This window comes from Bufo bufo, chromosome 1 (assembly GCF_905171765.1).
Source record: "Bufo bufo chromosome 1, aBufBuf1.1, whole genome shotgun sequence".
NCBI classification, from domain to species: domain Eukaryota; kingdom Metazoa; phylum Chordata; class Amphibia; order Anura; family Bufonidae; genus Bufo; species Bufo bufo.
Window position 1 is genome coordinate 345,150,315 of NC_053389.1, and position 273,487 is coordinate 345,423,801.

Consider the following 273,487-nt stretch of genomic DNA (forward strand, 5'->3'; position numbering starts at 1 on the left):
AACAAAATCACACAAAAATAAAAAAATGGAAATCAATTTTTCAACCCATGGAGGTCTGGATTTGGAGTCACACTCAAAATTAAAGTGGAAAAACACACTACAGGCTGATCCAACTTTGATGTAATGTCCTTAAAACAAGTCAAAATGAGGCTCAGTAGTGTGTGTGTGGCCTCCACGTGCCTGTATGACCTCCCTACAACGCCTGTGCATGTTCCTGATGAGGTGGCGGACGGTCTCCTGAGGGATCTCCTCCCAGACCTGGACTAAAGCATCTGCCAACTCCTGGACAGTCTGTGGTGCAACGTAACGTTGGTGGATAGAGCGAGACATGATGTCCCAGATGTGCTCAATTGGATTCAGGTCTGGGGAACGGGCGGGCCAGTCCATAGCATCAATGCCTTTGTCTTGCAGGAACTGCTGACACACTCCAGCCACATGAGGTCTAGCATTGTCTTGCATTAGGAGGAACCCAGGGCCAACCGCACCAGCATATGGTCTCACAAGGGGTCTGAGGATCTCATCTCGGTACCTAATGGCAGTCAGGCTACCTCTGGCGAGCACATGGAGGACTGTGTGGCCCTCCAAAGAAATGCCACCCCACACCATTACTGACCCAATGCCAAACCGGTCATGCTGGAGGATGTTGCAGGCAGCAGAACGTTCTCCACGGCGTCTCCAGACTCTGTCACGTCTGTCACATGTGCTCAGTGTGAACCTGCTTTCATCTGTGAAGAGCACAGGGCGCCAGTGGCGAATTTGCCAATCTTGGTGTTCTCTGGCAAATGCCAAACGTCCTGCACGGTGTTGGGCTGTAAGCACAACCCCCACTTGTGGACGTCGGGCCCTCATATCACGCTCATGGAGCCTGTTTCTGACCGTTTGAGCAGACACATGCACATTTGTGGCCTGCTGGAGGTCATTTTGCAGGGCTCTGGCAGTGCTCCTCCTGTTCCTCCTTGCACAAAGGCGGAGGTAGCGGTCCTGCTGCTGGGTTGTTGCCCTCCTACGGCCTCCTCCACGTCTCCTGATGTACTGGCCTGTCTCCTGGTAGCGCCTCGATGCTCTGGACACTACGCTGACAGACACAGCAAACCTTCTTGCCACAGCTCGCATTGATGTGCCATCCTGGATAAGCTGCACTACCTGAGCCACTTGTGTGGGTTGTAGATTTCGTCTCATGCTACCACTAGAGTGAAAGCACCGCCAGCATTCAAAAGTGACCAAAACATCAGTCAGGAAGCATAGGAACTGAGAAGTGGTCTGTGGTCACCACCTGCAGAACCACTCCTTTATTGGGGGTGTCTTGCTAATTGCCTATAATTTCCACCTGTTGTCTATCCTATTTGCACAACAGCATGTGAAATTGATTGTCACTCAGTGTTGCTTCCTAAGTGGACCGTTTGATTTCACAGAAGTGTGATTGACTTGGAGTTACATTGTGTTGTTTAAGTGTTCCCTTTATTTTTTTGAGCAGTGTAGTTATTACTTTACATTCCCGATATGTCTACTTAATGTTTGGATAATTTTGGGATTGATATTTTATTTTTTGGGGATGTTACAAGGCTTAGAAGTTTAGAAGCAAATCTTGAAATTTTTCAGAAATATTTAAAAACCAGTTCAGGACTGAAGTCACTTTGTGAGGCTTACATAATAGAAACCACCTAAAAATGACCGCATTCTAGAAACTACACCCCTCAAGGTATTCAAAACTGATTTTACAAACTTTGTTAACCCTTTAGGTATTCCACAAGAATTAATAGAAAATAGAGATACAATTTAAAAATTTCACTTTTTTGGCAGATTTTCCATTTTTATAGTTACAAAGCAAGGGTAAACAGCCAAACAGCCAGTTACAAAGCAAGGGTTAACAGCCAAACAAAACTCAATATTTATGGCCCTGATTCCATAGTTTACAGAAACACCCCATATGTGGTCGTAAACTGCTGTACGGGCACACGGCAGGGCGCAGAAGGAAAGGAATGCCATACGGTTTTTGAAGGCAGATTTTGCTGGACTGTTTTTTTGACACCATGTCCCATTTAAAGCCCCCCTGATGCACCCCTAGAGTAGAAACTCCAAAAAAGTGAACCCATTTTAGAAACTACAGGATAGGGTGGCAGTTTTGTTGGTACTAGTTTAGGGTACATATGATTTTTGGTTGCTCTATATTACACTTTTTGTGAGGCAAGGTAACAAGAAATAGCTGTTTTGGCACCGTTTTTTTATTTTTATTTACAACATTCATCTGACAGGTTAGATCATGTGGTACATATTTTTATAGACCAGGTTGTCACGGACGCGGCGATACCTAATATGTATATATATTTTTTATGTACTTAAGTTTTACACAATAAAAGCTTTTTTAAAACCAAAAAATGATGTTTTAGTGTCTTCATATTCTGAGCCATAGTTTTTTTTTTTTTTGGGCGATTGTCTTAGGTAGGGGCTCATTTTTTGCGGGATGAGGTGATGGTTAGATTAGTACTATTTTGGTGGGCATACACCTTTTTTTTTTTATGTAAGGTGACAAAAAAATGGTTTATTTAGCACAGTTTTTATTTTTTACGGTGTTCATCTGAGGGATTAGGTCATGTGCAATGTTTATAGAGCCGGTCAATACGGACACGGCGATACCTAATATGTCAACTTTTGTTTTTTCCCTATTTTTATTAACTTTATTTGGGGGAAATTACGTTTTTTTTTTTTGTTATTTTTTACTTGAAACAATACTTCTATATTGGAATGCATTGGCTGTATGAGTAATACAGTGTGTATTACTCATACAGCTTTCGGCCTGTGAGATCCAGGGGGCTGGATGATCTCACAGGCTCATCACCGGAAGGCAGCGCTGATGCCTAAGGAAGGCATCGCGCTGCCTTCCATGCCATCGGGTCCCCCTTACAGCCGCACGGGGACCCGATGGCACCTCCCACCGCCGGTGATCGGAACTACACAGGACGTACAGGTACGCCCTGTGTCCTAAAGTACCAGGACATCAGGGCGTACCTGTAAGCCCTATGTCACTAAGAGGTTAATATCCATAATATAATAGAGAGGATGTGATTGTATATTCCAAAGAAAGGGAATTCATACAGATATGTCTTCAAAAAGCGTCTCTATTATATTGTAGCATTTTTACTTAATTACTTATCCAAATGTTCTACTGTAGCAATTTTACTAAATCACTTGTTCAAATGTTCTCGATGAAACTCTATTGTATTATAACAATTGTTTATAGGGGTTATTCCTAATGCCCTATTCTTTTGTATATGTTTTACTCACTGTTGTGAGATCTACATCCATCTGTGGCGTCCCGTGTGGTGATTAAGCTGGTAAGCTTACCTCCATTGATGTGGTGTAGAAGTATGAGAAGAAAGGTTATCAATTTCTTACATAGATTAGTTGCAGGGAATATTCAGCATCTCATATATCCCAATCTGTTGTGAAGTAATATGCCTCACTGGTGGTATACGGCAGCTCCGATATCTCAGCTGGCTGGGCTGTGGATTGCAGAGTATAGTCTGCGTACGCTCGGTGTCCCACGTGTCCAGGATCTTTCAGACACTTGTGGTGAGGATCAGCTGGCTGTCAGCTCCTTCAAGATCCAGTTTGTATCGTCCGAGCTTGTATACCTTTATCTTCATGTTTTTCAGTGAAGCGCTTCACTAGTTTTTCAATATAGGGTTAAGTACCATATCAATGGATATTACCCATGATGATCACGGCTTCTATGTCGGATTTGCAAGTGTATAAAGCACGCCAGACGCTTTTCGGAGTATCTCCTTCATCAGTGGCTACACTTGCTATGAAAAGACGGTAGCAGATTTTATACCAATGCATCGCAAGATAGACAGAAATGTTGGGCCGGATTTTGGAGTGTAAGAATCACAAAACACGGTCTATTGCGGTTCCCATGCGGTTTTCATGCGTTTTCTCAGGTACTCATGCGTTTTTTTTGCTATTCAGTATATTTACCAGCTGTAATATACTTCCAATAACTTATTTTAAGCCACACATGTTGCTTTGCTGTTATAGATGACTTTCAACAACAAATATTGTTTTGCCTAAAATAAATAAAACGTCTATACAGATATAAAATATCTAAAGTCCCGGAATCAATTAATATCTTGTTTTTAGTAAAATAAAATATTGCATTTTCACATCCTTGTAAGTAGATTTATGCTTACTATCAAACCGAAGTGTACTCAAATGCAGCTTATTCTAAAAATATGACATACATGTAATAGAAGTATATAGGATGGGGGCCCTGGACCAAGGGGGGGGGGGGGGGGGGGGGTCGCAGTGCTGATAAACAGCCAGACTGCGATCCCTCGTCGGCAGGGGGCACCCACCCTTTCAAAGAAAACCAAAGATTTCTTATTCAGCATTCAGACCTTCTGGTAAGAGACTGCCAAAGTCAAAAAATCAGTCTGGATTCCGCTCTTGACATTCTTGTGATACGGTCACCCCTCCTCCAGTGACGTTCTACTTGTTCTAGTGCAGCAAAGGCAAGGCCCTTTGGATCTTGATTATGAACTACTTGAAAATGTTTGGACAGGGAATGCTTCTCATATGCATTCTTAATGTTTTTTATATGTTCTGCTACTCTGCCCTTAAGGGGTCTTTTTGTCCTGCCAATGTATTGTTTGGAACATGGGCACTGGATGATATATATCACCATTGGAGGAATTACACGTTAGAAAGTCCTTTATTTCAAAAGAGAAGGAATTCTGTGTCAAGCTAATTCTGGTTGTCTTTTTAGGAAATTATGTATTTCTACAATTTATACAGCTTTCATATCTGTGGAAGCCACTCATTTTAACCACTTGTGTATGGATCGATTATTCTTTTTGGGGTGTCTGATAGAAGGAGCTATTTTTAAACCCAGATTTGGGGCATTTGTGTATACTATCTGTGGCAGAACAGGTACTAAAGGTTCTATTAATTTATCTTTTTGAATGTAATGCCAATGCTTTTTTATAATCCTTTCAATGGTCTTGAATTGAGCATTATAGGGCAAAATTATGCGAAAAGTTTCTTCTTCTTGTTTCTTCTCAGCTCTATCTGGGTTTGTTACAAAGAAAGCTTTTCTGTCCATTTCTCTAACTTTTTGTAATGCATTGTCTATCAATTTTTCTGGATAATTTTTGATTTGAAATTGTTTGGATAGCTTCCTCTTCAAATTTCTCTTTATTGGTACAGTTCCTTTTAATTCGGCGGAACTGTCCAAGAGGAATGTTGAGCAGAATAACACTGTTCCTTGCAACAGATTTCTGATACGTATTGCATATGTATTGATCCTCATTAGTGGTGATTTGTAAATCTAAAAATTCTGTATGTTTGTTGTTGATATTAGATGAGAAGAAAAGGTTATATTGGGTATTTATCTCATCCAGAAAGGTTTATAATTTTGATTCCCCATTTTGCCAAATAAAGATAATATTGTCTATGTACCTGTTCCAGAGCACCTGATCCGTCCCCAGTCTGGGCGTGATGTAATTGCAATTGCGTACAAGAATAGGCAGTTCTATGGGGGGTGCCGGCCGGGTGTATTGCAGATCCGCAATACACTACGGACGTGTGAATGGACTCTAAAGATGTTGACATCAGGTTTCTAATCTTGTGTTAGATATCTGAGGCGTAAAACAAATTTTATTCCCCCGCAGGTCATATGCAAATAAAGTTCTTGAAGTCAAGGGGGCAATGGCTTTCACGCTTGAATTCAAGCTCACCGTGCCCCCTTCCCATTTGATTGATGGCCTTTTCGATTCTTTCAGGTGTGATTCCATCCTGACATTTCGCACACACGCTATATGATCTCGTTTCTGGCGCCTGCGTATTGATATCATCTGTAGTGTACTTGGCTTCAGCGAGTCAATGCGCAGGAGCAGGCTCACATGGCCAAGTGCTTCAGAGAACATTACCCTGTATCAGCGGCAGTTACATGATCACGGTTACATGCCTGTGCATTGACTCGCTATAGCCAAGTACACAACAGTGCAGATAAAGTGCAGGCGTGAAATCTAAGGATGGTATCGTGCCTTAAAGAATCCAAAAGGCCATCAATCAAATGCCTTAATTTCAAGAACTTCATTTACATATGACCGGGGGGGGGGGGGGGGGGGGGGGGGTAGTTGTTTTACAGTGCTCATGCACCTTAGACATCTTATACAAGAACATCATTAGAAACCTGATCTCAACAGCTTTAAAAGGGTTCTCCGGGCTTTTAATATTGATGACCTATTCTTGACCTGTATGAGGAAACGGCGTGCGCAGTGAGCTGTCTCCAGTCTCTCTGCTTGCTGCTGCTATGTCTATGGCACCTTTTCACCACCAGAGTTTTTTTTCGTTTTTGCGTTTTCATTTTTCTTCCCTATCTGGCTTGATCCATAACTTTTTTAATATTTCCATTCACATAGCTGTATGAGGGCTTATTTTTTGCGGGACAAGTTGCACTTTTTAATGCCACCATTAATTATGGCATAAAATGTAGTAGGAAGCGGTAAAGAAATTCCAAATGGAGTGGAATGGGAAAAATAGCGCAATTCCTGCACCGTTTTATGGGTTTTCTTCCCACGGCATTTCGTTTGCGTCAAAACTGACTCATGCCCTTTATTTTCTGGGTCGGTGCAATTACAACGATACCCCATATGTATAGATTTTTTATGTCTAAATAGTGTAAAAATAAATAAAAATACTTTGATAATTATTATTTTTTTTTTCATCACCATATTCTGACCCCCATAACTTTTAATACTTATGTCTACTGAGCAGTTTAGGGGTTAATTTTTTGCGAGACAATCCATAGTTTTTATTGATACCATTTTGGAGTGTGCGTAACTTTTTGATCACATTTTATTACATTTTTTCAGTTAAGAGAAGCAATGAAAAAATTGCAAATTGGCCCTTTTGACATATTTTTTCGATTATGCCATATTAGAATTTTTTTTTAAATATTTTAATAGTATGGGCGCTTTTGGTCGCAGTGATGCCCATGATGTTTATATTTATTCTTTAATTATACGGAAAGGGTGGTGATTTAAACTTGTATATATTTTGAAGCTCATAAATGAGCCTATAAATGTTTTTTCAATTTTTCATTTTGTACTATTAGAGATTTTTTTTAATGGGTTTTGGATTGAAAATTGCTCATTTCTTATCCCGGCCTTGCAGCATGAACACTATCAGCCTAGTCAGCGAGGCTCATAGTGTTCAGTGCAACTACCAATACCTCCATTAGCCGCAGAGGGTGTAGGTAGCAAGTCCGGAAGCACGAGCTTCTGGGTTTTTGTGCATTTAGATGCCGTGATCTCACTTGATCACGCCATCTAAAGCCTTTAATTACTGCGATCGGCATTATTGCCGGTCACAGTAATTAGCCGCAGGTCTCTGCTGTTTAAAAACAGCAGAGACATGACGGCCATGACACCCGCTGCATGTTCACACATCGCTCCAGCACTGTACATGTAGCGAAAGAGTTAAAATATACAAAATATACATGCCCGTGATAAGAACACAGTCCTACCACTTTACAAATCGATAGTCAGACCACACATGGAGTACTGTGTACAGTTCTGGGTTCCTGTGAACAAGGCAGATGGGACATCCTCTGCGTCTGGAGGAAAGAAGGTTTGTACACAAACATAGAAAAGGATTATTTACGGTAAGAGCAGTGAGACTATGGAACTCTCTGCCTGAGGAGGTGGTGATGGTGAGTACAATAAAGGAATTCAAGAGGGGTCTGGATGTATTTCTGGAGTGTAATAATATTACAGGCTATAGCTACTAGAGAGGGGTCGTTAATCCAGGGAGTTATTCCGATTGCCTGATTAGAGTCGGGAAGGAATTTTTTATTCCCCTAAAGTGGGGAAAATTGGCTTCTACCTCACAGGTTTTTTTTGCCTTCCTCTGGATCAACTTGCAGGATAACAGGCCGAACTGGATGGACAAATGTCTTTTTTCGGCCTTATGTACTATGTTACTATGTAAAACAAGAAACGCTATAGAATTGTGGTATCGCTGTAATCATACTGACCCAGAGAATGAAGATAACATGTCAGTTTTACTGCATAGGTAACATTGTAAAAACAAAACCCACTAAACTGGAAATTCCCCCCCCCCCCCCCCACACCAATTACACCCCTTTTCGATTATTTTTTTTAAGCTTCCAGCTGCATCGTATGCAATATCAAATGGTCCCACTAGCCTTCATTTGACTATATGAATGGAAAAATTAAAAAGTTATGGCTCTGGGAAGGCAGGAAGTAAAAATCGGAAAAAAAAACAACTGAAAATTGCCATGTCAGGAAGGGGTAAAGCTCATTCGGCATGACTGCATTCGAAATAGAAAACACGATGTCCCTTTACTTCAGGGGAACAATGTTTCAGCCTTAGTCTAACGGCTCATGCACATGACCGTATGCCCTCCGAGACATACGGTCCGTGAGAGAGCCATATGTCCTGGAGCGGCATACATCGTGCGCACAGGAGCGCACAGCATCATAGGTTACTATGATGCGGTGTGCATCGAGCCGCCCGGGGGACTATTGTCCCGCACTCATATGATATTATAGCCCGATGCGCACAGCATCATAGTATCCTATGATGCTGTGCGCATGATGCATGCCGCTCACGGACCGTATGTCTCTGAGGGCAAACGGTCGTGTGCATAAGCCCTAAGATGTTAGAGATCTATTACAAGTGTGGACTCTTTAGTAGTGTTGGGCAAGCATGCTCGGCCGAACGCTTTTTTTTACTCGAGTCTCCTACGCTGCCAATAAACGTGCGCGGGGGTACTGGCACTCACTGTAATGCCGTAGCCATGTTGGCTACTGGCATTACAGTGATTGGCTGGCCGGAACGCGTCATCGGGTACTATATAGCACCCAATGACACGTGATTCGGCTCAATCTTAGTCAGGGAGAACTGCAGCAGAAGAGACAGATAGTGTAGGGACAGGAATTGGTTTGTTAGGCAGGTTTTACTGGTGAAAGGTGTTAGAGACCCAAAAGTCCTTTTAAGGACTATTGTTTTATCTGGCTGCCATATATACAGTGGGGGAAATAATTATTTGACCCCTCACTGATTTTGTAAGTTTGTCCAATGACAAAGAAATGAAAAGTCTCAGAACAGTATCATTTCAATGGTAGGTTTATTGTAACAGTGGCAGATAGCACATCAAAAGGAAAATCGAAAAAATAACTTTAAATAAAAGATAGCAACTGATTTGCATTTCATTGAGTGAAATAAGTATTTGAACCCTCTAACAAAAAAAGACTTAATTCTTGGTGGAAAAACCCTTGTTTGCAAGCACAGAGGTCAAACGTTTCTTGTAATTGATGACCAAGTTTGCGCACATTTTAGGAGGAATGTTGGTCCACTCCTCTTTGCAGATCATCTCTAAATCCCTAAGGTTTCGAGGCTGTCTCTGTGCAACTCTGAGCTTGAGCTCCCTCCATAGGTTTTCGATTGGATTAAGGTCCGGAGACTGACTAGGCCACTCCATGACCTTAATGTGCTTCTTCTTGAGCCACTCCTTTGTTGCCTTTGCTGTATGTTTTGGGTCATTGTCGTGCTGGAACACCCATCCACGACCCATTTTCAGTTTCCTGGCAGAGGGAAGGAGGTTGTCGCTCAGGATTTCACGATACATGGCTCCGTCCATTTTCCCGTTTATGCGAATAAGTTGTCCTGTGCCCTTAGCAGAAAAACACCCCCAAAGCAAAATGTTTCCACCCCCATGCTTGACGGTGGGGACGGTGTTTTGGGGGTCATAGGCAGCATTTTTCTTCCTCCAAACACAGCGAGTTGAGTTAATGCCAAAGAGCTCTATTTTGGTCTCATCAGACCACAGCACCTTCTCCCAGTCACTCTCTGAATCATTCAGGTGTTCATTGGCAAACTTCAGACGGGCCTGCACATGTGCCTTCCTGAGCAGGGGGACCTTGCGAGCCCTGCAGGATTTTAATCCATTGCGGTGTAATGTGTTTCCAATGGTTTTCTTGGTGACTGTGGTCCCTGCTAATTTGAGGTCATTAACTAACTCCTCCCGTGTAGTTCTAGGATGCTTTTTCACCTTTCTCAGAACCATTGACACCCCACGAGGTGAGATCTTGCGTGGAGCCCCAGAGCGAGGTCGATTGATGGTCATTTTGTGCTCCTTCCATTTTCGAACAATCGCACCAACAGTTGTCACCTTCTCTCCCAGCTTCTTGCTAATGGTTTTGTAGCCCATTCCAGCCTTGTGCAGGTCTACAATTTTGTCTCTGACATCCTTGGACAGCTCTTTGGTCTTTCCCATGTTGGAGAGTTTGGAGTCTGCTTGATTGATTGATTCTGTGGACAGGTGTCTTTTATACAGGTGACTAGTTAAGACAGGTGTCCTTAATGAGGGTGACTAATTGAGTAGAAGTGTCTAACCACTCTGTGGGAGCCAGAACTCTTAATGGTTGGTAGGGGTTCAAATACTTATTTCACTCAATGAAATGCAAATCAGTTGCTATCTTTTATTTAAAGTTATTTTTTCGATTTTCCTTTTGATGTGCTATCTGCCACTGTTACAATAAACCTACCATTGAAATGATACTGTTCTGAGACTTTTCATTTCTTTGTCATTGGACAAACTTACAAAATCAGTGAGGGGTCAAATAATTATTTCCCCCACTGTATATTATTAGTTCAACCTGCGCTAAATTGTGTGCAATTGTTTGGCCGCTGCTGACAGTGACACAACCTCTGCTACATTTGTTGTGTTACATTTGCACTGTGAAATTCAATGCAATTGTTTGGCCGCTGGTGACAGCGACATTACCTGGGCTACATCTCCTGTATAACGTTGGCACATCCTAAATATCAGTGACATTCACTCTAATTTATTTGCACTTACACTTACATAACCTGCGCTACTGTATGTTTGACATACTTGCAAGCATATATGCCATTTAATATGCTGAAGGCGAGCAGTAAGGGACGGGGAAGTGGCCGTGCTGCTGATGGTGCACGCAGAGGCCGTGGCCCTGTGCACGAGGAAACTGCCTGCTGCCAGAGCACAAGAAACACACTCATCCACGATACCTAGCTTCATGTCCCAGTTTGCAGGGCGGTGCAGGACACCACTCTCGACGTCACACCAGTGCGACCAGGTGGTGAGTTGGATTGCAGCAGATAATGCTTCCAGTCGGTTAAGCACCACCCTGTCTTCCACAAAGTCCAGTCTCAGTAGCCAAGAGTCTAGTCAACAGAATCCTCACCCTAATCCTCCTTCCTCCTACCATGGAGAGTCTTGGCAAACAAGTGATCCCACACCCGGATATTCTGAGGAGCTCTTTTCATCGCCATTCCTTGATTTGGCCCTCTCGCCAACCACGCTTGAAGAGGGACATGAGGAGATCTTGTGCACTGATTCCCAAACTCTTGAGCATCCAGTCAGAAAAAGATGACAGTGGGGAACGGCAATTAGTGTTTCACAAGGTGGATGATGATGATGAGACACAGTTTCCAATAAGTCAACCGCAATTAGTGTCTCAAGAGGTTCATGATGAGGATGATACACAGTTGTCAATAAGTGAGGTCCTTGTTAGGTCAACAAGTCAGGAGGATGACCAAAGTGAGGAAGTGGAAGAGGAGGTGGTGGACAATTAAATCACTGACCCAACCTGGGAAGGTGGCAAGCCGAGCGAGGGCAGCAGTACAGAAGGGGATTGATCCGCAGCACCGCAACAGGCTGGAAGAGGCAGTGGGGTGGCAAAAGGGAGAAGGCGGGCCTCGCCAAACAGGCCCGCAACTGTTTACGGAGCACCCCTATCAGACAATCTCCCTTGCCAAGGGGTACGTGTTCCTCAGTCTAGCGCTTTTTTAAGGAAAGTGCGGACGATAAAAGAATTGTCGTTTGCAACCTGTGCTGTACCAAAGTGAGCAGGGGCGTGAACACTAGCAACTTCACCACCAACAGCATGATCCGTCACATGGCATCAAAGCACCCTAATAGGTGGGCCGAACGCCTTGGTCCACAATCAATGTCTGTGGGTCACATTACTGCCTCCTCTTCCCCTGTGTTACGTGCTTGCCAATCCCCTGTTCAAGACACAGACCCGGATGCCTCCCGCCCTGCACCTGGACCTTTGCAAGCACCATCATCTGTCACATCTACTTCCGTGTCCCAGTGCAGCGTACAGATGTCCATACCCCAGGCCTTAGAACAAAAGCACAAAAACCCAGCCACCCACCCACAGGCCATAGCACTAAATGTGCACCTTTCCAAATTGCTGGCCCTGGAAATGTTGCCATTTAGACTTGTGGACACTGAGGCTTTCCGCAGCCTGATGGCGGTGGCCGTCCCTCGTTACTCAGTCCCCAGCCGCCACTATTTTTCCCGGTGTGCCGTCCCCGCCTTACACCAGCATGTGTCCCACGTGCTCTGACCAACGCAGTTATTGGGAAGGTCCACTTAACGACTGATGCACGGAAAAAGTGCTTGTGGCCAGGGACGCTACATTTCCCTGACAGCATACTGGGTGACCGTTGTGGAGGATGGGAGCGAGACGTACCATGGGATGGCACAAGCGCTACCGACGCTAAGGATTGCGGGCCCTACTTCCATCAGGATATCCGCCACCACCTACATTAGTGGCTGCAACCCCCCTTCTCCTCCTCCTCCACTTCCACCTCTGAATTGTCATCTTACAGCACCAGTCAGCCATCAGTCAGTAGCTGGAAGCAGTGTAGCACTGCAGTGGGGAAGCGGCAACAGGCCGTGCTGAAACTTATCTGCTTAGGTGACAAACAACACACCGCCGCAGAGCTGTGGCAGGGTATAAGGGACCACTGGCGGATCCAGGAGGGGGGCAAGGGGGCAATCCCCCCCCCCCCCGAGCTGGCAACGCAGCCCTGGTGAAAAGTGGGGGGCGGCGGTGGCAGATGAGCGTTTCCATAAGCACTCATCTCCATAGTCATTTCTATCGCCGTCCTCAGGACAGCGATACAGATGGCTGTGCTGCGGCAGGGCAGGGGAGGGAGAGCCGTGACCCTTCCCTGTTCCTCTGATAGGCTGAGGCGAAGCGATGACGTCATCGCACCACCTGAGTTGTACAGCGTGGAACACAGGTCGGAAGAGGCCTGCATTGCATCGCTGACATGGAGGTATAATGTTTTTTTTTTTTTTTTATATGTACAATACTTTTACTGGCACATGATTGGGGGCGCTCTTGTTACTGGCACATGATGGGGGGGGCTCTTGTTACTGGCACATGATGATGGGGTGCTCTTATTACTGGCACATGATGGGGGATGCTCTTGTTACTGGCACATGATTGGGGGGCATCCATGGGGACACTTATTACTGGCACATTATTGGGTGGCACTATGGGTGCACTTCTTACTGGCACATTATTGGTTTGTACTATAGGGGCATCTACTGAGGCCACAAAGAAGGGGTATTTTATATGGGAAGCTCTGTACAGTAGGATTTTATACTGGGACACATTATGGTGAAGTGGGGAGAGGAGTACTATGGGGTCTACAGGGGCACTAAGACGGGTATTTTATACTTGCAAATTATGGGGGACACTATGGGGGCACTATGGGGACATTAGCTCAACTGGGGGCATTACAAGGAAAATTATTATAAGGAGAATTATTTCTACTGGGTGGGGGGTATTATGGTGGGCTTTATTACTCCCCCATGGTATGAGCCCCCTAGTAGCAACACCAGCCTCTCCCCGCTCTCCTATCCCTCTGCCCCTTCTCCAAATCCTTATTATGAAATCTTTATCATTAGGATAAAACACATCAGCTCCACTGAGCCCCCCAGCCAAAGTGTTGAAGTGGTGTCTGAGATCCCCAAGGGCCAAGCCAAGTAATTGTAAGTTTTCATGTGAAATATGTTTGTTATACACATACAGCATACACTGTGCCACACAATATACAGTATACCTCTACACGGTGTAGTCTGTTCTATAAGCACCATTGTTTTGTGGCGGCCGACAGAAAATAATCTGGAAGTGCCCCTCCCGAGACCAGGCTCTATATCTGCCACTGTAAGGGACCAGACTGAGCTGTGGCTCTCGCCACTCAACCTACAACCAGGCATGGTTGTGTCTGATAATGGCCGTAACTTGGTGGCGGCTTTGGAGCTCGGCAAGCTCACACACATACCATGCCTAGCCCACGTGTTACACTTAGTGGTTCAGCGGTTTCTCAAAACCTACCCCAATTTGCCTGAGCTACTGGTGAAGGTTTGCCGCGTGTGTGCCCATTTCCGAAAGTCACCTACAGCTGCCGCCGATCTGGCAACGCTGCAGCAGCGCTTGCAATTGCCAGCTCACTGACTGTTGTGCGACGTGAGCACTCGCTGGAACTCCACATTCCACATGTTGGCCAGGCTTTGTGAGCAGCAGAGGGCAGTAGTGGAATACCAGCTGCAACATGGTCGTCGCCTTTCCAGTCAGCTTCCACTCTTCACAAGTGACGAGTGGGCATGGATGTCTGACCTCTGTGAGGTTTTACGCAACTTTGAGGAATCAACACAGATGGTGAGCGGCAATGCTGCTATTATCAGCGTAACCATCCCACTTCTGTGTCTACTGAAATGCTTGTTGCTCACAATGAAGGCGGACGCTTTGCATGTGAAAGAGGTGGAAGTGGGGGAAGACAGTACACAGGGCGATAGCCAGACCACCCTCCGTTCGTCTTCTCAGCGCGAATTGGATGATGATGATGAGCAGGAGATGGTTGCCTCCGCTACAGAGGGTAGTACCCATAGCAGATTTATTCCATCTGTTCAGCATGGATGGGCCAAAGAGGAGGAAGATGATGAGGAGATTGGGAGTCATCCTCCTGATATGGATATCCTACAGATATTGAGGACAGCGAAGTCTTGTCTGGTGGGACTCTGGCACACATGGCTGACTTTATGTTATGCTGCCTTTCCCGTGACCCTCGCATTATACGCATTTTGGCCAACACCGATTACTGGTTGTTCACCCTTTTCGACCCCCGCTACAAAGAGAACTTCTCATCTCTCATTCCTGGGGTGGAGAGCACTAGCAAAATGGTGCAATACCAGAAGGTCCTTGTGGAAAAATTGCTCCAAAAATTTCCAGCTGACAACGCTGGTGGCAGAGTACGAGGGGAACACACAGCAGTTCCAACAGAGGCAAGGCAACACTGTCCAAGGCCTGGGACAGTTTCATGACACACCGCCAGCACCCTCACCCTGATGCGCGGCCTTGTGTCACAAGGAGAGAAAAGTTTTGGAAGATGGTGAAGGAGTACGTAACAGACCGTGTCAGCGTCCTCAAGGATCCCTCCGTGCCTTACAACTATTGGGTGACACGAACTGGCGCTCTACGCCTTGGAGGTGCTGGTCTGCCCTGCCGCCAGAGTTTTGTCAGAGTGGGTATTTAGTGCTGCAGGGGGTGGGGGAAGGATAATATCTGATAAGCGCATCCGACTGTCAACTGAAAATGCTTAAAGGTTGACTCTTATAAAAATAAACAAGGCATGGATTGCCCCTGACTTCTCTACTCCACCAGAGGGAAGAGGCTGAACATAAAGGCACTTTAAATGTGGCTTTTATGGTGTATTGAATACACTGTATTCCCATGCACTCCTTCCACCCAAAAAAGGTTATATGGTTCAATCTTCCTTTTCTAGTCCTCCTCCTCCATCATATCAACATGCTTATTAGGCTGCCCTTGCTCCTAATGTTTTTGAGGGTCAGCTCGGCAGCAGACCCTGACCCCTATTGTTTTAGAGGGTCACCAGCAGGCCCTCACCCATAATGTTTTAGCTGGTCAGCTCAGCAGCAGACCCTCACCCCTAATTTTTTAGATGGTCACATCAGCAACAGGCCCTCGCCCCCAATGATTTAGATTAGTGGTCCCCAACCTTTTTTGTGCCAGGGACCGGTTGCACACAAAACAATTTCCTCGCGGACCGCCGAGGGTGGGGGTGTCATGCAAAAAACTGTAATTAATAAACCCGTATAGGCCCCCACTCAGTGACTATGAATGATGTCTCGTCTGACTGGAGTTGTTCTCTTTCCTTTTTTTAACAACTTCTTTCTGTATAACTGAACAAACAAAACACAGATATTTAGTATTATTACCTCCTTTTATGGCCCTACTTAGTAATGATCCCCATGTAGGTTCAAGTAGTTATAATGCCTCGCCAGTATTGCCTCTTTACATATAGTGCCCCCCAGTAGTTCCTCTTTACAGATAGTGCCCCTTATATATATATTAGGGGTGCACCGAAATGAAAATTCTGGTCCGAAACCGAAAATTCAGGATGCCCTTGACCGAAAACCGAAACTGCCTTTTTGCCCAAATACTTTTAAAATACTTTTTTTTTAATGATTTTATTAATAATTCTTTTTCATGAATGAAATTCATCTGTGGGTGGCGCTGTTATGGAGAGGGGGATCTGTGGGTGGCGCTGTTATGGAGAGGGGGATCTGTGGGTGGCGCTGTTATGGAGAGGGGGATCTGTGGGTGGCGCTGTTATGGAGAGGGGGATCTGTGGGTGGCGCTGTTATGGAGAGGGGGATCTGTGGGTGGCGCTGTTATGGAGAGGGGGATCTGTGGGTGGCGCTGTTATGGAGAGGGGGATCTGTGGGTGGCGCTGTTATGGAGAGGGGGATCTGTGGGTGGTGCTGTTATGGAGAGGGGGATCTGTGGGTGGCGCTGTTATGGAGAGGGGGATCTGTGGGTGGCGCTGTTATGGAGAGGGGGATCTGTGCACTGTTATGGAAAGGGGATATGTGCACTGTTATGGGCATAACAGTGCACAGATCCCTTTCCCCATAACAGTGCACAGATCCCTTTCCCCATAACAGTGCACAGATCCCCCCTCCCCATAGCAGTGCCATAGACCGATCCCCCTACCCATAACAGCCCCGGCCCTGCTGCTCACAGCATCACTCCCTGCATCTTTATTTTACCTTACAATCGTGACGCTCCAGTAACAACTCTGCAGGCAGAGCGGAGGGCGGCGTAACGTCACTTACTCACGTGACGCACCTGCTCCGCCCACTTTATGAATGAAGGAGGCGGAGCAGGCGCGTCACGTGAGTAAGTGACGTTACGCCGGCCTCCGCTCTGCCTGCAGAGTTGTTAGTTACTGGAGCGTCACGATTGTAAGGTAAAATAAAGATGCAGTGACAAAGTAAACCGCCCGCCCGCAGATGGTGGGTGACAAATCCCACACCCAATATTTTCGGCCGATATGTAACAATATCGGCCGAAGTGGATTAGGTGCATTTTCGGCCGATATTTTCGGCTGCCGGAATTTCGGTGCACCCCTAATATATATATATATATATATATATATATATATATATATACACATACACACACACACAGTATAGTGCCTCCTCCTTGGTGCCCCAGTAGTGTTCACAAAGGAAAAAAAAATAAAAAGAGCAAAATACTCATGTCCATCCAGCTCCCTGCGTTACAGTACAGGCGGTACTCCTGTACCAGGTCTCTGGCGGTGTGATGATGTTGTCACGACGTCTCTGAACAAGCACAGCAGATCGCAATGATGTCAATATTGCGACCATCTTGCACCTTAGCACTGCCTCATAGGCATCAGGCCTTGCAGCCTTCAGTCTATGAGGCTAAACAACGGGGCACGGGAGCCAACAGTTCCTGTCCCCGTCATTTAAAGAGGACCTTTCATGGGTCCAAACATAATAAACTAAGTAGCAGAACATGTAGGGGTTAATGCGGGGATGTCCCTGCACTTACTATTATTTCTGTCTGGCGCTCCGTTTGCCCGCTGTGGCCCTGGTTACATTCTCCCGCGCTGTATGCTAAGTAATAACATCGGAACACCAGGGAGGAGACATCAGCTTTTCTCCCTCAGCGTTCCATCTCCTTGGCTGTAGCGCTGTCCAATCGCAGCACACAGCGTCACAGACAGGGAGAAGGTGAGTTTTTTTTCTCTCCCTGGCTGTGACTGGACAGCGCTACAGCCTAGGAGAATGAACTCCCAGGGAAGAAGCTGATTACTTAGCATACAGCGTGGGAGAATGTAACGGGGGCCACAGCGCAAGGGAGTGGCTCCCAGAAATAATAGTAAGTGCAGGGACATCCCTCATTAACCCTTACATGTTCTGCTACTTAGTTTATTATGTTTGGACCCATGAAAGGTCCTCTTTAACACCAGTGAACCAGTAACAAGTGATCCACGGCCCGGTGGTTGGAGATCGCTTTTTTTAGATGGTCAGCTCAGCAGCAGACCCTCACCCCTAATGTTTTAGAAGGTCAGATCAGCAGCAGACTCTCACCCCTAATGTTTTAGATGGTCAGCTCAGCAGCAGACCCTCACCCCTACTTTTTTAGATGGTTCGCTCAGTAGCAGACCCTCCCCCCTAATGTTTTAGATGGTCAGCTTAGCAGCAGACCCTCACCCCTAATGTTTTAGAAGGTCAATTCAGCAGCAGACCCTCACCCCTAATGTTTTAGATGGTCAGATCAGCAGCAGACCCTCACCCCTAATGTTTTAGAAGGTCGGATCAGCAGCAGGCCCTCGCCCCTAAAGTTTTACAGGGTTACCAGCAGGCCCTTGCTCCTAATGTTTTTGAGGGTCACCAGCAGGCCATCCATCATAAATTTTCAAGGGTGTGTATGATGCCCTCCTTTATGTGTAATAAAGGGTGTATTGGAGTGCTGGTTCCTCATCATTTTTGGCAGGCCTTTCGCTTAGTGCATAAGCTTTATGAGTGTAGAAGTCCCACTACCTGAACAATTGTACCACAATGTGAATGAGGCTCTCCATTATGTGATATACAGGTTGTATCAAAGTGCCTCTTCCTTGTAATTTTTGGCAGCACTTGCACTTTATATACAAGTAAATATACAGAAAAAAATGTTTCCTAACAATTTTTCCTCTAAAATCGATTTTATCTTCGGTTTGGTGCATATTATTGTCAGTCTGTAAAAGTGGCGTACTACTCGGACAACATCGTTCCCAGCAGCAACCTGGGAGTCCAAGATGTATCCAGACGTCCTCCCCATGCTGTTCCCGAACCATTTCAGTGGTGTTTCCATCAATTTCTGACCTTTTCCTATTAACCAGACACCCTCCCCTCTTCAGTTCAGGGGGTGTCTGGTTTAATGCTGGGCTTCTCCCATTGACTTCCATTGTGCTTGGGTGCTCTGCTGAGCACCCGAGCACTTTGGTGCTCGATCAACACTACTCTTTAGGCTATGTTCACAGTAACATCATGAAACCTGGCAGTCTGTTCTGGCAGAGGAACAGCATGCCGGAGTTCACCATATCCGGATAATGCCGTGAGCTAATGGACCCCAACTGACTACAATAGGATGATATAGGAATCTGGACGCTTTCAGACAGACAAATACTGCCACATGCAGCGATTTTTGTCTGGCCAGTAGCCAGTATTTATACCGGAAAAGGCTGCCAGTTTTCTTAACGCTAATGTGAACCTAGCGTAATCCTTGTTATGTTATTAGAAAGCATTGCACAGAAATATTCAGATTTTAAAACAGTATAGTGAAACAGAAAGAGCATTATTAAATGATTAAAGTTAAATAAAGTAATTTCTCATCAGTTATGCTTTTTTTTTTTTTATCTTTACAGTATTTATCACACATTCTTTTCCTGTATATGTTTATCATGTCTTTTGTTAAATGTACAGGCAGGAAGCAATATTTCTACCATGAGTACAACATTGTAGATTGTGAAATGATGGAACCTTGGACAGAATAAAGAGAAAACTGATCCCACAGAGGAAATAAGAAGAACCGCAAACATTGGTCACTAATCAAATGTATATTTTTCTTACTTTGTGGTATCAAATAATAATTTGTAGCAAACATCAGCTGGATAATTTGATAAAAGTGAAATACTGTAAAAACAAGGCACATATTTTTTTATATATCTGTTATGGAGATTCCAAAAGACAGTCACAAAAATAGTACAGATCTTCTATTTTAGTAGAGATTGCCACAAAATATGTGGCACTTTGCTGTGATACAATTGATGGATGTATAATTTGTTAGACTTGTATCTTAATGATTAGTTTTGTGAATATGATAACAAAATGATTATACATACATAACAGGCAAAATAATTTTACATAAAAAAGTTAGTAAGACGCTGCAGTGACACTTTAACGAATGAGGCCTCAAGAGCAATTCGAGGAACATCTCTGGAGCAGTAGGTTGTGGCATGTGTCACATACACGTACAGGCTTGGGGTATGATGGCAAAGAAAGTTCATTACTTGAGCACGTGTTGCAAAAGATATCTCCACAGTTTCGACAATGATGCTAAAAAGAAAATGTCAAGAAAAAAACGATTCAATAAGACACCAGTAACTTTGATCTCCTCATGGACAAAGATATCAATGATTCATAACTAATCAGCAATTAGAAAAATCCTGTAAATGATTACTAATCCCATAATTAAGTAGTTTTAGTTAGTTAGAATTTTCTGTTCCTATTATAAAACATGCAAACATGTTGTTATCTATAGAACCCCTCTAACCCCTCAAAGAAGCTGTTCTTTTGGGCCTTACAGAAAAATTACCATAAAAATATGTATTCTGTGGCCCGTTGGAAAGGTGTATGATTTACATTGTTGAAGTTAAAGGGGTTGTCTCACTTTAGTAAGTGGCAGAAAAAGTTAATACAAGCCACTTACTAATGTATTGTTATTATCCATATTGCTTCCGTTACTGTCTGGATTCATTTTTTGCATCACATTATACACTGCTCGTTTCCATGGTTACAGACCACCCTGCAATCCATCAGTGGTGGTCATGCTTGCACATTATAGGAAAAAGCACTAGCCTATGTGCGCTCCCATGGTCCCGGCCACCAGAGAAGCTGACGCTTTTTCCTATAATGTGCAAGCACGACCACCACTGATGGATTGCAAGGTGGTCTGTAACCATGGAAACGAGCCGTGTGTAATGTGATAGAAAAATGAATCCAGCCAGCAAAAGAGGCAATATGGATAATAACAATACATTAGTAAGTGGCTTGTATTAACTTCATCTACATGATAAATACAACTTACTGAAGTGAGACAAACCCTTTAAGGTAATCTTACCGGTGACTGTAGATGTAAATTATCCACTTCCTTATGGTTCTCAGTTGTGTCATGTGACCAACACTCTGGCTCTCCAACTGACACAGCATACTAGGGGAGATTTATCATAACTGGTGTAAAGGAAAACTGGCTTAGTTATCGATAGCAACCAATCAGATTTCACCTTAAATTTTCCAGAACTCCTTTGGAAAATGATAGCTAGAATCTAATTGGTTGCTATGGGCAACTAAGTCCGTTTATCTGTACACCACTTTTGATAAATCTCCCTCACAGTGTATTAAGTGTCGACAGGAAGTAAGTTTCTTTATTCATTCTTATGTGACTGACATTGAGGCTCCTATAGGAATAAATAAAGAAACATACTTCCTGTACACACATAAGACACTAAGGGACATTTATCAAGACTGGAATTCCCATACATCAGTACTGATCCTTGTAGGTTGGAGTGAGATGTGCCCAATTTAATCAACTAACTGTTTTGCCTGAGTCCAGCTCCGGCAGCGGGAAAAGTACTTAACTGTTCTCCAGCTCGGGCAGAAAGTGGAGGGGAGGGCTGCTTTAGATTCTTCTATCTACCTGAATGGTAGAAGCTAGAAACATGCAACTGGTCTTGTTTGAAAGCTGGCAGCTAAGGTCCAAGCAACAGAGAAGATATTACTGTTAGAAATCGAGTCGGGAGTAGTTGCAGGTAAAACCTGCTTTTACTTTCACTTTCAGCTGCATTCTCAGCATTCCAAATTCTAACAGTGATATCTTCCCTTGTACTAAACATAAAGCCCCCCCCGTCCCCCCCACACTCCCCACACTGACAGGCTGCAGGAGGAGAGAAAAATAGTAAAAATATATAGCAATGTGATATTAGCATCACTGTTAGTGACCCAGATAATAACATTATATTATTTTTAACACAAAGTGAACGCCGTAAAAAAATTCAACAAAATAATGTAAAAATTGCAGTTTTTTTTAAATCTTTCCCCCTAAAAAAGAAATAAAATAAGTTATTTAATACACTATATATACCCCAAAATGGTTCATAAAAACCTAAACTAATCCTGCAAATAAAAAAAACATTTCGAAGAAATTTTTTTTAAAGTTATGAATGCTAGAACACAAAGGGGGGAAATATTATTGGTCCTTAAAGGGGTTATTAAATCATCCGTGCACGGGGAGAAGCAGCAGCAGTGGTACAGAGTCCAGAAGCGGCGCAGGGACCCAGATAAGTATAGTCAGCATAGGGGGCCCGGCATATAGGGGGACATTTTATAGGATTGCATAACTGCTTTAGGGCTAAAATGAATGATGTCACTAAGGGCTCAAAAATGAAATAGTGTCCACTGAGTTGTACGCCAACAAGATTTACTGCAGACACACAAAAAAAAAGTGACATTTTTGGGAGGGTTTTCCCAGTTTTAACGTGACTGTTAAGAGGCAGATGCCTCTTAATAAATTAGTTGCATCTCTGGCAGTCTGTGTAAATTCAAGTCTACACGGACTCCAGATTTTCATGTAAGTTATAGTAAATCCAGCAGCAGAGTGAAGCCCCAACCCTTTTCCCTAAAATTCGCAAATATGACGTGCACCATAATTTGCGACTTTTTAATCCATTATTGTGGCGTAAAGACATTAAGAATGCAAAGTCAAGGATGCAATTGAGGTCTTAAAGAGGACCCATCACCATATAATGCAATGCAATCTGACAACACCATGTTGTAGAGCAGGAGAAGCTGGGCAGATGGATATACAGTTTTGTGGGAAAAGATTCAGTAAAACCTGTAATTTATAAATTTATATCTCTGCTTTTTCTACCTTCTGTGAGCAGCATTGGTACAAGAGGGAGCAGTTATCATTGATTGATAGCATTGTATATATAGGTGTATATAAGTGGAAAAAGGCAAATGTATAAATTACAGGTTTTACTGAATCTTTTCTCACAAAAATATATCAATCTGCTCAGCTCTTCCTACTCTATAACATAGTGCTTTCAGATTGCATTGCATTTTTTGGCGACAGGTTCTCTTTAACAAGCTATTCTATAGTCAATATTCGACTATTAAATAGGCCTTGAGACATGACTTGGATATTAAATAAGCCAGCACCTCATCTGCAGACAGCTGTTTCCCTGTGATTGCCCCTCATCAGTGCAAAACAGATCGTGCTGGCTTAACTGGGTGAGAGGTCTAAGTACCCCCCAAATCCTGACTTAGGCCACTTGCACACGTCCATATGCCCTCAGACATACGGTCTATGAGCGGGCCATATGTCCCGGAGCGGCATTGATCGTGTGCATGGGAGCGCACAGTATCATAGATTACAATGATGCTGTGCACGTGGGGCCGCCCGCAGGACTATTGTCCCGCACTCATATGATCTCATATGATCTATGATGCTGTGCGCTCCTGTGCACACTATCAATGCCGCTCCGTGACATATGGCCCGCTCACGGAACGTATGTCTCGGAGGGCATACGGTCGTGTGCAAGAGGCCTTAGGCCTCTCATCCAGTTAGGCCAGTACTCTCTGCTCTGCACTGATGAGGGGCAATCACCCCAAAACAGCTGTCTGCAGATGAGGTGCTGGCTTATTTAATATATCGAGTCATGCCTCAAGGCCTATTTAAAGGGTCGAGCATTGACTTATAGGATTGTTAAGAGCTCATTTACATCCCTTTCTTCCCAGAATTCCAGAGGAGCATGTATGGCCTATACATTAACCACCTCCGGACCGCCTAACGCAGGATCGCGTTCCGGAGGTGGCAGCGCTGCGCACAGTCACGCATATACGCGTCATCTCGCGATGGCCGAGATTTCCTGTGAACGCGCGCACACAGGCGCGCGCTCACAGGAACGGAAGGTAAGAGAGTTGATCTCCAGCCTGCCAGCGGCGATCGTTCGCTGGCAGCCTGGAGATGTGTTTTTTTTAACCCCTAACAGGTATATTAGACGCTGTTTTGATAACAGCGTCTAATATACCTGCTACCTGGTCCTCTGGTGGTCCCCTTTGTTTGGATCGACCACCAGAGGACACAGGCAGCTCTGTAAAGTAGCACCAAGCACCACTACACTACACTACACCCCCCCCCCCCCTCACTTATTAACCCCTTATTAGCCCCTGATCACCCCATATAGACTCCCTGATCACCCCCCTGTCATTGATTACCCCCCTGTAAAGCTCCATTCAGACGTCCGCATGATTTTTACGGATCCACTGATAGATGGATCGGATCCGCAAAACGCATCCGGACGTCTGAATGAAGCCTTACAGGGGCGTGATCAATGACTGTGGTGATCACCCCATATAGACTCCCTGATCACCCCCCTGTCATTGATTACCCCCTTGTAAAGCTCCATTCAGATGTCCGCATGATTTTTACGGATGCACTGATAGATGGATCGGATCCGCAAAACGCATCCGGACGTCTGAATGAAGCCTTACAGGGGCGTGATCAATGACTGTGGTGATCACCCCATATAGACTCCCTGATCACCCCCCTGTCATTGATTACCCCCCTGTCATTGATCACCCCCCTGTCATTGATCACCCCTCTGTAAGGCTCCATTCAGACATTTTTTTGGCCCAAGTTAGCGGAATTTTTTTCTTTTTTTCTTACAAAGTCTCATATTCCACTAACTTGTGTCAAAAAATAAAATCTCACATGAACTCACCATACCCCTCACGGAAACCAAATGCGTAAAATTTTTTAGACATTTATATTCCAGACTTCTTCTCACGCTTTAGGGCCCCTAGAATGCCAGGGCAGTATAAATACCCCACATGTGACCCCATTTCGGAAAGAAGACACCCCCAGGTATTCCGTGAGGGGCATATTGAGTCCATGAAAGATTGAAATTTTTGTCCCAAGTTAGCGGAACGGGAGACTTTGTGAGAAAAAAATTAAAAATATCAATTTCCGCTAACTTGTGCCAAAAAAAAAAAATTTCTATGAACTCGCCATGCCCCTCATTGAATACCTTGGGGTGTCTTCTTTCCAAAATGGGGTCACATGTGGGGTATTTATACTGCCCTGGCATTCTAGGGGCCCCAAAGCGTGAGAAGAAGTCTGGTATCCAAATGTCTAAAAATGCCCTCCTAAAAGGAATTTGGGCCCCTTTGCGCATCTAGGCTGCAAAAAAGTGTCACACATCTGGTATCGCCGTACTCAGGAGAAGGTGGGGAATGTGTTTTGGGGTGTCATTTTGCATATACCCATGCTGGGTGAGAGAAATATCTTGGTCAAATGCCAACTTTGTATAAAAAAATGGGAAAAGTTGTCTTTTGCCAAGATATTTCTCTCACCCAGCAAGGGTATATGTAAAATGACACCCCAAAACACATTCCCCAACTTTTCCTGAATACGGCGATACCAGATGTGTGACACTTTTTTGCAGCCTAGGTGGGCAAAGGGGCCCACATTCCAAAGAGCACCTTTAGGATTTCACAGGTCATTTACCTACTTACCACACATTAGGGCCCCTGGAAAATGCCAGGGCAGTATAACTACCCCACAAGTGACCCCATTTTGGAAAGAAGACACCCCAAGGTATTCCGTGAGGGGCATGGCGAGTTCCTAGAATTTTTTATTTTTTGTCACAAGTTAGTGGAAAATGCTGATTTTTTTTTTTTTTTTTTCATACAAAGTCTCATATTCCACTAACTTGTGACAAAAAATAAAAACTTCCATGAACTCACTATGCCCATCAGCGAATACCTTGGGGTCTCTTCTTTCCAAAATGGGGTCACTTGTGGGGTAGTTATACTGCCCTGGCATTCTAGGGGCCCAAATGTGTGGTAAGGAGTTTGAAATCAAATTCTGTAAAAAATGACCTGTGAAATCCGAAAGGTGCTCTTTGGAATATGGGCCCCTTTGCCCACCTAGGCTGCAAAAAAGTGTCACACATCTGGTATCTCCGTACTCAGGAGAAGGTGGGGAATGTGTTTTGGGGTGTCATTTTACATATACCCATGCTGGGTGAGAGAAATATCTTGGCAAAAGACAACTTTTCCCATTTTTTTATACAAAGTTGGCATTTGACCAAGATATTTATCTCACCCAGCATGGGTATATGTAAAATGACACCCCAAAACACATTCCCCACCTTCTCCTGAGTACGGAGATACCAGATGTGTGACACTTTTTTGCAGCCTAGGTGGGCAAAGGGGCCCATATTCCAAAGAGCACCTTTCGGATTTCACAGGTCATTTTTTACAGAATTTGATTTCAAACTCCTTACCACACATTTGGGCCCCTAGAATGCCAGGGCAGTATAACTACCCCACAAGTGACCCCATTTTGGAAAGAAGAGACCCCAAGGTATTCGCTGATGGACATAGTGAGTTCATGGAAGTTTTTATTTTTTGTCACAAGTTAGTGGAATATGAGACTTTGTATGAAAAAAAAAAAAAATAAATAAATCATAATTTTCCACTAACTTGTGACAAAAAATAAAAAATTCTAGGAACTTGCCATGCCCCTCACGGAATACCTTGGGGTGTCTTCTTTCCAAAATGGGGTCACTTGTGGGGTAGTTATACTGCCCTGGCATTCTAGGGGCCCAAATGTGTGGTAAGGAGTTTGAAATCAAATTCAGTAAAAAATGACCTGTGAAATCCGAAAGGTGCTCTTTGGAATATGGGCCCCTTTGCCCACCTAGGCTGCAGAAAAGTGTCACACATCTGGTATTGCCGTACTCAGGAGAAGGTGGGGAATGTGTTTTGGGGTGTCATTTTACATATACCCATGCTGGGTGAGAGAAATATCTTGGCAAAAGACAACCTTTCCCATTTTTTTATACAAAGTTGGCATTTGACCAAGATATTTATCTCACCCAGCATGGGTATATGTAAAAAGACACCCCAAAACACATTCCCCACCTTCTCCTGAGTACGGAGATACCAGATGTGTGACACTTTTTTGCAGCCTAGGTGGGCAAAGGGGCCCATATTCCAAAGAGCACCTTTCGGATTTCACAGGTCATTTTTTACAGAATTTGATTTCAAACTCCTTACCACACATTTGGGCCCCTAAAATGCCAGGGCAGTATAACTACCCCACAAGTGACCCCATTTTGGAAAGAAGAGACCCCAAGGTATTTCGTGATGGGCATAGTGAGTTCATAGAAGTTTTTATTTTTTGTCACAAGTTAGTGGAATATGAGACTTTGTAAGAAAAAAAAAAAAAAAAAAAATCATCATTTTCCGCTAACTTGTGACAAAAAATAAAAAGTTCTATGAACTCACTATGCCCATCAGCGAATACCTTAGGGTGTGTACTTTCCGAAATGGGGTCATTTGTGGGGTGTTTGTACTGTCTGGGCATTGTAGAACCTCAGGAAACATGACAGGTGCTCAGAAAGTCAGAGCTGCTTCAAAAAGCGGAAATTCACATTTTTGTACCATAGTTTGTAAACGCTATAACTTTTACCCAAACCATTTTTTTTTTACCCAAACATTTTTTTTTATCAAAGACATGTAGAACTATAAATTTAGAGCAAAATTTCTATATGGATGTCGTTTTTTTTGCAAAATTTTACAACTGAAAGTGAAAAATGTCATTTTTTTGCAAAAAAATCGTTAAATTTCGATTAATAACAAAAAAAGTAAAAATGTCAGCAGCAATGAAATACCACCAAATGAAAGCTCTATTAGTGAGAAGAAAAGGAGGTAAAATTCATTTGGGTGGTAAGTTGCATGACCGAGCAATAAACGGTGAAAGTAGTGTAGGTCAGAAGTGTAAAAAGTGGCCTGGTCTTTCAGGGTGTTTAAGCACTGGGGGCTGAGGTGGTTACAGTAGGTGAACCCGATTTTGTGTCAATCTCGCTCTCTTTCTCGGCGAGATTGAGCACCTACGAGCCCCATCGCGGGAGCCAGCGCCGAGCTGGCTTGCCGCGATGGAGACAGAGCCGTCATAGAAGCGACGGGAGATCCGACTTGGATTCCCGCCAATTCTACACGTGTGCGGCGTTTGTTATGAATTCTGAGGGGGAAGTCCCCGCCGGATTTTAAATAAAAATCCGGCATGGGTCCCCCCCTCAGGAGCATACCGGGCCCTTAGGTCTGTTATGGGTTGTAAGGAGAGCCCCACCTACGCCGAAAAAAACGGCGTAGGGGGTCCCCCTACAATCCATACCAGACCCGTATCCAAAGCACGCTACCCGGCCAGCCAGGAAGGGAGTGGGGACGAGCGAGCGCCCCCCCCCCCTCCTGAGCCGTACCAGGCTGCATGCCCTCAACATGTGGGGGTTGGGTGCTCTGGGGCAGGGGGCGCACTGCGGCCCCCCCACCTCAGAGCACCCTGTCCCCATGTTGATGAGGACAGGGCCCCTTCCCGACAACCCTGGCCGTTGGTTGTCGGGGTATGCGGGCGGGAGGCTTATCGGAATCTGGGAGCCCCCTTTAATAAGGGGGCCCCCAGATACCGGCCCCCCACCCTAAGTGAATGAGTATGGGGTACATCGTACCCCTACCCATTCACCTGCAAGAAAAGTGGTAAAAACACAAATAAACCACACAGTGTATTAAAATATTTTATTTTTCTGCTCCGGAGGCCGCCCCCTGTCTTCTTTATTAGCTCTTTTACCAGGGGGGTCTTCTCAACTCTCCGGGGTTCTCCTTCCGGGGTTCTCCTTCTGTCTTCGCCGCTCTCCGTTGTTGACTCGGCGCACCCCGGTTCTTCGTCTCGCGAGATCTCGGATTTTAAATAAAAATTTAGCGAGACGAAGAACCGGGGTTCTCCTTCTGTCTTCGCCGCTCTCCGTTGTTGACTCGGCGCACCCCGGTTCTTCGTCTCGCTAAATTTTTATTTAAAATCCGAGATCTCGCGAGACGAAGAACCGGGGTGCGCCGAGTCAACAACGGAGAGCGGCGAAGACAGAAGGAGAACCCCGGAGAGTTGAGAAGACCCCCCGGATAGCGGAGAAGACCCGTCGGGATAGCGGAAGAAGAAGAGCCCCCCCTGGTAAAAGAGCTAATAAAGAAGACAGGGGGCGGCCTCCGGAGCAGAAAAATAAAATATTTTAATACACTGTGTGGTTTATTTGTGTTTTTACCACTTTTCTTGCAGGTGAATGGGTAGGGGTACGATGTACCCCATACTCATTCACTTAGGGTGGGGGGCCGGTATCTGGGGGCCCCCTTATTAAAGGGGGCTCCCAGATTCCGATAAGCCTCCCGCCCGCATACCCCGACAACCAACGGCCAGGGTTGTCGGGAAGGGGCCCTGTCCTCATCAACATGGGGACAGGGTGCTCTGAGGTGGGGGGCCGCAGTGCGCCCCCTGCCCCAGAGCACCCAACCCCCCCATGTTGAGGGCATGCAGCCTGGTACGGCTCAGGAGGGGGGGGGGGCGCTCGCTCGTCCCCACTCCCTTCCTGGCTGGCCGGGTAGCGTGCTTTGGATACGGGTCTGGTATGGATTGTAGGGGGACCCCCTACGCCGTTTTTTTCGGCGTAGGGGGGGCTCTCCTTACAACCCATAACAGACCTAAGGGCCCGGTATGCTCCTGAGGTGGGGACCCATGCCGGATTTTTATTTAAAATCCGGCGGGGACTTCCCCCTCAGGATTCATAACAAACGCCGCACACGTGTAGAATTGGCGGGAATCCAAGTCGGATCTCCCGTCGCTTCTATGACGCGCTTGCTGGGATGTGCTGTCCGTATTCCAGTGAGTGCGAGATCTCGGCACCATGTCGCCGAGTATCAGCGCGACGCTGTCGTGCTAAAAGCACAATATCACAAACACCTACTGTAAGTCTCCTCATGCTGACTAAGGCGCTCTCTTCCCAAGGAGAGATAGTACCCCCCAAGTTGCAGAGTCAGTCACGTGACACAGTTGATGACCAGAACGGAGTGGATAATTCACAATCACAGCCACTGGTAAGAATACCTTCACCACAGCAATATTCATCATGTGCCTTTCTAGTGGGCGTGCTTCATTAACACCTTATTGAATAGCCTTTTTTGGGCCTTAGCCACCAAGGAATTTTTTTTTTTTCATTTTTTTTTTACCATCACTAACTTTTTTTCTGTTGATGTAGACGTTTGAGGGATTGTTTTTTGCAGGACAAGTTGTAGTTTTACTATTTTGGGATACACACAAATTACTGATTAATGTTTATTAACTTTTTTTTTGGGGGGGGGAGAGAGATGGGCAAAAACAGGAATACTGCCACTGAGTTTTTCCATTATAAATTCTGTGGCGTTCATTTTTTTGTGGTATCAGCTGTATTTTTTTTTATTACACTATTGTGTGGTTCACTTAACATATTTTAACTTTAGCTAACACTTCCAGGGAAGAAAGAAAAAAAGTACGGATTTTTAATGGCCGTTTTGCACCAGATTTTTATGGCCGTTAAAAATGGTTTATTTATTTTTTAGCATCCTAATCCCTGCAGTACCCTAAGTCCTAAGTACACTACACACTGACCCCCCTGTAATGCTCCCAGGGTCTAAAAATGCCCCTATAGTAGTCCCAGTATATATAAGGTCCCCCACACTGCCACCCTGTATGTAAAATCCCCCAATAGTGCCCCTTGTACATAAAAACCCTCCAATAGTGCCCCCTGTATATAAAATGACCCCCAATAGTGCTCTCCCAGTATAAAATACCCCCTAAGAGGGCCTACTTATGTATGAAATCCCTCCTAAGCACTGACCACTGTATATAAAATGCCCCCAATAGTGTCCCCAGTATAAGTTAGTCACTAATTTTTCTGGGTGCAATAAAAAAAAAGTACTCTGTCCTGTCAGTGCAGAGCAAGTGTCAATGCGTCAATGCGTTCAAGTGGATATGGTAAAGTCGTTTGTTTTTTTTTAACCCCTGAAAGGCATTTTAAGGGTTGTTAGACGGGTGTACTCCTCTACATGGTCATTAAAAAAGACCCCATTGATTTCAATAGGGGCTGTCTGACCGTGAAACTGGCCAAAAAAAGGACATTCCAATTTTTGGATGGCTGGTATTCACTGGCCTTTAAAAAAAAACAGCCATGTGATTAGCCCCATAGACTGCAATGGTTCTGAAAACAACCGTCTGACGTATTTCACTGCCATCTAAATGTAGCCTAAGAAGGTTGGCCCATCTAACAGATTGGTGGCATAGCAATACCAATGTCTAGAACGGGGCCGCCAAAGCGAAGTAGAGTGCACCACGCATGCGCTGCATGCTATCGATTCACTTCAATGGGCGTTCCGAAAAGACTCGAGTGAGTGAGCTCGGATATTTTCAGAACTCCCACAGAAGTGAGTGGAGAGCGTGCCATGCAAGCACAGCCATCTCATCATTCACCTCTAAGGGAGTTGCAGAAATAACCAAACTGGTTCTCGGCTATTTTCGGCACTCCCCTAAGTGAATGTAGGGTGGCCACACTTGGGGGACCCTGTTCTCAAGTGCAGATCCTAGAAGTGGGACCCGCATCTATCTAACATTGGTGGCATATCCTAGCGATATGCCACCAATGTGTAAGATGGGCCAACCCCTTTGAGAGCTTCCATCACAGATTCAGAAAGACACCACAGCAGAACCCAAACAAACCACAATATATGTTAATGGAGTCTGTTGGGCACTACCACTGTCCGTCATGAGATCGATCTGCCATGGTTTCTCTTTATAATGACAACCACATCACAGAAGGTTTATTACATAGGCAGATTATCGATAACAGACATTCCTGATAATTGGCCGATGTAAAACTGAGCAAAGCACTTGTTTCTCAGGTGATCTATCATTTATATGACACATAAAATAATCAGATGTCAGCAGTTCACTGGCGTGTGTACACAGGATTCTGCTGCCGACAAACAATATAACTGTATGGGGACTTAAAATAACTGTATGGATAACATAATAAGGAAAATATTTAGAATTAAATTAACAGTCAAAATCTGTGCAGTATACTATTTACAAATTATTTAAAAATTACCTTTCGCCTTGAAATAGAGAATTCTTTGTTACATTGTTTGCAGCCTGTTGCTTCATCATCCTTTAGCCATGCATGACCCTTTAAATAACAAAATGAAATTTAAGATTTATGAACACTTGTACTATTGGTCTCTGTCCTCTGATCTGAGTCCCCACAATGGTTAAAGGGGTTATCCTGGATATAGGGGGAGCCAGGGTTGGGCATCAGGTAAGAAATATTTCCTTTACAGGTCTGGCCAAGAGGGGGCGTTTGCCCCCATTGTTGCACAATCCCTTCAAACTTTTATCTCTTAAAGGGTTTCTGTCACCAGAAATACCTAAATTAAACTGGCTGACATTAGCAATGTGCTAATGTCAGCTGAACCTAACTAGAGTTGTTGCGATACCAAAATTTTGATTCGGTTTCAATACCATAAAAAAGTATTGCGATACTCGATACCATTCGATACCACGCGAAAAAAAGAAAACAAAAAAGCCACGTGCATTCCGCATTTAAAAAAAATGGTGAATCGCGCAGATTTTTTAAATATTTTAATAGTTTGGACTTTTCGGACGTGGCGATGTTTATTTATTTATTGTTTATATATTTTATATGTAAAATTGGGAAAGGAGGCAGTGCTCCAGAATAAAAAAATACCTAGTAGCCATTGGCTCCTGAACTGAAAAATTTAGGAGCCAAATTTAATTTTTAGTCGCCAAATCGAAACCGAATCAAAATTTTGGTATCGTGACAACACTACGCCAATCAGATCGGCATAGGATTGTTTCGATACCAAAATTTTGATTCGCCTTCGTCACCATAAAAAAGTATTGCGAAACACCAAAAAAAGCCGTGTGCATTTCACATTTTATGAAACGTTTGGCTCCTATCCTATTTTTTGGGGTTACAAGGTTACTAAAAAATGGCAAATCGCATAGTTTTTATTTATTTATTTCTGTTACGGCGCTCACCGCATAGGAGATATTTTTTAATAATTTAATAGTTTGGACTTTTCGGACACAGTGCTATGTAATATGTTTATTTATTTATTGTTTATATATTTTATATTTGAAATTGGGAAAGGGGGATTTAAACTTAATATTTTAGGGTACTTTCACACTAGCGTTTCTCTTTTCCGGCATAGAGTTCCGTCACAGGGGCTCTATACCGGAAAAGAACTGATCAGGCATATCCCCATGCATTCTGAATGGAGAGCATTCCGTTCAGGATGCATCAGGATGTCTTCAGTTCAGTCATTTTGACTGATCAGGCAAAAGATAAAACCGCAGCATACTACGGTTTTATCTCCGGTGAAAAAAACGGAAGACTTGCGAGAATGCCGGCATTTTTCCCCATAGGAATGTATTTGTGTCGGATCCGGCATTCAAAATACCGTAATGCCGGATCCGTCTGTCCGCATGACAAGCGGAGAGACAGATCCGTTCTTGCAATGCATTTGTGAGATGGATCCGCATCTGGATGCGTCTCAAAAATGCTTTTAGTCACATCCAGATCGGCGGATCGGGCAGGCAGTTCCAATGATGGAACTGCTTGTGGATCACACTGCTGCAAGTGTGAAAGTAGCCTTAGGCCTCTTTCAGACGGGCGTTACGTTTTGGCTCCGGATGCGTCCCGGGTCCATTGCGGCAAACCCGCGTGGGTAGGTACGCAATTGCAGTCAGTTTTGACTGCGATTGCGTTCCGTTGTTCAGTTTTTATTGCGCGGGTGCAATGTGTTTTGCACACGCGTGATAAAAAACTGACTGTGGTACCCAGACCCAAACTTTTTCACTGAAGTTCAGGTTTGGGTTCAAGGTTGTGTAGATGTAATTATTTTCCCTTATAACATGTTTATAAGGGAAAATAATAGCATTCTTAAAACAGAATGCATAGTACAATAGGGCTGGAGGGGTGAAAAAAAATTATAAAAAAAAATAAATTTAACTCCCCTTAATCCACATGTTCGCGCAGCCCGGCTTCTCTTCTGTCTTCATCTGTGAGGAAAAGGACCTGTGGTGACGTCACTGCGCTCATCACATGGTCCGTCACATGATTCATCACCATGGTAATGGACCATGTGATGAGCTCAGTGACATCACCACAGGTCCTTTGACAGGTCCTGAAGAAAGAACAGGAGACCGGCAGCTACACGATCAATTGGTGAGTTAATTATATATTTTTTAATCCTCATTGGCACTGCACCACCAATGTTTATTATACTGGGGTGTTGGGGGGGGCGCGCACTGCGCCACCAATGAAGATAACTGACCTGTTAATACAAATACAGGAGGCGGGTGCCGGAATCAAATAGCCGACACCCGACCTCTATGACAGGGAGCTGCAATCCGCTGCAGTTAACCCCTCAGGTGCCGCACCTGAGGGGTTAACTGCCGCTGACCACCTTATATGGGATCGGCACCTGCCTCCTTTATTAAAAGTTAAAGACCACCTTATATGGGCTCGGACTTTGTTAAGCAGCAGGCTACACAGAGCGGCACCCAAAGATGTCCCAGCACTTACTATTATTCCTGGGCGCTGCTCCGTTCGCCCGCTGTGCGCCATTACTGTCTCCTGCTCCATATGCTAATTACTATTGGAGCAATGGGGAGGAGACATCAGCCTCTCTAGTAGGCGTTCCTTCTCCCTGGCTGTAGCGCTGTCCAATCGCAGGGCAGGGAGAAGGAACGCCCACTAGAGAAGCTGCTGTCTCCTCCCCATTGCTTCGATAGTAACTAGCATATGGAGCAGGACTGCAGGAGACTGTAATGGCGCACAGCGGGCGAACGGACCGGCGCCTAGGAATAATAGTAAGTGCTGGGACATCCCTGGGCGCCGCTCTGTGTAGCCTAATACTTAACTAAGTCTGGACCCATGAAAAGTCCTATCATTGGTAGCGCAGTGCGCCCGCCCCTCCTCCGCCCCTCTCTCCGTTCATTGGTGGCAGCGGCAGCAGCAGCACAGGGGGGAGGGAGGACTGCTTCCTTCTCTCCTGTGCTGCTGAGGGAACATGAGCGCGCTGAGAGCAGAGCGCTCATGTTCAGAGATACTAGACTGCGCAGAAGCGCAGGCCAGTATCGAAAAAATGGAAATCCCGGTATCGTATCGATACCGGGACAAAAGTATCGATTGGGTATCGAAATTTCGATACCCGCAACAACCCTAAACCTAACTAGCCTATTCCTAGTTTTATCCATGCCCCCGTTCCTCCATAAATGTAACTTTTATAATATGCAAATTAGCCTCTAGGAGCAGGGGGGCGTTGCTCCTGCTCCTAGAGGCTCAGTTCTCCCACCTCTGTCACCTCCCTCGAAGTCTTGATTGACAGGGCCAGGCAGCGTTCGCATCCTCCTGCTGGCCCTGAGTGCATGGTAAATCTCACGTCTGCGCAGTGCAGTATTCAGCGCAGGCGCAGTAAGGAAGTCGGCAGCCAGTGAGTGTCCTTCCTTCACTATGCCTGCGCTGAACACTAAACGGCACGGCGCAAGATTTACCATCTACTCAGGGCCGGCAGGAAGATGCGAACGCTGCCTGGCCCTGTCAATCAAGACTTCGAGGGAGGTGACAGAGGTGGGAGAATGGAGCCTCTAGGAGCAGGAGCAATGCCCCCCCCTCCTCATAGAAGCTAATTTGCATATTATAAAAGTTACATTTATGGAGTAACGGAGGCATGGATAAAACTAGGAATAGGCTAGTTAGGTTCAGCTGACATCAGCACATTGCTAATGTCAGCCAGTTTAACTTAGTAATTTCTGGTGGCAGAAACCCTTTAATACTAAAGGGGTGCATTGTAAGGGTATTTCAAGTACTGATTGGTTCTGTCCACTTTAATTTTGTATCTTTTATATTACCTTTTATATTGCGTATAATAAAGTTTTCGTTGTAAGGTAGTGGGTTAGAGATAGTTAGTATCCATCCCTCATTGTGCTGATAAGACCACATTTCTGAGTGGGGCTGATAGGAAAAATTGTGGTCTGCACTGACAATTAGGGGGGACTGCACTTGGAACTTCATCCTAGGAATGATGTAAGTATTGATTTGCCTTATCTCTTGTACCTGGGGTGTTGGTCATGTGCTATAATATGGTAGACAGCCATATGTTAGAGCATAGCCATATTGCATATTTAGGCTAGGGATGTTTATTTACTTTTTATTATTTTGCATTTGTATGTGATTTATCTGTGTTATCGTACATTTAATCACACTTAGTTAATATATTTATTCCCTAGTCTGCATAAGCTTATTCATTATCAAATCTTTTGAATTCACATTACAACTAGAAATTTGATATAGCCTGTATTCAGGAAACCCATATAACAGGTGCATCTCAACAAATTAGAATATATTTGAAAAATAATTTATTTCAGTCATTCAATTCAAAAAGTGAAACCCGTATCTCATATCTTAAAAGAGCATCAGGCAGGAGCATGGAGTGGACGCCAAAAACAGGATATTGGATGGCATGATGAGTGGCACGTCGTCCATGCCCGCAGGGGACAGCAGGAGGGCTGCAGATATGAACCACAGACCTAACAACAGACCATTATCGTCTGAAATGGAGTCAGCAGTGTTTAATGTTTTTGTCCGAAAGATCATTCTTGATCAAAAGATCTTTTCTTGGAAAGAATGTTCCCAGAAAGGTATTTCATCCATCGTCCAGTTTCATTGAACATGTATGGCCAGTTTGAATGTGTATGGTCATGTCTGCAAAATGAACGTTCACCTGATGTTTGTTCAACTGCTGTTCAGCCACCAACTAACTTCTAATATGTTTGGCCACCTTAAGACTGTCAAAGTTTAAAGCTACTAAAAATAATTTCAAAAACAAAAAAAGATTTTAGATTTTTTTTATATTGGAACAAAGTACAGAAGGTTGTGTGTATACCATCATGAAAATTGTTACTGGGAGCAAATTTTGCTAACTTTATGTAAAATCAGGTGGCTAGAAACACACTGTACTAAAGAGTAGCACTTCAACGAACTAAGACTAATACACATGACAATTTATTTTGCAATTTCATGACGTTCTTGTCATGATTATCAGAACAATACCAAGTTTTTCCATGATTACAAAAAACTAAGCTGTGTAAAAAAAACTCATGTAAATATACATTATACAAATGTGCAGGGCATTAAAATGGAACAAGAGCAATAAACACTTATTTACCATTAAAGTGTACCACAGATTACAAACAAATTTACATAAATCAATTGCACAAGCAAAGACTTGTAATACATCTTATTGCAGAAAAGTGTCCTTTTTTCCACTTATAAGGCCTATTTCTTCCTCACGCCTATCCAATCCCCCCACTTTCTAAATTGCTTGCTTGTACTATGGAGTTATGCAAAGTTGTTTATAATCAGAGGTACTCTTTATGCTTGTTCCGAATAAATCCCAGCTGTTCCTTTAAAGCGAGATCCTCAGTCTGTGGGAGAATTCAAAAACCAAAATAGAAAAGCGAGTTTTCCTTAATTAACACAAAGATTGAAAGAAGTGGGCAATAAAAAAATGATTAGACTATGAAAAAAAGGACTTTCAGGCACAATTAAACATGGGACTGCTCTTTAAAAATCAGAACTATTTGGCAGCTACAATACATGTGACTAAATAACGTGCTGAACTGCATGAGGGCTGCTGATAAATATAGGAACTACTGATTTATCTGCGAAAATGCACGCCCACAGCATATTTTTTTTAACTACTTCAGTACCGGAGTCTTTATCAACCCCTTCACTACTAAGTCTATTTTGCCCAAATGTCTTTATTTTTAGGTCGCCACAGTTAGAGAGCTATTTTTTTTTAATCTTTCTCTTTATGTAGCCATATAAGGGCTTGTTCTTTGCAGGATGAAGTGCATTCTTCTGTGGTACCAATTCGGGGTACATTATTTATATACATATATATACAAAATATGAGTACTTTATTTAATGTTTTACTACTTTTGCACAATAGCACATTTAAAGTGGAAAAAGTTCTTATGTAACCTCATTTAATTAAAACTATTTTGGGGTAAATATAAATAACTTACAGGGCCAAGATGAAGTCTAGGCAGGGATAAGCAACCACCTAGGACAACAAGTCACAGCAAGATGGAGGGGGCACAATTTAAATGGAGAAAATATGCCATGTGGTGCTACAATGTCAACTTTCACTTACAAGGCTCCCCTCCCTGTGGTCTGTATGGCACCGCAATCCCAGCCTCAGCAATGCTTATGGCAGATTTATTTGCTACCGCTGAGCCATTGTCCCAATCTCAGTAATGGCAATTAAATCTGCCAGTACACCTGGGGTTGAGACCATGGCGCCAGGTAGAAGAATCTATTTAGCAGTGTAAGGGAATGCCCCTTTATCTCATAAGACTGATAGAAGCACTCACTGGTTGTTTCACTAACCATTAAGCTTCTCCATCAGGATAATCAGGAAAGAGCTCATTGGTTAGTGTGCAGCCTAATGCGCCCCTAAACAGATGCCTGCACCTGGCCTCACTGCCCCTCCTGCTCCACACATGCCCCATGTTCCTCACTGTCCCTCCTGCTCCACACATGCCCCATGTTCCTCACTGTCCCTCCTGCTCCACACATGCCCCATGTTCCTCACTGTCCCTCCTGCTCCACACATGCCCCATGTTCATCACTGTCCCTCCTGCTCCACACATGCCCCATGTTCCTCACTGTCCCTCCTGCTCCACACATGCCCCATGTTCCTCACTGTCCCTCCTGCTCCACACATGCCCCATGTTCCTCACTGTCCCTCCTGCTCCACATATGCCCCATGTTCCTCACTGTCCCTCCTGCTCCACACATGCCCCATGTTCCTCACTGTCCCTCCTGCTCCACACATGCCCCAAGTGCCTCAATGTCCCTCCTGCTCCACACATGCCCCATGTTCCTCACTGTTCCTTCTCTCCTATTCCTCATTCTCCTCTCTCCCGCCCCAAATGCCTTACTGCTGGCCTTCACAGCAGGAGATTTAGGCCCCTTTCACACGAGCGAGTATTCCGCGCGGATGCGATGCGGGAGGTGAACGCATTGCACCCGCACTGAATACCGACCCATTCATTTCTATGGGGCTGTTCACATGAGCGGTGATTTTCACGCAGCATGCTCCTCTTTGTGCGTTTTTCACGTAACGCAGGCCCCATAGAAATGAATGGGGTTGCGTGAAAATCGCAAGCGTCCACAAGCAAGTGCGGATGCGGTGCGATTTTCACGCACGGTTGCTAGGAGACGATCGGGATGGAGACCCGATCATTATTATTTTCCCTTATAACATGGTTATAAGGGAAAATAATAGCATTCTGAATACAGAATGCATAGTAAAACATCGCTGGAGGGGTTAAAAAAATAATAATAATAATTTAACTCACCTTAGTCCACTTGATAGTGCAGCCGGCATCTCCTTCTGTATTTTTTCTTTAGGACCTGGGTAAAGGACCTTTGATGACGTCACTCCGGTCATCACATGATCTTTTACCATGGTGATGGATCATGTGATGACCGGAATGACGTCACCAAAGGTCCTGTTGCTGCACAGAGATCAGATGAAGCCAGAAGGAGATGCCGGGTACGCGATCAAGTGGACTAAGGTGAGTTAAATATTATTATTTTTTTAACCCCTCCAGCGCTGTTTTACTATGCATTCTGTATTCAGAATGCTATTATTTTCCCTTATAACCATGGTTTAAGGGAAAATAATACAATCTACAGAACACCGATCCCAAGCCCGAACTTCTGTGAAGAAGTTCGGGTTTGGGTACCAAAACACGCGTGATTTTTTTCACGCGAGTGCAAAACGCATTACAATGTTTTGCACTCGTGCGGAAAAATCGCGGGTGTTCCTGTAACGCACCCGCACATTTTCCCGCAACGCCCGTGTGAAAGAGGCCTTACTGTCCGTTTTCCTTCTCTGTCCCAAGTTCCTCACTGTATCAACCCCAACCCCCCCCCCCCCCATTCCTGCTCCAGGTACCTTACAGTCCTTGCTATCAATGACACATTAATATACACTAACAGATATCAGACATGTGGGTAAGGGGTGCTGGTATATGTTCCTGGTCTTGTATTGCTCTGAGTGCCATTGTGTGTGTGTATGTAAAAGCATATCTTTGTGTGCATGGTTGTAACTCAAAGTGTGCATGTGTGTAAAATTGTATTTAGATGTTTTTTGATGGATCCTTGTTTTTTTTGTTTTTCACAATGGTAGAGAATACATTTTTTATCTTACAAATGCCAATGTTGAATTGGTGCTGTTGCCATATTAAAGGGGTTGTTTCATCAAGACAACTTATCTCCTATCCCAGAATAGGGAATAAGTGTATGACCACTGGGGCCCTGCTGATGATGGGAATGAGCTGCATGGGACTACTGGGCTATCTCCAGCAGCTTAGAGCTGAATGGAGTGGCAGCATGCATGCGCAACCGCTGCTTCATTTAAATGGGACTCATACCATCAGGATGCTATCATATCAATCTGATACCCATCTTCATACTTTGGTCCCCTGATGAAACATATGCATCGATACTCGTCAGGACTCTTCTCACAAATGACATTAAAGGGTTTAGCTGCAGGGGTATCTGCAGGGACAGATATAGGGGCAGATATATTTCATGATCCCAACTTCAAGGTGGTTTCATATATATTGTCCAAACCCTGTACAACTGAACCGTGAGTAAAACTGATCACCTCACTTATTTGGCAAATGCCTGTATGTTATTATATATGCCACTGTGCTGAATAATGTCACCAAGTGTTATGGCTACTGGATAGACATCTGATTTATTTCATGTGTGGGTTTGATCTATCAATTTCTATCTTTAATGTATATGGGGTTGTTTCTTTTTTTGTTCGTTATTGGTTTGTTTATTGATACAATTTTATGCTACAGGCTTATTAAAAGTAAAATTTTAGAGGTATTTTTAGACATTGATAGTTTCATTTAAACAGGGGAGCAGGGCCATAATCAACTGGGGCCCAGTGTTTGGACCCCCACCAATCAGACACTTATCACCTATCCCATGGATAGCAGATAAGTTGCCTTAAAGGGCATCTGTCAGCAGATTTGGAGCTATGAAACTGGCTGACCTGTTACATATGCGCTTGACAGCTGAAGGCATCGGTGTTGGTCCCATGTTCCTATGTGCCCGCATTGCTGAGAAAAATGATGTTTAAATATATGCAAATGAGCCTCTAGGAGCAACAGGCAGTGCCATTACTCCCAGAGGCTCTGCTCTCTCTGCAACTGCTGCTCCCTCTCCACTTTGATTGACAGGGCCAGGCATAATGACGCTTTCACTGCCTGGCCTGGTGATAGATTTGCTAAAATTGTTGATTTTATTCCCCATTATATTTATTTTTTGGGAAGATTAAATGTGTTGGCCATTAATTATAAGAGTTGTCATTTGACTTGAGCAATTACTATACCTTAAGAGCTTTGTTGACTTCTTTGATATCTTCCATTTTTAACTTTGATCTAGAACATAAAGATAAAAATAAAAAATCACACACAATAATTACATTTACTTGCCTAGATAAGTAAATGGTTAAAATCACTAAGAAAATGCTCTGCTTTTTAAATAATTTGTTACAATATCAATAGCAAGGCAGCAACACTGAAGGCAAAATAATGTATTTTTCAACGGTAAAGGATACACCTGGCTATAGGATGTAACCAGGGTAAGACACCAGGAAATAGGGGAATTTTTTTTTTGCCTAAAACTTGCCTAGTGGTCTAAGAAAATAAAGGAGTTAAAGGGATTGCCCTGCTATATATATATATTGATGATCTTTTATCAAGACAGATCATCAATATCTGATCTGTGGGGTCCAATACCCGGCAACCCAGCCGATCAGCTTTTTGAAGAAGAGTCGGCGCTCCATGCGAGTGCTAGCTCTTCTTCATTACACTGGACAATGTCTCAGAAGTGCAGTGTAATGACTTGCATGAGCGAGTAATTGTAATTATACTAGGCCGCCTCTCCAAAGGAGACGATACATAGTGTAATGACCAGGAAGCGGGGCAGTGTCGCCTCCTCTTCAAACAGCTGACCAGATATTGATGACCTATCCTGACCTATCTGAGTTGTAGTTTCAGAACAGCTGGAGTGCTGGAGGTTGCTGATTCCTGGTCTAGGGCAATGCCTCATTTCTTGGTTTTCCCTTGTCCTTCCTAACAGGAAGAAGCCGACCCACAGAAGTGAATGGGGCGGCATAGTTGTAATTACACCTGCTCACCGCTGCAGTTGTGACCGCGAGCAGGTAAAGAGCTCATCAGTGTGGGTGCTGACTGTGGGACCCTTGCCGATCTGATATTGATGACCTACTGTATCCGGAGTATAGGTCGTCAATATGAAAAATGGACAACCTCTTTAATACAAGGTACTTAATAATGTATTGTGATTGTCAATATTGCCTCCTTTGCTGGCTTCATTCATTTTTACATCGCTTTATACACTGCTCATATCCAGGGGTTCCGACCACCCTACAGTCCAGCAGTGGTAGCCATGCTTGCACACCAAAATGCTTCTTCCCACAGTCTTAACCACCAGAGAGTCTGGTGCTTTTTCCAAAAACATACAAGCATGGTCACTGCTGCTGGATTGCAAGGTGGGCATAACGCCTGGATATGAGCAGTGTATAATGTGATGGAAAAGTGAATCAAGCCAGTAAAGGAGGCAATATGGACAATACATTAGTAAGTGCCTTGTATTAACTTTCTCTACATGATAAAGTGACAACCCTTTTATAGAGACTACAGCTCTCACACAAGTGTTGCGGCCTCTTCATTCAGCGGGGAGTCAGACCCTGGGGATATGTGATCAATATACTGACACTGCAGGAACATTTTAGCAAGATTTATTCCTATATATGAGGCAATTGGTAATTTTCCCAACTCCAATTATAGAATTTTTTTTCTAATCTTCCTTTTGCACCAAATCAACATATTTTGATTAATGACAAAATGAGCAACATGAAGAAATACAGTTTATAAAGTTTGTTTGTTATAGTACCCACTCACTTTACACACTCTCTAACTCTAGATATGGTATGTCAAGCCTGGAAAAGTGGCACAGATAAGCAACTTTTGGGATCGATGGTGACACGGGGGTAAAGATTGATTAATCAAACCGCAACAGAATTCTAGTTCAATTTATGCCAAAAAACTGGAATACATGCTATGGACCACATTAAGGATGCGTTCACGTGACCGTGTGTATTTTAAAGTGCTGCAAAATGCAGATCCGCAAAATATACGAATGACATCCGTGTGTCGTCCATCCGTTTTTCTTGCGGACCCATTGTAACAATGCATATTCTTGCCTGCAAAACAGACAAGAATAGGAAATAGTTCAATGTTTTTGGCAGGGCTGCGGAATGGACATACAGATGCGGACAGCAAATTGTGCTGTCGCATTTTTTTCAGTCCCGTTGAAATGAATGGGTCCTCATCCAATCCGCAAAAAATGTGGATTGGATGTGGACCAAAAATACGGTCGTGTTAATGTGGCCTTCACAAGCTGTTTAAATCATCACATTGGGCCTCAAATGCGCATGATGCTTTTTTATTCCAGAGCCCTGTTCTATGTCCAGGCAAGTCAAAATCGGCAAAATCTGCACTCCAAAAGCCAAATGGCTCTCCTTCCCTTCTGAACCCTGCTGTGTGACAGCAGTTTACAACCACATATGGGGTATAGCTGCATTCAGGAGAAAATGTGTAACAAACTGTGGGGTGTCTTTTCTTCTATTACCCCTTGTGACAATGAAACTTACTGAGATAAAGCATTTCTCATTTGCATCCCTTTCCTCCCAGAATTCCAGAGGAGCATGTATGGCCTATAAGTCTCCTCACACTGATTAAGGTGCTCTCTCCCTAAGGGAAAATAGTACCCCTCTAACCCTGACAGGCCTCTCACCCAGTCAAGCCATTACTCTCTGTTCTGCACTGATGAGGGGCAATCACCCCGAAACAGCTGTCTGCAGATGAGGTGCTGGCTTATTTAATATCCAAGTCATGTCTTAAGGCTTCGTTAAAGAGCTGAACATTGATTTATAGGATAGCTGCCTTATATCTGGAGCTCATTTGCATCCCTTTCCTCCCTTTTATTCAAAGAAATGAAGACCGTAGTGGCAAGTTATTGGCTCTAAAAGCAGTTTCAAATTGACTTTTAGGGCCCATTAGGGTATTAGAGCCTGGGCCCATTAGAGGATCCTCTTGTACTCTGGTGGGCTAGTGTGACACTGCCCCTAGATAAATTCATTGATGGGTCCTTTTGAGGCCTCTGCAAATCTTAACATGGTACCTTAACCTGTTCGCAATTTCGCGAGGTCGCATGTTCAATGGGCGCTATAGCCACCCGGTTTCTGCTGTTTCAAACCTGCTGCACGTGTATGCAATCAGTCATAAGGCTGATCACATACATTTCACCCTTCAGATGCCATGGTCAAATGTGACCCTGGCATCTGAACAGGCCAGAAGAAGGAGCCGCGTTGTCCAATTCCCGTAACATCATTCCCTGGCTGTATTATTAGCGTGAAGCCTCAAGCGGGTTTCGGCAGCCATTAGTTAAATATATCAATACAGGCCACTAGGTGGCAGCATTGCCATTGTTCAATGATAGCTATATAGCCATCACAGAACACAATGGCCAATCTTTAAAAAAAAAAAAAAAGTGTAAAAAAGTTTTTAAAAATATATAAAAAAATATATATAAAAGTTCAAATTCTTGACCAATAAAATTTCCCTTACCTTGCCCCAGGTCACTATCTCCACTATTGTTCCCCTCCTATAATGTAATTCCCATGTTTAGGCATGCTCAACCTGTGGCCCCCTCCAGCTGTTGTAAAACTACAACTCCCACCATACCCTTCTGTAGGCTGATAGCTACAAAAAAAAACGTGATGTTGGCTTCAGGATTTCCGGATCAGTCTCTTACCAAAAAAGCAGGAAAGACGCATCCGGAAAGAAAAAATTATGCGATTTTCCGGATCCGGCGTGTAATTCCGGCAAATGGAGTACACGACGGATCCGGACAACGCAAGTGTGAAAGAGCCCTTAGTAGCTCTTCTCTGAACTCTCTCCAAAGTATCAATATCCTTCTGGAGATATGGTCTCCAGAACTGAGCACAATACTCCAAATGAGGTCTCACTAGTGCTCTGTAGAGCGGCATGAGCACCTCCCTCTTTCTACTAGTAATGCCTCTCCCTATACACCCAAGCATTCTGCTAGCATTTCCTGCTGCTCTATTACATTGTCTGCCTACCTTCAAGTCTTCTGAAATTATGACCCCTAAATCCCTTTCCTCAGATACTGAGGTTAGGACTGTATCACTGATTTTATATTCTGCTCTTGGGTTTTTACGCCCCAGGTGCATTATCTTGTACTTACAACATTAAATTTTAGTTGCCAGATTTTTGACCATTCCTCTAGTTTTCCTAAATCCTTTTCCATTTGGTGTATCCCTCCAGGAACATCAACCCTGTTACAAATCTTTGTGTCATCAGCAAAAAGACACACATTACCATCGAGGCCTTCTGCAATTTCGCTGATAAAGATATTAAACAATATGGGTCCTAGAACAGATCCCTGAGGTACCCCACTGGTAACAAGACCATGGACTGAATATACTCCATTGACTACAACCCTCTGTTGTCTGTCCCTCACCCACTGCCTAATCCATTCAACAATATGGGAGTCCAAGCACAAAGACTGTAATTTATTGATAAGCCTTCTATGTGGGACAGTATCAAAAGCCTTACTAAAGTCTAGATATGCGATGTCTACTGCACCTCCGCCATCTATTATTTTAGTCACCCAATCAAAAAAATCTATAAGATTAGTGTGACATGATCTCCCTGAAGTAAACGCATGCTGTTTTTCATCTTTTAATCCATGGGATTTTAGATGTTCCACAATCCTCTCCTTAAGCTTGGTTTCCATTAATTTCCCCACTATTGATGTCAGGCTTACTGGCCTATAGTTGCCCGATTCCTCCCTACTACTTTTCTTGTGAATGGGCACAACATTTGCTAATTTACAATCTTTTGGGACGACTCCTGTTACCAGTGATTGGTTAAATAAATCTGTTAATGGTTTTGCTAGTTCACCGCTAAGCTCTTTTAATAGCTTTGGGTGTATCTCATCAGGCCCCTGTGACTTATTTGTATTCATTTTAGACAGCTGACTTAAAACCTCTTCCTCTGTAAAGACACATGCATCAAAAGATTCATTAGTTTTCCTTCCTAACTGAGGTCCTTTTTCTTTGTAAAAACTGAACAGAAGTATTCATTGAGGCAGTCAGCTAGTTCTTTATCTTCTTCCATATACGGTACCTTCCTTCTTTTGTTTTTAATTTGGTAATTCCTTGTTTTAGTTTCCTTTTTTCATTTATGTATCTGAAGAATGTCTTATCGCCTTTTTTCACTGACTGAGCTCATTTCTCTTCTGCCTGTGCTTTAGAAGCTCTTATAATTTGCTTGGCTTCGCTCTGCCTAATCTTATAAATTTGCCTGTCATCCTCGTTTTTTTTTTTTTTTTATAATTACTAAATGCTATCTTTTAGTTTTTAATGATTTTGGTCACTTCTGCTGAGTACCACAGTGGTCTCTTCCTTTTTTCGCTTTTACTGACAAGCTTAATGCAATTATCTGTTGCATCAATAGTGTCACTTTTAAGTAGTCCCATTTCTCCTGGACTCCATTGAAACTGTTCCAATCTGATAGGGATTCGTATACCTCTAATCCAATTTTAGAAAAGACAGTTTTTCTAAAATCAAAAACTTTTGTTTTTGTGTGGTGTTACTCAGTCACTGTAATTATAGTAAACCACACTGACTGGTGATCACTAGATCCCAAGCTTTCCCCTACAGTAATATCAGATACCAAATTCCCATTTGTGAATACTAAATCTAAAATGGCCTCCGTCCGGGTTGGCTCCTCCACTACTTGCTATAGAGATAATCCCAGTAGGGAATTTAGAATATCTGTACTCCTGGCAGAACTGGCTATTTTGGTTTTCCAGTTTACATCAGGAAGATTAAAGTCTCCCATAATGATAACTTCCCCTTTCAATGTCATTTTAGCTATTTCCTCAACTAGTAGATCATCTAATTCTTTGACTTGGCTAGGTGGCTTATATATCACACCTACACAAGTTACCTTATGATTATCAAGCTGCAACGTAACCCAAACTTACTCTAAATTGGTCTCGCTAACTTGTATTAAATTAGATTTTATGCTATCTTTCACATACAGGGCCACCCCTCCCCCTTTCTTTCCTTCTCTGTCTTTCCTATATAAAGAGAACCCTGGTATTGTTATATCCCAGCAATTACTCCCATTGAACCATGCCTCAGTAACAGCCACTAAATCTATATTCTCAGATGCCATTATAGACTCAAGTTCATTGATCTTTTTCCCTAAACTGCGAGCATTTGTAGACAAGAGCTTGTCATTTCTTAACCTATGTGCTACTGGCATCTTCTGGCATTGTTCCTGGGGGCAGTCGGACTGCTGGATTATCACTCTTTTGCCCCCCTTTCTTAGTTTAAATGCTCCTTAGCAAATACTTTGAACTGTTCACTGAAGACATTCGTTCCCTTGAGAGAAAGATGCAAACCATCTTTCTTGTACAGTTCTTTTACATTCCAACGAGAGCCAACATGAGACACAAAGCCAAACCCTTGGTTCAGACACCATTCACCAAGCCATACATTGAATTCCTTAATGCACATCTTCCTGTTATGCTGAAGGTTATGCACAGGCAAAACTGCAGAGAATGAAACAGTCGATGCAACCTCCCGTATATCATTACCAAGTGTGTGAAAAGCTTCCTTCACCTTTGAAACCTCATTGCAAGCCAGATAGTTTGTCCCAAGATGGACAATAACATCCACCTCCCTTTCCTGCTTTGCTTGCCTAACAATATTAAGGATGCGTCGTCTGTCCCTGCTAGCGGTAGCACCAGGGAGACATCTGTATATAACAATATAGATAACAATTCTAGACCACCTGAGTCATACAGAAAATTGAGGTAAGTGATCAATTTAAAACTTAACTTTTAATAATTTAATCATAGAAAATTGGCCCCAAGATAAATAGATAACAACATAGAAGATACAAAAAAAAGAAGCAATGCGGAAGGTCACCCCACAAATAGTTGTGGAACTCAGTGACCAGAACACACTTAGATAACAAGAGGTGCTCGGCGGCACCAAAAAAGTAACCAGGTGGTCCTACCGCTCTGATGAGGTGCTCCTTGGTACAACGAATGCCTCACCGGTGTTGGATGATACACGTACACCGTTGCTGGAGGCAGTTGTCAAACACAGAGTTAGGAATGCTAGGCTAACTGGCCCTAGTGATGCCCTAGGGACCTACACTGGCCTAAGTGACCTGATCACGGATCCCTGTGACCGGGCACAGTCAGGAACCTAACCCTGGAATTAGTGCGCCCTATAAAGCCCTCTACTGCCTAGTCCAGGGATGCACAACCTGCGGCCCGGGGGCCACATGCGGCCCTTGATACCATTCTGTGCAGCCCCCAACCATCTAGTAACAAACATGTATGTCTATGTCTTGTGGCTGCTCACATGTATTTTTCATGCTTACTCCCATTAGATGGGAGTCCTGGAAGTGTAACTACACATTAATGGCATATACTGTACGTTCGATATGTCATAAATACAGCATTTCAGTTTTATTTTACCCCTTTAAATTTTATTTTCGGCCCTTGACGTTGGTTCAGTCTAACAATGTGGCCCCCACCCAGAACACGTTGTGCACCCCTGGCCTAGTCCCTACACGCATGTTTCGCTATAAAGATGAGTGTAAAGCTCATCAGGGGAAACAAGGGAGCTTGGGCTATTAAACTGAGCCGGGTACACTGGCAAAGGTATCAGCCGTGTCCCCTAAACAGAAACAAAGTATGTCCACGATCCTGATGTAGATTCAAGTGGACAGACTAGCAGTAGAAAAGGAAGATGACCCCTGATGCTGGACCCCTCTCCTACTACCAAGGTGTTGGCGCAAGTACTGATGTAGCCTAAGGTAGCGCTGAGAACCGCCACCTTTTGAAAAGCCAGCCTCAGAATGAGGCTTGGCTAAGACACTCCTACTTCACCTGGGCGGAGGCTTGTGAGTATGATGACATCACTGCGTCCAATCTAGTCTATTCACGTCAGAGGACGCGACAGTTGCCAGGCAATCGGGGCGCTACCCCTGGGTCCTGTCAGGAAGCGCAGCTACTGATGTGCAGTTGCGCTTTGTAAGATAAAAGGCATTAGCGGCATGAAAGATAATCAAAGTAAAATGAATATGCTAGCCATACAAAGACATCTGCCCGAGGGGAGAGGGATGAAAAGATGGAACATAACAAATGATAGCCGATTCCAAACCTGGACAAATGGAGGGGAAAAGGGGGAAAGAGGGAAAAAAAAACAAAAAACAAAGAACTAGTATAATTGGATATAAATGTTAATAAGATGATGATGATACAGATAGACAAGCAAACAAAAATATAAAGTATGCACATGAATATGGGCAACCTAGATGAAGCAGCTGAAGTTAAGCTGCTCATTCAGGCCCGTGGGTGAGACCGTAAGCAATGTTTAGATCCAGCGGGATTCTCGTTGGAGTAGAGTACGGTCCCAATCCCCACCGCAAATTGGGCGCCCAACCTTTTCTATTCCCATGGCCCTTAGGCATCTGGGGTTTCCCTGATGACAATCGTGGACATGCCTGGACACAACTGTGTCCCTTCTGTTGGCGATGTTGCCCAGGTGTTTACCCAGTGGCCTGCACATTTCGCGTCTGGTCTTGCCCAAATACTCCATATTGCAGTCACAGGTAATTTTGTAGATTACACCCTGCGTTTTACAATTAATGAAGTCCCTAATAGGGAATGCTCTTTTCAGGTTGGAACTATAAAAGGTTTTGCCTGTTTGGACAATACAGCAAGCTACGCAACCACTACACCTAAAACAGCCTGTAGGCCTGCGATCAAGCCAAGTGCCCTGTCGGGGAGCAGGTGAAAAGTGGCTGTGTACGAGAAGGTCCTTAAGATTGCTGCCTCTTCTGAAGGTTATCTGGGGATAATCATGTATTATATCCCTGATATCCGGATCCATTAGTAGAATAGGCCAATGTTTCTAAAGGATCCCTCGCGTGCGGTCAGCACAACCATCAAAAGTGGTTAACAGCCGGGTCTTTTGGTCATCAATTGTTTTCGCTTTGGGTACCAAAAGATCTGAGCGAGCCGTATCGGCCGCTCTATGATAGGCTTGCTTAAGTATATTGTCTGGGTACCCCCTGTTATGAAACCTTGCTCTGAGATCATTCGCCTTTTTCTTGAACTCTGGTCCCTCGGAGCAGTTGCGCCTAAGGCGCAGTTATTGACCGCATGGAATACCCCTTTTAAGTGGGGTAGGGTGACTGCTGCTCCAATGTAGGACCGAGTTGGTTGTAGTAGGCTTTCTAAAGATGGTAGTTGACAATTCGTCAGTACCCTTTCTGGAAATAGAGATGTCAAGGAAGGAGAGACTGTTTGGATCGGACTCATGTGTAAATCTCAATCCTATATTGTTGCTGTTTAACTTATCCACAAAGCCTGATAAAGATGGTTTGGAGTCGTTCCAAATGACAAAAATGTTGTCGATATAACGGGCCCACAAGGCTATAGGCCCGGTACTCTACGCCAGCGGTCCCCAACCGCCGGGCCGCGGCCCAGGACCGGGCCGTGGAGGATTGTTAGCCGGGCCGCGGCGATCAGGGCAGTCTTTAACTCTGTACTAATGAAGCGCTTCCATTATGGAAGCGCTTCATTAGTACAGAAGGACCAGGGAGCGGTGAAGGATCTGTACTCACCGCTTCCTGGTCCACGGCTCGGCTATCGGCTGTGCAGGGCTGCGCACAGCGTGAGGTCTCTCTGTGACCTCACGCTGTGCGCCGCTATACACAGCCAGAGCCGACAGCAGAATGAAGAGGATCGCGATGGTGACCAGGAGCAGGAGAGGTAAGTGGTTTTTTATTTTATTTTTTATTTGCACTGGGGGCTGATGGCTGACCTGGGGGACATGAGGGGCTAATGGGGCTGACATGAGGGGCTAATGGGGCTGACATGAGGGGCTAATATGAGGGGCTAATGGGGCTGACATGAGGGGCTAATGGGGCTGACATGAGGGGCTAATATGAGGGGCTAATGGGGCTGACATGAGGGGCTAATGGGGCTTACATGGGGCTGACATGAGGGGCTAATGGGGCTGACATGAGGTACATGGGGCTGACATGAGGGGCTAATATGAGGGGCTAATGGGGCTGACATGAGGGGCTAATGGGGCTGACATGAGGGGCTAATGGGGCTGACATGAGGGACATGGGGCTGACATGAGGGACATGGGGCTGACATGAGGGGCTAATGGGGCTGACCTGGGGGACATGGGGCTGACATTAGGGGCTAATGGGGCTGACATGAGGGACATGGGGCTGACATGAGGGACATGGGGCTGACATGAGGGGCTAATGGGGCTGACATGAGGGACATGGGGCTGACATGAGGGGCTAATGGGGGCTTATGGCTGACATGAGGGGCTAATGGGGGGCTTATGGCTGACATGAGGGGCTAATGAGGGGCTTATGGCTGACATGAGGGACTAATGGGGGGCTTATGGCTGACATGAGGGGCTAATGGGGGGCTTATGGCTGACATGAGGGGCTAATGGGGGGCTTATGGCTGACATGAGGGGCTAATGGGAGGCTTATGGCTGACATGAGGGGCTAATGGGGGGCTTATGGCTGACATGAGGGGCTAATGGGGGGCTTATGGCTGACATGAGGGGCTAATGGGGGGCTTATGGCTGACATTGGGGGGGTTTATGGCTGACATTGGGGGGGTTTATGGCTGACATTGGGGGGGGGGGGTTTATGGCTGACATTGGGGGCTGATAGATGGCTAAGGGTTTGGGGGTTGATCTGAGCCATTGGGGGTCTGATCTGAGGTCTGATTAACATTGGGGGTCTGATTGCTGGTCTGACCTCAGGTGTAATGGAAAATATTTTTTTCTTATTGTTCTCCTCTAAAACTAGGTGCATCTTATAGGGCGAAAAATACGGTACAGTGCAGCAGAGACCAGTGCAGCAGAGACCAGTGCAGCAGAGACCATAGTCAGTTTATATAGTCATTATATAGTGTTATATATTTGGCGCATGGCAAATGTGGTGCCAATATTCAAAAAGGGTCCAAAAACAGAGCCTGGAAACTATAGGCCGGTAAGTTTAACATCTGTTGTGGGTAAACTGTTTGAAGGTTTTCTGAGAGATGCTATGTTAGAGCATCTTATGGGAAATAAGCAAATAACGCCATATCAGCATGGCTTCGTGAGGGATCGGTCATGTCAAACTAATTTAATCAGTTTCTATGAGGAGGTAAGTACTAGACTTGACAGCGGCGAATCAATGGATGTCGTGTATCTGGACTTCTCCAAAGCATTTGACACTGTACCTCATAAAAGGTTAGTATATAAAATGAGAATGCTCGGACTCGGAGAAAACGTCTGTAAGTGGGTAAGTAACTGGCTCAATGATAGAAAACAGAGGGTGGTTATTAACGGTACATACTCAGATTGGGTCACTGTCACTAGTGGAGTACCTCAGGGGTCAGTATTGGGCCCTATTCTCTTCAATATATTTATTAATGATCTTGTAGAAGGCTTGCATAGTAAAATATCAATTTTCGCAGATGACACTAAACTGTGTAAAGTAATTAACACTGAAGAGGACAGTATACTACTACAGAGGGATCTGGATAGATTGGAGGCTTGGGCAGATAAGTGGCAGATGAGGTTTAACACTGAGAAATGTAAAGTTATGCACATGGGAAGGAATAATGCAAGTCACCCGTACATACTAAATGGTAAAACACTGGGTAACACTGACATGGAAAAGGATCTAGGAATTTTAATAAACAGCAAACTAAGCTGCAAAAAACAGTGTCAGGCAGCGGCTGCCAAGGCCAATAAGATAATGGGTTGCATCAAAAGGGGCATAGATGCCCGTGATGAGAACATATTCCTACTACTTTACAAATCACTGGTCAGACCACACATGGAGTACTGTGTACAGTTCTGGGCTCCGGTAAACAAGGCAGACATAGCAGAGCTGGAGAGGGTCCAGAGGAGGGCAACTAAAGTAATAACTGGAATGGGGCAACTACAGTACCCTGAAAGATTATCAAAATTAGGGTTATTCACGTTAGAAAAAAGACGACTGAGGGGAGATCTAATTACTATGTATAAATATATCAGGGGGCAGTACAGAGATCTATCCCATCATCTATTTATCCCCAGGACTGTGACTGTGACGAGGGGACATCCTCTGCGTTTGGAGGAAAGAAGGTTTGTACACAAACATAGAAAAGGGTTCTTTACGGTAAGAGCAGTGAGACTATGGAACTCTCTGCCTGAGGAGGTGGTGATGGTGAGTACAATAAAGGAATTCAAGAGGGGCCTGGATGTATTTCTGGAGTGTAATAATATTACAGGCTATAGCTACTAGAGAGGGGTCGTTGATCCAGGGAGTTATTCTGATTGCCTGATTGGAGTCGGGAAGGAATTTTTTATTGCCCTAAAGTGAGGAAAATTGGCTTCTACCTCACAGGGTTTTTTTGCCTTCCTCTGGATCAACTTGTAGGATGACAGGCCGAACTGGATGGACAAATGTCTTTTTTCGGCCTTATGTACTATGTTACTATGTTACTATGTAATATGCACCTTGTGTTTTGTTATGCGTGTGAACCAGTCAGCCCCGCCCACCCCCTAAGCCCCGCCCCAGAACCCCCACCCCCTTCCCGCCCCACCCGGTCCCTGGGAAAATTGTCTTGCATGCAACCAGTCCTTGGTGCAAAAAAGGTTGGGGACCACTGCTCTACGCCATCTCATCAGAGAAGACACTGGTTGCTTCCCACCAGCCCAGGAGCAAATTAGCCTAGGCCGGTGCACAAGAACAGCCCATCGCCGTGCCCCTGAGCTGGTGGTAAAGCTTTGTACCAAAAAGAAAAAAGTTATGCGTGAGCAGATACTCAAGATGTCTCAACACAAAATCGTTATGCTGAGAGTATTGACAGCCCCTCATACTAAGGAAATGGCCCACTGCTTTAAGTCCAGCTGCATGAGGAATAGACAAATATAAAGCCTCAACGTCGATGCTTCCTAAGATGGCCTGAGTCTCGATAGTGACACCATCTAGTCTCTTAAGCAGGTCCATAGTGTCCCTGACATCATAGTCCGATCCAAACAGTTCTCCTTCCTTGACATCTCTATTTCCAGAAAGTGTACTGACGAATTGTCAACTACCATCTTTAGGAAGCCTACTTCAACCAACTCGGTCCTACATTGGAGCAGCAGTCACCCTACCCCACATAAGAGGGGTATTCCATGCGGTCAATACCTGCGCCTTAGGCGCAACTGCTCCAAAGGGACCAGAGTTCAAGAAAAAGGCGAATGATAGCAGGGCAAGGTTTCATAACAGGGGGTACCCAGACAATATACTTAAGCAAGCCTATCATAGGGCGGCCGATACGGGTCGCTCAGATCTTTTGGTACCCAAAGCGAAAACAATTGATGACCAAAAGATCCGGCTGTTAGCCACTTTTGATGGTTGTGCTGACCGCACGCGAGGGATCCTCAAGAAACATTGGCCTATTCTACTGATGGATCCGGATATCAGGGATATAATACATGATTATCCCCAGATAACCTTCAGAAGAGGCAGCAATCTTAAGGACCTCCTCGTACACAGCCACTTTTCACGTGCTCCCCGACAGGGCACTTGGCTTGATCGCAGGCCTACAGGCTGTTTTAGGTGTAGTGGTTGCGTAGCTTGCAGTATTGTCCAAACAGGCAAAATCTTTTATAGTTCCAACCTGAAAAGAACATTCCCTATTAGGGACTTCATTAATTGTAAAACGCAGGGTGTAATCTACAAAATTACCTGTGACTGCAATATGGAGTATGTGGGCAAGACCAGACGCGAAATGCGCAGGCGACTGGGTGAACACCTGGGCGACATCGCCAACAGAAGGGACACAGTTGTGTCCAGGCATGTCCACGATTGTCATCAGGGAAACCCCAGATGCCTAGAGGCCATAGGAATAGAAAAGGTTGGGCGCCCAATTCGCGGTGGGGATTGGGACCGTACTCTACTCCAGCGAGAATCCCGCTGGATCTACACATTGCGTACGGTCTCACCCACAGGCCTGAATGAGCAGCTTGTCCAGGTTTGGAATCAGGTATCATTTGTTATGTTCCATCTTTCCATCCCTCTCCCCTCGGGCAGGTGTCTTTGTATGGCCAGCATATTCATTTTACTTTGATTATCTTTCATGCCGCTAATGCCTTTTATCTTACAAAGCGCAACTGCACATCAGTAGCTGCGCTTCCTGACAGGACCCAGGGGTAGCGTCCCGATTGCCTGGCAACTGTCGCGTCATCTCGCGTGAATAGACGAGATTGGACGCAGTGATGTCATCATACTCACGAACGTCCGCCCAGCGACCTCCCCTTCTCGCAATGCGATATACTTCCCCGCGCATGCGCGGACGTGACCCGCACTATCAGGTGAAGTAGGAGTGTCTTAGCCAAGCCTCATTCTGAGGCTGGCTTTTCAAAAAGGTGGCGGTTCTCAGAGCTACCTTAGGCTACATCAGTCCATGCGCCAGCACCTTGGTAGTAGGAGAGGGGTCCAACATCAGGGGTCATCTTCCTTTTCTACTGCTGGTCTGTCCACTTGAATCTACATCAGGATCGTGGACATACTTTGTTTCTGTTTAGGGGACACGGCTGATACCTTTCCCAGTGTACCCGGCAGTTTAATAGCCCAAGCTCCCTTGTTTCCCCTGATGAGCTTTACACTCATCTTTATAGCGAAACATGCGTGTAGGGACTAGGCAGTAGAGGGCTTTATAGGGCGCACTAATTCCAGGGTTAGGTTCTTGACTGTGCCCGGTCACGGGGATCCGTGATCAGGTCACTTAGGCCAGTGTAGGTCCCTAGGGCATCACTAGGGCCAGTTAGCCTAGCATTCCTAACTCTGTGTTTGACAACTGCCTCCAGCAATGGTGTACGTGTATCATCCAACACCGATGAGGCATTCGTTGTACCAAGGAGCACCTGGTTCCTTTTTTTGTGCCGCCGAGCACCTCTTGTTATCCAAGTGTGTTCTGGTCACTGAGTGGCACAACTATTTGTGGGGTGACCTTCCACATTGCTTCTTTTTTTTTGTATCTTCTATGTTGTTATCTATTTATCTTGGGGCCAATTTTCTATGATTAGATTATTAAAAGTTAAGTTTTAAATTGATCACTTACCTCAATTTCCACCAGGGAGACATCTCACAAAACCATTTTCCTCAAACTTCACACCTCCTATGATAGAATTGCCCACCAACAACTGCTTACTATCAGTCCTCACCTTATCCTTTTTGTCTTTGGCTGCAGTCCTGCTTACTGGAGCGGACATTCCCTGGGTTGGCAAAGGAAGTGTCTTTCAATGGGGTGGAATTGTGAAAAAACACAATTCCACCACAGTTTTATGGGTTTTGTTTTTGTGGACTTCCCTAAGCGGTAAAACTAAACTGTTACCTTAATTCTCTGGGACAGTACAATTACAATAATACCACATTTAGATACTTTTTCTTGTGTTTCAATACTGAAAATGAAATCAAAATAATGGTGAATTGGCCATTTAGATTATTTTTTTCAGTTCACCATATCCATTACTGAATAGCAAATTTAGTATATGCCAAAGCACTGCTGCCACCTGTAGGCGTGCATTGAAATACCAGTAATAGGCCTTGAAGCCTTGTTAAAGCTTAGGCCTATTACCAGCAAGGAACGGCTTCTCGAATCTCAACAAGTAGAAGGTGTTCTGGCCCAGAGTGTGTATTGCTAATAGTCTTTGCACTCTCAAATGCTGTGGTCACATTTGATTACAGTATCTGAGATGTTAAATGCCAATTAACACAGCTTCTTGAATGGGTCATTTATTGGTCTTTTCTATTAGTCAACCCAGAACTGAATTGGTATTTAAAAAGATCGATTTTAGGAATTTTCTTGTAATTTTGAAAAATTTCTTCTAAATTTATAAACCTTCTAAAATGCTAAAAAATAAAGGGGGTCATTTACAAACAGATATACGACTCTTTTTGGCGTATCTGTCACAGGTTGCGGCGCAAAGGTTTTTTTCGCCACAATCTAAAACTTTTTCCCCTTTTCCGACGCTCACGCTAGGTCTAAAAAAGGGGGCGGATAAAAGGGCAGGCCTCATTTATCATTTTCTACGCCTGTTTTAGGCGCATAAAATGGTCTAAATCTTCACCAGCAAGAGACCTGGCATAGTGTAAAGTCAGCCTAAGTTATGTAGAGGCCAGCGCTTCTACATAACTTAGGTGGATGAACCGCCAGCGCAGGATGGAGCGTCTAAATCGCCGATCTTCATAAATGTCCCCCCAAATGTTTAAAAATGATGGGAACAGAAAGTAGACATATATTAAATGTTTATGATTAATATTTGTGTGGTACTTTTATAAATAAATGTAAAAAAGTACAATGTGTCATGAAAAAGTGTGTCTCAAAATCACCTGGATAGGTAAATGCATACACAAAGTTATTACCACATAAAGTGACAAGTTAGATTTGGAAAATGAGGAATGTGAAAAGTGTGTCCAGAAGGGGTTAAACTCTTTAGCTGATCTTTTGACTGACAATAATGTAAACATATGAGTCTTTAGTAAAGAACAATAGTGGAGGGGGTTAGCATCCAGCCCTTTCCTGTTGTGCATGTAATCACCCGGTTTCCAGTCCCAGAAATCCAGACAAAGAGAAATAGATCACAGTATCAGAGATGAAAAATTCCATTAGCTGTTTATTTAAACAGGTGCATCCACAAGCACAGCAATGTTTCATTGGGAAAGGTGGTGTTTCCTGCCGCACTGGTAATCTGCTTTTAATGCACCTATTTAAAAAAACAGCCAATATAATTTTTGAAAATACTCCAATCTGATACGGATGACCTATAATGAGATGATGCATCAATATCCAAGTTCTGGAAAATCTTTTATGGTTTTAACCTTTGCCTGGCTCCTGCTGTGTGTCACTATCTGATCTTGAAATTTGTGTTGTTATTGTTCCTGCATTGTTCTTTAGATTCTTTGGCCGGTACCCATTTTATTCCTGAGCTCTGATCCTTGGTTCCTTACTATACTCTCATCCTCTGGTCTGTTGCATCCTGTACATGGGTACTATTAACTAATGAGTGGGGCCTGTATGAATTTGGGAACTGTAAAGAATTGTAGGCTGAGGCTCTGTATTAATTCTAGGGTCTGTATTAAAGGGGTTATCTCACTTCAGCAAATGGCATTTGTCATGTAGAGAAAGTTAATACAAGGCACTTACTAATGTATTGTGATTGTCCATATTGCCTCCTTTACTGGTTTGATGCATTCTCCATCACATTATACACTACTCATATCCATGGCTTACAGTCACCCTGCAATCCAGTAGTAGTGGCCGTGCTTGCATACTATAGGAGAAGGCGGCGGCCTATGTGCATCCCCGCGCTTTCTTCTATTGTGTGCAAGCACAGTCACCTCTAATGGACTGCAGGGTGACTGTAAGCCATGGATATGAGTAGTGTATAATATGATGAAAAAATGAATCACGCCAGGAAAGGAGGCAATATGGATAATCACAATACATGAGTAAGTGCCTTGTATTAAATTTGTCTAAATGATAAATACCATTAATTAAATTGAGACAACCCACTTAAGAAAGAGTTCTCCAGCCATGTGAAATTTATTTTTGAAAATGGATTATAATTCCACAAAAAAACAGGGATACCTTTCTTATCCCACTGTTCTCGCCACTAGGGGGGCTATAGGAATCATTCATAGGCGTGGCTGGCTGAGGTGAAGCGTAGGGGCCATGAAAGGGACACTCGTGCATTATATTGTATTTGAAATTCAAGCAGAATGTCAACTGGAATTATTTTCTTATGTGCAGCCAATATACCCGGCTGAGTTTGAGAACCCTGCTGTAAAATAAATAAAACTTACTGGCTTAGATGAAAACCCATTTCTTGCAGGGCCTGCTCTTGTTCTACACACAGCTTCTGCAATTGTGTTTTCTCTAGAAGCAACTTGTCAAAGTCCTGTCACAGGGAGAGTAATGACAAAGGGTTAATATAGAAATTAACCATTACAAAATAAGTTAGGGACTAAAAGAAGCCGAGGGGTAGATGGCTTTTAGCTGTTCCTGTTAGAGCAGACATGGCTTATCAATGCCCTACATATTGTAAATAGGCATTAATCTGCAGGTTAAATATCTGGTAAGCAGCAACGTTGCCTGGTGTTAACAGCTCATCAACCTGGGTTTCAGAAGATGGAGAGACTGCTCGGCCAATTACTGCCTGTGGATCACCTCTAAAGGGCCAGTCATTGGCTGACTGGGGCCTGTCTTGGAATTTCCAGCAAATGGCGCCAAAAAAGGAAGTAGAGAGCAGTGGGCACCTGAGCAGTGCTGCAAAGGCAGTCGTTGGGGATCATGGAGGTGAGTATTGCTGCTTTTTCATCTTTAAAGAGGACCTTTCACCACTCCTGACATGCCTCTTTTAACAGCTACATACATTCCCCATGCAATACCAATTCTGGAGCCTCTATTCTTATGGCTCTATGATGTTCCATTCCTTTATTATTTCTACTAGAAGTTATGAATGAATTGCCAGCAGTCTGTAGTAAGGCTAGGGCTACACGGCGACACTGATCGCGCGACATCTGTCACGGCCAGAATCGCTGAGTAGCGGTAATCCCATAGAAATGATTGGACAACCGCAGCAGTAGCAAGAAATCCAGCCGTGTTGGGATCACCGCTGCTCAGTGATCCTGGCTGCGACAGGTGTTGCCATGTAGCCCTTGTGTCCCTGCACAGTCTGACAATGTCAGCACTGATTGGATAGAGTGAGTCTGCAGGTATACACCCCTCTGTACCCTTACTGCAGACTGCTAGCAATTCATTCAAAACTTAAGGAATGGCACAACATAGAGCCATAAGAATAGAGGCTCCAGAATTGTTATTACATGGGGAATGCATGAAGCTATTAAAATAGGAATGTCAGGAGTGGTGACAGGTCCTCTTTAACATTGTCTGAAATTTTTTAAATGTCTCCTAGGAAAACCTGTTTAACGTCTTCAAATCACACTCGCCTTCGTCACTGGTGCCTGTATGATAGAATTTAGACACTTTACCTTTTTTAGTTCTGAATATTTCATGAGGTCATTTTGTAAGGATTTATTCATCTCCTTTTCTTTAAAAAGCTCTTCTTGAATAGTCCTCTGTTGTTCTCTCTCAGATTGTAGACTGTGCTCTAAATGGGAGCTATGTTGGAAATATAAATATATACTGAATTATTAACATATATGGTGATACATTTAGTCTAAACCTGCTTTTTGAATATACTCACAGTAACAGGAAGGATAAATACATTGGGACTGATTTACTATTTGAAAATGGGGCAGTTTATGCAAAAAAAACTTAAATGAACAAAACATTCTTTGCGCCTCTAAACTTATTTCTGCTTTACTGGCCTAGGGTCGAGGCTCATGCCTCTTCATAAATTAGATGCATCCTCCAGCAGTCCATGGACCTGACTGAAACCTACATCAGCTCCAAAGCTGGCATAGATTTCCATAATCATTTACGCCAGTTTCTGCCATAAATGATAAATGTGTTGGGGCCTACCCTCACCACGTACCGTTTGAGAAACCAGGTTTTGCGATCTTTTTAACCCCTTAACGACCAAAGACGAGAATGCTCGTCCTTAATCGCCGGCACTTGGCGCTCGAGGACGAGCGTTTTCGTCCTGCAGTCGTTCCTTCCCCCGCGTGTGGTCCCCCCGATCAGCAGCAGAGATCCGGCGGTTACTAACAGCCGGATCCCTGCTGCATCCACCAGCATCGGCGATAACACCGATGCCATGGATTAACCCCTCATATGCCGCGGTCAGAGCTGACCGCGGCATATGGGAGGTTTGCGCTCCCTCACCTCATGCATCGGGTCCCCGCACTGCTGTGGCGGGGACTCGATGGTTGCCATGGCAGCCTCAAGCCATTCCAAGGCTTGGGGCCTGTCATGTACGGAAGCCTAAGATGCCCAGCCCCCAGGCTGGGTCTCCTAGGCAACTGTTAGCGTCTTACAGTGTAAGACACTAACAGTTCAATACAGCACAATACAGATGTGGGACAAAAAATAAAGTGAAAAAAAAAAGTTAATAAAATTAAAGTTTTACAAAAAAAATTACAAGTTTCAAGTAAAAAAAATGCGTCCTTTTACAAAAATAAAGTAAAAAAATTGTAAAAAAAAAAATAGGGAAAAGACATATAGACATATTAGGTATCGTCGCGTCCGTATCGACCAGCTCTATAAACATATCACATGACCTAACCCCTCAGATGAACACCGTAAAAAAATAAATAAAAAAAATCTGTGCTAAATAAACAATTTTTTTGCCACCTTACATCACAAAAAGTACAACAGCAAGCAATCAAAAAGGCGTACGCCCACCAAAATAGTACCAATCTAACAGTCACCTCATCCTGCTAAAAATGAGCCCCTACCTGAGACAATCGCCCAAAAGATTAAAAAAACTATGGCTCAGAATATGGAGACACTAAAAGATCATTTTTTTTGTTTTAAAAAAGCTGTTAATGTTTAAAACTTACATAACTAAAAATAAAGTATACATATTAGGTATCGCCGTGTCCGTATCGACCGGCTCTATAAAAATATCACATGACCTAACCCCTCAGATGAACACCATAAAAAATAAAAACTGTGCTAAATAAACAGTGCATCACAAAAAGTGCAATAGCAAGCGTTCAAAAAGTCATATGCACCCCAATCAAACAGTCATCTTATCCCACAAAAAATGAGACCCTACCTAAGATAATCGCCCAAAAACTGAAAAAACTATGGCTCTCAGACTATGGAGATACTAAAACATGATTTTTTTTGTTTCAAAAATGAAATCATTGTGTAAAACTTACATAAATAAAAAAAATTGTATATATATTAGGTATCGCCGCGTCCGTGACAACCTGCTCTATAAAAATACCACATGATCTAACCTGTCAGATGAATGTTGTAAATAACCAAAAAAAAACAACGGTGCCAAAAAAGCTATTTCTTGTTACCTTGCCTCACAAAAAGTGTAATATAGAGCAACCAAAAATCATATGTACCCTAAACTAGTACCAACAAAACTTCTACCCTATAACGTAGTTTCTGAAATGGGGTCACTTTTTTGGAGTTTCTACTCTAGGGGTGCATCAGGGGGGCTTCAAATGAGACATAGTGTCCAAAAAAAAAAAAGAGTCTAGCAAAATCTGCCTTCCAAAAACCGTATGGCATTCCTTTCCTTCTGCGCCCTGCCGTGTGCCCGTATAGCAGTTTACGACCACATATGGGGTGTTTCTGTAAACTACAGAATCAGGGCCATAAATAATGAGTTTTGTTTGGCTGTTAACCCTTGCTTTGTAACTGGAAAAAAAATATTAAAATGGAAAATCTGCCAAAAAGTGAACTTTTTAAATTGTATCTCTATTTTCCATGAATTCTTGTGGAACACCTAAAGGGTTAACAACGTTTGTAAAATCAGTTTTGAATACCTTGAGGGGTGTAGTTTCTAGAATGGGGTCATTTTTGGGTGGTTTCTATCATGTAAGCTTCACAAAGTGACTTCAGACCTGAACTGGTCCTTAAAAAGTTGGTTTTTGAAAATTTCTGAGAAATTTCAAGATTTACTTCTAAACTTCTAAGCCTTGTAACGTCCCCCAAAAATAAAATGTCATTCCCAAAATGATCCTAACATGAAGAAGACATATGGGAAATGTAAAGTAATAACTATTTTTATAGGTATTAATATGTATTATAGAAGTAGAGAAATTGAAACTTGGAAATTTGAAAATTTTTCCAAATTTTGGGCAAATTTGGTATTTTTTTATAAATAAAAAATAATTTTTTTGACTCCATTTTACAAGTGTCATAAAGTACAATATGTGACGAAAAAAACTATCTCAGAATGGCCTGGATAAGTCAAAGCGTTTTAAAGTTATCACCACATAAAGTGACACTGGTCAGATTTGCCAAAAATTGCCGGGTCCTGAAGGTGAAAATGAGCCCGGTCCTTAAGGGGTTAAATCTAAAACTATGGTGTAGAAGGATGATACATTTCCCCCATAGTTTTACCTCTATACAAATCACTAGGCAGATCACTCATGAAATACTGTGTACAATTTGGGTAAATAGCTATACACAGCTAAACTACGGCTAGTGGAGGGGATAGTGACCAAGGTAATTAAGGGAACAGATGGTTTGCAGTACCAAGGCAGGATATCCCATGTTAAGGTTATTCAGTTTGGAAAAAAGTACAATGTACAACTAGATGAATGGACAGTACAGAGATCTTTCTAATGATCTTTTTTATACCAAGGGGAGTTGTAGTTTTGCAACAGCTGGAGGGCCGCAGGTTGAGCATACCTGTACTAGAGTATACAACAAATGCACTGACATGTAAAAACGTCACACATAATTATAATTATCACAAAAGTCTAAATCTTATCAGAATGCAAATGTGCATCTCTAAGAGTATATATATGTATACAGGGAATATCTATTGATATACTAAAGATATCGCAATGTCTCCATAAATACGCGAAGAGCAGATCAATGCCCTGAGGGTGGAACCGTAAGTGAAGACACATACGTGTATAACAACCGGTCACTCTAATAGTCGCGTCCACTGTAAGTGAACACACAGATGACAGAGAACGATCTTCCTGTAACATATATCGGATAACCCAATATAACAGCAATAACATCTATCACTTATGTAAAGAAATAAATACTATAGATATCACAAGTAACCAGGTCATATAAAAATACATGCTAAGAGATGTAGTTTGTAAACCTTCAGTTTTTTTATCATGCGCCTGAAAAACACATCAAAACGCACTGCACCCATGTCGAAAAAATGGAACAACTGAACGCAAATCGCAGACAAAACTGACTGAACTTGCTTGCAAAATTGTGCGATTTTCCCTGAACGCACCCTGAACGCATCCGGACCTAATCTGTCACGCTTGTGTGAAAGGGGCCTTCGAGCAGTGTGATTATAGAATTCTCAGCCATAGGTGAAGTTTTGATATATTGAACTATTACAAGTAGTAGTCTTTTGGGGGATGGGAACACAGCTGTGTTTCTGAGCGCAACGCCATACTGTGCTGGATTACGGCTACTGCATTTATTACTGCTTCTACCTTTCCTGGGCTGGGCTCTCTTGGGGGACATATGTGTAAAAAATTAAGTAAAAAATAATAAAAAAACGCCCACATCAACTGAAAGTCGCCATTATCACCTCTTGGGGGACATGTAATGTATTCAAAATAAATGTAAAAAAAACCCAAAAAAACTAAAATAAAGATGCCTAAAGCAGCCCAAACACTCAACTTTATCGCCTCTTTAGGGATGTATTATGTGCCAAAAATAAAATGTGAAAAATATAATAAAATACAAATAAAATTTAAAAAAATGCCCACGCTCATATTATTTGTCAAAAATAAATGAAAAAAATAAGTAAAAAAATATAATAAACTAAAAGATAAAAATACCCAAGCCAACCATAACCGTTACCAGAAAAGAGTTATAATTTGACTTGTAGTCCTACACATACAACATGCTGCAGAGTCTCCTAGCAGGCAGACATGTCACTCAGGGCAGCTCTTGTATTCACTCCCTTAGCAGTGTCATTATACAGCTTGGACTTGTAGTCCTACACATACAACATGCTGCAGAGTCTCCCAGCAGGCAGACATGTCACTCAGGGCAGTACTTGTATTCACTCCCTTAGCAGTGTCATTATACAGCTGGGACTTGTAGTCCTACACATACAACATGCTGCTGATTCTCCCAGCAGGCAGACATGTCACTCAGGGCAGTACTTGTATTCACTCCCTTAGCAGTGTCATTATACAGCTGGGACTTGTAGTCCTACACATACAACATGCTGATTCTCCCAGCAGGCAGACATGTCACTCAGGGCAGATCTTGTATCCACTCCCTTAGCAGTGTCATTATACAGCTGGGACTTGTAGTCCTACACATACAACAAGCTGCAGAGTCTCCCAGCAGGCAGACATGTCACTCAGGGCAGCACTTGTATTCACTCCCTTATAGCAGTGTCATTATACAGCTGGGACTTGTAGTCCTACACATACAACATGCTGCAGAGTCTCCCAGCAGGCAGACATGTCACTCAGGGCAGCTCTTGTATTCACTCCTTTAGCAGTGTCATTATACAGCTGGGACTTGTAGTCCTACACATACAACATGCTGCAGAGTCTCCCAGCAGGCAGACATGTCACTCAGGGCAGATCTTGTAGCCACTCCCTTAGCATTGTCATTATACAGCTGGGACTTGTAGTCCTACACATACAACAAGCTGCAGAGTCTCCCAGCAGGCAGACATGTCACTCAGGGCAGCTCTTGTATTCACTCCTTTAGCAGTGTCATTATACAGCTGGGACTTGTAGTCCTACACATAGAACATGCTGCTGATTCTCCCAGCAGGCAGACATGTCACTCAGGGCAGTACTTGTATTCACTCCCTTAGCAGTGTCATTATACAGCTTGGACTTGTAGTCCTACACATACAACATGCTGATTCTCCCAGCAGGCAGACATGTCACTCAGGGCAGCTCTTGTATTCACTCCCTTAGCAGTGTCATTATACAGCTGGGACTTGTAGTCCTACACATACAACATGCTGCAGAGTCTCCTAGCAGGCAGACATGTCACTCAGGGCAGCTCTTGTATTCACTCCCTTAGCAGTGTCATTATACAGCTGGGACTTGTAGTTCTACACATACAACAAGCTGCAGAGTCTCCCAGCAGGCAGACATGTCACTCAGGGCAGCACTTGTATTCACTCCCTTAGCAGTGTCATTATACAGCTGGGACTTGTAGTCCTACACATACAACATGCTGCAGAGTCTCCAAGCAGGCAGACATGTCACTCAGGGCAGCTCTTGTATTCACTCCCTTAGCAGTGTCATTATACAGCTGGGACTTGTAGTCCTACACATACAACATGCTGCAGAGTCTCCCAGCAGGCAGACATGTCACACAGGGCAGCTCTTGTATTCACTCCCTTAGCAGTGTTATTATACAGCTGGGACTTGTAGTCCTACACATACAACATGCTGCAGAGTCTCCCAGCAGGCAGACATGTCACTCAGGGCAGCACTTGTATCCACTCCCTTAGCAGTGTTATTATACAGCTGGGACTTGTAGTCCTACACATACAACATGCTGCAGAGTCTCCCAGCAGGCAGACATGTCACTCAGGGCAGCACTTGTATCCACTCCCTTAGCAGTGTCATTATACAGCTGGGACTTGTAGTCCTACACATACAACATGCTGCAGAGTCTCCCAGCAGGCAGACATGTCACTCAGGGCAGCACTTGTATTCACTCCCTTAGCAGTGTCATTATACAGCTGGGACTTGTAGTCCTACACATACAACATGCTGATTCTCCCAGCAGGCAGACATGTCACTCAGGGCAGCTCTTCTATTCACTCCCTTAGCAGAGCAGGGGGAGGGGCAGAGATGGTTTTTATTGCATGTAAACAAAAGGCCAGAAAAGAACCAGGGAAATGAGGAAATATATATATATTATTTTTGCATAAAACTTGCTTAGCTTAGTTATATATTGCTGCCCATCAGATTTTCAGTGCTATATATATTTTTTTCATAACTCTGACAACCCCTTTAACTCTGCATTTCTTTTATTTATGTATGCCCCCCTGTTTTCGTGTCATTTAAACTTTTATTATATGCAAATGAGCCTCTAGGAGCAGAGGCTCAGTTCGCCCACCTCATTTCCACGCACTTCTGTCTTGATTGACAGGGCCAGGCCAACGTTGGCCCCGTCTGCCGTGTAAATCTTGCGCCTGCGCTGTCCCATTCAGTATTCGGCGCAGGCGCAGTGATGTGAGTACCTTCATTATTACAGTGTTCATTTTAGGATATGGTCAGATATCATAGTCAAGTATCAGAATAATGTCAGTGTGATACCTGACCCTGATGTTTGACTCGGACATCTGAGTTTGACTTACACTCTTCATAGGTCAAGGTCAAAGTCAGAATGAGTTATAGATATATTGTGTATTTGTATGCTAAATCACACAACTAAAGTCTATAGCTGAGCTTCCAGCTCTGTCTCTGAAATGCTTTAAAGGGATTCTGTCACCAGGTTTCACCCCTGTCAGCTAAACATATGCTGATGTTCAGGGCCTCATCACGATTCCTAATGTGGGCTTATAAATGTGATCTGTAGCCTTATTTTGCTAAAAAACTGCTTTTACTAACCTGTCACTCAAACAAATAAGGTGCCCAAGGGGATGTCAAGGAATGCAAGATGCCCGCCGCACCCACCGCCTTTCGTGCCCAGCGCCGCCTTTCCAGACTTCTGCACCGCCTCCTAATCCCTGTGCCGCCTCTCGCTCTCCCTCCATCCCCCCTCCTCCTGCTGTAAGATCTCGTGCGTGCGCACAGGGCTCTGCCTGATGCACCCGTGAGGACTTCTCGATTTGGCTTCTTAAAGCGAAGTGCGCATGCGCCGACACTTCGCTCAACCCAGGTTATAAGGGGGACGCTCGCTCGGCGCTCCTTCCTCAATGCGCCTGCGCCGGGTGTAGATGTGACGTCATCGGCGCAGGCGCATTGAGGATGGAGCGGCCGAGCGAGCGTCCGCCTCTCAGTGCGCCTGCGCCGACTGAAGACAGGTACGGCGCAGGCGCCAGATTTTGAATGCAAACAGGGCCAGCAGAGAAAGATCCCGTCCGCTGGCCCTGTCAATCAACATGCGGAGGGGGCGTCTTTAGGATAGGAGGATGCGGCTGCTACCAGCAAGTAGCCGCCCTACTTGCTGGTAGCAAGGTAATTTGCATATTTTAAAAGTACGTTTTTAACAATCTGCTGAACCAAAATGATTAATTACAGTATGTATGCATAAATGGCAGTATAGGGATTATAAGTAACAAAAAAATAAAAATAAATGATTAGTGGGGTGACAGAAGCCCTTTAATAAAATATTTTCGAAGACATTAATGAGGTTTTGAACCCAGGGATACTGCATATAAGGCAACCATCTTATCACTAAGGCTACTTTCACACTCGCGTTTGGTGCGGATCCGTCATGGATCTGCACAGACGGATCCGTTCAGATAATACAAACGTCTGCATCTGTTCAGAATGGATCCGTTTGTATTATCTTTAATATAGCCAAGAAGGATCCGTCTTGAACACCATTCAAACTCAATTGAGGACGGATTTGTTTTCTATTGTGCCAGATTGTGTCATAGAAAACGGATCCGTCCCTATTGACTTACATTGTGTGTCAGAACGGATCCGTTTGGCTCAGTTTCGCCAGACGGACACCAAAACGCTGCAGGCAGTGTTTTGGTGTCCGTCTCCAAAGCAGAATGGAGAATGAACGGAGGCAAACTGATGCATTCTGATCGGATCCTTTTCCATTTAGATTGCATTGGGGCCGAACTGATCCGCTTTGGACCGCTTGTGAGAGCCCTGAACGGATCTCATAAACGGAAAGCCAAAACGCCAGTGTGAAAGTAGCCTAAGCTATAGGCTTGCCTTATATTAGCTTGAGATTCTCCTTATCTATGTGATTCAGCATATCAAAAGTACAATGAATTAAAAAATCATTGTGACGCTGACTAGTCAGGAAAGTCAGATATCAGGGTCACACATCACTTGAATTTGTCTCTTATCTAATGTTTAAAATATCAACTTGCCATTTTAAGGTTTCTATTGGGTCTTGAACCCAAAAACTCCAGAATACAAACCAGCAACCTAACCACTGAGCTATGCACTCATATAATACTGTAATATGTGAGCTTAAAGCATTTCAGAGACAGAGCTGGAAGCTCAGCTATAGACTTTAGTTGTGTGATTTAGCATACAAATACACAATATATCTATAACTCATTCTGACTTTGACCCTGACATATGAAGAGTGTAAGTCAAATATGAAAGTCAGGTGTCAGAGTCAGGTATCACCCTGACAAGTTGGTGTGTGTAATTTCTCTTTAAAGATTAGCTGAAACTTAAATTGTGTATTTGTTAGCAATACACTACCGTGTAGGGGCACAATGTGGGCTCAACTGCTGTGTGGGGAGCTCAAATGAGGCTTAACTACTGTGTGGGGGCACAATGTGGGCTCAACTGCTGTGTGGGGAGCTCAAATGAGGCTTAACTACTGTGTGGGGGCGCAATGTGGGCTCAACTGCTGTGTGGGGAGCTCAAATGAGGCTTAACTACTGTGTGGGGGCACAATGTGGGCTCAACTGCTGTGTGGGGAGCTCAAATGAGGCTTAACTACTGTGTGAGGGCACAATGTGGGCTCAACTGCTGTGTGGGGAGTTCAAATGAGGCTTAACTACTGTGTGGGGGCACAATGTGGGCTCAACTGCTGTGTGGGGAGCTCAAATGAGGCTTAACTACTGTGTGGGGGCACAATGTGGGCTCAACTGCTGTGTGAGGAGCTCAAATGAGGCTTAACTACTGTGTGGGGGCACAATGTGGGCTCAACTGCTGAGTGGGGAGCTCAAATGAGGCTTAACTACTGTGTGGGGGCACAATGTGGGCTCAACTGCTGTGTGGGGAGCTCAAATGAGGCTTAACTACTGTGTGGGGGCGCAATGTAGGCTCAACTGCTGAGTGGGGAGCTCAAATGAGGCTTAACTACTGTGTGGGGGCACAATGTGGGCTCAACTGCTGTGTGGGGAGCTCAAATGAGGCTTAACTACTGTGTGGGGGCACAATGTGGGCTCAACTGCTGAGTGGGGAGCTCAAATGAGGCTTAACTACTGTGTGAGGGCACAATGTGGGCTCAACTGCTGAGTGGGGAGCTCAAATGAGGCTTAACTACTGTGTGGGGGCACAATGTGGGCTCAACTGCTGTGTGGGGAGCTCAAATGAGGCTTAACTACTGTGTGGGGGCACAATGTGGGCTCAACTGCTGTGTGGCGAGCTCAAATGAGGCTTAACTACTGTGTGGGGGCACAATGTGGGCTCAACTGCTGTGTGGGGAGCTCAAATGAGGCTTAACTACTGTGTGGGGGCACAATGTGGGCTCAACTGCTGAGTGGGGAGCTCAAATGAGGCTTAACTACTGTGTGGGGGCACAATGTGGGCTCAACTGCTGAGTGGGGAGCTCAAATGAGGCTTAACTACTGTGTGAGGGCACAATGTGGGCTCAACTGCTGAGTGGGGAGCTCAAATGAGGCTTAACTACTGTGTGGGGGCACAATGTGGGCTCAACTGCTGAGTGGGGAGCTCAAATGAGGCTTAACTACTGTGTGGGGGCGCAATGTGGGCTCAACTGCTGAGTGGGGAGCTCAAATGAGGCTTAACTACTGTGTGGGGGCACAATGTGGGCTCAACTGCTGAGTGGGGAGCTCAAATGAGGCTTAACTACTGTGTGAGGGCACAATGTGGGCTCAACTGCTGAGTGGGGAGCTCAAATGAGGCTTAACTACTGTGTGGGGGCACAATGTGGGCTCAACTGCTGAGTGGGGAGCTCAAATGAGGCTTAACTACTGTGTGGGGGCACAAAGAAGTTGAGATGCATGTGTAATTAGGGGTGTGCTGCCAATAATCAACAGAACTGAATGAGAGAGGAATGACTGTGGTAGCAATTATTCCTTCCCTATTCACTTTGCATAATTTAATTGACCGACGCAAGCAAGCGCTGATCAACATTTTTTGAGGCACCTTTAAATAGAACAATGTGACAATGTGGACTTCAGACCAAAAAAGGCTGTTTTATAGCCTTTCCTTGACCCCAGAGGAATGATTGCTAACTGTTCTTTAACATTAAGTCCATCCATATTAGAATTCCTTGTTTGTTTTAGGCTACTTTCACCCTGGCGTTTTGGCTTTCCGTTTATGAGATCCGTTCAGGGCTCTCACAAGCGGTCCAAAACGGATCAGTTCAGCCCCAATGCATTCTGAATGGAAAAGGATCCGCTCAGATTGCATCAGTTTGCCTCCGATCAGTCTCCATTCCGCTTTGGAGGCGGACAGCATTTTGGTGTCCGTCTGACAAAACTGAGCCAAACGGATCCGTCCTGACACACAATGTAAGTCAATGGGGATGGATCCGTTTTCTCTGACACAATAGAAAACGGATCCGTCCTCCATTGACTTTCAATGGTGTTCATGACGGATTAGTCTTGGCTATGTTACAGATAATACAAACTGATCCGTTCTGAACGGATGCAGACGTTTGTATTATCTGAACGGATCCGCACCAAACGTGAGTGTGAAAGTAGCCTTATTAGAGATTTTCTACTTGCTTTCTCTAATGAGCCTTTTAGCAAAAAAATTTTTTACCGTTGTGAATCCAGCTTTTGAAGCTGCTGTTTCAAGTTCTCCGTTTTGAATTCCAAGTTCGTCTTCATTTTAATACAATTTTCTTCAGATATTTGCTTAGATTTTTCTAAATCCTGTAGTCTGGAAAAAAAAAAAAAAAAAAAAGTGAGAAGTCCTTTCTTGCATAAGAGAAACTTAAAGGGGTTGTCCCATGCCAGCTTTTCATTGACAAGAAACAACCAAGCACCCGACGCTCCACTATTCCTGGAACTCAGGAATTAGAGGAACAGCATAGCACTTGCTGGGATGGGACAACTCCTTCTAAGTGAATTTATCATGAAGAAATGAAATGCCTTGTAGGGCTAGCTTAGCTGAATGCCATGATACCTTTGACCAGGCATTTCGTTGCTTCAGTCTGAAGAGAAAGTACATCCATATTCAAATGAGCAGTAAAGTGCACCGAAGAACGGCCAAAGCTACACTGTTCCTCCTGCTTCCACTGCCAGACACTCCCTATCCTTCTTAAGACCAGGTGAGGAGACTATGTAGGAACCAAGCCCTGTCACTCCGGGAGGGTGAGGGGCCGGCAGAGAAAGTCAAGGAAACAAGGGTGTATATAGTGGCTTGGCCCAGCCCTCAGTGCAGCTTAGGCTACTTTCACCCTGGCGTTTTGGCTTTCCGTTTATGAGATCCATTCAGGGCTCTCACAAGTGGTCCAAAACGGATCCGTTTTGCCCTAATGCATTCTGAATGGAAAAGGATCCGCTCAGATTGCATCAGTTTGCCTCAGTTTGCCTCCGTTCGGTCTCCATTCCGCTTTGGAGACAGAAACTGGTTTCCGTCTGACAAAACAGACAAACTGATCCGTTCTGACACACAATGTAAGTCAGTAGGGATGGATCCATTTTCTATGACACAATCTGGCACAATAGAAAACTGATCCGTCCTCCATTGACTTAAAATGGTGTTCAAGACGGATCCGTCTTGGCTATGTTACAGATAATACAAACAGATCCGTTCTGAAAGGATGCAGACGGTTATATTATCTGAACGGATCCGTCTGTGCAGATCCATGACGGATCCGCACCAAACGCGAGTGTGAAAGTAGCCTTAACTGCTCAGTTAAAAAGTATTGGTAACTAGAATAAGCAGCGGATTGAAAAGTGAAAGGTGATATTATATTAAGGCATTGTACCTCATTTATCAGTTAGTTTCCTAAAGACTGATTCCCTTTAACCTCCCTGGCGGTCTAATTCCTGTAGTATTTTCGTACCCGAAGCGGTACATTCATCCAGAGCTGCGGACGGAAGTTCGCGCTGTGCTCCGGAAATGCTCATGCGGACATCACACTGTGTGCTGTCCGCATCCATTCCTGCCCCGTTCTAATTAACCCATGGTAATCCCAAGTGTGGTTTGGGGTTACCGCTTCTTGCAGTGTAAGTTAACCCCGAGCCAGTGTTGGGATTACCGCTAGGGAGTTCTATATTGTGAAATTGCTGGCAGCTAGATAGTGAATGGAAAGTGCATGTTTATGTGGGTATGAATCTATGTTCGTGCAACTCCCGCCGATCCTATTCATCAGTATGAAATTCCTGGATAAACCCTTTAAGTGTTGGGATCTTTGAAAGTGGCTCAAAGAGGTCCTGGAATCAACCCCAAAAGTTAACCCCTTAGTGGCCAGCCTGTTTTTCGCCTTACTGAACAAGCGTTTTTCTTCCTTTTTTCATCGTCGCGTTCCGTCTGTATAGCTGTATGAGGGCTTGTTTTTTGCAGGAAAAGTTGTACTTTTTAATGGTGCCATTTTGTGGTACACATAACTTTCTGATTAACTTTTATTAACTCTTTATGGGAGGGAGATGGGAAAAACAGCAATTATGCTACTGCGTTTTTACGTTCTAAATTTTACGGGGTTTTCGGTATAAATAACATAATATCTTTATTCTCTGGGTCAGTACGATTACAGTGATACCAAATACATATAGATTTTATTACGTTTTACTACTTTTTTGCAATAAAACACCTTTTTCTAAACGGAAAAAAATGTTTTTGCATTGCCACTTCCCAAGACCCAGAACTTTTTTCTTTTTCTTTCTATGGAGTTGTGTGAGGGCTTGATTTTTGCGAGACGACTTGTAATTTTCATTGGAATCATTTTGGAGTAAATTATGCTTTTTGATTGCTTGATTGCAATTCTGTCTTTTAAAAAAAAATTATGGCGTTCACCGTAGGTTATAATTTATGGGATATATATGTAGTTTGGGGCGTTATGGACGTGGCAATACCAAACATATGGGGGATATTTTATTTTAAAAGTTTTTTTTTAATGGAATTTTTTTTATTTAATAAATGCAAGCGGCCCCCAGAGCCAAGGTTTGCGGCCCCCATCCTGCTGGACAGAAACACAGCTGATCGTGCGATCAGCTGCGTTTCTTCCTGGAGTGCCACACAGGGAACGATGACAGCTCCTGCCCCTGTACTGTAGCAGGAGTCTGGAGCAGGACGGGTCCCTAGCTATTGGCGAGTATGGGGGAGCCGAGGAAAAGGGAGGCGCAGTTTATTAGCACATCTGCGTTCTTCTCAAGGAACGCTCTGCAGCAGTGGCGGACTTCTCCCCGCTCCACCATTCAGCCTGTAGACATGGATCGCGCTGCTGGACTGTGTGGGCGGAGCCTGCAGCCTGGGAATCTGCAGAAGCTCCGCCTACACAGTGTTGCAGAGCTTCAGGAACGGGAAAAGGTGAATAGGTACTGTGTTTTTTTGTTTGTTTTTTAACAGAGAGGGCACAATAGGCATTTCTACTCTGAAGGGGGCACAATGGGAATTTCTACTCTGGAGGGGGCACAATGGGCATTTCTACTCTGGAGGAGGCACAATGGGCATTTCTACTCTGGAGGGGGCACAATGGGCATATCTACTCTGGAGGGGGCACAATGGGCATTTCTACTCTGGAGGGGGCACAATGGGCATTTCTACTCTGGAGGGGGCACAATGGGCATATCTACTCTGGAGGGGGCACAATGGGCATTTCTACTCTGGAGGGGGCACAATGGGCATTTCTACTCTGGAGGGGGCACAATGGGCATTTCTACTCTGGAGGGGGCACAATGGGCATTTCTACTCTGGAGGGGGCACAATGGGCATTTCTACTCTGGAGGGGGCACAATGGGCATTTCTACTCTGGAGGGGGCACAATGGGCATTTCTACTCTGGAGGGGGCACAATGGGCATTTCTACTCTGGAGGGGGCACAATGGGCATTTCTACTCTGGAGGGGGCACAATGGGCATTTCTACTCTGGAGGGGGCACAATGGGCATTTCTACTCTGGAGGGGGACAATGGGCATTTCTACTCTGAAGGGGGCACAATGGGCATTTCTACTCTGGAGGGGGCACAATGGGCATTTCTTCGCTGGAGGGGGCACAATGGGCATTTCTTCGCTGGAGGGGGCACAATGGGCACTGCTAATGTGAAGGGGGCACAATGGGCATTTCTACTATGGAGGGGGCACAATGGGCATTTCTACTCTAGAGGGGGCACAATGGGCATTGCTAATGTGAAGGGGACACAATGAGCATTGCTAATTTAAAGGAGGCACAATGGGCATTTCTATTATGGAGGGGACACAGAGGGCATTGCTAATGTGAAGCGGACACAATGAGAATTGCTAATGTGAAGGGGGCACAAAGGGCATTGCTAATGTGAAGGGGACACAATGGGTATTTCTACTATGGAGGGGGCACAGTGCACACAGGGCATTACTACTATGAAGGGGGCACAATGGGCATTACTACTATTATGGGGGCACAATTGGGATTTATACTATGGAGGGGACACAGAGGGCATTATTACTGTGAAGGGGGCACAATGGGCATTATTACAGTGAAGGGCGCACAATGGGCATTATTACTATTAAGGGGGCACAATGGGTATTATTACTATTAAAGTGGCACAATGGGCATTATTACTGTGAAAGGGGACAATGGGCATTACTACTATTAAGGGGCATTATTACTGTGAGGGAGGCAGAATGGGGATTATTACTGTGAGGGGGCCACAAAGAGGGCATTACAACTGTGAAGGGGCACAGATAGGGCATTACGACTGTGAAAGGGGCACAAAGAGGGCATAACTACTATGAAGGGGGCACAATGAAGGGATAAGTACTTTAAGGGGGCATAATGTGGGCATAACTACTGTTAGGGGGCACATATCTGTACAAAACTACTGTGAAGGTTGTACAATGAGGGCAATACTGTGAGGGGGTACGATTTTTTTAAAGTATTGGGGGGGTGCCAGAGAAAGGACCCGCCCCGGGTGCCAAACAACCTAGGCACACCACTGCCGCTGATCAGCTAATAAACAAGCGATCACTCGTTTGTCGGCTGATTTGCATGTTTTAACATGATGAAAGATTACACAGGATGTGCTGACAAGAATTGTAATCAGTGTGCTGCCAATAATCAACAGAACTGAATGAGCGAGCAGTGACTGTGGTAGCGATCATTCCTCCCCATTCACTTTGCATCAGCCTGTGTAATAGGCTGATGCAAACAAGTGCTGATTAACTTTTTTTGCGGGTCCTTGAAATAGACAATGTGACAATGCGGCTCCGAGACCAAAAAAGGTTGTGCACCCTTGCTATAGGGCATTGCATATTAATGGCCATGCTATTCTGACATTGACCAAATTAGACCCCTGCCAGCCTTCACACACATCGCCTTCCCCCCGCGATTGCATTTGCGAGGTGCCCTCTGTCATCGCTTTACATACGGCAGGTGCCATTGCCCGCAGCATGTAAAGTGCTAAACAGCCCGAAGCGGCACTCCTGCCGGCCGCGGCTTTCATGTGAGAGCCGGGCCCGCGCTCCCCGGGGAACCCGTGCAGCGCTTAGACTGAGGCCCCTTAGTGACCGCCGTAAAAACACGTATCGGTGGTCACTAAAGGGTTAAGAACTGTGCCACAATCATTTATTGTGGATGATTGGGGGAAAACTGGTTCTTCAATAAAGACTTGTTATATGTTGAACTGCACCAGCTGACTCATTCCCTGCCTACTGTTTCTTGCCTAACATCAAGTGCACCCCATCTTCCAACAGACAGGAGAACCCTACCATGGTGAGACCTGGGAAATAGGTGTGCCTTCTCTTTACTAAGCACAACCCAACGGAGTGCTGGAGCAGGACAGCCCCCACTGAACACCATCTTACACACACTATTGCCACTCAACACACGTGTACATTCAATGTTGCGTGTTTTAAAATCCGCAGGAACACCAACGCTAGCATGCAAGCGTTAGGAATTATTATTTAAATCGCCCTATGTGAACTGTAAGGCCACGAGCGTGTGCGGATTAGGTCCGGATGTGTTGCGAATGCGTTCAGTGAAAAATGCGCGATTTCGCAAAGTCATTCAGTTTTGTCTGTGATCGCGTTCATTTATTCAGTTTTTATCACGTGGGTTTTTTCACACAGCCCCATTCACTTCTATGGGGCCAGTGTTGCATGAAAATTGCAGAATATAGAACATGCTGCGATTTTCACGCAACGCACAAGTGATGCGTGAAAACCAACGCACATGTACACAGCCCCATTAAAATAAATGGGTCCGGATTCCGTGCGGGCGCAATGCGTTTGCATCACACATTGCACCCGCACGGAATACTCGCTTGTGTGAAAGGGGCCTAATTATAATTGACTAATACATTTCTGAATGGTATAATATGCAAGCTGAACCACCTGCAGTTCATCCGAAAATGAGTTAGGGTACTTTCACACTTGCGGCAGAGGATTCCGGCAGACAGTTCAGTCGCCGGAACTGCCTGCCGGATCCGGCAATCCGGACGCAAACGGATGGCATTTGTCAGACGGATCTCCGGTGTTATCCGGAAAAATGGATCCGGTATTTTTTTTTTTGCATTTTCAAAAGGCATGCGCAGAACGGAAAACCGGATCCATTTTGCCGAAACACTTAATGCCGGCACTAATACATTTCAATGGAAATTAATGTCGGATCAGGCATTCCGGCAAGTGTTCAGGATTTTTGGCCGGAGATAAAACTGCAGAATGCTGCGGTATTTTCTCCGTCCAAAAAACATAAGAGGGACTGAACTGATGCATCCTGATGTATACTGAAGGAATGCTCTCTATTCAGAATGCATTAGGATAAAACTGATCAGTTTTTTCCGGTATTGAGCTCCTGTGACGGAACTCAACACCGGAAAAGAAAAACTCTAGTGTGAAAGTACCCTAACAGTGCCATAGGCTCTGATTCTGATGAACTGCTGGGGGTCCAGGTGTTGCATTTATAATACGGGTGCAAAAAAAAAAAAAGGTATTTCATGTAAAAAGCAGTTGAATACTTGAAAAAAAAATAAAAACACTAATAACTACAGTACTTGAAAACAATTATTTATAGAGCCAGAGTGAGTGAAAATGTTTTTTCTGACTGACGAAAAACATTTCCATCTGTCAGAAATATGGTATATTCGATTACTCTGTAGTGATCATCATTATTGCTATTACTGCAAGTTTAACGGGTATTGCTAGAGAAGCAGTCTGCATTGGGTATGTACAGGACAGGGATAGTGTAAAATGTAAATTTTATTTAGATTTGTGTGTTTGGTGCAACTTAAGGCTACTTTCACACTTGCGTTCAGAGCGGATCCGTCTGGTGTCTGCACAGACGGATCCGCTCCTATAATGCAAACGTTGGGATCCGTTCAGAACGGATCCGTCTGCATTATAGTTCAGAAAAAATTCTAAGTGTGAAAGTTGCACCATATTGTGTCAACTTCAAACGGATCCGTCCCCATTGACTTACATTGTACGTCTGGACGGATTCGTTTGGCTCCGCACGGCCAGGTGGACACCCGAACGCTGCAAGCTGCATTCGGATGTCCGCCTGCTGAGCGGAACGGAGGCCAAGCGGAGCCATGCTGATGCATTCTGAGCGGATCCGCATCCACTCAGAATGCATTGGGGCTGTACGGATCCGTTCAGGGCCGCTTGTGAGAGCCTTTAAACGGAGCTCACAAGCGGAACCCCGAACGCTAGTGTGAAAGTGGTCCGGTGATCCGGACGCTGGTAAACGTCTGGGTCAAGGAGTCAATAAATGGCCTAATCAGCTGCAAAGGGTTAAATAGATGAGTAAGTGCTCATCTTCTCTCTCCTTTTTTGAAAAAAAAAAAAAAAGACTCCCCATATGTGACAAAGAGTAAGAGTAAGAATTCTCTCTTATTGATGGGGGAATGGGGATTGATAATATGCACAGAAATGCATGTTATCCACCCCTAGAGACATGTAAATTTATATTAAAGGGGTTGTCCGGGTTCAGAGCTGAACCCGGACATCCCTCCATTTTCACCCAGGCAGCCCCCCTGACATGAGCATCGGAGCAGTTCATGCTCCGATGCTCTCCTTTGCCCTGCGCTAAATCGTGCAGGGCAAAGGCATTTTTTGGAGTTCCGGTGACGTATCGGGGCTCTCCATGGGGCTGCCAGGAACCCCGGTGACGTCACAGGCACTGATGGGCGGGATTTAGCTCTGCCCTAGCCAGTAAAATGGCTAGGGCAGAGCTAAAGCCCGCCCCTCAGAGCCGGTGACGTCACCGAACACACTGCCGGGCGGAAGTTACCGCCTGGCAGTGTGTTATTGAAAACAAAAGAGCCCGTGCCCTGCGCGATTTAGCACAGGGCAAGGGAGTGCATCGGAGCATGAGATGCTCCGATGCTAGCCTCAGGGGGGCTGCCTGGGTGGGTGAAAATAAGGGGGGCTGCCTGGGTGAAAATAAGGGTATGTCCGGGTTCAGCTCTGAACCCGGACAACCCCTTTAAGAAAGAGAAGGCTCTGTCGCTCTTCTTCTGAAGCCTGTCAGCACAATTCACACTCCCACTGCCTCCCTCCTCCTCCACATCAGCAAAAGGGGTGGGGGAGAGTTAGCTTTATCAGGTATGAGATAGGTATCACAGATATGAGCTGTAAAACGAGACAAAAATTGCCTCAACAGCTGCTCTATATTGGATAATATGAAATTGGGTCAGGAGTCCGAGCTGTATGTAGAGCTAGTTCACCTCTAAATGGTTAGTCTAGATGTCATGATGTCTCCCAACAGAGAAGAGGAGATCCTGCTCTCCAGTCTCTATGCTGCACACCCTGAGATACAACAGCAGCAGGGAGGAAATTGTACAGCGGTACTGAGCCATGTAGCTGTGAATCTAGAACTGGGCGAGATAGCAAACTGCAGCCATGTCTCTTTACGTCTCTGCCTTTGTCTTTCTGCAGAAACTACTTCCTCTCTCTATGGGCTGTAGCTTTAATGATCTCACAGTAAGCTTCTAACCCAGAGATGTGTAAATGATTAGTTGAGGAGGCTTGGAAACAGGATAACAGGCTGTCAAGTGGGGAAAGAAGCATTTTCTGCAATAAGTTCTATTACAAAGTTTCTTATATTTCCTTGTACTATCGATAAAGAAAAAGAAGAACCTTTCTTCCATTGCTCTTGTTGTAGAGTCTACCAGATCCATTTTAGCTTGGAGTAAACATAACTGTTCACTCTTATTCTGCAAGGCCATTTCTGCTTCCTACAAAAAAAAAGAACATTTAAAACAAACAGTAATTTTTTTTGGAAATATTCGAAAGCATTGATAAAAGATACTCCGCAAAGTTCATAATTTATTCCCATATTTTAAGCATGTAGCAGATCCAATACAAAGGCAGAGGTCAATCGTTTTGCTACTTGCCTATTTTGAGGTGCCACTGGATACATGGCAAGGTCCTATGTCTGCATATCTGCAGATGCTTTGCTATAGAGCCCCTGATAAAAGGCCACTTCATCAGTACCTGTGTCACTACTACCAGTATAGCACTAAAACGACACTAAAGACATTCCTGCATCACTCTTCATGCCTTTGTGTCAGTAGTGCTGCATTTCCATGGGTATTTCTGTGTCACTGCTACTAACCTGGTATCACTACTACTACAACAATTTTAATTTTCTATTAGAACTCCTGCTTTACTAACGTGTCACTTACCTACTATACTAGTTTCAATCACTACCACCATTTCTGTGCTTATTACAGCAGACAATAAATTAGCGTCACTACTAATGTTTTACAGCTACTGTCAGGCAATAGCAGGCCGCGATGGGAATGAGCCTCCCTACCATCGCAGGTGACGCTAGGGAGGCTGGTCCCCGTCGCAGCCTGCTATTGGCTGCTCTCCCCCATCACCGGATGTTTTGATTTGCGCGATGGGGAGATGCAGTGGCAGCCGTACAGGCAGAAGTAACAACGCCTGGGCATTTGGGGGGGAATTTTTTGGGTTAGATAACTCCTTTAAATAGCACGTATTTTTCACACACAATCCTGAAACCTGAATTTATATTATTTCAAGCAAAAGATTGAGTTTTATATTAACAGAGGACATAATATAGATAAAGGTGCAGTATGTTTTATTAATAACTGTTGCAATTATGATAACCAGAATATGCTTGGGAGTGCAGAGGGTACTCTAAGGTCTAAGAGTACATTCACACAGAAACGGTGGGGAATTCGAAAGTATGCTTGCAACTGTGGAAAAAACTGTGGATAAAATGTAAGCAAATGTATGTCATTTTGTGGCACGATTGCGGGCATGGAAGGAAAAAAAAAAATCACGTGAGCCACTTTTACATGTCTTATTGGCCAAAACCACTTACTGAATGGCAGCAGTATTCAAGTTGAATATCATCTCTTACCTTCCCTTGTTTGGCTCTTTGGAGGACATTGTGGGTGGTAGAGCAACTGCACTCACAAGGCCCACTTTTTAAGGGAACCATATAAAGGAGGTCTAAGCTCAGTGACAGGTTAACTGGCATAGTTCACATAGTGTCACTTTTAATATTTTTTGGATCACTAATATAGCACTGACATATTCCACAGCGCTTTACAGAATGGGGCTCACAATCTAATTTCTCCATCAATATGTATTTGGCGTATGGGAGGAAACCCACAGGGAGAACATACAAACTCCATGCAGATGTTGTCCTTGGTCAGATTCAAATCTAGGACTGCAAGGCACCAATGCTAACCGCTGAGCCAACCGCAATGACAGTAAACTAGTAAATCCACTGCTGGAAGGTTATACATTGGAAATGATCAATAGTTGGTTAAACAGAACAACATACACACAGATCATACTACTTTATCAGGCCAAGCTGAAACAGTATATATTATTTTAGTACTTCACCACTGCACGAATTGTGGGATGTACTGTTTAACCACCTCCGGACCGCTGTACGCAGATTCGCGTTCCGGAGGTGGCAGCGCTGCGCACAATCACGCATATACGCGTCATCTCGCGAGACGCGAGATTTCGCTCAAAGCCGGCCCGCGCATGCGCATCGCGGGCCGGCAAAATTAAAAGAACAAGTTCGTCACCAGCCTGCCAGCAACGATCATTGGCTGGCAGGCTGGCGATTTTCAAAAAATCCAATCACAAGTCATATAACAGATCATATTAGTAAATATGATCTGTTATATGGCTTGTCTGCTCCTGTGCTGGTCCTTTTCGTCGGTTGGATCCAGCACAGGAGCAGACTGAACTGTGAGTACACTAAACACTACACCTTAGCCCCAGATCACCCCCCTGCACCCCAATTAACCCTTTGATCACCCCTTTGATCGCCCCTGTCAATCACTAGTGAAAGGAAAAAAAGTGATCAGTGTAAACTGTCACTTTTTTTTTTTCACTGGTATTGACTGTTAGGTTTTAGGGATAGTTTAGGCCCCTTGGTTAGGTAGTTAGCGTCAGTTAGCGCCCAGCCCACCGCACCGCAGTCACTTTTATTCGCTGATTAGCGTATCGCTAATCAGCATTTGTACTTTTATAGTATCTGTAAGTGATCAAAACTGATCACGGTCAGATCTATAATAGTATTAGTGTCACCTTAGCTCGCCCTCCACCCAAAACGCAGTGTTTTCCCGATCAGGCCTGATCGGTCGCCCACACGTGGTTCACCCACGCCCGCCCCACCGCAGTGACAAAAAATATATTTTTTTTTGATCACTGCACATTCATTTTACACGCACTGCGGCGATAAAAAAATCAGTTTTGATATTTTTTATCAACCGCAGCGGCCTCCGGTACTTCGCTAGCCTCCCCTTTGTAAGACAGGTTTGTTTTTTTTCTTGGGTAGTCTCAGGGAATACCCCTAAATTTAGTAGTCCAAAATGTCAAACAGGGGGTATTCTTCTGAAGAGGCCTACAGGATTCTGACCCAGTCGGATGAGGAGTGGAAACCCTCATCTGACGAATCTAGCGGGTCAGAATATGAACCTGTGGAAAGCAGTGGCTCTCTGACCCAAAGTTCGGACGAGGAGGTTGAGATCCCTGGCAGCACCAGGCGTACCCGGCCCCGTGTCGCTAGACCACAGGTTATGCAGGATCCGCTTCAAGAGCAGCAGAGTGGGGCTGTCGCTGCCGGATCACGTGGTGAGGCATACACCAGCAGCGCAGCCCTCCCTGGACCTAGTACCAGCACTGCCGTACAACATGGTGACGTGGCGAGCACCAGAAGGGCAGTTGAAGCTGGTACGGTGGCACGTGCAGTAGTTACCCTGTCGCAGCCCCTGCACAGACAGGCCCGTAGAGCCCCTAGAATCCCTGAGGTGCTGGCAAACCCTGATTGGCAGTCACCAACTTCAGCCGCACCTGTAGTTCCCCCTTTCACCGCCCAGTCTGGAGTTCGGGTTGAGACGGCTCAAATCGGTTCGGCCCTGGGATTTTTTGAGCTGTTCTTGACTGCGGAGCTCTTGGACTTAGTCGTGGCAGAGACAAACCGGTATGCCACACAATTTATATCCGCCAACCCGGGAAGCTTTTATGCCCAGCCTTTCCGGTGGAAACCAGTCCAAGTTTCCGAACTTAAATTTTTTTTGGGCCTTCTCCTCAACATGGGTCTAACTAAAAAGCATGAATTGCAGTCATATTGGTCCACGCACCCGATTCATCACATGCCCATGTTCTCTGCTGCTATGTCCAGGGCACGATTTGAGGCCATCCTCCGTTTCCTGCATTTTAGCGACAACACCACCTCCCGTCCCAGAGGCCACCCAGCTTTTGACCAGCTCCACAAAATTCGGCCCCTCATAGACCATTTCAACCAGAAATTTGCAGATTTGTATACCCCCGAGCAAAACATCTGCGTAGACGAGTCCCTAATACATTTTACCGGGCGCCTTGGCTTCAAACAATACATCCCAAGCAAGCGTGCCCGGTATGGGGTCAAATTGTATAAGCTCTGTGAAAGGGCCACAGGCTATACCCACAAATTTCGGATCTATGAGGGAAAAGATCAGACCCTGGAGCCGGTCGGTTGCCCTGACTACCTGGGGAGCAGTGGGAAGACAGTCTGGGACTTGGTGTCACCCTTATTCGGCAAGGGGTACCATCTTTATGTGGACAATTTCTACACAAGTGTGGCCCTCTTTAGGCATTTGTTTCTGGAACGGATTTGCGCCTGTGGCACCGCGCGAACTAGTCGCGTGGGCTTCCCCCAACGGCTTGTAACCACCCGTCTTGCAAGGGGGGAGAGGGCTGCCTTGTGTAACGAAGAACTGCTCGCGGTGAAATGGAGAGACAAGCGTGACGTTTACATGCTCTCCTCCATTCACGCAGACACGACAATCCAAATTGAGCGAGCAACCCGTGTCATTGAAAAGCCCCTCTGTGTACACGACTATAATGCGCTCATGGGAGGGGTGGACTTCAATGACCAGATGTTGTCTCCGTATTTAGTTTCCCGCAGAACCAGACGCTGGTATAAGAAGGTGTCTGTATATTTAATTCAATTGGCGCTGTACAATAGTTTTGTTCTCGACAGTAAGGCTGGGAGAACACGATCCTTCCTCAAATTCCAGGAAGAGATCATCGAGAACCTCCTTTACCCAGGAGGTTCCGTGGCCCCATCCACCAGTGTAGTTAGCCGTCTACACGAGCGACATTTCCCCAGTGTCGTTCCTGGTATCTCAACCCAACCGTCACCCCGAAAAAGATGTCGTGTCTGTAGCAGGAGTGGAATAAGGCGTGACACCCGCTATTTCTGTCCTGACCACCCTGCCCTATGCTTTGGTGAGTGTTTCCGGAAGTACCACACACAGGTACACCTAGCATAGGGATCACATCTCACCAGGACAGGCACACAGGGCTATTAGGGCCCTTTTACTCACAGCTGCTGCAAACCTCTCCTTTCACCTGGGATAAAGTGCATAACGTACTTTGCCACATCTTTGGGCGATTTGCGCTTTGCACATTGTCCCATGGGGAAGGAGAGGTTTGTTCTATAAAGGTAAAAAAAACTAAACAAAAAAAAAAATTACCGGTAAGTAAAAAAGTTAAAAAAAAGTTAATATGTTCTGTTCTAAAGTTAATAAAGTTATTGCGTTGCGGCCTGGTTTTTTCTTTTTTGCTTTGTTTTTTTTACCTTTCAGGTGGACCAACCGATCGACTAGATGCAGCACTGATGTGCATTCGGACAGAAGCATTGCGCTGCTGTCAGATTACACGCAAGTCGGTGTATGCGGCGCTGCAAGACGAGATTTCTCCTCTGCAGTAAAAGATACGTTTGCCGAGGCATATGAGCTGAGGAGGTGGCGGTGTTCATATACTTTGGCAAACACTTTGTATATATAAAAAAAAAAATCCCGGCAATGATTTATTCATCCACATCGATTGATGTGAATGGAGAAATCTGGTTTGCCAGGGCATACGAGCTAAGTGGGTATGGATGTTGGGCGGAGCTCCTATGTCCTGGCAGACGCCTTTCCCCTCCTTTTTCTTTTTTTGGCAGAGATTTTTTCATCCACATTGATCGATGCGAATGAAGAAATCTGTGCCGTTCATTTTTTTCTTTCAGCCCAGAGGCTGAACGGAAAAAAAAAATCTCATTACCTGTATGCTCAATATAAGGAGAATAGCAGAAACTCCTAATGCTGGGCATACATGTAATGATTGCGGAGACCCTCAAATGCCAGGGCAGTACAAACACCCCACAAATAACACCATTTTGGAAAGAAGACACCCCAAGGTATTCGCTGAGGGGCATATTGAGTCCATGAAAGATTGAAATTTTTGTCCCAAGTTAGCGGAAAGGGAGACTTTGTGAGAAAAAAATCAAAAAAATCAATTTCCGCTAACGTGTGCCAAAATTTTTTTTTTTCTATGAACTCGCCATGCCCCTCATTGAATACCTTGGGGTGTCTTCTTTCCAAAATGGAGTCACATGTGGGGTATTTATACTGCCCTGGCATTTTAGGGGCCCCAAAGCGTGAGAAGAAGTCTGGTATCCAAATGTCTAAAAATGCCCTCCTAAAAGGAATTTGGGCACCTTTGCCCACCTAGGCTGCAAAAAAGTGTCACGCATGTGGTATCTCCGTATTCAGGAGAAGTTGGGGAATATGTTTTGGGGTGTCATTTTACATATACCCATGCTGGGTGAGATAAATATCTTGGTCAAATGCCAACTTTGTATAAAAAAATGGGAAAAGTTGTCTTTTGCCAAGATATTTCTCTCACCCAGCATGGGTATATGTAAAATGACACCACAAAACACATTCCCCAACTTCTCCTGAATACGGCGATACCACATGTGTGACACTTTTTTGCAGCCTAGGTGGGCAAAGGGGCCCATATTCCAAAGAGCACCTTTCGGATTTCACTGGTCAGTTTTTACAGAATTTGATTTCAAACTCCTTACCACACATTTGGGCCCCTAGAATGCCAGGGCAGTATAACTACCCCACAAGTGACCCCATTTTGGAAAGAAGAGACCCCAAGGTATTCGCTGATGTGCATAGTGAGTTCATGGAAGTTTTTATTTTTTGTCACAAGTTAGTGGAATATGAGACTTTGTATGGAAAAAAATAAAATAAAAAATCATCATTTTCCCCTAACTTGTGACAAAAAATAAAAAATTCTAGGAACTCGCCATGCCCCTCACGGAATACCTTGGGGTGTCTTCTTTCCAAAATAGGGTCACTTGTGGGGTAGTGATACTGCCCTGGCATTCTAGGGGCCCAAATGTGTGGTAAGGAGTTTGAAATCAAATTCTGTAAAAAATGACCAGTGAAATCCGAAAGGTGCTCTTTGGAATATGGGCCCCTTTGCCCACCTAGGCTGCAAAAAAGTGTCACACATGTGGTATCGCCGTATTCAGGAGAAGTTGGGGAATGTGTTTTGTGGTGTCATTTTACATATACCCATGCTGGGTGAGATAAATATCTTGGTCAAATGCCAACTTTGTATAAAATAATGGGAAAAGTTGTCTTTTGCCAAGATATTTCTCTCACCCAGCATGGGTATATGTAAAATGACACCCCAAAACACATTCCCCAACTTCTCCTGAGTACGGAGATACCAGATGTGTGACACTTTTTTGCAGCCTAGGTGGGCAAAGGGGCCCATATTACAAAGAGCACCTTTCGGATTTCACTGGTCAGTTTTTACAGAATTTGATTTCAAACTCCTTACCACACATTTGGGCCCCTAGAATGCCAGGGCAGTATAACTACCCCACAAGTGACCCCATTTTGGAAAGAAGAGACCCCAAGGTATTTCGTGATGGGCATAGTGAGTTCATAGAACTTTTTATTTTTTGTCACAAGTTAGTGGAATATGAGACTTTGTAAGAAAAAAAAAAAGAAAAAAAAATCATAATTTTCCGCTAACTTGTGACAAAAAATAAAAAGTTCTATGAACTCACTATGCCCATCAGCGAATACCTTAGGGTGTGTACTTTCCGAAATGGGGTCATTTGTGGGGTGTTTGTACTGTCTGGCCATTGTAGAACCTCAGGAAACATGACAGGTGCTCAGAAAGTCAGAGCTGCTTCAAAAAGCGGAAATTCACATTTTTGTACCATAGTTTGTAAACGCTATAACTTTTACCCAAACCATTTTTTTTTTTTACCCAAACATTTTTTTTTTATCAAAGACATGTAGAACAATAAATTTAGAGCAAAATTTATATATGGATCTCGTTTTTTTTGCAAAATTTTACAACTGAAAGTGAAAAATGTCATTTTTTTGCAAAAAAATCGTTAAATTTCGATTAATAACAAAAAAAAGTAAAAATGTCAGCAGCAATGAAATACCACCAAATGAAAGCTCTATTAGTGAGAAGAAAAGGAGGTAAAATTCATTTGGGTGGTAAGTTGCATGACCGAGCAATAAACGGTGAAAGTAGTGTAGGTCAGAAGTGTAAAAAGTGGCCTGGTCTTTCAGGGTGTTTAAGCACTGGGGGCTGAGGTGGTTAAAGTTCTTTACCTTGACTTTTTCGCACATTTGAAGATTAATGGATTTTACATCATCCAGTTGTTTCCGTAGCACTACTAGAGTATCCTGCTTTTCATGAATATCTTTTTCAAGAAGTTTCATGGCCATTTCCATTTCAGTCTTCATTCCAAGTTGCAAATCTAGCTCCTTTTCGAGTTCCTAACAACAAATAACAAATCACAAAAATTGTCAGCGATATGTAGATACGATTTGTTTTCCAGAAAAAAAAAGCTGCCTAAAATGTCAAAAAAGGTAAATTCTTAATCTACTTTAGAAGTATTCACTGTTCCCCCTCCAAATGTCTATTTAAAGCTGTTGTCCTGTTATATTCAATTCAATGGGGCCACAAAAGATGCGGAGAGCACACCATATGCTGTCTGCATCCGTATGCCTGCAAAAATATAGAATATGTCGTATTCCATAGTAAACAGACAGTTTCTCTCTCCAATCCATGGATGTGTTATCTTGGTGCACTGAAAGTAGTTTGATCAACCAGAACCCCATAAAAAAAAATCCTATGTTGCCACAACAGTTTAAAACGTATGCGCTCTGAGGTTCTCTTTCCCAATAAGTATTGGATTATCTTCTGTTAACTACAAGCTGTACCTTACTATATGTTAAAAATCATCCATGTGCTGAGGCTGACTAGCCTGGCTAGTGACGTCACATCCCATTAAAATCCATATGACACACATTTTTATGACCGGCATTTCGCATTCTTTTACCAGGGAAAATGTCTGAATTCCTGAACTTACACCAATGATCAGGAGTAGCATCAACACATAGCGTGGAAAACTGGGGTGCCACATTGGCACTAGCCAGATGATCGGCCTGCCTGCATATATCGCTGGATCTATACACATACATATGTAGCCGATTGTGAGGCAGTCAGCAGGGTATTTGTTGTCCTCCCGTAGCGTCCAGGACAGTATAGCCTGGTGCAGTTTGTACAGCTTTTGAGCCTTCTCTCCCTCTTGTCTGGATGGGGACGTCAGATAGTAGCGGTCACAGGGCACACACTGTAAAGCTCCGTGGCACAAGCGCTCCTCATACACAGCAATCTGAATTGGGGAGAGGAGGGAAAGACCACAGCCTTCGGTCACCCTTGGCCAGCGTGTTGACATCAACTGACTCAAACCAAATCTCAATCCACTGTCTGTTCCATACATATCATGGACCCATCCATCTATGGATTTTATCACCGATTTGTCTCCGTCTGGGGGTTCAAATGTAGTTTCAGTTGCTGTTGATCGTTTTTGTAAGAAGTGTCATTTTGTTACTGTACATTAGTGAAACTGTTCAATTTCTAGGCTAGTCCGGTTTATTTATTAAATGCATGGTACCTGAGAACATAGTTTCCAGGTTCAGTTTGTTTCCAGATTTTGGAGAGGTTTTTTGTGACAGGCTCCAGGTGTAGTTGTCATTTTCTTCTATATTTCATCCTGAGCCTAAGGGTCCATTCACACGTCCACAAAATGGATCCGTATCTGTTCCGCAACATTGTGGAACTGATCCGGACAGCACACAGTGTGCTGTCCGCATCCACACTTCCGCTCCGCAAAAAATAGAACATGTCCTATTCTTGTCCACAGACACGGACAAGAAAATACATTTCTATTAAAGTGCCGGCTATGTGCGGTCCGCAAAAAGACGTGTGAATGGACCCTAATGGTCAGACCACTGAGCAGTAAATTAGGTGTTATATTGCTGGTGATCAATCTGAGTGGATAGATTATCTGCCACTAGCCATATTTGCTATCAAAAGGTTGCCATCATTTTCCACTACTGTTAAAGTAAATCCGGAGGTGAGGAACAATTCACACTTTGAACTCAGGTTCAAGCGGATAAACATTCTGTGATTTATCTGTGAAGGAAAATCTATGGTTGTTTACAAAAAATGTGTATAAATTGGGTCTTCGATACATTGGTCCCTATGAGATTAATTAATTAGTTAATACATTTATTAATCTTGTGTCTTTCTGATTGCTGCTGCTCTCTTCATTTAAGATTTAAAATGTTCTTAATAAAGGTCTTGTTAAAAAGTACAATTCGCAAGGGGCCTCCTCCTTCTGTTCAAGGAGTATGAAGTGCATCATATTGTTGATTCTTGTTCAGTTAGGCTACTTTCACACTTGCGGCAGAGGATTCCGGCAGGCAGTTCGGGACGCAAATGGATGCATTTGTGAGATGGATCCGGATGCGGATCAGTCTCACAAATGCATTTCAATACGGATCCGGTACATATTTTTTTTGCATTTTTAAAGGTTTGCGCATGCGCAGACCGGAAAGCCGGATCCGTTTTGACCGGAACAATTAATGCCAGATCCGGCACTAATACACTTCAATGTAAATTAATGCCGGATACGTATTTTTGGCCGGAGAGAAAACTGCAGCATGCTGCAGTATTTTCTCCGTCCAAAAAACGTCAGACGGACGGAACTGATGCGTCCTGAACGGAATGCTCTCCATTCAGAATGCAGTAGGATAAAACTGATCAGTTTTTTTCCGGTAAAACTTTAAGGCCTCATGCACATGACAGTGGAAAAAACCGTCCGACACACTGTCAGTTTTTCATGGCCATTTTGCATCAGTGTGTGCATCCATTTTCTGGCCGTGTGTGTCCGCTTTTAATGTCCCTTAAAAACGGACATGAAAAATGGATGCATTTGATTGGCAGTTATTTCTAGACCCACCCTTCTGAGAACATCCACAGCATGGTAGGCCCCCAGCTAAAATAATGTCCCCCCATAGTGTAGGATTTTTTTTTGTTGCTGCCCCCAGCTTTAATAATGCCCCCATGTAGGCCCCCAGCTAAATAAATGTCCCCCACGGTGTATATCATCTTTTTAACCATCTCTAGCTTTAATAATGCCCCCAATGTAGGGCCCCATCTTAAATAATGTCCCCCGTAGTGTTTTTTTTTTTTTTTAGGGCCCCCAGCTTTATAATGTCCTCCATGGTTTATGTAATGCCCACAGAGTCCCACAGCCCAAAAAATTATAAAAATAAACCCCTCACCTTATCCACTTGCTAGCGCTGCAGCAGTCTCTTCTCTCTTCACAGAACAGGACCTGCCGAAGGTGCGCGATGACGTCACTGTGCGCTCCCACGTGGTTACGTCACCACGCAGATCGCAGGTCCTTCGACAGGTCCTGCTCAATGAAGAGAGAAGAGACTGCCGCTCCGCAAGCAAGTGGATGAGGTGACTTTTTTTTTTTAAACCCCTAAATGGCCTGTGTACCTGTTTTTAACGGCCGTTAGACGGGTGCACTCCTGTCAATCGGCCATTAAAAACGGTCCCATTGATTTCAATGGGGTCCGTCCGGCCGTGAAAACGGGCAAAAATAGGACATGTCCTATTTTTTGACGGACGCTATTCACTGGCCGTTAAAAGAACGGCCATGTGAATAGCCCCATAGACTTTCACTGGTGCTAAAAATGGAGGTGTGGCGTCAACACGGCCATTTTTCGTGTGCATGTAGCCTAACGCAAGTGTGAAAGTACCCTTAGAGCTTCCCTTCATTCCTGATGCACTGCAAAGGTTATGAGCCTGAAGAACGTTCTTGTGTACCAGCTTGACCATAACATGCGGATTGTTTGGTCCAATGTTTTCATAAAACACTTCCAGTTAAACCTTATTCTAGATGTAAGAATCCAGTGGCCGAACATAGAAGGTGGGGGTGGAGGTACTGTTAGGGGTTTACCCAGCCAAGATACTGTGCATGGCTGTTGCCATGCTGACCAATCAAGCCCTTGTCAGTGAGGCAGGAAGCTCATAGTTTCGGTAAACGCATTAGACACTGCAACAAGGCTTATTAGGCACGGGTTATAGTGAGTGGAAAAGAGCACAAGACATTCAAAACCTATGTTCACATCGCTAAATTTTGCCACTAATTCAGCAACAGAAAACGGCCAAAACAGTTTTCCCACTGACTTTAATGTTAAAAACTTCACCTTGTGCGCACACAGTGTAAAATGGTAGAGGATTTTTCAGTAGCAAATTAGAAAAAATGCTTGAGAAGTGACAAGTTACATCTTAGAACCAGATTTGATTGGATTTGAGTCGCAGAGAAACCTCAACTAAATACTCTAATACTCTTGTAAAAAACCCTCTAAGGATGCCTGCACACTACATGCAATACATACGGTTTTTCTGCATGGAATTTTTATGCAGAAAAAACGCAGCGTAATACAGTTCCAGCAAAGTGTATGAGATTAGACAAATCTCATGTACACTTCCCTATTTTCTTAGGAAATTGACCTGACTTAGGCCTCATGCACACGACCGTTGTTGGGTTCCGTGTCCGTTGTTCCGTTTTTCATGATTTTCGGCGGACCCATTGACTTTCAATGGGTCTGTTGAAAACTCGGAAAATCCAGGAGTATAATAGCAGGATTCGGTACACAGGAAGGCAGACAAGATAAACACCTTTGCACAGGGACTAGACAGGCTAGAAACTGAGGTTGCTCAGGTGACTTTCTGTAGTAGGAAGTGCCTTTAAATACCTGCTGCAATCCGGCCATTGGCTGCTGAGACAGAGGGCGTGTATGTGTTTGCCAAATAGGAAAGAGAGACACAACCATGCAAGCTTCAGCAGCAGTGCAAGTTTCCAGCAGCAAGTAAACACTGGCATGGATCACATGTAGCAGGGTTAAGTTAGTTGCTGCCCGTGTTTGTTAGCTGGGCGGCAGGAGGGAAAAGAGGGAGCCCAGCGCCCATGCCTGCTGATAGGGGCAGCGGCGCCGACACAAGCCGCTGGGCTAACAACAGGTCAGCGAATAAACATTTTTGTGGGAGTTCTGTTTTAATATTGACATAAAAATTGATAATAGTGGTTAAAAGTGTGACTACACCTAAAATATAAGTTCAACATGGCAGAGATCATGCATTTTTAAATGTAACAAACTATACAATACAGAGACACATTTTCAAAGGTAAGTATATCCCCTAAAACCTATATATTTTCTAAAAGCAAACAACCTAATGATTGCCGTTGTCTTCACTGCCTGCAGACAGCCATGCCCACCTTTTCATGTAACTTTGTAACAAGAATCATTATATATATAAAAAAAATAAATTTGCAAACCTTGCACCTTAACGCCTTCAGGACCAAGCAATTTTAAACCTTAAAGGAGTTGTACAGGCAGCATATATTGATGACCTATTCTCAGGATAGGTCATCAATATCTGATTGTGGTGGTCCAACACTCTGCACTCCCACCGATCAGCTGTTTGTAGAGGAAGTGCTTCCTCTTCTTTACTATGTGTGCCGTCTCCCTTGCAGCAGCAGCAGCACCGTGTCATTACAAGTACTCGCTCCATTCAAGTATGCAGTGTTTCCTAGTTTTAGAAACACCCTATATGTGGTCCTAATCTTTTGCCTAAACATGTGTATTTTGAGGCTCAGTGTGGCGATTTACACCACTTTTACTGACAGCTATAGAGTCTCTCATGCTCTTTAATGGTTTATTACAGGGGAAAATAATCTGATGGAGGCCCTAGAAAATGATACGTTTAATATCTAACTATAACCTACCCTTTTTCTTATCCATAATATATGGCAGAAATTTTAAAGTTTCTTTGGCCAACCCCTTTAATGTATCAGATACATTGAAAAGGTTAGCTTAGTTTAATTTTAGATTTTTGTCTGACATTACCCAATCAGTGCTGCCAATGAAAGACTGTGCCGACATACGACCCTAACTGGTAGCACCCTGGATCTTCATTGCAAACTGTTAGCAATTCATTCATAACTTCTAGCAGGAATAATAAAGGAATGGCTGAACACAGAGCCATAAGAACGGATGCTCTAGAATTGTTATTAAATGGGAAATAAGTACTTACTAAAAACAGACATGAGAGAGGAGATGTTCAAATCCCCTAAGGTAACTTAATTGTAGAGATCTCTGAATCCTTCTTCTGCACCAGAACCCCATGCACATGGATATATTCAAATTGTCTGAAGGGGAACGTCTGCATAGGCGTTCCAACAACTTATGCCTGTCACGGCTGTATGTGAGCAACAAGAGTAACACAGTAAAAAGAGCTACTGACCGGACCCAAACTAGGGAGGATAAAGGGTGACCCCTGTCAGACCCTCAAAGCTCTCCCTATGCTGCTAAAGCACATGCCCGGATCCAAATGGCGGAACGAGGCATGCCCACGTACCTAAGACTGATGACCACTGTAACCCCTACAATAGTGGAAGGGGCACGGCCACCGGTGCCCTGCTCAGTATATGGAGGGAACCGTGGCCACCTCAGATCCAGTCAGAAAATAACCAGGTACACAACAATGTCTGCACACTTAGCTGAAGGTGCTGCAGCCGCAGAGAAGACGGATCCAAGGACAGCTGGCAATATCCGGAGTGCTTGCTGCAGCAGAACACAGGTCCAGTGAACTGATAGCTACAAGTGAAGATACTCAAGCAAGAGCCACAACTGAAATGAGAAATATAATCCACGCCCTACAATAGGAGGAGGGGTGATTTAAAGACAGGGAAATCAACTGCAGGAGGAACAGCTGGAAGGAAGGAAAAAGAGAGTAAAGACTTCATCACAGGGGCGGAGAAACAGAGCAGTGAGAACTCCTCCTTACTCTAGTAGTGACATCATCACAGGGGTGGAGAAACAGAGCTGTGAGAACGTCTCAAAGCTCTGGTAGTGACAGTACCCCCCCCATCTATGGGTGGACTCCGGACACCCAGGACCCACCTTCTCAGGATGATCCCTATGAAATGCCCTGATGAGGCGAGTGGCTTTAATGTCCGACACCGGAACCCACATCCTCTCCTCAGGACCATAACCCTTCCAATGAACGAGGTACTGAAGAGAACCGCGGACAATGCGAGAGTCCACAATTCTGGAAACCTCAAACTCCAGATTGCCATCAACCAAAATCGGAGGAGGAGGCAAAGAGGAGGGTACCGTGGGCTGGACATATGGTTTTAAGAGAGATCTGTGAAATACATTATGTATCTTCCAAACCCGTGGAAGATCAAGACGGAAGGCAACAGGATTGATGACTGACAAGATTTTATAAGGCCCAATAAACTTGGGACCCAATTTCCAGGAGGGAACCTTCAGTTTAATATTTCTTGTAGACAACCACACCAGATCACCCACATTCAGGTCCGGACCAGGCACACGTCTCTTATCAGCCACACGCTTATACTTCTCACTCATCTTTCTAAGATTACTCTGAATCTTTTGCCAAATGGTAGACAAAGACGAGGAAAATCTCTCCTCCTCAGGTAAACCAGAAAGAGCTCCTCCCGAGAATGTCCCAAACTGCGGATGGAACCCATATGCACCAAAGAATGGTGACTTATCAGAAGATTCCTGACGACGGTTGTTCAGAGCAAACTCAGCAAGAGGGAGAAATGAACACCAATCCTCCTGGTTCTCTGCCACAAAACAGCGCAAATATGTCTCCAGATTCTGATTGAGGCGCTCAGTCTGACCATTCGACTGCGGGTGAAAAGCAGAAGAGAAGGACAGCCGAACCCCCAGGCGAGAACAGAAAGCCTTCCAGAACCTGGACACAAACTGCGTGCCTCTATCGGAAACAATATCAGAGGGAATGCCGTGCAATTTAACAATATGGTCGACAAAAGCTTGCGCCAACGTTTTAGCATTGGGTAAACCAGGGAAAGGTACGAAATGAGCCATCTTGCTAAAACGGTCCACCACCACCAGGATCACCGACTTCCCCGAGGAACGAGGAAGATCCGTGATAAAGTCCATGGACAGGTGTGTCCAAGGACGGGAAGGTATGGGTAACGGGAGAAGGGAACCTGAAGGCCGTGAACGAGGGACCTTAGCGCGAGCGCACGTCTCACAAGCAGCCACAAAACCCTCCACCGACTTACGAAGAGCCGGCCACCAAAATCTCCGAGCAATGAGATCTACCGTGGCTCTACTCCCGGGGTGACTAGCAAGAACCGTATCATGATGCTCCTTGAAGAGTTTGTGACGTAGCTCAGGAGGCACGAACAACTTCCCAGAAGGACAACGGGCAGGTGCCTCAGTCTGGGCAGCCTGGACCTCGGCCTCCAAATCGGAATATAGAGCAGAAACAACTACCCCCTCCGCCAAAATGGGACCCGGGTCCTCGGAGTTTCCTCCTCCCGGAAAACAGCGAGAGAGAGCATCAGCCTTCACATTTTTGATCCCAGGTCGGAATGTAACGACAAAATTGAATCTGGAGAAGAACAGAGACCATCTGGCCTGTCTTGGATTCATACGCCTGGCCGACTCCAAGTATGCCAGATTCTTATGGTCGGTAAAAACGGTGATAGGGTGCCTGGCCCCCTCCAACCAATGGCGCCATTCCTCGAAAGCCAACTTGATGGCCAACAACTCCCTATCTCCCACATCATAGTTTCTCTCTGCCGGGGAGAGTTTTTTTTAGAGAAAAAGGCACAGGGTCGCCATTTGGCAGGAGATGGGCCCTGGGACAAAACTGCACCCACACCCACCTCGGAAGCATCCACCTCAACAATAAAAGGTAAGGAAACATCGGGATGCACCAAGATGGGAGCAGACGCAAAACTCTCTTTAATCTTAGAAAAAGCTGCAAGCGCCTCCTCCGACCAAGAGGAAAAATCCGCCCCCTTTTTTGTCATGTCAGTAAGGGGTTTGACAACAGAGGAATAATTCAAAATGAACTTTCTGTAATAGTTCGCAAAACCCAGAAAGCGCATCAATGCCTTCTGATTCTCGGGAAGCTCCCACTCAAGTACAGCACGGACCTTCTCCGGATCCATACGAAAACCAGAAGCAGAGAGGAGAAAACCCAGAAATTGAATCTCCGATACCATAAAAAGACATTTCTCCAGCTTGGCGTACAATTTATTTTCCCGCAGAATCTGCAGAACCTGAAAAAGATGATCCTGATGGGTCTGAACATCAGGGGAAAAAATCAAAATATCATCAAGATACACCAATACAAATTTCCCCATTAAATGGTAGAAAATACTATTAACAAAATGCTGAAAGACGGCCGGAGCATTCATCAGGCCGAAAGGCATAACGAGATTCTCGAAATGCCCGTTAGGGGTATTAAAGGCCGTTTTCCATTCATCCCCCTCTCTGACCCTGACCAGGTTGTACGCGCCTCTCAAATCCAATTTGGAAAACACCTTGGCCCCAACAATTTGGTTGAAGAGGTCCGGGATCAGAGGAAGGGGATAGGGATCGCGAATCGTGATACGGTTCAGCTCCCTAAAATCTAGGCAAGGTCTCAGAGAGCCATCTTTTTTTTTAACAAAAAAAAAACCCGCGGCCACAGGTGACTTTGAGGGACGAATATGCCCCTTATCGAGACTCTCGGAGATATAAGTTCGCATTGCGATTCTTTCCGGTTGTGAGAGATTGTAGAGGCGTGCTTTTGGCAGCTTGGCGCCGGGAATGAGGTTAATGGGACAGTCAAACTCCCGGTGAGGAGGTAGCTCCTGAACACCGCTCTCGGAAAACACGTCCGAGAAATCAGAGAGAAATGATGGCACAGTTTTAGTAGACACCTCTGCAAAAGTCGCTGTGAGACAATTCTCTCTACAAAAGTCACTCCACTCATTTATTTGCCTTCCTTGCCAATCAATAGTGGGGTTATGTCTAGTGAGCCAGGGTAACCCCAAAACTAGAGGAGAAGGCAATCCGTTAAGGACAAAACAAGATATATCCTCCACATGAGTGTCACCTACAGCTAGCCGGATATTGTGAACAATGCCCTTCAGAGATCTCTGTGAGAGTGGAGCAGAGTCAATAGCAAAAACAGGTATATCCTTTTCTAATGTGCAAACCTGAAAACCATGCATGGCTACAAATTGAGTGTCAATAAGATTGACGGCCGCTCCACTATCGACAAAAATCTCACAAGAAATTACCTTGCTCTCTAGCGCCACCCTGGCAGACAGGAGAAAACGGGAACTGCAGGTCAGAGGAAAAGCATCAATTCCTACATCAACTTTGCCCAAAGTAGCAGATGAAGCAGAACTTGATGATTTACCTTTTGAGGTTTTTCTCTTATTATCGCTCTTAGTACAGTTCAAGAATCTCCTAGACGGACAAACATTTGCCAAATGACCTATGCCCCCACAACAAAAACACACCATACTCTGAGGACTAAATCCTCTTTTATCAGGGGCAAGTCGACCTAGCTGCATGGGCTCCTCCTCAGAGGGGAGCGAGACAGGATGAGGCCCCTGCACACTGAATGAGTCCGCACCATTGCCCCTAGACTGACAATGGCTGGACAGAGAGGTCTTGTTTCTTTCTCTTAGACGCCTGTCAAGGCGTACCGCCAATGACATGGCAGACTCTAAGGACGTTGGTCTCTCATGGAAAGCAAACGCATCTTTCAATCTCTCTGAGAGACCATGACAGAACTGACTCCGGAGTGCAGCATCATTCCAACCTGAATCAGCTGCCCATCTCCGAAATTCAGAACAATAAAGCTCCGCAGACAGTTAGATTCGGCCAGAGCAACACGATCCGGGTCATCATATATCTGCCCCAGGGCCACGAAAAATCTTTCCACGGATCGAAGGGAGGGATCCCCTGATGGCAGCGAAAAAGCCCAAGTCTGAGCATTACCCCTGAGCAGGGAGATGACAATCCTCACCCTCTGCTCCTCCTTACCAGAGGAGTGGGGACACAAGCAAAAATGGAGTTTGCATGCCTCTCTGAAGCGAACAAAATTCTCACTGCCCCCGGAGAACGTCTCCAGAAGTGAGACCTTTGGCTCGCAACAGACTCCATGAGCCGGAGCAGAGCCCAATGCTTGGAGCCGAGTCATAGATTGACGGAGATCCGCTACTTCCAAAGAAAGACCCTGCATGCGGTCAACCAGGCCAGAAAGCGGATCCATGTCAAAAAAGGACGGTTTTGGTGGATTATAATGTCACGGCTGTATGTGAGCAACAAGAGTAACACAGTAAAAAGAGCTACTGACCGGACCCAAACTAGGGAGGATAAAGGGTGACCCCTGTCAGACCCTCAAAGCTCTCCCTATGCTGCTAAAGCACATGCCCGGATCCAAATGGCGGAACGAGGCATGCCCACGTACCTAAGACTGATGACCACTGTAACCCCTACAATAGTGGAAGGGGCACGGCCACCGGTGCCCTGCTCAGTATATGGAGGGAACCGTGGCCACCTCAGATCCAGTCAGAAAATAACCAGGTACACAACAATGTCTGCACACTTAGCTGAAGGTGCTGCAGCCGCAGAGAAGACGGATCCAAGGACAGCTGGCAATATCCGGAGTGCTTGCTGCAGCAGAACACAGGTCCAGTGAACTGATAGCTACAAGTGAAGATACTCAAGCAAGAGCCACAACTGAAATGAGAAATATAATCCACGCCCTACAATAGGAGGAGGGGTGATTTAAAGACAGGGAAATCAACTGCAGGAGGAACAGCTGGAAGGAAGGAAACAGAGAGTAAAGACTTCATCACAGGGGCGGAGAAACAGAGCAGTGAGAACTCCTCCTTACTCTAGTAGTGACATCATCACAGGGGTGGAGAAACAGAGCTGTGAGAACGTCTCAAAGCTCTGGTAGTGACAATGCCTGGATTGTGGTGTACTATGTTCGCACTTCTCCTTGAAAGGCAAAGCTCCCCAGCCAAGAGACAATCGGAGAGATGGCCAAGATGAAGACCAACCCTCTCCAAAGTGGACTTTACCTACAGGCGAAACTCGAAAAATTTGAATATCGTGCAAAAGACCATTTATTTCAGTAATACAAGTTAAAAGGAACTGCATTAATGCAGCTTAATATTCTAGGCTCAAAGTGTCACACTCTAGTCAGCTAATTAATCCATACCCCCCTAGCAAAGAGGACCTGAGATTGTGACTTTGGGGGTTTTCATAAGCTGTAAGCCATAATCATCCAAATTATAACAAATAAAGGCTTGAAATATCTCGCTTTGCATGTAATGAGTCTCTCATATGTTAGTTTCACCTTTTAAGTTGCATTACTGAAATAAATGAACTTTGCACGATATTCGAATTTTCTGAGTTTCACCTGTATATTTTTGTCTTGTAGTGGTTCCCAGTTTACCGTTCAGCCCTTCCTAGACCATACAATATGTATCTGAGCCCTCAAGTGGGCACGCTCCATTTAGAGAAAATTTCCCTTTATGTTCTGCCTGTGTCTATCCTTCCACTTTGCTGCGGGAACTGCCTTGGTTCCATCTACACAGTACAGTACTCGACTGAAACACTGGGCAGATTCTTAGTTGGGGTTCTGCCTGTCACTCCCAGTGTCTGACTACTGTGCCGCCTGTCTGTCTTTTGGAGAATTTTGAGGCCCCTGCCCTCCTGAAGGAATTTCTGCAAGTATCTGGTCCAAAAAAGAGAGGGCGTAAGGAAGGGGTACTGTTAGAATGGTGATTTGTGGCCGCTGTTGCCCTGAGCTCCCAGGCGCCGGTTTCCTGTATGTGAAATAGGGTTATTATGCATTGTCTAGCAACTCAATCTGCAGTATTGCAAGCGTTAACCTCCTATTGCTCTGTGTGCTTCTGCGAGGCGGTTTCCTGACTACGAGTATTTGATCTCTTGGTGCTTCATATTAGTGTCTCTGATCCCCGACGGATGAACAGGTGATCAATATAAAACGCCTGCACAAGACCTTTAAGGTCAGGACTTTGAAATGTTCATTCCAAAATCTTTAACTTCATTCTTCTTTAACCATTCTTTTGTAGAACGACTTGTGTGCTTAGGGTTGTTGTCTTGCTACATGACCCACATTCTCTTGAGATTCAGCTAATGGAAAGCTGTCCTGACATTTTCCTTTAGAATTTGCTGGTCTAATTCGGAATTAATTGTTCCATCAATTTTTGCAAGCTGTTTTGGCCCATATGCAGCAAAGCAGACCCAAACCATGATATTACCACCAGCGTGCATTACAGATTGGATGAGGTTTTTAAGCTGGAATGCAGTGTTTTCCTTTCTTCAAATAGAACACTTCTCATTTTAACCAAAAAAGTTCTATTTTGATCTCATCTGTCCCACGTGATCTTTAGAAAACTGCAGACGGGCAGCATTGTTCTTTTTTGGTGATCAATGGCTTTCTCCTTGCAATCCTGCCATTCATTATCCCTCCTGATGGTTCACTCATGAACATTAGCTAATGCGAGAAAGGCCTTTATTTGCGTAGAGGTTACCTTGGGTTCCTATGTGAACTCGCAGAAAATTACACTCCTTGCTCTTGGCATGATCAACCTCTCCAGGGGACAGTGGCGTGCCTAGGGTGTTTGGCACCCATGGCGGGTCTTTTCTCTGGCACCCCTTCCCCCCCAATACTTGACCACATACCTCTTACATCCAGGGACATCTCCTGTCATGTAAACCTTCTATTTCCTCTTCTCTGTTAGACTGCCATGACAAATTCTTTTAGCTGCATCTCGTCTCTACAGAGTTTGTAACATAGACACGTTAGATTTCTCAATTTTTCCATCAACCTCCCCATCCTAGTGTCCCCAAGGTGTCATCCTGCTGTCACCCCCAATACTGTGCCCGTTGTGCCCCCAATGCCCCAGGTACTATACTGCTGAAAAAATAGTGACCCCAATAGACATAATTGGGGTAATTTCCCCCACACTGCCCCCATACAGTAATTTCCCCCACACTGCCCCCATACAGTAATTTCCCCCACACTGTCCCCATACAGTAATTTTCCCCCACACAGTAGTTTCCCTCATACAGTAATTTCCCCCCACTGCCCCCATACAGTAATTTCCCCCACACTGCCCCATACAGTAATTTCCCCCACACTGCCCCATACGGTAATTTCCCCCACACTGCCCCATATGGTAATTTCCCCCACACTGCCCCATATGGTAATTTCCCCCACACTGCCCCCATACGGTAATTTCCCCACACTGCCCCCATACAGTAATTTCCCCACACTGCCCCCATACAGTAATTTCCCCCACACTGCCCCCATACAGTAGTTTCCCCCACACTGACCCCATACAGTAGTTTCCCCCACACTGACCCCATACAGTAGTTTCCCCCACACTGACCCCACACACTGTAGTTTCCTCCACATTGCCCATATAGTAATTTGCCCCCACATAGTAATCCCTCTCATAATTATTGCCTCCACATAGTAATCCCTCCCATAATTATTGCCCCCACATAGTAATCCCTCCCATACAGTATCCCACCATATTTCCCCCCCACATGTCCTCCTGTGTGCACCCCCCTCATTGGCACATAAAAGAAAAAAAAAAAAAAAAAAAGCTAAATACTCACCTGCGCTTGCTCGCTGAGTCCCGGCACTGTGCTGCTGTGTCCCGGCACAGGCGAGCACGATGACGTCATCGCGCGCGCCTGGATTTCACTACCACATAGGCCTCAGGCCTAATAGGCCTAATAGGCCTGAAGCCTATGGAGGTGGTCGGCGGCGGGGCAGGGAACTATGCACTCCGCTCCCCTGCCCCGCCACAGTATGTGGGCGTCAGCCCTTTAGCAATGAGCGCTTCCATCTATATTGATGGAAGTGCTCATTGCTTCTGGGCCTGGCAGTGGCACCCCCGTGAAAGCCAGCACCCGTGGCGGACCGCCCCTTCCCAGCCCCCCCTGGGCACGCCACTGCCTGGGGAGGGTAATAATAATCTTGAATTGCCTCCATTTGTACACAATCTTTCTGACTGTGCATTGGAGAAGTCCAAACTCTTTAAATGAAATATGGTTTTGCAACCTTTTCCTGCCTGACAAGCATCAATAGCTCTTTTTCTGGGGTCCTCGGAAACCTCCTTTGTTCGTGCCATGAAACACTTCCACAAACGAGTTGAGAATATAAGACTTTGATAGATCCCTGTTCTTTAAAGGGGTTATCCTGGAAAAGATAATAATGACTTATCCTCAGAAAAGGTCATCATTTTCACATCAGCGGGGGTCCAAGTCCCAGCATTCCCGTCGATCAGCTGTTTTAGGGAGCTGCTGTGCTCACCGAACCTCTAGTGAGCTATGCTGGCTCCCAGCATCTTTCCAAGGACGGCACTGTACATCGTATAGTGGCTGTGCTTGGCATTGCAGCTCCGCCCCATTGACTTGAATAGGGCTGAACTGCAACTAGGTCATGTGACTGATGTACAGTTATGTCACTGGCCTAGGAAGAGGCTGCGGGACTCAAGACCTCTTCTAACAGCTGATCGGCGGGGGTTCCAGGTGTCACACTCCCACAGATCTGATACCGATGACCTATCCTGAGGAAAAGTCATAAATATATTTTCCTAAATAAAACTGGCTGCCCGATCACACTTGATTGTCATTCCACTGATTAAAAACACAACTATAATGTCACCTTCAAATCATCCTAAAGGGTCCCATACTTTTTCCACTCACGGACATGTGTTATTGGATCACTTTCCTCAGTCTAATAATTTCTACTCATTTCATTTGGTTATTGTTATCTAGTTTTAGGACTTGTGCGAAACTTGGATGTAGTTTTGGGTCAAATGAATGCAAAAATATTAAAAATTCTGAAGAGTTTACAAACTTTCAAGGACCATTGTAGCTTGCATTTAGTTTAAGAGAACCTGTCACCACGAAATGCAGTGCGATCTGCAGGCATCATGCCATAGAGCAGAAGCTGAGCAGATTGATATATAGTATTGTGGGCAAAGATTCAGTAAAACATATAATTTATACATTGAAATCTCAGCTTTTTCTGACTTCAGTTGTACACGGGGAGGGGGGGTCTGTTATCAGTGATTGATAGCATTCTGTGTGTATACATGGATAGCTGTCAGTCACTGATAGCGGTTCATAGAGGTGGTCTTAAGGGGGTTTTCACTTCAACAAACGGCATTGATCATGTAGAGAAAGTTAATACAAGGCACTAATGTATTGTGATTGTCCATATTGCCTCCTTTACTGGCTCGATTCATTTTTCCATCACGTTATACACTGCTCGTTTCCATGGTTACGACTAAGCTTGAGCGAATTGAGCTTCGGATCAAGCCTTTGGTGAAGGACTTCAATATTCCTATCTGCATATTTAAAAACATTTTAAAATAGGAATCCAAAGTGGGCTTTGGTACCGAGGTACCAGCCAGTACCAATGCCTACTTTGGATTTCCATTTGAAAATGTTTTTAAATATGTATATATGAATACCGAAGTCATTCACCAAAGTCTCACGCAACTTCGGGCGAGACGAAGTTTGGCTCCACTGAGCCAATACATTTTAATGCTGTATGGAAACAGCATTACAAATGAAGTTTCTAAATGAATCAACTTCAGATTTATGACTTCGACTTTTTGGTGTCCAGGATCAAGGAAGCACGTATAGTCCAGCACTTTTTTCCACAGCGTGAAAGCACAGCCACCACTGATGGATTGTAGGGCGGTCATAACCATGGAAACAAGCAGTTTATAATGTGATGGAAAAATGAATCCAGCCAGTAAAGGAGGCAATATGGACAATCACAATACATTAGTAAGTGCCTTGTATTAACCTTCTCTACATAATAAACTCTATTTGCTGAAGTGACACAACAACTTCAAAGTCAGAAGAAGCAGAGATAAATGTGTAAGTTACAAGCCTACACTTACAATTTCCCCCCACAAACTATATATCAATCTGCTCAGCTCCTCCTGCTCTATAACATGCTGCCTGCAGACTGTACTGCATTTTGTGGTGACAGGTCCTCTTTAACCCAGTTTATAGAAAGAACTGTTTCAGAGAAATAATATGACCCTGGGATTACAAGCAAAGCTACTTTCATACCTGCATTCGGTGCGGATCCGTCTTGTCACAGGCGGATCGGCACCGATAGATAATACAAACGCTTGTATCCGTTCAGAACGGATCCGTTTGCATTATTCTTTCAAAAAAGGATCCGTCCTGACTTACACTGAAAGTCAATAGGAGGCGGATCAGTTTTCAATTGCACCATATTGTGTCAGTGAAAACTGATCCGTCCCCATTGACTTACATTGTAAGTCAAGACGGATCCGTTTGGCTCTGTATCGTCAGGCGGACATCAAAACACTGCAAGCAGCGTTTTGGTGTCCGCCTCCAGAGCGGAATGGAGGCTCAACGGAGCCAAACTGATGCATTCTGAGCGGATCCTTATCCATTCAGAATGCATTGGGGCTAAACTGATCCGTTTTGGGCCGCTTGTGAGAGCCCTGAAATGAATCTCACAGGCGGACCCAGAAACGCCAGTGTGAAAGTAGCCTAACAATAGGACTAATAAAAGCCACAAGGCAAGAAGGAAAACATTTGAATGTTGCAGGCATTTCATTTCGAACCTAAGGAGGCTTCGAAATGCATATAGCAAATTGCAAGCTACACAGCTTTCCCGGGTGCTGACAATATCATTCATTACTGTCAATCTGTCTGCAGCAACAACACCAATCTCTAGCATCAAAGTGCAAGCAAAAAGGAAGTGGGAAGCCCGGTGTCCTGAAAGACACATTGAACAGCCCACTAGACTAGCACTACTCCAGCAGTCGTCTATATACATACTAAAATGTATATACAGTTTACATGCACATTCATGTACAAGAACAGCATCACAAGCATAAATGGAACTTGGTGAATGTACCATGGGGGGCCTGGACCTTTAGACCCGGGTCTCCCCTGCCAGACTATATATATGTAGCAAGAGGGCTCTTGTTAACAGCCATAGCAAGAGCTGAAGGACCTGTAATGATGTCACTGTCATCAGTGCAGGATGGGCGAACCTCAGAGGTGGAGGGAAATGGTGATGAAGGACCTGTGATAACATCACCATCATGTGATCAGTGCAGAGGGGGCGGAGATCAGAAGTGGAGAGGTGAAAAGGTGGTGAAGGACCTTTAATGACTTCATGCTACATGAGGGGATCGAGATGTGTGTGGAAAAGAAGAAAGTGAAGAAGCATGGATTTAATGTGATGGACAGGGAAATACTCTGAGTTCCAGTAGTCTCTTCTTATGCCTCCTCCTGTAATGTCCTCTGATATGACAGAATAGCCTAGATGAGCTGGAAGTTGTTCTCTCCTCGTATACCTCCTCCCTGCAATGTCCAATAGCAAACTCTTGAAGGCAGCGAGGAAAGGCGTTAAAAGGGTTATCCAATTTCACAAACAGCCCCCCAGGTGCCGGGCCCCTCAGAGGGAATATATTTACCCAGCTCCCGGCGCCGCTCCTGCCAACGGCAGGCAGGGATGGGGACCAGCCTCCCTAGCATCACGGGTGACGCTAGGGAGGCTCATCCCTGTCTGCCATTGGCTGCTCCCACCCGACACCAGATGTTTTCATCCATGTACAGGGAGAAGCAGCAGAGGTGGTGTGGGGACCAGGAGTGTTGTGGGTAGCGGGGTAAGTATATTACCTGTGAGGGGCCCAGCACATGGGGGGGCTGTTTGTGAAACTGGATAACCCCTTTAAATATCGCAAGTAGAAGCCAAGTTTGGTGAGCAAAGCAATGGATTTAGCCTATAGATTTCTAGTTTAATTTGGCTGACCCTCTGACATACTGGTGTATAAGCCACCTAACGTATAACAGCTGCACACTGATAGGGCGGTGTCCTGGAATTAGTGGCTGGGACCGAATTTTTTGAGAATTCTAGTGTTACAATTAGATAATGTTAATACAGACAGCATACGCCTCTATTATTTTATCCATCTATTTAAGGGTGTACTCACACAGCTGTGTCCGTTTTGTGGACAGATTTCAAACCACGCATCCACAAAACATGGACACCGGCCCTGTGCACCCCGCACTGTGGTAGGGACACACTGACTTCAATTGGTCCTCGATTTGCATGTTGCGGCCAAAAATAGAACATGTCCTATCTTTTCCAGCAAGGCCGCACGGACCCAGATGCCCTTACATGTCTACTTTTAATACATATGTAATAAATATCAATATAAATACATAGAGAGCTCTTGAACCCAAGTAATTGTTCAAGCAGTTTGTAAAGGTATTGCATCCTGAGGGAATTGGACACATACTGGGCACTCAGTCACACAACAATGTGCAAATTACTGACAGGGAACAGATACAGCCCCAATCCTGCCTCTGTGCACTTATGTCTGGTAAACTCAAGGCAGTTTAAACACATAGAAAAAAAATATAATAGCATACCATTCTAACTTGTTTTTCTACATTCAGTTGTTTCCAGGTTTCATTATACATTTCATCCAGTCCTTGGCGGGTTTGCTTATAAGTTTCCAACTCAACCTTTGTATCCTGCATATTTACCTAAAATCAATACAGATTACAAATGAAGTTTGTAAGTAAGGGTACTTTCACACTAGCGTTTTTCTTTTCCGGCGCTGAGTTCCGTCCTAGAGGCTCAAATCCGGAAAAGAACTGATCAGTTTTATCCTAATGCATTCTGAATGGAGAGTAATCCATTCAGGATGCATCAGGATGTCTTCAGTTCAGTCTTTTTGACTGATCAGGCTTTTCAGAAAACCGTAGCATGTTGTATTTTTACCTCCGGCCAAAAATCCTGAACACTTAAACTGAACGCCGGATCCGGTCTTTTTCCCATTGACTTGCATTAACGCCGGATCCGGCGCTGTGTGTTCAGTCAAACCGGATCCGGCTTTTGCATGTTAAACCCGAAAAATGTGAAAAAAAAAGTTAAAGTCCATAAATGGCGGATCCGTTTTTTCCGAGGCATTTTTTCATTGTGATCAAAATCCTGATCAGGATTCAAATGTAATCCGTTTTCACACGTTTTTCCGGATCCGGCGGGCAGTTCTGGTGTCGGAATTGAACGCCGGATTAAAACAACGCTAGTGTGAAAGTAGCCTAAAGTGTGCTTCTAGTTTTTTTATTCCATAAATATACTGTACAATGGATGCAAAGACAATAACGTGTGTAATATAACTGAATTCATTTTAGGTCACTGTCCAAAATCTCTGAACTCACTGAAAAGAACATTTACTATATTTACTACTGAATCCATAGTGAGACACTGGAGGAGGATGGAGGGAGTGTGACTTCTCGAGATTCTTTGCCTGTTGAACACCTTCTAGTAAGTGTTAGACTCGCACCACTGCATGAGAACAGAAGCGCTCAGTCCTTTCATCTGGGAGGAAGGAGATCTGCAGCAGGCTGTCACATCTCAAGTCTCATACTTAGGGCTGTTTCACACGAGCGGATGCCGTGCGCGACATCCGCTGCGTGAATGACAGCCAAGACCTGATGCAGACTGCAGAAGCACGGAGTATTAACATGATTGATAATGCTCCGTGCCTCTCTGTGATCTCTTTACTACGAAATCACAATGACAACTTTATCTCACTGTGATTTCGTAGTAAAGAGATCACAGAGGCACGGAGCATTATCAATCATGTTAATGCTCCGTGCTTCTGCAGTCTGCATCGGGTCTTGGCTGTCATTCACGCAGCGGATGTCACGCATGGCATCCGCTCATGTGAAACAGCCCTTATAACCAACAAGGATATATCTGCATGATCATTTTTGATAAAATGGTAAAAAAAAGTATCAAAAACAGAGTTGAAAGGCGCATGTGATATTTAAAGTAGAGCTGAGTGAAGAGACTTTGATGCTACATCTGAAGTCACTTCGGTAAAAACTTCGGAATAATACTGTAAGGAAATTTGTCGCCGTACAGTATTAGAATGTATGGGCTCCGATGAGCCGAAGCAAGTCTTTGTTGAATAACTTTGGTAATTGATTATTACAGCCCATACGTTCTAATACTGTACGGAGACGAGTCTCCATAAAGTATTATAACAATTATTTTTAGCGAAGAGGCTTCGTATGTAGCATTCGAAGCTTGCATTGCTCGTCTCTAATTAAAGCAATTGTCCTATATAGACAACTTCTTTACATACAACCTATCAGGGAATTCTGAGTTAATAAGGGGTAGCCTCGGTTCCGGTCTTGGAGGACCTGTCTTGTACTATACAAATACACCACTGATGTGAATGGACATTGTGGCACTGCAGGGAAACGGAACACAAGCTTCCTCGCAAATAACAGCAGATTATTGGGTTCCAAGCAGGAGGACTCTGTGATCAGTTTACTGTTAAAGGGTTATTTTAAAAAGTAGGGACTGCCTAAATCCGTGAACCCCTTTAACATTTTGATACAATTGTAGATGTGATTTTTTTTTTTTTTTTGCTGCTGCAGTTTCTGAATGCATTGGAAAGGTCCTGAAAAAACACTGAGAAACTGCAGCAGCAAAAACACATACCAAACCGCATTACCATGTAAAAAACAAATGCAGTTTTCCACAGTTGTTATGCGGTATTGGCTGTTTAGTATCCTGATGATAGGTCATCAATTAAAATAACTTGGACAACCCCTTTAAGCTTAGCCCCTTTCAAAAGGTATTATGGCATATGGGGGTGAATGTGTTTTAACCTCAGATTTATAGCAAACAGTGCTAGTATCTTACCTCTAAATGTCTTTCACTTTTCTTTTGAATGCGCATGCTCTCTTGTAATAACTGATTATGTTCATCTTGCAGTGAAACAATGCGATCTTTTGCAGCAACAAGCTATTCAAGGATTAGATAAAATAGCAAATTTAGAAATGCATCACATACACATTTACTATGTTTAAATAGAGTAGTTGCTAAAGACTCTTTTTTCCTTTATTTAGAGGGAGGGGAGGGGGGTGCAAGAACTGCCCATATACCGAGTATGAGAGATATTAGGTAAGTTTGGGTGACTGATAAGATAACAAAATTATCATTTTACCAAATACATCCTATCCAACACATTAGATTTGCTTGTTTGCAGACAAAATTCCAGTTCATTTACATTTATGAATGGTTGATTCTGCCAACGGATATATACTAAAAGAATAACAGGCTTGAAGTAAAAGAGCAAAAAGAAGTCAATCAGCGAAAAATGGCACCCTGCAGGTGAATTTAAGTATATAACGTATTTTTCGCCCTATAAGACGCACCTAGGTATTTGAGGAGGAAAATAAGAAAAAAAATATTTTTAACCAAAAGGTGTGCTTTTGGTGGGTTTTGAACTAATGGTGGTCTGTGCATGACACTATTATGGGGGATCTGTGGATGGCACTGTTATGGGGGATCTGTGGATGGCACTGTTATGGAGGATCTGTGGATGGCACTGTTATAGGGGATCTGTGGATGGCACTGTTATGGGGGATCTGTGGATGGCACTGTTATAGGGGATCTGTGGATGGCACTGTTATGGGGGATCTGTGGATGGCACTGTTATGGGGGATCTGTGGATGGCACTGTTTATGGGGCATCTGTGGATGGCACTGCTAATGGGGCATCTGTGGATGGCACTGCTATGGGGTGGGGGATCTGTGGATGACATTGTTATGGGGTGGGGGATCTGTGGATGACACTGCTATATATGTGTCATCCACAGATCCCCCTCATAACAGTGTCCCCCAATACACAGGCCCTCCGCAGTATTTATAAATATTAATCCTTAACCTGTTAATAAGTTTAACTAAAGTTGCGCTCTCCCCTGTTCCCCTGTATCAGTACAGCACTCACTAACAAGCTTCCATAGCAGGCAGAGCGGATGGCAGCAGTAACGTCACTCACTGACATTGCGCGCCTGCTCCTCCCACTTTATGAATGAAGTAGGCGGAGCCGGCGTGCGACATCAGTGAGTGTGACTGGTGTAAGAGTACAGTGACTGCACCGGGCCCCACCCCTAGTTCCGGACTCCAGCCCCTCCTCTCTCCCCGCTCATACATCGATGTAAAATGGAAGCATTCGCCCCATAAGACGCAGGGGCATTTCCCCCCCCCCCTTTTTTTTGGGGGGGGGGGGGGAGTGTGTCTTATGGGGCGAAAAATACGGTAAGTACTTCCATTTCCAGGAATACAGCTTTATCGGATGTGCAAAATATATATCCCTTTATAATGTTACATCCAAGTGCAAAATATGGAGTATGCTCCCATTAAGGGTGCCTGAACATATACATTTTATTGAAATGATCATTTTGCCTAAAGATCTTTACTTGCTACAACATGCTGCAAGTCTGGTATCTAAAAAAACGTCTTTTTTAAAATCCAATCTGTCCTGACCTTTGTTACAAAGCAAATATGGATGCACTGTGTCTACTGAACAGATATAACCTAAATAGCACCCCTCCCCCCGGGTAATCACCCTTTAACCCCTACAAAGACCAATACCCCCTCTCTATTAGGTAGACTGTTGACTCACGAGTGTCCAGGACAACAGGGGTCAGGCAAAACCATAGTCAGGAGCAAGTCAAGGTCAGGGAGGGAGAGTTTATGCAATCCAAAGTCAGACTGAGGGTCAGAGTAGGCAGTAGAGAGATCAGAAAGAGGTCAGGTCAGACAGCGAAAGGTCACTGGTGAGTGAACAAGACAAATGGGAGAGTGAACATGACATGAGAGAGTGAACAAGACAAATGGCGCAACATTACAGGAAACTAGACAAATAGAATCTATTGCTCATGCACCCTTTCACAGGAGAAGGTGCCTAAATACCCAGGAGATAGCCATGGCTGGGGAAGATCAAGGTGCGCATAGAGCTGGCCCTCTAAGGACCTGAAGGAAATGTGCATGTTCAGTATAGGCAAGAAACAGGCTTCAGCCATGTGCGGAGTGGATGGAGGTAGTCAGATGAATGGAAGATAGGTCCTATTTATTTAGTCAATGGAAATAATTGGCGAGTTAATTAATTTCGTATGACAAAAAATGTCTGCTTCTGTCTCGGTTATTAGTGAATAAATCCATCGGACACTCTCTGCCGAAGGGCGAATATACAGCTCATAATTTTTTGACATTTTTTCTCCTGGAGACCCTACATTCGACCCTAGCTGCTCGGTTGGGCGAATCTTTATGTACAATACATTTTAGCTTTCTGTGTATTTTATCCCTTGGGAAATGGGTACCTTTCTTGTAATTTTGAATCATAGATCGTATTAGTGGCTGGAATTGCTTAAAGGGGTTTTAAAATAATAATTTTCTAGAAACTGTCTGCAGGGTACCCACTGAAACAGAAGCTTCATACTTCATAAATTACAGGGTTAGTGATTTTTGAAATTACGTTAAAACATAACTTTTACTAAAGATATTTAGAATAATAGGCCCAAAAATACAAAGATAAACAATTAATAAACAGAGCGGCGGTATGACAGGTAAACGTGCACGGCGGCACCCAAGGTAAATATTAAAGGGAATGCTCGGCGGCACCCAAATAAATGGAAACCCGTACTCCTACCACTCTGTAGTCTGCGTAGACGTATAGGCGAGCATTTGGGAGATATAGCAAACAAGAGAGACACAGCAGTCTCGAGGCATATACACGAAGCCCATAATGGGAATCCCAAATGCCTGAGCGCCACAGGGTTGGAACTGGTTAAACAACCGTTAAGAGGAGGTGATTGGGACCGTTTATTATTACAGCGTGAGACCAGACGGATCTTTAGGCTGCGGACGGTCTCACCAACCGGTCTGAACGAGCAACTCAATTTTAGTTGCTTCGTCTAAAACATCCCAATCATCCCTCCCCAAAAATGAACCCCTAAGCGGCTGTCTCTGACTAACGCTTTTGACAATAAATACACAAACAGATTAAGTGAATTACTCTCCAATCATGTATCATAACCTCTGTGAAGCGCGTACTACTATCATTATTATCAGTCATTACAGTATACGTGCACACTGAGGTTACTGGATCAGTATTATAAATTTTGTGTAGTGATATTTGCCTGTACCCATCTAATTGCTCGATCCGCCAGGATCTGAGTTCTGAACTCCAGCCCCTTTATCCTTGTATCATTCACCCATGATCAATATGCCGTAAATGCCTTTCTATTCATTGAGGTCTATATCACTAGACCTACCAGCGATCGGTTGCTGGGGACGCGCCCAGCTCCCTGGCAAACAATCTCAGCTGACCGCCCTGTTAACACAGGGCGGTAGGACGCGCTCACGTCATCTAGTTTGAGCGGCGCCCCACGTGACCACTGCCGAGCGGGACCAGAGCGCATGCGCGGCCGGGATGACGCTTGAGTCTGAATCCTAGCCTTCGCGCATGCGCATGGGTCCGAGCCGCGTCAGACGCATCGGATTGATGACGCAGCACGCTGGACAGGTGCGAGCCGTACCTGGCATTTAAATTCTGGCGGAAACAGAGCGCGGGTGGAGTTTTACTGCCCGTGGCTTATCTAAGGATGCCCGTTTTGAGGTGGAGCATTATCCAGCACTCCACAAAATAGTCCATCTATGATCAACTGATGAGATTATTTTTTACCATCATTGATCACCAAAAGCCTTTAGAGTCCTATACATCTCCCCTGATGATGCTATCTTGCTGAACTGTGCATGTAGGGAGTGGGACTAGAATAGGGCCATTCAGGGCCAGGCGACAGGGCAAGGTTCCGGACGGGGTCGCCCTTTTAAGGACAAGTGCCCTGTGGTTAGGCTGCTATCCCCTACTAGTATCAGGGCAAGCCATAGACCACATTTATAGGGCAAACCAGGGCCATAGTTGCACCCCGCCATCCCTACAGCAGAACAGCGTCTTCCTAGGAGTCGATTATCGTGACATCATCTGGACGCATTCTGCACCCTGGACGCAGACTACAGAGTGGTAGGAGTACGGGTTTCCATTTATTAGGGTGCCGCCGAGCATTCCCTTTAATATTACCTTGGGTGCCGCCGTGCACGTTTACCTGTCATACCGCCGCTCTGTTTATTAATTGTTTATCTTTGTATTTTTGGGCCTATTATTCTAAATATCTTTAGTAAAAGTTATGTTTTAACGTAATTTCAAAAATCACTAACCCTGTAATTTATGAGATTTGACATATAGTGATAAATATCACAGGACCTAGTCCATATATTTGCTTTACTCTGAAGCTTCATACTTACCTGCTCCATGCTGCTCTGGTCCTCTGAGCTACCCCTATCTTCCGATCCCCACACTGTTGACAACCGGTGGTGCATAGGCATGGTCACAAACGCCGCTACAGGCAACAAATGGCATCAGCAGTGATGTGGCCACAAGTAACACAATCGCTGAAGCCAGTCATTGGCTGCAGTGGTGCATGTGACCATGCTCATGCACCACTGGATCTAAACAGCACGGGACTGGAAGGTGGAGACAGCAGAGGCAATGCGGAGGACCAGAGAGGTGAGGAGCAGGTATATATGAATCTTCTGTTTCAGGGTGCACGCTGTGGGAATCATTATTACCGTATTTTTCGCTTTATAAGACACACCTGGTGATAAGACGCACTTAGGTTTCTGAGGAGAAAAATGAGAAAAATATTTTTAACCAAAAGGTGTGCTTTTGGTGCGTTTTGATGACACTATTATGGGGGGGGGGGGGTCTGTGGTTGACACTTTTATGAGGCATCTGTGGATGACAACAGCAGAGACCCGCGGCTAATGACCCTGACTGGCAATAATGCAAATTGCTGTATTTAAGTCTTTAGATGCCGTGATCAAGTCTGACCACGGCATCTACTCTTAACGGCATCCTCTGCGGCCAATGAGGATGCTGGTAATTGGTTCAATGCACTTGGTCTAGCTGAAGAGACTCAGGGAATTGAAGCTGAAATTCTTATTTTGGCCAGCAGGTGACAGACCAATAAGCATTTCTGAACAATTAATGGATCTAAAAAATCCTTGATTGTTCAGAATAAAAAAAAAAAAATTGGACTTTGTAGGCTCAAATACGAGCTTCAAAATCAGTAAAAAAAAAAATATATATATATAAAAGTTTAAATCACCCCCCTTTCCGTATAATAAAAAAATTAATACATAAATAAAATATAAAAACATCATTGGTTTCATCACCCCGACCGAAAATGCCTGCACTATTAAAATATATTTTTCAAATACGGCGAATAGCGTAATGGAAAAAAAGGTAAAAATGTTGAGTTTGCTATTTTTTCATTGCTTCTCTTACCCAAATTTTTTTAATAAAATGTCACACACACTCCAAAATGGTATCCATAAAAACTACAGATTGTCCCGCAAAAAATGAGCCTCCATATAGCTCAGTAGATATAACTATAAAAAAATTATGGGGTCAGAATATGATGTAACAAAAAATTCTGAAATAAAAACCTATACATATGTGGTATCGTTGTAATCGTACTGACCCAGAGAATGAAGGGCACAGGTCAGTTTTGTCACAAACAGAACAAAACCCATAAAACAGTGGAATTGTGTGTTTTTTCCAATTCCACCCCATTTGGAACTTTTTCCCCACTTCCCATTAAATTGTATGCCATATTGAATGGTGACATTATAAAGTCCATCTTATCCCACAAAAAATAAGCCCTGATATAGCAATGTGAACGGAAAAATAAAAAAGTTATGGCTCAAGGAAGATAGGGAAGAAAAATTTTAAAATTGATATGTAGTTTTATGGGAAAAGATTCAGTAAAACATATATTTCATTGACTTAAATTCCTGCTAATTCTGGGCTTTAAAGTCAAGGAGGCGGTCCAATCAGTGACTCACAGCCTTCCCTTTAAGACTGTAATTAGCTGTCACTGATAGGACAGCCTCTTTGACTTGAAATCCCACAATGAGCAGAAATTTAAATCACTTAACGAGCAGCCAACTGTAAGGAAGGAACGCTTTTTTCCCCCGACAATGGGCTTCTCTTCGCACAGTGTAAATCCACCTCAAGCCACCAATCTATCCAGATCCCTCTGTAGTAGTATACTGTCCTCTTCTTTGGTAATTACTTTACACAGTTTAGTGTCATCTGCAAAAATTGATATTTTACTGTGCAAGCCTTCTACAAGATGATTAATAAATATATTGAGAAGAATAGGACACAATACTGCCCCCTGTGGTACCCCACTAGTGACAGTGACCCAATCTGTGTATGTACCGTTAATAACCACCCTCTGTTTTCCATCATTGAGCCAGTTACTTACCCACATACAGACGTTTTCTCCCAGTCCGAGCATTCTCATTTTATATACTAACCTTTTATGTGGTGCAGAGTTCACTGACTCACCCTGGTCCAGTCTACAACTTACCTCCTCATAAAAACTGATTAGATTAGTTTGACAGGACTGACCCTTGATAAACCGATGCTGATACCTATCCTCAATATACTCGCTTAGCAATGCAAGATGTACATTCTTAGGTATTGGCAATAAAGAGAAAAAAAAATACAAACCTCTTCATTTAACTTGGAATTTGTCTTCTCCAAAAGCTCAATTTTTGACTGAAGATCTTCAACAGTGCAGCTAAAATATATCAATACATTTATAATCATTACTAATAATTAAAAAATATATATTTTTAACACCTTAAAGCAGTGGCTAACCTCCGGCACTCCAGCTGTGGTGAAACTACGACTCCATTCATTTCTGTGGAGTTCTGAGAACAGCCAAGCAAGTGTACATCTTGGGAGTTGTAGTTTTACCACAGCTGAAGGTTAGCCATCACAGCCTTGAAGAAACCCTTAAAAGGATTTCCAGTATAGAACATCAATATCTGGTCGCCAGGTCCAAAGCCCCATAATAGTGCTGTTTTGTTGTAGATTTGGCACCAGAACTACATAGCTCCACCCACTGTATAGTGGACGGAGCTGGAAACTAGGGATCGACCGATATTGATTTTTTTAGGGCCGATACCGATAATTTGTGAATTTTCAGGCCGATAGCCGATAATTTATACCGATATTCTGGGAATTTTCATTTTTGAAAAAAAAAATAATAATTTCCTACACAAATCTGCTGAAAATTAATATGTTTATTGTTAACGTGTATTTTAATTTTTTTTTGTAAATCTTTTTCATTTATACTTAATATTTTTGTGTTTTTTTTTTTTGTTTTGTTTTACTAACTTTTAGCCCCCTTAGGGACTCGAACCCTTGTCCTATTCACCCTGATAGATCTCTATCAGGGTGAATAGGAGCTCACACTGTCCCTGCTGCTCTGTGCTTTGTGCACAAAGCAGCATGGAGCTTACCATGGCAGCCAGGGCTTCAGTAGCGTCCTGGCTGCCATGGTAACCGATCGGAGCCCCAGGCTTACACTGCTGAGGCTCCGATCGGAGTTGCAGGGCTGAGGGGATCCTGTGGCCACTGCCACCAATGATTAATACTGGGGGGGGGGGCGCACTGCGCCACCAATGTTTATACTATTGGGATGGGGGTGGGGGGCGCACTGCGCCATCAATGATTAATACTGGGGGGCTTGGGGGGGGGCGCACTGAAGATAAGTCTCTCATTCATATACAGGAGGCGGGAGCTGGCTGCAGAATCACATAGCCGGCTCCCGACCTCTATGAGCGGACCGCAGCTACAGTTCATAGAGGTCGGGAGCCGGCTATGTGATTCTGCAGCCAGCTCCCGCCTCCTGTATATGAATTAATGAAAGACTCATCTTCATTGGTGGCGCAGCGGCCACAGCCCCTCCCCTCCTCTTGTCTTCTCTCCTCTCATTGGCGGCAGCGGCAGCAGCAGCACAGGGGGAGGAGACACTGCTTCCTTCTCCCCTGTGCTGCTGAGGGAACACAGAGAGCGCTGAGAGCAGCGCGTTCTGTGTTCCCAGTACGTTATCGGTATATCGGCAAAATAGATGCCGATACCGATAACGGTCAAAATCCTGAATATCGGCCGATAATATCGGTAAAACCGATAATCGGTCGATCCCTACTGGAAACTGCAGCTATGATCCCACTAACTTCAAGGGGAGCAGTGCAGAAGTTACAGCTGATTAGTGGAAGCGTGGCATGTTCCCTCACTGCCGATCCGATACTGATGGTTTATCCTGAAGATAGGCCATCAATAATAACTAGAGAACATTTTCACTTATCTAAGAGATTCTTAGGCTACTTTCATATCTGCGCTTTGTATTCTGGTTTTGAGATCCGTCAGAGATGCATTACATTTTATATTATGTTAAAACTTTTCAATATTTGAAATCTTCTGTGACAGATAGTCATACCTCACAAAACAATTAAAGGGGTTGGCCACCATACGCATAAAAACAAAAAAAATGGCCCAGATAATAACTAAAGTCACGAGGTATTTGTATCATGAGAGATATACTGTGTACATATAATTTTTCTAATGTGTTCAGCATAGCATGCTCCCATTGATGAGAGGCTGTGTGGGTTGAGCAGCTTCAAAGTGAAAGTAAAAATCTCAGCAGGCATCACAGCAAGCATCTTCAGAGGAGTGGTCACCTGACATCCCTGGCCAAACAAAACAAATCAGGTTTTTTCTGTGTCACCATTTCCTAAAAGCTATACTTTTTCTTTTTTATTCTGCCAATCATCTTGTGTTTTAATTGGTACCATTTTTGGGTACATACTGTATGATATTTTGATTGTTTTATATTATGCTTTTTGTTAGGCAAAGTAACCAAAAATGGCTGTTCCAGCACAGTTTTTATTTTTTGTTTTTTTACAGTGTTCATCTGACAGGGTAGATCATGTGATATTTTTATAGAGCAGGTTGTTACGGACGCGATGATATCAAATATGTCTACTTTCTTTGTCTGTTTCAGTTTTACATAATAAAGCATTTTTTGAAAAAAAAATCATGTTTTTGTGTCTCCATTTTCTGAAAGACATTTTTTCTATTTTTCTGCCGATCGTCTTGCGCAGGGGCTCATTTTTTGCGGGAAAAGTTTACATTTTTATTGGTCCCAATTTTGGGTATATAATATTTTTTGATCATTCAATATTACACTTTATTGGGCAAATAGACCAATAAAAATTTTTGTTTTGGCACACTTTTTATTTTACCTTTTGGCGGAAGAATTTTTAAAAAGCAAGTCGTTACGGACACAGCAATACCTAATTTGTCTATTTATTATTTATTTTGGCTTTACACAATAAAAGCATTTTAGAAAAAAAAACATGTTTTTGTGTCTTCATTTTCTGAAGGCCATATTTATTTTCATTTTTTGGGCAATTGTCTCATTTAGGGGCTCATTTTTGGGGGGGATCAGGTGACGGTTTAATTGGTACTATTTTGGGGTACATATGACTTTTTTGATCATTTTTAATAGCTTTTTTGGGAAGAGAGGTGGGAAAAATTAAAATTCCATCATAGTTTTGCTCTTTTTTTTTAATGACATTCACCGTGCAGGGAAAGTAACGTGATCCTTTTATAGATCAGGTCGTTACAAACGTGATGATACCAGACGTGCAGTTTATTTTATTTTTTTACATTTTTAATCAATTATAAATGTGTGGCTATAATAAGAAATGACTTTTTTTTAACTTTTATTCACTTTACTTTTTTTTGACACAGACCCACTTGGTTCTTGAAGATCCAATGGGTCTGATAGTTTACAATACACTACAGTACACTGTATAGTGTATTGCATTGCATTGTCACTCACAGTAAGGCTACATGCACACGCCCGTATGTGTTTTGCGGTCCGCAAATTGCGGATCCGCGAAAAAAAAAAAAAAAAAGGATGACATCCGTATGCCATCCGTTTTTTTTGTAGATCCATTGTAACAATGCCTAAAACGGACAAGAATAGGACATATTCTATTTATTTTGCGGGGCTACCGAATTGACATACGGATGCAGATAGCACACGTTGTGTGCTGTTCGCATTTTTTGCATTGAAATAAATGGGTCCGCATCCTATCCGCTAAAAAAAAAACAGAACGGAAACGGAAACAAAATACGTTAGTGGGCATGAGGCCTAAGCCTGATCAGGTCTTGTCTTTAGCAGGAGCCTGATCAGCTATACCAAGGCAAGCCGGATGCCTGTGAAGGCGCCCGGTTGCCATGGTAACCATCGGGATGCTGCAACAGCAGCCAGCGCCCGATTGGGGAGGGAGCTCCCTCCCTCTGTTAACCCATCAAGCATCGGGCAGCTGCCACAGCACAGCAGCAGCCCGATGGTAGAGGGAGGAAGCTCCCTCCATCTCTTAACCCCTTCCATACAGCGGTCCCTATGGACCGCAGCATGGAGGGGGTTAAACGGCCGACATCTGTGCCAACACAGATGTCAGGAGTTTTAAGCAGAGTGTGATAACTGCTACGGCCATCCTGAAACAGATCGGGGCGGTAGTGGCGTTGCAAAAGGGGTGCGGGGGGTGCGGGGCGCACCGGGTGACACCAGTGATGGGGTGACACCAGCAGGGCCGGCCGAACTTGCACACTTCTCATTTACGAATCCCAGGCATAGTCATTTGTATTGCCGTCCTCAGGAGAGGGAGAGATGTGTCTGGGATTCGAACCCACGACCTTCTGTATCAGCGGCAAAGCACTTACCCACACAGCCATAAGAGCTGCATCGCCACTTATTGACTTCTACTGTTATAGCTGGCTAAGTGTACATCTAAAAATCACAGCAGAATTGTTGTTTTTCTTTTTCCGCAAGTTAATTTTTATTGGAAAAGAAGCTGCAACGTATATGCACAAATGTTTTCGGCCTTATTAGGCCTTCGTCAGGCACTAAAAAGTAATTTTGACAATATTCAGTCCCTATGTACATAATTAACAGTTTACACGTTATATTTGATATATATGATATAATGTAAGAACACTTTAGATAGCTTATTTTTGAGTACAATCATTCTAAAAGTTGAGCTGTCACTGGATAAGTTGAGAGTCACAAAAGACATCGTGGATACTTTCCTTATAATCTATTTAACAGATATGAATGTCATAGTAAATTTACTGGTACACACTTCTCTTCTATCTATAAAAGAAAAGAAAAAGATGGCAATTTTGTTACAATGAATGTACTTGATATCAAATATAACGTGTAAACTGTTAATTATGTACATAGGGACTGAATATTGTCAAAATTACTTTTTAGTGCCTTACGAAGGCCTAATAAGGCCGAAAACGTTTGTGCATATACGTTGCTGCTTCTTTTCCAATAAAAATTAACTTACGGAAAAAGAAAAACAACAATTCTGCTGTGATTTTTGCATTTCCAATATTACGGGTGGGGACCCTATTCACAGCACCCAAAGAGGCAGGTAGCCACAAAGTCTGGCAAATATATAAGTGTACATCTATACACATGACAGCTGCCCTAACACACCCAGCACTGCTATATCTCTATATGACAGCTGTCCCAGCACACTCAGCCCTGCTATATCTCTATATATGATAGCTGCCCCAGCACACCCAGCTCTGCTATATCTATATATATCTAAGTATTGCGATACAGTAGATAGATATATAGAGATATAGCAGAGCTGGGATTGCTGGGGCAGCTGTCATATATAGAGATATAGTAGAGCAGAGTGTGCTGGTGCAGCTGTCATGTGTATTAGATGTAGCAGAGCTGGGTGTGCTGGGGCAGCTATCATATATAGAGATATAGCAGAGCTGAGTGTGCTGGGACAGCTGTCATATAGAGATATAGCAGTGCTGGGTGTGTTGGGGCAGCTGTCATGTGTATAGATGTACACTTAGCCAGCTATGACAGTAGAAGTCTCATAGCTGCCCCAGCACATCCAGCTCTGCTACATCTAATACACATGACAGCTGGCCAAGCACACTCAGCTCTACTATATCTCTATATATGACAGCTGCCCCAGCAAACCCAGCTCTGCTACATCTATACACATGACAGCTGGCCAAGCACACCCAGCTCTGCTACATTTATACACATGACAGCTGCCCCAGCACACTCAGCTTTGCTATATCTCTATATATCTATCTACTGTATAGCAATACTTAGATATATATACAGTACAGACCAAAAGTTTGGACACACCTTCTCATTCAAAGAGTTTTCTTTATTTTCATGACTATGAAGGCATCAAAACTATGAATTAACTCATGTGGAATTATATACATAACAAACAAGTGTGAAACAACTGAAAAAATGTCATATTCTAGGTTCTTCAAAGTAGCCACCTTTTGCTTTGATTACTGCTTTGCACACTCTTGGCATTCTCTTAATGAGCTTCAAGAGGTAGTCCCCTGAAATGGTCTTCCAACAGTGTTGAAGGAGTTCCCAGAGATGCTTAGCACTTGTTGGCCCTTTTGCCTTCACTCTGCGGTCCAGCTCACCCCAAACCATCTCGATTGGGTTCAGGTCCGGTGACTGTGGAGGCCAGGTCATCTGGCACAGCACCCCATCACTCTCCTTCATGGTCAAATAGCCCTTACTTTCAAAGTTTTCCCAATTTTTCGGCTGACTGACCGACCTTCATTTCTTAAAGTAATGATGGCCACTCGTTTTTCTTTACTTAGCTGCTTTTTTCTTGCCATTATACAAATTCTAACAGTCTACTCAGTAGGACTATCAGCTGTGTATCCACCTGACTTCTCCTCAACGCAACTGATGGTCCCAAACCCATTTATAAGGCAAGAAATCCCACTTATTAAACCTGACAGGGCACACCTGTGAAGTGAAAACCATTTCAGGGGACTACCTCTTGAAGCTCATCAAGAGAATGCCAAGAGTGTGCAAAGCAGTAATCAAAGCAAAAGGTGGCTACTTTGAAGAACCTAGAATATGACATATTTTCAGTTGTTTCACACTTGTTTGTTATGTATATAATTCCACATGTGTTAATTCATAGTTTTGATGCCTTCAGTGTGAATCTACAATTTTCATAGTCATGAAAATAAAGAAAACTCTTTGAATGAGAAGGTGTGTCCAAACTTTTGGTCTGTACTGTATGTTCCACGATCACTCAAAAATTGCAACCATCGATTTCTGCGAAACTTGATATACACATCCCTTGCTACATGGAAAGAAATCTTGTGGGGGTCACAGCTCTCTAGCACGTACCGTTCCTGAGATATTCCCCAAAAGTTCAAATATGGCACATTACATGACCTACATTAGCCAATAGAAGCCTGCAGGTCTTTCTCTTCATATCCCAACTGCCATACACATGGTCACATGTCCCCTATCAGCCAATAGAAGCTCGCAGGTCCTTAGTCTCCACATACACACAGTTTTACACCAGGTTTCCATAACAACCCAGACATTTTTCTTCACTGCTGCAGGTCAGCTTTAAAGGGGCAGGGCGATGTGGATGACACTGTTAAGGGAATTGAGTGCTGTGGAGGTGACAGTTCAGGGGGCAGGTAGAGTGGCCATTCAGGCCACCCTCAAAAGACGGACTTAAAAACCCCATCCCCAGGAACCAAGCCATGCCCCCAAACCCGGGGGGCTTCAGGGGTGGGAGGGACAGTGACTTTCGCCCTGCAGCTCACACTCAGACAGCACAGTGCTGCTGTCTGAGAGTGAGCTGTTCAAAAGGACATCCCTGCGTGAGAGTTTCCCAAAAAATGCATTAGCCAATAGAAGCCTGGTCACATGACCCTTATCAGCCAATAGAAGCTTGCAGGCCCTTAGTCTCCACATACAAACAGTTTTACACCAGATTTTCATAACAACCCAGCCATTTTTCTTCACCGCTGTAGGTAAGCTTTAAAGGGGCGGGGTACTGTAGATGTCATTGTTATAGTGGATACTGTCCATATCTTTTAATAACATACACAAACATTAAATGAAATAGATGAACTATACCCATGCGAAGCCCGGCCCTACTGCTAGTATATAATAATTATACAGCGGGGCCATTATATAAACTAATAATACAGAGGGGGCTATTATATATGAGTATACAGCGGGGCCATCATATATAAGAATTATACAGAGGGGCCATTATATAAACTAATAATACATAGGGAGCCATTATTTATAATGAGTATACAGTGGGGCCATCATATATAATAATTATATAGAGGGGCCATTATACAGTATAAACTAATAATACAGAGGGGGACATTATATATAATAATTATACAGCGGGCCATTATATATAAGAATTATACAGAGGGGCCATTATACATATGGGCACTACAGGGAAAGGGGAGGTATTTTATCTAGTGGCACTACAGGGGGCATTATAACTACAAGGGGCACTGCAGTGGGTCTTTATAAATAGTTGTACCACTATAGGAGGCATTATAACTACTGCAGACTATTACTACTGCGGGCTCTTATAGGGTTATTTTATAGAGGGGCCTTGTTACTGCTGGGGGCACTATAGGAGGCCTTATTTCTACTAGGGGCACTATGGGGGATTATCATTGAGCACATATTAAAGGGGATGTTATTGGAGGTACTGTAGGGCAGTGTTCCTCAACTCCAGTCCCCAGGGCCTACCTACCGGTCATGATTTGAGAATATCCCACAGAATGAATACCTGTGTTAAGTCCTGATGGATGGACACTAATTGTATCACCTGCTCAATACTAAGGAAATCCCCCAAAAAAATGACTGGCAGGTGGGCCCTGAGGACTGGAGTTGAGGAACCCTGCTGTAGGGAACACTATTACCACTGAGGACGGTTTGGGAGTATGTTATTATGGGGGACTATCTGTAAGGCTCTACCACAGTATTGAGAGTAGCAGCAGAATGACTGTGTTGAGGCACCAGGAGGGGGAGGTTGATAGTAAAGTGAGGAATCTAAAAATTAAATCTGTGAAACACTGCAGAGACGAGACGCGGCTGAAAGAAGGTATCATAGCAGTATAATCTCCGAATGAAGACGTTGAGGAAAGAGTCTACATCACAGGAGATGTTACTGGATGTAAGAGATATGTGCTGCTTTATTCTACTGTATATTTCCTAGCAATGTACAGTACAGACCAAAAGTTTGGACACACCTTCTCATTCAAAGAGTTTTCTTTATTTTCATGACTATGAAAATTGTAGATTCACACTGAAGGCATCAAAACTATGAATTAACACATGTGGAATTATATACATAAACAAAAAAGTGTGAAACAACTGAAAATATGTCATATTCTAGGTTCTTCAAAGTAGCTACCTTTTGCTTTGATTACTGCTTTGCACACTCTTGGCATTCTCTTGAGGAGTTTCAAGAGGTAGTCCCCTGAAATGGTTGTCACTTCACAGGTGTGCCCGGTTTAATAAGTGGGATTTCTTGCTTTATAAATGGGGTTGGGACCATCAGTTGCGTTGAGGAGAAGTCAGGTGGATACACAGCTGATAGTCCTACTGAATAGACTGTTAGAATTTGTATTATGGCAAGAAAAAAGCAGCTAAGTAAAGAAAAACGAGTGGCCATCATTACTTTAAGAAATGAAGCTCAGTCAGTCAGCCGAAAAATTGGGAAAACTTTGAAAGTAAGGGCTATTTGACCATGAAGGAGAGTGATGGGGTGCTGCGCCAGATGACCTGGCCTCCACAGTCACTGGACCTGAACCCAATCGAGATGGTTTGGGGTGAGCTGGACCGCATAGTGAAGGTAAAAGGGCCAACAAGTGCTAAGCATCTCTGGGAACTCCTTCAACACTGTTGGAAGACCATTTCAGGGGACTACCTCTTGAAGCTCATCAAGAGAATGCAAGAGTGTGCAAAGCAGTAATCAAAGCAAAAGGTGGCTACTTTGAAGAACCTAGAATATGACATATTTTCTGTTTCACACGTGTTTGTTATGTATATAATTCCACATGTGTTAATTCATAGTTTTGATGCCTTCATAGTCATGAAAATAAAGAAAACTCTTTGAATGAGAAGGTGTGTCTAAACTTTTGGCCTGTACTGTATGTAATGTCCATCCAAATATCTGTTTCATGGTAGGGTTGGCGGAAGGGGGTATAGAATTTGGCCCACACTGCCGCATCCTGGCCCCAGACTTCAGGTCACACTGTGGTGTTCTAAATTCTGGGGCCTCACACCCATCTACTACATTATCTGTACTCAGAGGGTTATCACCATTATCTGTGGTGTTACACAGGACTGCAGGCGACATCTACTACATTATCTGTACTCAGAGGGTTATCACTGTTATCTGTGGTGTTACACAGGACTGCAGGCGATATCTACATTACCCGTAAAAAAGGCGTGTGGTCACAGGTTTGGGGGGAAAGGGGAGGCTGCAATACTTGGCTTGCCCCAGGTGCTGGCAACCTACGCTACGCCACTGTGGGGAAGTAATTGTGCATGGATACTATCTGATTCTAGACTGCTTAAACACCAAGGTGTAGATCCAGCACAGATGTAAAATCCAACTCTATCATCAGCAGAGCAATAAACAAACATGGGGATACAGCACCCCGATACTCCGTTTAAAGATGGCGCTCGGGGATAATGTCAGTGATCGGTGATAGCGCAGACAGCAGACACTTAACCCCTCTGATGCCATAGCCAAATGTGACCATGGCATCTGAGAGTGCTGAAACCAGACGAGCTCGCTTCCTGGGACGGGCTCAGCGAAAGCATTCGATGGTAGTAATAGGCTTGGGCCTGTGCAAGACTTCCAGGCTGAATATTAGTATTAGGGTTGAGCAAATCTGGTTCGGATGGCTGTAACCAAACCCGATTCTTTTAAAAACTACGTTAATAATATGGGCTCCGTCCTACTGTAAAATGTATGTCCTCCACAGAGGTCCAAAATTTCTGCAAATATCGCAATACTTACTTCATCTCGCCTCTATCACGTGTCAGTTTGTTTATTCATATAAATTACTGTATCAAAATATGAAGCTGAACTCGGCTTTGTTAATGAGGCACGAAGCCGAGTTCTGCTTATTTGGATACAGTAATCAGAGCACTGTATAGCAAGGTATCATGTGGCAATTTGACACTCTGGGCACTCTTGAGAAATATATGGCTCGATGTAGACACATTATGGCCATATTGTACCAGACTCTACCCAGTCTGGTACAAAATGTCCCTCTGTGGGCAAAGTACTATACCACATTGAGTACTGTTAGTCTTTATGTGGGCAGATACTATGTCTATTCATGGTATATTATAATCAAATTAGTGGGTTGTATTGCAGTCTTTGCGCAAGAAATCATCCGGGTTTATCTGGGACCTGTGGAATTATCCAGGGACTGCATGGTACGATGGCAATATATTCATAATAATTACACCCATTACAAGGGTGGATCAAAGTATGAACAACTGCTCTCCTTTACAATCCTGAGGGATTTGTCAGATGTTAATTATTGACGATACAGTAGCAAAACTGAAATCTGAAAAACAGGTTGCAATAATATGAACAATATAGCCTACCTCAAGTGTCTGTTTAATTCTTCAACATAATGCTTTTGATCAAGAACCGTAGTAATTTCATCTGCTCTGTGGAAAAAAAAAGGAGACATTGAAAACAAAATGGAAATGTGTTTTTACCCATTGGCTTGAAAACGAATAAACTCTACTTCTACAAAATCTGCAAGTAACTGTGTGTTCTTTATGCACTGTGTTGGGACAACGGCACTGCAGACAAAGCAAAGAGGACCCAGACTGCGCTACAGGAAGGCACTATTCTAAGGCAATTTTTGGGACAGTTCTTGGAACAATGTGTCCAGGACCCTAGAGAAAGAGAACAGGGTGCGGCCTTCTTTATCCTGAGCATTCAGGTTGTCTCTAGTCCCAACATAACATTACACTGTTATATGACAATGGCTTGAAATATCTCGCTTTGCATGTAATGAGTCTATCATGTTAGTTTCACCTTTTAAGTTGCATTACTGAAATAAATTAACTATGCAAGATATTCTAATTTTTCGAGTTTCACCTGTATGTATACTTTTCTTAATTTATTTAAGTTTTACACAATATTTTCGAAACAAAAAATAAATAAATCATGTTTTAGTGTCTCCATAGTCTGAGAGCTATAGTTTATTTAATTTTTTGGGCGATTGTCTTCGGCAGGGGCTAAATTTTAGCGGGATGAGGTGACTGTTAGAGTGGTACTATTTTGGGTGCATACGCCTTTTTGATCGCTTAGTGTTGCACTTTTAGTGATGTAAGGTGACAAAAAAAATGTTTTTTTTGTTGTTTTTTTTTAGCAGCGCAGGGACCTGATGGCAACCCCGCACCCGCTGACCGTGGCAGTGCAAGGGTTAATGCGCCGGCATACAGCAGGGGTCCGGCTATCAGTGACTGCCGGACCCCTGCCGCTGATCAGAAAGCCGCAGCTCCTGCACCCGCCCGATCAGCCTACCGTACATGTACGGCGCTGGTCCTTAAGTCATGGTCACCAGTGCCAAACATGTATGGCGCAGGTCCTTAAGGGGTTAAAATTAAAAAAATTGGATACCAGAGGTTTTTTCATTTTTGTGTTTTCATTTTTCTTCACTATCTTCCTTGAGCCACAACTTTTTTATTTTTCCATTCACATATCTACATGAGAGCTTGTTTTTTGTGGGACAAGTTGTACTTTCAAATGCCACCATTTAATATGGCATACAATGTGGTGGGAAGCGGGAATTTTTTTTTTAAATGGTGTGAAATTGGAAGAAAAAAAAAACAATTCCCCCACCATTTTACGGGTTTTGTTGCTCTCTGGGTCAGTACGATTATCACATATGTATATTTTGTTATGTCTAAATAGTGCAAAATAAATAAATGTTTTACTTTGAAAAATACATTATTTTTACATCACCATATTCTGACCCCATAACTGTTTTCTAGTTATATGTACTGAGCATTTTTTGCGGGTTAATCTGTAGCTTTTATTGACACAATTTTGGAATGAGTGTGACCTTTAGATCACATTTCATAAAAATTTTTGGGTAAGAGAAGTGATGAAAAAATGGCCTTGACCCTTTTTTCCGTTACGCCATTCGCCGTATTGCAAAAATATTTTTATATTTTAATTGATACTCTATGAGACACTGAGTGATGCTTGTTCCACCAGGGTACACTCTGTATGGGGAGATTTTTTTGTTTCCCTCCAGTGTTTTTCAGCAATACTTATATTGAATTTTTATATATCTGTATTTTGTGCTATTACGGATTAATAAAATGTGTTATATATTTTTTTTCTGGACCTGTATTTCTTGTCTTTTTGGTTGCTAGTGCTTTATTTATGGAAAGGGTCCATTGTTCATCTTTTGTGGGCATATGCAAGAAATAATTAAAACTTGACATGTTCTATGGTCTTGTTAAGACCAAACGGTACCAGCGTGTTCAACTTAAAAATCCAAAAGGATTCTAGCTTTATCAAAGTATGTAATCTATCATTAACAAAATCACAAATTTGTTCAAGAATCGTGATACTTGGACCAGATATATCTTTATTATGTGCTGATAGAAAATGTCAAGAGACACTATGACTCAGGACCTCCTTAGAAATATTAGATCTGTGCTTATTCATGGGCAATCTCGTCCTCTGTATCATGTGGCCTACATACTGCAGGCTGCAAGAGCATTGCAGGAGATAGACCACATAAATTAGTAAAAATGGAACGATGGCGGGCACTCGTTATTTGTGTGCTATTAAATATAAAAACAATTTATTATATAATAAAAACAATAAATTACTGGATATATATATATATATATATATATATATATATATATATATACATAAAAACATAGGGCTTGAAGGAGCAATATTGTATAGACTGGGTGACAGCAATATACACCTGTATATATCAGCCTGCGGCAGTATACACCTCTATATATTTAGATATTTCTTGATATACCGATAACCACGTGGCTTATCTGAACATGCGCGCTATGTTAGTAACTGAGTCCTTCAAGTCCCATGTATGGGAAACTAAGAACACAAAGTACCTTAGAACAATATAGATGGGTGTATTGATTTCCTATATGTGAATCCCAAAATTTTCGAATGAGATGGTGATTGTGACAAAGTGATGTCAAAGTTTATATCGAGCACGATGAGATATACAATGGCACATTGGGATGTACATACAACCTGGCCAGGTTGGGACAGGGTACTGGAACACCCGTGTACAGAAATAACTGGTGGAGTTCCTGCCAGTTCCTGAATTTCCACTGTGTCCCGCTTGCGGTTTAAATAGTAGTAGTATATAGGGTAGTGTACTTTACCACTCCATAGTTACTTCGGGGCTCCGTGTTCAACATAAGTACCAAATAATACTACCAAATAATATTACATAGATATCCAATGGAACTCCTTTTTGAAGTCTGATATGATCCTTTTTTGAGATTTGATACGGATTCTCCAGATTGCCAATGCGTCTTGTGACGTATTTCAAGTTTTTGAATAAAAACGCATTAAAAAAGCACAATTGCCGCTTGTGCGTTTTCTGGCATTTTATATGTATATTTATGTGTTTAATACTTTAAAGGGGTATTCCCATCTTGCTCTTTCATCCTCACCTGCAGCCAGCTCTGCTGTTCACGTCCTGATTTCCTGCTTCTAAGGCTAGGTGGGCTTAGGCAGTTTGAGTGAAGGCCGGCCATGCCTCTTTGACATCACACTGAGAACTCAGTCCTTGCGTGCTAGTTCATGTTGATAGGATGAGTCACCATTCTGGGAGCCTGCAGGGTCAGTGAAACCCTTCCCCCCTGCTGGGGAATCATCACTCGGAGAGCCATGGGAAGTGAGCGAAGACAGTAACATGTGGCTGTCCTGCAGTCTAATACAGTTTTACACACAGAACCCGTCTTATATTTTACAAACCCATTCTGTGCATCAAAACAATAATTCACTAATATACTTTAGCCCAAAAGCATCTGTCTTCCCCAGTCCCCTACCAGCACTGTGGCTGAACCGCTTCTGATACAGCACTGCTACATCTGTCTTCCCTGAACTGCTTCATATACAGCTTAGCTACATCTGTCTTCTCCTACCCCAATAGCACTGTGGCTGAACCACATCATATACAGCTCTGCTACTTCTGTCTTCCCTGAACCGCTTTTTACACAGCTCTGCTACATGTCTTCCCTAAACCGCTTCTTATACAGCTCTGCTACATCTGTTTTCCCCAGTCCCCTACCAGCACTGTGGCTAAACCGCTTCTGATAAAGCTCTGCTACATCTGTCTTCCCTGAACAGCTTCATATACAGCTCTGCTACATCTATCTTCCTCTTCACTACCAGCACTGAGTTTCAATCACTTCAAATACAGCTCTGCTACATCGATCTTCCCTGAACCGCTTCATATACAGCACTGCTACATCTGTCTTCCCTGAACCGCTTCTTATACAGCTCTGCTACATCTGTCTTCCCTGAACGGCTTCATATACAGCTCTGCTACATCTGTCTTCCCTGAACGGCTTCATATAGAGCTCTGCTACATCTGTCTTCCCTGAACCACTTCTTATACAGCTCTGCTACATCTGTCTTCCCTGAACCACTTCATATACAGCACTGCTTCATCTGTCTTTCCCAGTCCCCTACCAGCACTGTGGCTAAACCACTTCTGCTACAGCTCTGCTACAGTTGTATCATCGTTAGCGCTCCCTGCAGACTCGCATCACCACGTAACGATAGCGAATTTCATTTGTGAACCCGAAGCGCTTGGTGGTGCAATTTTGCTGAGTGAACACCAGATGGTGCTTGGAACTACCCGGGACCCGCTTGGAACTACAGTACATGGGAGAGCAAGCTGTAAACTGCAGCCCCCCCCTGTATGTGTACAGTAAGCACCTACAGTATATCATTATCTACAGTATAAGCCGTATGGTCTGTCGGGTAGCCAACTTCATCATCCTCCTGTTCCCTATACTCTGTTGGACTCTGTACTGTACAATACATGTGCTGTATTTAATTAAAAAGTATGGCAATACATGAATAAAAATACAGCCATGTACAGTACAGTACATATGCATGCGCAGCTTACTGTAATTACCGGCTGGTCGCGTTCACCCTTATGGAAACACAGAGGTGGCGGAGATTACAGTAACCTGCGTGGAATTGACAATATACGGTAATGTACAGTATACTGTCCCCTTCATCACGCACGCGGCCAGAAAGAAGAAATCGGGTGTCGGGGGGGGGGGGGGGGGGGGGGGAAGTTCACCAGACAGCTACTGTACACTGTACAGTACAGTAGCTCCGGCTCACGATGTTGCGCCTAGGACTAAGTTGAAATCGCAATGCGATTCATAGAGCTTGAATTAATTGCATTGCGATTTCAACTTTCTCAAATCTGACAGTACATTTGTAGTTCTGGATAGGGTGCATTTTTTATCAATGATTTATGCTTGCACTTGTAACTCCTCTGTGCATTACCGTAACCCTGCACCCTCAGGAATGATGAACTGCGCTCCAGTGTCACTTGTACTTGAAGCAGAGTTCCTAATTTCTGAGGGTGCGGGGTTATGATAATGTACTCCTAGGGTATAGTCATCTGCCTTGTGCTTCTGCCGACTTCCGTGCTCATGGAGCATCCCCATCACCATGGGAACGGCTCCATGCTAAAATGTACTGTCGGATTTGAGAAAGTTGAAATCGCAATGCGATTAATTCAAGTTCTAGGAATCGCATTGCGATTTCAACTTAGAGCTTCTGCCAACTTCCGTGCTCAAGGAGAGTCCCCATCACCATGGGAACGGCTCCATGCTGGAATGTACTGTCGGATTTGAGAAAGTTGAAATCGCAATGCGATTAATTCAAGTTCTATGAATCGCATTGCGATTTCAACTTAGTCCTAGGCGCAACATCGTGAGCCGGAGCTAGTGTACAGTAGCTGTCTGGTGAACTCCCACCACCCGATTTCTTCTTTTTGGCCGCGTGCGTGATGAAGGGGACAGTATACTGTACATTACCGTATATTGTCAATGCCACGCAGGTTACTGTAATCTCCGCCACCTCGGTGTTTCCATAAGGGTGAACGCGACCAGACGGTAATTACAGTAAGCTGCGCATGCATGTGTATGTACTGTACTGTACATGGCTGTATTTTTATTCATGTATTGCCATACTTTTTAATTAAATACAGCACATGTATTGTACAGTACAGAGTCCAACAGAGTATAGGGAACAGGAGGATGATGAAGTCGGCTACCCGACAGACCATACGGCTTAACGCAGCCGCAAGTACTGTAGATAATGATATACTGTAGATGCTAACTGTACACATACGGGGGGGGGGGGGGGGGGGGACACTAAGTTTAGGGGAGAACAAACATTAAGGGTGATAGGCAGAGGGGAGGGATGACGGGAGCCGGTAAAACGGGAAGCCGCTCTGGCCAATAACTACGATAATTTGAATACTTTAACTAAACACCGCCATCTAGTGGCTTTGCTGTGTATTGCTACACTGAAGGAGATTAAATCGCATTTTGTTATTAACGAATTGCGAAAAAAGGGAGCGGTAACGATGATACATCTGTACATCTGTCTTCCCTGAACAGCTTCATATACAGCTCTGCTACATCTATCTTCTTCTCCACTACCAACACTGAGTTTCAATCACTTTAAATACAGCTCTGCTACATCTATCTTCCCTGAACCGCTTCATATACAGCTCTGCTACATCTGTCTTTCCTGAACCACTTCTTATACAGCTCTGCTACATTTGTCTTCCTCTCTACTACCAGCACTAAGTTTGAATCACTTCAAATACAGCACTGCTACATCTGTCTTCCTTGAACCGCTTCTGGGGTGCTAAAATGTGTGGAATTGTATGAGGGGGGGGGGGGGGGGTGCTGTGTGAGATTGTATGAAGGGGGGGTGTCTTGTGGAATTATTCTGAGGGGGGGGTTGTGTGTGGGATTGTATGCTGAGACTTATTTGCATATTAATACAATGCTGGATTTCTGTGCATCCAATCTGTGTAGTTAGTTTACTATGGGTAAGGGTGCATTCACACAGCAGCCCCCCAGCATACAATCCTACACATCCACCCCCTCAGTATATAATCTCACACAGCAGCCCCCCAGAATATAATCTCACACAGCAGCCCCCCCAGTATATAATCTCACACAGTAGCCCCCCCCCAGTATATAATCTCACAGAGCAGCCCCCCCAGTATATAATCTCACACATCCACCCCCTCAGTATATAATCTCACACAGCAGCCCCCCAGAATATAATCTCACAAAGCAGCCCCCCCAGTATATAATCTCACACAGCAGCCCCTCCCAGTATATAATCTCACACAGCAGCCCCTCCCAGTGTATAATCTCACACAGCAGCCCCTCCCAGTATATAATCTCACACAGCAGCCCCTCCCAGTATATAATCTCACACAGCAGCCCCCCCAGTGTATAATCTCACACAGCAGCCCCCCCAGTGTATAATCTCACACAGCAGCCCCCCAGTATATAATCTCACACAGCAGCCCCCCCAGTATATAATCTCACACAGCAGCCCCCCCAGTATATAATCTCACACAGCAGCCCCCCCAGTATATAATCTCACACAGCAGCCCCCCCAGTATATAATCTCACACAGCAGCCCCCCCATTATATAATCTCACACAGCAGCCCCCCAGTATATAATCTCACACAGCTGCCACCCCAGTATATAATCTCACACAGCAGCCCCCCCAGTATATAATCTCACAGCAGCCCCCCAGTATATAATCTCACAGCAGCCCCCAGTATATAATTTCACACAGCAGCCCCCAGTATATAATCTCACACAGCTCCCTCCCCCCAGCATACAGTCCCACACAGAATCCCCCCCTACATACAATTCTCAGCCCCTCCCCAGTAGTTACATCCACCTCTCCAGCACTGTCAGACTGTCTCCCCTCTCAGTGCTGCAGACCTTCCTACTCTGTAAACAATCGGGCGGTGCCTGTGATAACAGAGCGCTCCGGCTGCCGACCCATGTGAACTAGGGATGTCACGTGATATTGTGACGTCAGAAGGTCCTTACAGAGTCTCCGAAGTCTGCCCTGCAAACAGAGCATGCGCGGCTCTGTTTCAGACGTGCTCATTTATGAATGAAATGAGAGGCCGGCCACTGGATGGATGTGGTTCATCTGGCCAGGCGCGGCCCACGGAATCGTCAGGCAGCTGTGACCGTAACTATGGGAGACCAAAGGACAACAATGAGGTAGGAGGGAAAGAATTTGATCAAGAAGGGTGGAAATTTGCTTATACAATATATTTACAAAAACGATCACTGGCACCCTATTAACAGATTAAACTTTGATCATTGTGATGGGAATACCCCTTTAATGTATTTTTATTCCAATTTGACTCATATTTTAGTTTTATTTTATTAACTTTTCTGGTTTATTAACTTTTCTGGAGACGCGGTTAATTTTTTTGCAACACGACTAGAGAATACCTCGGATTCCATAAAAACGCATTGAAAACGCACAACTGCCGCATGTGTTTTTTTTGTCATTTTATATGTACTTTTATGGGCCTAATACTATAATGTATTGTTATTCAACCCTCACTCGGATTCGATGTTTTAAGTGACAGTGAATTTTTAGGGGATGCGCTGAACTTTTTGGACATTACTTGAGAACATATTGACAAATGGAGAAGAGTGACCTCGGAATCCAATCTGAAATTGGGATTCACATCCACATCTTTTTGAAATCCCTCGCTGTCCCAGCATACATTGTGTTACTTATGGATACTATATAAAAGGAGGCCATTTGACTCCAACTGTTCAGCCACTGAAGAAGGGGTCTTCTTACCCCAAAACACATCTGGTATTGAACAGTGAGGGATTAATACAAAGACTGAACGACATCCATGTCATCGATCCGGGAGAACTTGGCAGCACCAGCCCCCCAATGTTGAACAGGGATCGTGGTGAAACCCATACATCCAAAATACGGAACCAAGCTCCTCCCTATCTTAAGAGTCACGTGAGACACCTGCGGACCACGTGGGACGCCACACAGGTCCTTGCAGGGCAAAGCGAAGTTCGGATCTCGCGCTCTACAGGCAGCTTCCGAACACGGAGCCACGAAGTAACTACGGAGTGGTAAAGTACGCTACCCTATATACTACTACTACTACTATTCAAACCGCAAGCGGGACACAGTGGAAATTCAGGAACTCCACCAGTTTTTCCTGTACACGGGTGTTCCAGTACCCTGTCCCAACTCACGTAATGTTCACCTGGCCAGGCTGTATATACATCCCAGTGTGTAATTGTATATTTCATCTTGCTTGATATAAACTTTGACATTACTTTGTCACAATCACCATCTCATTCGACAATTTTGGGATTCACATATAGGAAATCAATACACCCATCTATATTGTTCTAAGGTACTTTGTGTTCTTAGTTTCCCATACATGGGACATCAAGGACTCGCATGTTCAGATAAGCCATGTCTGCATTCACCTGCATGGTTATCGGTATATCAAGAAATATCTAAATATATAGAGGTGTATACTGCTGCAGGCTGATATATAGAGGTGTATATTGCTGTCGCCCAGTCTATACAATATTGTTCCTTTTTATGTGTATATATATATATATATATATATATATATATATATATATATATATATATATATATAAACACACACACACTCACCTAAAGAATTATTAGGAACATCATACTAATAAGATGTTGGACCCCATTTTGCCTTCAGAACTGCCTTAATTCTATGTGGCATTGATTCAACAAGGTGCTGATAGCATTCTTTAGAAATGTTGGCCCATATTGATAGGATAGCATCTTGCAGTTGATGGAGATTTGAGGGATGCACATCCAGGGCACGAAGCTCCCGTTCCACCACATCCCAAAGATGCTCTATTGGGTTGAGATCTGGTGACTGTGGGGGCCATTTTAGTACAGTGAACTCATTGTCATGTTCAAGAAACCAATTTGAAATGATTCAAGCTTTGTGACATGGTGCATTATCCTGCTGGAAGTAGCCATCAGAGGATGGATACATGTTCTCATTCTGTTTATTCGGACTCTACCATTTTGAATGTCTCAACAGAAATCGAGACTCATCAGACCAGGCAATATTTTTCCAGTCTTCAACAGTCCAATTTTGGTGAGCTTGTGCAAATTGTAGCCTCTTTTTCTTATTTGTAGTGGAGATGAGTGGTACCCGGTGGGGTCTTCTGCTGTTGTAGCCCATCCGCCTCAAGGTTGTGCGTGTTGTGGCTTCACAAATGCTTTGCTGCATACCTCGGTTGTAACGAGTGGTTATTTCAGTCAACGTTGCTCTTCTATCAGCTTGAATCAGTCGGCCCATTCTCCTCTGACCTCTAGCATCCACAAGGCATTTTTGCCCACAGGACTGCCGCATACTGGATGTTTTTCCGTTTTCACACCATTCTTTGTAAACCCTAGAAATGGTTGTGCGTGAAAATCCCAGTAACTGAGCAGATTGTGAAATACTCAGACCGGCCCGTCTGGCACCAACAACCATGCCACGCTCAGAATGGCTTAAATCACCTTTCTTTCCCATTCTGACATATATATATATATATATATATATATATATATACACTGCTCAAAAAAAATAGAGGGAACACAAAAATAACACATCCTAGATCTGAATTAAATATTTTTCTGAAATACTTTGTTCTTTACATAGTTGAATGTGCTGACAACAAAATCACACGAAAAAATAATATGGAAATCAAATTTTTTGACCCATGGAGGTCTGGATTTGGAGTCACCCTCAAAATTAAAGTGGAAAAACACACTACAGGCTGATCCAACTTTGATGTAATGTCCTTAAAACAAGTCAAAATGAGGCTCAGTAGTGTGTGTGGCCTCCACGTGCCTGTATGACCTCCCTACAACGCCTGTGCATGCTCCTGAGGAGGTGGCAGACGGTCTCCTGAGGGATCTCCTCAAGGACCTGGACTAAAGCATCTGCCAACTCCTGGACAGTCTGTGGTGCAACGTGACGTTGGTGGATAGAGCGAGACGTGATGTCCCAGATGTGCTCAATTGGATTCAGGTCTGGGGAACGGGCGGGCCAGTCCATAGCATCAATGCCTTCATCTTGCAGGAACTGCTGACACACTCCAGCCACAAGAGGTCTAGCATTGTCTTTCATTAGGAGGAACCCAGGGCCAACCGCACCAGCATATGGTCTCACAAGGGGTCTGAGGATCTCATCTCGGTACCTAATGGCAGTCAGGCTACCTCTGGCGAGCACATGGAGGGCTGTGCGGCCCTACAAACAAATGCCACCCCACACCATTACTGACTAAATGCCAAACCGGTCATGCTGGAGGATGTTGCAGGCAGCAGAACGTTCTCCACGGCGTCTCCAGACTCCGTCACATCTGTCACATGTGCTCAGTGTGAACCTGCTTTCATCTGTGAAGAGCACAGGGCGCCAGTGGCGAATTTGCCAATCTTGGTGTTTTCTGGCAAATGCCAAACGTCCTGCACAGTGTTGGGCTGTAAGCCCAACACCCACCTGTGGACATCGGGCCCCCATATCACCCCTGGAGTCTGTTTCTGACCGTTTGAGCAGACACATGCACATTTGTGGCCTGCTGGAGGTCATTCTGCAGGGCTCTGGCAGTGCTCCTCCTGTTCCTCCTTGCACAAAGACGGAGGTAGCGGTCCTGCTGCTGGGTTGTTTCCCTCCTACGGCCTCCTCCACGTCTCCTGATGTACTGGCCTGTCTCCTGGTAGCGCCTCCATGCTCTGGACACTACGCTGACAGACACAGCAAACCTTCTTGCCACAGCTCGCATTGATGTGCCATCCTGGATAAGCTGCACTACCTGAGCCACTTGTGTGGGTTGTAGACTCCGTCTCATGCTACCACTAGAGTGAAAGAACCGGCAGCATTCAAAAGTGACCAAAACATCAGCCAGGAAGCATAGGAACTGAAAAGTGGTCAGGTCACCACCTGCAGAACCACTCCTTTATTGGGGGTGTCTTGCTAATTGCTTATAATTTCCACCTGTTGTCTATCCCATTTGCACAACAGCATGTGAAATTGATTGTCACTCAGTGTTGCTTCCTAAGTAGACAGTTTGATTTCACAGAAGTGTGATTGACTTGGAGTTACATTCCCTTTATTTTTTTGAGCAGTGTATATATATATATATATATATATATATATATATATACACATACACACACATACATACACACACACACTCACCTAAAGAATTATTAGGAACACCATACTAATACGGTGTTGGACCCCCTTTTGCCTTCAGAACTGCCTTAATTGTACGTGGCATTGATTCAACAAGGTGCTGATAGCATTCTTTAGAAATGTTGGCCCATATTGATATAATAGCATCTTGCAGTTGATGGAGATTTGAGGGATGCAAATCCAGGGCACGAAGCTCCTGTTCCACCACATCCCAAAGATGCTCTATTGAGTTGAGATCTGGTGACTGTGGGGGCCATTTTAGTACAGTGAACTTATTGTCATGTTCAAGAAACCAATTTGAAATGATTCGAGCTTTGTGACCTGGTGCATTATCCTGCTGGAAGTAGCCATCAGAGGATGGATACATGTTCTCATTCTGTTTATGCCAAATTCGGACTCTACCATTTGAATGTCTCAACAGAAATCGAGACTCATCAGACCAGGCAACATTTTTCCAGTCTTCAACAGTCCAATTTTGGTGAGCTTGTGCAAATTGTAGCCTCTTTTTCCTATTTGTAGTGGAGATGAGTGGTACCCGGTGGGGTCTTCTGCTATTGTAGCCCATCCGCCTCAAGGTTGTGCGTGTTGTGGCTTCACAAATGCTTTGCTGCATACCTCGGTTGTAACGAGTGGTTATTTCAGTCAACGTTGCTCTTCTTCAGCTTGAATCAGTCGGCCCATCCTCCTCTGACCTCTAGCATCCCCAAGGCATTTTTGCCCACAAGACTGCGGCATACTGGATGTTTTTCCCTTTTCACACCATTCTTTGTAAACCCTAGAAATGGTTGTGCGTGAAAATCCCAGTAACTGAGCAGATTGTGAAATACTCTGATCGGCCCGTCTGGCACCAACAACCATGCCACGCTCAAAATTGCTTAAATCACCTTTCTTTCCCATTCTGACATTCAGTTTGGAGTTCAGGAGATTTTCTTGACCAGGACCACACCCCTAAATGTATTGAAGCAACTGCCATGTGATTGGTTGACTAGATAATTGCATTAATGAGAAATAGAACAGGTGTTCCTAATAATTCTTTAGGTGAGTGTGTATATATCTCCAGTAATTTATTGTTTTTATTATACAGGGTGGGCCATTTATATGGATACACCTTAATAAAATGGGAATGGTTGGTGATATTAACTTCCTGTTTGTTGCACATTAGTATATGTGAGGGGGGAAACTTTTCAAGATGGGTGGTGACCATGGCGGCCATTTTGAAGTTGGCCATTTTGAATCCAACTTTTCTTTTTTCAATAGGAAGAGGGTCATGTGACACATCAAACTTATTGGAAATTTCACACGAAAAACAATGGTGTCCTTGGTTTTAACGTAACTTTATTCTTTCATGAGTTATTTACAAGTTTCTCTTTGTTTACAGCCATTGACATGTCGCCGAGGCTAACACGTGAGGAGGGGATAGAAATTGTGTTGATGTCTGGTGAACGCAGTAACCGGGTCATTGCAGCAGATTTCAATGCAAGACACCCTACGAGACCACCCATCTCCCATGCTACAGTTAGCAAACTGCTTGCTAAGTTTCGTGAAACTGGTTCAGTGTTGGATTTGCCAAAATGTGGACGCATGAAATCTGTCTCTAATGAAGAAACATCAGTGGCTGTCCTAGCTTCATTCAGCAAGAACCCACAGCGTAGCACTCGCCGCATGTCACTGGAGAGTGGCATTAGTCGAACATCCCTTCGGCGGATATTAGCTACTCACAAATGGCACCCTTACAAACTCCAGCTACTGCAGCATCTCAACGAGGATGACCCAGATCGGCGCACTGAATTTGCAGAATGGGCAAAACAAAAATTGGAACAGGACCCTCAGTTTACGCAGAAGATTTTGTTCAGTGATGAGGCAAACTTTTATGTGAATGGTGAAGTTAACAAACAAAACCACCGCTATTCGTCTGACACTAACCCACATTGGATAGATCCCTCCATGACTGTTGGAACAAAAAAATTGATGGTATGGTGTGGTATATGGGGTACAAAGATAGTGGGGCCATTCTTCAACAATGGAAACCTCAAGGCCACTGGATATGCGAAATTGCTACATGATGATGTGTTTCCCTCTTTATGCACTGAAGCTGGCACGAGTTTTTCCAGCAAGATGGTGCACCACCACATTATGGGTGTCAAGTCCGAGCATTCCTAGATGAACAGTTTCCTGGAAAGTGGATTGGTCGTCGTGGGCCAGTTGAATGGCCCCCAAGGTCTCCCGATCTGACCCCCTTAGACTTTTATCTTTGGGGTCATCTGAACGCAATTGTCTATGCTGTGAAGATACGAGATGTGCAGCACCTGAAACTACGGATACTGGAAGCCTGTGCTAGCATTTCTCCTTCGGTGTTGCTATCAGTGTGTGAAGAGTGGGAGAAGAGGGTTGCATTGACAATCCAACACAATGGGCAGCACATTGAACACATTTTATAAGTGGTCAGAAACTTGTCAATAACTCATGAAAGAATAAAGTTACGTTAAAACCAAGCACACCATTGTTTTTCTTGTGACATTCCCAATAAGTTTGATGTGTCACATGACCCTCTTCCTATTGAAAAAACCAAAATTGGATTGAAAATGGCCGACTTCAAAATGGCCGCCATGGTCACCACCTATCTTGAAAAGTTTCCCCCCTCACATATACTAATGTGCCACAAACAGGAAGTTAATATCACCAACCATTCCCATTTTATTAAGGTGTAGCCATATAAATGGCCCACCCTGTATAATAAATAGTTTTTATATTTAATAACCCACATGATTGCCAAATAATGAGTGCCCCCCATGGTTCCATTTTTACTCATTTCAATTCCCTCCATCAGCATTGGGAGTGCTGAGGGGTAGTGCATCTGTCCATACACAGGTCGGCTGAGTGAGCCACTAACTGTTTCTTTCCTGCAGACCACATAAATACTAACACAATTTAAAAAGCGTTTAATCATTCCATCATCCCTTTGGTCTGAACGAGACCACAGAACATGTCAAGTTTTAGGCCAGGGCTACACGACGACATGTGTCGCGCGACATTTTATCGCACGACAATTTTTATAATGATAGTCTATGCATTCGTGTCGCAGCATATCGCAGTGCAACACCATAGACTATCATTATAAAAATTGTCGCGCGACACATATTGCAGTGTAGCGGTGCTCTATATGTCGCGCGACTTATTGTTGCTCAACACATGTCGTCGTGCAGCCCTAGCCTTAATCATTCACCTGATGTGTGTGACCAGGTAACTTCCGCTTTATATGTATATAGTCTTGGAATGTTCACCTGTTTGTAGATGTGCCTGAGGATGAGGGTGGCACACCCTTGAAACGCCTAGCACAAATGCGTTTTTTAATACTTTTTTTTAAATTGTTTTAATAAATCAGCTTTGCTTCTGAAGAGCTCAAAATTTTTCTTTTTTCTGCTCTGCTCATCACAACTATCCGTGGTAGAGCTGCTCCTGCTCTCAGCTGTGTTATGGCGGCCCATGCACAACCACTTTTGTTAAGCCACACCCCACCCAAGCAGTTTACTTGTTGGAAGGTATTTACACTATGTGGCACCCACTGACTATTTTTTTTTTTTATCTTTAATAGATTTGGCACATCTTGAAAAACGTGTGCAATAATGTCCTCTTTTTCACACCATTTCTTAGTTGGCTTAATTTACAACAAAGTTGTAGCCCATGCCATTAACAAATCTAGCACATTGCAGAACTACTGTTAGCATTGCCCCCTTTTCTGGACACTTTTCAAAACGGTCTAGTGAGGTGCAAAGAGTGTCTAGGAGACATAACAACCTGGCCAACAACATGTAAGCCAGATTTTGGAGCAAACTGAGCGACAAGTACACTTTGCATAGTGAATCTTCCCTACTATGTTGAGACCACTGCCCTGCCAACAAAACAGGGGACCCGGAAACTACATGTATTAGAAAACAGATTTTCCCCCAATGTTGTGTCCTGTTTATACCTACACAAATGATTCATTTTCTCCATGACATACTGTATAAGAACCATAATGCACTCAAGTCAATTTAGTCATATTTATGTACTAAAAACAAACAACTTATTTTACATATGCAGAATATAACAAAGAAGAAACTGTAGATGATTATGTTTGGCCTCCTTGGTTCTATTCTTATAATCTTAGTTTATTTATAAGAATATTCAGGGAAGGATAATCACACTGTCCTCCTCAGAGAAAACAGTATCAGACATGTTACCGGTTCTAAATGATCATGTGACATTGTGCTGAGGCATCATGGGATGTGCTCAGCACAGAAGAGGTGGCGGTAGGATACAATCTAAAAATCAAGATGGAGTGAACTGAAGCAGACAGGATCCTAGACTTTAAGTAAGTACTGTATTTCTCGTTTCACAAGACGCACCTGATGATTATACACACCCTGGTTTTAAAAGGAGGAAAGTAAGAAAAAGAAAAAGAAAAATTTGCATCAGACCTCAGAACAGACCCCAATCTTCATCAGACCCCCAAACTACACCCTCAATCTTCATCAGACTTCCATATCAGACCTCAGATCAGACCCCCCCATTTCAGTCCTCAGATCAGACCCCTACATCAGACCTCAGATCAGATCCCTATATAAGATCAGACGCCCCTGTCAGACCTCAGATCTGACCCCCCATGTCAGACCTAAGATCAGATACCCACCACACATAAAATAAATAAATTCACTTACCTTTCCTTCTCCAATGCTACCCTACATGTCTGTCGGTCTCTGCTGCAATCGTGCTCCCTGATATTCTTTGTGCCCGCACTGCACTGCGCACAGCTTCAGGTCATAGTGCACACACTATGTCCTGATGCTGTACGCAGTCAAGACAGTGCAGTGTGGCACCTGGAGAAGATCAAGCAGGGAGAGGCAAGTGCTGACAGAACCTTGCTCCTTGCGAGTCTTGTATACTAGTGAGTGCTTTCATAATGAAAGGAGTATTATTTTATAAAACGCACTGACATTTTATCCCAACTTTTGAGGGGGGAAAAAGTGTCTCTTATAAAGTGGAAAATACGGTAATACACATATAAACTAAGTGTAGAGTTTTTTGTTGGAGTAGAGATGAGTATTTATTGAAATTAGTCTTGAGTCCAAAAAAATTTATTTGTGTCCAAATCGATTCTACACGAGTCGAAGTGGCTCCAATTGCCCTGAAAATTGGTATAACACACAATCTTGTCTCCTGGGACTCAGATTCTTTTTTTTATTATAAAAAGATATTATCTTTTTGTTAATTTTTTATTAATTTTTGCTCTCTCCACCCTCCCTAAACTCTTCAACATGTTTGTTAACAAACAAATATCATTGCATGTGTTATGCTTTTTCATATTATAAAGTGTTCAAAAATTATCCCTTAGGGCTCTTTCACACCTGCGTTATTGTCTTTCGGCATAGAGTTCCGTCGTCGGGGCTCTATGCCGGAAGAATCCTGATCAGGATTATCCTAATGCATTCTGAATGGAGAGAAATCCGTTCAGGATGCATCAGGATGTCTTCAGTTCCGGAACGGAACGTTTTTTGGCCGGAGAAAATACCGCAGCATGCTGCGCTTTTTGCTCCGGCCAAAAATCCGGAACACTTGCCGCAAGGCCGGATCCGGAATTAATGCCCATTGGAAGGCATTGATCCGGATCCGGCCTTAAGCTAAACGTCGTTTCGGCGCATTGCCGGAGCCGACATTTAGCTTTTTCTGAATGGTTACCATGGCTGCCGGGACGCTAAAGTCCTGGCAGCCATGGTAAAGTGCAGTGGGGAGCGGGGGAGCAGTATACTTACCGTCCGTGCGGCTCCCCGGGCGCTCCAGAGTGACGTCAGGGCGCCCCAAGCGCATGGATCACGTGATCGCATGGATCACGTCATCCATGCGCATGGGGCGCTCTGACGTCATTCTGGAGCGCCCCGGGAGCCGCACGGACTGTAAGTATACCGCTCCCCCGCTCCCCGCTCCTACTATGGCAACCAGGACTTTAATAGAGTCCTGGGTGCCATAGTAACACTGAAAGCATTTGGAAGACGGTTCCGTCTTCAAATGCTTTCAGTACACTTGCGTTTTTCCGGATCCGGCGGGCACCTCCGGCAACGGAAGTGCATGCCGGATCCCAACAACGCAAGTGTGAAAGAGGCCTTATAGAGGCAGCTGGTATTTAACCACCTCAGCCCCTATGGCTTAAACACCCTGAAAGACCAGGCCACTTTTTACACTTCTGACCTACACTACTTTTACAGTTTATTGCTCGGTCATGCAACTTACCACCCAAATGAATTTTACCTCCTTTTCTTTTCACTAATAGAGCTTTCATTTGGTGGTATTTCATTGCTGCTGACATTTTTACTTTTTTGTTATAATATATATTATATATATATATTATATATTTAACGATTTTTTTGCAAAAAAATGTCATTTTTCACTTTCAGTTGTAAAATTTTGCAAAAAAAACGACATCCATATATAAATTTTGCTCTAAATTTATTGTTCTACATGTCTTTGATAAAAAAAAAATGTTTGGGTAAAAAAAAAATGGGTTGGGTAAAAGTTATAGCGTTTACAAACTATGGTACAAAAATGTGAATTTCCGCTTTTTGAAGCAGCTCTGACTTTCTGAACACCTGTCATGTTTCCTGAGGTTCTACAATGCCCAGACAGTACAAACACACCACAAATGACCCCATTTCGGAAAGTAGACACCCTAAGGTATTCGCTGATGGGCATAGTGAGTTCATAGAACTTTTTATTTTTTGTCACAAGTTAGCGGAAAATGATGATTTTTTATATATTTTTTTCTTACAAAGTCTCATATTCCACTAACTTGTGACAAAAAATAAAAACTTCCATGTACTCACTTTGCCCATCAGCGAATTCCTTGGGGTGTCTTCTTTCCAAAATGGGGTCACTTGTGGGGTAGTTATACTGCCCTGGCATTCTAGGGGCCCAAATGTGTGGTAAGGAGTTTGAAATCAAATTCTGTAAAAAATGCCCTGTGAAATCCGAAAGGTGCTCTTTGGAATGTGGGCCCCTTTGCCCACCTAGGCTGCAAAAAAGTGTCACACATGTGGTATCTCCGTACTCAGGAGAAGATGGGGAATGTGTTTTGGGGTGTCATTTTACATATACCCATGCTGGGTGAGAGAAATATCTTGGCAAAAGACAACTTTGTATATGGGTATATGTAAAATGACACCCCAAAACACATTCCCCAACTTCTCCTGAATACGGAGATACCAGATGTGTGACACTTTTTTGCAGCTTAGGTGGGCAAAGGGGCCCACATTCCAAAGAGCACCTTTCGGATTTCACAGGTCATTTTTTACAGAATTTGATTTCAAACTCCTTACCACACATTTGGGCCCCTAGAATGCCAGGGCAGTATAACTACCCCACAAGTGACCCCATTTTGGAAAGAAGACACCCCAAGGTATTCCGTGAGGGGCATTGCGAGTTCCTAGAATTTTTTATTTTTTGTCACAAGTTAGTGGAAAATTATGATTTTTTTTTTTTTTTTTCTTACAAAGTCTCATATTCCACTAACTTGTGACAAAAAATAAAAACTTCCATGAACTCACTATGCCCATCAGCGAATACCTTGGGGTGTCTTCTTTCCAAAATGGGGTCACTTGTGGGGTAGTTATACTGCCCTGGCATTCTAGGGGCCCAAATGTGTGGTAAGGAGTTTGAAATCAAATTCTGTAAAAAATGACCAGTGAAATCCGAAAGGTGCTCTTTGGAATATGGGCCCCTTTGCCCACCTAGGCTGCAAAAAAGTGCCACACATGTGGTATCGCCGTACTCAGGAGAAGTTGGGGAATGTGTTTTGGGGTGTCATTTTACATATACCCATGCTGGGTGAGATAAATATCTTGGTCAAATGCCAACTTTGTATAAAAAAATGGGAAAAGTTGTCTTTTGCCAAGATATTTCTCTCACCCAGCATGGGTATATGTAAAATGACACCCCAAAACACATTCCCCAACTTCTCCTGAGTACGGAGATACCACGTGTGACACTTTTTTGCAGCCTAGGTGGGCAAAGGGGCCCATATTCCAAAGAGCACCTTTCGGATTTCACTGGTCATTTTTTACACATTTTGATTTCAAACTTCTTACCACACATTTGGGCCCCTAGAATGCCAGGGCAGTATAACTACCCCACAAGTGACCCCATTTTGGAAAGAAGACACCCCCAGGTATTTCGTGATGGGCATAGTGAGTTCATGGAAGTTTTTATTTTTTGTCACAAGTTAGTGGAATATGAGACTTTGTAAGGAAAAAAAAAAAAATAATCATTTTCCGCTAACTTGTGACAAAAAATATAAAATTCTAGGAACTCGCCATGCCCCTCACGGAATACCTTGGGGTGTCTTCTTTCCAAAATGGGGTCACTTGTGGGGTAGTTATACTGCCCTGGCATTTTCCAGGGGCCCTAATGTGTGGTAAGTAGGTAAATGACCTGTGAAATCCGAAAGGTGCTCTTTGGAATGTGGGCCCCTTTGCCCACCTAGGCTGCAAAAAAGTGTCACACATGTGGTATCGCCGTATTCAGGAGAAGTTGGGCTATGTGTTTTGGGGTGTCTTTTTACATATACTCATGCTGGGTGAGAGAAATATTTCGGCAAAAGACAACTTTTCCCATTTTTTTATACAAAGTTGGCATTTGACCAAGATATTTATCTCACCCAGCATGGGTATATGTAAAATGACACCCCAAAACACATTGCCCAACTTCTCCTGAGTACGGCGATACCAGATGTGTGACACTTTTTTGCAGCCTAGATGCGCAAAGGGGCCCACATTCCTTTTATGAGGGCATTTTTAGACATTTGGATCCCAGACTTCTTCTCACGCTTTAGGGCCCCTAGAATGCCAGGGCAGTATAAATACCCCACATGTGACCCCATTTTGGAAAGAAGACACCCCAAGGTATTCAATGAGGGGCATGGCGAGTTCATAGAATTTTTATTTTTTTTGGCACAAGTTAGCGGAAATTGATTTTATTTTTATTTTTCTCACAAAGTCTCCCTTTCAGCTAACTTGGGACAAAAATTTCAATCTTTCATGGACTCAATATGCCCCTCACGGAATACCTTGGGGTGTCTTCTTTCCGAAATGGGGTCACATGTGGGGTATTTATACTGCCCTGGCATTCTAGGGGCCCTAAAGCGTGAGAAGAAGTCTGGAATATAAATCTCTAAAAAATTTTACGCATTTGGATTCCGTGAGGGGTATGGTGAGTTCATGTGAGATTTTATTTTTTGACACAAGTTAGTGGAATGAGACTTTGTAAGAAAAAAAAAAAAATTTCCGCTAACTTGGGCCAAAAAAAATGTCTGAATGCAGCCTTACAGGGGGGTGATCAATGACAGGGGGGTGATCAGGGAGTCTATATGGGGTGATCACCCACCTGTCATTGATCACCCCCCTATAAGGCTCCATTCAGATGTCCGTATGTGTTTTGCGGATCCGATCCATGTATCCGTGGATCCGTAAAAATCATACGGACATCTGAATGCAGCCTGACACGGGGGGTGATCAATGACAGGGGGGGTGATCAATGACAGGGGGGGGGGGTGATCAATGACAGGGGGGGGTGATCAATGACAGGGGGGTGATCAGGGAGTCTATATGGGGTGATCACCCCTCCTGGAAGGCTCAAGGGAGACGCCTGTATGTGTTTTGCGGATCCGATCCATCTATCAGTGGATCCGTAAAAATCATGCGGTCGTCTGAATGGAGCTTTACAGGGGGGTGATCAATGACAGGGGGGTAATCAATGACAGGGGGGTGATCAGGGAGTCTATATGGGGTGATCACCACAGTCATTGAACACGCCCCTGTAAGGCTCCATTCAGACGTCCGTATGCGTTTTGCGGATCCGATCCATCTATCAGTGGATCCGTAAAAATCATGCGGACGTCTGAATGGAGCTTTACAGGGGGGTGATCAATGACAGGGGGGTAATCAATGACAGGGGGGTGATCAGGGAGTCTATATGGGGTGATCACCACAGTCATTGATCACGCCCCTGTAAGGCTCCATTCAGACGTCCGTATGCATTTTGCGGATCCGATCCATCTATCAGTGGATCCGTAAAAATCATGCGGACATCTGAATGGAGCTTTACAGGGGGGTAATCAATGACAGGGGGGGTGATCAGGGAGTCTATATGGGGTGATCACCACAGTCATTGATCACGCCCCTGTAAGGCTCCATTCAGACGTCCGTATGCGTTTCGCGGATCCGATCCATCTATCAGTGGATCCGTAAAAATCATGCGGACATCTGAATGGAGCTTTACAGGGGGGTAATCAATGACAGGGGGGTAATCAATGACAGGGGGGTGATCAGGGAGTCTATATGGGGTGATCACCACAGTCATTGATCACGCCCCTGTAAGGCTCCATTCAGACGTCCGTATGCGTTTTGCGGATCCGATCCATCTATCAGTGGATCCGTAAAAATCATGCGGACGTCTGAATAGAGATTTACAGGGGGGTAATCAATGACAGGGGGGTAATCAATGACAGGGGGGTGATCAGGGGTGATCAAGGGTGAATAAGGGGTTAATAAGTGACAGGGGGGGGGGGTGTAGTGTAGTGGTGCTTGGTGCAACATATTACTGAGCTACCTGTGTCCTCTGGTGGTCGATCCAAACAAAGGGGACCACCAGAGGACCAGGTAGCAGGTATATTAGACGCCGTTATCAAAACAGCATCTAATATACCTGTTAGGGGTTAAAAAAATCACATCTCCAGCCTGCCAGCGAACGATCGCCGCTGGCAGGCTGGAGATCCACTCGCTTACCTTCCGATCCTGTGAACGCGCGCTCCTGTGTGCGCGTGTTCACAGGAAATCTCGCGTCTCGCGAGAGGACGCGCCGGCGCGTCCACTCGGAATGAATCAACCACCTCCAGGACGCGTCTGTGCGTACAGCGGTCCGGAGGTGGTTAAACACACACAGTGTTATGTGGAAAAAACAGAGGCAGATCCCTACCCCAGTTTATACAGACAAACTTCAGTACGTCTCTGATGAGCTGTCACTTCCTGACCTCGAAACAACATATGCTCCTGTCACGATGGGGAGTGGGGGGAAACTCCCCACCCTACAGTGTGGGTAAATGGGGAAGCAGCTAGGCCTGGAAACCAGGAAAAGGGAGCAGGTCACCTCCTAAGCCGCCCTAATCCTGGCCCTGACTCCTAACCATATGAGCAGACCCAGATGGTAGGTGGGCTCATACACAGGAACCTCAGATCATGAGTCGCCCTGATGATCCCTGAATGAAGGTTAGGAGCTAGAGACTACCTGTTCCTCCAGAACGCGGACGAACTGGAGTCTCGCAGGCCAAGCAGCAAGGATAAGAAAAGACAGTGAGCAGCAACTAGGTCGGCAGGTAAGAACCCAGTGATACGACAACACACCGAAACAACAAGCACTTACCATTCTTGTTAAGCTAGCTAGTGACCATTTCTATTTTGCCACTGAATCGGGTGATGCCGCTGCATGTGCTGCAATAGAACCGTGGTACCTACATATGTGTTTGAAGTCCCAGAAGATCTTGCACACAGCAATACCTTTGTTTACCATAATTGTGGAGAAAAACTGCCAAACGGGACATACTAACACACTGCACACAGATATAGCGGCAGCCGAGCTTGGCTTAAGTCTACCCATTTTGAGCCTGCACACACTGTATCAACAGGAATCACCAGTTCCCGAGCTGACCATAATAAAATAATATATTGCCCTGGCAGTTTATCAAACGTATATGTCATATTGGTCTCCTTGGCCCCCTCCCGATTCCCTGCGCCATATTTGTCCTGACTGCCACCACTGTCACCTCCCCTTCCACAAACAGACTGCACAATGATATTGACAATTTACAATGGTAATAATGCAATTTTTGCAGAGAAAAGGGTTTGAACTACACACTCTGATGCAGTAATACAGATGCTGCCAAGCTAAAATTGATAACACATGTCACAGTGTCAGCTTGGTTATCTCGTGACAAAAGCCAGGGATTTAAACGTCTTTTGAACTAGGTGCTGTGATGCAGTAACACCTTTGGTAATAATTACTGATGCTAAATGTGTTTGCTGCTGTATCCTATGCTCTGCTCTGTCTGCAACTGCCACACCCTCTCAACATTGATCGACAGTACTAGGCAACATATACATGATCATGCCTGGCCCTGACTTCTCCTAAAGTGCAAGGGGAAGCAGCATTCATAGAGAGAGCTGAGCCTCTAGGAGTAACAGCACCGCCCCCATTGCTCCGAGAGGCTTATTTGCATATATTAAAACTTCATTTTTTTGAGCAATGTGGGCACATATGAACATGGGACCAACAGTGGTGTTATAGGGCGCTGAGGAGGTCACCGTTATGGGGGTGCTGAGGAGGTCACCGTTATGGGGGCGCTGAGGAGGTCACTGTTTTTTGGGGGCACTGCTAAATAGATACACAAAGGACAGAAAGAAAAGTGAAGACAGCCTGGGACTTAGAAGGGACCAGGATCAGTAGGATTTTTTCAACATGGACAACAGGCTGGACTTGACAGTTAAATAAGTAAAACATTAGCAAACATGGCTCTACTCCACGAATGTCAGACCACAGTGCCATGCCACAGAACCCTGTTCTTGCACATGCATTGCTGTAAAAAACTGTGCTTATTCATTTGAGGATAACATAGTAACAAAGTTTGTTTGGCTGAAAGAAGACATCCATCCATCCAGTTCTGCCCGTTATCCTACAAGTTGATCGAGAGGAAGGTAAAAACCTATGTGAGAGTTCCATAGTCTCACTGCTCTTACCGTAAATAATCCTCTTCTATGTTTCTGTACAAACCTTCTTTCCTCTAGACACAGAGGATGTCCCCTTGTCACAGTCACACTCCTGGGGATAAATAGATGATGGGAGAGATCCAGCTCTGCCATGTCTGCCTTGTTCACAGGAGCCCAGAACTGTACACAGTACTCCATGTGTGGTCTGACTAGTGATTTTTAAAGTGGCAGGACTATGTTGTCAACACGGGCATCTATGCCCCTTTTGATGCTACCCATATTTTTATTGGCCTAGACAGTGGCTGCCTGACACTGGTTGCTACAGTAAAAGAGTCAATGTGCTTTAATACAATTTCATTTAATAGAGAATGGTGTAACTAGTAAATTTGTAAATCACTTAATTTACAAAATATGCCTGCATCCACCAGAAAATGCTGTAAAGACATTAAGGGGTATAAAAGAAAAGAGAGGGTTTGAGGGTTAATCGGATCTAGTGGAAATCAAAAACTTGAGGCGCCAGAGGACGGTGGGAGCGAGTGTAAAGGAGACAGAATAGTGTATACGCTGCTCTAGGGTTTCTCATGCAGACTTGTATGTCTGCATGTGTATCACAAGTGGGATAGAAGGCGATAGGAGGGTTAATGGGTGGTAATTCCACCCAAATCCGCCTGTTCCTGAAAACCTGATGCGAGCACCAATACTTTTAAGTGATGAGTATGTATAATAAATATATATTTTGATATATAATAGTTGAAAATAGATGTGGCGTGGGTACGTATCCAGGGGGCCGTCGTCCGTAGCATAGACCAAGCCAATGTATGGCAGGTAAATACAGCATATACCGGTAGGTTAAAACATATGAGAAAAAGAGTGTATAAAAAGATACATGTATCAAACAAAATACTAAAGTATCATATACTTTTACTCACTTCACGAGGGGGGTGGTTTATTAGGATAAGCATAATACACCTGTAAACCTAACACCCCCCAGCCTGGATCACTTCTAGGATGTTACAAGATGAAGGCAGCCAATCACAAAGGGGCTTCTGTTCAGTTGTCTTTATTGTAGTATAAAAATCCGGCTCAAAGCGTTTTGGGACAGGCACGTCCCTTCATCAGGAGCAATTGCATATAATCCATAAGTATGGGGTATTTATACCCCGAGGGTACTGACAAAAAGACCGCCAAAAGTATGTGGGAGGATCCTATTTTTAACAGTTTTTGCTCTGCGGAAAGTAAGTTTGGTTATTCTCGGTATCTCGTTGCCTAATATGGGGTCTTTTAGTAGTACAGACCAGTGTTTTGTTAGTATTTGTCTTATTCATTTGTGGTTGTGATTGTACCTCGTTATCAGACCTGGTTTGAAAGTAGTTTCGTTTTGCGTTTTTTGTTTTAGGTTGAAGGCTCAGTTTTTGGTCAATTTGTGAAATTTTCTTTTTGGAATCTTTAATGAGCTGTGGGGGGTTTCCCTTTTCTATGAACCTTTTGCTCAGAGTCTCTAGTTGCTTTTTCATAGTGTCAGTGTTAGTGCAGTTGCGTCTTATTCGTTTCATCTGGCTAAAAGGTATGTTTGTCTTCCATTTGTTGGAGTGACAACTGTTAAAATCTAAAAAACTATTTGCATCCACATTTTTGAAGTGCCTACTGGTGGAGATGATGTTATCTTTACTGTTAAGATGGAGGTCTAGGAAAACTTTTTTGGGTCGGATTCTAGTGTAAGGTTTAGGTTCCAATCGTTTTTGTTAAGTGTATCGATATGTCCTAAGGTCATTATTTCCCTGCCAGATGAGGATGATATCATCAATATATAGTTTGTAAAATTTGATATTGGGGTGCTTTAGTAGGCCATGTTGGTCCTCGAAGGCACCCATAAACAGATTAGCATATGATGGTGCAAATTTTGTACCCATTGCTGTTCCCTTTGTTTCAATATAACATTTTTCTCTGCATAAAAAGTAGTTCTGACATAAAATAAACTCTATAGATCTGAGGATGAAATCTTTTTGTGTGGGTGGCATGATTGTATCGGCGTCTAAGAATATTTTAGCGGCTCTTAGGCCTATTGAGTGTATGATGTTGCTATAGTATTGGTTTCAATTTATTTTTTCTTTTATCTTTGGGTAATGGATCTTTAATTGAGTTAAATGCTTCTTTAAGGTCATCTAGAACCATATTGTAGTAGCTTTCCAGGTGTGGACCTCTTCTTTCTAGAGGGTAAAATGAGGATTGGCTTTTTAATGGGGGTTTTATGGTATTCATTGGTTCTGGGGTGTATGTATCATTGTCAGTGTTGATTAAGTGGAGGCCGTGGCGCCATCTGTTCTGGTGATGTTGGGTCGTGGGTTTTTGTTTATCCCAGAGTTTTTAATGCAGAAGTGGCGTTGAAGGGTTAGTCTTCTAATAAATTGATTCAGGTCTACGAATAGCTCAAATAGGTCTGGTTTGCTGGTGGGGCAAAAGGAGAGGCCCTTGCCAAGTAGTTGGATCTCGGTTTCTTTTAGGGTGTAACCAGATAGATTGAATATACCAATTTCTTTTAATGATTCGAAATCGGATTTTATGGTAATTGGATCTTGGGTTTGTGTTTTTTGTTTATTGGTAGATCATTTCTTACTGCCTCTACATCCTCTGTAGCGGGGTGTGGTCTTTTTTTGAGGTTCGGAATTGGACTGTAGAAATTGGTGATTTTCGGTGGATCTTGCGAGGAGATAGGAGGGCCCTGGTGTGGAGATAAGTGTGTTCAGAACTTGTGTGCTGGATATGTTTAAGCGGGGCGGGGGTTGTATGACAGGAAGGTTCAAAAGGGCCCGCCTCCTCACTCATCTTCAGTGTCTTCTGGACTTGACAGGCCCTAAACTTACACACTCATTCATAACCTTTACCAGTGACTTTACTATTCTTTGTTATACATATTAAAACGCATATATATAACTGTAGACTAATTATTTAATCTCATAACTAGTCTTCTTTTTTTTTGGGGGGGGGGGGAATATAAGCGGTGCCGTCATGGAGGATTCGCGAAAAAGGAATTACCGGTAAGACTAATTCAACTTTTCCCCTTCCCTCCATGACGGCACCTTACTTGGAGAGCTAACAGATTAATGAATTAGGGAGGGACTACTACTTGTAAAACTTTCCTACCGTAGGATAGGTCTCTTTTAGAATCAATATCTATCCTATAGTGTTTTTCAAAAGGTATGAGGACTTGACCAGGTTGCTGCCCTACAGATTTGATCCAAGGAAGCGGATGCTTCTTCTGCCCATGAAGTCGATACTGCCCTTGTAGAATGAGATTTGATATTTACCGGGGGTCGTTCTCCCATTGCTATGTAGGCTTCTGAGATGGCCAATTTTAGCCAATGTGCAATAGAAGGTTTGGACACTTTTAATCCTTTCCTACCTCCTAAGAATTGGATAAAGAGGTTATTAGATTTTCTCCAATCTTTAGTTTCCGATATATACCTCAGAACACACCTTCTCACATCCAAAGTGTGAAAAACTTCTTTTTTAGATCTGGGATTTTCACAAAATGAAGGAAGAACCACCTCCTCCATCCTATGGAACTCCGAGACCACTTTAGGCAGAAAGGAATAGTCAAATCTCAGGACTATTCTATCATCCCTGACAATCATGAAGGGTTTTTTTTAACAGAGAAGGCTTTTATCTCATTAAGTAACAGAAAGATATAGGCTCCAGCACTCACTTTTGTTGAAGTGTCTTTTTCTCCATCTTTATTTGGCAAGTATTCACAGACATACAGGACACAATTTCTCTCTGGTGTATTGGCTGTTGACGCGTTTCGAAAACTTCTTATTCGTAACAGTGGTGTGTGTCTGGTGTTCTCAGGTATAAGTAGCATTGTGGGTGGGTGTAATTAGCTGTTGGTTCACTCCCACTCCAAACAGCATGGGAGGAAGGGGAGGGAGATGGGCTATTATTAGCCACTTCCCAAAGCACTAGTCTCTAATGATCATCACCTGGAACACCAGACTCATTCCAGCTCAATATCTGACATACAAAAATTTACATTAAAAACATTCAAATGGGGTTGCAGCAGAATAGATCATTCGTCGCATAACCTTTATCTCTTATGACATAATAAAAGCTATGTAACATGCAGATAAAAGAGAAGGAAAAAAGAAAAAGAAAAAAAACTCTGCTAATATGCCTCCTGCGGTTTATAGGTACCTGTTCACATTGGAGTTACGTTCCATCCTATTTTTGTTTACTTTTTAATTTCAGGAAAAAAACTGTATCTCATTAACCCTACGTGCAGAAGTAATGGCAACTAGGAATACGGTTTTAAGGGTCAGATATCTAATATTTGGTAATTCCAAGGGTTCAAAAGGGGGTTTAGTGAGACCGGAGAGAACAGTGCTTAAATCCCACGAAGCGACCAGAGGTCTACTTCTGGGTCTGAGCCTGTCGGTTCCCTTCATAAAGCGAATGATCCATGGATTAGATGCTATTTTTTCATCTAAATAGGCGCTTAATGCTGAAATTTGTACTCTAAGAGTGTTAGGTTTTAAACCCTTATTAAAGCCTTCTTGGAGAAAGTCTAGAATAGACAAAAAACTTCCCGCTAAGTTAGAAGGATTTTCTGAACAACAGGAAACATATCTGTTCCAGATTTTACGGTAAATTTTATTTGTGACTTCTTTTTTACTGGCTAGCATGGTATTAATTACCCTGTCAGACAGACCCTTAGATTTTAAGATTGACCTTTCAGGATCCAAGCCGAGAGGTGCAGACTTTGTGTCTTTGGGTGTAGAACCGACCCTTGACTTAGGAGGTCTTCTGACCAGGGTAGAATCCATGGTTCCTCCGTGGACATTTTTGCCAGGAGAGGAAACCAAGATCTCCTTGGCCAATTTGGTACGATTAGAATTACACTGGTCCTCTCTTCTTTTATTTTCCTGAGTACCCTTGGAATCAGAGGCAGAGGTGGGAAGCAATATGCCAGTTGGAATTTCCAAGGTAGAGCCAGTGCATCCGTCCCTGCACTCCTCGGATCCCTTGGATCTAGGGAAAAATAAGCTAGTAATTTTGCATTCATCTTGTTTGCAAATAAGTCTATCTGGGGAAGACCCCATTTTTGTGTTAAGGCTTGAAAAATGTCCTTCTTTTAAACTCCACTCCCCCGGATCTAATTTCCTGCGGCTGAGGAAATCCGCTTGGATGTTTTGTGTCCCCTTTAAAAAAAAAAAAAACGCTGATAGGGAGAGGAGATTCTCCTCTGCCCACAAGAAAATTTTGTTAGTTAAGGCTTGTAGTCGCTCGCTTTTCGTTCCTCCCTGGTGGTTTATATACGCTACAACCGTCTTGTTGTCGGATCTTATTTGTACATTGGAACCTTTTAGCTCCTCTTAGAATTAACTTAGAGCCTCCCAAACCGCCAGAAGTTCCCGGTGATTTGAAGAGTATTTTTTCTGGGATTGGGACCCCTCCCCTTGGGCCGACAATGTTTGGAAATGCACTCCCCAGCCCCAGAGATTGGCATCCGTGGTGAGGATCAACTGATTTCTCACTATCCACGGTACTCCCTTCTGCAGGTTTGAATTTAATTCCCACCATTTTAGTGAGGACAGAATGTGATCCGGAATAGTCTGTCTAAGGAATCCTGCTTCCGGTTCCATTTTCTTAACATAAATCTCTGAAGAGGACGGGAATGCATTTGCGCCCACTTCACTGCCGGGATGCAAGCTGTAAAAGACCCTATCAGGGTCATCGTTTGCCTTATGGTGTGGGTTTTTGTTTTCTGAATTGTTTTACTTGGGATTGGATTTTTGCAACCTTCTCTACTGGTAAAAAACATTTTTGACTCACTGAATCTATGAGAATTCCCCCAAAAACTATTTTTTGCGTGGGAACTAAGTGAGATTGGTTTCTAGGTCTTTCTGGAAGTCCCCCACTATCAAAAGGTTGTCCAGGTATGGAATTATCATTACTTTCTCCTTTCTCAGAGGGGTTATCATCTCTAGCATAATTTTCGTTAAAAGCCTGGGGGCAGTTGTTATCCCAAACGGCAGTGCTTGAAACTGAAAATGTTTTAGATGCCCTTGGACCCCTACCGCTATTCTCAAAAATTGTTGTGACTCTGGATGAATGGGTACGTGAAAATACGCATCTTTTAAGTCTATGGATGCTAGAAATGCCCCTTCTTGTAAAACTTTGACCGTGGTTTTTATAGATTCCATCTTGAATTTTGCGTACTTTATGGACTTGTTCAGCATTTTCATAATTTATGATAAGACACATTTTCCCGTTTGGCTTTTTTACCATAAAAACCCTGGAATAACATCCCAGACCGACTTGATTCGTCGGTACAGGAACAAGAACGTTCATCTGAACTAGCAGTTCGATTTTTTGCTCCAGATATAGCTGAAGATGTTCCGAGCTTTGAACTGGAGTCTGAACAATTAGAGTGGGGGGACTTTTGACAAAGGGAATACTGTACCCTTCGTGGAGGGTATTTAATAACCAGCGGCTGCATGAGTATTTTCCCAGCGCTCCACGAATTTCCCCGGTCTTCCCCCCCACTGGGGTTCTGGCGTCATTTTTTGGAAGACTCCTCAGAACGCGGAGAGAACATAAAGCCCTTCCCTTTCTGTTTTCCCAATCTCCAGTTTTCGGTTTTACTCCTTTTGTTTTGAAAACTACCCTTCTTTTTGGGACGAAAAAATTGAGTTTTCCTTTTCTTTGTATCTTCCGGGAAGCTCTTTTTGGAATCAGAGGCTTTCTCTAGAATCTTATCTAAGTCCTGACCAAAGAGAAGATTACCATAAAACGGGATGTTGCATCATTTTGCCTTGTAGCCTGTGTCTCCAGACCAAGCTTTTAACCAAAGTGCCCTTCTAGAGTTGTTAGCTAGGGCCGTAGCTCTTGCGGTCAGCCTAACGGAATCCGCTGTTGTGTCTGACAAAAAATCTACAGCTTTTGATAAGAGGGGGAAGGAGTCTGCAAAGTTTTCGTATGGGGTATTGGATTTTAGTAATGCTTCCAGCTGTACCAGCCAACTTTTTAGGGATCTAGCTACGTATGTGGCCGCGATATTAGGTTTAAATAATGCCGCGGCCGCGTCCCAGGTTCTCCTAAGGTTAGCATCCACCTTTTTATCCGTAGGGTCACGTAATGACCCCGTATCTACAAACGGTAAAGGAGTACCCTTAGCAAGTTTGCGAGTGATAAATCTATTTTGGGACAATTTAAGAACGGGGATAATTCTTTTTTGTCGAAGGGTAGCCTTTTTCTAATTGTTCAGGGCAGAAAAACTTTTCTGTCTGGATTTTTCCACTCCCTCAAAATAAGAGACTGCAGATTTTGGTGTACCGGAAATACTCTCTTTTTCTTGGTTTCTAATACTGAAAACATTCTATCTTGGGCGGATCTATGTATTTTTTCTTCTTTAATTTCCATGGTATCCCTAACCGCTTCTAATAGATCGTTTATATCGTCGGATGAAAATAAGTAATTTTTAAAATCGCCATCAGAGTCAGAATTACTACTACTCTCATCGCTATCCGAAGAAACATCGGAAGAGAAAGATGTAGAGGTTTTTAAGGGCGATTTTTGCCTGAACCCCTGTTTTGATGTTGATGGTATGCTAGCGGCTGCTGAAAAATCTGAAAAAGAAGACTTTATTTCTTGCTTAATCAGACCCTGCAGTTCCTGTCTTAAAGACGGGACTTCCTCCCTGACTATGTTATCAATGCACTTTTCACAAAGTCTTTTAGGATGATTTTCGGGGAGTTTAACAGAACATACGCGACATCTAAGAACTTTAGATTTTTGCGCAATTTTAGGTTTAACAGTCATACAAAAGGAATAGATGAGAAAGGCTTATTAGCAGCATGTGCAAGCAGCATTCCATACTCACAACCTGGATGTCACTCACTGCAACAGGTTGTTCCATAGCTTCCTCCGGATCCATGTGTGTGGATGGCCGAGGCTGCAGTAATGCTTGCCACTTCTCTGGTCAGAGGGTGACATTCGTCTTGACCAGGGCGCCAGTTTTAAATCCGCATGGCCGGAGGTCTCCCCAGGACCTCCGACATCATCCAGGCCGGCATCATCAAGCCACCCCTATTAAACCCCCGGATGACGTCACCCGCCGGAGCCGAGAATCTCGGGTAGCGGACGGCCTAGAACCCGGAAGTGCTCCCTTGAGTGTCCGGGTGCCGCAGCCTGCCACTATGCGCGCGCGAGTTATAACAAACAAAAAAACGCGGCAGGCACTCCACAGAACGGACTTACTTGCCCAAGGTAAGCCCGTAGCCGGCGCAATGCACCCTCCATCATGCGCATAGCTCCCGATCGGAGCGCAGAGATAACTCCTATCCTCCACCTGGCAGGGACAGGAAGACACTGAAGATGAGTGAGGAGGCGGGCCTTTTTGAACCTTCCTGTCCCTGCCTGGCTGGAGGAGGAGGATAATCTCCAAGTAAGGTGCCGTCATGGAGGGGAGAGGAAAAAATATAAATTTACTTGCTTCAATGCCCCTGCAACCTATATTATGTTGGCCGCACCACACAAACCCTCAGGGAGCGCATGAATGAGCACAGATCAAATATAAAAAGAAAAGTTTTGACACACAGTGTATCACACCATTATTCCTTGTCACATGAGGGTAATCCCCTAGATCTTAAAGTAATTCTATTGGAACAATCCCCCTCCTTCCAACAATTATGTCGGAAGGAGATGTTCTGGATATAACAACTTAATACCCTTACTCCATATGGTTTAAATGAAACATTTGAACATGTCAACTACTAAATATTCACACTATATATATATATAAATAACAAAATACAGGTCCTAATAAGACATCACTCTCAGTTTTATGCCCACCAATTCCTCTATATCGTTTTATCCCCATCAGCTCCCCCATAAAAAAACCATCTATGTAGTTATCTATCTATTTATTTATATATTTATTGATCTATTAAATTATGGCTTATTACAGGACATTAATTAACATAGCACTCGAAGTAACAAAACACATTAGACCTAAAGTCATGACGTTTAATGGTATTGCGTATAGATAGAACTCAAGAACCCCAAATCACAACCCCAATACAACCCTCCTACACCATCCCAGACCCTGATCTTATTGTATATCTGTGTGTACATCTCTCTCATAACGTACATATATCCCATGAATATCATTGTATTTCTACACTCACATGATCACACAGGGGAACCATATATATACAAAAATATGAAAATGAAAAAAGGAGTGAAAATAACGAGACAAGCAGTATATCCACTTTTAGGTTATTTTATTTCACTTTTTTACATCGTTTTATACATCGTCTTTGAATTCGAAAAAAAACAAACAATAAATGTCACCACAATGATTTTTATACTTAAGAGGCTCCTTTATATGTCACAACAACAAATCTAAACACTATTATCCTGATAAAGTCATGACAAACTGAGACCGAATAACCAAAGAAACCTTATTGGCCGGAAAAAGAACATGCGTTCCAGCTTGGAACGCACCACCACCGGAATGCAACTTCTGGACCTGCGCACAGGTCGCCGAGTCACTCCAGGAAGAAGCGCAATGCTCAAAGTTCCTGGGCATGTGCACAAGAAAAAGATGCGTTCCAGACTGACACGCACCAACTCCGGCCACACACAGCATCCCGCACCCTTCCGATTATGCGCACCAACACAACCTGACACTTCCGCTTCCGGACGGCTGAAAATTCGGCGAAAGAATCCTCCCACATACTTTTGGCGGTCTTTTTGTCAGTACCCTCGGGGTATAAATACCCCATACTTTTGGATTATATGCAATTGCTCCTGATGAAGGGATGTGCCTGTCCCGAAACGCGTTGAGCCGGATTTTTGTACTACAATAAAGACAACGGAACAGAAGCCCCTTTGTGATTGGCTGCCTTCATCTTGTAACATCCTAGAAGTGATCCAGGCTGGGGGGTGTTAGGTTTACAGGTGTATTATGCTTATCCTAATAAACCACCCCCCTCGTGAAGTGAGTAAAAGTATATGATACTTTAGTATTTTGTTTGATACATGTATCTTTTTATACACTCTTTTACTCATATGTTTTAACCTATATGCTGTATTTACCTGCCATACATTGGCTTGGTCGATTCTATGGACGACGGCCTCCTGGATACGTACCCACACCACATCTATTGTACGAAATATTTTCAACTATTATTTATCAAAATATATATTTATTATACATACTCATCACTTAAAAGTATTGGCGCTCGCATCTGGTTTTCAGGAACAGGCGGATTTGGGTGGAATTACCACCCATTAACCCTCCTATCTCCTTCTATCCCACTTGTAAAGACATTAACACAGCTTGTCTTTTTCTTTGATTCTATTTTGTCTCATATTACTATTATAATTCAGGCAGATGTGGGGGAGCACAAACAGGTAATTCCACTTCTTCCTCACTGTCCTATGTCTGGCTGTAAGACAATTGGCTGGAGCATGATCCTCCCCCTCTGCTGTCTGCAGTTGGACGCAAAAATGGTTACATCTCAACCTTTTCAGCCATTCCAAAGTAGAAAATAGAACATACATCGTATTAGCAGGAAACTAACAACTGCATTTTGGATTTCTACAAGGCTGTTTTTTTTAGGAAGTGAAAATCCTGCAGACTGTGGCCCCAGTCACATTACCATATTTTTGCTCCTCATCATTTGCGGAACGGATGTGGGCCCATTTATTTCAACGGGACCGCAAAAAATGCGGACACCGTACGTCCCACATCTCTGCAAAAAAGATAGAACATGTCTTATTCTTGTCCATTTTGCGGAAAGGAAAAAGGCATTGTTATAATGAATCCGCAAACAAATGGATGCAACATGGACGTCACAAGGACGCCATCCATACTTTTTGCAGATCTGCATTTTGCAGACTCTAAAATACAAACAAACAGTCGTGTGAATGGAGCCTGGCAATGAGGGCAATTACATTGTATCTGTACTTTTATCTTTCTTTTCTATGTTTAGTGTTCCTTCATCTCTAGGCACAACATGTTAAAACAAAAGTAGTAAAAAAAAAATTTTAAAAAAGAAATTCAACTGTGATACATACTTTTTTTCACTATCATTTTGCTGTATATCCTTGAGACAGAAAGAAAAGTCAATGATGCCCACCTAAAACAGCAAAAGAAAAAAAAAAAAGAAAAAAAAAAGTAAAAATTAAAATAACACAAATGTCTACAAGCAAAGTAATATGAAATCCAAAAATAAAACCCTCTTTAAAATCTAGTTTCACTTATATACAGTAGATAAGTAAAAAAAATATAGGGGGGAGATTCACAAAAAAAAAAAAAAAAATGTGCCTAAAGTGGCAAAAAAGCTGAATACAAGGCACTCACCACATTTTTTATGCGTTTTTCACACTTTTTGCACCTTCCAGGACAGTGCTGAAAAGTGTCTAGAAACAGGGGCATGGTTAAGGGAGTCATAAAATGCTGCAAATTTACTATATATTTTTTTTTTTGCGTGCAAAATAGCAAATTAAAGTACACCAGCCACAAAGGAAGAGAAAATTACCTAACGAGCGGAGCCAAATTTATAACTTTGTGTGCTCCACATAACTCTTTATGACAAAAACTCTTTCCAATAATCTTTATAAGCAAAAAAAATGCATCCATAAATAAAATGAAACAAGGAGAACAACTTCTTAGGCTACCAAACTCAAAATGAGGAAAACACATTTTTCCCACACTTTACTTTAGAATTTACTAATAGACAGTTTTCTTTAGATTTTTTGGAGAGATGGAGGGATTTACATTTTGCACTGATACCTCATAGCTAGAATATATTATGTATCATATCATATAGCATATCATTATGGCACACAATGATGTTTATGTATATTAAAAATGTACTGAGGATATGATGAAACAACAAACACATGAATAGCAGCTAAGCTACTATTTTTTATGTTTAACCTAAAAGAAAAAATGTCATTGATTTTTGAATTTTATTGCACTCTTACCTGTGAATCTAAATCTTCTCCCTTGAGGCATAAATTTGCATCAATCATGTTAAGTCCCATAAGAAGCCCAACAATAACAGCTCCTTCTTCCTCCATCATTAAAGCTTCATGCTCATAAAAATCACTTGTATAAAGAAAAAGAAAAAAAAAACATTAACATTAGTAATAATAGATATTCACATGTTTAAGGGGTTGTCCAAGTTATTTTTATTGATGACCTATAGGGATAGGTCATCATTATCAGATCGGCAGGGCTCCGACACTCGGCACCCACACTATTCAGCTGTTTGAAGAGAAGGTGCGTACTCTGCCAGCGCTGCCTTCTCGTCACTGTTTATCTGCTTGCCATTACAACAATAGTGGTGAGCAGGTGTTATTACAAGAAGCCTTCCCATTCACTTCAATGGGACAACTCGTTCCTATTCAAGTGTATAAGAAGCCATCCTATTGAAGTGCATGGAGCTGCTTAGGTGTAATTACTGTACACCTGCTCACCGCTGCTGTTGTGACGACGAACAGGTAAATAATGAAGATAAGTAAGCAATGGCAAGGTGCCCGCCTACTCTTCGACCAGCTGATCGTCGGGGGTGCCCGGTTCTGATATTGATGACCTATCCTGAGGAATAAATAAAAATAACTTGAACAACCCCCTTAAGTTGAGTTGTCCGGTCTAGGAGTTTCATGTGCAAAATAAAAAAGCACTCGTGTCCACAGTTCCAATTCCCAGCTCTGTGGATCTTTGCCGATCCAGAAGTGGCTTGGTCATGTGACTATGGCAGCCAGTCAATGGCCTCAGCAGTCACATGTGTATGGTATATTACTGCTGGCATAGGTTCTAAACAGCACCTGAAGTACATTGCATACTTTATGATCAAAATGACCACTCACCAGGTCAAGGTGACCTCTTTAAAGTGGATGGACTTACGTACTTTGATTAAAAAGTATAAAAAGTATCAGGAAACAGCGGTTGCATAGAGCCAGATCCCCACCGATCTGATATTGATGACCTATACTGACAATAGGTCATCAATATATATGGCCTGCTCAACACCTTTAATCCCTACTTGGTTTCAGTTTCGATAAAGAGATACCACAATGAGCAGGTGGGTTTGGTGCTATGTCCTTTTAGATAACTTACTCAAAAAAGGTCATGTTGACGTGCTTAGTAGAGATGGCCTTGCGGTTTGCCCGGCGGTCATTTCGCGGCGAACTTTGCTCGTTCGCTGTTTGCCGAACGGGCGAACATATGGCGATATTCGCGCCTGCCATATTCTTTTACATTGTGCAGAACTTTGACCCATGACACATCCATCAGGTGGTACAGGACAGCCAATTGAGACATTTCAGCACATGGACATACCCCCTACCCTATAAATAAACCCGATCTGGCCGCCATTTTATATTCAGTCTTTTGCCAGTGTAGGGAGAGGTTGCTGTGTGGAGCAGAGACAGACTGTTAGGGACACAAAACGCTAGCTAATAGGGCCTCAAAAGTCCTTTTAATGACTGGTATAGGTGTGCTATCGATAGGTGTGACATACTGAGGGTTGTAATATACTTCTATATATACTTTGTAACATAGAAAGTATATTATAGTGCAATTGTATTGTGCAGCAGTTGTGTGCGGTTCTGCAGCCACACAAGAGTGCTAAATGCTATTGGAACAAATAATTTCTACTGGTGTGATTTACCAGTTGCCCCCCCCAAAAAACTGATTGAGGCAGGGGTGTTATATACCAATAATATACTTTCTATATAGTGCATTTAGGTAGTGCAGCATTTGTTTGCGGTTTTGCTGCGTTACCGCAGCTCCACAGAGTGACAAACGCTATTGGAACCAATAATTTCTACTGGTGTGATATACCAGTTGCCCCCTAAAAAAACTGATTGAAGCAGGCTTCCGTGCCCCAAATGTTCGAGCGAAAAAAAGAGGATGACGCCGGATAACCCTCTTGCCCGACGGCTGACCGCTGGCTTGTCAGAACTGCTAGCCCGACAACTACTGCCATATAAAACTGGTGGACTTGGAGGCCTTTAGAAAATTTGTGGCCATTGGCACACCGCAATGGAAGGTCCCCGGAAGGAAATATTTCTCCCAGAAGGGCATCCCAGAGCTATATGGCCACGTTCAGCGGCAAGTGAATGTACCTCTGGCAAACAGTGTCGGTGCCAAGAAACATCTGACCACAGACACGTGGTCTAGCAAACACGGGTAGGGAAGGTAGATAACTTTTACTGCCCACTGGGTGAACCTTCTGACGACCGTCAAGCATGTATCCCGTGGCACCCGTGTAGATATGGCGTTACCGCCACGGATTGCATGCAGGCCTGCCTCTTCTCCTCCCCCTACTCCATCCTCCCTCTCCTCATCGACTGACTCCTCCTTTTCCGCTGCTACCGTGTCTTCCGCTGCACCCCCCCAAGCTCCCCAGAACCTATTTGATGTGCCAGGCGAGACGTTGCCATGCTGTGTCTGTTGTGCCTGGAAGCCAAGAGCCACACCGGTCCTGCACTCCTTTCAGCTTTGTGGTCACAGGCCGATCAGTGGCTAACCCTGCTCAATTTGACAGTTGGCAAAGTGGTGTGCGACAACGGTGCCAATCGCTGAAACAGGGCAAAATGACACACGTGCCATGCATGGCACACGTCCTGAACTTATTCGTGCAGCGATTCGTTGCCAAATACCCGGGGTCCAGGACGTCTTGCGGCAGGCCAGGAAAATCTCTGGCCATTTTAGAAGATCTTACACGGCCATGGCTCGCCTTGCTGACATTCAGCGGCGACACCACCTGCCCGTCAGATATCTGATTTGTGACTGCCCAACGCGATGGAACTCCACCTTGTATATGCTTCATAGGCTGCTCCAGCAGAAACGTGCAGTAAACGACTACCTGTACGAACTCTGCGGCAGGACAGGTTCTGGGGAGCTTGGTTTTTTTTTCATTGAGCCAGTGGCTGCTAATGCACGACGCATGCAGACTTCTGCGGCCATTTGATGAGATCACCAAACTGGTCAGTCGCAGCCAAGTCGCCATCAATGACATCGTACCTTACGCCTTCTTTCTGGAGCATGCATTGTGTTGTGTCATTGATCAAGCCGTCGAGAAGCAGGAAGATGAGGAAGTCGCAATGCTGGATGAATTCCCAGGGGGGGGCTACTCAATCTGAGACAAGTCAACAACAGGAGTCTAAAGAGGAGTCAGAGGAGGATGGTGCCGGGGCGGAGGAGGAGCAAGAAGAGCATGCTTTAAACTTTTCTGGGATCCCTGATGTTGTCCGTGGCTGGGGGGAGGAGAACGAGGACAACATTATCCTGGATGATGAGCAGGAGCCAGGCCACTCAATCGTTTCCAGTTTAGTACAAATGGGGGCCTTCATGCTCCAGTATTTGAAGAGGGACCCCCGTATAAAAAGCATAAAGGCCAAGGACCAGTACTGGGTGGCAACGTACTTAGACCCCTGGTACAACACAAAATGACGAAAATGTTACCAGCATCACAGAGGGCTGTCAGAATGCAGCACTTCCAGGCCTTGCTTCGAGAAATTCTGCTTTTGCAGGCGCTGGCAGAGGAATTTCCACTCACAGAGAAACAGTTGCGGGTACCAATCCAACAGCGCATGCAAGAAGAGGGCGGTTTGAAGATGTGTTGGTGACTTCGGATATGAGATCATTCTTGCAACCAACCCATCGACAGCCGTCCTCTGGATCCAGCCTCAGGGAACACCTAGACCGAAAGGTGTCCGACTACATCGGGTTAACGGCCGACGTGGACTCTCTGAGAAGTGATGAACCCCTGGACTACTGGGTGTGCAGGCTTGACCTGTGGCCAGAGCTGGCACAATTTGCCATGGAACTGTTGGCTTGCCCCTCGTCCAGTGTCCTTTCCAAAAGGACGTTCAGCGCAGCAGGGGGGATCGTGACCGATAAGCGCACTCGCCTAGCTCACGACTGTGGACTACCTCACATTTTTAAAAATGAATGAGGCATGGATCTCGAAGGAATTCAACACATGTGTCGAGTCAACCACGTTTGATTGAATTTCCTCATGACAGCCCACAAATATTCGCCACCACCTAGAACAAATCACGGTCCCTGTCTTAGGTAAATACAGCAGCATAAAAGGCCTTTTATGTCCGTTGAATGCCTCATTTTTGTGACCTGTACTGGCCGACAGTTAAATTTTTATCCTGTGACCGCCTAATGTACCTTCAGCCACAGAATACAAAAGTTCTTTGCTGTCAGGTGAATGCCTATTGGCTAATTTTTGGGGCCTGTACTGGCCGGCAGTTACATATTTATCCAGTGACCTCCTAATGTACTTCCAGCCACAGAATCCAAAGTTCTGTGCTGTCAGGTGAATGCCTATTGCCTAATTTTTGGGGCCTGTACTGGCCGACAGTTCCATTTTTTATCTTTAGCCACATAATCACACCCTTGTCTCACTCCTCTGCCTCTCATTATGGTGGTGTATGAACCGCATTCACCATAAGGACCTTCTAATGTCACAGAGTCATGTGACTGTGCACCTCACCCCATACTGTGCCCCCTTATTCCCTGCATTGTGCCCTCTTACCACACTCTGTGCAGTGCCCTCTTTTATCCGGTCACTGTATGGCAGTGTTATCCGGTCACTGTGCAGAGGTGTTATCCGGTCAATGTATGGCGGTGGTATCCAATATCTGGATGGCCATAACTGTATCCCTTTCCCTTCCCACACCATCCTTTTTTAGACCTGGCATGAGCGGGAAAAATAAGCAGATTGCTGTGCTAGGGACCTTTGCACCACAATCTGTGTCAGAAATACGCCTAACATAGACTAATTTCTATATAATAAATGACCACCTAATTGTATTATTATTCGGGGGTAGGGCTAATATCTTTATATTAAATAGATTCTACTGTATTACACTGTGCCCTGTATTTCCCAGTAGAAAATGATCCTTGGGAAACTGTCCTCATCCCTGACCACCAGGACCAGGTAGCGCTCTGTCAGTACATGGCGGCCTCCCCTCTCCGCCACGCTGCTCTGCTATGTACTGGTGCTTATTCTGACACTAGGGCTGGGTTCACATCCTATTTTTGGCAACTATTTAATGCATACCAAAAATGTATGTGTTAACAGATGCCTCAGACTGATGCCGTAGAGTGGCGTCCGTTCACCATACAGTTCCATGGTAGAAAAAAAAAATTGACGTTAACGTATGCATTTCCTCTCTCTCTGCGCACACAGATTTGCAATTGCCTAAAAATAGAATAATTGGAAACAGCTGTCACAAAGTAACAAAGAACCAAAATAGAAACAGGACATCTTTGGCGCCCAACGTGGGGCTCGAGGAGAGGACCCCCTGTTCTCGTACCCCCGGGGACCGGACAAGGGGAGGCGCAATAACGGACACCGGGATCGCGACCCGTAAAATAAGGTAGGAAAATAGAAGTTATCCTACTTGTATTGTGTCCCCTGGTGTAGCCTCTTAGAATCAGTTTGAGGGAAGGGTGTGGCAGCAGTCTGGGGCATCTTCGAGGGCATGTGAGTAAGAACCCCATAGTTAAATAGTGTATACTTTGGAAGATGAAGATCTTTGTGACAGTTGCTATTGTGTTGCCTTGTGTGCCTGAACCTGACAGACAGTCAGAGTATCTGTCCGTCACTGAAGAGGTCTCAGAAAGGGGAGGAATCGGTTTAATATGCTGGCCAGTGTTTTGCCTCAGAATTAGACTCAAAACAGGCTGCAGGCACGTATCCGTCTAGTCCTTCCCCTGGTCGGCTCCAGTAGGCTCAAGGATGACCGCAGAGTGAGTTGTGATGGGAAACTCAGAGTTTGAATAAGGACTCTTTCACACCTACCCGGTATGTGAAAGACAGAAAGGGAAATAAATTCTTAAAGGGTTTCAGTACGTTAGAAAGGAACTTTGGTATACCAAAGGGTGGAACCTTGTGTAGTGAAACATGGGACAACTTGTTGAAGAAAAAACGAGGAAAACTAGAGGATCAAAAGTTAACTCCGCTAGTCAGAGCATGGCGGGATTGTAGTAGGGAATTTGAGGAGACGGGAGGATGTCAGGAATATGATAAAAAGTTAAAGATGTTTGTTTGTACCATGAAGAAATTAGGAAGTGCTGACCGTCCACCGCCCTATAAAAATGGCATCAAGTTAACTGATGATGCATGGGTTTGTAATGTATGTGGACAACAGAATCCAATCTTTAGAGAAAATTGTCTAGCTTGTGGGGCACCACGCCCACAACATCATGTGTCCATGTTTCCTGTGAGTACCCTCCCAGTCCCAGCCACTGCACCATCTTGTCCACAGCCACCGCCCCATAGGCGACCAGAGATACTTCTCTGCCCAAAACCTCCCGTCTCAAAAGCTACTCCATTATATCCCATAGTCTATCCAGATGGGACAGTTAAACAGGTACCTATGAATATCATGGTTGCCGGAAAGGATGAAAAAGGTGAGGCAGAAGGGACAACTGGTAAAATGGCACAAGAGTCAGCAGAGCAATATCATGCAGACAGTACTGGTACCCCTGTAGGTGAACAACCAGTTAGCCCCAATCTTAATACAAGATCTTTTGCACAGTCATCAGGGGGACCCGTGATCAATAAGAAGGCACCCCAGATGAAGTTGCAACCATTAGACGGTTGTTCCCCCATAGTACGGATTTCCAAGAGCAACTAAATACCCTACAGGATCAGATAAAAGATACAGAACTTAAAACTTATGAAACTATAGTTAACACTTTAGGCCAGATAAGACCACCCACCGGACCACCCAAATATGTTTCTTTTACACCGCAACAGCTGTTCACCATAGTGAATATGCTGCCTGACCCAGAAACACATGCCATGCCATTCTACAGGAAAATGCAGCAGGTATATCAAACATATGGCTGCACATGGTCTGATTGAAAGAGTATAGTAGAAAACAAAACAGGAGATTATTCCTCTATAGTGCTAGACCACATAAAAGAGCCCACTTTGAACGGGGCCAATTTTGATCCCCGTGATGAGTATTCTGGAATACACTTCATACATGGACAGCAAGCGTGGGCAAAGGAGAAGTTAGCAGAACAGTCCTCTACGCTCCAAGATAAGACAGAATCTACAGAGAAGTTTGCACTGAGGGTTAAACAAACTTATCAGGACATGGGATATAATCTGAAAGAACCTGTCCACATGCGCCTTCTATCCCGTACCCTAGTGGATGGTCTGCGCCCAGAAATAAACAAACTGTTAATTTCAGTCCGTCCTGAATGGAAGTCCTTGCCCTTTGACCAGTTAGAACAGATAGCAAAAGGGTTGGAAGCAAATGCCCCGAGGCGAACTCGAGCCATAATGGCTGTAATGAGTGCAGACAATCAGTCCTTGCCCCGAGTCTGTTTTGGGTGTGGCAGGCCAGGTCATATCAGACGCCTTTGTCTAAGTCGCCATCTGTGGCAAGCTTACCAAGAAAGGGGAAGTCAACAACAGTCAGACTTTCCCCCCCCTCCTTCAGTCTAGGAGGCAGGCAAACCAGTGTCAGGAAGGTTTTCACAGTATATGGCAGTCACCGCCCCTCCTGCCGGCCCCTCCCCCAGTATAACTCTGGAGGTGGCTGGAAAAGACATCCCATTTCTAATTGACACTGGTGCAGCCCGCAGTGTACTCTCTGAGACTGTCACCCTTCCACACTGGCTTACTGACATAACCCTTCCATGCTATGGACTTGAAGGTGTTGTCCAACATAATCCCACCACCAAATCCTTAGAGGTATCAAGTTGCAGTCCTCAGTTACACATGCCTCCGGGAACTTTATCCCAAATTGTTGTAAGTAGCACCTGCCCCCTTAATTTACTTGGAGCTGATTTCTTGCAAAAGATACAGGCCAATATACAGTTCTATGAAGACGGCACTGTTACTCTCTCCACCGGCCTAAATCCTGAACAAACTTGTGCACTCATGGCTCTGCAGACAGTACAGGCAGAGGTTAAGGACAGCTCAAGAGCTGAAGCCCCTGAGCTTGATCAATTACCACCTAGTTTATGGGCAAAAGGATCTGCAGATATTGGTAGGCTTCCAGTGCCTCCTGTAGTGGTAACTCTCAAAAATCCTAATGTGTTACCCTATAAGGCTCAATACCCACTGTCTAGTGCCCAACAAGTTAAGCTAACGTCCTCTCCCTGTAATTCTCCATTATACCCCATTAAGAAAAAGAGAATAAAAGGTCAACCTCCTGTATATAGGATGGTCCATGACCTACGGGTGGTCAATGAGTGCACCATCCTAGACACCCCGGTGGTGCCCAATCCACACACGCTACTCTCAGGCATTCCACCAACAGCTGAAATGTTCACAGTCATAGACCTTGCAAATGCATTCTTTTCAGTCCCTCTACACCCTGACTCACAATACTTATTCGCTTTTACACATCTGAATCATCAATATACATGGACAGTGTTACCACAGGGAGCACAGAATAGTACTTCCTGTTTCACAAAAGCCATGTCAACAGTGCTCACACCATGGCAAGCTGAACATCCACAAGTGGCGCTATTACAATATGTGGATGACCTTCTGCTGTGTGCCCCTTCACAGGAAGTGGCCCTGAAAATGTCCATTTCCCTTCTCCATTTCCTATCCACAGTAGGCTGCAAAGTTTCCAGGAGTAAGCTTCAGTTTTGCCTCCCCAAGGTTGTATTTCTTGGACACTGCATTTCCAAAGGTTGTAAACTAAGCCAGACTTAAAACTATTACTAACTATTCCCGAGACCCCCAACCAACTGCAGACTTTCCTAGGTCTCGTGTCATATTGCAGACCTTGGATCCAAGATGCTAGCATCCTCATGCAGCCATTATATGACGGTATTCCACGTGATGCTTCTAAACCCTTTACTCTCACACCTGAAGTGCACCAGTCATTTTGTGAACTAAAAAAGGTCATATCAGCTGCTCCTGCACTAGGTATTCCTAATTACAGCCTGCCCTTTAAATTGTACATTATGGAGAAGAAGGGCCACGCCACTGGAGTCCTCACCCAAGCACATGGTGGCCGAAATCGCCCTATAGGATACTATTCCAAAAGATTAGACCCTGTGGCTCGAGCTGCTCCTTCTTGTGTCAAGGCTGTCCATGCAGCTAGCCTGCTCCTTGACACTACATCTGATATTGTGTTAGGTCATCAACTTACAATCCTGGCTCTACATGATATATCTGCCATATTGCAACAAACGCAACCAAAACATCTTACAACTCAGCGTCACCTTAGACTCCAGTGCAGCCTCCTGCTCCCAGATAATATTACAATCCAAAGGTGTCATATCATAAATCCCGCAGCCCTACTTCCTCTTCCAAGGGGGGAGTGGGAAGAATCAGAGGAAAAAGAACTGGATTTCATAGACATGCAAGCGGAAGAGGACTTACAAGAAGAAGAACTCTGGACAGCAAGGAACTCATCCTATGAAAACACGGAACATGACTGCCTAGAACTGATGGAAGCTGAAGTAGGGACTCCACCCAATACCAGTGAAACTCCACTGACAAATCCACAGTGGATCCTATTTGTGGACGGCTCCAGGTATGCCGATGACAAAGGAAGGTTTCATACTGGTATGGCAGTCACCAGTGAATTTGAAGTCCTATGTGCCAAGAAACTGAGCCCACATCAATCGGCTCAGGAGGCTGAACTACTGGCTCTAGCAGAAGCATGTTCTATGGCTAAAGAATCCACAGCCAACATCTATACTGACTCAAGATACGCCCATGGAGTGGTCCACGACTTTGGAGCCATATGGAAGGCACGTGACTTTCTAACAGCTGCTGGAACCCCCATAAAAAATGCTGTGGCAGTATCAACCCTTATGGCAGCCGTATTGCTGCCAGTTCAGGTGGCAGTTGTAAAAATAAAGGCTCATGCAAAAGGCAGACACCCCAGAAGCTAGGGGAAACGCCCTAGCTGATCAGGCTGCAAAAAAGGCAGCTATACAAGGAGAAGAAGATGTGACATTGCCCTCCCCAGTGATGTCGGTCACTGAAGAATCCACTGAAGAACTTGTTACGTGGGACCTGCTGAAGAAAATGCAGGAACAGGCCACCCCAGGTGAAAAAGGGACTTGGAAGAAAGAAGCTGCTATCAAGGAAGAAAACGGACTATGGACTCAAGGTAAAAGAGTGTGCCTTCCCAGAAGTCTATACCCCATGGTAGCTAGTCTGGCTCATGGCCCTACTCATGTGTCTAAAACCATCATGAAAGAACTGATTGACAAAATCTGGGAAGCACCAGGAATTACCCCAGTTTTGTTTAGAACATGCCAATCTTGCCTGATCTGTGCATAATGTAATCCAGGAAGAACAGAGCCCACACCAACTAAATGTCTCCCCAAGGCCCAGTACCCATTCCAACAAATTCAAATTGACCACATCCAGATGACAATGTGTCAAGGGTTTCAATATGTGCTAGTAGTGGTAGACTTGTTCTCTTGCTGGCCAGAAGCCTACCCCGTCCGAAATCAGACAGCTATAACAACTGCAAAAAAACCTAATGCCGGAAACTGTTTGTAGGTTCGGAGTACCTGAGTTCATTGAGAGTGATCAGGGCCCAGCATTCACTGCTAGCTTAACCCAGGAAGTTTGGAAGATGATAGGGTCACATTTAGCCTATCACACACCCTACAGACCACAATCGAGCGGAAAAGTGGAACACTTAAATGGGATACTGAAATCTAAACTATTGAAAATGACCAGGGAGACAGGACTCCTTTGGATACATTGTTTGCCTATTGTGCTCTTTTCTGTCAGGCACACCCCAAAGCCTCCACATAAACTCACACCACATGAGATTTTGTTTGGATCAGGGCCTCGTCTTGGACGATACTTCCCACAACAAATACAAATGCATTATGAGTCAGTTGCAAAATATGTAATAACCTTATGTAAACAATTGTCTAACATACATGCGTCAGTATTCTCTTCTATTCCAGATCCCAACGATTTAAATGACTCTCACACATTGAAACCAGGTGAATGGGTGGTGGTGAGGAAGCACGTGAGGTCTACCCTTGAACCCAGATTTGAAGGTCCATACCTGATCCTGCTCACAACACCCACCTCAGTGAAATTGGAGGGAAAACCTACCTGGATACACGCATCCCATCGATGGGATGACAATGTATTCTTGATTTACATGTCTCTCTCTCTCTCCCTCTTGTCTCTCCCTCCTGTCTGTCTGCCTCCCCCTCCTTCTTCTCCCCTACTTCCCCTTTTCAGTATTGCAATTACCAAATAATCATATGCTTGCTTTTTTTATACAAGTACATTACGTACATGACGTACATAAGTATAAAGCTTGTATGCGATAGGATAACATATAATCTGCGCACTTTTATATCCATATATAGCGAATTGCAGAACTAAGTACGTGTACTTGAGATACTGGACATTAACATTAAGCCTATCATAAATATGCTTATTAGATGCTTATTAGATAACGCCCTGATAAGGGAATATAAAAAATTTAACTTCCTCAAATAAAACAGAGTATTGTCTCATAACGTCTCGTGGTGAGTCAGTTCCTCTCTCTCTGCGCACAGATTTGCAATATTGCCTAAAAATAGAATAATTGGAAACAGCTGTCACAAAGTAACTGACATTTGGGTCAGAACCAAAATAGAACCAGAACAGTGGGTAGGAATCAAATTCTAGCTTGAATCCTTCTTGAATGGCGGCCAGTATCCAAGGAGAGGTTCCCATTTCCTTCCAGCTTGGAGCGAAATTTTTTAGTCTTGCCCCCACCTGACCTCTGGCATCATTGGGAGGATTTTGATGACTTATCTGGATTGAAAAGGAAACCTTTGCCTCTGCCTTTTAAAACCTGCCATCTTACTGAGGATTCTCTCCTTTTCTGGTCACCTCTGGACTTGTTTTGGGAACGAAAGGACCGTCTCTGGTGAAAATACTTTGGCTCTGATGGGAAACCTTTTTTCTTATCGGACTCTTTTTCTAATATGTCGTCCAAGACTGAGACAAAAAGTCTATCCACTTCGCAAGGGATCGAGCAAAGGCGGTTCTTTGAACCTGTATCTCCTGACCAGGATCGAAGCCACACAACTCTGCGGGTGGCATTTGATATAGCTGCGGATCTTGCAGAAAGCTTCACCAAGTCTGCTGAGGCGTCCGCCAAAAAATTTGAAGCTTGTTTAAGTACCGATAGGGATGCCAGGATCTCTTCTCTAGGAGTACCTGCCGCCAAATGACCTTCTAGCTGAGATAACCACACGGATAATGATCTTGCGGTGCATGTAGCTGAAATACTAGGCCTGAACATGGCTGTGTTCGTCTCCCAGGCTCTTTTCAACAGGCTCTCGCATTTCTTATTCATCGGATCCCGGAGTAGGCCCATGTCTTCAAATGGGAGTGAGGACTTTTTGTTTTTCAGGATCCTTCCACTCTCTGGATATGAGTGATTTTATATTATTGTGGATCGGAAATACCCGCCTTTTCTTCTCCCCCAGACCCTGGAACATCTGGTCTTGTAAGGATACGCTTTCCTTGGTATCTTTCAGGTTCATAGTGGCTCTTATAGTTTTCAAGAGACCTTGGGTGTCTTCTGGAAGAAATAATGGTCTGCCCGACTCATCTTCTGAGGAGTCAGAATTATTACTTGAGGTAATTTCTCCTTCATCTAACTCCAACCCATATGACAGGGAGCTCAGAGATCTATGGGAAGTAGGGGCCTGGGGAGATGAAGGTGGCAGCCTGGATTTCACTGCTGCATTCACTTCTTTAATTATATTGTGCAGAGAATCCAAAATAGAGGGGGATTCTTCAGACACAATTTTTTCCGTACATTTTGTACATAAAGATTTCTTGCCCTTAGGGACAGATTTCCGGCAAATATAGCATTTTTTGCGGCTTGATTCAGCCCCTGGTGCCTTGGCAATGGAGGTTTCTCTGCCCTAAGAGTAATCACAAGAAAGGATTAAATGGAACTAAGTTTAATATGAGAGATTCCCCCAGCACCAGGCACCCAGGGTGAAAAAAGGTGTATAACCTAGATACAGAGAGGAGGCTTACCGGGCTAAGGGCGACTGAGGCTGGATCCATTGGCTTGCGGGCAGCGTCCAAATCAATAGGAGCAGACATAACCAGAGCCGGATACACCGCAGGGAAGACGCCAGTGTTCCCGGCTTTTTTCAAATGCCGGCATATGGTGTGACGTCCCGGCGCACTTCCCCACGTGACGCCGTAAAGACGTCATCACACAAGCGCCGTTCTTCAGCCAATAGGAGACTCTCCCCGCTCTGACACGGGGAGTCTCCGCTCACAGAACGCCTGCTAAAACTATTCCTTGCTCTGGCTAAAGGGAGCAAGCGACTGGAGCCCAGGGTAGCCTTGCAATGAAGGACTTACGCCGGAGGATGGAGAAGGGAGGCACGGCGTCCCCGAGGTCCCCTATCACGGCCCTCCCAGAATCTGGGGAAGAGACCAGACCGTGCACCAATGAAAAAAATTCCTGGAACACAACAGGAGGAACTTCTGCGCGACCCGGGGACAGGAAACAACACTGACCTAGGTAAGGAGAGGAGTCCTTTTAAACTTCAGCTTCCGGGTTGTTTCCTGTCCGGGGGGCGGGGACACCCTCCTGTTGAGTGCCGTTGGGGAGGCGCTGGGAAAATACAGTATATCACTATCGTCACAATGTCTCTTCAGCCCCATCAATCCCTATATGGAGAAATAAAACGTGCTAAATGATGCAGTATACCATAACAGGTCCTGTCCGGCAAGGTAGAAATCAATATATGCATTAACAGTGGCCTTATTCAAAGGAGGCAATACATTCTAATGCCCGTACGGACATAGGGATCACAATAAATAGGAGTTATGTAGATGAACAGTTCGCTCATCACTAGTACACTTATTCCTAGGTCACTTCCTTATGTTCCTTGCGAACCCCAGACCCACTAAATCCTCAACGTCCCCTCCTCTATCACAGACTATAACTACTCTATGTACTCCATATCAGTATGACCCCCCCCCCCAGATCCTAAATTAATCCATAGGCTACCTGCGCCATACATGTGCAGTGCTGCAGAGAGTGACTTAAAGGGGTTTTGCCATCTCAGACAATGGGGGCATATCGATAGGATATGCCCCCATTGTCTGTTAGGTGCAGGTCCCACGGAGCAGGGAAATGAACGGAGGGTGCACTGCGCATGTGCAGCTGCCCTCTATTCATTTCTATGGGGCCGTTGGCTCGGCTACTTCCGTCTGCCCCATAGAAATGAATGGGAGCAGGGGCCGCACGTGCGCGGTGCGCTCCCATTCACTTCTATGGGAGCAGCGGGGAGCAGAATCAGACAGAATTCTGACAGCACCAGTCTCCCCCGAGGTCAGGCAGGGGACACTAGTGTTTGGCGTCCACTACCAGCTCTGCGATTGGCTGGAACAAAGCTCCAGCCAGTGGCAGCATTACAGCATCAGAAGGGACAGGAAGTTAACGTATGCATGCCACCATTCTAGTCAATGACTGAGTGCAGAGAGGTTCTGTGCCCCTCCGTGCTGTTAGTTGGCTTACTGGGACTTGTGGTGCGCGTGCTCCACTGCGATCTCCATTACTCTCCTGTGGAAGAAGAAAATAAAAAAATCTCTAGGACTCCTGCAGTGATCATTTTTTTTTCATCTGCAGTAGTTCCAGATCCCTAAACCACCCCCCTAATCCCTAAGCCCTGTCCCTATCCCCCTTCCTGCTTTTTTTTGGACAAACAATCAATCTGTGACTTCTTTTTTTTTCTTTTTTTCCCTCCAGCTCTGCACCACTTTCTGTGTGTGAGCTGTGAACACCAAGTGCTCATCAGAGAGAGAGATCTCTATAGACAGATTTTTAGCTAGTGTTCAGGGTAAATTTTTATACTGCAATTTTTGCACAAATGCAGACTTGGACATCCTGCAAACCTGAGCACCAATCAATACCGTATTTTTTACTGAATGCTCAGTTTTTAGTGTTTTTTTTTTTCTTTTGTGGGGGGGGGGGGGGGGGGTTTAAAAAGAATTTGTACTTAGTGTTACCCCTTAATAAAATCCAGTGTGACCGATTGCCTTCAGAAATCACATAATTAGTACAAATAAAAAAAAATCTACCTGTGTGTAAATTATTCTCAGTATAACTACAGGCATCAGGGGTTTGTTACAGAACATTAGTGATCATGAAAACCAAGGAACACTCCAGACAGGTCAGTGATAAAGATGTGAAGTGTAAAGCATGGTTAGGTTATAAAAATATATCCCAAGTTATGAACATTTCACAGAAAAATGTTCAATCCATCATCTGAAAATGGAAGGAGTATGGAAGAATTGCAAACGTACCTCCACCTAAACTGACAGCCCAGGCAAGGAGAGCACTAACTAGAGAAGCAGCCAAGAGTACCATGGTCTGCAGAGATCCACAGTTCAGGTGGAAGAATCTGTCCACAGTAGGGTTGTTGCGGGTATCTAAATTTCGATACTCAAATCAATACATTTGTATCGATACCGGGATTTCAATTTTTTCGATACTGGGCTGCGCTGCTGCGCAGTCCAGTATCACAGAACATGAGCGCGCTGGTGTGAGCGCGCTCATGTTCCCTAAGCAGCACAGGGGAGAAGGTGCCTGTGCCGCTGCCACCAATAAGGAGAAAGGGGTGGGCGCACTGCGCCACCCATGAATGTAGGACTTTAAGTAACCAGGCTACATAGAGCAGCGCCCAGGGATCTCCCTGCACCTACTATTATTCCTGGGCGCTGCTCCGTTCGCCCGCTGTGCCCCCATTACTGTCTCCTGCTCCATATGGTAATTACTACTATCAGAGCAATGGACAGGAGACATTAGCTTCTCTCCTGGCTCCGTTTTGACAGACTTTTTTTTTTGAAAGAATAATGCAAACGGATCCGTAGTGAACGGATACAAGCGCTAGCATTATCGGTGCAGATCCGTCTGTGCAGATACAAGACGGATACGCACCTAACGCAGGTGTAAAAGTAGCCTAAGCCCCACAAAGTAACTTCAAAACGGCATTGGTCCTTTAAAAAGTGGGTTTTGGAAATGTACAAATTGCTACAAAAATTCAAAGGCTTCTAAAAAAATAAAATAAATTACATTTACAAAATCATGCCAACAAAGACATATGGGAAATGTAAAGTAATAAGCATTTTATAAGTTATCACTCTCTGTCTTAAAAAGCATTGAAATTAAAATTTTATCAAATTTCCAGTTTATGGACTTTTTAAAAAAAATAAAGGAAAAACAAATCTACTCAAATTTACTACTACCATGAAGTACAATGTGTCATGAGAAAACAATCTCAGAATGGCATGCATAAGTAAAAGTGTTCCAGAGTTATTAACACATAAAGTGACACTTCAGATTTGCAAAATTTGGTATGGTCCTTAAGGTGAAAAATGGCAAGGTCCTGAAGGGGTTAAAGTACCACGTGCTACGTGGCAAAAAACTCAAACAAAACCAAAACATAAGTTAACTTTTCTCCGCTGTCTTTCCTTTAGCGTTCACGAACACAAATTTATTTTTTTCCACGTCTGTTTCATTTTTGTGGCCCATATGTGGAACCATTCACTTCAATGCAAAAAAACTGCAAAAAAACGAAAATGCATTCCGTGTCCATATGTCCACATGGCCGTTCCGCAAAAAAAATAGAACCTGTACTCTTAATTGTACACAATACAGACAAGGATAGGACTGTTCTACTAGGGGCCGAACATTCCGTTCCGCAAAAAATGAAATTCACACGGTCGGAATCCGTGTTTTGCGGATCAGCAATTTGTGGACCGAAAAACATCCAATGTGTATTACAGCCAATGTTCTTCTCCTAATTGTATGGGCACACTTGTTATGCCCATGCAATTAACAGGACAAATATGCTCATACTCGTCTTGCACCGTCAGCTTTTTAAAGTGGGATGTTTATGGCATACATATCGCCTATCCTTTATCACCTGATAGATGGGAGTCTGCAATACATCTATAAAGGTTATAGATACCTTCAGGAGAAATCTGTCTGAAAATCATTTTATCAATTGGTTTTTATTAAAAATGTTCATCCGTTTTTGAGATACAATGATTAAAAAAATGCTTTTCATCATCTGGAGACTGTCGCTCCTGAGTTCCATCATCTGATGGCTTATGTGAAGCTTTATGTCTGACCTCCTTACCTCAAACACTCATTATAGCTAAACTCATATCAAACTGATAAGAATATGGCTGAGGATGCACACGAGCATATGCATTTTGCATCCGCAAAATGGCGATTCTGAAAAAAATTATAATTACACTCCTATAAACAACGAAGTTGATTTTGTCCGCTCTTGAGTAGCCTCCAAATAAGCTAATACACATCTCCTAACATCCAAATGATTGAATTAAATCTTCTTCAGATTTCTTGGATTATTACAAAAGGAAGGGAGAACCACTTCCTGAGCTTTATGGAAATCCGCTGCCAGGGAGAAACTACTCCCCTCTATGACGCACACCTGTAGGATCCACTTCCTAGGACAGGAAACCACTGAGGAAGGGAAAGGCTCCTCCTTTTTTTACATGTGGGTTTCCTGTCCTGGGAGGCTGACACTCTCTCCTGGTGCGGTCATGGAGATTGGAAAAAATACAGATGACGTCTGTGACATCCATGTTGCATCCGTTTTCTCATTTTGCAGACCCATTGTAACAATGCTTATTCTTGTCTGAAAAACAGACAAGAATAGGACATGTTCTATCTTTTTTGCAGGACTACGGAACGGACATATGGATGCGGACAGCATACGTATTGAAATGAACGGGTCCGCATCCGACCTGCAAAAAATGTGGATCAGATGCGGACCAAAAAACGGTTCTGTGAATGAGACCTCAAATGAGTGTTTATCAGGTCGGAAGATCAGTGATACGGCTTCACATGAGCCTTCAGCTGACGGGACTGAGAAGTGATACTCTGCAAACAGACAGATTTTTTTTAACCCTTGTATCTCAAAAATGACTGAACATTTTTAATAAAGACCAACTGAAAAAATGATTTTAGCCAAAAATGAGTACAATGCAATAGTAAAAACATTGCCCCGAAGATGCCCATAAGTGCATCAGATTAGCTGTGTCTCATAGATCAACTTGGCCTATGCAAATGCTAGGAAATTTAACAATCACATATTTTAGCAATTAATACAAATTCTTTAAAACCCTTTAATTAGCAACTCATTTCACAGGAATGAGAACATGAACACGCTTATCATGCTACACTAAGATTACCTTAGCAGATCCTTGTGATCAATAAGAACTTGCAAGTAATCAGCCAATTTCTTCTGCATCAATGAAAGGTGCAACCAGGCTCTTCCTCTACCAACAGAGGTCCTTGAAAACAAGAATTGTTAAGTGAGCTTAAAGAAATACCAGTTTACCATCAAAAATTCAACAGTATGCACATATCTTGACATTAGGGTCATGTTCAGACATGGCACAACTGCTATGCATTGTCATTTGCAGTGATTTACAGCACAAAAGTCCATCCACATATGGTAGAAAAAAAAATCCATGTGAGATTCAGGTCATTCTGCTGTGGATTTTCTCACAGAATTCACCTTTTCAGTGCAAGGGTGAAATCTGCCACAAAACCTGCATGTAACAAAATATCAGATTATCTAGAAATTCTGTTTATCCAGAAGATGTTTCTGCAATACAATGAGTTTATGAATACCAGAAGCAGAAATGACCAATTATGACATTACAGGGAGTGCAGAATTATTAGGCAAGTTGTATTTTTGAGGATTAATTTTATTATTGAACAACAACAATGTTCTCAATGAACCCAAAAAACTCATTAATATCAAAGCTGAATATTTTTGGAAGTAGTTTTTAGTTTGTTTTTAGTTTTAGCTATTTTAGGGGGATATCTGTGTGTGCAGGTGACTATTACTGTGCATAATTATTAGGCAACTTAACAAAAAACAAATATATAGCCATTTCAATTATTTATTTTTACCAGTGAAACCAATATAACATCTCAACATTCACAAATATACATTTCTGACATTCAAAAACAAAACAAAAACAAATCAGTGACCAATATAGCCACCTTTCTTTGCAAGGACACTCAAAAGCCTGCCATCCATGGATTCTGTCAGTGTTTTGATCTGTTCACCATCAACATTGCGTGCAGCAGCAACCACAGCCTCCCAGACACTGTTCAGAGAGGTGTACTGTTTTCCCTCCTTGTAAATCTCACATTTGATGATGGACCACAGGTTCTCAATGGGGTTCAGATCAGGTGAACAAGGAGGCCATGTCATTAGATTTTCTTCTTTTATACCCTTTCTTGCCAGCCACGCTGTGGAGTACTTGGACGCGTGTGATGGAGCATTGTCCTGCATGAAAATCATGTTTTTCTTGAAGGATGCAGACTTCTTCCTGTACCACTGCTTGAAGAAGGTGTCTTCCAGAAACTGGCAGTAGGACTGGGAGTTGAGCTTGACTCCATCCTCAACCCGAAAAGGCCCCACAAGCTCATCTTTGATGATACCAGCCCAAACCAGTACTCCACCTCCACCTTGCTGGCGTCTGAGTCGGACTGGAGCTCTCTGCCCTTTACCAATCCAGCCACGGGCCCATCCATCTGGCCCATCAAGACTCACTCTCATTTCATCAGTCCATAAAACCTTAGAAAAATCAGTCTTGAGATATTTCTTGGCCCAGTCTTGACGTTTCAGCTTGTGTCTTGTTCAGTGGTGGTCGTCTTTCAGCCTTTCTTACCTTGGCCATGTCTCTGAGTATTGCACACCTTGTGCTTTTGGGCACTCCAGTGATGTTGCAGCTGAAATATGGCCAAACTGGTGGCAAGTGGCATCTTGGCAGCTGCACGCTTGACTTTTCTCAGTTCATGGGCAGTTATTTTGCGCCTTGGTTTTTCTACACGCTTCTTGCGACCCTGTTGACTATTTTGAATGAAACGCTTGATTGTTCGATGATCACGCTTCAGAAGCTTTGCAATTTTAAGAGTGCTGCATCCCTCTGCAAGATATCTCACTATTTTTGACTTTTCTGAGCCTGTCAAGTCCTTCTTTTGACCCATTTTGCCAAAGGAAAGGAAGTTGCCTAATAATTATGCACACCTAATATAGGGTGTTGATGTCATTAGACCACACCCCTTCTCATTACAGAGATGCACATCACCTAATATGCTTAATTGGTAGTAGGCTTTCGAGCCTATACAGCTTGGAGTAAGACAACATGCATAAAGAGGATGATGTGGTCAAAATACTCATTTGCCTAATAATTCTGCACGCAGTGTATAAAAGGGTCATCCAGCCTAATTAAAAAACTAATGGCAAAAAGCAGTAAGTTAAGGGGTTTTCTCATCTCAGACAATGCGGGCATATCGCTAGGATATGCCCGCATTGTCTTATAGGTGCGGGTCCCACCTATATTGAGTACGGAGTCCCGAAAGTGAAGGAGAGCACGCTGCGCATGTGCAGACGCCCTCCATTATCCTAGCGATATGCCCCCATTGTCTAAGATGGGAATACCCCTTTAATAAAAACATCTCTCATCTTTAAAGGGGTTATCCCATGACTAATGGGAAAAATGTAAATCAGACATCAAATAGTCCATGACCACCTCTTTCTAAGAAAGCTAGAACGAGTTCTGTACCTCACAAAGACCCAGAGATCTCCCCATTCATTGCTCTACTAGATTTATATCAAGCTGAAAGCTCAAGGGGAGCGTCTTTTCTGCTGCAGCTAAGGGGTGTGTCCATGCTCTCCCTATCACAGCTCAGGAGGCAGTTGAAGGATGAAACTTAGCATGTGCGGCCTTTTCAGTGAGCAGGTCAAAGAAATAAAATAAAAACAGCAGGTGGCGCTATACAGATAGCCAGTGAGTTATTCAATAAAACCTATGTCTAATTTTTAAAGGGAACCTGTCACCGGGATTTTGTGTATAGAGCCGAGGACATGGGTTGCTAGATGGCTGCTAGCACATCCGCAATACCCAGACCCCATAGCTCTGTGTGATTTTATTGTGGAAAAAACCCCGATTTGATCCATATGCAAATTACCCTGAGATGTGTCCTGTACGTGAGAGGAGTCCAGCGTGAAGGAGCGCAGCACCGCTCAGCATCCTCAGAATCTCCTCCTTGCTCCCCCGACGTCAGACAGCCCGAGCGTCGTAATCTCACGATGCGCGAGCTAGCGCATGCGCAGTGTCCTCATAGTGTTCCTTCCCTGTGCTGGCAGCAGCCTCAGGGAAGGAACAGCGCATGCGCTAGCTCACGCATCGCGAGATTACGGCGCTCTGGCTGTCTGACGGATGTGCTAGCGACCAACTAGCAACCCATATCCTCAGCTCTATACATCAAATCCCGGTGACAGGTTCCCTTTAATTACAGGAAATTACAAAAGTATTCAGATCCAGGTGCTGGTTTGAAAACTGTAGAATATTTTTCGTGGGACAACCCCCTTTAAGGGTGCCTTCAAGGGCCTGGATGTAATTCTGGAGGGTAATAATATTACAAGCTATAGCTACTAGAGATGGGTCGTTGATCCAGGGAATTATTCTGATTGCCTGATTGGAGTCGGGAAGAAATTTTTCCCCCTAAAGTGGGGAAAATTGGCTTATAATGTATAGAGATAGAGAATTGGAGGAGGGTATATAGTGTATATAGATAGAGGAGTGGTGGGCCTATAATGTAAAGAGAGGGAAGACTGGAGGAGGGTATATAATGTATATAGAGGGAGGAGTGGTGGGCCTATAATGTATAGAGAGGGAAGACTGGAGGAGGGTATATAACGTATAGAGAGGGAAGACTGGAGGAGGGTATATAACGTATAGAGGGAAGACTGGAGGAGGGTATAAAACGTATAGAGGGAAGACTGGAGGAGGGTATATAACGTATAGAGAGGGAAGACTGGAGGAGGGTATATAACGTATAGAGAGGGAAGACTGGAGGAGGGTATATAACGTATAGAGGGAAGACTGGAGGAGGGTATATAACGTATAGAGGGAAGACTGGAGGAGGGTATATAATGTATATAGAGGGAGGAGTGGAGGAGGGTATATAATGTATATAGAGGGAGGAGTGGTGGGCCTATAATGTATAGAGAGGGAAGACTGGAGGAGGGTATATAATGTATATAGAGGGAGGAGTGGTGGGCCTATAATGTATAGAGAGGGAAGACTGGAGGAGGGTATATAATGTATATAGAGGGAAGACTGGAGGAGGGTATATAATGTATATAGAGGGAGGAGTGGTGGGCCTATAATGTATAGAGAGGGAAGACTGGAGGAGGGTATATAATGTATATAGAGGGAGGAGTGGTGGGCCTATAACGTATAGAGGGAAGACTGGAGGAGGGTATATAATGTATATAGAGGGAGGAGTGGTGGGCCTATAATGTATAGAGAGGGAAGACTGGAGGAGGGTATATAATGTATAGAGAGGGAAGACTGGAGGAGGGTATATAATGTATAGAGAGGGAAGACTGGAGGAGGGTATATAATGTATATAGAGGGAGGAGTGGTGGGCCTATAATGTATAGAGAGGGAAGACTGGAGGAGGGTATATAATGTATATAGAGGGAAGACTGGAGGAGGGTATATAACGTATAGAGAGGGAAGACTGGAGGAGGGTATATAACGTATAGAGAGGGAAGACTGGAGGAGGGTATATAACGTATAGAGGGAGGAGTGGTGGGCCTATAACGTATAGAGAGGGAAGACTGGAGGAGGGTATATAACGTATAGAGGGAGGAGTGGTGGGCCTATAATGTATAGAGAGGGAAGACTGGAGGAGGGTATATAACGTATAGAGGGAGGAGTGGTGGGCCTATAATGTATAGAGAGGGAAGACTGGAGGAGGGTATATAATGTATATAGAGGGAGGAGTGGTAGGCGTATAATGTATAGAGAGGGAAGACTGGAGGAGGGTATATAATGTATATAGAGGGAGGAGTGGTGGGCCTATAATGTATAGAGAGGGAAGACTGGAGGAGGGTATATAATGTATATAGAGGGAGGAGTGGTGGGCCTATAATGTATAGAGAGGGAAGACTGGAGGAGGGTATATAATGTATATAGAGGGAAGACTGGAGGAGGGTATATAATGTATATAGAGGGAGGAGTGGTGGGCCTATAATGTATAGAGAGGGAAGACTGGAGGAGGGTATATAATGTATATAGAGGGAGGAGTGGTGGGCCTATAATGTATAGAGAGGGAAGACTGGAGGAGGGTATATAATGTATATAGAGGGAAGACTGGAGGAGGGTATATAATGTATATAGAGGGAGGAGTGGTGGGCCTATAATGTATAGAGAGGGAAGACTGGAGGAGGGTATATAATGTATATAGAGGGAGGAGTGGTGGGCCTATAATGTATAGAGAGGGAAGACTGGAGGAGGGTATATAATGTATATAGAGGGAGGAGTGGTGGGCCTATAATGTATAGAGAGGGAAGACTGGAGGAGGGTATATAATGTATATAGAGGGAAGACTGGAGGAGGGTATATAATGTATATAGAGGGAGGAGTGGTGGGCCTATAATGTATAGAGAGGGAAGACTGGAGGAGGGTATATAATGTATATAGAGGGAGGAGTGGTGGGCCTATAATGTATAGAGAGGGAAGACTGGAGGAGGGTATATAATGTATATAGAGGGAGGAGTGGTGGGCCTATAACGTATAGAGTGGAAGACTGGAGGAGGGTATATAATGTATATAGAGGGAGGAGTGGTGGGCCTATAATGTATAGAGAGGGAAGACTGGAGGAGGGTATATAACGTATAGAGGGAGGAGTGGTGGGCCTATAACGTATAGAGAGGGAAGACTGGAGGAGGGTATATAATGTATATAGAGGGAGGAGTGGTGGGCCTATGATGTATAGAGAGGGAAGACTGGAGGAGGGTATATAACGTATAGAGGGAGGAGTGGTGGGCCTATGATGTATAGAGAGGGAAGACTGGAGGAGGGTATATAACGTATAGAGGGAGGAGTGGTGGGCCTATAACGTATAGAGAGGGAAGACTGGAGGAGGGTATATAATGTATATAGAGGGAGGAGTGGTGGGCCTATAATGTATAGAGAGGGAAGACTGGAGGAGGGTATATAATGTATATAGAGGGAAGACTGGAGGAGGGTATATAATGTATATAGAGGGAGGAGTGGTGGGCCTATAACGTATAGAGAGGGAAGACTGGAGGAGGGTATATAACGTATAGAGGGAGGAGTGGTGGGCCTATAATGTATAGAGAGGGAAGACTGGAGGAGGGTATATAACGTATAGAGAGGGAAGACTGGAGGAGGGTATATAATGTATAGAGAGGGAGGAGTGGTGGGCCTATAACGTATAGAGAGGGAAGACTGGAGGAGGGTATATAACGTATAGAGGGAAGACTGGAGGAGTGGTGGGCCTATAATGTATAGAGAGGGAAGACTGGAGGAGGGTATATAACGTATAGAGAGGGAAGACTGGAGGAGGGTATATAATGTATATAGAGGGAGGAGTGGTGGGCCTATAATGTATAGGGAGGGAAGACTGGAGGAGGGTATATAATGTATATAGAGGGAAGACTGGAGGAGGGTATATAACGTATAGAGAGGGAAGACTGGAGGAGGGTATATAACGTATAGAGAGGGAAGACTGGAGGAGGGTATATAACGTATAGAGGGAATACTGGAGGAGGGTATATAATGTATATAGAGGGAAGACTGGAGGAGGGTATATAATGTATATAGAGGGAGGAGTGGTGGGCCTATAATGTATAGAGAGGGAAGACTGGAGGAGGGTATATAATGTATAGAGAGGGAAGACTGGAGGAGGGTATATAATGTATAGAGAGGGAGGAGTGGTGGGCCTATAACGTAAAGAGAGGGAAGACTGGAGGAGGGTATATAATGTATATAGAGGGAGGAGTGGTGGGCCTATAACGTATAGAGAGGGAAGACTGGAGGAGGGTATATAACGTATAGAGAGGGAAGACTGGAGGAGGGTATATAATGTATATAGAGGGAGGAGTGGTGGGCCTATAACGTATAGAGAGGGAAGACTGGAGGAGGGTATATAACGTATAGAGAGGGAAGACTGGAGGAGGGTATATAATGTATATAGAGAGGGAGCAGTGGTGGGCCTATAACGTATAGAGAGGGAAGACTGGAGGAGAGTATATAACGTATAGAGGGAGGAGTGGTGGGCCTATAATGTATAGAGAGGGAAGACTGGAGGAGGGTATATAAAGGGAGGAGTGGTGGGCCTATAATGTATAGAGAGGGAAGACTGGAGGAGGGTATATAATGTATATAGAGGGAGGAGTGGTGGGCCTATAACGTATAGAGAGGGAAGACTGGAGGAGGGTATATAATGTATATAGAGGGAGGAGTGGTGGGCCTATAACGTATAGAGAGGGAAGACTGGAGGAGGGTATATAATGTATATAGAGGGAGGAGTGGTGGGCCTATAACGTATAGAGGGAAGACTGGAGGAGGGTATATAATGTATATAGAGGGAGGAGTGGTGGGCCTATAACGTATAGAGAGGGAAGACTGGAGGAGGGTATATAACGTATAGAGAGGGAAGACTGGAGGAGGGTATATAATGTATAGAGAGGGAAGACTGGAGGAGGGTATATAATGTATATAGAGGGAGGAGTGGTGGGCCTATAACGTATAGAGAGGGAAGACTGGAGGAGGGTATATAACGTATAGAGAGGGAAGACTGGAGGAGGGTATATAATGTATATAGAGGGAGGAGTGGTGGGCCTATAACGTATAGAGAGGGAAGACTGGAGGAGGGTATATAACGTATAGAGGGAGGAGTGGTGGGCCTATAATGTATAGAGAGGGAAGACTGGAGGAGGGTATATAATGTATATAGAGGGAGGAGTGGTGGGCCTATAACGTATAGAGAGGGAAGACTGGAGGAGGGTATATAATGTATATAGAGGGAGGAGTGGTGGGCCTATAACGTATAGAGAGGGAAGACTGGAGGAGGGTATATAACGTATAGAGAGGGAAGACTGGAGGAGGGTATATAATGTATAGAGAGGGAAGACTGGAGGAGGGTATATAATGTATATAGAGGGAGGAGTGGTGGGCCTATAACGTATAGAGAGGGAAGACTGGAGGAGGGTATATAACGTATAGAGAGGGAAGACTGGAGGAGGGTATATAATGTAAGAGAGGGAAGACTGGAGGAGGGTATATGTTTCTATGTTTCTATGGTATATAATGTATATAGAGGGAGGAGTGGTGGGCCTATAACGTATAGAGAGGGAAGACTGGAGGAGGGTATATAACGTATAGAGAGGGAAGACTGGAGGAGGGTATATAATGTATATAGAGGGAGGAGTGGTGGGCCTATAATGTATAGGGAGGGAAGACTGGAGGAGGGTATATAATGTATATAGAGGGAAGACTGGAGGAGGGTATATAACGTATAGAGAGGGAAGACTGGAGGAGGGTATATAACGTATAGAGGGAGGAGTGGTGGGCCTATAACGTATAGAGTGGAAGACTGGAGGAGGGTATATAATGTATATAGAGGGAAGACTGGAGGAGGGTATATAACGTATATAGAGTGAGGAGTGGTGGGCCTATAACGTATAGAGAGGGAAGACTGGAGGAGGGTATATAACGTATAGAGGGAGGAGTGGTGGGCCTATAACGTATAGAGAGGGAAGACTGGAGGAGGGTATATAATGTATATAGAGGGAGGAGTGGAGGAGGGTATATAACGTATAGAGGGAGGAGTGGTGGGCCTATAATGTATAGAGAGGGAAGACTGGAGGAGGGTATATAATCTATATAGAGGGAGGAGTGGTGGGCCTATAATGTATAGAGAGGGAAGACTGGAGGAGGGTATATAACGTATAGAGAGGGAAGACTGGAGGAGGGTATATAATGTATAGAGAGGGAGGAGTGGTGGGCCTATTACGTAAAGAGAGGGAAGACTGGAGGAGGGTATATAATGTATATAGAGGGAGGAGTGGTGGGCCTATAACGTATAGAGAGGGAAGACTGGAGGAGGGTATATAACGTATAGAGGGAAGACTGGAGGAGTGGTGGGCCTATAATGTATAGAGAGGGAAGACTGGAGGAGGGTATATAACGTATAGAGAGGGAAGACTGGAGGAGGGTATATAATGTATATAGAGGGAGGAGTGGTGGGCCTATAACGTATAGAGAGGGAAGACTGGAGGAGGGTATATAACGTATAGAGGGAATACTGGAGGAGGGTATATAATGTATATAGAGGGAAGACTGGAGGAGGGTATATAATGTATATAGAGGGAGGAGTGGTGGGCCTATAATGTATAGAGAGGGAAGACTGGAGGAGGGTATATAACGTATAGAGAGGGAAGACTGGAGGAGGGTATATAATGTATATAGAGGGAGGAGTGGTGGGCCTATAACGTATAGAGAGGGAAGACTGGAGGAGGGTATATAACGTATAGAGAGGGAAGACTGGAGGAGGGTATATAATGTATAGAGAGGGAGGAGTGGTGGGCCTATAACGTAAAGAGAGGGAAGACTGGAGGAGGGTATATAACGTATAGAGAGGGAAGACTGGAGGAGGGTATATAATGTATATAGAGGGAGGAGTGGTGGGCCTATAACGTATAGAGAGGGAAGACTGGAGGAGGGTATATAACATATAGAGAGGGAAGACTGGAGGAGGGTATATAACGTATAGAGAGGGAAGACTGGAGGAGGGTATATAATGTATATAGAGGGAGGAGTGGTGGGCCTATAATGTATAGAGAGGGAAGACTGGAGGAGGGTATATAATGTATATAGAGGGAGGAGTGGTGGGCCTATAACGTATAGAGAGGGAAGACTGGAGGAGGGTATATAACGTATAGAGAGGGAAGACTGGAGGAGGGTATATAATGTATAGAGAGGGAGGAGTGGTGGGCCTATAACGTAAAGAGAGGGAAGACTGGAGGAGGGTATATAACGTATAGAGAGGGAAGACTGGAGGAGGGTATATAACGTATAGAGAGGGAAGACTGGAGGAGGGTATATAACGTATAGAGAGGGAAGACTGGAGGAGGGTATATAACGTATAGAGAGGGAAGACTGGAGGAGGGTATATAATGTATAGAGAGGGAGGAGTGGTGGGCCTATAATGTATAGAGAGGGAAGACTGGAGGAGGGTATATAACGTATAGAGGGAGGAGTGGTGGGCCTATAATGTATAGAGAGGGAAGACTGGAGGAGGGTATATAATGTATATAGAGGGAGGAGTGGTGGGCCTATAATGTATAGAGAGGGAAGACTGGAGGAGGGTATATAATGTATAGAGAGGGAAGACTGGAGGAGGGTATATAATGTATATAGAGGGAGGAGTGGTGGGCCTATAATGTAAGAGAGGGAAGACTGGAGGAGGGTATATAATGTATAGAGGGAGGAGTGGTGGGCCTATAATGTATAGAGAGGGAAGACTGGAGGAGGGTATATAATGTATAGAGAGGGAAGACTGGAGGAGGGTATATAATGTATAGAGGGAGGAGTGGTGGGCCTATAATGTATAGAGAGGGAAGACTGGAGGAGGGTATATAACGTATAGAGAGGGAAGACTGGAGGAGGGTATATAATGTATATAGAGGGAGGAGTGGTGGGCCTATAATGTATAGAGAGGGAAGACTGGAGGAGGGTATATAATGTATATAGATAGAGGAGTGGTGGGCCTATAATGTAAGAGAGGGAAGACTGGAGGAGGGTATATAATGTATAGAGGGAGGAGTGGTGGGCCTATAATGTATAGAGAGGGAAGACTGGAGGAGGGTATATAATGTATAGAGAGGGAAGACTGGAGGAGGGTATATAATGTATAGAGGGAGGAGTGGTGGGCCTATAACGTATAGAGAGGGAAGACTGGAGGAGGGTATATAATGTATAGAGAGGGAAGACTGGAGGAGGGTATATAATGTATATAGAGGGAGGAGTGGTGGGCCTATAATGTAAGAGAGGGAAGACTGGAGGAGGGTATATGTTTCTATGTTTCTATGGTTTATAATGTATATAGAGGGAGGAGTGGTGGGCCTATAACGTATAGAGAGGGAAGTCTGGAGGAGGGTATATAACGTATAGAGAGGGAAGACTGGAGGAGGGTATATAATGTATATAGAGGGAGGAGTGGTGGGCCTATAATGTATAGGGAGGGAAGACTGGAGGAGGGTATATAATGTATATAGAGGGAAGACTGGAGGAGGGTATATAACGTATAGAGAGAGAAGACTGGAGGAGGGTATATAACGTATAGAGGGAGGAGTGGTGGGCCTATAACGTATAGAGTGGAAGACTGGAGGAGGGTATATAATGTATATAGAGGGAAGACTGGAGGAGGGTATATAACGTATATAGAGGGAGGAGTGGTGGGCCTATAACGTATAGAGAGGGAAGACTGGAGGAGGGTATATAACGTATAGAGGGAGGAGTGGTGGGCCTATAACGTATAGAGAGGGAAGACTGGAGGAGGGTATATAATGTATATAGAGGGAGGAGTGGTGGGCCTATAACGTATAGAGAGGGAAGACTGGAGGAGGGTATATAATGTATATAGAGGGAGGAGTGGAGGAGGGTATATAACGTATAGAGGGAGGAGTGGTGGGCCTATAATGTATAGAGAGGGAAGACTGGAGGAGGGTATATAATGTATATAGAGGGAGGAGTGGTGGGCCTATAATGTATAGAGAGGGAAGACTGGAGGAGGGTATATAACGTATAGAGGGAGGAGTGGTGGGCCTATAATGTATATAGAGGGAGGAGTGGTGGGCCTATAACGTATAGAGGGAAGACTGGAGGAGGGTATATAATGTATATAGAGGGAGGAGTGGTGGGCCTATAACGTATAGAGAGGGAAGACTGGAGGAGGGTATATAACGTATAGAGAGGGAAGACTGGAGGAGGGTATATAACGTATAGAGAGGGAAGACTGGAGGAGGGTATATAATGTATATAGAGGGAAGACTGGAGGAGGGTATATAATGTATATAGAGGGAGGAGTGGTGGGCCTATAACGTATAGAGAGGGAAGACTGGAGGAGGGTATATAACGTATAGAGAGGGAAGACTGGAGGAGGGTATATAACGTATAGAGAGGGAAGACTGGAGGAGGGTATATAACGTATAGAGAGGGAAGACTGGAGGAGGGTATATAATGTATATAGAGGGAGGAGTGGTGGGCCTATAACGTATAGAGAGGGAAGACTGGAGGAGGGTATATAACGTATAGAGAGGGAAGACTGGAGGAGGGTATATAATGTATATAGAGGGAAGACTGGAGGAGGGTATATAACGTATAGAGGGAGGAGTGGTGGGCCTATAATGTATAGAGAGGGAAGACTGGAGGAGGGTATATAATGTATATAGAGGGAGGAGTGGTGGGCCTATAACGTACAGAGAGGGAAGACTGGAGGAGGGTATATAATGTATAGAGAGGGAAGACTGGAGGAGGGTATATAACGTATAGAGAGGGAAGACTGGAGGAGGGTATATAACGTATAGAGAGGGAAGACTGGAGGAGGGTATATAATGTATATAGAGGGAGGAGTGGTGGGCCTATAATGTATAGAGAGGGAAGACTGGAGGAGGGTATATAATGTATATAGAGGGAGGAGTGGTGGGCCTATAACGTATAGAGGGAAGACTGGAGGAGGGTATATAATGTATATAGAGGGAGGAGTGGTGGGCCTATAACGTATAGAGAGGGAAGACTGGAGGAGGGTATATAACGTATAGAGAGGGAAGACTGGAGGAGGGTATATAACGTATAGAGAGGGAAGACTGGAGGAGGGTATATAACGTATAGAGAGGGAAGACTGGAGGAGGTTATATAATGTATATAGAGGGAGGAGTGGTGGGCCTATAACGTATAGAGAGGGAAGACTGGAGGAGGGTATATAACGTATAGAGAGGGAAGACTGGAGGAGGGTATATAATGTATATAGAGGGAGGAGTGGTGGGCCTTTAACGTATAGAGAGGGAAGACTGGAGGAGGGTATATAACGTATAGAGAGGGAAGACTGGAGGAGGGTATATAATGTATATAGAGGGAGGAGTGGTGGGCCTATAACGTATAGAGAGGGAAGACTGGAGGAGGGTATATAACGTATATAGAGGGAGGAGTGGTGGGCCTATAACGTATAGAGAGGGAAGACTGGAGGAGGGTATATAACGTATATAGAGGGAGGAGTGGTGGGCCTATAACGTATAGAGAGGGAAGACTGGAGGAGGGTATATAACGTATAGAGAGGGAAGACTGGAGGAGGGTATATAATGTATATAGAGGGAGGAGTGGGGGGCCTATAACGTATAGAGAGGGAAGACTGGAGGAGGGTATATAACGTATAGAGAGGGAAGACTGGAGGAGGGTATATAACGTATAGAGAGGGAAGACTGGAGGAGGGTATATAATGTATAGAGAGGGAAGACTGGAGGAGGGTATATAATGTATAGAGAGGGAAGACTGGAGGAGGGTATATAATGTATATAGAGGGAGGAGTGGTGGGCCTATAACGTATAGAGAGGGAAGACTGGAGGAGGGTATATAACGTATAGAGAGGGAAGACTGGAGGAGGGTATATAATGTATATAGAGGGAGGAGTGGGGGGCCTATAACGTATAGAGAGGGAAGACTGGAGGAGGGTATATAATGTATATAGAGGGAGGAGTGGTGGGCCTATAACGTATAGAGAGGGAAGACTGGAGGAGGGTATATAACGTATAGAGAGGGAAGACTGGAGGAGGGTATATAATGTATAGAGAGGGAAGACTGGAGGAGGGTATATAATGTATATAGAGGGAGGAGTGGTGGGCCTATAACGTATAGAGAGGGAAGACTGGAGGAGGGTATATAACGTATAGAGAGGGAAGACTGGAGGAGGGTATATAATGTATATAGAGGGAGGAGTGGGGGGCCTATAACGTATAGAGAGGGAAGACTGGAGGAGGGTATATAACGTATAGAGAGGGAAGACTGGAGGAGGGTATATAATGTATAGAGAGGGAAGACTGGAGGAGGGTATATAACGTATAGAGAGGGAAGACTGGAGGAGGGTATATAATGTATAGAGAGGGAAGACTGGAGGAGGGTATATAATGTATATAGAGTGAGGAGTGGTGGGCCTATAATGTAAGAGAGGGAAGACTGGAGGAGGGTATATGTTTCTATGGTTTATAATGTATATAGAGGGAGGAGTGGTGGGCCTATAACGTATAGAGAGGGAAGTCTGGAGGAGGGTATATAACGTATAGAGAGGGAAGACTGGAGGAGGGTATATAATGTATATAGAGGGAGGAGTGGTGGGCCTATAATGTATAGGGAGGGAAGACTGGAGGAGGGTATATAATGTATATAGAGGGAAGACTAGAGGAGGGTATATAACGTATAGAGAGGGAAGACTGGAGGAGGGTATATAACGTATAGAGGGAGGAGTGGTGGGCCTATAACGTATAGAGTGGAAGACTGGAGGAGGGTATATAATGTATATAGAGGGAAGACTGGAGGAGGGTATATAACGTATATAGAGGGAGGAGTGGTGGGCCTATAACGTATAGAGAGGGAAGACTGGAGGAGGGTATATAACGTATAGAGGGAGGAGTGGTGGGCCTATAACGTATAGAGAGGGAAGACTGGAGGAGGGTATATAATGTATATAGAGGGAGGAGTGGTGGGCCTATAACGTATAGAGAGGGAAGACTGGAGGAGGGTATATAATGTATATAGAGGGAGGAGTGGAGGAGGGTATATAACGTATAGAGGGAGGAGTGGTGGGCCTATAATGTATAGAGAGGGAAGACTGGAGGAGGGTATATAATGTATATAGAGGGAGGAGTGGTGGGCCTATAATGTATAGAGAGGGAGGAGTGGTGGCCTATAACGTATAGAGGGAAGACTGGAGGAGGGTATATAATGTACATAGAGGGAGGAGTGGTGGGCCTATAACGTATAGAGAGGGAAGACTGGAGGAGGGTATATAACGTATAGAGAGGGAAGACTGGAGGAGGGTATATAACGTATAGAGAGGGAAGACTGGAGGAGGTTATATAATGTATATAGAGGGAGGAGTGGTGGGCCTATAACGTATAGAGAGGGAAGACTGGAGGACGGTATATAACGTATAGAGAGGGAAGACTGGAGGAGGGTATATAACGTATAGAGAGGGAAGACTGGAGGAGGGTATATAACGTATAGAGAGGGAAGACTGGAGGAGGGTATATAACGTATAGAGAGGGAAGACTGGAGGAGGGTATATAATGTATATAGAGGGAGGAGTGGTGGGCCTATAACGTATAGAGAGGGAAGACTGGAGGAGGGTATATAACGTATAGAGAGGGAAGACTGGAGGAGGGTATATAATGTATATAGAGGGAAGACTGGAGGAGGGTATATAACGTATAGAGGGAGGAGTGGTGGGCCTATAATGTATAGAGAGGGAAGACTGGAGGAGGGTATATAATGTATATAGAGGGAGGAGTGGTGGGCCTATAACGTACAGAGAGGGAAGACTGGAGGAGGGTATATAATGTATAGAGAGGGAGGAGTGGAGGAGGGTATATAACGTATAGAGAGGGAAGACTGGAGGAGGGTATATAATGTATATAGAGGGAGGAGTGGTGGGCCTATAATGTATAGAGAGGGAAGACTGGAGGAGGGTATATAATGTATATAGAGGGAGGAGTGGTGGGCCTATAACGTATAGAGGGAAGACTGGAGGAGGGTATATAATGTATATAGAGGGAGGAGTGGTGGGCCTATAACGTATAGAGAGGGAAGACTGGAGGAGGGTATATAACGTATAGAGAGGGAAGACTGGAGGAGGGTATATAACGTATAGAGAGGGAAGACTGGAGGAGGGTATATAACGTATAGAGAGGGAAGACTGGAGGAGGTTATATAATGTATATAGAGGGAGGAGTGGTGGGCCTATAACGTATAGAGAGGGAAGACTGGAGGAGGGTATATAACGTATAGAGAGGGAAGACTGGAGGAGGGTATATAATGTATATAGAGGGAGGAGTGGGGGGCCTATAACGTATATAGAGGGAAGACTGGAGGAGGGTATATAATGTATATAGAGGGAGGAGTGGGGGGCCTATAACGTATAGAGAGGGAAGACTGGAGGAGGGTATATAACGTATAGAGAGGGAAGACTGGAGGAGGGTATATAACTTATAGAGAGGGAAGACTGGAGGAGGGTATATAATGTATATAGAGGGAGGAGTGGAGGAGGGTATATAATGTATATAGAGGGAGGAGTGGTGGGCCTATAACGTATATAGAGGGAAGACTGGAGGAGGGTATATAATGTATATAGAGGGAGGAGTGGTGGGCCTATAACGTATAGAGAGGGAAGACTGGAGGAGGGTATATAACGTATAGAGAGGGAAGACTGGAGGAGGGTATATAACGTATAGAGAGGGAAGACTGGAGGAGGGTATATAACGTATAGAGAGGGAAGACTGGAGGAGGGTATATAATGTATATAGAGGGAGGAGTGGAGGAGGGTATATAATGTATATAGAGGGAGGAGTGCCTCGCTGCGAGTCTGCAGCAAGACACTCACTTGTCTGAAAGGGGCCTTATTCAATAAAATGCATCTGTATATAAGGCCACCTTCTGGTTGCACTTTTTCTAAGTTTTCTGTCCTGCTCACATGTTCAGTTCCATCCTGCAACTTCCACCAGCTGTGGCAGAAAGGAGACAGCCCTGAACTAAAAGTGTGAAATAAATCTAGCAGAGCAATTGGAGAAATAAATGGGGAGATCTCTGGATCCATGTGAGGTACAGAGCTGGTTCTAGCTTTGTTAGAAAGAGATTGTTGTGTACTATATGATGTTTGGTTTTCATTTTTTACATTACTCATGGTTTAACACCTTTCAGTGACACAGAAGAACGTACAATGTATTCCTAGGATACATACTGGTGTGATCTATTTGAAGGTATCTAGAGTAGCGGCAATATAGTTATATTTTAAAATTGAAAAGAACACCCTGTGAGAAAAACTGATTAATAATATATCCCCCTATATTACTCCAGATGAAACTGTCTGGAATACACAAAGCTTCAGTATGAGAAAAACTTGCTTGCTTACTTAATTTCCGGAAGATTGCGTATGTTTGTAAAGATGTCAAGTGACTCAGGGCAAAGCTTCTCTACCAGTTCCAAAGGACCAAAGAAGGATTTGTTCTGGCCAATGAAGCTCTTTTTAACTGCAAAAAAAGAAAATGCACTATTAAAAATGTAATATATATATATATATATATATATATATATAAAAAACACTGGGCAGCACCACAATCAAGAAAATAGGAGTGCCAGCGGCTAAGGTGCAATCCACCAACCAAATACATAAAAAAAGAAAAACTCCACGGCACTTCCAAAAATAACGTACATAGTTTATTCCACCAGATGCGACGTTTCGGTCCTCTCAATGGAACCTTTCTCAAGCAATAACAATAATGGTGCATGTATAAATAGGAGACAATTAAGATAATAAACTAATAAAGTGCAATAGTGCTCAAAACATTATGATAATACATTCATATAGAAAACAAACACTGATATTACAATAATACAGTGAATTCATTCATAAATTACATTATATGTTGAAAATATGCCAAAGTGAATAATGACGCATAATTAATAAAGTGCAAACATTTGTGACATTCCATATGTGCTAGAATAAAAACCTAATTACTGAATGGAGGAGGGAGGGATTATACCTGGTCAGCGTCTCCATGTCCAGACTGCGCATGTGAGGAAGTGACCGCATCACCGAGGGGCGATCACGTGCTCCAACTACGTCACATGACCGCAATCACCATAGAGATGCTGTATACAATCTACGTAATTTCATAATGTACGGAGAAGGCGATCGCGGGACATAATCAAATCACACTCTCCAGAGATTCAAATATCCCGTCCCGGTGCCAGAGGAAGCACATACGTAGGTGAGAGGACAGACACCACTATCCATGGGTGTCCAATCACCACAGCGATCACCGCACATCAAAAGGGGAGAACAACATGAAAGAAACTTAAAAGAGACATTGTACAGAGTGTTGTAATGAGACAGTGTGTCATGTCATATACAGTTGTCCTGTCATCAGACTCTTTTCAGCACAAATATGCTATAGTTATTGCACCTAGAGGACACCAGTATGAACCTCATTATAATATGGCGGATATCGTACCGCTCCCGCAATACAATACCACTGCGAAAACAAACGTTGCATCTGGTGGAAAAAAATACACACGTTATTTTTGGAAGTGCCGTGGAGATATATATATATACACACACCTAAAGAATTATTAGGAACACCATACTAATACGGTGTTGGACCCCCTTTTGCCTTCAGAACTGCCTTAATTCTACGTGGCATTGATTCCACGAGGTACTGATAGCATTCTTTAGAAATGTTGGCCCATATTGATAGGATAGCATCTTGCAGTTGATGGAGATTTGAGGGATGCACATCCAGGGCACGAAGCTCCGTTCCACCACATCCCAAAGATGCTCTATTGGGTTGAGATCTGGTGACTGTGGGGGCCATTTTAGTACAGTGAACTCATTGTCATGTTCAAGAAACCAATTTGAAATGATTCGAGCTTTGTGACATGGTGCGTTATCCTGCTGGAAGTAGCCATCAGAGGATGGATACATGTTCTCATTCTGTTTACGCCAAATTCGGACTCTACCATTTGAATGTCTCAACAGAAATCGAGACTCATCAGTCCAGGCAACATTTTTCCAGTCTTCAACAGTCCAATTTTTGTGAGCTTGTGCAAATTGTAGTCTCTTTTTCCTATTTGTAGTGGAGATGAGTGGTACCCGGTGGGGTCTTCTGCTGTTGTAGCCCATCCGCCTCAAGGTTGTGCGTGTTGTGGCTTCACAAATGCTTTGCTGCATACCTCGGTTGTAACGAGTGGTTATTTCAGTCAACGTTGCTCTTCTATCAGCTTGAATCAGTCGGCCCATTCTCTGACCTCTAGCATCCACAAGGCATTTTTGCCCACAGGACTGCCACATACTGGATGTTTTTCCCTTTTCACACCATTCTTTGTAAACTCTAGAAATGGTTGTGCGTGAAAATCCCAGTAACTGAGCAGATTGTGAAATACTCAGACCGGCCCGTCTGGCACCAACAACCATGCCACACTCAAAATTGCTTAAATCACCTTTCTTTCCCATTCTGACATTCAGTTTGGAGTTCAGGAGATTGTCTTGACCAGGACCACACCCCTAAATGCATTGAAGCAACTGCCATGTGATTGGTTGACTAGATAATTGCATTAATGAGAAATATAGAAATATAACAGGTGTTCCTAATAATTCTTTAGGTGAGTGTATATAAAAAACATACATACAAACATATATAGAGTGAGGCAAAAATCTGGACACACCCTTTTAACTGATGTCATTTGAAGAAAATAGACTTCCACTGTATGAAAATAAAAATTGGAGGAAACGTTTTTGCCTGCTATTTTGAAATCTGCCATATTAAATTCATCTCCGTTTTCTCCAATAGGAAAGGGGTGATGTGATATATCAATCTGGACCTATCGTTACATGTTTAGGAGGTTTTGCATCGCCGCCTCCCAAGACCCAGAACTTTTTTATTTTTCTTTGTACAGAGCTTTGTAAGGGTTTGATTTCAGTGTGATGACTTGTACGTTTCATTAGTATCATTCTGGGGTATAGAACACTTTTTGATAGCTTTTTTTTTCTTTCGTTTTTTGGTAACGAACAAGAAAAAAAAAAACAATTTTGGAATTTTATGTATTTATTTTTTTATAACGTTCACCGTCTCTCCGGTGTCATCCGGAATAACTGATCCTGTATTAATTTTTTTTGCATTTTTAAAGGTCTGCGCATGCGCAGACCGGAAAGCCGGGTACGTTTTGCCTAAACACTTAATGCCAGAACCAGCACTAATACACTTCAATGTAAATTAATGCCGGATCAGGCATTCCGGCAAGTGTTCAGTATTTTTGGCCGGAGAGAAAACTGCAGCATGCTGCTGTATTTTCTCCGTCCAAAAAACGTAAGAGGGACTGAACTGATGCATCCTGAACAGATTGCTCTCCATTCAGAATGCATTAGGATAAAACTGATTAGTTTTTTTCCGGTATTGAGCTTCTGTGACGGAACTCCATACCGGAAAACAAAACGCTACGATACAAATACTGTATGTGGAGATTTTATTTTTTTCTACTGAAAAGCTTTTTTTAATTGGGGAAAAATATGTATTTTTTTAACGTGGAAATTTCTTTTAAACACTTTTTTTTAAAGTGTTCAGTTCAGTTTTGCCGTCACACTGAATGCCGGCACTAATACACTTCAATGTAAATTAATGCTGGATCCGGCGTTCCGGCAAATGTTCAGTATTTTTGGCCAGAGAGACATTACATACGTTACATACAAGGTGATACCAAATAAGTGGAGATTTTATTTTTTTTCTACTGAAAACCTTTTTTTAATTGGGGAAAAATGTGTATTTTTTTTCTGCAACAAGTCCAACATATGCACGTGGAGTCGCCCTATCTGCATCCCACATGGTGGTAATAATCGGTGATGCTGCAGTACCCTAAAGGACAGTGTCCAGGACAGGGTTTACCTTTTAAGCCATGCTTCAGGCAGTGCTCCAGCACAAAGAAAAACTGCTGCAGCGGAGGGAAATCAGAATCCAGACTTCTGTCCAGATTGAGAGCCGACTGGATCAAGACCTTTATAGTAATCTTCATCCTATTCATTAAGTTGGCCCGTTCATCCATCTTGATTCGGGTATGCTTCCTCCGCGCCTGTCACATTACACCAGAGACTTCTGTTATTTTACAAACCACAGAGCAGTATACGTCATCTCAACTGATTTTACACATTCAATTAATATCCAGTTTCCAACAAAATATGAAATCCATTAAAGGGTATCTGTCAGCAGAATTGTCTCGTGTTCATATGTGCCCGCATTGCTGAGAAAAATGAAATGTTAATATATGCAAATGAGCCCCTAGGAGCAACGGGGGCGGTGCCATTACACCTAGAGGCTCTGCTCTGTCCGTAACTGCTGCGCCCTCTCCACTTTGAAAACACCTGGCCCTGTCAAAGTGCAGTTGCAGAGAAAGCAGAACCTTCAAAAGCAGAGCAAAATAGAAAAAAAATATGTGAAAGCCAAACTGAAAACCTAAAAACTGGTATGCCAGTCCGGGAAACTGACATAAGTCCTCACAATATACGGATGCTTTTGCCGGCCTCAATGCTTGTCTATCGCAGACTGGCCATAGATCCTACAGAGAAATTTCCCAGTGGGACGATACCCAGGGGACTGCCCAAGCCCTCCTCACGGCCACCGGCCACCCATAACAATCTGATGCTCTCAGCAGTAATTAATACTAAGAACATCTGGTACTTATGCACCTGGCAGAAGACAGTGCCCTCCTGCATTTAACTGTATTGCTATCCTCAGGACGGTGATAAAGTTGAATGCTGCTGCAGGGGCTGTAGTATTTTGTGCTGCACTGTGTATTTGGTTCTGCTGGGGCAGTATTTTGTGCTGCACTGTGTATTTGGTTCTGCTGGGGCAGTATTTTGTGCTGCACTGTGTATTTGGTTCTGCTGGGGCAGTATTTTGTGCTGCACTGTGTATTTGGTTCTGCTGGGGCAGTATTTTGTGCTGCACTGTGTATTTGGTTCTGCTGGGGCAGTATTTTGTGCTGCACTGTGTATTTGGTTCTGCTGGGGCAGTATTTTGTGCTGCACTGTGTATTTGGTTCTGCTGGGGCAGTATTTTGTGCTGCACTGTGTATTTAGTTCTGCTGGGGCAGTATTTTGTGCTGCACTGTGTATTTGGTTCTGCTGAGGCAGTATTTTGTGCTGCACTGTGTATTTGGTTCTGCTGGGGCAGTATTTTGTGCTGCACTGTGTATTTGGTTCTGCTGGGGCAGTATTTTGTGCTGCACTGTGTATTTGGTTCTGCTGGGGCAGTATTTTGTGCTGCACTGTGTATTTGGTTCTGCTGGGGCAGTATTTTGTGCTGCACTGTGTATTTGGTTCTGCTGGGGCAGTATTTTGTGCTACACTGTGTATTTGGTTCTGCTGGGGCAGTATTTTGTGCTGCACTGTGTATTTGGTTCTGCTGGGGCAGTATTTTGTGCTACACTGTGTATTTGGTTCTGCTGGGGCAGTATTTTGTGCTACACTGTGTATTTGGTTCTGCTGGGGCAGTATATTGTGCTGCACTGTGTATTTGGTTCTGCTGGGGCAGTATTTTGTGCTGCACTGTGTATTTGGTTCTGCTGGGGCAGTATTTTGTGCTACACTGTGTATTTGGTTCTGCTGGGGCAGTATTTTGTGCTACACTGTGTATTTGGTTCTGCTGGGGCAGTATATTGTGCTGCACTGTGTATTTGGTTCTGCTGGGGCAGTATTTTGTGCTGCATTGTGGTATTTGGTTCTGCTGGGGCAGTATTTTGTGCTGCACTGTGTATTTGGTTCTGCTGGGGCAGTATTTTGTGCTGCATTGTGGTATTTGGTTCTGCTGGGGCAGTATTTTGTGCTGCACTGTGTATTTGGTTCAGCATGGGCAGTATTTTGTGCTGCACTGTGTATTTAGTTTTGCTGGGGCAGTATTTTGTGCTGCACTGTGTATTTGGTTCTGCTGGGGCAGCATTTTGGGCTCTGACTACTTATATATGCCCTGTCTTCTGTCAATTTGGACCGGCGTACAACAAGGGGCCATTTTAGGCCTCTTTCACATCGGATTTGCTCCGGATGCATCGCGTGTGCATTGCGGGAAACCCGCGTGAGTAGGCACGCAATTTCAGTCAGTTTTTACTGCGATTGCGTTCAGATGTACAGTTTTTTTCGCGCAAGTGCAATGTGTTTTGCACGCGCATGAGAGAAAACTGAATGTGGTATCCAGACCCGAACCCGGACTTCTTCACTGAAGTCCGGGTTTGGGTTAGGTGACAGTCTATTCACTGTATTATTTTCCCTTATAACATGGTTATAAGAGAAAATAATAGCATTCTTAATACAGAATGCTTACTAAAATGTGGATTAAGGGATTAAAAACAAAAAAAAATAACTCACCTTATCCAATTGATTGCGCAGCCGGCATCGTCTTCTTTTGGGACCTGCAAAAGGACCTTTGATGACGTAATCGCGCTCACCACGTGGTGAGCGCGGTGACGGCAGCACAGGACCTGCTGAATAAAGATAGAAAATCTTTATATCTTCATTCAACAGGACCTGCGCTGACGTCACCACAATTACGTAATCAAAGGTCCTTTTGCAGGTCCTCAAAGAAGAAGAAAGAAGACGATGCCGGCTGCACGAACAAGAGGAGAAGGTGAGTTATTTTTTATTTATTTTTTTAACCCCTCCAGCCCTATTGTACTATGCATTCTGTATTCAGAATGCTATTACTTTCCCTTATAACTATGTTATAAGGGAAAATAATACAGTAAATTTTAATCAATTTACTAACATCATCTACTAGCAACCATGCGTGAAAATCGCACTGCATCCTCAGTTGCTTGCGGATGCTTGCGATTTTCACGCAGACCCATTCACTTCTATGGGGCCAGCGTTGCGTGAAAAACGCAGAATATAGAGTATGCTATATTCATCTGAACAGCCCCATTGAAGTGAATGCCCCAGATTCAGTGCGGGTGCAATGCGTTCACCTCACACATTGCACCCGCGCGGAATTCTCGCCCGTGTGAAAGGGGCCTTAAGCTCCCAATCGGCCCTTGAAGGCAGATGATAATGTGTTCACATCTACATTTCTGACTGCACTGAATTATATTGAGATTCATCAGCTCTCACTGATGTGTCTACAGTTATGCCAGAAAAAAACTGTACGGTAAATGGAGGTGTTAGCGGAGCCTCTGACGCATATGTAAACATGGACCCCCACCTCCAATTCTCGGTATCTAAGCCAGCTGGGTGACAGTACTGGGTGCACAGGGTGCGATCTGCCCTCTCCAGCCAACACGAACTCTGCCCAACGCCATCCATGGCCTGCAGCGTGAATAAAACAGTGGGAAACTCCAGAGGATGACGACATACAATATGTGTCCATTTTGAAGGTACATACAGCCAAAATACAATATCATATAATATACGAGACCCCCCCCCCCCCCCCCCCACACACACACACACACACACATTTAAACCATTTTTTAGACCTTGCCTCATCCACACGTCAGTGTTTTGGTCAGTGATTTCCATCGCTGATTTGGAGCCAAAGTCAGGATTGGAGCCTCCACAGACATAAGGTATAAGGGAAAGATCTGCACCTGTTCTGTGGTTAGAGCCGCACCTGGTTTTGGCTCACAATCACTGATGGAAATCACTGACTGTGTGAATAAGGCCTAACTCTGGACTTGACAGCAATGTATTAGCACAGACCAGGATCCATAATGATAGCATCAGGCGTGCAGCATAGAGCCTCACCTACTGAGTTACACAATGGATGTCAAGTTGTCACCTGCTTTCCCAGGGCTGTACCTGACTGAAATCAAAAAGCACCCTGAGCCACTGTACCGCCAGCTGTGAGAGGGCAGTGATCCTGAGCCACTGTACTGCCAGCTGTGAGAGGGCAGTGAACCTGAGCCACTGTACTGCCAGCTGTGAGAGAGCAGTGACCCTGAGCCATTTAAGAGGGCAGTGACCCTGAGCCACTGTACCGCCAGCTGTGAGAGGGCAGTGAACCTGAGCCACTGTACTGCCAGCTGTGAGAGGGCAGTGAACCTGAGCCACTGTACTGCCAGCTGTGAGAGAGCAGTGACCCTGAGACATTTAAGAGGGCAGTGACCCTGAGCCACTGTACCGCCAGCTGTGAGAGAGCAGTGACCCTAAGGCACTGTACCGCCAGCTGTGAGAGAGCAGTGACCCTAAGGCACTGTACTGCCAGCTGTGAGAGAGCAGTGACCCTAAGGCACTGTACTGCCAGCTGCGAGAGGGCAGTGACCCTAAGGCACTGTACTGCCAGCTGCGAGAGAGCAGTGACCCTAAGGCACTGTACTGCCAGCTGTTAGAGGAAAGTGACCCTAAGGCACTGTACTGCCAGCTGTGAGAGAGCAGTGACCCTAAGGCACTGTACTGCCAGCTGTGAGAGGAAAGTGACCCTAAGGCACTGTACTGCCAGCTGTGAGAGGGCAGTGACCCTAAGGCACTGTACTGCCAGCTGTGAGAGGAAAGTGACCCTAAGGCACTGTACTGCCAGCTGTGAGAGGAAAGTGACCCTAAGGCACTGTACTGCCAGCTGTGAGAGGAAAGTGATCCTGAGCCATTACTGTACTGCCAGCTGTGAGAGGAAAGTGATCCTGAGCCATTGCTGTAAAGCCGAATATACATAGGTGAAGAGCGCATTTTTCCACAATAGCCGGAGACTTAAGCTGCCACAGTCACTGACCTCTTGTGAACGCAAAAGTTCAAAACCTGAAGTCCACTCAGGGGCTAGCAGCCATCACAGGAAAACAAGTAAGCAGCTCCGCCCAGTCACTGCTACGGGTCTCTTCCAGGGACATTTCTCGCTGCTATTGGGTAGAAGGCCCTGTGATGATGTCATGGGTTCGGTCACGTGCCTGCCTGTGGCGCGCCGCTCTGATGAATCCGGTAGTGCAGTGCAGGAAGACCGCACTAGGGCGCTGCTACACATCGCGGTGCTGCTTCGTTTTGGATGCGGCAATGCACGCGGTTTTGGCAGCGACATAGCGTTTATCCCTGGAAGATAACGCACCAGAGTATGTTGTTGTGTATAAACCTCACATCCAAAGCGCCAGGACGTGTGGCAGAGCCCGTAGTCGGTCTGCATTGTAAAGGGTTGCACTGCACCTTCAGTACAATGCAGACCCAGGGCGGGATAGAGAGCTGCCGGAAAGGTGCCAGTATGTGACTGCTGCAGCCAATCCCCATCCTCTGGTGTAATGCTGAGGACAGTGATTGGTTTCAGCAGTTTCTAAATAGTGGCAGGAAGATAACGGTATGTCACCCCCACAACTTGTAAATGAGCACCAGTTACTGACCACCCATTGACTGTTCAAAGACCACGCTTGGTCCAGCTACTGGGGGGGGGGGGGGGGGCGCCATGGAGAAGGCACAATGGGGCTTCCTGCTCTGGCCTTCATGGGTCTGCAGTGAGGTGTAGTACTGTACAGCCTTTCTGGGGGCTGTGTTCACCCTGTAACGGGGGCCACTATGTCAGCCCCAGGGACAGGAGAAATTAGCAGTAAAAAAAATAAGTTCAATGTCCTTCAAAGGTCTTGTATAACCTTATAGGAGGCACAAAGTGTAAAATACAAAAAAAATTAGTGTTTTATTAAAAAATTAATAGAAGTTTCAAGTGTAAAAAATGTCCCCTTTCCCTAATAAAGTCAATACAATCAAGATTGTAAAAATAGACATATTTGGTATCCCTCTTTCGGTATGACCATATGTATCACAGGTTATGTGATCAGTTCTAAATGCAGTAGCTGAAAAGGACCTGCGATGATGTCACCGTCATGTGACCAGTGCAGGAGAGGACAGCTCAGCAGTGAAGGGAAGAGGCTGAGGTGAGATCTGCTACATGAGGAGAGGTAATTGAAGGGAGAGGAAGAGCAATGCTGGGAGTTGTGGTTATTTAACTGGGACTGTATGTTAGGGCTGAATGGAGGGATGTTATTTATATGGGACTGAAAATTGAGGGGGTGATGTTATTTACATGGGAATGCATGTTGGAGGTTGCTAGGGCAGAGTGATGTTATTTACATGGGACTATATGTTGAAGGCGGCTGTGGAAGGGAGTAATATTATTTACACTGGACTGAATGTTGAGGGGTAATGGTATTTACATGGGGCTGTATGTTGAAGGCGGCTCGGAAGGGGGTGATGCTATTTACGTGGGACTGTATATTGGAGGGGGCAGGAGAGATGTGATGTTATTTATATTGAACTGTATTTTGGAGGGGGCTGTAGGTAGAGAGGGATGTTATTTACATGGGACTGTATATTGGAGGGGGCTGGAGAGATAGTGTGATGTATTTACATGGGACTCTATGATGGAGGGAGGGAAATAATGTTATTTACATGGGACTGTATGGTGGAGGGGCTGAGGAATTATAATTTCTGAGGACACTAAACTGAGGAATATATCTACAGGGGGCACTGTAGGGGGCATTATAAATACTGGGGCACTTCAGGGTGAGCATTATAACAGTAGGGGGCAGTATAAATACTGGGGGCACTTCAGGGGCATTATAACAGTAGGGGGCGATATAAATACTCAGGCACTTCAGGGTGAGCATTATAACAGTAGGGGGCAATATAAATAGGGGGGCATTTTAAATCCAGGGGACATTAGGCGTTCTTATTACTACTGGGGGCTCTATAGAAGGGACTTATAGATCCGCATAATTTCTACTAAGAGAACTGTGGGAGCCTTATTACTACTGAGGGTTCTGTAGATGGCTTTATTACAACTGGGGGAACATTAGGGGGTTTTATTTCTACTGGGGGGCTCTGTAAGGGCATTATTATTACTGGAGGGCTTTTCTACTAATGGAGGCACTCTTGGGGAGCACTATCACTGTTGGGGGCACCGTAGGGAACAGTATTACTAATGAGGGCATTCTATAAGGGAATTACTATTGGCTGGACTATGAGGAGCACTATTACTATGGGGAAGATTATCTGTATGGCACTCATTTATCTTCATAATAGTATTTGGGGGTACAGAAAAGTGAGGAACCTAAGATGTCCGTGTGTCACACTCTGCAGAGACGAGGCGGCTGAGAGAAGTGTCCGGACAGAATGGAGAAGATGATGACAGAGAAGATCTACATGAGAGGAGACCTCCCCTGGGAGGCACTGAATGTGAGCGGTACTTGCTGCTGTATAGCAAGTACAGGAAAATGTCTTCAGTGCTAGTGTTTGAGGTGGTGGGGGGGTTGGGGTCGGTTGGTCGAATTAGAGAATTGGTCAATATGCATTGGGGCTTGAGCCCCGGATCTTTTGAGACCCTAGCAATGCACCTGGTATAAAACAACGCAAAATATAACAGATTTTTAATAGAAAATAATTTTATATTTATATACATTTGATATAGCCATAATCCTATCAGCCTGCATAATTAAGTTATCATATCATATATACCACATGTTGAACCCCATTAAAAATGAAAAAAAAAACACTGACAGAATTAAAATTTTTGCTCACCTCCCAAAAAATGAAATAAAAGGCGATCAGAAAGCCAAATGTACCCTACAGCTTGTCCCACAAAAAAACAAATCGTCACAGTCAACAACAAAAAAGTTATGGCTCTTAAGACCATTTCCGTTTTGAATAAATGGGGTGTAGTTTCTAAAATTGGGTCATTTATGGTTTTCTACAGTATTTATGTAAGCTCCTTAAATTGAATTGGTCCTCAAAAAAGTTGGTTTTGGAAATTTTCATGAAAATTGTAAAAACTGCTCCTAAAAGTCTAAACCTTCTAATGGCCTAACAAATAAAATGACATTTACAAAATGATGCCAACATAAAGTAGACGTCTACAGACAAACTTTGTAGCCACCTGCTTTTGTAGCTGTGGATAGGGTTCCCAGCCCCGTCAACTTTGTGTAGTAAAATCACAGCAAAAGTATTTGTGAAAGTTGATTATATTTTTATTTTCATTAAGTAAACGTGAAACGCGTCTCTCTTAGTGCGAACGTTTTCGGCCAATAATTCAGCCTTCGTCAGGCACTACAATTATACAATGGAACGTAATCAGAATAAGGCTTGTGTTAGCATACATCAATAATGTGATGATATATAGCATAAAAATCGCATAGAAAGTACATTTATATACTCAAGATATACCGCCCTATAGTAGTATTTTGCATTTCTATCTTCAAGAAATAAAAAGAAGAAAACAATAGCAGATCATCTGTGCGCAGTTAAGGTAAAAAATGCATAAGAAATTCCAAGTAACCAGATGCCCCTAGTCATTAGGTGTTGTTGCTTGATATACATAACTACAAACCGGATTCCAAAAAAGTTGGGACACTAAGCAAATTGTGAATAAAAACTGAATGCAATGATGTGGAGATGGCAAATGTCAATATTTTATTTGTAATAGAACGTAGATGACAGATCAAACGTTTAATCCGAGTAAATGTATCATTTTAAAGGAAAAATACGTTGATTCCAATTTTCATGGTGTCAACAAATCCCCAAAAAGTTGGGACAAGTAGCAATAAGAGGCTGGAAAAAGTAAATTTGAGCATAACGAAGAGCTGCAAGACCAATTAACACTAATTAGGTCAATTGGCAACATGATTGGGTATAAAAAGAGCTTCTCAGAGTGGCAGTGTCTCTCAGAAGCCAAGATGGGTAGAGGATCACCAAATCCTACAATGTTGCGCAGAAAGATAGTGGAGCAATATCAGAAAGGTGTTACCCAGCGAAAAATTGCAAAGACTTTGCATCTATCATCATCAACTGTGCATAACATCATCCGAAGATTCAGAGAATCTGGAACAATCTCTGTGCGTAAGGGTCAAGGCCGTAAAACCATACTGGATGCCCGTGATCTCCGGGCCCTTAAACGACACTGCACCACAAACAGGAATGCTACTGTAAAGGAAATCACAGAATGGGCTCAGGAATACTTCCAGAAACCATTGTCAGTGAACACAATCCACCGTGCCATCCGCCGTTGCCAGCTGAAACTCTACAGTGCAAAGAAGAAGCCATTTCTAAGCAAGTTCCACAAGCTCAGGTGTTTTCACTGGGCCAGGGATCATTTAAAATGGAGTGTGGCAAAATGAAAGACTGTTCTGTGGTCAGACGAGTCACGATTCGAAGTTCTTTTTGGAAATCTGGGACGCCATGTCATCCGGACCAAAGAGGACAAGGACAACCCAAGTTGTTATCAACGCTCAGTTCAGAAGCCTGCATCTCTGATGGTATGGGGTTGCATGAGTGCGTGTGGCATGGGCAGCTTGCATGTCTGGAAAGGCACCATCAATGCACAAAAATATATTCAGGTTCTAGAACAACATATGCTCCCATCCAGACGTCATCTCTTTCAGGGAAGACCCTGCATTTTTCAACAAGATAATGCCAGACCACATTCTGCATCAATCACAACATCATGGCTGCGTAGGAGAAGGATCCGGGTACTGAAATGGCCAGTCTGCAGTCCAGATCTTTCACCTATAGAGAACATTTGGCGCATCATAGAGAGGAAGGTGCAACAAAGAAGGCCCAAGACGATTGAACAGTTAGAGGCCTGTATTAGACAAGAATGGGAGAGCATTCCTATTTCTAAACTTGAGAAACTGGTCTCCTCGGTCCCCAGACGTCTGTTGAGTGTTGTAAGAAGAAGGGGAGATGCCACACAGTGGTGAAAATGGCCTTGTCCCAACTTTTTGGGGATTTATTGACACCATGAAATTCTGATTCAACATATTTTTCCCTTAAAATGGTACATTTTCTCAGTTTAAACTTTTTTTCCGTGATTTATGTTCTATTCTGAATAAAATATTAGAAGTTGGCACCTCCACATCATTGCATTCAGTTTTTATTCACGATTTGTATAGTGTAAATAAAATTGCCATAAGTTACATTCCAAGAGTTATTTACAATAGTTCTCACAATTTCTCAAAGTGTTTCAAGGAGGACCCTTATTTCAAATGATCCAAAAATTATATACATTATGATAGGTATCTCTCACTTACCTGTGCCGCTGGAGGTTAGAGGTATAGAAGAAATTACACCAGTTGTGGCAAAGGGGGGCCTAAAGACCGCCTGGAGTGGTTGGTGTGATATGATTAGCTGCGCTCCCGCTCTTAAAAAGGATTGCAGGGCTAGCATGCCGCGGTGAGTGAGTGGAGCGCACGCTGTGTGGTGCGCTCCACAGGCCGGAAGGAAGAAGCTTGTGGAACGCACTGCCAAAGTGGAAGTGCGTTCCAAAGGCCGACGTGCAGTGAATGGAGCGCACGACATGACGTGCGCTCCATATACCGGAAGAAGGAACGTGTGTAACGCACTGTCAAGACGGCAGTGTGTTCCAAAGACCGGAAGTAGGGTCCCGTGATGGTTAGGATGAAGAACACTAGTCGGGCTTATTCAGGTGATTGTAGTGTATTAGAAATAACGACTAAACAAAATGACATGGAAGAGGAAAAAGTAAACATATGGGGAATGTTATTAATGACTATTTTATTATTAATATATAAATTGGTTAGAGGTATTGCTATCTGCCTTAGGGCTCCTGCACATGGCCATCGTTTTTGTCCACATCGGATCTGTGGACCCATTCAGTTCACCGTGCACTGTCCACATCCGCACGTCAATTATGCAGCCCCTCAAAAAATAAAGAACATCTCCTATTGTCCACATCTCCTATCCTTGCAGACAAGGATAGGACATTTCTACAGAAGTTTAAAAATAAATGGCGGCATGCACACGGCTTGGATCCGTGTACGGCAGTGTGCATGACCCCTTAAAGAGGACCTTTCATGGGTCTGAACATTGTAAGATAACTATCTGGACATGTAGAGCGCCGCCCAGGGATCTCACTGCACTTACTATAATCTCTGGGCGCCGCTCCGTTCGCCCGCTTTGGCCTCGTTACCTTCTTCCGTGCTGTATGTTAATTGCTACCATCGGTAAACCAGGGAGGAGTCTGCTCTGTTTCTCCCTGGGTGTTCCTTCTCCTTGGCTGTAGCGCTGTCCAATCGCAGCGTAGAGCTCACAACCTGGAAGGTTTTATTCTCCATGGCTGTGAGCTCTGCGCTGCGATTGGACAGCTCTACAGCCAGGGAGAAACAGGGCAGACTCCTCCCTGGTTTACCGATAGTAGCATTTACCATACAGCGTGGACAAAGGTAACAGGGCCACAGCGGGCGAACGGAGTGGCGCCCAGGGATATTAGTAAGTGCAGTGAGATCCCTGGGCGCCACTCTACATGTCCAGATAGTTATTTTAAAAATGTTCGGACCCATGAAAGGGCCTCTTTAAAAGCAGAGAAATTCAAATTTAGAAAATTGTGAATTTTCCCAAATTTTCTGTAAATTTAGATTTTTTTTTTTATTGTGAGAGATGAGAATCCATTTTGTATGAACATGTTCTCCATCTTGAACATATGTGGAAAAATTAATGAACCAGCTGGCAGGACGTAGGGAGTCTGTGTGTATTGTAAGGGATTGCTCTCTCAAGCAGGGCGGCGGTAACAGATTCTCTTGCAGACCACTGGGTTAAAGTCCAAATGATGCTTTATTTTTTATTACACTCTGGAAATAGTAGCTGGAATAGCTCACTGGGTAAGGTGAAGGTCCAGCACACAAAAAAAAACTAAATAAACACCTGCCCGTCTGGGCCCTGGCTAATACAGTGAAGATCCTAGCTCACCTATTGAACACAGGTCACACAGAGAATTCTGCTTCTCTAGCCAGCAGGGCAGCCAGCTCCCCAGACTTTCTCCAGGCATCACTCTTCCCAGACTGACAGCCTGGACTGTACTTTATTTACCCTTAACGATCCCAACTGGCCTCAGCTGGGATCCCTCAGGCTAAGGGAAAACCTTCCGTGGACTGGGGAGGTCCCTCTACCAAGCCTACCTTTCCCAGTCCAATAAAATTCAGTACATAAACTTAACAAAACTGTCTCAGCAACCTACACATTGCTGAGACCATTTTAACTTTCTGGATTTCATTTACCTCACCCAGTTGAGGAACCTGGGTGGGATATACACCCCTTCCAGGACTTTACCATACACATTTCTGTTCACCTTACTACAGTAAATAAATCAAATGCTCCTAGCTGCAAGGCCAAGGTAGTAGCCCCCTCACTTCCTTATCAGAGTCTGACATACAAGAGAGAGTTCTACTCCTTATTAGTTTGGAATGCGCTGCTAACGAGTAATAACTTTGAGATAAGATGCTGCAGAGTCTTTTTAATTATTAGAAGTTTTTAACCATTTAAGACTAATTCTGTTAGTATGATGTGGGAGTATTACCTTTTATGAATAACCCATCAAATCATTAGTTTTGCTTTCCACCCCCTTTGGTGGTGTGCCAGATTTGTCTGTTATCTATACAGGGAGTGCAGAATTATTAGGCAAGTTGTATTTTTGAGGATTAATTTTATTATTGAACAACAACCATGTTCTCAATGAACCCAAAAAACTCATTAATATCAAAGCTGAATATTTTTGGAATTAGTTTTTAGTTTGTTTTTAGTTTTAGCTATTTTAGGGGGATATATGTGTGTGCAGGTGACTATTACTGTGCATAATTATTAGGCAACTTAACAAAAAACAAATATATACCCATTTCAATTATTTATTTTTACCAGTGAAACCAATATAACATCTCAACATTCACAAATATACATTTCTGACATTCAAAAACAAAACAAAAACAAATCAGTGACCAATATAGCCACCTTTCTTTGCAAGGACACTCAAAAGCCTGCCATCCATGGATTCTGTCAGTGTTTTGATCTGTTCACCATCAACATTGCGTGCAGCAGCAACCACAGCTTCCCAGACACTGTTCAGAGAGGTGTACTGTTTTCCCTCCTTGTAAATCTCACATTTGATGATGGACCACAGGTTCTCAATGGGGTTTAGATCAGGTGAACAAGGAGGCCATGTCATTAGATTTTCTTCTTTTATACCCTTTCTTGCCAGCCACGCTGTGGAGTACTTGGACGCGTGTGATGGAGCATTGTCCTGCATGAAAATCATGTTTTTCTTGAAGGATGCAGACTTCTTCCTGTACCACTGCTTGAAGAAGGTGTCTTCCAGAAACTGGCAGTAGGACTGGGAGTTGAGCTTGACTCCATCCTCAACCCGAAAAGGCCCCACAAGCTCATCTTTGATGATACCAGCCCAAACCAGTACTCCACCTCCACCTTGCTGGCGTCTGAGTCGGACTGGAGCTCTCTGCCCTTTACCAATCCAGCCACGGGCCCATTCATCTGGCCCATCAAGACTCACTCTCATTTCATCAGTCCATAAAACCTTAGAAAAATCAGTCTTGAGATATTTCTTGGCCCAGTCTTGACGTTTCAGCTTGTGTGTCTTGTTCAGTGGTGGTCGTCTTTCAGCCTTTCTTACCTTGGCCATGTCTCTGAGTATTGCACACCTTGTGCTTTTGGGCACTCCAGTGATGTTGCAGCTCTGAAATATGGCCAAACTGGTGGCAAGTGGTATCTTGGCAGCTGCACGCTTGACTTTTCTCAGTTCATGGGCAGTTATTTTGCGCCTTGGTTTTTCCACACGCTTCTTGCGACCCTGTTGACTATTTTGAATGAAACGCTTTATTGTTCGATGATCACGCTTCAGAAGCTTTGCAATTTTAAGAGTGCTGCATCCCTCTGCAAGATATCTCACTATTTTTGACTTTTCTGAGCCTGTCAAGTCCTTCTTTTGACCCATTTTGCCAAAGGAAAGGAAGTTGCCTAATAATTATGCACACCTAATATAGGGTGTTGATGTCATTAGACCACACCCCTTCTCATTACAGAGATGCACATCACCTAATATGCTTAATTGGTAGTAGGCTTTCGAGCCTATACAGCTTGGAGTAAGACAACATGCATAAAGAGGATGATGTGGTCAAAATACTCATTTGCCTAATAATTCTGCACGCAGTGTACTGTTATAAAAATTAATGCTTTTTATGGAATAAAGGAGAGAGTAGTTGATTCAGCAAGTGTGTCTGTGTCAGCTCTCTCTGAGCGCCCATAAAACTTCAATTTGGAATCCTGACAATCATAGAGGTGGGGGTCCTGCCCTAACATTATGAATTAAGATAAGACATATCAACGCTTGGGTGGCTTGGGTAAGTAAAAACGATTTAAAGTTATTACCAAATAAAGTGACACTTCAGATTCTCAAAATTAGGCTTGGTCAGGACGGGGGTAAAATGCCCGGTCTGGAAGTGGTTAGGTTATTGGAGGGCTTGTCCAAGATTTTCAATTATCTCTGACATTTAAAATTCTACCAGGGTCATGATTTTTTTAGTTCCTCAAGAGACCATGGGGAGTGAAAGAAGTGACCAAATACCAAAGTGCGAAACAATATACTGCCCAAGAAAAAACAAATACCACAGTGCAGAACAAAATAATACCCCAGCAGCACCAAATCCTACAGCACAATATAATACCCCAGCAGCACCAAATCCTACACACAAGATAATACCCCAGCAGCACCAAATCCCACTACAGAAAATACTACCCCAGCATCACCAAATCCCACAGCACAGCACATAATACTACCCTAGCAGAACCAAATAACATAGTGCCTCACAGTATATTGTGCTGCACTGTGGTATTAGGTTCTGCTGGGGCAGTATTTTGCGCCGTGTTATTTGATTCTTCTAGGGCTGCAATGTAGGGTTTAGTGCTGGTGGGAGAGTATAGGGTTGATCCTGGTGAGTTATGCACTGGGGGTCAGACCAATTTTAGGGAACAAAGGGGCACATTTTAGATGCCGGTCTTAATAATCTCTATACTTGGTGGTGGATCCACGAGAGTTATGAATAGGCGCTGACCTCTACATAATGTCGACGGATCCACTGCCGCTTCTAAGTGTGAGACAGCTTCCCAGCTGTAATATATTTAGACCATTTTCTACGCCTAAAACAGATAAATGAGACAGGCCTACCAGCCCTTCCCCGCCCATGTCACACACTTTTTTAGACCTGGCATGAGTGTGGAGAAGTGACAAATTGCGGCACAAAGGACCTTTGCACCGCAATCTGCGCCAGAAATATGGCTAATTTAAGCATATTTGTTTAATAAATGACCCCCAAAGTTCCTATGAATGCTTATTTCTGATAATTGGCCTTTGTAGAGGTTGATTGCATGTTTTGTTGAATACAAATCCTCGTTTGTTGGCAGCATGTCACTGTACACTCACCTAAAGAAATATTAGGAACACCATACTAATACGGTGTTGGACCCCCTTTTGCCTTCAGAACTGCCTTAATTCTACGTGGCATTGATTCAACAAGGTGCTGATAGCATTCTTTAGAAATGTTGGCCCATATTGATAGGATAGCATCTTGCAGTTGATGGAGATTTGAGGGATGCACATCCAGGGCACGAAGTTCCCGTTTCACCACATCCCAAAGATGCTCTATTGGGTTGAGATCTGGTGACTGTGGGGGCCATTTTAGTACAGTGAACTCATTCTCATGTTCAAGAAACCAATTTGAAATGATTCGAGCTTTGTGACATGGTGCATTATCCTGCTGGAAGTAGCCATCAGACGATGGATACATGTTCTCATTCTGTTTACGCCAAATTCGGACTCTACCATTTGAATGTCTCAACAGAAATCGAGACTCATCAGACCAGGCAACATTTTTCCAGTCTTCAACAGTCCAATTTTGGTGAGCTTGTGCAAATTGTAGCCTCTTTTTCCTATTTGTAGTGGAGATGAGTGGTACCCGGTGGGGTCTTCTGCTGTTGTAGTCGCCTCAAGGTTGTGCGTGTTGTGGCTTCACAAATGCTTTGCTGCATACCTCGGTTGTAACGAGTGGTTATTTCAGTCAACGTTGCTCTTCTATCAGCTTGAATCAGTCGGCCCATTCTCCTCTGACCTCTAGCATCCACAAGGCATTTTCGCCCACAGGACTGCCGCATACTGGATGTTTTTCCCTTTTCACACCATTCTGTGTAAACCCTAGAAATGGTTGTGCGTGAAAATCCCAGTAACTGAGCAGATTGTGAAATACTCAGACCGGCCCGTCTGGCACCAACAACTATGCCACTCTCAAAATTGCTTAAATCACCTTTCTTTCCCATTCTCACATTCAGTTTGGAGTTCAGGAGATTGTCTTGACCAGGACCACCCCCCTAAATGCATTGAAGCAACTGCCATGTGATTGGTTCTCTAGATAATTGCATTAATGAGAAATAGAACAGGTGTTCCTAATAATTCTTTAGGTGAGTGTAAATAAGGATGTGCTAACAAAAAACTATGAAACTATAGGGATGAACCATAGTGTTCCTATTTAAATCTGTAGGTAAAGACTACATTCCCCTTTCACCTGATGTTCTGAATTAGCAGAGATATACGTAACAGTGATCACCATAGAGAAGGGACTCAACACAAACAGTTATGTTTAAGTCAAAGCTCAGTATCAGTTTCTTTTTTGAAAACATTATACAAAAAGTATTCAATCATCTTTATATAAATCATTTTGCAACAAAATTGCCAATCACTATGAAATGGTTAAAGGGGTTGGCCACTCTCTGGCTACTTGTGACCAATGTGTATATAAGATGGCACTTACAGTACTAATATAGCCCTTGTTAAAATTCAGCACCATTTTCTATATTTCATTAGTTATTGCTCCTTGTTTGCCAAGTCTTTTGTGCTGTTCACACAGAGGTCTTGTCCGTAAAATGGCCGCTGATGGAGGTCACTTGCTTGGTCATATGACCCTCCATGTGATGTCTCCTCTAGTGTTGATCAAGCACCAAAGTGCTCGGGTCGAACACCTCGGGATGCTCGGGTGCTCTACCGAGCACTCGGGCACAATGGAAGTCAATGGGAAAACCCGAGCATTAAACCAGGCACCCCCTGCTCTGAAGAGGGGAGGGTGCCTGGTTCATGAGAGAAGGTCAGAAATTGATGGAAACACCACCGAAATGGTTTGGGAACAGCATGAGGAGGATGTCTGGAAGCATCTTGGACTCCCAGGTTGCTGCTGGGAACGATATTGTCCGAGTAGTTCGCCACTTTTACAGACTGACAATAATACGCACAGAACCGAAGATAAAATAGATTTTAGAGAAAAAATTGTTAGGAAACATTCTTTCCTGTATATTTACTTGTATATAAACTGCAAGTGCTGCCAAAAATTACAAGGAAGAGGCACTCCGATACAACCTGTATATCACAAAAAGGAGGGCCTCATTCACATTGTGGTTCAATTATTCAGGTAGTGGGACTCCTACATTCATAAAGCCTATGCAAGTGAAAGGGCTGCCAAAAATTAAAAGGAACCGGCACTACACCCTTTATTACACATAAATGAGGGCATCATACACCCTTGAAAAATTATGATTAATGGCCAGCTGGGGACCCTTAAAATCATTAGGAGCAAGGGCCTGCTGGTGACCCTCTAAAACATTACGGGCGAGAGCCTGCTGCTGAACTGACCATCTAAAACATTAGGAGTGAGGGTCTGCTGCAGAGCTGACTCTCTAAAACATTAGGCGCGAGTGCCTGCTGCTGATCTGAGCATCGAAAAAATTATGGACAAGTGCCTGCTGCTGAGCTGACCTTGTGAAACATTATGGTTGAGGGCCTGCAGGTGAGCTGACCCTCTAAAAGATTGTAGGTGAGGGCCTGCTGGTGAGCTGACCCTCTAAAACATGTGAGGGCCTGCAGGTGAGCTGACCCTCTAAAAGATTGTAGGTGAGAGCCTGCTGGTGAGCTGACCCTATAAAACATTACATGCGAGTGCCTGCAGGTGAGCTGACCCTCTAAAAGATTGTAGGTGAGGGCCTGCTGGTGAGCTGACCCTCTAAAACATGTGAGGGCCTGCAGGTGAGCTGACCCTCTAAAAGATTGTAGGTGAGGGCCTGCTGGTGAGCTGACCCTCTAAAACATGTGAGGGCCTGCAGGTGAGCTGACCCTCTAAAAGATTGTAGGTGAGGGCCTGCTGGTGAGCTGACCCTCTAAAACATGTGAGGGCCTGCAGGTGAGCTGACCCTCTAAAAGATTGTAGGTGAGAGCCTGCTGGTGAGTTGACCCTATAAAACATTACATGCGAGTGCCTGCAGGTGAGCTGACCCTCTAAAAGATTGTAGGTGAGGGCCTGCTGGTGAGCTAACCCTCTAAAACATGTGAGGGCCTGCAGGTGAGCTGACCCTCTAAAAGATTGTAGGTGAGGGCCTGCTGGTGAGCTAACCCTCTAAAACATGTGAGGGCCTGCAGGTGAGCTGACCCTCTAAAAGATTGTAGGTGAGGGCCTGCTGGTGAGCTGACCCTCTAAAACATGTGAGGGCCTGCAGGTGAGCTGACCCTCTAAAAGATTGTAGGTGAGGGCCTGCTGGTGAGCTGACCCTCTAAAACATGTGAGGGCCTGCAGGTGAGCTGACCCTCTAAAAGATTGTAGGTGAGGGCCTGCTGGTGAGATGACCCTCTAAAACATGTGAGGGCCTGCAGATGAGCTGACCCTCTAAAAGATTGTAGGTTAGGGCCCGCTGGTGAGCTTTCTCTGCAGTAACATCCTCTTCACATTATGTACATTTTGATACAAAATGAACACAAAACAATGAACAAAAGACAGAGAACAAAAATTGGTTATTAGATTAATAAAAATACATCACATGGGTGTGTTTTTCATTCCAGCTGGATACCTTGTATCTAAATTGAGGTCTTGCTCTGACCTTATGTTCCCAGTTGTCCCCTCTAATTGGTTTATAAACCTTTAAAACCCACTACTTGCATGTTCTCTGTCTTTTGTTCATTATTTTTTGAAACTTTTGTATCAAAATGAAATTATATTACTTTGTATGAAAAAACACACATAATGTGAACAGAATGTTACTGCAGTGAGACTCCCTTTTGTGTGTTGCCGGGTCCATGCAGCTGCACTGCAAAAGATAGAATTTGTCCTATTTTTGGGCGCATCTTGTGGATTGTGGACCCATTAAAGTCAATGGGTCTGCATTGTGATGTGGGGTGCAGAACGGACACAGTCACATGAATGGGGCCTTAGAGATGTTATAAAGGAGTCTGAGGGTGCCTGCACACGGTGCAGATATATGTGTATAAAATCCACATGAAATCTGCACCAAATCCACAACGTATGCAGGTAACCTGCAAAACATTTGTGTAATGTGAACAGGATGTTACTGCAGTGACCATCATGTGAGAATACCTTAGGGTTAATTATTTGGTTTCACCTGGCCTCTACAGTATATGTTCACTGTATGGCAGTTTTAGGCTACTTTCACACTAGCGTTCGGGGCTCCGCTTGTGAGCTCCGTTTGAAGGCTCTCACAAGCGGCCACGAACGGATCCGTCCAGCCCTAATGCATTCTGAGTGGATGCGGATCCGCTCAGAATGCATCAGTCTGGCACCGTTTGTCCTCCGCTCCGCTCAGCAGGCGGACACCTGAACGCAGCTTGCAGCGTTCGGGTGTCCGCCTGGCCGTGCGGAGGCAAACGGATCCGTCCAGACTTACAATGCAAGTCAATGGGGACGGATCCGTTTGAAGTTGACACAGTATGGCTCAATTTTCAAACGGATCCGTCCCCCATTGACTTTCAATGTAAAGTCAAAACGGATCCGTTTGCATTATCATGAACAAAAAAAAATAAAAAATTTGCATTATAGGTGCGGATCCGTCTGTGCAGATACCAGACGGATCCGCACCAAACGCAGGTGTGAAAGTAGCCTAATTGATTACGTTGGTACTTGTATAGTGGTAGTATACATTTGTCGCTGGCTGAAAGTACAAGTGTACAGCTTTCCCTGACCATGTGATTGGGTGTTTCTGTGGTTCACTATTATTTTCCTTCATGTGTTAATAGTGTGATAATATATTTAAGGAAGTGGTGAGGGGAGTGACCAAATAAATCTGTGATTGGTGGGGGTGGGTGATGGTGTGATATAGTAGGTGTACTGGTGGGGCTTGGGTGCCAGGGCTGCCTTTTAGTCCCATTCCGATCCTGACTCTTTGTTCTTCTTTATGCTTAAAGGGCATGCCTCACTTCAGCAAATGGCATTGATCATGTAGACAAAGTTAATACAAGGCACTTACTAATGTATTGTGATTGTCCATATTGCCTCTTTGCCAGTGGCGTCGCCAGAGGGGGCCACGGCCCCCCCTACATCATGCTGTGCCCCCCCATGTGCCCCCCCAACTAAAATGACGCCCCCCCCCTAAGTGAGCCGCCGCCGCCGGGCACAGGGAGATGAGCGCTTCCATTGTGCTCATCTCCATTGTAACCTGCCTGTGGCAGGGGAGGGCAGGGGCGTAGCGTGGGGGGGGGGGCGTTGCCCCAGGCGCCACACTGCAGGGGGGCGCGGCTGTCCGCTGGGCTGGCACAAGTTAAATCGAGCCTGACGCTGTGTTTTTTTTTCTTCACACAGCGTCCGGCTGCAGAGCAGAGTGAGGAGGGGAGAGGGGGCGGGGCATGCACGGCAGTTCCCGATAGGCTCCGCCCACCTTCCAGGCGGGAAAGGCAGTGCAGAGCCAGTAGCCGGAGCATGAATGAAGATGCAGAACTGAAGTCCAGACTCCAGGCCAGGCAGTGATTCAAGCGACCCAGAGTGAGTGACAGTCTGAGTCAGTGACTGTCCCAGAGTGCAGAGTCCCACCCTGTGCAATTAGGTGAGAGGAGGGGAGAGGCGGCCATTATATTAATAACAAAGAGGGGGCCATTATATTAATAACAAAGAGGGGGACATTATATTAATAATAAATAGGGGGCCAATACATTAGTATTAATATAATGTCCCCCTCTTTATTATTAATATAATGTCCCCCTCTTTATTATTAATATAATGTCCCCCTCTTTATTATTAATATAATGGCCCCCTCTTTATTATTAATATAATGGCCCCCTCTTTATTATTAATATAATGGCCCCCTCTTTATTATTAATGTAATGGCCCCCTCTTTGTTATTAATATAATGGCCCCCTCTTTGTTAATAATATAATGTCCCCCTCTTTGTTATTAATATAATGTCCCCCTCTTTGTTATTAATATAATGGCCCCCTCTTTGTTATTAATATAATAGCCCCCTCTTTATTATTAATATAATGGCTCCCTATTTGTTATTAATATAATGTCCCCCTCTTTGTTATTAATATAATGGCCCCCTCTTTGTTATTAATATAATGTCCCCCTCTTTATTATTAATATAATGGCCCCCTCTTTATTATTAATATAATGGCCCCCTCTTTATTATTAATATAATGGCCCCCTCTTTGTTATTAATATAATGTCCCCGCTATATTATTAATATAATAGCCCCCTCTTTATTATTAATATAATGGCCCCTTCTTTGTTATTAAAGAGGGGGCCATTACATTAATAATAAAGAGGGGGTCATTACATTAATAATAAAGAGGGGGCCATTATATTAATAATAAAGAGGGGGCCATTATATTAATAACAAAGAGGGGGCCATTACATTAATAATAAATAGGGGGCCATTATATTAATAACAAAGAGGGGACCATTATATTAATAATAAAGAGGGGGCTATTATATTAATAATAAAGAGGGGGCCATTATATTAATAACAAAGAGGGGGACATTATATTAATAACAAAGAGGGGGACATTATATTAATAACAAAGAGGGGGACATTATATTAATAACAAAGAGGGGGCCATTATATTAATAATAAAGCGGGGACATTATATTAATAACAAAGAGGGGGACATTATATTAATAACAAAGAGGGGGACATTATATTATTAACAAAGAGGGGGACATTATAATACAGGGAGTGCAGAATTATTAGGCAAGTTGTATTTTTGAGGATTAATTTTATTATTGAACAACAACCATGTTCTCAATGAACCCAAAAAACTCATTAATATCAAAGCTGAATATTTTTGGAAGTAGTTTTTAGTTTGTTTTTAGTTTTAGCTATTTTAGGGGGATATCTGTGTGTGCAGGTGACTATTACTGTGCATAATTATTAGGCAACTTAACAAAAAACAAATATATACCCATTTCAATTATTTATTTTTACCTGTGAAACCAATATAACATCTCAACATTCACAAATATACATTTCTGACATTCAAAAACAAAACAGAAACAAATCAGTGACCAATATAGCCACCTTTCTTTGCAAGGACACTCAAAAGCCTGCCATCCATGGATTCTGTCAGTATTTTGATCTGTTCACCATCAACATTGCGTGTAGCAGCAACCACAGCCTCCCAGACACTGTTCAGAGAGGTGTACTGTTTTCCCTCCTTGTAAATCTCACATTTGATGATGGACCACAGGTTCTCAATGGGGTTCAGATCAGGTGAACAAGGAGGCCATGTCATTAGATTTTCTTCTTTTATACCCTTTCTTGCCAGCCACGCTGTGGAGTACTTGGACGCGTGTGATGGAGCATTGTCCTGCATGAAAATCATGTTTTTCTTGAAGGATGCAGACTTCTTCCTGTACCACTGCTTGAAGAAGGTGTCTTCCAGAAACTGGCAGTAGGACTGGGAGTTGAGCTTGACTCCATCCTCAACCCGAAAAGGCCCCACAAGCTCATCTTTGATGATACCAGCCCAAACCAGTACTCCACCTCCACCTTGCTGGCATCTGAGTCGGACTGGAGCTCTCTGCCCTTTACCAATCCAGCCACGGGCCCATCCATCTGGCCCATCAAGACTCACTCTCATTTCATCAGTCCATAAAACCTTAGAAAAATCAGTCTTGAGATATTTCTTGGCCCAGTCTTGACGTTTCAGCTTGTGTGTCTTGTTCAGTGGTGGTCGTCTTTCAGCCTTTCTTACCTTGGCCATGTCTCTGAGTATTGCACACCTTGTGCTTTTGGGCACTCCAGTGATGTTGCAGCTCTGAAATATGGCCAAACTGGTGGCAAGTGGCATCTTGGTAGCTGCACGCATGACTTTTCTCAGTTCATGGGCAGTTATTTTGCGCCTTGGTTTTTCCACACGCTTCTTGCGACCCTGTTGACTATTTTGAATGAAACGCTTGATTGTTCGATGATCACGCTTCAGAAGCTTGGCAATTTTAAGAGTGCTGCATCCCTCTGCAAGATATCTCACTATTTTTGACTTTTCTGAGCCTGTCAAGTCCTTCTTTTGACCCATTTTGCCAAAGGAAAGGAAGTTGCATAATAATTATGCACACCTAATATAGGGTGTTGATGTCATTAGACCACACCCCTTCTCATTACAGAGATGCACATCACCTAATATGCTTAATTGGTAGTAGGCTTTCGAGCCTATACAGCTTGGAGTAAGACAACATGCATAAAGAGGATGATGTGGTCAAAATACTCATTTGCCTAATAATTCTGCACGCAGTGTATACAGGGGAAATAATATTATGAGGAATGGGGGACTATCTGTCTGGCTCTAGCACAGTATTGGGGGGCAGCAGGATGACAGTGTTGAGACACCAGGAAGGAGAGGATGAGAGTAAAGTGAGGAACCTAAAAAAAATTCTGTGAAACTGCAGAGACGAGAAGCGGCTGAAAGAAAGTATCATGGCGGTCTTATCTCTGAATGAAGACGTCGAGGAGAGTCTACATCACAGGAGACGTCACTGGATGTAACAGGTATGGGGCCGTATTATACTGTAATAATAATGTCCATACACATATCTGTTTCACAGTAGAGTTGGGGGAGGAGATTGAGAATCTGGCTCACCCTGCCGCATTCGGCCCCAGACTTCAGGTCACACTGTGTGTGTTCTGAATTCTGGGGGATTACACCCATCTACTACATTATCTGTACTCAGAGTTATCACTGGGTTATCTGTGGTGTTACATAGGACTGCAGGTGATCTACTACAGTATCTGTTAAAAGGGGCGTGCCTTGGGTAGGGGGGGGGCACAATTTTTGGCTTGCCCCGGGTGCTGGCAACCCATGCTACGCCACTGGGGGAGGGAGAGGCGTGTCCCTTCCCCTTCCTCTGAGAGGCTGCAGGCACTAGGCCGGCAGCCTATCAGAGGCCGGCGCAGGCGGCGCGATGACGTCATCGCGCCGCCTGAGCCTTACAGCGCGGGACACAGAAAGAGTCTGCATCGCATCGCTGACACTGAGGTAAGTATAAGTGTTTTTTTTTTTGTTTTGTTTTTTACAATAGTGTTACTGGCACATTATGGGGGCTTATTACAATGGGGGGGACTTAATACTGGCACATGATGGGGGGGACTTAAAACTGGCACATGATGATGGGGGGGACTTAATACTGGCACATGATGATGGGGGGGACTTAATACTGGCACATGATGATGGTGGGACTTAATACTGGCACATGATGATGGGGGGGACTTAATACTGGCACATGATGATGGGGACATAATACTGGCACATGATGGGGGGGACTTAATACTGGCACATGATGATGGGGGGACTTAATACTGGCACATGATGATGGGGGGGACTTAATACTGGCACATGATGATGGGGGACTTAATACTGGCACATGATGATGGGGGACCTAATACTGGCACATGATGGGGGGACTTAATACTGGCACATGATGATGGGGGGGACTTAATACTGGCACATGATGATGGGGGGGACTTATTACTGGCACATGATGATGGGGGGGACTTAATACTGGCACATGATGATGGGGGGACTTAATACTGGCACATGATGATGGGGGGGCTTAATACTGGCACATGATGATGGGGGGGACTTAATACTGGCACATGATGGGGGGGACTTAATACTGGCACATGATGATGGGGGGACTTAATACTGGCACATGGGGGGACTTAATACTGGCACATGATGATGGGGGGGACTTAATACTGGCACATGATGATGGGGGGACTTAATACTGGCACATGATGATGGGGGGGCTTAATACTGGCACATGATGATGGGGGGACTTAATACTGGCACATGATGGGGGGGACTTAATACTGGCACATGATGATGGGGGGGGACTTAATACTGGCACATGGGGGGACTTAATACTGGCACATGATGGGGGGGCTTAATACTGGCACATGATGGGGGGGCTTAATACTGGCACGATGGGGGGCTTAATACTGGCACATGATGGGGGGGCTTAATACTGGAACATGGGGGGGCTTAATACTGGCACATGATGGGGGAGCTTAATACTGGCACGTAATGGGGGGGGCTCATTACTGGCACGTAAAGGGGGGGGCTTATTACTAGCACGTAATGGGGGGCTTATTACTGCCACATTGGGGGCTTATTAATGGCACGTGATGGGGGGCTTATTACTGGCACGTGATGGGGGGCTTATTACTGGCACGTGATGGGGGCTTATTACTGGCACGTGATGGGGGCTCTTGTTACTGGCACGTGATGGGGCTTATTACTGGCACATTGGGGGGCTCTTGTTACTGGCAGTGGCACGTTATTGAGGGCACTTATTACTGGCACATTATTGGTGGACACTATAGCGGCATCTACTGAGGAGACAAAGAAGGGGTGTTTTATATGGGGGGCTCTGTACAGTAGCATTTTATACTGGGACACATTATGGTGGGTACTATGGAGAAGGGGAGACAGGAGTACTATGGAGTCATCTACGGGGGGCACTAAGAAGGGGTATTTTATACTTGCAAATTATGGGGGACACTGAGTGCATCTACTGGGGCACGATATATGGGGCATTTTATACTGGTACATTATGGGGGGCACTAGCAGGAAGGGGGGAGAGGAGCACTATGGAGGCATTTACTGGGGCACTATATAGTTTTTTTTTTATACTGGCACATTATGGGGGACATTAGCTCAACTGGGGGCATAAGGGGGTATGTTTTGCACATTATAAGGAGAATTATTTCTACTGGGGGGCATTATGGTGGGTTTTATTACTCCCCCATGGTATGACCCCCTAGTAGCAGCACCATCCTCTCTCTGCTATCCCTCTGCCCCTTCTCCAAATCCTTATTATGAAATCTTTCTCATTAGGATAAAACACAACATCAGCTCCGCCGAGCCCCCGGCCAAAGTGTTGAAGTGGCGTCCGAGATCCCCAAGGGCCAAGCCAAGTAACTGTAAGTGTTCATGTGAAATATGTTTATTTTATATATGTACACTCCTGTGAGAGGCGGGGAGGGAGATCTGTGGATGACACTGTTATAGGGAGGGAGATCTGTGGATGACACTGTTATGGAGGGGAAAATGGGGATGACACTGTCATGGGGTGGATCTGTGGATGACACATATAGCATAAGATGCTATATACGGTATGTGGCTTCCACAGATCCCCCCCATAGCAGTGTCATCCACAGATCCCCCTCTCTATAAAAGTGTCATCCACAGACAGCTGGACTTTTCTTCCCTGTTGCGGTTTTAGGTATTGGGTAAAGTATTGCAGCATTTCTAAGCGTACTTGTGTAAATGTATCGTTGTTATAGCTGCCCCCCCCTACTTTTGTCCTGGCCCCCAGTGTGCCCCCCCAAAATTTGAAAGCTAGAGACGCCACTGCTCTTTGCTGGCTGAAGTTATTTTTTCATTGCATTATACACTGCTCATATCCTGGAGTTACGTCCACCCTGCAATCCAGTATATGACTTGACTTCTGTTATGTGTAAAACAATCCGAGCTGTCTTGAACAGCATGATTCACAGGAGAAAATTGCAACAATGTGCAATAATGCTGTTTTTCTGTTTTATGTAAACATTGTAATGCTAAGAAACAAAGTAACCTGACCAGAAAAACAGGTAGTATGTGTGCCAAAAATCTGTTTCTTATTTAGCTCAGATGGTTTGCATATTACTACTGTATGTTTATACTTGTTACAGCCTGCTGTTTATATAAAAGCAGTGTGTGTGTGTCATGGTTCGGACCTAGATGCAGATAGAGTCTGTGATTATTCAGCTGAACACTGCATTAATACATGAGAACTGAGAAATTCTGTAAATATTAACTGAAAAGAAGATATCCTCCACTTACCACTATTTACAGCAGTGTGTATAAGTAAGTTTAGCGCTAGAGATGGCCTTGCGGTTCGCCCAGCGGTCGTTTCGCAGCGAACTTTGCTCGTTCGCGGTTTGCCGAATGGGCGAAAATATAACGATGTCTGCCGGTGCTATATTTTACATTGTGAAGAACTTTGACCCATGACACATCCATCAGGTGGTACAGTACAGCCAATTGAGACGTTTCAGCACATGGACATACCCCCTACCTTATAAATAAACCTGATCTGGCCGCCATTTTACATTTAGTCTTTTGCCAGTTTAGGGAGAGATTGCTGTGTGGAGCAGGGACAGACTGTTAGGGACACCAAACGCTAACTAATAGGGCCACAAAAGTCCTTTTAAGGACTGGTATAGGTGTGCTATCGATGACTTACCGAGGGGTGTAATATACTTATAATATACTTTCTAACATAGAAAGTAGCAGTTGTGTGCGGTTCTGCTGCGATACTGCATCTACATAGAGTGCTAAACGCTATTGGAACAAATAATTTCTACTGGTGTGATATACCAGTTGCCCCCCAAAAAATCTGATTGAAGCAGGGGTGTTATATACCAATAATATACTTTCTATATAGTGCATTTGGGTAGTGCAGCATTTGTTTGTGATTTTGCTGCGTTACCGCAGCTACAGATAGTTACAAACGCCATTGGAACAAATCATTTCTACTGGTGTGATATACAAGTTGCCCCACAAAAAAATGATTGAAACAGGGGTGTGATATACCATTTATATACTTTCTATATAGTGCATTTGGGTAATGCAGCATTTGTTTGCAGTTTTGCTGCGTTACCGCAGCTACACAGAGTGACAAAAGCTATTGGTACATATAATTTCTAATGGTGTAAAATACCAGTTGCCCCCCAAAAAATCTGATTGAAGTAGGGGTGTGATATACCAATAATATACTTTCTATATTGTGCATTTAGGTAGTGCAGCATTTGTTTCCGGTTCTGCTGCGTTACCTCATCTACACATAGAGTGACAAACGCCATTGGAACAAATAATTTCTACTGGTGTGATATTCCATTTGCCCCCACCTAAAAAAACTGATTGAAGTTGGGGTGTTATATACCAATTATATAAAATATGTATCTTAATCAGGGGACATTTTTATGCGTCTTAAAGGGAAATTCTCTAAAATGTGCCCTGTTGGAGCCTAGAAATGTTTTATTTTACGAGCCTTTTAGTTTTTTACAAGTTGTATTTTCTAATGCCACCATTTGATATTGCATGTGGAGTATTGGGAAGCTGGAACAAATTCTAAATGGGGTGGAATTGGAAAAACATGCAATTCCACTGTTGTTTTTAATGTGTTTTGTTTTTATGATGTTCACTGTGTGGTAAAACTCACAAGTTAATGACGTGTATTCCATGGGTCAGTATGATTACAATGATACCAATATAGAATAGAATAAGGCCTAAAATAAGTGCTATACGTGTGTCTCTCGTGCAGGAAAGAGTTGGGGCTTGGCTCTTGCATGAGATCTTAGCTCTTGCTGTAATGGCCTGTATTTGCAAAAGCGCTAATCCGGGCCGTTTAACCCCTTAGATGCAGTGGTCAATAGTGATCACAACATCTAAGTGGTTAGAAATGGAGGGGACTACCTCTTTCTAACCATGGTGCCAATGACTGTGAGATATATATAATTTCTCACCCCCCTAACTGGGGCTGAGAAACAGGAAGAATTGGTGGTACAGGGGAAGCATCCCAAACCAGCATCCCATGTGTAATCTTGAAGTCAACATTTAATTTGAGCCTCTTCATTACTATAGCTATCACCGTACCTATTGAGTGGTAGAATAGGATCAAGAATCATAAAGCTCAAATTCTTTTCACCATGTTTGAAAGTGCTTGGGAACTGGGAGATCTTGCCATCCTTTTCTGATTGTATAGCGCAGATAGTGGTGATTATTAAGCTGCATTTATACAGTATCACATGTGGTCTTCCTCCGCGAAAATCAAATTACATAGGCACCACAAAACATCGACAAGCTAGTTGGAGTTGCAGGTCAAATAATTTTTAATATGAAATTCTCTTCCTGTAGTGGGGTGTCTAAATGTTCTACCTTTTTCATTAGCAAACAATTAGTGCAGCTCAGTCAAGGAAAGGAATCTAAATTCAGTGGTTTGAGAAATGCTTAACAACTAGTGTACAAACACATACTTTGACTAGGCAGTCTCTTAAATTTGAACCACCTCTAAAAGTCTTGGCCTCCTTCTTTGCTGAGTGGTTCTCATCTCTCGAATGGGACTAATTTGCATGAATGCTTTATTAAGAAATATTTACCACTGTAGTTGTTTTTATTTTGTGGATTATGCCCATTTACGTTGGTATTTGTAACTGTATGATGCTATTTGACACAGAGTATTGCATTTTGCATTTAGTAAATTGCTTTAATATGTCTATTGTAAGAAGGTAACTGGAATCATCGTGGATGGAAGGTATGTGTCACTGAGGTCCCTGGCCTCGAGTAAGTAAGAGCCGGTATTTTTTGTGTCAGCAGCAGCTATTGCTAATTGACACCGTAAAAATTTAGCATGGCTGTCATAGCTGATCCGGGACGGCTCTTACTGGGAGTAGTCAAAGTGCTGGGTGGGTGACTACTCCCCTCGTTCCAGGCCGGGTTTTGCCAGGCATAAAAACCAGCCAGCACTGCCAGGTGTGGTGGATTTACCTCCCTCTGACAGTGGAGTTCAGGAATACTGTGTAATGAAGTCAGGCGGCACAGCATACTGGTTGAGGGGTGCTCGGTTTGTGTGGACGTAATCCCAAAATCAGAAGAATGAAAGAAGACCGGCACTCCCAAAAGAAGTGAGCAGCAGTATGAGTGCACTCATACTGCTGCTCACTTCTAGTGGAATTCAGGAGTCTGTGTGCTATGAACTGAGGGCTGTGCTAGGATTTGAGGTTAAGCCGGGCTGGAGGACTCAGGCCCCTCTAAGGCCCCTTTCACACAGGCGAGTTTTCCATGTGGGGTGCAATATGTGCAGTGAACGCATTGCACCCACACTGAATCCGGACCCATTCACCTCAATGGTGCTGTGCAGATGAGTAGAGTTGAGCGGACACCTTGATGTTCGGGTTCGGCAGGTTCGACCGAACTTGAAAAAAAAATTCGGGTTCGGGACCCGAACTTGCCCCGAACCCGAACCCCAATGAAGTCAATGGGGACCCGAACTTTTGAGCACTAAAATGGCTGTAAAAATGTCGTGGAAAGAGCTAGAGGGCTGCAAATGGCAGCAAAATGTGCTTAAGAGCATGGCAAATGCTCTGCAAACAAAAGTGGATAGGGAAATAAATAAAAAAAATAAAAGACCTTAAAAAAATAAAAATTAGGAATGATGTAGGAGGAAGAGGTTGAGGAGGCGGTGAATGGGTGGATGTGGCCGTGTAGGCTCACATGGCGGTCTAGGTGGAAGCGGCGGCGAAGGAGGAATAGATAGCCAACACAGATGTGTGTTATTTTGCATTTTTACATAGTGGTATCCCCCAAAATATTGGGACAAAAAAAAGAAAAAAAAAGGAATAAGTGCACTTGAGTACAAGGATGGATGCTTGAGGCTGTTAGAACTGTCTATTCTGCACAAGGTACAGACAAGTCCTGAGGGATCCAAGCCTGGTTCATTTTAATGAACGTGATCTTGTCCACGTTGGCTGTGGACAGGCGGCTGCGTCTGTCTGTAATGACGCCTCCTGCCGTGCTAAATACACGTTCAGAGAGTACACTGGCTGCAGGGCAGGCCAGCACCTCCAAGGCATACAGGGCAAGCTCTGGCCATGTGGACAATTTGGAGACCCAGAAGTTTAATGGGGCAGAACCATCAGTCAGTACGTGTAGTCATGTGCACAGGTACTGTTCCACCATGTTCTTCAAATGCTGCCTCCTGCTAACACGCTCCATATCAGCAGTTGGGGCCAGTTGTTGAGGCGAGGTGACAAAGCTTTTCCACATGTCGGCCATGCTAACCCTGCCTTCTGAGGTGCTGGCGCTGACACAGCTGCGTTGGTGACCTCTTCCTCCTCCCCTGCCTTCGCCTTGTGCTTCCACTTGTTCCCCGGCATCAGTCGGGAATGCTCTCAGGAGCGCGTCTACCAGTGTGCGCCTGTAGTCGCACATCTTACGATCACGCTCCAGTGAGGGAATTAAGGACGGCACATTGTCTTTGTAACGGGGATCCAGCAGGGTGGCCACCCAGTAGTCAGCACACGTTAACCTCTGTGGGAGGCGTATCGTCTGCGTCCTCCGTATCCCCCCAGCCACGCACCAGTGATGGGCCCGAGCTGCGTTGGATGCCACCCCGCTGTGAACATGCTTCATCCCCATCCTCCTCCTCCAGTAGTGGGCCTTGGCTGGCCAAATTTGTACCTCTGCTGTTGCAAAAATCCTCTTTCTGAGCCACTTCTAAAAGACTGGCCTGAAAGTGTTAGAGATGACCCCTCTTCCTCCTCCTCGTCCTGGGCCACATCCTCTTCCATCATCGCCGTAAGTGTTTTCTCAAGGAGACATAGAAGTGGTATTGTAACGCTGATAACAGCGTCATCGCCACTGGCCATGTTGGTGGAGTACTTGAAACAGCAGGGCACACAGGTCTCGCATGGAGGCCCAGTCATTGGTGGTGAAGTGGTGCTGTTCCGCAGTGCGACTCACCCCTGCGTGCTGCAGCTGAAACTCCACTATGGCCTGCTGCTGCTCGCACAGTCTCTCCAGCATGTGCAAGGTGGAGTTCCACCTGGTGGGCACGTCGCATATGAGGCGGTGAGCGGGAAGGCCGAAGTTACGCTGTAGAGCAGACAGCCGAGTGGCGGCAGGATGAGAACGCCGGAAGCGCGCACAGACGGCCCGCACTTTATGCAGCAGCTCTGACATGTCGGGGTAGTTGTGAATGAATTTCTGCACCACCAAATTCAGCACATGCGCCAGGCAAGGGATGTGCGTCAAACCGGCTAGTCCCAGAGCTGCAACGAGATTTCGCCCATTATCGCACACCACCAGGCCGGGCTTGAGGCTCACTGGCAGCAACCACTCGTCGGTCTGTTGTTCTATACCCCACCACAACTCCTGCGCAGTGTGGGGCCTGTCCCCCAAACACATTAGTTTCAGAACGGCCTGCTGACGTTTACCCCTGGCTGTGCTGAAGTTAGTGGTGAAGGTCTGTCGCTGACCAGATGAAGAGGTGGTAGAAGAGGAGGAGGAAGCCGAGTAGGAAGAGGAGGCAACAGGAGGCAAAGAATGATGCCCTGCGATCCTTGGCTGCAGAAGGACGTGCGCCAAGCAGCTCTTCGCCTGGGGCCCAGCCGCCACTACATTTACCCAGTGTGCAGTTAGGGAGATATAGCGTCCCTGGCCGTGCTTACTGGTCCACGTATCTGTGGTTAGGTGGACCTTGCCACAGATGGCGTTGCACAGTACACACTTGATTTTATCCGATACTTGGTTGTGCAGGGAGGGCACGGTTCTCCTGGAGAAGTAGTGGCGGTTGGGAACGACGTACTGTGGGACAGCAAGCGACATGAGCTGTTTGAAACTGTCCGTCTCCATCAGCCTGAATGACAGCATTTCAAAGGCCAGCAGTTTAGAAATGCTGCCATTCAGGGCCAGGGATCGAGGGTGGCTAGGTGGGAATTTACGTTTTCTCTCAAAGGTTTGTGAGATGGAGAGCTGAACGCTGCCGTGTGACATGGTGGAGATGCTTGGTGACGGAGGTGGTGTTGTTGGTGGCACATCCTCTGTTTGCTGGGCGGCAGGTGCCAACGTTCCTCCAGAGGCGGAGGAAGAGGCCGAGGCAGCAGCAGAAGAGGGAGCAGGAGGGGCCTGAGCCCTTTCTTGGTTTTGAAGGTGCTTACTCCACTGCAGCCTGTGTCTCGCATGTAGATGCCTGGTCATGCAGGTTGTGCTAAGGTTCAGAACGTTATTGCCTCGCTTCAGGCTCTGATGGCACAGCGTGCAAACCACTCGGGTCTTGTCGTCAGCACATTGTGTGAAGAAGTGCCATGCCAGGGAACTCCTTGAAGCTGCCTTTGGTGTGCTCGGTCCCTGGTGACGGTGGCCAGTAGCAGGCGAACAGTTTTGGCGACGGCTGCTCTGCTTTTGCACCCTGCTCCCGCTTTTGCAACGCTGTTGGCTCGGTCTCACCACTTTCTCTTCCTCCGAACTCTGAAAGTCAGTGGCACGACCTTCATTCCATGTGGGGTGTAGCACCTCATCGTCCCCTGCATCGTCTTCCATCCAGTCTTCCTCCCTGACCTCCTTTTCGGTCTGCACACTGCAGAAAGACGCAGCAGTTGGCACCTGTGTTTCGTCATCATCAGAGACGTGCTGAGGTGGTATTCCCATGTCCTCATCAGGAAACATAAGTGGTTGTGCGTCAGTGCATTCTATGTCTTCCACCCCTGGGGAAGGGCTAGGTGGATTCCCTTGGGAAACCAAACCCAGCAGAGTCTTCAAACAGCATAAGAGACTGCTGAATGACTTGAGGCTCAGACAGGTTCCCTGATATGCATGGGGGTGATGTGACAGACTGATGGGCATGGGTTTCAGGCGCCACCTGTGCGCTTTCTGCAGAAGACTGGGTGGGAGATAATGTGAACGTGCTGGATCCACTGTCGGCCACCCAATTGACTAGCGCCTGTACTTGATCAGGCCTTACCATCCTTAGCACGGCATTAGGCCCGACCAAATATCGCTGTAGATTCTGGCGGCTACTGGGACCTGAGGTAGTAGGTTCAGTAGGACGTGTAGCTGTGGCAGAACGGCCACGTCCTCTCCCTGCACCAGAGGCTCCACCAACACCACCACCACGACCGTGACCGCGTCCCTTATTAGATGTTTGCCTCATAGTTAGCGTTTACAAAGAAAAGTAAAAAGTGGTTAAGTCTGTTAAAAATAATTAACCGCCAATAAAAACCCTATATGACAGCGGTATTTGTGGCCTAAATGTGACACTCACTTATGCACGTCTTATCCCAGATGTGCCGTATATCAGAGGGTTTTTTCACCCCAGTAACCAAAAAGCCGTATTTCTGGCCAAAATGTGACAGTCACTTATGCTTGTCTAATCCTAGATGTGCATTATATTAGAGTGTTTTTTCACCCCAATAACCAAAAAGCCATATATCTGGCCTAAATGTGACACTCACTTATGCATGTGTTATCCCAGATGTGAAGTATATTAGAGGGGTTTTTCACCCCAGTAACCAAAAAGCCGTATTTCTGGCCTAAATGTGACAGTCACTTATGCTTGTCTAATCCCAGATGTGCATTATATTAGAGGCTTTTTTCACCCCAGTAACCAAAAAGCCGTATTTCTGGCCTAAATGTGACACTCACTTATGCACGTGTAATCCCAGATGTGCAGTATATCAGAGGCTTTTTTCACCCCAGTATGCCAAAGCTGTATTTCTGGCCTAAATGTGACACTCACTTATGCACGTCTTATCCCAGATGTGCAGTATATTAGAGGGTTTTTTCACCCCAGTAACCAAAAAGCCGTATTTCTGGCCTAAATGTGACAGTCACTTGTGCACGTCTTATCCCATATGTGCAGTATATTAGAGGGGTTTTTCACCCCAGTAACCAAAAAGCCGTATTTCTGGCCTAAATGTGAAAGTCACTTATGCATGTCTTATCCCAGATGTGCAGTATTTTGAGGGTTTTTTCACCCCAGTAACCAAAAAGCCATATTTCTGGCCTAAATGTGACAGTCACTTATGCTTGTCTAATCCTAGATGTGCAGTATATTAGAGGGTTTTTTCACCCCAGTAACCAAAAAGCCATATTTCTGGCCTAAATGTGACAGTCACTTATGCACGTCTTATCCCAGATGTGCAGTATTTTGAGGGTTTTTTCACCCCAGTAACCAAAAAGCCATATTTCTGGCCTAAATGTGACAGTCACTTATGCTTGTCTAATCCTAGATGTGCAGTATATTAGAGGGTTTTTTCACCCCAGTAACCAAAAAGCCGTATTTCTGGCCTAAATGTGACACTCACTTATGCATGTCTTAACCCAGATGTGCAGTATATTAGAGGGTTTTTTCAGCCCAGTAAGCAAAAAGATGTATTTCTGGCCTAAATGTGACAGTCACTTATGCACGTCTTATCCCAGATGTGCAGTATTTTGAGGGTTTTTTCACCCCAGTAACCAAAAAGCCGTATTTCTGGCCTAAATGTGACAGTCACTTATGCACATCTTATCCCAGATGTGCAGTATATTAGAGGGTTTTTTCACGCCAGTAACCAAAAAGCTGTATTTCTGGCCTAAATGTGACACTCACTTATGCACATCTTATCCCAGATGTGCAGTATATTAGACGTTTTTTTCACCCCAGTAACCAAAAAGCCGTATTTCTGGCCTAAATGTGACAGTCACTTATGCTTGTCTAATCCCAGATGTGCAGTATATTAGAGGGTTTTTTCACCCCAGTAACCAAAAAGCCGTATTTCTGGCCTAAATGTGACAATCACTTATGCACGTGTAGTCCCAGATGTGCAGTATATAAGAGGCTTTTTTCACCCACCTATGCCAAAGCCGTATTTCTGGCCTAAAAGTGACAATCACTTATGCACGTGTAATCCCAGATGTGCACTATATTTAATAGATGTATTTTTTTAACCCCAGTAAGCAAAAAGCTGTATTTCTGGACTTGCAGACATGCAGATAGCCTGTGCTGGTGCACTATCGTTGCATAAAATGGTTGCCGATTATGTATTGATATTGACTAACTGAAAAAAAAAGGTTGTTTTCAATAGTAGTTGGCTCAGGGCAGGCTTAAAAAAATTGTGCACTGCACCCACAAAACACATTTGCTGTAGATCGCTGAGTACAAAAAACTGTTCTTGATAAGATTTCTCCCTGATCTCTCCCTCACAGCAGCTACAGCCTCTCCCTACACTAATCCGAGCAGAGTGACGGGCTGGATCACATGCTGCAGTTGGCCAATCACAGCCATGCCAATAGTAGGCATGGCTGTGATGGCCTTTTGGGGCAAGTAGTATGACGCTTGTTGATTGGCTGCTTTGCAGCCTTTCAAAAAGCGCCATAAAAATCGCCGAACACCGAACCCGAACTTTTACTTAAATGTTCGGGTTCGGGTCCGGGTGCCGAAAACCCTAAAGTTCGGTACGAACCCGAACTTTACAGTTCGGGTTCGCTCAACTCTACAGATGAGCGGTGATTTTCATGCATCACTTGTGCGTTGTGTGAAAATCGCAGCATGTTCTATATTCTGCGTTTTTCACGCAACGCAGGCCCCATAGAAATGAATGGGGCTGCGTAAAAATCACGGAGATGATAGGAATGAGCAACCCCGGACCCCATTAAAGTAAATTCACTGTATTATTTTCCCTTATAACATGGTTATAAGGGAAAATAATAGCATTCTTAACACAAAATGCTTACTAAAATGTCTATTGAGGGGTTAAAAAAATAAAAATTTCTTCTTCTTTCAGGACCTGCAAAAGGAACTTTCATTCAGGTCCTGCTGAATGAAGATAGAGGGATCTTCTATCTTCATTCAGCAGGACCTGAGCTGAAGTCACCGCGCTCACCACGTGGTGAGTGCGATTACGTCATCAAAGGTCATTTTGCAGGTCCTGAAAGAAGAAGAAAGAAGACGATGCCGGCTGCGAGATCAAGTGGATAAGGTGAGTTAATTTTTTTATATTTTTTAATCCCTCAATCGACATTTTAGTAAGCATTCTGTATTAAGAATGCTATTATTTTCCCTTATAACCATGTTATAAGGGAAAATAATAAAATCTACAGAACACCTAACCCAAACCCGAATTTCAGTGAAGAAGTCTGGGTTCGGGTCTGGGTACCACATTCAGTTTTTTATCATGCTTGTGCAAAATGCATTGCACCCGCACGATAAAAACTGAACAACGCAATCGCAGTCAAAATTGACAGAAATTGCGTGCGCACTCGTGTGGGTTTCCCACAATGCACACGCGACGCATCCAGAGCAAATCCGGGATGCCCAAGTGAAAGAGGCCTAAAGGCGAACAGGCCGCCTATAGACTTGATGAGGCTGAACTGCTAACAGCGTGTGAATTGGCACTCAGGAGAAAAGGTGACTTTTATTGTTTATGGACTTTCCTTGTGTGTGAACAAACACAAAGCAACCTACGTTTTGTGATACACCTTAGGCTACATGCACACGACCGTATGTGTTTTGCGGTCCGCAAATTGCGGATCCGCAAAAAAAACGGATGACGTTCCGTATGGCATCCGGTTTTTTTGCGGATCCGTTTTTTTATTTGCGGATCCATTGTAATAATGCCTATCCTTGTCCGCAAACTAGAAAAAAATAGGACATGCACTATTTTTTGGGCAGAGCAACGGAACGAAATTAATGGGTCCGCATCCTATCCGCAAAAAAAACGGATCGGACACGGAAACAAAATACGGTCGTGTGCATGAGGCTTTATCTGCATTTTGTTATACACCAATGTATGAATAAACACCCCTGTTTGATTCAAGAACTGTGTACTTTACCTCTATACTGCATCCGCTAGTCCTAACTACCAGAGCGAATCCCCACAATTGGTGGAGGATGCGCGCAGACACAGTGAGGCTGACGTGAACACCGATATATTTTTGGGTTCGCAGTTTTGGGCACAGTTGGATGTCGTACATTAAGCCAGTTGTATTTCAACCCATGCCCCACAACAAAATGGAGGCTGTAATAAAGGCCCTCATGGAGGCTAATTTGCAGCAGCGGGAGACCAACCTGCACCAACGGGAGGCTAATAAGGAGCAGCAAGAGACCAACCAGTTGCTGCTAAAACACGTGATGGCTTTGCAGACAGCAGGAGCAACCCCAAGCATCCATGATGCCCGGAAAGCAATCCGTGCAGCGATCCCTAAGATGACACCCGCAGATGACATTGAAGCCTACCTGGCGATGTACGAGAAAGTGGCCACCAGGGAAAAGCTGCCCTGAGACCAGTGGGCTGAGGTCGTCGAGCCTTTCCTGGCATCAGAGTCCAAACGGGTGTATTTCGACTTACCGGACGATCAAGCGGCCGACTACCCAAAGATAAAGGGTGAGATTTTGGCAAGATAGGAGGTGAATGTGTTGGTCCGGGCCCAGCGGGTACATCAGTGGGGGTTTAAGCCGGCTGAGCCCGCGAGACCCCAGTATTATGACTTACTCCACCTTTTGCAAAAGTGGATACAGCCTGATGTGCTGAGTCCTACGGCTATGCTGGATAGACTATTGGATGACATATTCTGGAGGGCACTGCCACCCCCACTCCAGCACTGGATCGGCCATGTATTTCCTGTAAATGCCCTGTAAATGGTGGACCTGGTGGAACGCTAAGATGCCACCAAGAATCTCAAGTGGGGTTCTTTTGGGAGATGGGCAGGCAAACTCCAGAACTCACCACCCCAGGCCCACCGGTATGAGCCAATGAAACCCCCCTGGGAGGTTCTCCCTATGGGCCGGACCCAATTAATCTGCTGGCGGTGTCAGGAACCTGGCCACACTAGGGCTGAGTGTCCTCATCGGGTTGAGCCCATGGACACTAATTGTGGTTACTGACAATCCCTATATGCTAGGAAACTGTGTTCCACAGGTACCCCGGAGGATCTAGACCACTTGTGCCAGGTGGAAGTGGGAGACACTCAAGCGGAGGCGCTGCTGGACTTAGGGAGCTTGGTGACCCTGGTAAGGGCGACCCTGATGCGGTCCGCTTGTAGCTGGCCAGCTAGGACCTGTCCTAGGTTGCTAGTATAGCTTGTATGTTTATGCAGCTGGACCTGCCAATAACCTTAATACAGTTCCTATGTTTATGTGTTAAAGACAAAAGCAGAATTATTTACTGTGACATCATGTTTTGGATGTCATATAACTGTTATATTTTGTGTTCACAGAAGCAGAAAAAGATAATATGCCTTTAAGATTCATTTTGTAATGTAAGGTAAACTCAGTGACACAGCAGAAACAACAGAAAGCATAGTGTTAATCTGTTGTTACTGGGCAGACGTCTAGACCACAGCCAGCTTCTCATACAGCAAGAGTTTTCACCAATCACAGCCAGCCTCACAGACAGCCTGTCTGGGAATTCCCACAGCTCCTGCTGCTAGAACCATTATTCACCGGAGACAGGAGCTGAAGAGACATTTACTCCACAGAGAGCTGAGTTTTAAGGGAACAAGAGGCCAATATAATTATTTAAAACAAGTTATATAATGTTCATATTGTTAGTATTGTGTTTAGAACTGTATACTGAACTAGATATATATGTGTTTACTTACAGTTCCACCAATTGCAACCTTACAAATGCAATTTCAAAGTACAAATACAAATTGCAAATTGCAAGCTACAGTTGCAAACTGAACTACTACAAATACCATACAAACATATTGCAATCCAAATTGCATACAACCATACCAGATCATACTCAACCAATCTGCAAATAGTCACTGCTAACTGCATACTGCAAGTGAACTATTAGTTAGACCTTAGATATACCTCTCAGAGAGATCATAAAGTGCTTAAATAACTTAAAGTGAGAGTATAGATACTCAAAAGAGAAATATATCCACCATTTTATGTTGAATGACAAGATTGAACAGTTGAACCACCATCTTATGCATACCGCCATTTTGTGATATCTTTTCAACACGTGTTATGTACATGGACTATCTGCTGCGGAGGCGGCAGGGTTATATATAAAGAAAAGTTGAAGGTAATAAAGAAGTTATTTGAAGCATTTGGTGTGCTCTTTAAATCTACTGAATCCATAGAACGGCGCTAGAGAAATTACAGAGTAATAGACAGTCTGGTTAGACTAAAAGTCAGGGATATCAAAATTCTTCTAATGCCACAGCGCAAAAGGCACTTCATAGTGCTGCGCCTGCCACAGTGGAACTATAGCCCTCAGAGGGCAAAGTGATAGCGCTCCTCAACCTGCACAGTAAAGAGCGCATTAGAGCAGCAGAGCGCCAGCATATACCGCCGCGCAGCAACTGTTCCCTGAGTGAGCAAGCAAAGACATCTCAGTGGAGCTACCATAAAGGTCAAAGAACATGTGCATTAGTCAAACTGCAGCCGACTCTTAAAGTGGCAGAACGGCAAAGGCAAGATAGTCAGAGAAAGAGCGCCAACCCTCCTGCGATCCCTAGAGAGAGAAAGAGACACATGGTGGGAGGCCAAAGTCCACAGCACCGCTATCCACAGAGAGACCATGTACTGAAGCCAGCTAGTTTCCCGCCACAAGGCCCAAAGTCTGCAGCAGCGTATCCAAGCCAGAGCATCGCAAGTCAGCACAAAGCATCGCAAGTCTGCACAGAGCATTGCAAGTCAGCTCAAGCATCACATCATATCAAGAAAAGACAAGTCTCCTTTAAGACATTTGTTCTAGCAACCTTCAGATTGCAGTATCCTGCTCTTCAGAATAAGGTCAGAGATTTCCTTTTATTACTTATCATTGCATATAGGCTTTGGCATAAAGAGACATTTTTTTTTTGTGTTCAGAAATAAGAGACTTTAAATAAAAACAAAAAACAGTTTGTAGTACACAGACTCTAAAGCATTTAAAGTGAAAGTCATTTATTGCCTGCATTTATCGCTGTTGTATTTAGAGTGAAAGTCATTTATTTCTGCATTTGTCAGTATTGCATTTAAAGTGAAAGGACTCTTAATATTCGTATTGATTGTTATAGCATTTAAAGTAAAATGTCTGAACCTAGTATTACCATGCCAATGTTAGAGGATACAAAGATAGATAGAGTAGAGGGGGAAGAGCAAGGAAACCTGTCTGAGGTAGAAGAGTCTGATGCAGGATTAGTCTTGCCTCAAAAAAATATAGCCCAAACAGGTCCTTAGGGGGAACCACAATCTCAAGTGTGACTTCCTTCGCTAGCAAAAGTGTGACCTCAAATACTTCAGCCAAAAGAAAGGAATTAGCTGAACAACTTGCTGTCAAAAAAGCAGAAATTGAGATGGAAGCTGCCAATTGAGGCGCAGCTCCAATCAATAGCTGAAAGGGATGCACAACGCCATCAGATGGAAGCTGAAATCAAGGCACAGCACCATCAAATGGAAGCTGAAATCAAGGCACAGTACCAACAGATGAAAAGTCTGGAAAGGCAGAAAGAAGTTAAGATCATAGAAGCCAGACTCAGAGTACACAAAGAGGATATGAATCAGAGTAGTCTTAGGTTCAAATTTGTACTAAGCGAAGAAACAGTCTCCTACTTTCCTCCATACGCCCAGGAGAATGGAAAGAAATCTTCAGCATGTAGTGAAAAAATAAGTTATTATCCTTCCATCCCTGCTCATAAAAACAAAGAGAGGTCTTGTCCAGTGTTAGGAAAAAGGTGTGTGAAATTACCCTCTATATCTACCGGAAAAGATGAAGAAGAGGACTCACCTAATTCAGAACTAAGTGAGAAAACAGAACCGGATGATTCTATTCCTAGATGCCACAACAATGCTCAGGAGAATGTTACAACTATTGTCCCCGCAAGAACACAGAGAATAGTCCTAGCTAGACTTCCTGTTCCAGAACCTACTGTATTTTCAGGAGATGTACTGAAGTTCATAGCATGGAAGGCAAGTTTTGAAATGATCATTGAGCATCAGTGCTTCAGCTCAGTTGACGAGTTATTCTACCTTCAGAGATATGTTTATGGGGAAGCCATAGAAGTCCTTGAAGGTAACTTCTATAGAAAAGACGAAGAAGCCTACAAGCAAGCTTGGGAAAAATTGAATGCAAGATATGGTCATCCTTTCTTAGTACAAAGAACCTTTAGAGGGAAACTAAATAACTGGCCTAAAATAGGTCCTAAAGAACACTTCAAACTCCAAAAGTATGGTGATTTCCTGCAAGCATGCAGCAATGCCATCCCACATGTACGAGGACTAGAAGTACTGAACGATTATCTAGAAAACCAGGATGCTAAGTTACCTGATGGAATGTGACTGAACAGTTAGATCTAGGTAAGGACTTCCCAAGTTTTAAAGAGTTCCGTGAGTTCATCAATAAGGAAGCACGGATAGCATGTAATCCAGTAACAGCATCTTACGCCTTAAAATCCTTAGAAGAAAATCCTGTGAGAGATATAAGACACGCAAGAGCAACTAGCTTTGCAACCAACACAGCAGCTAAAGGTCCAGATACCTACGAGAGCAAGTTCAAAGTCACTACTGGGATCAGTAGAGAGACAGAACCGACAAGTCTTCAGACTACTTTCAAGTGTATGTTCTGTGGAGCGAACCACTCCATACATAAGTGCCAACAATTGAAGGAGAAGTCCCCAGATGAAAAGAAAAAAATTCTACTGGATAACCAACTGTGTTTTGGATGTCTAAGAAAAGACCATGTTACTAAGGAGTGTAAGAAAAAGGCCACATGCAGCGTTTGCAAAGGACGCCATCCTACACCACTACATGAAGAAAGTCCAAAGAAAGATAAATACTCAATACCTAAAGATACTGAGGTAGGAAAGAAAGTATTGGTATTCTCTTGCAGATTGAGGGAAGGATAAAGCAATGGCACATCAATGGTTGTACCAGTGTGCATATTAAATCCTAAAAGGAGGAACAAGAAGTTATACGCCTATGCGCTACTGGATGCCCAGAGTGATGTCACCTTCATTGATCAAGAAATCTGCAAGAAATTACAAGTGGCTACAGAACCAGTGAAGCTCAAACTCACCACAATGACAGGGAGAGACACATTAGTGAACCGTCAAAGGACTGAGAATTAGAGGACTTCATTCAAACTGCACATTAGATCTACCTCCAGCCTATACAAAAGACGATATATCTCTAGATCGAGATCGCATACCTACCTGTGAAACAGCCAATGAATGGGAGCACCTATCTGTCATATCTCATGAAATTTCCCCGCTGAAGGAGTTTGGTGTTGAACTGTTGATAGGCTACAATTGTCCCGAAGCCTTGGTACCATGAAAGGTAATCACAGGAGGAAAGGGTGAACACTATGCTGTTCAATCTAGGATGGGGTGTTGTTGAAAGAAAACAGCAGATCGCAAACTCAAGACAGGTGGCAGGATTGCGTCATCGAATATCTGTCCAAGAGTTACCAACTGTAAGTTCAGCAAAAGTAATCAAGATCCTTGAATCCGACTTTGAATCAGACATAAGTTCTAAAGAAAAGAGTGTATCCCAAGAAGACATAAAGTTCGTACACACTCTAGAAGAAAATATGCAGCAGAATCAACAAGGTCATTTTGAAATGCCCTTACATTTTAGAGAACGACCTCCTCTGCCAAATAACGGAAATCTTACCCTAGCAAGATTGAAATGTTTAAAGAAAAAGATGGGAAGAGATCCCAAATTCAAGCAGGATTATTTGAAATTCATGGAAGGCATCCTCGAAGAAGGACATGCAGAGAAAGTTAATAAACAACCTAAAGAAGAAGTGTGGTACATCCCACATCAAGGTGTCTACCACTCAAAGAATCCAGATAAGATTAGAGTAGTATTTGATTGCTCAGCAAAGTACAATGGTGTTGCATTGAATGATCATCTACTAAAAGAACCAGATCTAACAAACGCTCTGCCTGGAGTACTCTGTAGATTCAGAAAGTATCCCGTAGCAGTCATGTGTGACGTTGAAAAGATGTTCCACCTGTTTCATGTGAAAAATGAAGATAGAGACTTCCTGAGGTTTCTATGGTGGGAATACGGAGATACAGATACAGAGCCAGCAGAATACAGAAGGAAAGTACACTTGTTTGGAGCAGCATCATCTCCAGGTTGCGCCAATTATGGTATGAAGTACCTGGCTAATCAGAATGAAAAGGATTGCCCATCAGCAGCAAATTTTCTGAAGAAAAACTTTTATGTAGATGATGGTCTCATAAGTCTAGAGTTTACAGAATCTGCAATCAAACTTGTGAAAGAAAGCCAAGAGTTATGCGCAAGAGGAAACCTGTACCTTCACAAATTCATCTTAAACAACAGAGAGGTACTGGAATCCCTCAGTGACTCTGAACGTGCAGCAACAATGAAGAATGTAGATCTCAATTATGATCATTTTCCAGTTCAGAACGTACTTGGATTGGGATGGAATGTAGAGAACGACAAATTCTTCTTTTAAGTATCTATTGAAGAGAAAGTTGCAACTAGACGAACCATTCTTTCTATATCCATTGATCCATTGGGATTCTTGGCCCCAGTAATCTTCAGAGCAAAATAAATACTGCAGGAATTATGCAGACAGATGTTGGGATGGGACAAGCCCATACCTGAAAATTTGAGGCCAAGGTGTGAAAGTTGGATAAGAGACTTGAGAGAAAAACTTGAGAGAAGTTCGGATACCCAGATGTTTTGTACCTCATGATTTCGGAAAGTACAAGAAAATAGAACTTCATCACTTTTTAGATGCCAGTAGTTATGGTTATGGTCAGTGCTCCTACATCAGAGTAATAGGAGAAGAAAAGATACACTGTGCCCTGGTTATGGGAAAGGCCAGAGTTGCACCTACCAACAGTGATGGCCAGTTCGCATTGTTCGCCCGAGAAACACGTGCGGGCTGCCATCTTTTTTCACAAGTCCGGCGAGGCACAGGTAAGCACTTACCTGCGCCTGTGCGCGAGCCGGTCTGAAAAAAAGTGCGGTCAGTGGGAGCAGGCAGTTCCGAGAACAGCCACCAGGGGCCTTCATCGGGCTGTTCTCGGAACTGCCTGCTCCCGGTGACCGCATTTGTTTTCAGATCGGCTCGCGGCACAGGCACAGGTAAGGGCTTACATGTGCCTCGCCGGACTTGTGAAAAAAGATGGCAGCTCGCATATGTTCGCGGGCGAACAATGCGAACTGGCCATCACTGCCTACCAGTATTCAGACAATACCAAGACTTGAACTGACAGCAGCCATAGTTTCAGCATTAGTAAGCAAGTTTCTGAGAAAATAATTGGAATTAAAAATAGATGAAGAATATTTTTGGACAGACTCACAAGTTGTCCTAGGATGCATAAACAACGAAGCTCGAAGATTCCATATCTTTGTCATCAACAGAGTTGAAAAAATTCGGGAAATAACAAATCCAGAACATTGGCATCACATTGACACAAAGCATAGCCCAGCAGACCATGCTTCAAGAGGCCTGAATGTAACAGAATAGAAAAATTCTAATTGGTTCACAGGCCCAGAGTTCCTTTGTGAAAAGGAAATCATGGCCAGTAAAGGTTACACAGAATTGTCAATGGGTGATCCAGAAGTAAAAGTTGTGCAAACATTGAGCACTGCTGCCAAGTGTCAAGATGAAATACTTGAAAGACTAGCCAGATGTTCAAAATGGAATACAGTCATAAACATAGTAGCTCGAATTCAACGTTTGGCAAAGGGAATCAGAAAGAAGGAATTGTTGAATGTAGAAGAAAGACTGAAAGCTGAAGGAACAGTCATAAGAGATTCTACAGTGAAGAGTTGAAGAGACTTAGTCAAGAACCTAAAAGGCTTCCGAGCAACCACCCATTGTACAAGCTTAATCTTGTTCTGCAGGATGGTATACTAAAGGTGGGAGGGAGACTGGAAAATGCATCGCTACCTAGCAGAGTGAAGCATGCAGCAATTCTACCCAAAAACTCTACCTTCACAAGATTGATTATTGATCACTACCACAACATATCCTTTCATCAAGGAAGAAGCTTTACCCAAAGCTGTTTGAGAGAAGGTGGTTAATGGATTGTCAAAGGAAGCAAAGTTATAGCAAAGTATATAAGTAAATGTGTAGTCTGCAAAAAACGAAAAAATAAATAAATAAATACTCAACTTTCAAAGTGCCCTCCATCCTGGCTCCAGGTAGTTCCCATAGGACCAGAAATGACAGGGGCCATTCTTGGTCATGAGACCACTGCAGCTACTTACTTGTCACAGTGGTCACATGTGCAAGAACAGCATATGTAACGACTGAGGCCATTGAGTTCAGTATGTGGAAGCAGGGGGCATCTAGTCACCACCGCTTTTGAAGATTTTCCAAGTACTCTCTTTATTTGCGCAAACATTTGACAGGAACAGTTCTGTTAGTAGGTTTCTAGTTCCTCTTTTAACCTGTTGGGGACACATGACGTACCGGTACATCACGATGTCCTGGTACTTCCGATCACCGCTGCGTGGTGTGCGGTGATTGGAACTGGGTGCCTGCTGAAATCAATCAGCAGGCACCCTGGGACAATGTGTGGGGCAAACCGCACCCCCCTTCTGACCCTCCACAGTGCTATCTGGCACTAAAAGGTACTTAGGGAAAGGTTAGGGACAGGTTAGGTTAGGCAGGGATATTCAGGGAAAGTTTAGGGAAAAAATAAAAATAAAAGTTTGATTGTTGCATCACCCTAATCGTGTGTCTGAGGTCTACAGCACAGCTGTGTGACCCTAGACTCCCCAGAGGTGCTGCAGCTTCCCCCCTCCCCCGCAAAAATTTTTTGGGATGCAAGCAGTTTTATTTTTTTTCTGCGTATGCTGACTGTGGCCGGCACTCTTAGCATCCGGCCACTGTTAGCGCATCCCACACCCCACCGCTGATCAGCTTCGGACGGCTGATCAGCGAGTTTGAATCTTTATTTTATTTTTTTTCTTCACATTTTTGGGGCTTTTTTTCTTTAGTTTTTTTTTTTCTTTTAGTTTTAGGGATAAGTACGCGAACACCCGTGCCCCCACACACACGCACACTAAATAAAAATTTCCACACACACACACACGCACACACACACGCACACACACACTCCCCTATGGCCCGCCGGATGTTCTCGGCCAAGGAGGCATACGCCCGAATTGCCTCCGACTCCGAGAGCCCCAGTGAGGACGAGGATGACCCCACTTTCCTTTTGTCATCCGCGTCCTCCTCATCATCTAGCGATGATAATGAGCCCCCAAGAGACGCCGCCAGGCGGAGCAAGGGGACCGCCATGCCAGGGACTTTGTGGCCCACACTAGTACGAGCAGCTCTGGGGCTCGTACTAGTTTTCTGGCCCACCAGTTAAGTCCACCGGAGCCCCCTACCGGTGAACTTGTCTGGTGTACCCCAGAGCATTTTGAGCTTATGATTCCTGACTTTGTTGGCTTCACTGAATATGACTATTTTAGTCTTTTTTTAAGTGACCCCTTTGTGAATCTGATGGTGGAGCAAACGAACGTGTTCGCCCAACAGTTCATTGCTCAACACCCGGGCTCCTTTTTGGCTAGGGCCGGTGGCTGGACTTCGGTCAGTGCAGCCGAGATGAGGACGTTTTGGGGCCTCGTGCTGCACATGGGCCTAGTAAAACAAAACTGTTTCAGGCATTACTGGAGTGGGGACGTCCTCTACCAGACCCCACTTTACAGTACGGCCATGACACGTACCCGGTTTGAGGCCATCTGGAAATACCTGCATTATGCAGATAATGCAGCATGTCCCCTCCAGGTGATCCTGCCTATGACTGCCTGTACAAAATCAGGCCGGTCATCGATCACTTTGGGGCCAATTTTTGGAAGCCTATGTACCTGGAAGGGAGGTCGCGGTTGATGAGTCTCTCATTGCTTTCAAGGGGACTCATTTTCCGCCAGTATGTTCCCTCTAAGCGGGCGAGGTATGGCGTGAAGCTGTACAAAACTTTGTGAGCGTACCTCAGGGTACACTTACAAGTTTCGTGTGTACGAGGGGCGAGATTCCCGTATTCAACCCCCAGAATGTCCCCACACTCTGGGTGTTAGCGGGAAACTTGTGTGGGACCTTATGCACCCACTGCTAGATAATAGTTACCACCTGTACGTGGATAAATTTTATACTAGTATCCCCTTGTTCCAGTCCCTCGCCTCCAGATCCACGTCCGCTTGTGGGAACGTGCGGAAGAATCAACGCGGCCTACCTACCCACCACCTCCAGGTACCTATCCCCAGGGGTGAGACCTGTGCCCTTACCAGTGGAAACCTGTTGCTGGTCAGATATAAGGACAAGAGGGATGTCCTTGTACTGTCCACAATTCACACGGCATCACCCATGTCGCTGTGCGAGGTACCGCGGCAATGGTCCTCAAGCCCGATTGTATCGTCGACTACAATTGGTATATGGGAGGAGTTGATCTCTCTGATCAAGTCCTCAAGCCATATAATGCCATGCACAAAACCCGGGCATGGTACAAAAAAGTTGTGGTCTACTTGGTACAGGTTGCCTTGTACAACTCTTTTGTGCTGTCCCGGAGTGCTGGCAACACAGGTAAAACCCTCCAGTTCTATGAGACAGTCTTCAAGGCCCTGATCTTTTCTGACTGGGAAAGAGCAGGCCGGAGTACCTCGGGAACTGGGGGCGCCCGGATCATTTCTGGCCAACACTTTCCAGGTGTGGTCCCCCATACTGGAAAGAAGGGACGGCCCTAAAAAAGGTGCAGAGTGTGTCACAGGAGGGGGATACGGAAGGACACCACCACTCAGTATGACATGTGCCTCGATCATCCGGGCCTCTGCATTGACAGTTGCTTCAGGGGAGTACCACACTTCCATGGAGTACTACATTTATAAACCTCTTTCCCAGTTTTAATTCCATTTAGCCACTGATAATCCCAAAAAAAACTATGGTTCTCAGACTTGAGACACTAAAACAAAAACATTTTTTTTTTGAAAAATATTATTTTGTAAAACTAAAATAAATAAAAAAGTAGACATATTAGGTATCGCCACGTCCGTAAAACTCTGCTCTATAAAAATACCCCATGACCTAACCCCTCAGATGAACACGGTCAAAAAAATAAAATAAAAACGGTGCAAAAAAAGGTATTTTCTTGTCACCTTACATCACAAAAAGTGTAATAGCAAGCGATCAAAAAGTCATATGCCCCCAAAAATAGTGCCAATAAAACTGTCCTCTCATCTCGCAAAAAATGAGCCCCTACCTAAGATAATCGGCTAAAAACTTTTAAAAAACGGACTCAGACTATGGAGATACTAAAATGCTTTTCTTTTGTTTAAAAAAGGATAATATAGTTTGAAATCTAAATAAATTTTAAAAAGTAGACATATTAGGTATCGCCGCGTCCTTAAGAATCTTCTCTATAAAAATACCCCATGACCTAACCCCTCAGATGAACACGGTCCAAAAAATAAAATAAAAATGGTGCCAAAACAGAAATTTTTTGGCAAATTTTCCATTTTAATCCATTTTTTCCAGTAACAAAGCAAGGGCTAATAGCCAAACAAAACTTAATATTTATTACCCTGATTCTGCAGTTTACATAAACACCCCATATGTGGTCGTAAACTGCTGTATGACCAAACGGCAGGGCGCAGAAGGTAAGGAATGCTGTATGGTTTCTGGAAGGCAGATTTTGATGGCCTTTTTTTTTGGCACCATGTCCCATTTGAAGAACCCCTGATGCATCCCCAAAGTAGAAACTCCATAAAAGTGACCCCATCTAATAAACTACACCCCTCAAGGTATTCAAAACTGATTTTACAAACTTTATTAGCCCTTTCGGTGTTACTCAACAGTTTATGGCAAATGGAGATGAAATTTCAGAATTTCTATTTTTGGCAACCTTGCCTCACAAAAATTTAATATAGAGCAACCAAAAATCATATGTACGCTAAAAATAGTCCCAATAAAACTACCACCTTATCCCGTAGTTTCCAAAATGGGGTCACTTTTATGGAGTTTCTACTCTAGGGGTGCATCAGGGGGGCTTCAAATGGGACATGGTGTAAATAAACCAGTCCAGCAAAATCTGCCTTCCAAAAACCACACAGTGCTCTTTTCCCTCTATGCCCAGGGCCGTCTTTACCAAGGGGCAAAAGGGGCAGCTGCCCCGGGCCCAGTTGCTCCTGGGGGGCCCAAGGCAGCTGCCTCTTGAGCCCTGCTAGCTACTGCCCCGGGTGTCAAGCTGTCAGCTACACAGGGGTGCTGCCGGCCTGCCTGCACTGAGTCCAGGCATCATGATCGTACTGTGTTAAAGTTGTGATCAGGACCTTAATGACATCATCACCATGTGACCAGTCCCCTAGCAATTACTGGTCACATGGCTATGAGGTCATCACAGGTCCTACCTGGAGTGTTCTGTGGAGCTTTTTTGTGTGAACATTACATCAGAAAAAGGTGACAGGGGCTGTTATGTTAATATACTGTAAACTACTGTATAGTGGTGGGCTGTATACTGTGGGGGGCCTGTATATTGTGTGGGGGCTGTATACTGTGTGGTGGGCTGTATACTGTGGGGGGCCTGTATATTGTGTGGGGGCTGTAAACTGTGTGGTGGGCTGTATACTGTGTGGTGGGCTGTATACTGTGTGGGGGCCTGTATACTGTGGGGGGGGCTATATACTGTGTGGTGGGCTGTATACTGTGTGGGGGGCTGTATACTGTGTGAGGGCCTGTATACTGTGGGGGGGGGGGGCTGTATACTGTGTGGTGGGCTGTATACTGTGTGGGGGCCTGTATACTGTGGGGGCTGTATACTGTGTGGTGGGCTGTATACTGTGTGGGGGCCTGTATACTGTGTGGGGGCCTGTATACTGTGTGGGGGCCTGTATACTGTGGGGGGGCTGTATACTGTGTGGGGGGGCTGTATACTGTGTGGGGGCCTGTATACTGTGTGGGGGGCTGTATACTGTGTGGGGGCCTGTATACTGTGTGGGGGCCTGTATACTGTGTGGGGGCCTGTATACTGTGGGGGGGGGGCTGTATACTGTGTGGGGGGCCTGTATACTGTGGGGGGGCTGTATACTGTGTGGTGGGCTGTATACTGTGTGGGGGCCTGTATACTGTGGGGGCTGTATACTGTGTGGTGGGCTGTATACTGTGTGGGGGCCTGTATACTGTGTGGGGGCCTGTATACTGTGGGGGGGCTGTATACTGTGTGGGGGGGCTGTATCTTGTGTGGGGGCCTGTATACTGTGTGGGGGGCTGTATACTGTGTGGTGGGCTGTATACTGTGTGGGGGCCTGTATACTGTGTGGGGGCCTGTATACTGTGGGGGCTGTATACTGTGTGGTGGGCTGTATACTGTGTGGTGGGCTGTATACTGTGGGGGGGCTGTTTACTGTGTGGGGGGCTGTATACTGTGTGGGGGCCTGTATACTGTGGGGGGGCTGTATACTGTGTGGTGGGCTGTATACTGTGTGGGGGGGCTGTATACTGTGTGGGGGCCTGTATACTGTGTGGGGGGGGGGGCTGTATACTGTGTGGGGGGGCTGTATACTGTGTGGGGAGGCTGTATACTGTGTGAAGGGGCTGTATACTGTGTGGGGGGCTGTATACTGTGTGGGGCCTGTATACTGTGTGGGGGGCTGTATACTGTGTGGGTGTCTGTATACTGTGTGGGGGGCTGTATACTGTGTGGTGGGCTGTATACTGTGTGGGGGCCTGTATACTGTGTTGGGGCCTGTATACTGTGTGGTGGGCTGTATACTGTGTGGTGGGCTGTATACTGTGGGGGGGGGGGCTGTATACTGTGTGGGTGGCTGTATACGGTGTGGGGGCCTGTATACTGTGGGGGGGCTGTATACTGTGTGGTGGGCTGTATACTGTGGGGGGGGCTGTATACTGTGTGGGGGCCGTATACTGTGTGGGGGCCTGTATACTGTGTGGGGGGGCTGTATACTGTGTGGTGGGCTGTATACTGTGTGGGGGGGGCTGTATACTGTGTGGGGGCCTGTATACTGTGTGGGGGCCTGTATACTGTGGGGGGGGCTGTATACTGTGGGGGGGCTGTATACTGTGTGGGGGCCTGTATACTGTGGGGGGGCTGTATACTGTGGGGGGTCTGTATACTGTGTGTGACTGTATACTGTGTGGGGGTGCTGTATACTGTGTGGTGGGCTGTATACTGTGTGGGGGCCTGTATACTGTGGGGGGGGGCTGTATACTGTGGGGGTCTGTATACTGTGTGTGACTGTATACTGTGTGGGGGGCTGTATACTGTGTGTGGGGGGGCTGTATACTGTGTGGGGGGGGGCTGTATACTGTGTGGTGGGCTGTATACTGTGTGGGGGCCTGTATACTGTGGGGGCTGTATACTGTGTGGTGGGCTGTATACTGTGTGGGGGGCTGTACACTGTGTGGTGGGCTGTATACTGTGTGGGGGCCTGTATACTGTGGGGGCCTGTATACTGTGGGGGGGCTGTATACTGTGTGGTGGGCTGTATACTGTGTGGGACTGTATACTGTGTGGGGGCCTGTATACTGTGGGGGGGGGCTGTATAGTGTGGGGGGGCTTGTATAGTGTGGGGGGCCTGTATAGTGGGGGGGCCTCTATAGAATGGGGGGCTATACTGCTGACTGTATACTGTGGGGGTCTGTATACTGTATACTGTGGGTGCGGTATAGTGTGGAGTGCTATACTGCTGTACTGTATAGTGTGGGGGGCTGTATCTTGTATAGTTTGGGGTGCTGTATACAGTGAGGTGTTGTATACTGTGAGGTGCTGTATACTGTGGGCTGCTATACTGCTCTACTATATACGGTGGGGTACTGTATAGTGTGGGGTGCTATACTGCTCTACTATATACTGTGGGGTACTGTATAGTGTGGGGTGCTAAACTGCATACTGTGTGGTGCTGGGGTGCACTGTAACGCTAGGGTGAGCCAAGCCCTGGTCTCCTTCCTGCAGAGTGGTGCCCATTTCCAGCCTGAGCCCAGCTGCCCAGAGCACTGATCCTGAGCCGCTGGAGTCTTCAGAACTGGAAGTATTTACAGTAATTCACTGTACTCTACCAGATGTGTGGATTTTTATTGTGTGTGTTGTGGTGGAGGGCGTGCTTGCCTAAGGTGTGGGAAGGCGGGATCCAGGGGGCCCAAGTAAATTTTTGCCCAGGGTCCAATCAATATTAAAGACGGCCCTGTCTACGCCCTACCGTGTGCCCATACAGTACTTTACGACCACATATGGGGTGTTTCTGCAAACTACAGAATCAGGGCAATAAATATTGAGTTTTGTTTGGATGTTAACCCTTACTTTGTTATTGGAAAAAATGGATAAAAATTGAAAATTTGCCAAAAAATTGAAATTCTGAAATTTTATCTCCATTTGCCATTAACTTTTGTGGAACACCTAAAGGGTTAACAACATTTGTTAAAACAGTTTTGAATACCTTGAGGGGTGTAGTTTCTAGAATATGGTCATTTTTGGGTGGTTTCTATTATGTAAGCCTCACAAAGTGACTTCAGACCTGAACTGGTCCTTCAAAAAGTGGGTTTTTGAAAATTTCTGAAAAATTTCAAGATTTGCTTCTAAACTTCGAAGCTTTGTAACGTCATCTCAGAATGGCCTGGATAAGTAAAAGCGTTTTAAAGTTATTCACACATAAAGTGACACTGGTCAGATTTGCAAAAAACTGGCCTGGTCCCTAAGGTGAGATATGCCCGTGTCCTTAAGGGATTACACAGTACTGACTCTCTGGCTAGGTTCCCTAATACTATCTCAGCATTGCAAAGATTTTCCAACAAGTATTTGCAATGTACCACACATTTGACAGGAACAGTAGGATGGTGGTTCCTCTTAAGGCCTCATGCACACGACCGTATGTATTTTGCGGTCTGCAAAAAACTGATCCGCAAAAAATACTGATGATGTCCGTGTGCATTGCATTTTTTTCGGAACGGAACAGCTGGCACCTAATAGAACCGTACTATCCTTGTCCGTAATGCGGACAATAATTGGACATGTTCTATTTTTTTGCGGAACGGAAATACGGACATACGGAAATGGAATGCACATGGAGTACCTTCCGTTTTTTTTGCAAACCGATTGAAATGAATAGTTCCATATACGGTCCGCAAAAAAACGGAACGGACACGGAAATAAAATATGTTCGTGTGCATGAGCCCTAAAGCAGTACTGACTCCCAGTACTGACTCTTCTGGGGTGAGGTCTAGGCCATCCAGAATGACCTCGTCCAGTATCATATGCAATTGCTAGAGTTGAGCGGACACCTGGTTCAACGGGTTCGGCCGAACTTCACAAAAAAGTTCGAGTTTGAGACCCAAACTTGACCCCAAACCCCATTGAAGTCAATGGGGACCCGAACTTTTGAGCACTAAAATGGCTCTAAAAATGTAATGGAAAGGGCTAGAGGGCTGCAATTGGCATCAAAATGTGGTTAAGAGCATGGCAAGTGCTCTGCAAACAAATGTGGATAGGGAAATTACTTTAAATAACATAAAATACGTAAAAATAAAAAATACTAATCTTGTTCTATGAGGACGAGGTCCATATGGAGTAGGAGGTTGAGGAGGCAGTGGATATGGCGGTGTAGGTGGAAGCGGCGGTGGAGGAGGAGGAGGTAGCCTTTTCCTGACTGACCATCTTTAACCTTATTTAGTATTATCGGAGGAGGAGGTAGCCTACACTGCATTTTACAATTTATTTTTATTTTTTTAAATTAGGGTACACCTCAAAACATTGGGAAATATAACCTGTGATAACCCCCTGCAGTCGTGCTAAACACACATTCAGACAATACACTGGCTGCAGGGCAGGCCAGCACCTCCAAGGCGTAAAGTGCAAGCTCAGGCCATATGCCAAATTTGGAGACCCAGAAGTTGAAGGGGGCAGACCCATCAGTCAGTACGTGTAGGCGTGTGCACACATACTGCTCCACTATGTCGCACGTCCTCGTGATGTTCACGATCCAATTGGATATCTGCTCTATCAACTTTTGATGTTCTTTTCTGCGTCTACCATGTTGATCACGGTTAGCGGCAAATCAGGGTTCCACGCCGGAGAGGGAGCGTGAGAAAGAGAAACCACATCCAAGGGAGATCAATGGATGAAATTTAATTGTGATCGAGCGAAAATGTGGGAAAAGTTATTAAAACGGAAGAATCGAAGGAAAGGAGGGGGCGAGCGGCAATTACCCACTCCCGGCTTGGGGAGGTAGTGACGATAAATAACAATACAGGACTCTTAAGATGCCCTTTTATTGGAATGATTAATAAAAAAAATTGCCACTGGGGTATTTAGGATTTGGAAATGTTAGACAGGAGAGGCCCTGCTGCTGCTTTGTTGACTCTAGATAACTTGTGCCTGATCGCACGTCACCTATCAACTTTCGATGTTCTTTTCTGAGCCTACCATGTTGATCACGGTTATCGGCGAATCAGGGCTCCACACCGGAGAGGGAGCGTGAGAAAGAGACCACATCCAAGGGAGGTAAATTTTTTAAAATTAAATATGATCGAGTGGAAAAGTGGGACAAATTATTGAAGCACAAATGTGGGACAAGTTGTTAAAGTTTAGGCATTGAATGAAAGGAGGGAGCGTGCATCAATAAAAGAAGAATTTTTTTAAATTTAATTCCCTGTCACCTATGCATAGCAGGGGTTTGTATACGGCAAAATTGGTAAAATGTCACCTTGTAACAAATGATTTTTTGAAATTGATGTCCCTATCACCTATGCAGAGCAGGGGTTTAATCACGGCAAAAATAGTCAAATGTCACCCAAGAATGTAACAGAGAAATTAGTGAAATGTTTTTTCCTGTCTACTAGGTATAGCAGGGGTATATCACACCCAAAAATTGGTGAATTTCACCCGAATATGTAACAGACAAATTAGTGAAATGTTACCTGTCTACTAGGTAGAGCATGGGTATATCACACCCAAAAATTGGTGAATTTCACCCGAATATGTAACAGACAATTTGATGATTTTTTTTTTACCTGTCTACTAGGTATAGCAGTGGTATATCACAGCCAAAAATTGGTTAATTTAACCTGAAAATGTAACAGACAAATTAGTGAGATGTTTTTACTTGTCTACTGGGTACAGCCGGGGTATATCACACCCAAAAAGTGCTGAATTTCACTTGAATATGTAACAGACAAATTAGTGAAATGTTACCTGTCTACTAGGTAGAGCAGGGGTATATCACACCCAAAAATTGGTGAATTTCACCAGAAAATGTAACAGACAAATTAGTGAAATGTTTTTACCTGTCTACTAGGTACAGCCGGGTTATATCACATGCAAAAATTCATGAATTTCACCCGAATATGTAACAGACAAATTAATGAAATTTTTTAAACTGTCTACTAGGTATAGCAGTGGTATATCACAGTCAAAAATTTGTGAATTTCACCAGAAAATGTAACAGACAAATTAGTGAAATGTTTTTACCTGTCTACTAGGTACAGCCGGGGTGTATCACACCCAAAAATTGGTGAATTTCACCTGAATATGTAACAGACAAATTAGTAAAATGTTAACTGTCTACTAGGTATAGCAGTGGTATATCACACCCCAAAATTTGTGAATTTCACCAGAAAATGGAACAGACAAATTATTGGAATGACATAAAATAAAATTAAATACGTACAAAAAATAATAATTTTGATTTATGAGGTGGAGGTCCATATGGAGTAGGAGTTTGAGGAGGTGGTGGACGTAGCGGTGTAGGTGGAAGCGGCTGTGGAAGAGGACGAGGTAGCCAACACTGGTTTTAACTTTTATTTTTTTATTTTTATTAGGGTACACTCCAAAAGAGTGTGAAATATCCGAAATACAACAATGAGCAATTGCACTGTAGTATAACAATGGCTGGTTAAGGCATGTCTATTTTGCACAAGCTACCGACAAGTCCTGTGGGATCCATGCCTGGTTCATTTTAATGAACGTGAGCGTGTCCACATTGGCTGTGGACAGGCAGCTGTGCCTGTCTGTGATAACGCCCCCTGCCGTGCTAAGCACACGTTCAGACAATACACTGGCTGCAGGGCAGGCCAGCACCTTCAAGGCATAAAGGGCAAGCTCAGGCAATGTGCCCAATTTGGAGACCCAGAAGTTGAAGGGGCAGACCCGTCATTCAGTACGTGGAGGCGTGTGCACACATACTGCTCCACCATGTTGGTGAAATGCTGCCTCCTGCTAGGACGTTCCATATCAGCTGGTGGTGCTGGTTGTTGTGACGTGCTGACAAAGCTTTTCCACATTTCGGCCATGCTAACCCTGCCTTCTGAGGTGCTGGTGGTTCCCCAGCTGCGTTGGCGATCTCTTCCTCCTTCTCTGCCTTCGCCTTGTGCTTCCACTGTGCCCCCGCTATCAAATGGGAATGCCACTAGCAGCGCGTCTACCAGCGTGCGCTTGTACGCCCGCATCTTACTCTCCAGTGACGGATTTAAGGGCGGTACGTTGTCCTTGTAACAGGGATCCAGGAGCATGGCCACCCAGTAATCAGCACAAGTTAGAATGTGGGCAACTCGGCGGTCATTGCGGAGACACTGCAGCATGTAATCGCTCATGTGTGCCAGGCTGCCCAGAGGCAACGAAAAGCTGTCCTCTGTGGGAGGTGTATCGTCTGTGTCCTCTGTATCCCCCCAGCCACGCACCAGTGATGGCCATGAGCTGATTTGGGTGCTACCCTGCTGTGAACACGGTTCCATCTCCTCCTTCTCATCCTCCACCTTGTCATCCTCCAGAACTGTGCCCTGGCTGGACAATTGTGTACCTGGCGTTTGTGGGTGCAGGAACCCACCCTCGGAGACACTTGTGAATGACTGGCTTTAAACCCTATGAAATGATCCCTCTTCCTCCACCTCCTCCTCCTCCTGTGCCACATCCTCTTCCATCATCGCCAGCAGCGTTTTTTCAAGGAGGCATAGAAGTGGGATAGTAACGCTGAGAACAGCGTTATCGGCACTGGCCATGTTGGTGGGGTACTCGAAACAGCGAAAAAAGGAACACAGGTCTCGCATGGAGGCCCAGTCATTGGTGGTGAAGTGGTGCTGTTCCGCAGAGCGACTCACCGATGCGTGCTGCAGCTGTAACTCACCTATCGCCTGCTGCTGCTCGCACAGTCTGGCCAGCACGTGCAAGGTGGAGTTCCACCTTGTGGGCACGTCGCATATGAGGCAGTGAGCGGGAAGGCCGAAGTTACGCTGCAGCGCTGACAGGCGAGCAGCAGCAGGGTGAGAACGCCAAAAGCGCGCACAGACGGCCCGCACTTTATCCAGCAGCTCTGACATATCGGGGTGATTTTTAAGGAACCTCTGCACCCCCAAATTCAGCACATGTGCCAGGCAAGGGATGTTCGTCAAACCCTCTAGTCCCAGAGCTGCTACGAGATTTCGCCCACCACCAGGCCGGGCTTGAGGCTCACTGGCACCAACCACTCATCGGTCTGTTGTTTAAGGCCCGTTCACAGCTCCTGCGTGGTGTGGGGTTTGTCCCTCTAACAGATAAGTTTTAAAACTGCCTGCTGTCGTTTACCCCTGGCTGTGCTGAAGTTGGTGGTGAAGGTGTTATGCTGACCGGATGAGGAGCCGGTAGAGGATGAGGAAGCGGAGTAGGAGGAGGAAGCAACAGGAGACAAACTGAAGCGCCCTGCAATCCTCGGTGGTGGAAGGACATGTGCCAAACTGCTATCCGCCTTAGGCCCAGCCGCCACTGCATTTACCCAGTGTGCTGTTATGGATATATAACGTCCCTGACCGTGCTTACTGGTCCACGTATCCGTAGTTAGGTGGACCTTGCCACAGATGGCATTGTGCAGTGCACACCTGATTTTGTCCCCCACTTATGCAGGGAAGGGATGGCACAGGAAAAGTAGTGGCGGCTTCGCACGACGTACTGTGGGACAGCCACCACCATAAGGCTTTTAAAACTCTCTGTCTCCACCAGACGGAATGACAGCATTTCAAAGGTCAGTAATTTTGAAATGCTGGCATTCAGGGCCAGGGATCGCCGGGTGTGTATGGGGGTACTTCCTCTTCCGCTCCAGTGTTTGGGAGATAGAGAGCTGGACGCTTCTGTGGGACATTGTGAAGATGCTTGGTGACCCAGGTGGTGGTGTTGCTGGCAGATCCTCTGTTTGCGGAGCGTCAGATGCCACTGTCTGTCACGCCTTGCCCTGTAAATGTGCCGAGGTCTGTCAGACTGGCTGCACATGTCTGACTTCTGTTTGTTTTGGTTTGGGTTTGAGCTGGATCCACCTTCTGGTGTACTGGGTTTCATTGTTAGTGAGGCTATTTGTCCTTCCTTCCCCCAGTGGCCTGTGTGGGTTATAGTTCTTTCCTGTGGGCTCTGGATGTGTGGTGGATCGTCTGCTCCAGCTCTGCTCTAGATAAGTCCTCTCTGTTATTTCCCATTGTGTCTTTTATCTAGGCCTCTAAGGAGACGCTCGCTTTCTCCGGGTTTGAAGAAGCAGGTTGCCTCTTCCCTTTTCCCTACAGCTTAGGGTTTGCCTAGTGTTTATCGGTTTAGTCACGAGGGCATGTGCATATCCACCATTAGTGTTTGCACATGGGCCCAGCAGTTTAGGGAAAACTTTTAGGGATCGCTAGGAGGTGACCCTTTTCTCCCTAACTTTTGGGCCTAATCATTTGTTCTGTTTGTTTTCCCGTGTTTAGGTATTTCCCCGCTTACCTACCTATCGTGACATTATAACCCGCCAAAAAACTGTCATTTTCCTGCTGTTTGCGAAATGGAGGCTATGGATGCTTTGGTTGATCGCATGCAGGGATTATCTCTGGTGGTTGCTGACCTCCGCAGTTCTGTTGAACGGTGTCAGAATGCTCTGGCGTCTGGCACCGTTATAGGAAATCAGGTCTGCTTAGAGCCTAAAGTCGCTCTCCTTGATAGGTTCTCAGTGGGTGGTGATGACTTTATTCGGTTCAGGGAGTCCTGCAAGTTGTATTTTCGTCTGCGGCCGATTTCATCTGGTGACGAGAATCAAAGAGTGGGGATCATAATTATCTCTGCTCAAAGGGGACGCGCAGTCCTGGGCTTTTTCTCTTCCAACCGGTTCACCATCCCTCTGGTCGATGGATGAATTTTTCAGAGCCTTGGGCTTGATTTTGATGACCCAGACCAGGTCTCTATGGCTGAATCTAAGTTGCGCAGTTTGTTACAGGGAGAACGTACTGCAGAGTCATATTTAGAAGATGGGCAACTGACTCGGGGTGGAATGATCCTGCACTCCGGAGTCAGTTTTGTCAGGGGCTATCTGAGAGGTTGAAAGATGCCCTTGCTTTTCATGAGTATCCCGATTAATTGGAGACAACCATGTCTTTGGCAGTGCGGCTTGATAGACGTCTTGGAGAGAGGTATAAGATTCCTCTCGAGCGGGGGGTCCTGTCTGAAAGTGGATCCGTCCCATCTATTCCCCGGGGTAATATGACATTTGAATCTGGGGCAGGAGAGGAGCCTATGCAGTTGGGTAAGGTTTCCTTTCGCTCAGGTTATAGTCATTTTAGGAAGCTGAATAAGCTATGTTACTTCAGTGGAAAAGAAGGTCATTTTGTTTGTGCGTGTCCTTTTGTTAAACCTCAAAGCGGTAATGAAAAACTACGGAGGTATTTGCATAAAAAAAATAAACTTCCCTGACTCTTAGTAGTGTGAATGGGGAATCTGAACAAGCAAATATGCATTCTCCCTGCAATACCCGTTTCTTCCTGCCTGCCATGGTGGCGCTAGACTCAGGAAATTTTGATTTTGAGGTATTTGTTGACAGTTGTGTGGGGGTAAACCTTATTGTTTTTTAATAACACTGAAGTGGATAGCTCACCACCTTTACAGGCTGGAACTGGTGCTCTAGTCTAAGACTGATCACCCAACAAAAATTGAAAAGATAGCATTCTAATGTAATACAGACTGAATAATCAAATATTTTTGTCTCCTCATATATGGGGCCTCATCTCCACGTGAAACTAATTGTATCAATTAATTTTCATCTCAATAAATTGTTATGTTCGTTTTCAGTTCCTTTTTATAAGATATTATGCTTTTAGACATTTTTGAGATTATTACGTTAGTGTATTTTTACCGCAGGATTGTCGATTGGAAAGTGGATTTAGGATATGTGTGTAGCCGATATAATCGGGCTTATATGTATAAATAATATGACATTCTTACCACAATTCTGAGACATTTTAACGAAGAACATAATTGTGACAGTTCTCTTCTCCATTTTAGGGGCATTGATCATGTCAGGATATCCCCTAGGGGAGGTAACTGGAAAAAAAATCTTGAGTCAAAAAGAAACACGCTGGATATTTCTACTTAATACCACCATACCACATGGTTTGAATGATGGCAATACCTTTGCCCCTTTTCTGTAGACAATGTATGTGCTCCTTTGATGTTCCTCTGACCACTAGGTAAGTTTCATTTTAATTGATTTGATTTTATTCATTATTGTGTTTAGTGTTTTTTTTATCAGTTATCTGGTGGCTTTTGTGTGTATTTACTATTCTTCTATACCTCTTAATTTCCTAGCATGAGGTTCCCCTGCGTTATGATGATCAATAAATGATCTTCCTCCTCCTGGGCCACCTCCTCTTCCATCATCGCCCTAAGGCCTCTTTCACACGGGCGTTGCGGGAAAAGGTCCGGGTGCGTTGCGGGAACACCCGCGATTTTTCCGCGCGAGTGCAAAACATTGTAATGCGTTTTGCACTCGCGTGAGAAAAATCGCGCATGTTTGGTTCCCAAACCCGAACTTCTTCACAGAAGTTCGGGCTTGGGATCGGTGTTCTGTAGATTGTATTATTTTCCCTTATAACATGGTTATAAGGGAAAATAATAGCATTTTGAATACAGAATGCTTAGGAGGTGATCAATTGAGGGTTAAAAAAAAATAAAAAAATTAACTCACCTCCTCCTCTTGTTCGCGTAGTTCCCGGTCTCTTCTTTACTTCTTTAATGTTGAACTGTGGGCTAAAGGACCTTTGGTGACGTCAGATCACATGCTCCAATCACATGGTCCATGTATTCAGAATGCTATTATTTTCCCTTATAACCATGTTATAAGGGAAAATAATACAGTGAATAGACTGTCACCTAGCAACCATGCGTGAAAATCGCACTGCATCCGCACTTGCTTGCGGATGCTTCCGATTTTCACGCAACCCCATTCACTTCTATGGGGCTTGCGTTGCGTGAATATAGAGCATGCTGAGACTTTCACGCAACGCATAAGTGATGCGTGAAAATCACCGCTCATGTGCACAGCACCATAGAAATGAATGGGTCGGGTGTAATACGTTCACCTCACGCATCGCATTCGCGCGGAATACTCGCAGTGTGAAAGGGGCCTAAGTGTTTTCTCAAGGAGACATAGAAGTGGTATTGTAACGCTGATAACGGCGTCATCGCCACTGGCCATGTGGGTGGAGTACTCAAAACAGTACTGGAAATTTCACACCAGGCCCGGAGATTTGAGCCGATAAAAGCCGCCCGGGATGTACCCACAGCGGACCTGGCTCCGATAGTCTGATGGCAGTGTCAGGAGCCTGGCCATATAAGGGCTAACTGTCCCCATTGGGTTAAGCCCATGGACACTAACTATGGTTACCGTCAGTCTCTACATGCCAGTAGGCTGTGTGCAACAGGTACCCCAGAGTCTCCAGATCACTTGTGCCAGGTGAAAGTGGGAGACACTCCCGCGGAGGCTCTGCTGGACTCAGGGAGTCTGGTGACCCTAGTAAGGGCTACCCTGGTGCGGTCCACTGAGTATACTGGCCGGAAAGTCGGGGTGATGTGCATCCACGGAGACTTAAAAGACTACCCCACCGCGCTGGTGTCTCTAACCACAGTGGCCGGTAGATGGACCCACAAAATGGTTGTCGCCACAAATCTACATTATGAACTCATAATAGGGAGAGACTTCCCGGGCTTCCCAGCACTGTGGCCTGCTATGAGAGTGACTGATACCCATGAGACAGGGGTGGCCCGACTCAGGGGGGAGAGCATAACCCTGGGAACCTGAAACAGAAAGGCCAGCGGTAGAGATGACCGCCACTTTGGTGGAAGAGGGGGAGACAAACCTGCTAAGTGTGATGGTAGGAGTCTCCAGGGATGATTTTGGTACCGCCCAACATTAGGACCCAACCCTAGCCTATTAAACAGTTGGTGGTCCCCAAGGCTTATTGCAAGCCTGTGTTAGATCTAGCCCACCAACGCATTCTGGGGGGTCACCTGGGGCTTAAAAAAACTCAGGGTCGGATTCTACAGCATTTTTACTAGCCCAGTATATTCAAAGAAGTAATAGGAAAATGAGTGAGTACTCATACACTTGGCAACCAAATTGACATGTGCAGGAAATATTTATTAAATCCCCATAAAATACAAGTAATAAAATTTATGAGAACAATGTAGCAATAATATACAACATTACAGTCACATATATTGTGGTAGATATGATCGATACTATATTTGATAAAAATATATTCGATAAAAATATTCGATAAATTGAATGGTAGAAAATTAAATGTTGAAATATTCAATAGAATATTCGATACCACTCAATAGTGTAGATAAATTCAATAATATATATCACACCAAAAAACTTCAAGTATATGCTGTTATTTGGTAAAGAGGGGGTATTATCCTCTAGACTAGAGCTCTATCCCAATTTAGGAAACTGAATGTCACTGAAAATGTTGTAGGTGTATTCACTGGGAGCACAATATGTTCATCTAATGCAGCTAATGTTGCAGCTAGACGTCATTGAGGAGTCAAAAAGTGAGTGGGCCAGCCCTATAGTATTGATCCCCAAGCCGGACGGGACGTTGCGGCTTTGTAACGACTTTCAAAAACTTAACAAGGTTTCCAAATTCGATGCGTATCCCATGCCCCGGGTGGATGAGCTCATCGAGAGTTTAGGACAAGCCCGGTATTTTTCCGTTTTGGACCTCACAAAAGGGTACTGACAGGTGCCCTTAACGGAGGCTGCCAAAGAGAAAACTGCCTTCATCATGCCTGAGGGGCTGTATCAATATAAGGTCTTACCAAAGGGGTCTGCATGGTGCCCCCGCCATTTTTCAGTGACTAATGGACATTGTGCTTCGTCCACATCGTCGGTACGCTTCGGCTTACCTGGACGATATTGTCATCCACAGTACAGACTCTGAAAGTCACAAAGTGCAGGCTGTAGTGGACTCCCTTCGGAAAGCTGACCTACCTGCTAACCCAAAAAAATGTGCGATAGGGTTAGAAGAGACTAAGTACCTGGGGTATGTCATTGGGCGCTGAGTTATTAAACCCCAAGTGAACAAAATAGAGGCGATACGGAAATGGCACCGACCTGTCACCACTAGGCAAATAAAGAAAAGGGGGTTAGTCAGCACCCTGCAGAGAAAAAATGACAATGCAGCAGCACCCTGCAAACCAGATAAAGTACAATAATGCCATAGTCACAAAAAATATTATAGTGCTAATGCTACGCTTATTTATAAAGTGAGATGCTTGGCAAATACATTTTGTACAAAACCATTTGAGCCTGTCTGCCGAACGTCAAGGCGATCTCTGTAAGGCGGGTCCTAACACTAAATAATACCTGTTATGCGCCATAATGGCCGCCATAAAGTTCAGGAAGTGTTGGATCCACATGCATGCTGGGTCCACTCTGCCTTTTACCATTTTTGGTGCCAAAATGGCCTCCATTACTTACAAGGGATGCAGGTACCAACATGCATGCCGAGCCCACTCCATACCTATCCTTGTGCAAGACAGCTTCCAATGAATTTAGTGAGAGCAGGCCCCAGCTTTATACTGAAACTAATTAAAATCAGCCTATGGAGCAGACAGGCTCATCAGGAGTGCACGACTCGCCGGAGTGCCACATCTCCAGCGCTGTAAATCTGCAAAGAAAAGGGGGTTAGTCAGCACCTCCCAATGAGCAGGTGCACGCTGACATGGCTGAAAACAGAAAAAAAAAGACAATGCAGCAGCACCCTGCAAGCCAGATAAAGTACAATAATGCCATAGTCACAAAAAATATAATAGTGCTAATGCTACGCTTATTTATAAAGTGAGATGCTTGGCAAATACATTTCACTACATTCATTGGAAGCTGATTGGCACAAGGATAGGTATGGAGTGGGCTCGGCATGCATGTTGGTACCTGCATCCCTTGAAAGTCCCTCCCACCCCTGCAGCTGACAGAAGTTGATTTTTAACTTCATTTTTTCAATCCCTGTCGGCTGAGGAGTGGGAGGGGGCGTGGCCTAACCAGATCAGGGTGTGGCTTAGCGGGACCTAGAAGTTGATTTTTAAATGGGTTGTCTGGGTTCAGAGCTGAACCCGGACATACCCTTATTTTCACCCAGGCAACCCCCCTGAGGCTTCGCATCGGAGCATCTCATGCTCCGATACGCTACCTTGCCTTGAGCTAAATCGCGCAGGGCAAGGTCTCTTTTGATTTCAATAACACACTGCCGGGCGGAAACTTCCGCCCGGCAGTGTGTTCGGTGACGTCAATGGCTCCGATAGGCGGGCTTTAGCGCTGCCCTAGCCGTTTTACTGGCAGCGCCATTGAGAGCCCCGATACGTCACTGGATCTCTAAAAAATGCCTTTGCCCTGCGCGATTTAGTCAGGGGGGCTGCCGGGGTGAAAATGGAGGGATGTCCGGTTTCAGCTCTGAACCTGGACAACCCCTTTAACTTCATTTTTTCATTCTCTGTCGACTGAGGAGTGGGAAGGGGCATGGCCTAACCGGATTGAGGGCATGCCCTTTTGAACAGCTCACTCTCAGACAGCAGCATTGTGCTGTCTGACTGTGAGCTGCAGGAAGAAAGTCACCCTCCCTCCCACCCCTGCACCTGACAGAAGTTGATTTTTACCTTCATTTTTTTTCAATCCCCGTCGGCTGAGGAGTGGGAGGGGCGTGGCCTAGCAGAATCAGGGGCGTGGCTTATCAGGACCTGGGGGTGAGGTTTTAAGTTCGTCTTTTGAGGATGAACACATTGTGGCAGGGGGCGTGTCTGGGCTCCTTCCTGCAAAAGTGACACCCTTCTGAGCACCTTACTGGCTCATTTGCATACCAAATAAACTGGATTTTCAGAGGATGAAAGCATCTATTGCTGGAACAAAGGCACATCTTGAAATAAGGTACTAAGTGCTATTAGGCCATGGCTTTACTTCAATAGCGATTATCCTGGATTGTTATGGAAACCTGGAGTAAAACTGTGTATGTGGAGGCTAACGGCCTGCGAGCTTCTATTGGCTGATAAGGGTCATGTGACCAAGTTTCTATTGGCTAATGCATTTTTGGTGAATATCTCTGGAACGGTACGTTCTAGAGATCTGAGACCTGGTCTAAAGCCTTCCCGGACACCTGATGTACCTGTGTGCCAAATTTTGTGATTGTAAATGCAACGGTGCGGATTCCTTTAGCGGACATACATACACACACACACACACTCAGCTTTATATATATATATATTTTTATATATATATATATATATATATATATATATGAAGAAAAAGACTCCAGCGTAATTTGAATAATCTTGCTTTCTTTTTATTGTATGGTTATTGCTGCTTAAATGTTACGTTTCGGCCGAGTGGCCTTCTTCAGACTGCCGTAAATATAAGATATATCATTTTAGTATATATTTCATATCATAAAGGGAACATGTAATCATAACTTAGCATACGAGAGTATGTGCATATCATAGAATTCCATCTAGATACATTTCATATGTAGTTCAAGATTCAATTCATCTCAACAAATCAATTCGTCACAATAAAAGGGAGATCTCAAAAGCAAGAGACCCAGTGGTCTGTTCCAGAGTAGTCGTCCTGTAATATTATTCAAGGATTAATTATTGTCATTTTTAAGTCCCTTCAAAATTGGTTGCCAAGGTACCGCAAATAATTCATCTGGTTATTAACCAATCACATACCCATCCCATTCCCATCATGATCATGGTGTTACTGGTACGTTAATCATCTGATATAATGTATTATTTAAGGAAAATAATGGTAGATTCTAGTAGGTGCAGAAAAAATATATATCAATCAACATAGTGTACTATCCTGAGGTCATGATCCTTTATGATATGAAATATATACTAAAATGATATATCTTATATTTATGGCAGTCTGAAGAAGGCCACTCGGCCGAAACGTAACATTTAGGCCGCAATAACCATACAATAAAAAGAAAGCAAGATTATTCAAATTACGCTGGAGTCTTTTTCTTCATGTATAATTGGGGCAGGAACCCTACTCCAAGCAAAGTAGAACAGAGTGCGACAAGGTTGCAACAAGATTGATTTTCCCTAACTTGGACCAGCACCTGTTATAAGAGAACATGTCAAGTGAATCTCTTTCATTTCAAGATGAAGAAGTAAACACCATCTTGTCAAAAGTAACTCTTTCAAGTGATTTTCTCCAGACTCCGAGCTCTGAGTTCAAAACAAGGGACCTAGAACGCGAGTCCAGAAAACTGCTCAACTTTGAGTTACACTGTGTAACGATGGCAGAATACCTGAAGGTGAAACGGATCCCACGGGGTCTATGGATACGAACCAGACCTACATTCTTCAAAGATGACAAAGAATATTGTAGTAAGTTTGAGCAAATCCTGAATAAATGCTCCTTCGATATTATGACACTTAAATCGACTTTTCTACAAAAAGCAATAACGGAAACGCAGGATCTTATTGAAACAACAGAGAATCAGCTCCAAGTGATTCTGACGCCGGAGGAATACTCAAAAGTACAAGAAAAAATCAACATTACACTGGCACAAATCGAAAAGACGTGGAAGGCACAAAACGCAGTAAATTCTTGTGAGACACGGAAGACTATCGCCTAAACAGGGTATATCGATGGCCAGACACATCATTTCGTTCCTCATCGGCTGATTCATCTAACTCAGGATCAAGTATGGATCCTCAACGCGGCTCAAGACCACCAGAATATCGCCCCACTCAGGTGACCCGAAGAGGCAACAGAGGAGGACCTTCCTCTGGACCCAACGCGGCACCAATGATGACCAGATCCCAGGTACAAACGCAATCACTGGTTATTAACATATCATCCCAATCACTAAGTCCAACCCACATGTCCCTTCTAGAAAAAGGCTTATCGTTCTGTCCGGCATATACTTTGAACACCTTTCAGTTAGGGCTCATTCAGACGGCCGTATACTGTCCGCAAAAATACTGAATGCTATCCGTTTTTTTTGCGGATCCGCAAAAAAACGGATCTGCAAAAAAACGGATAGCATTCAGTATTTTTTGCGGACCCATAGACTTCAATGGGGCCATGTCCTGATTTTCACGGACAAGTATAGGACATGTTTCATTTTTTTTGCGGATCCGCAAAAAAACGGATAGCATTCAGTATTTTTGCGGACAGCATACGGCCGTCTGAATGAGCCCTTAGAATTAGATTTACAACGTCTATTTAGAAATATTAGATTAAAGGCACATTTTGGCACTATACCAATCCCCAGAAAAATTCCAATAGAATCTCCAACATCACTCATCTCCCTGAACGACTTAAAGCTACGGACAAAAAGCACCTATATGCCACCAAAAAATCATCCACCTGTAGAAACATTCATCAAATTAGTTCAGAGAGATGTGGAACACTTTAGAAAGAATATAGAACAGGGTAACCTTAAATTTAGCAATAATTTGACAAACACAGATAGACAAACACTCAGGAACATGTCGGATCTCAAAGGGTTAGTTTTCAAACCAGCCGATAAAGGGGGAGCTTTAGTCGTGATGGATAAAGAAAAATATATATCCGAAGTCATGCGCCAATTAGGCGACACTGATGTCTATCAACAATTACCAAACAACCCAACTCCATCCATCGCCAACAAAATTCGTAACACTCTCCAACTCTATAGGGAAGAAATAACGATAGACGAGAATACCGTAAATTTCCTGACAAACCATCATCCGATTATTCCTGTTTTTTACATTTTACCCAAAATACACAAAGATCTGCAAAATCCACCTGGACGCCCGATAGTCGCCTCCACTGATTCTATCCTATCACCCATATCTATCTTCTTAGAAAAAATCCTAACACCAGAAATTAAGAAAACTAAATCTTTTCTGTTGGACACCATGTCTTTCCTAGACATCATCCATAATTTAGATCCTCTTCCCAACAATACACTCTTTGTTACATGGGACGTTACTAGCTTGTACACTTCAATACATCACAAAAAGGGACTATCAGTAGAAAAAATATTAAAACAGGCAGAAAAACATCCCAAAATAATATCACTATGCATGGATCTTTTAGAGATCATTCTGTATAATAACTTTTTTATTTTTCAAGATCAATTCTACCTGCAAAAACAAGGAACGGCCATGGGATCCAACGTAGCCCCACCGTATGCCAATGCCAGACTTTGAGGAAACACATCTGTATTCAGATGCATGTTTCAATTCACACGTCATCCTATGGAAAAGATATATCGATGACATTTTCTGCATTTGGGAGGGCACAACGGATACCCTCCTTAATTTTCACAACTACATCAATTCAATTACCCCGGAACTTCAATTTACAATTAATTATGATCCAACATCTACCAACTTCCTAGATACAACAGTGCAGAAAAATGGAGAAGGGACGATCATAACCGACCTATATAGAAAACCCACAGACCGGAATAACCTCCTACATTTTACCAGTTTTCATCCCACTAGTATAAAGAAATCCCTTCCTACTTCCCAATTTCATAGGATTCACAGGATAGTACAATTTAATCCCCTGGTGACAGAAAGGATAGAGGAAATGCGAGACTGTTTTCTAGAAAGAGGCTACCCACCAAAATTTCTCCAATCTACCACTCGTTGCAGTCGATCCACACCTGCCCCCTCTAAAAGAATTCCATTTGTCCACACATTCCACCCATGTGCCCGTAAAGTACAACATATCATACAAGGCCATTGGCATCTTCTCAAAAAGGCATATTCCAAGATAAAATAATTTAACAATCCAATATTAATGTGCAATAGACGTCCCAAGAACCTTAGAGACCTACTGGTAAGGGCAGACATAGGCTCCATGACACGTATTCCAAGACAGTTGTTTTTTCGTACTCAAAAGAAAGGCACTTTTCCGTGCCTTCACTGCATCCAATGCTCCCATGTACTGAAAGGGGCCAATATTTGCCATCCACAAACAGGCAAATTACTCCCCATCCATGATTTTTTCAGCTGTGATTTAGACTTCGTCGTTTATCTTTTGAAATGCCCATGTGGCCTCGTATATGTGGGAGAAACCACACAAACCATTAGAAACAGAATTTGCCAGCATAAATCAAACATCATGAAACAGAATTTATTACTTCCAGTTCCCTGGCATTTCCATCAGGCAACACATAACATCTCCCAATTAAAGTTTCAAGTCATCGAACATGTTCCAGCATCCAGACGCGGGGGGGATAGAGTCAAACGCCTCAAATTAAGAGAAGCATTTTGGATCCATAAACTGGAAAGCCTAGAACCCAAAGGTTTAAACAGGGAATACGAAATTCAGAGCTTACTATGATTTATCCTGTCTAAATTGTAATAATAACCCCCTTTTTTTTTGCTTCTTTCACAGGCTTATTGACGATCCGGGACCCCCCCTAATGCCGCATAGTATCCTTTGACACTGGTCTATATTTATCTTTTTCCTTTTTCCCCCTTTTTTTTTCTTCTTCTCCGCTCTTTTTCTTTTCCCCTCTTATTATTCACCCTTTTAGTCAATATTCGGTTTCCTTATCCTCTTATAATTTTCCTATTTACTTCATCATCTCCTTCTTTCTGTTTTTCCCAACTCTATTCCTAGTTCCCCTTTTGTGTTATAGTCACATATGGATATAGTATGTTCTTTTCACTTATACTAGTATTTCTATTAGCTCTATATTGTATTTTACTAGTGTTAGTCTCTACTGGAACTGCAGTTGCGTCCAATGGATCACGTGGGTGCGCTCCATGGGTCACGTGATTGCATTCCACCGACTACCTCAGTTCTGGTCTGTATGGCCGATACCGGAAGTCTCTGATGCGTTCCATATGCGTTCCACCATCACCTCAGTTCCGGTTTACACGGCCGATACCGGAAGTGATGTTCACATGGCAGAGACGCGGGCTGCCTTTAAATACTAGGCTTCTTCTCTTCTACCCAGCGGTATCTCCGCAATAGACCTCTGCAGTGCGCTTGATCTCTCTCCATCATCAGCGGCATTAGGTAAGTGAGTTCCGGACGCCGGTAGGTCTTTTGACCTCAGGATAGTACACTATGTTGATTGATATATATTTTTTTCTGCACCTACTAGAATCTACCATTATTTTCCTTAAATAATACATTATATCAGATGATTAACGTACCAGTAACACCATGATCATGATGGGAATGGGATGGGTATGTGATTGGTTAATAACCAGATGAATTAATTGCGGTACCATGGCAACCAATTTTGAAGGGACTTAAAAATGACAATAATTAATCCTTGAATAATATTACAGGACGACTACTCTGGAACAGACCACTGGGCCTCTTGCTTTTGAGATCTCCCTTTTATTGTGACGAATTGATTTGTTGAGATGAATTGAATCTTGAACTACATATGAAATGTATCTAGATGGAATTCTATGATATGCACATACCCTCGTATGCTAAGTTATGATTACATGTTCCCTTTATGATATGAAATATATACTAAAAAGATATATCTTATATTTACGGCAGTCTGAAGAAGGCCACTCGGCCGAAACGTAACATTTAAGCCGCAATAACCATACAATAAAAAGAAAGCAAGATTATTCAAATTACGCTGGAGTCTTTTTCTTCATGTATAATTGGGGCGGGAACCCTACTCCAAGCAAAGTAGAACAGAGTGCGACAAGGTTGCAACAAGATTTATATATATATATATGCACACACATACACAGTTAGGTCCATATATATTTGGACAGAGACAACAGATGCTGTTGAAGTTCAGACTTTAATTCAGTGGGTTGAACAAA

At 44.2% G+C, this 273,487-nt stretch overlaps 1 protein-coding gene across 2 annotated transcripts; it reads right to left on the reverse strand.

Moving 5' to 3' along the window:
• Positions 1-19,784: 19,784 nt before the first annotated feature.
• Positions 19,785-206,761, reverse strand: LOC121009503 (RUN and FYVE domain-containing protein 1-like). Of its 2 annotated transcripts, XM_040442684.1 has the most exons (18): positions 206,612-206,761; positions 201,812-201,995; positions 198,286-198,403; positions 181,458-181,559; positions 163,198-163,321; positions 162,286-162,347; positions 126,701-126,766; positions 115,867-115,936; positions 109,144-109,245; positions 106,851-106,967; positions 87,750-87,917; positions 79,933-80,030; positions 71,475-71,594; positions 60,249-60,378; positions 59,061-59,155; positions 41,387-41,435; positions 31,990-32,067; positions 20,153-20,296 (listed from the first exon to the last, which is right to left on the reverse strand). In XM_040442684.1, the coding sequence occupies exons 2-18, from the start codon at positions 201,966-201,968 to the stop codon at positions 20,153-20,155; spliced, it is 1,800 nt and encodes a 599-aa protein (XP_040298618.1). In that variant the 5' UTR covers positions 201,969-201,995; positions 206,612-206,761. The 2 variants fall into 2 exon arrangements, with proteins under 2 accessions (XP_040298627.1, XP_040298618.1); XM_040442693.1 differs by lacking the exon at positions 206,612-206,761 and having other exon boundaries at positions 19,785-20,296; positions 201,812-201,968.
• Positions 206,762-273,487: the final 66,726 nt, after the last annotated feature.

Coding starts and splice junctions, on each gene's coding strand:
- LOC121009503 (XM_040442693.1), bottom strand. CDS start 201,968: ATGGATGAACGGGCCAACTTAATGAATAGGATGAAGATTACTATAAAG. Junction 181,560..198,285: donor CGCAATCTTCCGGAAATTAA/GTAAGCAAGCAA, acceptor CTTGTTTTCAAG/GACCTCTGTTGGTAGAGGAA. Junction 60,379..71,474: donor CAAAAGCTGGATTCACAACG/GTAAAAAATTTT, acceptor TTTCCAACATAG/CTCCCATTTAGAGCACAGTC.